Here is a 237,818-nt window from a genome sequence, read left to right as displayed (position 1 = left end):
GTTTAGCATATAATAATTAAAATACTTAAAAAAGTCAGGCTTTTGTCCATAGTGTCCAACAGTCATGACGTCGTCCCAACAGTCATGACGTCGTCCGCTCATTAAATGATGACTTCTTGAAGGTCAGGTTTCCTTATGGTCCATTTCAGCTGTAAGTAACATCCATCGATCCATCCATTTTCTACCGCTTGTCCCTTTCAGGGTCACGGGGAGTGCTGGAGCCTATCTCAGCTGCATTCGGGCGGAATGCGGGGTACAACCTGGACAAGTTGCCACCTCATCGCAGGGCCCTGTGAATAACAATATATAAATGATAAATGTCAGTGTTTACTTCACAAGGACAACACGAACACATCGGATTTCACATTAGCTGTTACCGTTAGCATTCGGTTCACTTGGGTTGAGACAAAAAACTACACAATTGGCGTGTCACTGACTACTTTTACAGCATGTAACCAAGTAAATATTTAATACTTGATGTTATTTACCTTCGTTCTGCTCGTCCATAATTTCACATTTCTCTTCAATCTACGAAGTCGGAGTCCCAGTAAGCAGCTCATCTCGCCGCTTTGAAATCCGTCTGAATACTTAATAATCCTCGGTATATCGTTTAAAAAAGTCCGTTCTCTTCTCAAAGCATCGCGGACTGAATTAAGTTTGTAAAAATGAATAAACAGCATTAAACTGCGGTTGTGGATGTGGAAGTTGAGGTGGAACCAAATGCAGTAAAGCAAGGAAAAAGGAGCACTGAAGTGCTGCTCCAAAGGTTTATTCCAACAATTCGCAAAAGACATAACAATCCCACCAATACGAGACAGCAAACAGAGAAATAAATACACAAAGTAAATAAACTGAGTACACCTGAACTAAACACAAGAGGAAGGAGAGAGCGGATTTGAGGAAACCAGGGCCAGGGCAAGACACAGGTGCAACTAATGACACACATGAGCACATGGAGAACAAAAAGACAGGGCAGCAGGTAACAAACAGATCATGGCATACTATTTTGAAGACTACAGCTGAGTATAAACACTACAAGAGATATAGAGTTCCACTAAACCGTGTTCTTCAGCCCACACATATGTCCCACAGAAGTTCCTGCAAGTCAAGAAAGTTCCTTGTGTTCTTCTTTCTCTCAGTTGTCAAGTATAATACACAAAAAATAAGAAACATACAAATTCCTAAGGAACTGGCTGATGGTCTTCTCCAGTACCTCTACCGCAAGCCCGGCCTCCCCCGGATGACGTCACGCCGCCGCCTGGTGATGACGTCATGGACCAGGATTTTTATTTTCTTCATTCTTTTTCTTGTCAGCCACTCCCTAAAGACTTTAAATCCAAGATAAATCATTATCAGAGCATGTTTTTGGATATTAGAGCTAATCAGCCACCTGGTAAATTTCATGCTCTACCCTCCAAGACTCAAGCCCCGCCCATGTCACAGAATTGTTCTTTTTATCCGCCCACACAACCTCAGGTGGAGGCTACAAAAAGACGGTTGGAACAATTTAAAGGAGAGGAGTCTACCCCCCTCCTGTCCTCCCTCCACCCACCCCTAAAGACGGTTCCAGACCGCAGGGAGCGCGTCTGGTATCCGCTCCTTGAGGGTAGGCTAGGGCCGGGAGCTGTGCTAGTGGGGTGGTTCAGCTGCGCCCAGCCAGGCAGCAACTTCCGGTCCGTCCACCACCACCACCGGTTCTTCAGCATGCCAAGCCGCAACCCCCAGCAAGGCCACCTCCGCCAAAGTCACGGCTAGTAACACTTCCTGATCCAAGGCTAGCACCTGCACCTGACCCATGGCTAGCACCTGCACCAGACCCATGGCTAGTTCCTGTCGCAGCTCCACGGCTAGTTCCTGTCACAGCTCTACGCCAAGTGCCAGTCGCAGCTCCAGGCTAAGTGCTAGTCGCTGCTCCACGCCAAGTGCCAGTCGCTGCGCCACGCCAAGTGCCACGCCAAGTGCCACGCCAAGTGCCACGCCAAGTTCCACGCCAAGCCTCGCCGCCTGCTGCACCACGCCAAGCCTCGCCGCCTGCCGCACCACGTCAAGCCTTGCCTTCTGCCGCACCACGCCAAGCCTCATCGCCTGCCGCACAACGCCAAGCCTCGCCGCCTGCCACACCACGGCAAGCCTCGCCACCTGCCGCACAACGCCAAGCCTCGCCGCCTGCCGCACCACGCCAAGCCTCGTCGTCTGCCGCACCAAGCCAAGCCTCGTCGTCTGCCGTACCACGCCAAGCCTAGTCGTCTGCCGCACCCACGCCTGCCACGCTGATGACATGCCCTGCTTCCACGCCTGCCACGACGACGACGCACGCTGCTTCCATGCCTGCCACGACGACGACGCACGCTGCTTCCATGCCCGCCACGACGACGACGCACGCTGCTTCCACGCCCGCCACGCAGACGACGGGCGCTGCTTCTACGCCCGCCACGCCGACGACGCCCCCACCTCCCCGTCGGTCACAGATGTGGCCGTTCCCGGGTCGTCCACCTCGCAAAGTGCACCCACCTCCCCGTCGGCCACGCATGTGGCCGTTCCCGGGTCGCCTGCCTCGCCAGGTGCAGCGACGTTCAACGCGTCGCCGCCACCTGACTCTCCGTCGCTGGTTGCGGGGACACTTGGTCTGGCGACCCACCGCCAAGTCCCCCCCCCCCCACCCTCCCATGACTCTTGATCTTGTTTTTGTTTTGTTTTGTGGACATCTGGTATCTGTCCTTAAGGGGGGACTCTGTCATGATCCGTGGTCCGGATCATGTTTTGTTTAGTTATGTTCCGTTAGTTTTGGACTCCATTGTTCCTGTTTTTGTGCACCCTTGTTTGTTTTGTCACCATGGCGACTCATTAGTTTCACCTGCCTCATTTGTTCGGGACACGCACCTGCTTTAATCAGGAGATTATTATTTAAGCCTGTGGTTGCCAGTTAGTCGGCCTGGCGACATTGCTCTGTTCTGGCTCGTTTCTTGCCATAGTTCATGCTGTTCGATTAATGCCGTGTCCAGTAAGTCTTGTTTGTTTATGTCCATAGTTCAGGCTAAGCGTTTACGTCTATGTTTCCTGCATTAAGTTTTATGTTCCTTAGCCTCTCATGCGACCGGCACGCTTTTCTTTTGTTTTAGTTCCTGTCTTTTCCTGTGTAGTCAGGTTAAGAATAAATCATGTTTTTACCTGCATGCCTTGTCCCAAGTAGTCCATCTGCCTTCCTGGGAGAACGACCCCGCAGTAAGTTGCGAAAAAACCCTCGTCATGAAAAATATCATCAAAAGGTTCAGAGAATCTGGAGAAATCACTGCACGTAAGCGATGATATTACGGACCTTCGATCCCTCAGGTGGTACGGCATCAAAAGGCGACATCAGTGTATAAAGGATATCACCACATGGACTAAGAAACACTTCAGAAAACCACTGTCAGTAACTACAGTTCATCGCTACATCTGTAAGTGCAAGTTAAAACTCTACTATGCATGTTAGGAGCTCGCATGGCTGCAGTTGTAGTGACCCCAAGATGCAGGAACTAGGAGGACGAAGAGCAGGTAAGATGATTTTAATTTAATTAAACAGAGGAGAAAGCAGTCTTGCATGTAACAGTTACCAAACAATAGTCAATCCTCGAGCACTGAGAAGCGCACAAGGCTGGCATAAATTGAAGCCTGCTGATTGGCACCAGGTGTGGACCGGCTGCCAATCAACAGCAGGTGAGGGGAAAAACAGCACTCAGTGGGCCAAGCAGGAAATAGAACCAAAATAAGAACACTGATAGGAAATAAACACAAAACAAGGAAGCACAAACAGAAATGAAGTGACAGATCGTCACAATGCAAAGCGAAAGCCATTTATCAACAACACCCAGAAACGCCGCCTGCTTCGCTGGGCCCGATCTCATTTAAGATGGACTGATGCAAAGTGGAAAAGTGTTCTGTGGTCTGACGAACCCACATTTCAAAAACATTTTGGAAACTGTGGACGTCGTGTCCTCTGGAACAAAGAGGAAAAGAACCATCCGGATTGTTCTAGACGCAAAGTTCAAAAGCCAGCATCTGTGATGGTATGGAGGTCTATTAGTGCCCAAGGCATGGGTAACTTACACATCTGTGAAGGCACCATTAATGCTGAAAGGTACATGCAGGTTTTGGAGCAACATATGTTGCCATCCAAGCAACGTCTTTTTCACGGACGCCCCTGCTTATTTCAGCAAGACAATGCCAATCCACATTCTGCACGTGTTACAACAGCGTGGCTTCGTAGCAAAAGAGTGCGGGTACGAGACTGGCCTGTCTGTACTCCAGACCTGTCTCCCATTGAAAATGTGTGGCGCATTATGAAGCGGCAAATACCACAATGGAGACCCCAGATTGTTGAACAACTTAAGCTGTACATCAAGCAAGAATGGGAAATAATTCCACCTGAAAAGCTTCAAAAATTGGTCTCCTCAGTTCCCAAACGTTTACTGAGTGTTCAAAGGAAAGGCCATGTAACACAGTGGTAAAAATGCCCTGTGCCAACTTTTTTGCAATGTGTTGCTGCCATTAAATTGTAAGATAATGATTATTTGCAAAACAAATTTAGTTTCTCAGTTCGAACATTAAATATGTTGTCTTTGCAGTCTATTCAATTGAGTATAAATTGAAAAGGATTTGCAAATCAATGTATTCTGTTTTTATTTACGAATTACACAATGTGCCAACTTCACTGGTTTTGGGTTTTATATATATATATATATATATATATATATATATATATATATATATATATATATATATATATCAAATCAAATCAACTTTATTTATAGAGCACATTTAAAATTTACCTCAGGGGTAGCCAAAGTGCTGTACAATGGGCTGGTTAAAAGATAACACAAGAGAAAAGAGCAAGCACACCACAACACAAACAGAGCACGATAAAAAAACAACAACATAAAAACAGGTTCACAGCAGGTGCATTGTGGGACGCCATAGCAGGATGGATATCACTCAGTGTTAAAAGCCATGGAATAAAAGTATGTTTTTAAGAGCGATTTAAAAATAGGAAGAGAGGAGGCCTGTCTAACACTCAAAGGTAAGCCGTTCCAGAGCTTGGGAGCAGCAGCGGCGAAAGCTCTGTCACCTCTATAAGCTTCAGCCTTGTGTCAGGGACCGTCAATAGCAGCTGATCGGCTGATCTTAAGCTGAAGTAAAGCTGAAGGAGGTCGGAGAGATATGTTGGAGCGAGGTTGTTTAGACATTTAAAAACAAATAGTAGAAGTTTAAAATGTATTCGGTAACGCACCGGGAGCCAGTGAAGGGACGCTAGTATAGGGGTAATGTGCTCACGCCTGCGGGTCTGTGTTAGCAGACGAGCAGCGGAGTTCTGCACGAGCTGCAGGCGGGCGAGGGAGGCCTGGCTAATGCCTACGTACAGGGCATTGCAGTAGTCAAGACGTGTTGAGATAAAGGCGTGGATTAATTTCTCAAGTTCATGTCCTGACAGAAACGGTTTCACTTTCGCTATTTGGCGAAGTTGATAAAAGCTTTTTTGTACGACGCTGCTGATTTGTTTTTCAAACTTAAAATCTGAGTCAAACTTTAACCCCAGGTTTGTGACACAGTCACTAAGATACGGGGACAGAGTGCCGAGGTCCACGTTGGGGGAGGGAGAGCGACTTGGACCGAACAACATAACTTCTGTTTTGTTCTCATTTAGGCTCAGGAAGTTAACTGAAAGCCAGGCTTTGATGTCGTGCAGGCAGTCAATAAGACGTTGGACCGTGGTATTTTGTGCCATGGGAAAGTAGATCTGGCAATCATCGGCATAACAATGAAATGCAATACCGTACTTCCTGAAAACAGAACCAAGGGGGAGAAGGTAAAGCGCAAATAAAATTGGGCCAATGATTGAGCCCTGGGGGACCCCATGTGGTAGAGGAGCTGTGGAAGACATAAAACTGTCTACTTTTACACAAAAACTCCTGTTAGTTAGGTATGATCGGAACCAGTTGAGGGCGGCGCCCTTAATGCCCACACAGTTCTCAAGACAAGTGATTAAGGTGGCGTGGTCGACGGTGTCGAACGCAGCAGACAGATCTAAAAGCACCAGGACAACATATTTACCAGAATCTGTTGACAGGAGAATGTATAGCCGAGGTTCCTGTGGTTTATCTGTTAGACAGTGCTCAATACCGGGGTAGAGTGGAATATTCGAGCAGGGAAACCTGCGAAACAGGCTTGTAGGGATGAAATAGCCTCCGTGTTTTTTTCCTGACCCAACAATATATATATATATATATATATATATATATATATATATATATATATATATATATATATATATATATATATATATATATATATGTATATATGTATATATATAGATGTTTTTTAATATATATATATATATATATATATATATATATATATATATATATATATATATATATATATATATATATATATATATATATATATATATATATATATATATATATATATGGCAAGCTACTTTTGCCATGTAGCTGTACAATTTTCTGGGGATAGCCTCCCCTGTAGCTTAGCTACATTTAGTCGAGAGTAACTTGTGGCCTAGCTTACCAAATTTTCCAAGTAGCTTGCCTATCACTTAGTTCCTGTTAAAGGTCCTGTGGTTTTAAAAATGGCCATATGTATACATTTTATAACGGGAGAAAGAGATAGCACTGAAGGACTGGATTAGACCTCACTTGGAAAATGTCTTGCATCGGTGTGTGTCTGTTAAAAAAAAGCATAATGTTTAATAAACAAACATCTGCATAAATCAAACAAATTGTTGGATGTAATCTCAGGGCGTACAATCGATCGCAACTGGACTGTTTGGTTTGTCTTAGAAGACGTTTCGCCTCTCATCTGAGCAGGCTTCATCAGTTCATGGTCATAGACTTAGATTGGTCAGATCTAGTCATAGGCATGTTGAGTGTACATTTGAACATTTAACAAACATGTATGAAAGATAGAAAACTTCTATTTGCTATCATCACAATTAATTATGAGTCAACTATGGACAAAAAGCAATTAATCAAATTAAATGTTAACATTTTTAGACAATCCTAGATTGTTCATAAATGTACTTTTCACATTTAGTTTATTGTTTTTGTCAGCTCATAGAGAGCAGCAGCCAAGACTCCTCCCACAGCCAACATAAAATCTATACGCATAAGCAGCTTGCTGTCCATTATGGTTTCTCTTCATGCCTCAATAGCAGCTCTTTGGATTTTAATATGCAGGTGGACTTTAGAATTCGCTGCAGGTTGCGAGACTCCTGAGATCGATGGGAGATGTTGCAACCTTTGCCCCCCAGGTAACACATGGCTAATAATTTGATCAGATCTGTATCGCTTGCATAAGATAGACTTGGTTTGTTGGCACTTCAAAGGAACACATCTAAAGGAGTTCTGCACAGACACAAACCAAACTGTCTGTAGTCCGTGTCCTAGTGGCTTCTTCTCTCAACAACCTAACAGCTTTGACCGATGTACAAAATGTGTGCTGTGCCAAGGTGATCACCAAGGTAAGAACTGATGGACAATTTCATTTATTGAACCAGAACAAAGAACACTGTTTGACAAGAGGACGTAAACATATGAGAACTGCAGGAAGTGGTGGTTAGCATTACTGTCTGTCAACAGAACAAGAAGAGACGTGTTCGCCAATTGCAAACGCAAAGTGTTCGTGCAGCCCCGGTTTCCTGTGTTCCAACAAAGTGTGTTCAGAATGCCAGGAAAATAAATGTGCTGTTGGTGAGAAAGCAGTAAAGAAATGTAAGACTGTCTCACTTACTGCAAATGAAATGTTTCCACAAATGGAACATTGAAAGCCAATGTAACTATTGTACATTTCAGGGTCTGCTACAGACTCCATGCTGTACGAGTGCAAGCAAGCATGTCCTGATCAGGAATATTTTGACGTGGAAACGAATATCTGCATAGCCCGGACACAGTAGGAACTCTTTGTTTAACCTATGCCAAAATTTATCACAGAATAAAAAAGGTTGATTGTTGCTCGACAGGTGCAGCAAAAAGGGACTTGTGGAGCAATTTCCAGGAAATAATACCCATGACTCAGTCTGCCTTGACCACGGTGCGTACATGAAAACTCATTATTTGCTAATGCACAAGCATAGTTGGGTAGAGTAGCTGAAATTGTACTAAAGCATAAACTTTAGTAATATGACTCAAGAAAAAGTAAAAGAAATCATCCAAATAAATACTTACGTAAGAGTAAGTGTTCAGTAAAAAAAAATACTCTAGTACTAAGTCACTGGTAAGTAACTTCTGACTTATATAGTAGCATTTTTTTATATATTATATAAGACATTTATAACACAAAGATCTACAGAGGCAAAAAGTAAGTACGAAACGTACAAAAACCAGCTAAATAGAAGTTGATTGTAACAGTGTTGATATGGAAACGATAAAAAAATGTTTATTTAAAATATTTCAGAACCTGGTAACACTTTAGTATGGAGAACATATATTCTAAGTAACAAAGACTTAATATAGAGTTATTTGAACACTAGGGGAACATATTCTAAGTAACAAAGACTTAATTTAAAGTTATTTGGTCAGGGCTAGGGTTGGGGTTAGGGTTACCCACATATGCGGTCCTCTCCTAGGTTTCTCATAGTCATTCACACCGACGTCCCACTGGGGTGAGTTTTTCCTTGCCCGTATGTGGGCTCTGTACCGAGGATGTTGTTGTGGCTTGTGCAGCCCTTTGAGACACTTGTGATTTAGGGCTATATAAATAAACATTGATTGATTGATTGATTGATTGAAGTACACGTGTGTGATATACACGTACCTTGAGGAGCAAAGAAAGGTTCTTGTTGTGCAAGCCACGCTTTCTCAATTTGCTAAAAATTGACGATGCCCTTGCAATGTCAAGTTCTGCATCAAGGTTGTTGGTGCTGGAGACTGTGGATCCCAGGTAGGTGAATTTGTCCACCACAGATAGAGGTATGTTGGAGATGGAGATAGCAGGGTTCAGGGTTGCAGGTTGGGCAGCTTATTAATGTAATATGTATACTTACATTTTTACATATGTTTTGTCATGTGTTTTATACTATATATATATATATATATATATATATATATATATATATATATATATATATATATATATATATATATATATATATATATATATATATATATATATATATATATATATATATATATTTTTTTTTTTTTAAATGGTGTTAATTTTGGTTATTCTCCAGTGCGTTTTGATTGATTGATTGAAACTTTTATCAGTAGATTGCACAGTGAAGTACATATTCCGTACAATTGACCACTAAATGGTAACACCCGAATACGTTTTTCAACTTGTTTAAGTCGGGGTCCACTTAAATTGATTCATGATACAGATATACAGATATATACTATCAAATATATACTAACACAAGATAATCATCAGAGTATATACATTGAATTATTTACATTATTTACATACACGGGGGGTTAGGTTTGGTTGGTATCAACACTTCTGTCATCAACAATCAGCATCAACAATTGCATCATCAGAGAAACAGACATTGAGACAGTGTAGGTCTGACTTGGTAGGATTTGTACAGCAAGTAGTGGACATAGAGAGAGAGAGATCAGAAGCATAACAAAAAGTATCTACATTTGATTATTTACATTTGATTATTTACAATCCAGGGAGGGTGTTAGTTTAGGGTTGAAATTACCTGGAGGTGTACTTTTATTGCGGTTTTGAAGGAGGATAGAGATGCCCTTTCTTTTACACCTGTTGGGAGCGCATTCCACATTGATGTGGCATAGAAAGAGAATGAGTTAAGACCTTTGTTAGATCGGAATCTGGGTTTAACGTGGTTAGTGGAGCTCCCCCTGGTGTTGTGGTTATGGCGGTCATTTACGTTAAGGAAGTAGTTTGACATGTACTTCGGTATCAGGGAGGTGTAGTGGAATTTATCGACTAGGCTCAGTGCAAGTTGTTTTACTCTGTCCTCCACCCTGAGCCAGCCCACTTTGGAAAAGTGGGTAGGAGTGAGGTGTGATCTGGGGTGGAGGTCTAGAAGTAATCTGACTAGCTTGTTCTGGGATGTTTGGAGTTTAGATTTGAGGGTTTTGGAGGTGCTAGGGTACCAGGAGGTGCAAGCGTAATCGAAAAAGGGTTGAACAAGAGTTCCCGCTAGAATCCTCATGGTGCTTTTGTTGACCAGAGAGGAGATTCTATAGAGAAATCTCGTTCGTTGGTTGACCTTTTTGATTACCTTGGTTGCCATTTTATCACAGGAAAGATTAGCCTCTAGAATGGAACCTAGGTAGGTGACCTCATCTTTCTTGGTGATAACAATGTCACCCACTTTTATAGTGAAATCATTGACTTTCTTAAGGTCGATGTGGGACCCAAACAGGATGGATTCCGTTTTACCCAAGTGTATGGATAGCTTGTTGTCAGCGAGCCAGGTGCAAGTTCTACAGAGTTCAGCACTGAGGATTTTCTCCACCTGTGACTTGTCCTTATCTGATACCAGCAGGGCCGAGTCATCCGCAAACAAGAACAATTCACAGTCGCATGCTGATGACAAGTCGTTTATGTATATTGGGAACAGTAAAGGCCCTAATATACTGCCTTGGGGGACTCCACAGCTTACTGAGAGGGGGGGGGGACACGGTGCCGTTCACCTCTACCACCTGTTCCCTCCCCTCCAAGTAAGATTGCATCCAGCTCGATGAGGTTTTGTCAAATCCGATTGCTCTGAGCTTATCCAACAGTATAGCATGGTTAACGGTGTCAAAGGCCTTCTGAAGGTCCAGCATGACCATGCCGCAGTATTTGCCCGCGTCCACCTCATGTTTGATGTGGTCGGTCAGATAGAGAAGGCATGTGTCAGTGGAGTGGTTAGTTCTGAAGCCGGATTGGAATTTGTACATGAGTTTATTGGTGGCAAAATAACCATCGACCTGTTCATAAACTATTTTTTCCATTACTTTCGAAATGGAACTGAGAATAGAAACAGGTCGGTAGTTGCCAGGTTCCAATTTGCTTCCTTTTTTAAAGAGGGGAGGTACTCTTGCTATCTTAAAATCTTTTGGTACTTGGCCTTGTGAAATTGAGAGGTTTATTATGTGCGAGATGATTGGGGCAGTGATAGCGGCAGAGTCCCTGAGAAATCTGGAGGGGATATTGTCAAGGCCGGTGGCCTTGTTTGGGTGGAGCGCGCTCAATTTTTTTTAGCACCTCATCAGCTGAGACCATTTCTAATTTGAAATCGTTGTTGGATACTCATAGCTTTCTGTAGAAGGCTTTAATGTGTTCTACACCAAAGCGACCAGAGTGGTGGGGCAGCTTGTTGACAAGAGTTGCGGCTATGCTGGTGAAAAAGGTGTTAAGTCTGCTTGCTACCTCCATTTTGTCTGTAATGAGGGAGTCACCCTCCTTGATGCTGATGTTGGTGAGTCTGGTTTTAAGTTTCTGGCTGCAACCGGGAAGCTGGTTGTTGAGGATTTTCCAGAGCTCACGTGGCTTATTTGTGTTTACCTCTATTTTGTCGCTAATGTAATTTTGTTTTAAGGATTTAGTCAGGTTGGTTGTCTTATTTCTTAATTTATTGCATTGTTTTTTGAGAGTTGAAAGGAGTGATTTGAGGTTATTATTGGGTTGTTTATCTACTTCAGTTTTACACTTTTGGTATTCTGAGTATTTTCTGTCTCTGTCTTTTATAAATAAATAAATGATAAATGGGTTATACTTGTATAGCGCTTTTCTACCTTCAAGGTACTCAAAGCGCTTTGACAGTATTTCCACATTTACCCATTCACACACACATTCCCACACTGATGGCGGGATCTGCCATGCAAGGCACTAACCAGCAGCCATCAGAGGCAAAGGGTGAAGTGTCTTGCCCAAGGACACAACGGACGTGACTAGGAAGGTAGAAGGTGGGAATTGAACCCCAGTAACCAGCAACACTCCGATTGCTGGCACAATCACTCTACCAACTTCGCCACGCCGTCCCTATGGCAGCTAATAGGTCCGGATTCATCCATGGATGCGGACGTCTCAAAGGTGGTGTTTTTCCTCAAATCCTCAGTGCCGTGCCATGTTTTGTGTGTACGTGTGTACGTGTGTACGTGTGTGTGTGTGTGTGTGTGTGTGTGTGTGTGTGTGTGTGTGTGTGTGTGTGTGTGTGTGTGTGTGTGTGTGTGTGTGTGTGCACGTGTGTGTGTTTTCTTCTCTTCTTCTATTATTCATCCATCCATCCATCCATCCATCTTCTTCCGCTTATCCGAGGTCGGGTCGCGGGGGCAGCAGCCTAAGCAGGGAAACCCAGACTTCCCTTTCTTCTATCATTCTACATTTGTATTGTTTTGTTTGTTTTTTTCAGCACTTTGTGTTTGCCACTTGCCTGTGCATGAAACGTGCTGTATAGATAAAGCTTGATATTTGATTTGATTAGTTGATTAGGAGCCTATCTCAGCTGCAAATATATCATTTATAAACTTAACATTGATATTTCATCAAGTCATTATGAATTCCACTTTCACGCTCATGGAGCGATTTGCCGAACACCATTTTGAGTCCCGCAGAGCTTGTCGCGCTCAGGTATGGAAGCCTGCTAGCCAGGGAATTAGAGACATAATTTAAACATGATAACATTAGTTTTAAAAAACAACTAAAATGCACAAGTAAGTTATGTCATAAAACGACCACTTATTTTTAACTTTTGATGGATTTGAACGAGCATCATGTTTTTAATAATGTGTGTATGTTTCAGTAATGTGTGTATGTTTCAGTAATGTGTGTATGTTTTTAATAATGTGTGTATGTTTCAGTCATGTGTGTATGTTTCAATAATATGTTTATGTTTCAGTAATGTGTGTATGTTTTTAATAATGTGTGTATGTTTCAATAATGTGTGTATGTTTTTAATAATGTGTGTATGTTTCAGTAATGTGTGTATGTTTCAATAATATGTGTATGTTTCAGTAATGTGTGTATGTTTTTAATAATGTGTGTATGTTTCAATAATGTGTGTATGTTTTTAATAATGTGTGTATGTTTCAGTAATGTGTGTATGTTTCAATAATATGTGTATGTTTCAATAATGTGTGTATGTTTCAGTAATGTGTGTATGTTTCAATAATGTGTGTATGTTTCAGTAATGTGTGTATGTTTCTATAGTGTGTATGTTTCAATAATGTGTGTATATTTCAGTAATGTGTGTGTTTAAATAATGTGTGTATGTTTCAGTAATGTTTGTTTGTATGTTTCAATAATGTGTGTATGTTTCAATAATGTGTGTATGTTTTATAATAATGTGTGTATGTTTCAGTAATGTGTGTATGTTTCAATAATATGTGTATGTTTCAATAATGTATGTATGTTTCAGTAATGTGTGTATGTTTCAATAATGTGTGTATGTTTCAGTAATGTGTGTATGTTTCAGTAATGTGTGTATGTTTCAATAATGTGTGTATGTTTCAGTAATGTGTGTATGTTTCAATAATGTGTGTATGTTTCAATAATGTGTGTATATTTCAGTAAAGTGTGTGTTTCAATAATGTGTGTATGTTTCAGTAATGTTTGTTTGTATGTTTCAATAATGTGTGTGTGTTTCAATAATGTGTGTATGTTTCAGTAATGTGTGTATGATTCCATAATGTGTGTATATTTCAGTAATGTGTGTATGTTCTAATAATGTCTTATGTTTCAATAATGTGTGTGTTTCAATAATGTGTGTATGTTTCAATAATGTTTGTATGTTTCAGTTGACCTGTGATTCATTCTTCACCAGGCACTTATGCCCTTTGTGTGACCGTGGGCATCGCATGTGCTCTGCTGTCCCTCATTCTTCTTGCGATTCTGTCTATTGTCTGCAAAAAGAAGTATAAAGCAGGTAAGCTTATTTCACAACAAATTATAGAACTGAAATATGCACTGACAAAGATGGGAGTGAGTTTGCGTTTGTGTTATCTGTGCTTCAGCGGAAGCTGCAGTTGACTCGCCAGTAAAACTGCCCAGCCTGTGTGAGTATCACCTGTCACAAGAGGAGAGTGGAATGCATCTCCAGACTGATTCTGACAAGAGTCCACTCCAGAAAATAGTCATAGAAATGAATGAATTTAGGACATCCAGTGACTAAAGTCCTGTTGTTTTGTTACATGTTTATGTGCATATTTAATGTTATTTCTGCACGACTATCTTTCTCTGCTGTTTACCAAACCTGAGGTGAATCAGAGCAAGAAACAGACACAATAGACACATAAAGAATCAATAAAGTTTGGTAAACTGCATTTCAAATCAAACATGATGTTTTTTTTCCTGATTAAAAGTTAAAGAACAAAGCCTTAAAAAGTCAGAAAAACTTAACCACTTTGTCTTTTTTTTTTCTTCCAATAACACTAATGGTCTTTTTAAAAATTCCAAATGTCTTCCAACCTTGATGCAATGATGCATTGCAGGAAGCCTTGCTTGTGCAGTTGACCAATCCTATGGTCAACTGTGTACTACGCTCAAAGACAACAAGCCTTTTTGCCTTTGCCATCACATTATCAGATTGTTGCACATACTTTGGTCCTGATCTGCGAAGATTCAAATAACACGTCTTAAATAGTGTGTACAAAGTATAAAATTGCGTGCAATATTAATGGGCGTGTTCAGCTCAGTCCAGTTCCAGTTTATTTATATTATACGATACAATGTAATTCATCACATATCTGCGGTTGTTTCATTACAGCACGTCCGAAAAGGGGAAGGAAGAAACTGAGCTTATTTAATCCTACGCCTTTTCATACTATAGCAATTTTATCCCATTTTCTTGTTCTCTGTAACAGAACAGTGAATAAATAAATATTAAATAAATAATATACCATAGTAAGTAAACAAATATTAAATGAATAAATAATCTTTATCTAAAAAAAAAAAAGGGTTCAAGATGTTCATCATAATTATTGTTCTGTGTACTTTGTGAACACTTGTAGTTTGAAAAGTCTCTTAAACTGAATCATATTGGTGCTTTGTTTGATTTATTTGCTTAATCCATTCCAAAATTTGATTCCACATACAGATATGCTAAAGGTTTTAAGTGTTGTACGAGCATACACATGTTTTAAATTAGATTTTCCTCTGAGGTTATATTTCTCCTCTTTTGTTGAGAAGAATTGTGTACATTCTTGGGTAGCAGGTTCTAGTTTGCTTTGTACATAATTTTAGCTCTCTGCAAATGCACTAAATCGTTAAATTTCAGTATTTCTGATTCAATAAATAAAGGTTTGTATGTTCTCTATATCCAACATCATGTATTATTCTAATTAACTTTTTTTGTAAGAACCGTTAGTGAATGAAGCGCACATTTGTAGTTGTTTCCCCATATTTCTACACAATAACTAAGACATGGTAACACTAGCGAGCAGTAAAGAATATGAAGTGATTTTTGGTCCAGAGCATATTTTGCTTTATTTATTTAAGTCATTGACGTTAAAGTCTAAGTCGAGTTGCAAGTCTCTTTATATTTTGTCAAGTCGAGTCTAAAGTCATCAAATTCATGACTCGAGTCTGACTCGAGTCCAAGTCATGTGACTCGAGTACACACCTCTGCCAAATAACATTATTTTAGTTTTACTGAGATTCAAAGATAGTCTGTTTTTATCAAACCATCTTTTTAATTTGTACATTTCTTCTGTTATTATTTGTATTAGCTTTTGTGTGTTCATTCCTGCACAAAACACAGTCGTATCATCTGTAAATAATACTAACTTTAAGTCCTTTGTAACTTTACAAATGTCAATTATATAAAGATTGAACAATTTTGGTCCTAGTATTTATCCCTGAGGTACACCACAGGATATATTTAGTGTTGTAGAAGTGTGTTCGCCTATCTTCACGTATTGCTTCCTGTTGGTTAAGTAGCTTCTAACCCAGTTCAAGACCAACCCTCTGATTCCATACCTTTCTAATTTGTTTATTAAGATGATATGATTAATTGTGTCAAATGCTTTTGTTGAATCCATAAAGACTGCAGCAGCACATTTTTTGCTATCTATTGCTTTGGTTGTCTCTTCCGTTATTTCGTATAATGCCATTGATGTTGAGATGTTGGCTCTGTATCCGTAGTGGTTGTCTGTGAGTGTTTCGTTTTTATTTATGAATTTGTCTAATCTGTTGTTAAACAGTTTTTCAATAATTTTAGAAAATTGTGGAAGTATAGAAACAGGTCTGTAGTTTGTCACCAGTCTTATAAATAGATACGACTTTTGCTATTTTCATTTTATCTGGGAATTTGCCTGTTTTAAATGATAGGTTGCTGATATACTCTATGTTAAAGGTTCTGAAATCTCTTCAATAACCTTTTCTATCGTTTCCATATCAATTTTGTTGCAATCAGTTGATGTCTTGGATTTGCATGCGTGTTGTGAGTGATATACCAAGACTGTGTGTACACTTGATAACAAGCACGTGTGATACCAGCTATCACCATGAAGACACTCTTTTACTGCACATTTATGACATCATGCTCCAACCTGTGTTGTTTTGCTATTTTGAGAAAAATGCAGCACACAACTATAATCTGTACTACCTTTTAATCTAGACAAGAGAACCTATTTTGTCCTCCTCCCAGTTTTGTGTGTTTTAATGCTCAGCATATATTCTACATAAACATGGAGACCAACACGCTAAATGGATTGCGTGAACTATTTTGCTCATTTGAGAGATGGAATCCTCTGCGCATGAGCATAGTTGATCATCTTTGAGTGCTATTAATTACATGCTTTTTATTACACACAAACCTTTAGCAGATCAGAACGTTTGAATGTTAGGGTGATGATATTAACGTTTGTTAAGCTGATGAACAACTTGCAATTCATGGCAAACAATTTTTCTTTTGCACCTGTTTTTCTTTTTTTCATTTTGGTGCTGTACTTACACGCACCAGTGAAGACATAAGTACAGTGCTTGTCATTATCCTCCGATTTAGTTTTTTTAAGTGTCTCTCGGCTAATTGTAATGCTATATGTCCCAAGCAAAAATAGGTGTTAAGAGCCTCCCCACTTTGACCAAAACTTTCTGTCTTACTCGCTAGCATTTGCTTATAGCTAGATATGGACATACCATTGTTTTTCCAAGCATGGTAAGGAAGAAAGTAGGTAGAAGGACAGTGCAGAGAAGAAGTGGGTGATATTCATTGAATTAAAGGGGAACTATAATTTTTTTTTAAATGCTGCCTATCCTTTACAATCATTATGAAACACATGACGCCAGATGGATTTTTTAAAATGTATTCTAAATATTAAATAAACGTGAATAATAGTCTGCTTACAGTGGAGCTAATGGGAGCTCCACTATTCCGCCAATAAAATCCGATAAATAACCATTCAAAAAGCGCCAAAAATGTTCAATTTACATTTCGTGACTTGAATATTAACCAAGTATTAGTGATATTGTTATTATAAGTGCTAACGCAGACCAAATATTTATAACGGCGACGTAATAACTTCCGTTTGTCCCTATGCTTACATCATCGAGTGGTCTGATGTTTCCTCGCTTCCTTCTCCCTGTAAGTTTATTGTAGATCATAAATCACGCATCTCACCTGGAAAGTAGATAGCTGAGAATATAATCCGACAAGTTGGGACACTTTGACCGCCATTTAGGACCTAAAACTGGCGAGAACGACACGAAAAGCACTTGTTTCCGTAGCAGTGCGCGTTCAACTTCTGGCAACTAACATGTGTTCTACTTCCGGAAACAAATGTGTCTGTGTGTTCTAATCAAGGCAGACTTAATGTATTTTCCGGACTATAAGGCGCATTTAAAAACTTTTTTTCCCCTCAAAACTCGACAGTGCGCCTTATTACCCGGTGTGCCTAATGTACGGAATAATTCTGGTTTTGCTTACCGACCTCGAAGCAATTTTATTTGGTACATGGTGTAATTATAAGTGTGACCAGTAGATGGCAGTCAAACCTAGGAGATACGTGTAGACTGCAATATGATGGAAATACGACTCAAGTAAACAACACCAACATTTTATATGTTCCATTGAAAATATAGAACATCAAAAACAGCGCTCAAAAATCTATCAAAATGTTTTAGTATGACTTTGGTAAGCTATGAACCCGCACCGCTTGATGGATTGTCAGCGCTTTAAACCTACGGGTATTATTATGGGACGGCGTGGCGAAGTTGGTAGAGTGGCCGTGCCAGCAATCGGAGGGTTGCTGGTTACTGGGGTTCAATCCCCACCTTCTACCATCCTAGTCACGTCCGTTGTGTCCTTGGGCAAGACACTTTACCCTTGCTCCTGATGGGTGCTGGTAGCGCCTTGCATGGCAGCTCCCTCCATCAGTGTGTGAATGTGTGTGTGAATGGGTGAATGTGGAAATAGTGTCAAAGCGCTTTGAGTACCTTGAAGATAGAAAAGCGCTATACAAGTATAACCCATTTATCATTTATGGTGTGTGTATAAGGTAAGACATATTATCTGGCGTTTTGTTTCGCAATATTATGCAAAAGCAACTTTTCTTACTTTCTGGTACCTGCTGATCTGTATTTGGGATCTGCATAAATCCTGAAAAATTTCACCCGTCCGCCTTTGTAGTCCGACACCGTAGTCGATAAGCTTCTTCTTTTTCTCTATCTTCTTTTTATGGGACATTCATCATCCGCTGTTGCCATTTCTAATATAAAGTGGTGTAAAGTTTTTACTTATATCCGTCATTAAACTCGCCATGAAAGCACTAAAACATACAGGTGTAGTGAGTTTACATTATTCACCCAAGGAACTTTAGTTATTAGAGAGTTCCGGTCGGACATTCTTTCACGGGACACATTTCCGGCCTTGTTGTGGTTTTCGGATGAGGAGATGCTGCTCCGTTATTGATATAAGTAAAGTCTGAATGTCATTAAAACAATTAGCTCCATTTTTTGACACTTATTTCACTCCCGTCCTTGCATGCTACACAAACAACAACAAAGATGACGGGGAGAAGACGCTGCCGAAGGGGAGCCACGTAAATAAGACCGCCCACAAAACGGCGCATCCGGAAGCGACTGTCAGAAAGTGGCTTGAAGATGATCCGTAAAACATAATCTATGCAACATTTTCACCAAAGAACCACCATTACATGTTATGTAGACCACAATGAAGCGTTTTCAATTTAGAAAAAAACAAATAATAATATGACTCCTTTAATACGCCTCATATATGAAAACAGATCAAAAACAGACCATTCATCGGTAGAGCGCCTTATAATCCGGTGTGCCCTATGGTCCGGAAAATACGGTACTTATAGACAACAAATACGACTATTTTTGGAAAAATTAGGATTCATAAACTTATTTTTTTAAGCAAAATAATCTATTGAGGATTAACTACTGCTTATAGAAGCAAGCATGGCGGTAGGGTGAGACGTCGGAGCAGACGAAAGCCGAGAGAGTGAGGTGAAAGTGTCTTTGAACTTGAAGCCAAGCTATTTTGACATAAATTAATTGCTTACCCAAAATCAATAGGACAAAAAACGTCCCCGGCCAGCAGGACCAAATGAACAATAATCCATCGAGTAAGTCACTATATATTGATCATGATATACGCAGCACATCATGCGTGTTATTACAATTACAGTACATACACTCTCTGGCTAGTTGTGTACAAACAAAACATGAAATGTGGACTTTACAAATAATGTAATAGGATTGTTCATGTTTTTCAGTCAGTATAGATTTGTGTCCAATCGCATTGTTGTGCAGTACAAACTCAAACATGTTTTGTGTTTTTGTAAAAATTAGCTTATCTCTTTCCGTAGTTAGCTTGTATGGCTAATACTGAAGAATGTCGATGTGTTACTATGCTAGAAAAAGTGTTCTTCAATGTTCGCTCTTACGAAAACAATGTCGCTACAGCTTGGTTATTATACAGGTTATGGAATATAAATTAAGTATTGTTGACGGTTTTTTAATGCATTTTTAAAGTGATTTAGAGGTAGAATTGGTTGCTCACATTAGCTGCATTGCTAGCCACCAAGAACAAGCCGATTTGTACATGTTAGACTACAAAAAAAAACAAAAAGCTTTTGTCTTCTTGTCTCCCATAAAGATTGTGAACGATAGGCAAAATTCCAAAAAAACCTGCAGTTCCCCTTTAAGCAGAATGAGTTCATAACGCCAACCAAGGCCGTTAATATAATATCTGAGTATTTATCCATGAAAATATTGAGAAGCTGCTGATGATGTGTTTGATACCGTAGAAGTACACTCTCCAAGGTAATTGCTGTAAAATGTTATTAAATCCCTTTCTAGGGTTGTCAAAAGTAAGGATACTTCAAGTCGATACCAACACAGAAAAAATAACGGTGTCTTTAATGAAAATGATCAGGTGTTTCCATATGTATTTATTCGTGGAAGTCTGTCACACAGATTTGGTGCTTCTGGTTGTTCTTCACTCATAAATACCTCGGTTACCTACATATTCATGTAATATTTATACATTTTACTAATTATATTGCATCTTATTACTATATCTTATTCATTTTATCCATCTTAATTTGTATCTAGAGTTCCTGTACTCTAATGAACTTCATTTTAAACTTCCATCCAGCTTCAGAAAAAAAGCACAGTACCATCGTGGCTGCTACAAAAGTGATAAATGATAAACGTGTTGCTCTTGATAAAATAAAAAAAAACAAGATTGTGCTTCCCTTTTTCCTGATCTGTCAAAACTTGTGACACTGTGGATCATGCTTTTTAAAGATAAGCTACTATGTTTGGGACTGTCTAATTATGTTGTTTCCTGGCTCACTAATTGTTTTAAAGATTGGAGCCAGTGTATTAAATGTGACGGCCTGTGGTATGAATTTTTTAATGCCCACAAGAGGTTTAACATTAGGACCTCTCCTGTTCATCATGTATATCATTGGTCCCCAACCACCGGTCCGGGGATCGGTACCGGTCCGTAACGCATTTGCTACCGGGCCGCAGAGAAACATTAAATAATTTTAAAACGACTGCATTTTCTCCTACTTAACCTTCGCCTGTCCCACTACACGCACCAATAAGCTTGTTTATAGATCCATCCATCCATTTTCTACCGCTTGTCCCTTTCGGAGTCGCGGGGGGTGCTGGAGCCTATATCACCTGCATTCGGAGTACACCCTGGACATGTCGCCACCTCATCACATAGCCAACACAGATAGACAGACAACATTCACACACTAGGGGCCAATTTAGTGTTGCCAATCAACCTATCCCCAGGTGCATGTCTTTGGAGGTGGGAAGAAGTCGTAGTACCCGGAGGGAACCCACGCAGTCATAGGGAGAACATGAAAAAAACACAGTACCACCGGGCTGCCTTGTTTATAGATGTACAATACAAATCCTCATAAGAAGTTGCCATTGGTTATATTTGTTATAAGTTTGTGACGTGATAAGACGTACATTAACGTGAGAGAGTGTAGCCAAAGGCTGAGTTCCATCTGCATCTCATTGCAAGGAAACTTCAACTAATTCAGCGTTATATCCATCCATCCATCTTCTTCCGCTTATCCAAGGTCGGGTCGCGGGGACAGCAGCCTAAGCAGGGAAGCCCAGACTTCCCTCTCCCCAGCCACTTCGTCCAGCTCCTCCCGGGGGATCCCGAGGCGTTCCCAGACCAGACATAGTCTGGGAAGACATAGTCTTCCCAACGTGTCCTGGGTCTTCCCTGTGGCCTCCTACCGGTCGGATGTGCCCTAAACACCTCCCTAGGAGGCGTTCGGGTGGCATCCTGACCAGATGCCTGAACCACCTCATCTGGCTCCCGATGTGGAGGAGCAGCGGCTTTATTTTGAGCTCCTCCCGGATGACAGAGCTTCTTACCCTATCTCTAAGGGAGAGCCCCGCCACTCATTTCGGCCGCTTGTACCCGTGATCTTGTCCTTTCGGTCATAACCCAAAGCTCATGACCGTAGTTAAGGATGGGAACGTAGATCGACCGGTAAATTGAGAGCTTTGCCTTCTTCACCACAACGGATCGATACAGCGTCTGCATTACTGAAGACGCCGCACGATCTCACGATCCACTCTTCCCTCACTCGTGAACAAGACTCCGAGGTACTTGAACTCCTCCACTTGGGGTTGTATTTTTCATGCACTTATTTTCGCTCTATTTATCTGGCACAAATGGAAAGCCGGTCCCTGAAAATAATGCCTACATTGAACCAGTCCTTGGTGCAGTTGGGGACCACTGATGTATATTAATGTATTAAAATGTGTCTGATGGGTGTACCCCGCCTTCAGCCTGAATGCCGCTGAGATAGGCTCCAGCACCCCCCGCGACCCCAAAATGGACAAACGGTAGAAAATGGATGGATGGATGTGTCTGATGGTGATACAATTTTTTACGCTGATAACATGGGTTATGGGTTATACTTGTATAGCGCTTTTCTACCTTCAAGGTACTCAAAGCGTTTTGACACTATTTCCACATACACCCATTCACACACACATTAACACAGATGGCGGGAGCTGCCATACAAGGCCCTAACCACGACCCATCAGGAGCCAGGGTGAAGAAGTGTCTTGCTCAAGGACACAACGGACGTGACGAGGTTGGTAGAAGGTGGGGATTGAACCAGGAACCCTCAAGTTGCTGGCACGGCCACTCTCCCAACGCCGTCCCCATGATAATTTATGATAATAAACATGATAATTTACTCTTTTGGTTTGAACCCTACTAAAGCTGTATGCAGAACATGCGGAACTGGGAAAAGGGCTTTTGTTTACTCTGCTCCTTTTATATGGACATGTTGCAAAAACACTGTAAAATAACTTTTTAAACTCCAGAAGAAGTCCAGATTGAGGGCACTTGAGATGGCATTTTTAAATGGTAACTGTTTTTGTTAATGTGTATGACAGGCATTTTTATGTAACTGTGCTGCCTCTTGGCCAGGACTCCCTTGAAAAATATATATGTTTCTATACTCAATGGAACTTTCCTGGTTAAATAAAGTTTAAATAAAAATAAAATAAAAAATCCTCATATATTTTAGTTATTTCCAGTGCGTCCTCAGCGGGAGCCTTCAGCTCTGGGGGCTCTGATGTGCGTGGCTGCTGTGGCTCTGGCTCATGGGTTCCTTGCTGTGGGCCCTGGGTCAGAGTCATTGCGGTTGTGGCGCGTCATCATATAGCTTCTGGTGCACTCGGCTCCCAAAGATAGTGTTTTTTCACCTGGTTCCTCTGTGCTCAACCACATATGTTTTTGCATGACATTTGTTTGGTGTCGTAGAGGGAAATGTGTGTTTGGGGGACCGGGGGGCGGGGTGGATGACTGTTTGAGCCTGGAATTATTTGTTTATTGAAATGTTTTTAAATGCAAAACACTTTATGCTACATTTTATACGTCTGAGAAGTGCAATGCAAATCTAATTTGATTGATTGATTAACAAATACTAAAGGGATAGTGGGAGTGTAACATAACTGTACGTGTGGCGTAACTCTGCTTCACCTCATACACACTTGCTTTTGCCTTTGACGTAGCAGAAATTTAAGGAGCTGGAACACTCCCCAAAATGTAGCAGACTACATACAGGCAGTGAGTAAAAAGTAGTGATGGGACGAAATACTCTAAGATTTTTATCATGGTATCAAATAAGAAATTAAGAAATAGGCCTTTGACATTATCGTAACAAACCTGATAATGTCATAAAACGACTTTAGTAGTTTGTACTACATTCTATTTTATAGTTTTTTCATTCAATACTGCTGATTTAAAAATATGTTTAGAATTTTAAAAGGCTTGTTACATGTTGAAATTGTGATGTTTTGCGGGACCAAGCACAGATAAAATTGATTTTGATTTATTTGAATGGGCGACAATGTTATGCAATATTAGATTCTCAAGATTAAAATCAAAATTAAATACATCTAGTAATATGGATTAATAGTATAATAAACATGTGCTGCAATGACATTTATGCAATAACTCGATTTAACTTGAACCAAAAATAAGTCAGCACTGCAGCAAAGCAAAACATGCAGTATTTTGCCAACACATACTGTGCCCCAAAATGTGAATATTGGAGGGATTCTCAACTAGCCACGCTGGATGAAACTGAGCCACAAACAACATTCAGACGCAGTAGAAAAATCAGACACGTTTTATTTTAATTGTAGATTGTATTTGTATTTATTTTATATTTTTGTAAATAAGTATGTCAAATTAAATGTAAATATATGTCCATTTTGGTAATTATGTTTTTTCCCATTTGATAAAAATAATAATGTGCAGTTTATTTTCCTTCTGGGTCAAAAGTAAGCATGCAGTTTGTTGTGCCATTTTAAAAAGTTAAAAGGAACTATCCTCTACTTGTTGTGTATCAGAGAAGGGAAGGAGGCGACAACCAGGGCAGGACTGCGGTTTACAAGGTTTATTTGAAACCTTTGATGAATACGTGGCGTGTGTATGCTACTCAAAGTGAGTGAGTGTTGACTATGTGTAAAATTAATAATGTAAATGTTACCAAGGGTTGTTGTCTGTAAATGTTGGTTGTATCTTTCGTCGTTATCCAAGGGGGCAAGGCGAAGAGGCAGTTCGTGGACAGGCAAGTGGTCGTGGGCAAGAGCAGGGCAGCGTGGTGTAGGTCCAAGCAGAGAGGTCGTGGATCGAGGAGGGCAGTTAGGAATCCGGATGGGTGTTAAGTGACAAGGCACGATCACGGAGGTCAGGAGAGTCACTGTGGAAATACAAAAGGGCATGAACCAGGGGGAAACACTGAGAGATAGAGCAAAACAAGGACGAGGAAATCACTGGGAAAGGAATGCCAGACGTGATGCTTACTGGAAGGTTAGCGACGTTCTGGCAAAGGTTCCTTGGGTCCGCTGGTCTTTATGCCGCTCCCCCTCGTCAAGTCCAGGTGTACTGATGAGTGATTGTTTGCAGGCTTGTTGCTGTGTGGGCGTGTTGTGCTCAGCGCGAGCAGAGGTGTGTTTGAGTGTGCTGCCAGCAGAGGGGTTAACAGAGGTGCCTGCAGCTCCAGCTGCAGAGGAAACGTGGGTTTGACTCCGCGTCATGACAGTCCCCCCCCCCCCTTATGCGAGGCCTCCGACGAGCATCAGGATTGGCACGGTAGAAATCCTCTAAAAGTGAGGGATCGGCAAGGTAGGAGGCTGGCACCCAAGATCTGTCTTCAGGTCCATATCCCTCCCAGTCGACCAAATAAACGAGCCCCCTACCTTGTCGACAGACCCTGAGGATCTCCTTAACCGACCAAACCTGATCTTCATTGGGTAAGAACCTAGAGGGTGGGGGGGCAGGGACAGGAGGGGACAGAGCGCTCTCCGCTACCGGTTTAATCTGGGAAACATGGACCACTTGATGCCGCTTGACCGAGGGTGGGAGAGCCAATTTAACGGATACAGGATTAATGATAGACATGATGGAGAACGGACCAACATAACGTGGAGCCAATTTCTTAGATGGTACCTGGAGGCTGAGGTCCTTAGTGAGAAGCATCACTTGTTGTCCTGGTTTATAGGACGGAGCTGGAATGCGATGACGGTTGGCGTTGCGACACATTTTTTTGGATGCTCTTTCCAAAGCTGCACGAGCGGCTCTCCACACCCTCTGACACCGTCTAATATGAGCTCTAGTAGATGGTACAGCGATCTCCAGTTCTTGTTGGGGAAACAAAGGGGGTTGATAACCTAATGAGCACTCAAATGGAGACATACCGGTAGCGGAGCTCTTCAAGGAGTTATAGGAAAACTCCAACCATGGCAGAAACTTGCTCCAGGATGTGGGTTGACGACTGGCGACACATCGGAGCATGGTCTCCAAGCTTTGATTCGCCCTCTCGACCTGCCCGTTGCTTTGGGGATGATATCCCGATGTGAGGCTGACCGAGGCCCCGATTCCCTTGCAGAAAGCTCTCCATACTTGTGACGTAAACTGAGGGCCTCGGTCAGAAACGATATCCACCGGAATACCATGCTGCTTGACGACGTGAAGTGTGAGGAGGTCAGAAGTCTCTGAAGCAGAAGGTAACTTGCGCAGCGGAATGAAATGGGCTGCTTTGGAGAAACGATCAACAATTGTAAGGATAGTGGTGTTACCTCTGGAAGCTGGAAATCCCGTGACAAAATCCAGGGCGATGTGCGACCAAGGACGGGCAGGAATGGAGAGAGGGCGAAGAAGACCAGCAGGAGGCCTGTGTGACGTCTTACTGCGGGCACAAGTTGAACAAGCAGCGATAAACTCCCGAGTGTCCTTGGCCATGGATGGCCACCAAAAACGTCTTCGCAGCAGTGATAGGGTTCGTTGAAAGCCAGGATGGCATGAGAACAGGCTTGAGTGCCCCCAATCCAGGACCCTGGGTCGTAGCTCCCGATTGACGAACAGTCTGTTGGGAGGTCCACCTCCCGGTCCTGGATTGGAATGCAGTGCAGACTTAACCAGGTTCTCCACTTTCCAAGTTACCATCCCTATGATGCAAGTGGGAGGAAGGATGGGTTCTGCCACTGCCGGACCGGTAGGTTCTTTCAGAAATAGCCGAGACAGTGCGTCAGCCTTAGTGTTCTTGGACCCAGGTCTGAAAGAAAGCACGTAATTGAAGCGAGAGAAAAACTGCTGCCACCTTGCCTGGCGATTGTTGATCCTCTTGGCAGCTCGGATGTGTAGGAGGTTGCTGTGGTTGGTAAGGATCTGAAACTGGTGTCTAGCTCCTTCCAACCAGTGTCTCCATTCCACCAGGGCCTCATGGACCGCCAGTAATTCTCTATTCCCAGCATCATAATTCTGTTCGGCCATGGTCAGGCGCCTGGAGAAAAAAGCAACAGTGTGAACCAAATTGTCATTCTTTGACCTTTGGGAGAGAATAGCCCCAATCCCCGAGTCTGAGGCGTCAACCTCCACCAAAAAGGCAGTATCTAATTCGGGATGGACTAGAATTGGGGCAGAAACAAAACGCTCCTTTAACTCCTCGAAGGCCTTCCTCGCCAAAAGAGTCCACACAAAAGGAACGTTTGTAGACGTGAGTGAATGGAGTGGTGCCGCAATTCTACTGAAGTCTTGAATGAATCGGCGGTAGAAGCCAGCGAAGCCGAGGAACCTCCGAAGTTCCGTCCTAGTAGTGGGTTGCGGCCACTTCACCACGGCCTCCACCTTCTTCGGGTCTGGCCTTATGTGACCCTTTTAGACCACGAATCCGAGGAACTCCACCGAAGAGGAGTGGAAGCAGCACTTTTCAGCCTTAACAAATAGACAGTTTTCCAAAAGACGTTGCAGGACAAGTCGAACATGTTTCTGGTGATCAGAGAGGTTACGGGAGAAAATTAGAATATCATCAAGGTATACTACCACAAATTGGTCCAGCATGTCCCGAAGAATGTCATTGACAAGAGTTTGAAAAACTGCCGGTGCGTTGGTGAGTCCAAAAGGCATCACCCGGTACTCATAATGCCCCATATGAGTGTTGAAAGCCGTCTTCCACTCGTTTCCCTCTTTGATCCGGACCAGGTTTTTTGATTGATTGAGACTTTTATTAGTAGGTTGCACAGTGAAGTACATATTCCGTACAATTGACCACTAAATGGTAACACCCGAATAAGTTTTTCAACTTGTTTAAGTCGGGGTCCACTTAAATTGATTCATGATACAGATATATACTATCATATATACTATCATCATAATACAGTCATCACACAAGATAATCACATTGAATTATTTACATTATTTACAATCAGGAGTGTGGAGGGGGGGTGGGGTGGGGGGGGGGGGGGATATGGACATCAAGTAGTGGACATAGAGAGATAGAGAGAGAGAGAGAGGGATCAGAAGGCATAAGAAAAAGAATCTGCATTTGATTGTTTACATTTGATTATTAGCAATCCGGGGAGGGTGTTAGTTTAGGGTTGTAGCTGCCTGGAGGTGAACTTTTATAGCGGTGTTGAAGGAGGATAGAGATGCCCTTTCTTTTATACCTGTTGGGAGCGCATTCCACATTGATGTGGCATAGAAAGAGAATGAGTTAAGACCTTTGTTAGTTCGGAATCTGGGTTTAACGTGGTTAGTGGAGCACCCCCTGGTGTTGTGGTTATGGCGGTCATTTACGTTAAGGAAGTAGTTTGACATGTACTTCGGTATCAGGGAGGTGTAGCGGATTTTATAGACTAGGCTCCGTGCAAGTTGTTTAACTCTGTCCTCCACCTTGAGCCAGCCCACTTTAGAGAAGTGGGTAGGAGTGAGGTGGGATCTGGGGTGGAGGTCTAGAAGTAACCTGACTAGCTTGTTCTGAGATGTTTGGAGTTTAGATTTGAGGGTTTTGGAGGTGCTAGGGTACCAGGAGGTGCATGCGTAATCGAAAAAGGGTTGAACGAGAGTTCCCGCCAGAATCCTCAAGGTGCTTTTGTTGACCAGAGAGGAAATTCTGTAGAGAAATCTCGTTCGTTGGTTAACCTTTTTGATTACCTTGGTTGCCATTTTATCACAGGAAAGGTTAGCCTCTAGAATGGAACCTAGGTAGGTGACCTCATCTTTCCTGGTGATGACACTGTCACCTACTTTTATGGTGAAGTGATTGACTCTCTTAAGTTTGATGTGGGACCCAAACAGGATGGATTCTGTTTTACCCAAGTGGATGGATAGCTTGTTGTCAGCGAGCCAGGTGCAGGTTCTACAGAGCTCAGCACTGAGGATTTTCTCCACCTGTGACTTGTCCTTGCCGGATACCAGCAGGGCAGAGTCATCCGCAAACAAAAACAATTCACAGTCACATGCCGATGACATGTCGTTTATGTATATTAGGAACAGTAAAGGTCCCAATATACTGCCTTGGGGGACTCCACAGCTCACCGAGAGGGGGGGGGACACGGTGCCGTTCACCTCTACCACCTGCTCCCTCCCCTCCAAGTAAGACTGCATCCAGCTCCAAGAGGTTTTGTTAAATCCGATTGCTCTGAGCTTATCCAACAGTATAGCGTGGTTAACGGTGTCAAAGGCCTTCTGAAGGTCCAGCATGACCATGCCGCAGTATTTGCCCGCGTCCACCTCATGTTTGATGTGGTCGGTCAGATAGAGAAGGCATGTGTCAGTGGAGTGGTTAGTTCTGAAGCCGGATTGGAATTTGTACATGAGTTTATTAGTGGCAAGGTAACTATCGACCTGTTCATAAACTATTTTCTCCATTACTTTCGAAATGGAGCTGAGAATAGAAACAGGTCGGTAGTTGCCAGGTTCCAATTTGCTTCCTTTTTTAAAGAGGGGAGTTACTCTTGCTATTTTAAAATCTTTTGGTACTTGGCCTTGTGTAATTGATAGGTTTATTATGTGCGTGATGATCGGGGCAATGATGGAGGCAGAGTCCCTGAGGAATCTGGAGGGAATATTATCAAGGCTGGTGGCCTTGTTAGGGTGGAGCGCGCTCAATTTTTTAAACACCTCATCAGCTGTGACCATTTCTAATTTGAAATCATTGTTGGATACTCCTAGCTTTCTGTAGAAGGCTTTAATGTGTTCTACACCAAAGCGACCAGAGTGGCGGGACAGCTTGTTGACAAGAGTTGCAGCTATGCTGGTGAAAAAGGCGTTAAGTCTGGTAGCTACCTCCATTTTGTCTGTAATGAGGGAGTCACCCTCCTTGATGCTGATGTTGGTGAGTCTTGTTTTAAGTTTCTGGCTGCAACCAGGAAGCTGGTTGTTGAGAATTTTCCAGAGCTCACGTGGCTTATTCGTGTTTTCCTCTATTTTGTCGTTAATGTAATTTTTTTTTAAGGATTTAGTCAGGTTGGTTGACTTATTTCTTAATTTATTGCATTGCTTTTTGAGAGTTGAAAGGAGTAATTTGAGGTTGATATTATTGGGTTGTTTATCTACTTCTGTTTTACATTTTTGGTATTCAGAGTATTTCCTGTCTCTGTCTTTTATGGCAGCTAATAGGTCCGGATTCATCCATGGTTCCGAGCGGGCTTTGATCCTGACTGTTTTCACGGGAGCCATGTCATTTAGTATCTTTAGGAACGCCGTTTTGAAGCGATCCCAAGCGACATCGACCAGGTTGCTCGCGAGCACAGGGGACCAGTCCCACTCATCTAATTTTAAATTGAAATTGTCATTGGAGTATTTTTTGAGGGATCTGGATTGGGCTGTTATGTGGCCATTGGCTTTAGGTTTAGCTATTTTACGGGTGCAGAAGGTTAGATAGTGGTCGCTAAGACCACAGATCATGACCCCACTATTTTTTATTTTAGGCCGGTCTGAAGTGAGAATGAGATCTATGGTTGATTGGGTGGAATCACACACCCTTGTGGGTAGCGCTATTAGCTGGGAAAGACCGTGCAGATTACAAAACTTGCTGAAGGATCTGAAGACAGGCGCATCTTTGCGTTGAATATCTGTGTTCAGATCCCCAGTTATAATTTTCTCCATGTTGTCTGTCCCCGCCAAGCATTCTTCCAAAGCCCCATAGAAATCACTCTGATTAGGGGGTCTATAAATAGTCCCTATTAGTACCGGCTTAGCATTTTTAAATTTGATTTCCGCCCACACAGATTCCAGGTTATTGTGGTTAAGATCAGTGCGAGTTATGTATTTAATATCCTGGTGAATATACATACAAACGCCCCCACCGTGTTTATTCCTATCCTTTCTGATAACCGAAAAGTTTTGTATTTCTATCTCTGAGTCAGAAATACTTTGATCAAATTTGGTTTCAGAGAAACACAAGATTTTTACCTTCGTGTTGAGGAACATTTCTCTGATTTGGTCGAGTTTGGCTCCAGAGAGGCTGTTCACATTAAGGTGGATGATGTGTAGTCCACTGGAACCAAAAAGAGCATCAGAGTCCGCTGTGTTGTGGTACTGACCAGAAAAATTGTTGGTTATTATTGCTGTTGCAGTTGAAGAGCAAGGAGAGAGAGGAGAGAGAGGCATATTGATCGTCCTCCAGGTGAAGGGGGAGGGGAGGGAGAGGGAGGAGGAGGCCAGGTAGGGTTGCTGGGGGATGGGTTGGGTTTCCTTTTGGCGGGCTTTTTTGAAGACAAAGAGAAAGAGAATAACGAAAATGTTTGTGTAAAGGCGCCTCTAAATCCTGTGTATGGCGGTGATAGGCGTTACGAAGAACCAGTTTGGTAAATATGGTAGCAGGTGCCAAAGGTTCAAAAGATGAGTTGAGTAGTGGAAGAGGGTACTTATTCTTAATTGTGATGTTGTTAAGGTGACGGTAGTCAATGCAGGGACGAAGGGATCCGTCCTTCTTGGCAACGAAAAAGAATCCCGCCACCAGTGGAGACTTGGATGGTGTAATGATGCCTGAGGCAAGGCCCTCTGTGATATAGTTCCTCATAGCTTCTTTCTCTGGCAGAGACAAATTGTATAGGCGACTAGACGGCAAAGTAGCGTTAGGGAGTAACTCAATGGCACAATCATAAGGTCTATGAGGGGGTAGTCCCAGGGCACGTACCTTGCTGAAGACCTCGGCTAAGTCATGGTAGCAAGCTGGAACCAGAGATAGATCTACCTGGGGAGTCGTGGTAGTGGAATGGTAGACCGGATGAGATGCCGATCCAAGACAGTTGGCCATGCAGGGTGTGCTCCATGCCAGAATTCTGCCGGAAGACCAAGAGATATGAGGGTTGTGGTGACGAAGCCAAGATCTTCCAAGTACCAGCGGGGCTACCGGAGCTTCCAGCACCCATAAACTAATGGTCTCCCTGTGATTTCCAGAAATGGTCATGGAAAGGGGCTCAGTGCGGTAATTGATGGGGCCCAATGGCCGTCCATCCAGGGCCTGTGCTGGCAGTGTCTTGTCCAGGGAGATCAGGGGAATGCCCATCTGCCGGGCGAACTTGTAGTCCAAAAGACTTTCATCAGCTCCAGAGTCCACAAATGCCTGTACTTTAATGCTCCTCTGGTCCCAGGCCAGAATAGCGGGTAGCAGTATGTCGGGGTTTTCCTCATTACAGGGAAATAAAGTATGGCTCACCAGGACTGCCATTGAGGTAGTTCTCTGGTTTCGTTCTGCTGCTCGCTCACAAAGTCTTAGGTCAAATTGGAGGGCCAGTTCGATGAGATCCTTGCAGGAAGTAGGTCTGTCTCTCAGTAGACCGTCCTTAATTTCTTCAGAGAGGCCGCGGCGGAATGCGCTTTGGAGCGCCCGGTCCCCCCAACCGCTGTCCGCCGCCAGGGTCCGGAATTCCAGGGTATAGGCTGCGACGGAACGTGAACCCTGCGAGATGGAGTGTAGACGTCCGGCCGCGTCCCCCCCATTCTTGGGGTGATCAAAGACAGACCGAAATTCTGCACGGAACGCAGAATAGTCGGCGTTGAGCCCAATGGTCCTGTCGACTGCAGCAGTAGCCCACTTGAGAGCCGGGCCGGAAAGTAAGGAGAAAATAAATGCAATCTTAGCGCCGTCTGAGGAATAACGGGAGGGCTGATGCCGAAAAATGAGGTCACATTGTACCAAAAACCCTCTACAAAGTTCAAAGTCCCCTTCAAAGGGTTTAGGACTGGCAATCCTGGGCTCTCGTTCCAAAATGCTGTGTTCGGGTCCAGGAACTGGAAAAGCATGTGGAGGTACCACCGGTCCAGAACTGGCCCCGGGGCACATGTTGTCCAGCTTGGAATAAAGTCTGGTAAAAGCTCTCTCAAGATGATCCTCAAGGGCAGTAAACCGAACCTGGTGTTCGCTAACGACAGAGCTAAGGACAGCTAGGTCGGAAGAAATGGCTATCTGGGCCTGGGGCTTGCTGCTGTCGCCTGGTTCCGACATGTTGTTGGCCAGAACGTACTGTTGTGTATCAGAGAAGGGAAGGAGGCGACAACCAGGGCAGGACTGCGGTTTACAAGGTTTATTTGAAACCTTTGATGAATATGTGGCGTGTGTATGCTACTCAAAGTGAGTGAGTGTTGACTATGTGTAAAATTAATAATGTAAATGTTACCAAGGGTTGTTGTCTGTAAATGTTGGTTGTATCTTTCGTCGTTATCCAAGGGGGCAAGGCGAAGAGGCAGTTCGTGGACAGGCAAGTGCTCGTGGACAAGAGTAGGGCAGCGTGGTCTAGGTCCGAGCAGAGAGGTCGTGGATCGAGGAGGGCAGTTAGGAATCCGGATGGGTGTTGAGTAGTGATGGGTCTGGCAACACCGATGCATCGGCGCATGCGTCGAGCTCATAGAGCGATACCCTGTGTCGGTGCGCGTATCGCTTTTAGAAAGTCACGTGACCGAACACGAGCTGTTTAGGTCACGTGACCGCTCATGAGCTGTTCTGGTCACGTGACCGCTCATGAACTGTATCGCGCTGACGCCTGCGCGCCAAACTGTGTTTATTAGGAAGCGGCGCAATGCGTGTTGTTGACGAACACCGTTAGGGCCGCTTGTTGTCACTGTCACTCAAAGTTGCATTTCAAAATTACACAGAATAAATGTGTTTATTTTGTTTAGAATTCAGATGGGTTTGATTTGGTGCGCGGCATATATTGGCTGTGCGGCGCACGGTGTGCGCGGAGGACGCTTGAGCACTGCGCAATTGCGCAGGCGCGCACCCTAGAGGGAACGTTGCTCACAGGGCACAGAGGAGGCGTCAGTGCGATACAGTTCGCGTATCGGTCACGTGACCAAAGCAGCTCATGATCGGTCACGTGACTTTCTAAAAGCGGTACACGCACCGACACAGGGTTTCGCTCTATGAGCTCGACGCATGCGCCGATGCATCTGTGTTGCAGGACCCATCACTACTGTTACTAGAGAAGGTACAGGAATGACGGCGTGGCGAAGTTGGTAGAGTGGCCGTGCCAGCAATCGGAGGGTTGCTGGTTACTGGGGTTCAATCCCCACCTTCTACCATCCTAGTCACGATACATGTTCACATTATTTGACTATCTAAAAAAGATAAAAATATATTTTTATTTAAATGAAGATATGAAATAATCCTAAATGAAATACAATGACTTGGTTTATATTATTGTATATACTAGGTCATAAAATCAGTGTCAGTTGAGTGGGTCCATAGGTTGCCTGTAGGGATTTTTAATGTCCAGCAGATGTCAGTAGTTAGTGACACAGTATCGACACAGTATCAATACAGTTTTGCAATGTGTCAAAACGCTTCATGAGGCCTCATCAACCCATCACTAGTGTTGAGTGACAAGGCACGATCACGGAGGTCAGGAGAGTCACTGTGGAAATACAAAAGGGCATGAACCAGGGGGAAACACTGAGAGATAGAGCAAAACAAGGACGAGGAAATCACTGGGAAAGGAATGCCAGACGTGATGCTTACTGGAAGGTTAGCGACGTTCTGGCAAAGGTTCCTTGGGTCCGCTGGTCTTTATGCCGCTCCCCCTCGTCAAGTCCAGGTGTACTGATGAGTGATTGTTTGCAGGCTTGTTGCTGTGTGGGCGTGTTGTGCTCAGCGCGAGCAGAGGTGTGTTTGAGTGTGCTGCCAGCAGAGGGGTTAACAGAGGTGCCTGCAGCTCCAGCTGCAGAGGAAACGTGGGTTCGACTCCGCGTCATGACACCACTGTGGCATTGAAGATGTTGCTGTCCAATAAATTGTCTAAGGACTTGTTCACTCTGCAAGTCAATTCTGATTTTTTTGCCTATACTGTATGTGATCTGTACCGGATTTTTGATGTCCATGTGAACAGTACAATTCCGAATGTTTGAAATCTGACCCAGGCCTCTTTCGTATGTAGATATAAATCGGATAGATATAAATCAGTTACTCAGTACAGTGCTAGTAGTTTACTGATGTCATTATTTGGATGACTACTTTTTTTTCACTTCAGTCAAATTACTCTAAAGCATGGGTGTCAAACTCATTTTTACCACAGGGGTCGTATGGAGGAAAATCTATTCCCAAGTGGGTTAAATCATGGTTAAATCATGGCATGAGAACTTAAAAAAAAACTCCAGGTTGTTTTCTTTGTTTTACTTTGGCCAACAATAGAACAAGCATATTGTGAAAACGTACAAATCACAACCAATCAAAACACTTCAATTCTGAGGAAATTGGTGTAGCTTCAAAAACACAATGAGTTTAGACTTCGTCTCAGTGTATCTACAAAGCCAGGATTAAACTTTAAGTCACAGTCTTTCTAGGATTGAACAAAAAACACAACATGTAAACTCTTCGAGGTATCAAATTCCTCCTTTGTCATGTCCACGTACCAATTATTTAATTAAAGTACCACTGATAGTCACACACACACTAGGTGTGGTGAAATTACTCTCTGCATTTGACCCATCCCCTTGTTCCACCCCCTGGGAGGTGAGGGGAGCAGTGAGCAGCAGCGGTGGCCGCGCTCGGGAATCATTGTGAGGATTTAACCGCCAATTCCAACCCCTGATGGTGAGTGCCAAGCAGGGAGGTAATGGGTCCCATTTTTATAGTCTTTGGTATGACTCGGCCGGGGTTATCCAGTGGTTATCAAAGAACTCCAGCTTATTAGTGATTCCCAGAGCCCCAAAAAAATCTGCGGGCTATAGAGCGTTTTCTATTCGGGCTCCAGTACTCTGGAATGCCCTCCCGGTAACAGTTAGAGATGTTACCTCAGTAGAAGCATTTAAGTCCCATCTTAAAACTCATTTGTATACTCTAGCCTTTAAATAGACCCCCTTTTTAGACCAGTTGATCTGCCGTTTCTTTTCTCTTCTCCTCTGCCCCCCTCTCTCTTGTGGAGGGGGGAGGACACAGGTCCGGTGGCCATGGATGAAGTGCTGGCTGTCCAGAGTCGGGACCTGGGGTGGACCGCTCGCCTGTGCATCGGTTGGGGATGTCTCTGCACGGCTGACCTGTCTCCGCTCGGGATGGTTTCCTGCTGGCCCCGCTGTTGACTGGACTCTCACTGTTATGTTGGATCCACTATGGACTGGACTTTCACTGATATGTTGGATCCACTATGGACTGGACTTTCACAATATTATGTCAGACTCACTCGACATCCATTGCTTTCGGTCTCCCCTAGAGGGGGATTACCCACATATGCGGTCCTCTCCAAGGTTTCTCATAGTCATTCACATCGACGTCCCACTGGGGTGAGTTTTCCTTGCCCTTATGTGGGCTCTGTACCGCGGATGTCGTTGTGGCTTGTGCAGCCCTTTGAGTCACTTGTGATTTAGGGCTATCTATATAAATAAACATTGATTGATTGATTGATGATAACTCAACAAACCGTAAGAAACGGAGGTAAAAACTATTCAAAAGGGTTAACTTCGCTTTTCTCGTGTTTGACAGAGACAGATCTCTCTCTCTCTCTATGTCCACTACTTGCTGTACATATCCTACCAAGTCAGGCCTACACTGTTTCAATGTCCATTTCTCTGTTCTCAATTGTTGATGACTGAAGTGATGATAACAACCAAACCTAACCCCCCCCCCGCACCCGCCAATCCCCCCCCCCACCCCCCGCCCCCCACGTCCCACACCCCGGATTGTAAATGATGTAAATAATTCAATGTATATACTCTGATGATTATCTTGTGTGATGACTGTATTATGATGATATAGTATATATCTGTATCATGAATCAATTTAAGTGGACCCCATCCATCCATCCATCCATCTTCTTCCGCTTATCCGAGGTCGGGTCGCGGGGGCAGCAGCTTAAGCAGGGAATCCCGACTTAAACAATTTGAAAAACTTATTCGGGTGTTACCATTTAGTGGTCAATTGTACGGAATATGTACTTCACTGTGCAATCTACTAATAAAAGTTTCAATCAATCAATCAAACATTTTGGGGCAACGAGGGTGCCAAATGACGATGTGTTCGAAGCAGAAGACATGAAACGGCAGGTTTTAAGTTTCATGTGGGTCGAGGAGGAGGAGCCACAGTCACCCTTTACTGTGTACTCTTGCTTGTCTAACATAATTGCTATTGTGGCATCCAGTGGACACATTTACAACAGCAGTTTCTTTTGTTAAAAAAAAAACAGCATCTAATTTTTATACTTGGCAAACTCATCACGTGGGCAAGAAAAAACCTGTTCGCAGGCCCTACCCGGCAGGTTTGACACCCCTGCTCTAAAGTAACGGTACTCTTACTCGAGTACAATGTTTGGCTACTCTCCATAACATCTGCGTCTACTGCTGTGCTCGGCCTTGGAGCTACACTTACTCCCTCCTCCACTAGGGGCGCTGTCTTCCCCATTGTGGCGGGCTGGTGGTCACATGACTCCTCCTGTCTGAGCTTGGAAAAGCCTGACTCGAACAGCTGACAGGGAGGAGAGGCAGAAAGCGCACGGGTCCAAGATGATGGCACTAATAAACCGGCTTCTAGACTGGTTCAAGTCTCTGTTTTGGAAGGAGGAGATGGAGCTCACGCTGGTTGGCCTCCAGTACTCCGGAAAAACGACATTTGTCAACGTGATCGCTGTAAGTGTCACCTGCTAGCCGGCTAGCTACCCTGCTAATAGCATTAGCGCCAATGACAACAATGACTAAGTGTTTACTTTATGCCGACTTGTGTGGGTCAAACACGATAATGGCTTAGCCCCTTGCTGTCGTTTCATCACTAAAAACACTTTATGATCTATTTTCCCTTTGTATGATAGTAGTTAAGTTGGAAAAGGTAGCATGCTAAAGCTAAAGCCTGCAAACTTCAGATTAAGGCTGTCATATTTTGTAATAGTGTTTACAATAACAAGATGACTACATGGCATTTGTAAAGACGGCCTACTTTTACTTTTTAAACTTAATTGCTCCGAGTTATTAAGATAGTGATACGAGTGTGGACTTATTGTCAGTATTTGAAATATAACTGATCATGCATCATTATATAGATGAGTGTTAATAATATAACTGATCATGCACCATCAATACGTAAGCACTGCAGCTGAGTATTTATAAATGCCACCTAAAATGCTGGGGATGCCCAAGTAAAAAAAATGCTGACATGGATGTACTTGCAGGCAGGTTGCTTATTTACCCTGAGGACGGCGTGGCGCTGTTGGGGAGATTGGCCGTGCCAGCAACCTGAGGGTTCCTGGTTCGATCCCCACCTTCTACCAACCTAGTCATGTCCGTTGTGTCCTTGTGCAAGACACTTCACCCTTGCTCCTGATGGGTCGTGGTTAGGGCCTTACCTGGCTGCTCCCGCCATCAGTGTGTGAATGTGGAAATAGTGTCAAAGCCCCTTGAGTACCTCGAAGGTAGAAAAGCGCTATACAAGTATAACCTATTTACATTTACCCTGTTTCACCTTTGCAGTAGCCTTAACATTTTGAGCGGCACTATGTTTTATAGAACCAGGACATGCGTTCTTGCGATGGCGATCACAGGGGAGAGGAAGCATCACTTTGTATTGGCATCAATGGAAGCATCTAGATCAGTGTTTTTCAACCACTGTGCCGCGGCGCACAAGTGTCGTGAGATCCAGTCTGGTGTGCCGTGGGAGATTATCTAATTTCACTTATGTGGGGTAAAAAATATTTTTTGCAAACCAGTAATTATAGTCTGCAAATGATGTGTTGTTGTTGAGTTTCGGTGCTCGGCAGAGTAACCATGTAATACTCACCATATCAGTAGGTGGCAGCAGGTAGCTAATTGCTTTGTCGTGATCACAATATGCAGACGACAGCGGGAGGCAGTGTACAGGTAAAAGGGTATGTAATGCTTAAACTGAATTATAAACAAAAGGTCCATCCATCCATTTTCTACCGCTTATTCCCTTCGGGGTCGCGGGGGGCGCTGGAGCCTATCTCAGCTACAATCGGGCGGAAGGCGGGGTACACCCTGGACAAGTCGCCACCTCATCGCAGGTGAGTGCCCCTAAAAAAAGGCATTGAAGCTTAGGGAAGGCTATGCAGAATGGAACTACAACTGAACTGGGGACAAAGTGAAGAAAAACAGAATGCTGGACGACAGCAAAGACTTACAGAGTGTGGAGCAGACGGCGTCCACAAAGTACATCCGTACATGACATGACAATCAACAATGTCCCCACAAAGAAGGATAAAAACAACTGAAATATTCTTGTTTGCTAAAACAAAAGCAGGTGTGTGGAATAGAGCTTAAAGGAAGACATGAAACTGCTATAGGAAAATACCAACAAAACAGGAAAAGCCACCAAAATAGGAGCGCAAGACAAGAACTAAAACACGACACACAGGAAAACAGCAAAAAAGTCCAAATAAGTCAGGGGGTGATGTGACAGGTGGTGACAGTACACCTACTTTGAGACAAGAGCTATAGTGTCGCATGCTTGGTTATGGTTTAAAGTCATATCCGACGACTTTTTATTGTCAATATCGAGTTTCATATTTTAATGATTTCTGCTGGTGGTGTGCCTTTGGATTTTTTTTTTTCAATGGAAAAAATGTGCCTCGGCTCAAAAAAGGTTGAAAAACACTGATTTGGATAACCGTCAAATGTGACTTTGATGATAATTTCACCAGTAAAAGCATTGTACTGCAAAAAAAACCCACCCTATTTTTTAAAAACACTTGGTGTCAGTTGAGGTCCATGCTAGCGAGTAGTTTTCATAGAGTGAGTGGATTGCTGAGGGGACTTCCTGCAGTCATAAGACCTCTGCATTCATTTCCACTTAGCTTAGTCAGGTGACTCGGTCAAGTCATGTGATGTGATGCTACTGTGTGTGAGTTTGTGAAGAAGTGTTAATTTTGACAGCAGGTTTTAATGTAGTTTTAGTTATATTTTGACGAAAATGTATTTTAGTTTTAGTATTTTAGTCATTTAAATAGATTTAGTTTTGGTCTAGTTTTAGTTGACTAAAATTACAGTAATTTCGACTAAAGTATTATGCATAACACATCTTTAAAGTTGTCTTGAAACCACTTTTATGAAAGTTATTGTTGATCATCTCAAAAACAAAATTCACAACAAAACCTGCACTCTATGATTATACCAGTACGTACATTTTATAAAAACCTTAGTGTGTGTTAGTATTTTAACTGAAATTAAGTGGGTTTTTTTACAAGAGCCGAGTGATAGATGACTTTAATGGTCAAATTAAGCTGTCTTTCTTTGTGTGTACGGGTATCTTGCTTATTAAATTAGTGGTAGTAATAGCGTAAGCGGCTATGCTCCTGCTCTACTTTCTTTAATAGTAACATTAATTCAATACTATATGATTAATCTAAAAAATATTAGCCTCGCGTACATTTCTTGATAATTAGCCTGCAGACGGCGCTCAAAGTTGGTTGTATTTAGGTCTACCATAAGAGTTTTCATGTGAATAATCTGGATCCTGATCCTGTTTTTCCTAAAATACATTATTTCACCATTTATTTGAATATATTTTTTCTATGATGTACTCATACATCATTATTAGGTCCTTATATTTATGTTTTATGTCTCAACAATCCCATCGATTTATATGCCCTATAACACCAATACAGTGTTCCCTCTCTGCTTCACGGTTCACTTACTACGGTTTTAGTGCAGTGAATTGGATGTACCATTTAGTACATTGAGATAGCCATTAAAGTTTTCATGTTCAAGGCTGGAAGGCTTTAAATTAGGGATGTTTTGATCAAGGTTTTATGTTACCAATTACGATACCGATCATCCATCTTTCGGCCAATACCAATCACATGTCTTATCTGTAAAAATGTTTATGTATTTATGGTGAGTACTATTGACAAAAATTTCAACAAAATATTTAAATGAGTTCCTTATTTTCTTTAATTACATACTGTACAATTGGTTGGTTGGTAGAAAGTTTATTTCGAACATGTAAACAGTTCCAATATGATACACCACATATTTTCAATTTCTCATTACAACATGCCCGAAAAGGAGTAGGAAGAAGCAAAGCTTATTTAACTCTACCCCTTCATAGCAATTACTAACAAACACATATCTTGTTCTCACTTTCTAACACAATTTACCATCTTCTTCATTGTACTTTCTAAACACTTGTAGCTTGAATAGCCAATTAAAGTGGATCATATTAGTACATTGTTTGATTTCTTTGCTTAATCTATTCCATAATTTAAGTCCACATAGTGATATGCCAAAGGTTTTAAGTGTTGTACGTGCAAGCAAATGTTTTAAGTTAGAATTTTCTGTAAGATTATACTTCTCCTCTTTTGTTGAGAATAATTATCTGTGTTGGCCCTGCGATGAGTTGGCGACTTGTCCAAGGTGTACACCGCCTTCCGCCCGAATGCAGCTGAGATAGGCACAGCACCCCCCGCAACCCCGGGAGGGACAAGCGGTAGAAATTGGATGGATGGGGCAAATGCTTTTGTCAGATCAATAAATACTGCTGCTGTACACTGTTTACTATTTATTGCATTGGTGATTTCCTCTGTTATTTTGATTAATGGCATCAATGTTGATATGTTAGCCCTGTATCTGTATTGATTGTCTGCGAGTGTTCCACTTTTGTTTATGGATTTGTCCAGTTTGTTATTAAATACTTTTTCAATTATTTTAGAGAATTGTTAAAGTAGGAAAATCGGTATATAATTTGTAAATTGGTGGTTGTCTCCAATTAAAAAAAAAAAAAAAATCAGTATGACTTTTGCTATTTTCCTTTTGTTTGGGAATTTGCCAGTTTGAATTGATGGATTGCTAATATGCTTTAATGGTTCTGAAATTTCTTCAATGATTTCTTATATCGCTTTCATATCAATTCCATGGATATACATTTCTTTACAATTTTGATTATTTCCTCTTTTGTCACGTTTTTGAGGAACATAAGGTTGGGATTTTTATTTATGATGTCATTCATTGTTTATTAAAAACAAAGTCAATAGTACACAATAACTAAACACAAGGTAAAAGTCATATCTACTCCTCATTTAAACTTGTTTGGTTTTTGCCCTCCATGTCCCAATGTAATTATTCCCTGAATTTGTAATTATTAACAAAAATAACAACAAAAAATATCATATACTGATACTACTGTTGGTAAAGCCACCACCAATTTGTGGATGGATTTGCCCTCTTATGTGTCGTGTATTGACTGTGACAATGCTGACAAAATAAACAGTTGTTGTTATATTATTCTCTCTCTCTAACTCCTATTAATCTACTTGTTAATTTCTTGTTAATAACTGCTTACTTTCTGCTGTAATGTGATTCCATCCACACTTCTTAAACTTTACTAAACACTTGTTTCTTGGTTTTGTTGCAAGGTAGCTTAGCGGCTATCTTAGCTATGAATGAGCATGCCTGCTCCTGGCTTGCTCTCGGGGTGTAACATGTTTAGCCTCGTCCATCTATCCATCCATTTTCTACCGCTTGTCCCTTTCGGGATCACGGGGTTTGCTGGAGCCTATCTCAGCTACATTTGAGCGGTAGGCGGGGTACACCCTGGACAAGTCATCCACCAGTGATAAATGATACTTGATATTGATACTTAATTAAGATGCTCAGAAATGTTGTTTATTTGCTGTAATGTAGGTGATTATTATTAACTTAAATGAGCAGTTCCACACTGTGTATGAAGATACATACTGTAATTAGCTGCTAGCTTGTCAGCCAGAGGAACAAAAATGAATATGGTGTCAGTCAAGAGGCCATCAATGTTTGTGACCAACATTGGAATACACTAATCTGCAACTTACTTTTCCACAAAAATCAGCACATCCCTACATTAAATGCATATAATAGTCATAAAAATCATAAAAAATAAATAGGGTACCTACTTTGCAGAAATGTACCTAACACCGGGGAGATTGTAAAATAACCCATGCGAAAATCAAAGGAACACCAATACTACCAACTGTCCACCTGCAGTTATTTCACTTTTTTTTAGCTGTTAAAGAATTAAACAATCTGCTATGAGTATTTGCTTGTATCATTTTTCACAAATACTTCTTCTTTTAGTGCATTAGCGCATGCTTTAAGTTTTACACCAGGTTATAATGACTGAACAACTCAGAAACAGGAATTGCAATTTACATTTTTACTGAATAAGGCACCGAGAATGTGTATGACAAATCATATTGGTAATTTTTTTTTTCTTAAATACATGATCTCAGCTCAAATCTGTTGTTTTTCTTTCAGTCGGGTCATTTTAGTGAAGACATGATCCCTACAGTTGGATTCAATATGAGGAAGGTTGCCAAAGGAAATGTCACCATCAAGGTTTTTATCAACTTCCTGCTTTTTTTCTACACAGACATTAGCCTCTTGCATGAATCTTACTCACAAGTGTGTGTTTGTTTTTACAAAAAGGAAGTCATACAATGATGCTAACTTTCATTCTGCAGATCTGGGATATTGGAGGTCAGCCGCGCTTTCGAAGCATGTGGGAGCGCTACTGTCGGGGGGTTAACGCCATCGTGTAAGTTGAAATTCAAGTTGAATTTCCGAGACGTCGATGATGTAATCCATTGGACCACCCATATCTCCCAAATGTGTAGTTTGCTTTCTGCACACCAAGTTAAGAATCCTATGTCAGTGATTCCTACTTTTGTACCACTGTCTAAAAGATGGAGCGAGTTACGTTACTATTGGAAATTGTGATAATCAGTTCCAGGGTGAAACAGCCGCCATCGTAAAACCAATAATGACTTTTATTAGTGTGCTAAGTAACGTGTTCTAATCTCTCATACAAGTATAAAGAGAAGTTAAAGGCCTACTGAAATTAATTTGTTTTATTCAAACGGGGATAGCAGATCCATTCTGTGTCATACTTGATCATTTCGCGATATTGCCATATTTTTGCTGAAAGGATTTAGTAGAGAACATCGGCGATAAAGTTCGCAACTTTTGGTCGCTGATAAAAAAAGCCTTGCCTGTACCGGAAGTAGTGTGACGTCGCAGGTAGAAGGGCTCCTCACATTTCCCCATTGTTTACACCAGCAGCGAGAGCGATTCGGACCGAGAAAGCGACGATTAACCCATTAATTTGAGCGAGGATGAAAGATTTGTGAATGAGGAACGTGAGAGTGAAGGACTAGAGTGCAGTGCAGGACGTATCTTTTTTTGTTCTGACCGTAACTTAGGTAAAAGGGCTCATTGGATTCCACACTTTCTCCTTTTTCTATTGTGGATCACGGATTTGTATTTTAAACCACCTCGGATACTATATCCTCTTGAAAATGAGAGTCGAGAACGCGAAATGGACATTCACAGTGACTTTTATCTCCACGACAATACATCGGCGAAGCACTTTAGCTACGGAGCTAACGTGATAGCATCGTGCTTAAATGCAGATAGAAACAAAAGAAACAAGCCCCTGACTGAAAGGATAGACAGAAGATCAACAATACTACTATCAGGAGACACCGAACCAAACACTGGACCTGTAACCACACGGTTAATGCTGTGCCGCCTGTCGAAGCCTAGCAATGCTGTTGCTAACGACGCCATTGAAGCTAACTTAGCTACGGGACCTCGTCAGAGCTATGATAAAAACATTAGCGCTCCACCTACGCCAGCCCTCATCTGCTCATCAACACCCGTGCTCACCTGCGTTCCAGCGATCGACGGCGCGACGAACGACTTGACCCGATCATCGATGCGGTCGGTGGCTAGCGTCGGATAGCGCGTCTGCTATCCGACTCAAAGTCCTCCTGGTTGTGTTGCTGCAGCCAGCCGCTAATACACCGATCCCACCTACAGCTTTCTTCTTTGCAGTCTCCATTGTTCATTAAACAAATTGCAAAAGATTCACCAACACAGATGTCCAGAATACTGTGGAATTTTGCGATGAAAACAGAGCTGTTTGTATTGGGATACAATGTGTCCGAATACTTCCGCTTCAACCATCGACGTCACGCGCAAACGTCATCATACATAGACGTTTTCAACCGGAATTTTCCCGGGAAATTTAAAATTGCACTTTATAAGTTAACCCGGCCGTATTGGCATGTGTTGCAATGTTAAGATTTCATCATTGATATATAAACTATCAGACTGCGTGGTCGGTAGTAGTGGGTTTCAGTAGGCCTTTAATCACTTAATATTAAGATGTAAAAAAAAACGTAACTTTAATGACTTTGCGTTAAATTAAGTACGGTAGTGTATAACATAAAATACTGGTGGTTTTTGCAGAAAAGCTAAAGAAAGTACTCTAAACTCTTGTCAAGTACTTTGGGGACATCATTCATGATGGAATATTGTAATGCATTTTGTAAAAAAGACAAAGCAAACAATGTTTTGATGCTTGTTGCACTAATGCCACCTCTCCTTCACCATTTGTAGGCATAGGTACCGAATTTGGTACTTTTATAGGTACAGACCAAATTCCGTTGGTATTATTGGGATCGATTAGGGCTGGGCGATTATATGATAGCCATTAATTGCTGTGAGCATATATTACGTCGATCAAACATGACGGAAATGTCTGTTAGAAGATACCACCGTAGTAAACAATATGGATGCAACAGGACTTGATATAATCCTGCACAGAAAATTACGCCTGTATTGACTGTCCGTGTGTGTCTGTCAATGTGTGTTTGTGTACATGTGCGTGTTTTTGTGTACATGTGTGTGCACGACCATCCCTATACTCTTATCGTAAAAGTCAGGCTCGTCACGACGTAATGAATGTTCAATCAGGGTTGTGCCTCTTCCCCCATACACAGCTGGAATTAAGTTTAGCCCAGAAGATTAGAATAAAGAAATATGGCTAACACTAGAGGTTAAAATACAACATTGAAGGAGGAGCAGCAACTTCAGTGACAGACTTTCGCTGCAGCTCACCAGTAATTCTTCCCTCAATGCGGATTTGCAGGCACTCGCAGAATGTCTTTATGACTGAACTACTGTATTGGTGTAATAAACACACCTACTAATTTAATTAGAAAATATAAATATTTTTGAATCAGACTTCTTGTTAAAGTGTTTGCTCTGAACTACTCTGATATAATTTGTACTAAAAATCTCTGTAGACATTGTTTGTTCATATCACTTTTAAGTTTGTGGATAAAAAATGTTTTTCCTGAAATAATCATTAAACATGTTTTATGTGTTTGTACACATTCTTTTACAGTAGCTCAAATTCAAACTGCACTTAAATGTGCTTTCCTTAGATATAAGCTACAGTATTTGAGTTAAAAAAAAACAACCTCTACAATCTGGCTCACCACTTGCTGTTTGCCAAAGCACTAATGTATACAGGTAACTAAAGAATACAAATAATAATTTACCATTTGAAAGTGTTTTGTAGTAAATGTTAACTTGAAATAAAAGTCTTATAGTATTCAGTACACCACTGATACTTTGTTTACTGAACTTTGAGAGGGAAAAAAAGTTGTTCTCTTTACTCCCACATTATGTACCAAAAAAGAAGCGAAACCGTGGCCCTAAAATCGAGGAACGGACTACCGCGTGGGTTACCTGTACCGTTGCACCTCTAGTAAACACAAATAATAGATATGAACAAAATGACAGTTGTCTGCTGTTAGCATATATTACCTCGAATAAACATGGCGGACATGTTTGTTCAGAGATACTGCAGTACTGAATAGTGGAGATGCAATGTTACTTGGTAAAATCCTGCACAGGACAATCCGCTTAAAAAAAAGTAAAATAAAATTAATTGAGATCAAATGATATAAAAAACTGTGATGAAGTGGCGACTTGTCCAGGGTGTACCCCGCCTTCCGCCCGATTGTAGCTGAGATAGGCTCCAGCGCCCCCCGCGACCCCGAAGGGAATAAGCGGTAGAAAATGGATGGATGGATGGATGATATAAAAAATAAACCATGATATTTTTTGGCCATATCGCTCAGCCCTATGATCGATTCATGTAAAATCAAAGGGTACCATATTTCTATACCTTTTGTTGAACGGGACGTCACACCAAGTTGCAGATTTTGCACTTGGCGGGCAAACAGGCGTATATGTAGCAGACTTCCTCTAAGTAATGTGGTAATTTTCAATGCCAACAAAGCAAGCATGCTTGATGAGAAACACTCAAAAGAAAGTCTTCACTTTTCAAAATGTGCTAGCTCGATGCTAATTTACATTGTATTTTCCTTGTACATGCTACTGATTAGCATTAGTGATTTTACATGTGGATTTCAACACTTCTAAATTTGTTAATGAAAACTACAACTAACATGCGATTTACAATCAAACAGATGATGTGTAATAAGTACAACAATTTGTAGGGCTCAACAAAAGACAAGACTGGCACATTCAACTTTATGGCAAAGACTACTTTCTGACTACGACAACGTACTTAAGACAAACTGAAATGAATGCTTTCAAATGATACTCAGAAGTGTAAGAAAACTAAATATAACAATTGGAAAGCACAGTTGTTTTAATTCTTATCAACTCACTATAATATGCAATAATGCGTAAACATTTTTATCTTATTATAAATTAACATTTATTACCACATGAATACACACACAAAGTACCATAAATTGGAATCGTTGAGTATCAGTATCGATTTCCAGGTCTCAGGACTTGGTACCGTAGTGTTTCAATTGTGAAAAGGTACCCACAGACCAAGACCATTCAACTAAATTGTTCTAGGGGTCCCATTTCCAAAAACCTAAGGATTGAGGGTGGCCGTACTTCTCCATTTACTTTGAGAACCAGTATTCTCTGTGGTGGACATTGTTTTTGGTCTTTTTCTTTTTTCCGAGTTACATATTTTCAAGGGCGCATTGCACGCTGGTTATTATGAGGTTAAAATATCAATTTTTACACATTTACACTGGTCCAAGTGCCTTTCTAGAACAGTGTGTGTGCGTGTGTTAGTGTTACTATAATTAATTTGTTGCAAAAATGGTCAAGTCTACGGGGGGTGGGGGGGTCGGACTGATTTAATTCCAGGGGCGGATTTGACCCCCAGGCTACCTGCCAGTTTAATCGCCTTGCCATACACTAACCATTTGCAGTGGAAACATGAGCCATACTATGGCTAACTGTTCCACATGCCGTACTGAACTGTGCCACGCCTCATTTTCAGATACATGGTCGACGCTGCAGATCGAGACAAGGTGGAGGCGTCAAGAAATGAGCTTCATAATTTATTAGACAAACCCCAGTTGCAAGGGATTCCCGTGAGTGTCATTTTCCCGCCTGACTGCTTTCTTCCACCAGTTAAATCTGTGCTTGACTCTTTCCATGTTTGTAGGTTTTGGTGCTGGGAAACAAAAGAGACCTGCCCACTGCTTTAGATGAAAAGCAGCTTATTGAGAAAATGTAAGTTTGTCTGAAAAAAGGCCTTTTTTGGATTTTACATGTATTTTACACATTATTTGAACAATGCTGTGTACACTACATCTAATTATAGCAATCAATTAATTAGGCATTTTTTTGTGTGGAATTGGCTCCCCCTGCTGCCAACAGCTAAAAGTGATCTTATTTAATCAAACCACTCGTGCCATAAAACATGTGAATACTGTTGCCTTAAATGCTTCTGTTAGATTTATTTGTTTTTTGCCTTCATAGGAATCTGGCAGCTATTCAGGACAGAGAGATATGCTGCTACTCCATTTCTTGCAAAGAAAAGGACAACATCGGTGGGTTGGGGTTGCCGTTAACGTTACCGTGGTGTGTCACGCACGCTCGTGATGGGCGGATCGAGGCTACTGAGGGATGGAACGCTTTATTTAAAAAAGTCAAATATTTGGTTGACCTGACACGGTTTACAGCGCATGTGTTGCTCTGATCACATGTTTTTCACAGTGTCACCAATCCGTTTAGAACGTGAACGTGTAGTTCTGATCATAGGGGTCGTGAGGTCAAGTAGGGCCATATGATTTCCGCGTTAACCAAACAATGGACTGAATAACAGAATTGGCCAATCAAACGGAATTTCCTGTTAAAAGCGGAATATCACAGAAATTGACATTAATGTGAGTAAAATGCTGTCATCGTTTGTCTGGTGAAATCATCCTGGAAACTGTAAACTGCCAGGACAACACATACACCTGCAAGACATCCCATCTGCTTGTGTTGTTGTGGAAGACACCACCGATGCAAGGTCGATGTTAGATGGACCTTGTCTATCAATGTTAGATCAATAGACAAACAGTACAGCAGCCACTTAGGAGACACTCTTTTTATATTTCTATACATTCTTAAGTCGTATTCACTCAAAAACATATCAACTAGGGATGTAATGATATGAACATTTCATATCACGGTTAATGTCACCAAAATTATCACTGCTATCCTTATTATCACAGTATTGTTGAATGTGCTCAAAAAGTACTCAAACACACTATAATCAATTTTATTCAAACAATCAAATAAATATAATATATAAATAGCCACACAATAATACTTTCTTGGCAGAAGAAATATGTTATATTATAATATTGTTCTGGCTACTTAAGAACCATATTATTGTTATTGGATTGTTTAAATATGTTTATCTTCTTCCGCTTTAATTTGTAAAAATGTTTGTTTTTTAATGATGAAGAAAAAAATGTGAGTTGGGTGCGTCACGTCCGGTTTATGTGACGTCACGCGGAAGTTCATCCTGTTGTCATATTGCTTTGAGTAGCAATCGATCTCTCTATCTGAGAGAGCACAACATGTAGGTTTAATGAGCACAATTGAATATCCTCAGACGGTAATGTGTTTATGTAAGTTTACATTGGGGATTGACATTTTTTTTAACGGAGAAAGACATTAATGTCTCTTGTTTTCATGTTAGCATTTAAGCTAGCTAATACTAGCTTGCAGCTCCAGTAAATGAGCAGTGTTACCAGTCCATACGTTTATCAAATAGTGTTATCAATCACGGTTTTACAATAATTTTAATTTAAAACGGTAATACTAACCATGGGAAGTTTTACTGCGGTTTATCATACCATTTATCGTTTACATCCCTAATATGAGCCATCAAGAACAAGAACAGCAGAAAAAAAAAGACAAGAACTATAGGAGGATATTTACATGGTAACTGGCTGTCCAACTTTGCACAAGTAAACATTAAACATGCAGGCCCATATAATCCCATACTTTTTTTATTTGCTGATATCGGACCGATATCATATTTTAATTTCAGATCATGTGTTGGAAATACAAATGGACTTTCTTGTGTCGGTTTTGTTTTTGGTCACAAGCAAGACAGAATCGACCGTAAGGGTTTTAAATGGGGGACGGGTCCAGGGTATAAGACCCCGCTGCTTGTGGAAAAGAACGACAAGTCGCCACAAAGAAATCAGCTTATGGGAAACACTGTAAAGAGGTTTTGCTATTTTGCAATGAAAAGACGATGAGCAGATTACATTGATAATGTGAAACTTGTTTATCTACTTTAAAATTAATCTGTAATAAAAACTAACCAAGACTTGGTGTTGTTCCTTCCAGATATCACTCTTCAATGGCTTATTCAGCACTCAAAGACGCGGAGGAGCTGAAAAGGAAGTGGTGCAGCTGTTTGCCACATCAGATGTGTGTTTAACTCGCACACTACGCACTCTTCAGCTTTTTAGTTGACACCCACAAACTCTGAGAAAGACCAAAATGTCATTCTGAGATGTCATTGTAAAGTTGTACTATTTTTTTTAACGATATGTACTTGTGGCTTGGGATGGTTAGTTGGGCTAAATACTAATGCATTCTTTTGACTGTTTTGTTCAAATTATGTATGTTGTTTTAGTCTGTAATTATGCAGCTAAGCAGGTGTGTACAAACACCAAGCTTGTATGATTCTTTTTTGACGACAATGTGCGTGTGAATATGTGATTCTATTTAAGGTCTGAATGATCAGAGAGGACGGCTGCAGGGTTATTTTGGAAGTCGCCTCCGTGCTGTGAGGGGCAGAATTTCAAGTGCCTTGTGCGACGACTCTCCTCTCTCAAGCAAAGCGCTAGGTGTGCCTGCCTGTTATGGGAAAATATACCAATCACTACTCTTGATTCAAATAAAGGCTTGCTTTTTAATACATGCACTTTACATTTTTAAATGTTATCCAGGCAAAATCTTGGCATTGTGCTTAGCTTCTCTGTGGAGACTGTATTGTCCTGGTACTCTCAACTTCCTCCCACATCCCAAAAACTCTCAAACCAACTGTCCATACACTACTTTATTTTACTTTCTGTTTACCTTATTTTACTTTGTTTTATCTTGTATTTACCTTATTTTAACCTCTTATCTTAATTTGATCTTTTATTTACCTTCCGAATGGTTGTTTTGAGTATGTGTCCACCTGCCTTGACTCACATATGAACTTGAAGTGCCATCCCATTCCTAACCCGTAGGGTTCAGTATGATGCCGGTCCACCTTTTGCAGCTATTACAGCTTCATGTCTTCTGGGAAGGCTGTCCACAAGGTTGTGGAGTGTGTTTATAGGATTTTTCCACCATTCTTCCAAAAGCGCATTGGTGAGGTCACACACTGATGTTGGTCGAGAAGGCCTGGCTCTCAGTCTCCGTTCTAATTCATCCCAAAGGTGTTCTATGGGGTTCAGGTCAGGACTCTGTGCAGGCCAGTCAAGTTCATCCACACCAGACTCTGTCATCCATGTCTTTATGGACCTTGCTTTGTGCACTGGTGCACAGTCATGTTGGAAGAGGAAGGGGCCCGCTCCAAACTGTTCCCACAAGTTTGGGAGCATGGACTTGAGATATGTGTAATATGTAATATATAGATATAAACATACCAACACATTATTTGCAAAAATTAGGTATGCACATGTTGAAATATTTGCACAGAAAGTAAGAATGACAATTTTTGAGTTCATTACAGTCTCAATACAATTTCAATTCATTAAAAAAAAATTTAATAATTGGAGCAAAATATTTATTTTTTTAATATAAAAGAGAAGTGTGACATACTTCTCTTGTTGCATTATTTGTATATAAATATTCAATATTTTGATATAATTCGTGTTTAATTTTTAGTATCTACATATTTATTTTAATTTTTTTTTTTTTTTAAAGCCTTGAAGAAAATGGCTGTTAAGGGGTCAAAATTGTAATGGTTTAAATGTAAGCGTTAAAGTGCATATTGTGAAATATGTACTACTTAATTGTTGTGCAGTATGTATTTGTGTAATGTATAAAATACATTTGTGGCAGTGGGTGGTTTACAAGAGCACATTTGGCTGTTTTATTTTAATATTGTCAATCTGTGTACTATGTTTTGAAATGTGTGTGGCTAAACTCATTCTAATATTAACCGGTTGAGGACTGGAGATAGAAATTAGCCATTGGCTATAATCTCACATATTTGCATGTCAAATCTTCATTATTATGTATTGTCCCTTAAAAAACAAAATAATTTTATGCACAAAATGCAGTTTAATAATTAGTTTAATTTTAATTAGTCACCAGCAAATTTGATCTGCATTTTGTGCATAATAATGTTCATTATTACGTATTGTCCCTTAAAAAAACTAAATAATATTATGCACAAAATGCAGTTTGATAATTAGTTTAATTATAATTAGTCACCAGCAAATTTGGATCTGCATTTTGTGCATTTAGATAGATAGTACTTTATTGATTCCTAGCTATCTAAATCTTCATTATTATGTATTGTCCCTTAAAAAACTAAATAATATTATGCACAAAATGCAGTTTAATAATTAGTTTGTTATAATTAGTCACCAGCAAATTTGGATCTGCAGTTTGTGCATTTAGATAGATAGTACTTTAATGATTCCTATCTATTTAAATCTTCATTATTATGTATTGTCCCTTAAAAAAGCTAAATAATATTATGCACAAAATGCAATTTAATAATTAGTTTAATTATAATTAGTCACCAGCAAATTTGGATCTGCAATTTGTGCATTTAGATAGATAGTACTTTATTGATTCCTAGCTATCTAGATCTTCATTATTATGTATTGTCCCTTAAAAAAACTAAATAATATTATGCACAAAATGCAGTTTAATAATTAGTTTAATTATAATTAGTCACCAGCAAATTTGGATCTCCAATTTGTGCATTTAGATAGATAGTACTTTATTGATTCCTAGCTATCTAAATCTTCATTATTATGTATTGTCCCTTAAAAAAACTAAATAATATTATGCACAAAATGCAGTTTAATAATTAGTTTAATTATAATTAGTCACCAGCAAATTTGGATCTCCAATTTGTGCATTTAGATAGATAGTACTTTATTGATTCCTATCTATTTAAATCTTCATTATTATGTATTGTCCCTTAAAAAAAACCTAAATAATATTATGCACAAAATGCAGTTTAATAATTTGTTGAATTATAGTTAGTCACCAGCAAATTTGGATCGTAAATGGTTTGACAATAAACTGGACGTCATCATGTCCCTTATTAGCTAAATGAAAGTAAAATACGGTCCTTCTCGTAGCTGTCACGCAGCTGGCGGCTTCTTATTGGCTCAAATGCCGGACACGTCAGCAGTACACCCAAACTCCTCTGAGTGATTGACATTTACTCGGCCAATCATTGTTTGAGATTATAACGCGTCGCCGTGACGTAGAGCAACGAGACCCAATCACAGGACCCCGTTTTGGGAGGGGCTTGTTTGTTGACAGGAAGCGTGTTGAGCAGAAGTTTTCGGTGAAGAGTTGATTTGTGATCTATCAATGACAAATGAGTCTCCTCTGGCGCTGTGTGAACTCAAAGTATGCGTTTTAAGACCGAGCCGCGGCAAAGATGCAATGGCGGTCACTCGTAGTTGGTCTAGTGGTGCTTCGGCTGTCTGTTAGCTGTGTGTTGTGGCTCGCCTTCGGACCGGAGCACAGCGATAGCTCGGACGTCAGCCGCCCCAAAGCTGAGCTCCTGTCCAGGAATGAGGGGACCGGCGGCAACACATGTGCGAAGGTCGAAGGAGAGCTCCCCCAAAGAGCCTACCTGAGCTTCTTTGACGACCACACGGACGATTACGTGCGGAGATACGGCTCCTTCTCGGACGTGCTGAAAGCAGCTATGAAGGAAAAGGCCAGAAGCATGTTCTACTTCGGTTATGATAATTACATGAAATATGCTTTCCCCAAGGACGAACTCAACCCAATTGACTGCGAAGGGAGAGGCCCTGATGTTCAGAACCCGTAAGTCTTTTAATAACTACAACTTCTAATCATCTGACCCAAACAAGAAACTGCAAAGTACTCATTACGAAATCAAAAGTGTATAACCACTGCTGCTCCAACGCTGATTGGCACATTGTCTTGTAATATTTATGGCCAAAACATTGACAATTATGTTTTATTGAAGTATATACAGTATTCCCAACAGACAATACTTTTGGAAATTAACCTTGTGCATACCTTAGAGTAGTCAGTGTACAGCATGTGTGTACCATTACATATTTACCATACTCTGTTACTATGAGCAGTGTTGGGTTGTTTACTGAAAACCAGTAAGTAATTACAGTTACTAGTTACTTTATTTCAAAAGTAACTCAGTTACTAACTCGGTTGTTTACACCAAAAAGTAATGCGTTACTGTGAAAAGTAACTATTTAGTTACTTTTTTTTTTTTTTAAGCTCCCATTAATGCCCTTTTAGCCTTAATTTCAGTACTGTTATTGCACTGGAGAATAATACAATGTGTTGATCAATTTGACATGCATTTGCATCACTGAACTCTGCTAAGCAATGTGGTCTACATACAACACACAAAGACAAAGATATGTTTCAAAGGGCCAATTTATTTCAGGCCAGAACAAATTGACAAAACTATTTTAAATAGCTGCAACATAACATACATGAGTTACAAACAGCATAATAACAACATAGCTGTAAACCTGGCTTCACCTAAGGAAGGCACACGTGACATACACATAAAGCCTAACCAGGCAGATTTGAATTGTTGTTTTGGGCAGTAGATGGGATCTTTGATCCAAGACACAACTTATATTTAACTAAAATGTTCTTTTCTTTGTGCTCGACAAAAGAAAAGAAGTGACAATATCTCATACTTGCCAACCCTCCCGAATTTCAGTGCCTCTCCCTGGGACAACCATTCTCCCGAATTTCTCCCGATTTCCAGATTTAAGGCACGCCCCCACCAGGTCCGTGTGGACCTGAGTGAGGACAGCCTGTTGTCACGTCCGCTTGGCCAACCAAAAAGTAACCACAGAACATTAGTGTTCTGTGGTTACTTTTTGGTTGGCCAAGGGTTTACGTTGTATTGCGCACAACACCCTCCCCTTCCCACACCCACACCCAGACACACACAGAGCGCGCCTCCGGCTTGTGACACATGAGATTCAGAAGGACGACACTGCAGCGCTCCAATAAAACACACTCAGATCTTCTGTTTCTAGCCGATACCACATAAAAAATAACGTAAAATAACGCAGTAACGCATCATGTAGTAACGGTAACTGAGTTACTGACTATAAAAAATAACGCGTTAGATTACTAGTTACTGCCGAAACTAACGGCAGTATCGCGTTACAAAGTAACGCGTTAGTCCCAACACTGACTACGAGTGTACTCTATTTTTTTTCACTAATTTTTGTGTTACGACCTGAAATAAGCACAAAAAAAGTGTTAACATCTAAATGTCATCCAATAGGCCCACAAGGTTGGTATTTTATTTTATTTTAGTCAAGTCATTTACAAAAGGTAAAAATGGCAGGCTATAGTTCCAGGGGTTCTTAACCTTTTTGACCTCGGTGCCCAACTTTTCCACTACAGGGGGGCCTAGAGCCCACTCAAATATTAACAATGAGTCTTACTCTTAATCTTAATCATATTCAATAATTATATCTAACCTACTTACAATTTACAACTTTGTCAAATGTTGCGAAAGCATGTGTTAATCACAAAGATTATTATTAATTTAACACATAAACCTTAGGCTTAGGTCATGCTGATTAGAAAAACAAGTACTAACTAAATATGCTGCATAAGAAGGGACTTGTAAACAACTGACAAAAAATAAATTGACACACAATTATGTTGTGCTAAAATAAATACCGTATTTTCCGGATCATAGGGCGCACCGGATTGTAAAGCGTACTGCCGATTAATGGTCTATTTTTGACCTTTTTTCATATATTATAGGGCACATTAAAGGAGTCATATTATTATTATTTTTTTTCTAAATGTTAAACACTTCCTTGTGGTCTACATAACCTGTAATGGTGTTTCTTTGGTCATAATGTTGCATAGATTATGTTTTACAGATCATCTTCAAGCCGCTTTCTGACAGTCGCTTCCGGATGCAACGTTTTCTGGGCGGTCTTATTTACGTGGCTCACCTTCGGCAGCGTCTTCTGCCTGTCATCTTTGTTGTAGCGGTGTAGCATGCAAGGACGGGAGTGGAAGATGTGTCAAAATATGGAGCTAACTGTTTTAATGACATTTAGACTTTACTTAAATCAATAACGGAGCAGCATCTCCTCATTCGGAAACAACAACAACGCCGGAAATGTGCCCCGTGAAAAAACGTCCGACCGGAACTCTCTAATAACTAAAGTTCCTTGGGTGAATAATGTAAACTCATTACACCGGTATGTTTTAGCGCTTTAATGGCGAGTTTACTGACAGATATAAGTAAGAACTTTACTCTACTTTATATTAGAAATGGCAACAGCGGAGGATGAATTTCCCATAAAAAGAAGATCGAGAAAAAGAAGAAGCTTATCGACTACAGAGTCGGCATGGACTAAAAGGCGGACGGGTGAAATAGCTTACCAAAGTCGCACTAAAACATTTTGATAGATTTTTGAGCGCCGTGTGTAATGTTCTATATTTTCAATGGAACATATAAAATGTTGGTGGTGTTTACTTGAGTCATATTGCCATCATATTGCAGTCTACACATATTTCTTATATTTGACTGGTCACAGTTATCATTACACCATGTGCCAAATAAAATTGCTTCGAGGTCGGTAAGCAAAACCAGAATTATTCCATACATTAGGCGCACCGGGTTATAAAGCGCACTATCAGGTTTTGAGGAAAAAAAAAATTTTTTTAAGTGCGCCTTATAGTCCGGAAATAACGGTAAACCAAATTAATAATACCTATGTTTCCTAACTAAACTGTCAATAAAATTAAAGTGCAAATGAAAATACAGTTTTACCATTTTATCTGGTCATTCCTGCCACAAGTGGTGGAAAAATGTATTACGACTTAACTGAGCCCTGCGGCCCATACGGACCACAGCTGAGAAACACATATATTTTTGACGGCCCTCTAAGGGACGCTCACAGCCCTATGTTTAAGAAACACCGCTGTAGGCTACTAGGAGATAGCAGCTGCACAAAAGCTTAGCACACAAGCTAGACATACGTAATACATGTCCTTTATTGAGCAATATTGCAGTCTAAAACAACACATTTGTCAATATAAACAAACATCAAATAATTATAGCTGCATATTACTTACACATTAGTGTTGTTCCGATAACAACATTTTGATACCGGGTAACAGTATTTTGATATTTTTCAAAATGAAGGGGACCACGAGAAATAAATTAAAAGGCATTAAACATGTTGGGCATTTCTTGTTGAACTCAAAGAACAATTTACAATGTTATATATAGTCTGCCATAGTTTAGGATTAGGTTAGAGTAGAATACAAAACTTTACTGACATTATATTAAATGCTTCACGATTTATGGGTGCCACTCTTGGTCTGTGCTTTAACAAAAATACAATTATTAGTAAATACTAAAAACAATACCTTGGCTGAAACTACATAGATAAGCCATGTTACAAGTAAAACACACATTGTTAAGGACAAAACACAAATTGTAGCAATTTGTTATCAAATTCAGTCATTTCACTTGCATGGGTTTGTGCTACGTGGGCGGTTTTGCCTCCGCTAATATTTGGCATCAAGCCAAGCAGCTGTTTGCACGCTTATTTATCTATACGTGCACAACAGAGGAGCTAGTTAACTACCTTTAAACTCCCTGTGCAGTCTGGATTATTGTTATTTAACTGTTTAGCTAAGTTTAAACAAAGATTGTAGTACTTTAAGCGTGCCCACTTTGGCGAGGCATCTTTAAAAGCAGCGCGGTGCTTCTGTGTTTAAAGCGTCACCTTGATCGATAGTTTTGAAGACCGGATACCTCCATCGGCACCCACTTTATTAACCAGCAGAATTGCCTTTGTCATTTTTCCTTTCCACGCTATTTCTGCTTGTGCGCTCTGCAAGTTTGTGGGCACTTAACATGCTCCTCCACTCTCTACGTCACCGCCGCACGGCAGCATGCGGATGAAAAAAATTAAAGTACTGGTATTTTTCACAGGCAGTATAGTACCGATTTAAGTTCATTAGTACCACAGTATTTTATTAGTACCGTAACACATACAAAGTTTCCAAGGCAGAAGCGTATTAGAAACTATCTAGTAACAAACATGTCCTCACCATTTAACTTAGCTGCGTCATGAGCTGTAAGGTGCGGTTTGCAAATTCCTCACAGTAACATTTTTCAAAGCAACAAATATAACAAGAATGCCACCGGCTAGCTTATGTTACTATTAGTAGTTTAACAGAACACATTTGTTTGACAAAAGTCTGTATTTTTTACAATTACAAAGTTTATGTAATAAACATTTTTACCAGCCCGAATAAAATGGTTGGTGTTTACAGCTGTCACTCACCCGGTCTCGTCAACACGTACGCGCAGGGAGTGCATGCACACACAAAACCTGTCCAAGAGAAGCAATGAACAAATTGCAGTCATGTTGTTGTTATGATACAATATACATTCAATTGCAGATAACACTAACTATCAAAAATCCTATTATTAGCTAACAATACCCAAAGCTAATGCATGTACATGTGTTATGTACGTACGTACGTAATTACACATACTAAAAGCCGTGTGTAAAATACATTGGAAAGTTGGCACCCTCGAGGCATCTATGTAATTGTTGCAAACAGTCCTTTTAACTTCATGAATTATTGTGGCTACTACTGTAGGTATCCCCAAAAGACAATTACCACTCCACTTTAATTTTAAGACGGTATAAATCCACTCCAGACGGTTATTAATAAATAGGTTATTGTTTTTCATACCTACCATTGTTCTCTAACTAATTTAACTTGCTCAAACCTTTTCTGACATTCCATATTAAGTAAAACTCACGTACACAAAGACTAATTCTATACGGGGAAACAATGAATGGCATCTATGTCAACAATAAACACATAACTTAAACAATTATGCATTGACGTGGACGTAATAACTACTACGGGAGTGATGATACACTTATCTTATGAGAGGATGCAATATTTTAACATTCATTTGAAGCAGGCGGTACAGTTAGCGACAATTAATTGTCTGGCAGGTGTTGAATGTGTGACTGTGAATGTAATACATTACTTTTTAAAAACAACATTGTTTATCTGTGCTTTCTTTCTTTGACATTCAGCTCAAACGTGAACATAAATGACGTCTTGGGGAACTACTCTCTCACACTCATAGACTCCTTGGACACCCTGCTGGTAAGTCATACAAGTACACTTAATGATGCCGTACAACTTCCAGGTAGGTAGGGCATTGATGGAAACCAGGGCTTACATTATGATAATCCCGTAACTGCCACATGGAAGAATTAGCTGCCACCAAGGTCGTAACCATGATTTCACAAATACCGAGGTCAAAATTCTGCAACTTCTGCCTTCACTCTGTTCTCTTTCCATTTCTCCATCCACCGTTTGTCCCTTCTCTCTACATTGTATCGCTCTCTCTCCTCCTGCCAATTGTATTGCAAGAGCACTAAGTAAAATGAAATACACTTCCTTCATATCAACATAAGACACATTTAAATTAGAATTGCATAATGTAATCAACAAAATACAAGCAGTACAAGAGTAAAAACCCATTTAAAAGTACAAAACCCAAAACCAGTGAAGTGGGCACATTGTGTAAATCGTAAATAAAAACAGAATGCATCCATCCATCCATCCATCCATCCATCCATTTTCTACCGCTTGTCCCGTTCAGGGTCGCGGGGGGTGCTGGAGCCTATCTCAGCTGCATTCGACTGGAAGGCGGGGTACACCCTGGACAAGTCGCCACCTCATCACTGGGCCAACACAGATAGACAGACAACATTCACACTCACATTCAATGATTTGCAAATCTTTTTCAATTTATATTCAATTGAATACACTGCAAAGACAAGATATTTAATGTTTGAACTGAGAAACTTACATTTTTTTTTGCAAATAATCAATAACTTACAATTTAATGGCAGCAACACATTGCAAAAAAGTTGGCACAGGGGCATTTTTACCACTGTGTTACATGGCCTTTCCTTTTAACGGCACTCAGTAAACGTTTGGGAACTGAGGAGAACAATTTTTTAAGCTTTTCAGGTGGAATACTCTCCAATTCTTGCTTGATGTACAGCTTAAGTTGTTCAATGTTAAATCGATAGTTTCATTTTCTCAAAATATTTTTTGTTGTCATTTTTGTTAATGTTTACAAACTCTGCAACTAATTCTCTAGGTACAGGATGACTTTGATGGTAAAAAACAAATGATGTCAATGAGTAATAGAAAGTAGGTTTTGTTTAGTTGTTGTGTACTATTGACTTTGTTTTAATCAAATAATCATATGTAATTTAAGAGAATAAGAAACTAGTTTACATGTTGTGTTGATATTATTACATTGTCAGTTTTGACACTGCCTCTGGAACCTGACTTAAACAAGTTGAAAAACTTATTCGGATGTTACCATTCAGTGGTCAATTGTACGGAATATGTACTTCACTGTGCAACCTACTAATAAAAGTTTCAATCAATAAATCAATCTTAAAAAGGTCATACCATGATTTTTTTTTTCTACATTTAGAACGTTCCCTTGTAGTCTACATAACATGAAATGGTGGTTCTTTGGTCTAAATTTTGCATTGATGGATTATGTTTTGACGGACCATCTTTGTGCAATTTGTTATTCTTTTAGCTAGACCTATGTGTTTACTTCCGTCCCTGTTGCCTTCCTCAGAGGTAGCCAGCTGATTTAAACAGTTTTTTTTTTGGTGCTGTCTTCCTGCTTGTAGTAGCAGGCTGACAGCGCCATCTGCAGTCCGACCTCTTCTGGACTGTGTCACACGTGTGGGGAAGTTGGTATGCTCCCCTCGTCTCTGTTCACAGGTTCGATGGCTTCTCTGATCCAACGATGGTATTTGTTGCTCTCTGTGCTGATGACGTGCGTTGTCCCAATCCTTGAGGTGATTCTCCCTCTTGCAGTGGTCTGACGTGGTACACTTCTGCTGTTTTTGTTCTGCTTGTTGTCTGGTGGCTCCTGTGGAAAAAGCTGTTTATATCAGCGGACCAGACACGTTACAACAACATCACGTGACAACCTCTGAGGAAAGCAACAGTTGTCACCGAAGCCGTCAGGTACGGAAGTAAACACACAGGTCTGTCTTTAAGAATAACAAATTGCCTAATTTTTTGAAGACGTAATGAACCTCTTCTGAGACCATCTTCATGCCGCTTTCTGACCGTCTCTTCAGGATGTTTTGTGGGCGGTCTTATTTTCGTGCCTCCACTTCGACTGCATTTCCAGCCCGTCAGCCATAGTTTTTAGCGCTTCCATTTGGAGTCTGCTGACAATATGGAGTCTATTACTGACAGATATAAGTTAGAACTATACACTACTTTGTATTAGAAATGGCAACAGCGTAGGATGCATGTGCATGTACGAGCCAGTCTGCCCCACAACAAATGAAAAAAAAGGAACCTATTGACTACAATGTCGGACTATAAAGGCGGACTCGCGTAAAGCTCTTTGGGTACATTTTCTACCATATATGGAAATATCCGCTCATATCACATGTGGAAAAACGTCACTAGTTGTGCAAATTCCAAATGGCTTGTTTGGAGGATTTATGAAGGAAGGCAAGATTGTATTTTACATATCGCCGCCATGCCTCCATGGTTTGATTTCAAATTTTTGGAAACTATGCAGATCCCAAATACACAAAAACAGGTACCAATAGGTAAGAAAAGTTAGTTTTGCATAATAGGTCCGAATCGAAATGGAGAATTGTTGGGAAATGAAATGAAGAATGGTCAAATCTCAAAGGACAGTTCCAGGTCTCATTTGGAGTTTCTTCCTAGGTGCTTGGCAACGTGACCGAGTTCCAGAGTGCTGTCAAGTTGGTGATTGACACGGTGTCCTTTGACAAGGACTCCACTGTGCAGGTTTTTGAGGCAAACATCAGGTAACTAAACTGCATGTGAAATGTTTGAAATATTCATGTGTTGCATTTGCATTATCAGTTGTTCCCAGTGGTGATTGTTATTCATCTTGATTGACCAAAGGATCTTAGGAAGCCTTATCTCAGCTCACATTCTGCTAACGGACCCCAAACATCCTTTTGGGAGGGTTGGCTTTGATGGTTACAACAACCAGCTGCTGCACTTGGCTCATGACTTGGCTGTTCGTCTTCTGCCGGCCTTTGAAAACACAAGCACAGGCATCCCTTACCCCAGGGTGAGTCAGATCCAACAATTGTCGTCGACAGATGAGTGAGTCCTCCTTATTGGTTGCTTTCAGGTAAACCTAAAGACCGGAGTCCCGTCCGGTAGCATGAACGAGACGTGTACAGCAGGAGCCGGATCTCTGCTTGTGGAGTTTGGAATCCTGAGCCGCTTGACCGGAGATTTCACTTTCGAGTCGGTCGCACGACGAGCCGTCAGATCGCTTTGGAAACTGAGGAACAATCAGACAGGATTGCTAGGTAAAGTCATGTTGTCATGTGTAAAGAGTTGCTTTGTTGCCAAGCAACAGGCTCTTCAGGGCTGAAAAATGCCCTTCAAAGTAAATGTTGTTGAAAACAACACTTAGTAAAAATGAAGTAGCTGTTGTTAAACAATGCTGTCCCTGTGTACTTTGAATACTGCTGAAGAAGAAACGGCTTCAGCGGTTTGAGCGCGCGGCAGTGCGGCCTTTCGGGCACGTTGGTGTTGATGAATATTTGTTCCGTGCCACAGCCGCTTCTTTCTTTGATTGCCGGGTGGATTGTCTTTGGCTTTGGGGCTGCTTTGGATGCTCAATAGCTGATTAAATAGTTGTGTGAGTGTGTTTGATTTAATGTGAACAATTTCACTGGTCTGATGTGACAAGTCTAAATTTAATAGCGGGATAAGAAGCTTCTGAACCCAGAAAAATCCATAAATTAGCTGCAGCATCATTCAAAGTGTGGAAGTCCAGAAACGATATAGTTTCACTTTTACAAGCGGCCCTATGGGGGGGAAGCTGTAACTAATGTCACTACGATGAACATGAGTTTATGACTGCAGCCTTCTTTGGTCTGTCCTCACCAGGAAGCATTGTCAACATCCAAACCGGCCAGTGGGTGAGCCAGCAGAGCGGCCTCGGTGCCGGTATGGACTCCTTCTACGAGTACTTGCTCAAGGCCTACATCCTGTTTGGCGAGAAGGACGACTACAGAATGTTCCAGGCAGCTTGGGCCAGCATACATAACCACCTGAGGAGAGGGTCAGTCCTTATTACACTAGGGGAATAAGCACTCACCCAAAAGTTGAACATGTGTGACGTTTCAGGCGGGAGTCGTGCAACGAAGGAGAAGGCGACCCGCCCATGTACGTGAACGTGAACATGATGAGTGGCGAGATCATGAACACTTGGATCGATTCCCTGCAAGCCTTCTTTCCTGGGCTGCAGGTAGCTTGAGCTCCCATATCAGCGAAACCTTGCAAGTTCTTTAAATCCACTTCTGTCTGTTTGGTGTTTAAAGGTTTTAAATGGCGATGTAGAAAATGCAATTTGCCTCCACGCCTTCTACTACGCCATCTGGAAGCGCTTTGGAGCTTTGCCAGAAAGGTACAACTGGCAGCGGAAGGCTGCGGATGTCCTCTTTTACCCACTGAGACCTGAGCTGGCTGAATCCACCTACCTGCTGTACCAGGTACAACCGCTTTAAGTGGAAGCCATCTTTGACCAATGCTCTCAATCAGTGAGGCTACAAGTGCAGATTCATTCTTTAGCACTTGCTAGTATCAATAAGTATACAGTATCATCAATAAATATCTAAACATACGCATCTTCGTCTTCTGCCGAAAGTGGATTTCATCAAAATGTGACCTCCACTCTAATACTCAACCCAAATAGACAACTGTCTTTTTTGTCTCCAGGACCATAAATATGTGGTTTAGATCATTTAGATACCTTTAGTACTAATACATACAATAAGCAAACCGTGGGCCCAGACATTAGATAGATTCCCTGTTTAGCCTGCAGAACGTTTTTGTAGATTATTTCATAGTCCTTTTAGATATATTAATTGATAAATATAATGTATTTTTCTTTTTTACATTTACTATTTTATAAAAAATTTTTTAGATATCTTTTTGAAATCTGAACCCTCAGTTTCACACATTTCAATAACTATCATTATTTATTTGTGGGGGGAAAAATGTAATCTTATTTACCAATATTGTAAAAATATATTTCACTTTAGCGTCACTTAGGACATATTTCGCTTGATTATTCGTAGGGTTTACGTTCCACACCACCACACGGTAGATTAATTTCCAAAAAGTAGGCACACTATTATGATTTTTTTATGAATATTACATGCATTCAACGTCTTTATAAGCCCTCCACACACCCCTCACAGCTTTCACACAAATGAAATAAATATTTAATCATCAGTGCAGCTGGGATAGGCTCCAGCCCCCCGTGCCCCTGCAAAGGACAAGCGGTAGAAAATGAATGGATAAATTAATAATTGCATTGTCCATACAAAACTTGTAATAATCATGATTAATCACAGATATAATTTTTTAATCTTTAATAAATGTACTTAAGACAAATAATTTCAAGTTTTTAGTTATATCATGGGAGTGATTACTTTGTTTGTCAGTTGAATAAAAGTTTGGCCATTTGTGACGTTTGGAAAGCAGCGATAAAGAAGCGGCAGCACGACTAATCTGAGCGCTCACCTCTTGTGATGGCATCAAGACACTCAAATCGGTGATGAGGTAGCTAAAATTTCCAGCTCCAATTTTGCCACAACTCTACGAGGTAAACAGCATCTAATACACTGTTCATTGTGCTAAAGACCTAGCTTAGAGCTGCCAAGCCTCACGCTTTGAGCATGAGTCACGCAAATGAACCCTTTCTCACACCACACACCACACTTGACTTTTCTCACGCTTATATTTCCCCTTCCATTCACTGCTCTATCTATATACAGTACAGGCCAAAAGTTTGGACACACCTTCTCATTCAATGCGTTTTCTTTATTTTCATGACTATTTACATTGTAGATTGTCGCTGAAGGCATCAAAACAATAATTGAACATATGTGGAGTTATGTACTTAACAAAAAAACGTGAAATAACTGAAAACATATTTTATATTGTAGTTTCTTCAAATTAGCCACCCTTTGCTCTGATTACTTTTTCACACACTCTTGGCATTCTCTCGATGAGCTTCAAGAGGTAGTCACCTGAAATAGTTTTCACTTCACAGGTGTGCTTGAAGCTCATCGAAAGAATGCCAAGTGTGTGGAAAGCAGTAATCAGAGCAAAGGGTGGCTATTTTGAAGAAACTAGAATATAAAACATGTTTGCAGTTATTTCACCTTTTTTGTTAAGTACATAACTTCACATGTGTTCATTCATAGTTTTGTTGCCTTCAGTGACAATCTACAATGTAAACGCCTTGAATGAGGAGAAGGTGTGTCCAAACTTTTGGCCTGTACTGTATATATATATATTTTTTCCTCCCGCCCTGCTGTAGTTTGAAAAATTCGGATTGACTTACCAAAAGAACCAATCACAGACCAATCCATATATTATTGTGCTTAAATCTAGCCAACCAGGGAAGGCACCACGCATCGTAAACCAATCAGAAGCAACGTAAGGCAGGTCTTTGCGTCTTTTCACACACACCTTAGCGTAGTGTTGTCAACTTGGCTACTTTCTCTCTAAATTTAGAATCTTTCCAACTCCTATTAGTGACTTTCTTTCTCCAACGTGACTAGCTATTAGTTTTTGATGTTTGGAGACATGAAAGTGTGTAATATTCTAATGTCCTCAACGTACAAGCGGTGCTGATGTGAGCCTTTCCTCACAGGCCGCCACCTGTCTACTGAATGTCTGTTTTTAGACAGCTTGTGCTGAAACACATTTTGTTGTACTTTTAAGTGCAATCACAATGAAGTCCATTCAATTTTCGTCAGAGCATAGAGGAGACTCACACACCCACACTGTGCAAAGCTGCTGCTGTTTCGGCCTTGGTTGAGATTTAAATGTTTCATCATTGTCACGCTTCAAATAAAAACAAACCTATCGTTCCTGTTAATGAGCCAGTCACTAGATTTGATTCGTTTGTGAATATCTCAACCTTTTAGACTTTTGATCAAATATACTCAATCATTTAACAATGTAGAACAAATAATATTACAACTAAACAAAACAATGTAGAACAAATAATATTACAACTAAACTAAGAATCAACAGAACATTAATTTGCACGTCTAATCATAATTTGCATCTTTTGACTCACACATTATTTTCTTTAAGTTAATGGATTGCACTGCTTTGAAGTTGATAGTTCTACTATTTGCTAATAATACAGCAACTGCCTGTTATGTATGTGTCTAATTAAAAAATAAACACATTACATTGTTCTAATATGATACATTTAATTTTCTTTTCACCATGCAAAGCTTACATCTGCATTGAATTGCATCAAATCGTAATGTTTTAAAAAGTATTGTTAGTGAATCGTATCATAATCCATGTATCGAGATTCATATCGAATCGCCATTTAAGGTAGAGATACACACCCCTAATATAAATAGATGCGTTTGTGCGTGCATGGACGTGTGTGTATTTGTGTGTGTATATGTATATATATATATATATATATATATATATGTGTACAAAACCTGTTTCCATATGAGTTGGGAAATTGTGTTAGATGTAAATATAAAGGGAATACAATGATTTGCAAATCATTTTCAAACCATATTCAGTTGAATATGCTACAAAGACAACATATTGGATGTTCAAACGGATAAACTTTTTTTTTTTTTTTTGCAAATAATCATTAACTTTAGAATTTGATGCCAGCAACACGTGACAAAGAAGTTGGGAAAGGTGGCAATAAATACTGATAAAGTTGAGGAATGCTCATCAAACACTTATTTGGAACATCCCACAGGTGAACAGGCAAATTGGGAACAGGTGGGTGCCATGATTGGGTATAAAAGTACATGCCATGAAATGCTCAGTCATTCACAAACAAGGATGGGGCGAGGGTCACCACTTTGTCAACAAATGCGTGAGCAAATTGTTGAACAGTTTAAGAAAAACCTTTCTCAACCAGCTATTGCAAGGAATTTAGGGATTTCACCATCTACGGTCCGTAATATCATAAAATGGTTCAGAGAATCTGGAGAAATCACTGCACGTAAGCAGCTAAGCCCGTGACCTTCGATCCCTCAGGCTGTTCTGCTTCAACAAGCGACATCAGTGTGTAAAGGATATCTCCACATGGGCTCAGGAACACTTCAGAAACCCACTGTCAGTAACTACAGTTGGTCGCTACATCTGTAAGTGCAAGTTAAAACTCTCCTACGCAAGGCGAAAACCGTTTATCAACAACACCCAGAAACGCTGTCGGCTTCACTGGGCCTGAGCTCATCTAAGATGGACTGATACAAAGTGGAAAAGTGTTCTGTGGTCTGACGAGTCCACATTTCAAATTGTTTTTGGAAACTGTGGACGTCGTGTCCTCCGGACCAAAGAGGAAAAGAACCATCCGGATTGTTATAGGCGCAAAGTTGAAAAGCCAGCATCTGTGATGGTATGGGGGTGTATTAGTGCCCAAGACATGGGTAACTTACACATCTGTGAAGGCGCCATTAATGCTGAAAGGTACATACAGGTTTTGGAGCAACATATGTTGCCATCCAAGCAACGTTATCATTGACGCCCCTGCTTATTTCAGCAAGACAATGCCAAGCCACGTGTTACATCAATGTGGCTTCATAGTAAAAGAGTGCGGGTACTAGACTGGCCTGCCTGTAGTCCAGATCTGTCTCCCACTGAAAATGTGTGGTGCATTATGAAGCCTAAAATACCACAACGGAGACCCCCGGACTGTTGAACAACTTAAGCTGTACATTGATTGATTGAGACTTTTATTAGTAGGTTGCACAGTGAAGTACATATTCCGTACAATTGACCACTAAATGGTAACACCCAAATAAGTTTTTCAACTTGTTTAAGTTGGGGTCCACTTAAATTGATTCATGATACAGATATATACTATCATATATACTATCATCATAATACAGTCATCACACAAGATAATCACATTGAATTATTTACATTATTTACAATCAGGGGTGTGGAGGGGGGGGGGGTAGGATATGGACAGCAAGTAGAGAGAGAGAGAGAGAGAGAGAGAGAGAGAGAGAGAGAGAGAGAGAGAGAGAGAGAGAGAGAGATTAGAAGGCATAGGAAAAAGTATCTGCATTTGATTGTTTACATTTGATTATTAGCATTTGATTATTAGCAATCCGGGGAGGGTGTTAGTTAAGGGTTGTAGCTGCCTGGAGGTGAACTTTTATTGCGGTTTTGAAGGAGGATAGAGATGCCCTTTCTTTTATACCTGTTGGGAGCGCATTCCACATTGATGTGGCATAGAAAGAGAATGAGTTAAGACCTTTGTTAGTTCGGAATCTGGGTTTAACGTGGTTAGTGGAGCTCCCCCTGGTGTTGTGGTTATGGCGGTCATTTACGTTAAGGAAGTAGTTTGACATGTACTTCGGTATCAGGGAGGTGTAGTGGATTTTATAGACTAGGCTCAGTGCAAGTTGTTTAACCCTGTCCTCCACCTTGAGCCAGCCCACTTTGGAGAAGTGGGTAGGAGTGAGGTGGGATCTGGGGTGGAGGTCTAGAAGTAACCTGACTAGCTTGTTCTGAGATGTTTGGAGTTTAGATTTGAGGGTTTTGGAGGTGCTAGAGTACCAGGAGGTGCATGCGTAATCGAAAAAGGGTTGAACGAGAGTTCCCGCCAGAATCCTCATGGTGCTTTTGTTGACCAGAGAGGAGATTCTGTAGAGAAATCTCGTTCGTTGGTTAACCTTTCTGATTACCTTGGTTGCCATTTTATCACAGGAAAGATTAGCCTCTAGAATGGAACCTAGGTAGGTGACCTCATCTTTCCTGGTGATAACAATGTCACCCACTTTTATGGTGAAGTCATTGACTTTCTTAAGGTTGATGTGGGACCCAAACAGGATGGATTCCGTTTTACCCAAGTGTATGGATAGCTTGTTGTCAGCAAGCCAGGTGCAAGTTCTACACAGCTCAGCACTGAGGATTTTCTCCACCTGTGACTTGTCCTTATCGGATACCAGCAGGGCAGAGTCATCCGCAAACAAGAACAATTCACAGTCGCATGCCGATGACAAGTCGTTTATGTATATTAGGAACAGTAAAGGCCCCAATATACTGCCTTGGGGGACTCCACAGCTCACCGAGAGGAGGGGGGGACACGGTGCCGTTCCCCTCTACCACCTGCTCCCTCCCCTCCAAGTAAGATTGCATCCAGCTCCATGAGGTTTTGTTAAATCCGATTGCTCTGAGCTTATCCAACAGTATAGCGTGGTTAACGGTGTCAAAGGCCTTCCGAAGGTCCAGCATGACCATGCCGCAGTATTTGCCCGCGTCCACCTCATGTTTGATGTGGTCGGTCAGATAGAGAAGGCATGTGTCAGTGGAGTGGTTAGTTCTGAAGCCGGATTGGAATTTGTACATGAGTTTATTAGTGGCAAGGTAACTATCGACCTGTTCATAAACTATTTTCTCCATTACTTTCGAAATGGAACTGAGAATAGAAACAGGTCGTTAGTTGCCAGGTTCCAATTTGCTTCCTTTTTTAAAGAGGGGAGTTACTCTTGCTATCTTAAAATCTTTTGGTACTTGGCCTTGTGTAATTGATAGGTTTATTATGTGCGTGATGATCGGGGCAATGATGGAGGCAGAGTCCCTGAGGAATCTGGAAGGAATATTACCAAGGCCGGTGGCCTTGTTAGGGTGGAGCGCGCTCAATTTTTTAAACACCTCATCAGCTGTGACCATTTCTAATTTGAAATCATCGTTGGATACTCCTAGCTTTCTGTAGAATGCTTTAATGTGTTCTACACCAAAGCGACCAGAGTGGTGGGACAGCTTGTTGACAAGAGTTGCGGCTATGCTGGTGAAAAAGATGTTAAGTCTGCTAGCTACCTCCATTTTGTCTGTAATGAGGGAGTCACCCTCCTTGATGCTGATGTTGGTGAGTCTGGTTTTAAGTTTCTGGCTGCAACCAGGAAGCTGGTTGTTGAGAATTTTCCAGAGCTCACGTGGCTTATTTGTGTTTTCCTCTATTTTGTCGTTAATGTAATTTTTTCTTAAGGATTTAGTCAGGTTGGTTGACTTATTTCTTAATATATTGCATTGCTTTTTGAGAGTTGAAAGGAGTAATTTGAGGTTGATATTATTGGGTTGTTTATCTACTTCTGTTTTACATTTTTGGTATTCAGAGTATTTTCTGTCTCTGTCTTTTATGGCAGCTAATAGGTCCGGATTCATCCATGGTTCAGAGTGGGCTTTGATCCTGACTGTTTTCACGGGAGCCATGTCATTTAGTATCTTTAGGAACGCCATTTTGAAGCGATCCCAAGCAACATCGACCAGGTTGCTCGCGAGCACAGGGGACCAGTCCCACTCATCTAATTTTAAATTGAAATTGTCATTGGAGTATTTTTTGAGGGATCTGGATTGGGCTGTTATGTGGCCATTGGCTTTGGAGCAAGCAAGAATGGGAAAGAATTCCACCTGAGAAGCTTAAAAAATGTGTCTCCTCAGTTCCCAAACATTTACTGAGTGTTGTTAAAAGGAAAGGCCATGTAACACAAACATGCCCTTTCCCAACTACTTTGGCACGTGTTGCAGCTATGAAATTCAAAGTTATGAACATCAAATATCTTGTCTTTTTAGTGCATTCAATTGAATATTGGTTGAAAAGGATTTGCAAATCATTGTATTCCGTTTATATTTACATCTAACACAATGTCCCAACTCATATGGAAACGGGGTTTGTATATATATATATATATAAATATATATATATATATATATATATATATATATATATATATATATATATATATATATATATATATATATATATATATATATATATATATATATATATATATATATATATAATGTGTGTGTATGTATGTATGTATGTATGTATGTATGTATTTTCATTTATTCATTTATTTCAGGCAATGACAAAAAAAAAGTATAAGGTAGACAACACGTAATAATATAAATTAATATAATGTAAAAGCATGATGATCCAGTTTTGCCTGAAAGGGAGTGGGAAGAAGATAACTTTTTTATGTTTGTATGTATGTATGTATATATGTGTGTGCATGTGTGTGTGTGTCTGTGTGTATCTGTTTGTGTGTGTATATATATATATATATACATATATATATATATATATATATATATATATATATATATATATATATACCGTAATTTCCGGACTATAAGCCGCTACTTTTCCCCTCGTTCTGGTCCCTGTGGCTTATACAAGGGTGCGGCTTATTTACGGCCTGTTCTTCTCCGACATCGACGAAGAGGATTTCGGTGGTTTTAGTACGCAGGAGGAAGACGATGACACAATGATTAAAGACTGACTTTTCATATACCGGTAGGCTGGTTATTTTGATAACGTACAGGCGAGCACTTTGTATTACTTTGCACCGTTGTATTATTTGTACTCTGCACGAATGCTGTTCGCCATGTCAAAGATGTGAAAGTTTGATTGAATGATTGAAAGATTTATTGTTAATAAATGGGATGCTTTGCGTTCCCAAACAGTCATCTCTGTCCCGACAATCCCCTCCGTGGTAGCAGGAACCCCTATATACTACGGTAATTACACATCAAAACCCTGCGGCTTATAGTCGGGTGCGGCTTATATATGGAGCAATCTGTATTTTCCCCTAAATTTAGCTGGTGCGGCTTATAGTCAGGTGCGGCTTACAGTCCGGAAATTACGGTATATATATATATGTATATGTATATGTATATGTATATGTATATCTATGCTATGCACACTAATCTAAAAAACAGAAATGAGGCAATACTGCATACACTAGTAGCAGAGTCTTGTAGTAAAAGTTTTGTAGACATATTAATATTATTGATAATTACATGTAATACATTTAGAATATATAATATTGACATATTAACAATATACAATATAATAATACATATACAATATAGTAATTATACTGTAGATGTATAAGTAATCACTTTATAATCGAATTATAGCCCCTGAATTTTAATTGTAATCAAAATTGTTAGGTGCGCAAAGATTCCCACCTCTACTCACACACGATTAACATGCTGTCAAAGGAAATAGCGTTAACTCGTTATTATCTCGTTAACTTTGACTGTCCCAAATAAAATATATATTATTCAAAATGTTACAAAATATATTGTAAAAATGGATTCCCCATCAAGTCTCACTTGACATATATTATTTGGATTAACTGCTATTATTCATTAGTGGCGGGAAATTATTAAAACAAATATTTAAAATGAGTAAAAAATAAATGTGTGCAATAAAATGTTTTTAGGTAAAGGCCTCAATCCTAATTATGCCTCCCATTACTTGCCTGACACTTTCTGCAGCTGAGAACTAAGCATGAATGATATGTAATAGTAAAATGTTTTGTCCTTGTCACAGGCAACCAAGAACCCTTTCTACTTGCACGTTGGTATGGATATTATTCAGAGCCTTGACAAATATACCAAAGTCAGGTAAAAAACAAATTTTTCAGCAGTTTTTACACTTTTTTTGGAGCAAGTGTTGATTGAGCTGTTTTGTTTTCAGATGCGGGTACGCCACCCTACATCACGTTGTGCACAAATCCAAAGAGGACCGCATGGAGAGTTTCTTCCTCAGCGAGACCTGCAAATATCTTTTTCTGGTAGAATTACGTGGCACGTAAAACGTTACTATCCAACAAAATGTAAGTTTAAAAACTTTTTTTTTTTTAATTACAGCTTTTTGACGAGGACAACCCGCTTCACAAGTTGGGCAACAAGTACATCTTCACAACAGAAGGTCACCTGATGCCAGTTGACAAGCGCTTCCGGGAGAATCGATGGAAGGACAGAAGTCCATGTGAAGACAAAGACGCGCCAGTGGAGAAGCCGTTTAACGAGCAGCTCGTCCAGAACACCAGCAATGTAAGGACGCCATCTTTGTGTTTGGACAGTGACTCACTTTCCATAAATGAATAATTATCAGTACAAATTATTTTTTCAATTTGCAACAAACGCACAAAAAACACAGTTTAAACACATTTAACTTTACAAACAATAACTTTTCTTTTAAATGTCCATCAAATAAAAGTGTGTACCTTACGAAAATAAATATTTCATATACAGTGTTCCCTCCATTAACGCGGCAGTTACGTTCCACACCTCCCACCTGATATACTGTATTTGGGACGCTATTTATTTGATGATATTAATGAATATTGTATGCATTGTAGGTTTTTATAAAGCCTACACTCTTATGTAATTGTAACATATTAAAAATGAGCTGCAGGTGATGATGAAGGCAATGGCGGCGTCACTCACGAATAATCAGGATTTTGTGGGCTTTTTTTGTGATTATCGTGGCCTATAAGGCCTGAATTTGTGGCAACTTTTTCAGGAGGTTGCAGCAAAAGAAGCAATGTTTTGAGGATTACTTTTTCAATAACATTGAATCAACTTGTATTTTTATGAATTTGTTATCAATGTTTTAAGTGTTCCTTGTAACCTTAATCTCAAAAAGTACAGGTATTCAACAAAACAAATGCTGTATTGATGTTTTACTCTTTTTATTGCAGACAAGACTTAAAAGTAGACACTAGATGGCAGTAAAACACGTACTCGGAACTCATTGTCAAATTACTGTACTGTTTTAATTAAATATAAGTAATAATAGTTATAATTCTACGTTTTTCTAAGGCAGGGGTCGGCAACCTTTACCACTCAAAGAGCCATTTTGGAAAGTTTCACAAATTAAAGAAAACAATGGGAGCCGCAAAAATTTTTTGATAATTTCAAATGAAAAACACTGCATACAAAGCTTAAATTGCTTTGCGCTATGTTAACCAGGGGTCTCTGACACACGCACCGGCACGCATCTTAATATGGAAATTTAATGTTAGTGCGGCCCGCGACTTTTAATTGAATGGCGCTTGATAGCGTCTTTCTTGCCAACCCTCTCAATTTTCCGGGAGACTCCCAAATTTCAGGACGTGCTGGCACTGCTTTTAGCGCCCTCTACAGCCTGCCCAAACAGCGTACCTGCTTGGCCACATGTTGAATGCAGCTTTTACTTGCTCACGTAAGTGCCAGCAAGGCGTACTAGTTCAACAGCCACACAGCTTACACTGACGGTAGCCGTACAAAAACAACTTTAACACTGTTACGTTACAAATATGCGCCACACTTTCAACCCACACCAAAAAAGAATGACAAACACATTTCTGGAGAACATCTGCACTGTAACACAACATAAACACAACACAACAAATACCCAGAATCCCATGCAGCCCTAACTCTTCCGCTCAACCGACGCACGGAGAGGGGGGGTTGATGTGTGGGGGGGTTTGGTGGTAGCGGGTGTGTATAATGTTAGAGTTAGAGTTAGAGTTAGAGTTTGAGTTTATTTCGAACATGCAAGCATACAACATGATACATCACAATTTCCAGTTTCTCTTTTCAACATGTTCGAAAAGGAGTAGGAAGAAGCAGAGCTTATTTAATCCTACCCCTTTTCTTTACATAACAGTTGCTGAAACTTTTTTATTCACTTCCTGTTCTCAATTTATTCACAATAAACTCCATAGGTAATCACAATAAAAATAAATAAATAAATAATAGTAAGAATTTAATAATAATAATTGGTGAAGAAAGTCATATTTCATATGATGAGATAAGTAAGATTACTTTAAAAATGAATGAATGGATGGATGAAGTAAATTGAGAATGTTTGTCATGGTTCTTCTTCTTTGTACTTTGTAAACACTTTAAGTTTGAAGAGTTTCTTGAAGTGGATCATATTAGTACATTGTTTGATTGCTTTGCTTAATACATTCCATAATTTAATTCCACATATTGATATACTGAAGGTCTTAAGTGTTGTACGTGCGTACACATGTTTTAAATTACATTTTTCTCTAAGATTATATTTCTCCTCTTTTGTTGAGAAGAATTGTTGTATATTCTTGGATAGCAGGTTATAGTTTGCTTTGTGCATAATTTTAGCTGTTTGCAAATTCACTATGTCGTGGAATTTAAGTATCTTTGATTCAATAAATAAAGGATTTGTATGTTCTCTGTATCCAACATTATGTATTATTCTAACTGATCTTTTTTGTAACACCGTTAATGAATGAAGTGTACTTTTGTAATTATTTCCCCATATCTCTACACAGTAGCTCAGATATGGTAACACTAGTGAGCAGTAGAGAATATGAAGTGATTTTTTGTCTAGAACATGTTTTGCTTTATTCATTATTGACGTGTTTCTTGCTACTTTATGTTGTATATTTTTTACGTGAGATTTCCAGTTCAATTTATCATCAATCATTATACCTAGAAATTTGGTTTCATTTACTCTTTCAATTTCTATTCCGTCTATTTGTATTTGTGTTTGACTTTCTCTTCTACTGTTACCAAATAGCATTATTTTAGTTTTACTAAGATTCAACGATAGTCTGTTTTTGTCAAACCATCTTTTTAATTTGTTAATTTCTTCTGTTATTATTTGTATTATCTCCTGTGTTCTCTCCTGAACAAAACGCTGTTGTATCATCCGCAAATAATACTAACTTTAAATCTTTTGTAACTTTACAAATGTCATTTATATAGAGATTGAATAATTTAGGTCCTAATATTGATCCCTGAGGTACACCACAGGATATATTTAGCGTTGTAGACATGTGTTCGCCTAGCTTCACGTATTGTTTCCTGTTCGTTAGATAACTTCTTATCCAGTTTAAGACTAACCCTCTGATGCCATATCGTTCTAGTTTTTTGATTAAAATATTGTGATTAATTGTGTCAAATGCTTTAGTTAGATCCATAAAAACTGCTGCTGCACATTTTTTACTGTCTATTGCATTGGTAATTTCTTCTGTAATTTCAATTAAAGCCATTGAAGTTGAGACATTAGCTCTGTATCCATATTGGTTCTCTTCAAGTATTCTATTTTTATTTATGAAACTCTCTAATCTGTTATTAAACAGTTTTTCAATGATTTTAGAAAATTGTGGAAGTAAAGAAACAGGTCTATAATTTGTAAATTGATGTTTATCTCCAGTCTTATAAATTGGTGCAACTTTAGGTATTTTCATTTTGTTTGGGAATGTACCTGTTTGAAATGATAGATTACTAATATACATTAATGGTCCTGAGATCTCTTCTATAACCTTTTTTATCGTTTCCATATCAATTCCATTACAATCAGTTGAAGTCTTAGATTTCCATTTTTTCACGATTGTAACTATTTCCTCCTGTGTCACATTACTGAGGAACATGGAGTTGGGATTTCGCTCTATGGTATCATTATAGTTCTCAATTGGAACTGGGTCTGGAATCCTTTCTTCCAATTTTGGTCCAATATTTACAAAATAATTATTGAAGCTTTCAACTACTTCCTTTATGTTGTCATTTTTTTTTATTTCCGTCTAAAAAGTATTGAGGGTAGTCCCTCTTTGTGCCATTTTTAATAATGCTATTGAGGATGCCCCATGTTGCTCTCATATTATTTTTGTTCCTGTCCAATAATTCACTGTAATATTCTTTTCTACATGATCGTAGTATGTCTGTTAACTTGTTTTTATACTTTTTGTACTTAATTTCTAAATTATAATAATGGATTCGATTTATATCGCGCTTTTCTATTGTTAGATACTCAAAGCGCTCACAGAGAAGTGGGAACCCATCATTCATTCACACCTGGTGGTGGTAAGCTACATTTGTAGCCACAGCTGCCCTGGGGTAGACTGACGGAAGCGAGGCTGCCAGTTTGCGCCTACGGCCCCTCCGACCACCACCTACCATTCATTCATTTCACCGGTGTGAGCGGCACCGGGGGCAAAGGGTGAAGTGTCCTGCCCAAGGACACAACGGCAGCGATTTTTGGATGGTAAGAGGCGGGGAGCGAACCTGCAACCCTCAGGTTTCTGGCACGGTTGCTCTACCCACTACGCCACGCCGTCCCGATTTTCTGCCTCTATAGTTCTTTGTGCTATAAATTCTCTATATAGTGTATTCTTCTTCTTACAGGCATTTTTTAATCCTTTTGTCATCCATGGTTGATTATTCTTTCTCTGTTTATTACTGAGTTGTATCCATGGACAATGTTTGTCATAAAGTATTATGAACTTGTTTAAGAAATGTTCATATGCTTCATCAACCTCTTTTTCCTTGTACACATTGTCCCAATCTTGCTTTTGTAGCTCAATTTTGAAAGCAGTCATCCTCTTCTCTGTGCACAGTCTTCGAAATGTCCTTTTGTCTTCCATGTTCTTCTTGTAGTGTCCATCATATATTGTAAAAACTGGCAGATGATCACTAACGTCGGTTATAAGTAGACCACTTGTAGTGTTATTGTCAAACTCATTGGTAAAAATATTATCAATAAGCGTGGCAAAGTGTGCTGTGATTCTGCTTGGCTTTGTGATTTTTGGATATAAACTGATGCTGTACATTGTATCAATGAAGTCATCAATAGACTTTTGCTTGTTAGGGTTCAATAAGTCAATATTAAAGTCACCACATAAGAACATTATTCTTTGACCATTATCCATGTAAGTAGCCTTGATCCATTCTTCAAATGTTTCTATACTTGACTTAGGTGATCTATATATACAACTGATGAAAATGTTTTTGCTTTTTTCCTGACATATTTCAATGGTTATACATTCTAAGATATTATCTATAGCAAATTACATGTTTTTTTTACCACTTTGTAGTTCAGGTTCTTCATCACGTACACAGCTACTCCTCCTCCATTTTTGTTGGTTCTGTTGATGTAGTTTAGTTCATATCCCTCCAGATCAAAATCTATTCCTTTTTTATCATCAATCCATGTTTCTGTGACAGCAATCCCTTTGAATGGTTCGTTGATGTGTTCCAAAAAGTTCTTAATGTTGTTGTAGTTTGCATACAAGCTTCTGCTATTAAAATGAATAATTGACAATTTGTTATCGCATGTAATGTTGCTATTATATTGATCATCTGTATAATAAAAACAATTATTACTGATGTGGGAGAAAAAATTTGTATCTGGATCTATATCATTTTCCAAATCCTGGTTTTTGTAATCTTTGTTGCAGAAATTTTTTAGTTCCATATTTTCTTGTTCAACAATCTTTGATGTTGTTTCAATAATTTCAATAAGTGTAGGTGGATGCAATCCTGAATGTAGGTCCTCTTGTTTAGTCGTCCCTTGGAACATAGTAGTGTCGATGCTGAATTTGGGTGTTTGTTTTCTGTCAGAGTCCATTATCATCGTTGTTTTGGTAGCTGTGTAAACTTTAAAAATTGTCCAGGTCCTTGATGTCATGGACAACAATTACTCTTGCTTCTGGACCTCCATTCAGCTTGATGTAGATTTTATAGTTGGTGCTCCAAGTTCCCTCGATTTTTCCCTGCTTTCTCAAGTCGCGTGCTTTCTTGGCGATTCCAGCATTGCGTTTTGTGAGATGCTCATTCATGTACACATTTGTTCCCTTCAGCTTCTTTCCCTGTCTCAGCAATGCCATTTTAGATTTTCTGTTTACGAGTTTCACGAGCACGACTGGAGTGGCGTTGTTGTTTCTTCCGTTCAGTGGGATGCATGTTTCGATGGTATTAATTTCAATTTCCTTTGATTGCAGAAAGTTGACCACTTGCTGTTCTGCTGAGATCATATCCATTTCATCTGGTTCACCTTCATTATTCACAGCTTTCGCATAGGATCTTGGTTTAATTCGGTGCCCAGTCACGATGATATCATTCATTCGTTTGTCCTGATCCATTTCATCTATGATATTCCTCAACATGTTGTTGTCTTCTTGAAGGGTCTTCATTCGTTTGCCCATTTCAGTGGCTTCATTATTTCTTCTGTTGTTCTGAGATTGCAGATTTTCTATATTTTCCTGCAGACTTTTCACATCTTGTTTGTGTTCTGTTGTTACTTTTCTCAGATATTCTTTCAATTCTTTCATTTCTTCTTTCATTTCTTTCATTTCTTTCATTTATTTTTTCATTTCTTTCATTTCTTCTTTCATTTATTTCATTTCTTTTTTCATTTCTTTTTTCATTTCTTTCATTTCTTTTTTCATTTCTTTCATTTCTTCTTTCATTTCTTTCATTTCTTTTTTCATTTCTTTCATTTCTTCTTTCATTTCTTCTTTCATTTCTTCAAGTTTTTGTAGTATCACTTCTTGATTCTGAGTGTGAATGTTGTCTGTCTATCTGTGTTGGCCCTGCGATGAGGTGGCGACTTGTCCAGGGTGTACCCCGCCTTCTGCCCGATTGTAGCTGAGATAGGCTCCAGCGCCCCCGCGACCCCGAAGGGAATAAGCGGTAGAAAATGGATGGATGGACTTCTTGATTCCCATCATGTCCTGTGTCCAACCTCAAATCTTGTTCCCAGTTGTGTTCTGTAACAGCTGACCCCGAAGGTTTCGGGATTTCAATCTTTCCTTTACCTTTTCGCATCGCGGCAGTCACTGACGTCAATGCCTCTTGCTTGTGTCTTAATGGCAGTTGCTTCTTTAGCGACGTGCGGCACTTTAACTTGTTTTTTCCAACAATTTCGTATCGTGCGCCGTTCAGAGATCAATTTGAGGTGTCAGCCTGTCAACTTATATCACTCTGCGACGTCGGGATCACTTTAAAACAGCTGTAAACTCGCTGTAGCTTTTGGTTGCTAGGCAACCGCTTTGAACTGCGGCAAGGCGCCTTTGGCTTGAGGCTAACGGCTCTCCCAACTCGCCTTCTTTCAGCGTATCAGTGCCTCTCAACTGACCAAAATCAGATTGAAGATGCCAGGGTACTCCCCTGTGGCTGTGATCGCAAATCAGTGGTCAAAATCTTCAGATTTAACAAAAAACTCCGGTAGCAAGAGCGGAGCCTTTCTCTTTTGCGTCCTTTCTCATTGACAGGAAGTGACCGGAAGAGTTAGGGCTGCATGGGATTCTGGGTATTTGTTGTGTTGTGTTACGGTGCGGATGTTCTCCAGAAATGTGTTTGTCATTCTTTTTTGGTGTGGGTTCACAGTGTGGCGCATATTTGTAACGTAACAGTGTTAAAGTTGTTTTATAAGGCTACCGTCAGTGTAAGCTGTGTGGCTGATGACTAAGTATGCCTTGCTGTCGCCTACGTGTGCAAGTAAAAGCAACAAATAACATGTGGCCGTGCTGGCAGGCTGTTTGTAAATGCTATAGAGGACAATTAATGCAGTGCCATTAGGGCACGCCCTTGATTAAGTAATTAGAGTGAAAATAGGATAATATTTGCCCTGAGAGATTTCTAGGAGAGGCAGTCTCCTGGGAAAGTCAGGGGGAGGGGGGGGGGTCGTTAAGTATACTGGGAAATCCGGGAGGGTCGGCAAGTATGCAGCTGAGCCGCATAGAGTGGTCAAAGAGCGGCATGCGGCTCCGGAGCCGCGGGTTGCTGACCCCTGTTCTAAGGTAACCGGTTTTCGATTCCCATCCCTACCCTGTATAAACAAATGTAAAATAAATATTATCAATATATGTAAACTAGGAAGTAAATGTTTATATACTACTTTGTCAGAAGGCTTAGCGCTGTAGGCAGGAACAGGAAGTAGGTCTGAGCTACAACAATTGTGTCGTTTGATCATAAAGAGTTAATATATTGTTACACGTTGCTGTTTTTGCTTCGTCTACACAAGAAACAAACATAAGTTTTGGTTAAGATACAAAATTAGATTGGTGAAAATGACGCAGATTGGCCTAAGTGTGCAGGAAAGTTGCGGGCATAGACAAAGTTGCAAAGCCGCCCGGGCATTATTTGTGGGGATTCGTTGAATTTGCATGGATGCAAAATCCCGGAGGGACTGACTATTTTCTTTTTCCGAGTGAGGAACAAACTAATTTTCATTTGAAGAGGTATTTCTTTTTTGTCTTAATATTTTTTTCCTTCTTTTTCCAAACCGAATATTTATTGATCTGGCCATGGCAGCTAGTAGATAATAGCTCAGAGCTAAGCTACCTTCTTTTAGCATAGCAATTAGGAGAGGCTCACCTTTTTGTCCGATATTAGGCAGCTTCCTCGGGGGTATAGATTCTGTGCCAAAAGCCCTAGAAGGCGCAGAAAGTTGAGAAATACAAGAGTGAACACAGCTAATTCGATGATGATGATGTGACTGAGCCATTTAGCCGCCAGTACAGAAAAGACAGTGCTCTGTGATTGGTCAGCCATCGATCAATCGTGAACGATGTCATGTGGACAAAGCAGCTTTGTTGCGGCATTAGGAAGACAGCTTATATAATATCAAACAGACGTTATGATAATGTACAGGTAAAAGCCAGTAAATTAGAATATTTTGAAAAACTTGATTTATTTCAGTAATTGCATTCAAAAGGTGTACATTATATTATATACATTATATTTATTCATTGCACACAGACTGATGCATTCAAATGTTTATTTCATTTAATTTTGATGATTTGAAGTGGCAACAAATGAAAATCCAAAATTCCGTGTGTCACAAAATTAGAATATTACTTAAGGCTAATACAAAAAAGGGATTTTTAGAAATGTTGGCCAACTGAAAAGTATGAAAATGAAAAATATGAGCATGTACAATACTCAATACTTGGTTGGAGCTCCTTTTGCCTCAATTACTGCGTTAATGCGGCGTGGCATGGAGTCGATGAGTTTCTGGCACTGCTCAGGTGTTATGAGAGCACAGGTTGCTCTGATAGTGGCCTTCAACTCTTCTGCGTTTTTGGGTCTGGCATTCTGCATCTTCCTTTTCACAATACCCCACAGATTTTCTATGGGGCTAAGGTCAGGGGAGTTGGCGGGCCAATTTAGAACAGAAATACCACGGTCCGTAAACCAGGCACGGGTAGATTTTGCGCTGTGTGCAGGCGCCAAGTCCTGTTGGAACTTGAAATCTCCATCTCCATAGAGCAGGTCAGCAGCAGGAAGCATGAAGTGCTCTAAAACTTGCTGGTAGACGGCTGCGTTGACCCTGGAAAAAAGAGCTGGACTGCTGCTGAGTGGTCCAAAGTCATGTTTTCTGACGAAAGCAAATTTTGCATTTCCTTTGGAAATCGAGGTCCCAGAGTCTGGAGGAAGACAGGAGAGGCACAGGATCCACGTTGCCTGAAGTCTAGTGTAAAGTTTCCACCATCAGTGATGGTTTGGGGTGCCATGTCATCTGCTGGTGTCGGTCCACTCTGTTTCCTGAGATCCAGGGTCAACGCAGCCGTCTACCAGCAAGTTTTAGAGCACTTCATGCTTCCTGCTGCTGACCTGCTCTATGGAGATGGAGATTTCAAGTTCCAACAGGACTTGGCGCCTGCACACAGCGCAAAATCTACCCGTGCCTGGTTTACGGACCATGGTATTTCTGTTCTAAATTGGCCCGCCAACTCCCCTGACCTTAGCCCCATAGAAAATCTGTGGGGTATTGTGAAAAGGAAGATGCAGAATGCCAGACCCAAAAACGCAGAAGAGTTGAAGGCCACTATCAGAGCAACCTGGGCTCTCATAACACCTGAGCAGTGCCAGAAACTCATCGACTCCATGCCACGCCGCATTAACGCAGTAATTGAGGCAAAAGGAGCTCCAACCAAGTATTGAGTATTGTACATGCTCATATTTTTCATTTTCATACTTTTCAGTTGGCCAACATTTCTAAAAATCCCTTTTTTGTAGTAGCCTTAAGTAATATTCTAATTTTGTGACACACGAATTTTGGATTTTCATTTGTTGCCACTTCAAATCATCAAAATTAAATGAAATAAACATTTGAATGCATCAGTCTGTGTGCAATGAATAAATATAATGTACAAGTTACACCTTTTGAATGCAATTACTGAAATAAATCAAGTTTTTCAAAATATTCTAATTTACTGGCTTTTACCTGTATTTAAAATGAATTCTTTTCAATTTTTAAATCTTCGATGCACTGAGACAGCAGTAAGTGAACCACAAAGTGGCGAAGTTAGACTGTCACAAATAAATATACAATTAATGATTAAATCATATGTATACACAAAAACCTATTCACGATGTGGGATAAATAATTTCGAGTGCAACTATACATAATTTGAACATAATATTATGGATATAAAAACATTTTTTTAAATCCACAACCCCACTTTTAATAAACACACACAACAAAAACTTTACAGGAAAAAAAAACTTGTGCATGTTAGTTCAATTTATAACAGCCATTTATTTTATTTTTTTATGTTATCTTATTTAAATGATCTTAATTCAATTCAGCTTTTCTCTTTTGAATAATATGGGACATCGAGGGATCTCCCCTGTTTTAGCCCCCAAGGTCATTTGTCCTTGCAATAATAATGTCCATTCAATAATAATTGAACAGAGTTGTGAATATTAAAACAATAATATAAATTATTTATTTTTTGACAGTGCAACAGGATCCCGGAGGCGCGACGCTACACGCTGCCCCTGAAGAGCGTCTACATGAGGCAGATTGATCACATGGTCGGCCTGCACTGACAGTGTGGTGATGTTGTTGCTGCGCGCGCGCGCGCACACACACACGCGAATGCGTATACACTTACACTACACATTAATACACGCGCACACTGTGAGTATATTTGCTGAGGATCCAGACTGAGTTAAGACACCGGGACCATTTATTTTACTGTTTAGGTTGTGTGAGTATTTGGAGTGTACGCGTATGTTTGGAAGTGTGTGTGTGTGTGTTAGGGCGCGAGTGAATTAGGGTAACCGTGTCGTCCTCCTGTACAACAAATGGCGTAATGTGTTGTTTAGTGCCTTGCTCGTTATCACGAGGGCTTCATCACAGGGACACTAGTGCAGTGTGTGCAAGTTTTAAAGTGGGCTTGTTTATTAACATTTATGGATCGTAACTATACAAAAGTGTGATCATGAGAGTAAGAGACCCGTCACTCATGCTCTTAAAGTGCCTTTTTTTTTAAACGTAGCGTCAGGAGGTCTAACACGTTTTAAATCGTGTTGCTCAAGTCGGTCGGTCTGTATGCGTGTGTGTGTGTGCGCGCGTGCGTACGAGTGTGTGTTTGTGTGTTTTCACTTGTTTACAACTAAATCAAGCCATCAATTTTCTTGTCTTCTTTTCGTCCACATTTTTTCCAAGAGGAACAAGTAAATTGACGGATTTTATTTGACTTGATTGCACTTCTTCATACCTGCTGATCATCTCAGGGTTTAAAGCAAAAACAAATGAAAGAACAATTTCACAAACATAATGTGTGTAGAATAATGATTGCCTACAATGCCAGCAGGTATTTTTTCATTGCAAAGCTTGTGCGTTTATTTGATGATTAAAATTTAAATTACTGATAACTATGCATCTTTTCTTTCTGCTCCTTCATATATTACCAGCTTTGTACATTCGACATACTTTATCACACTTTTCATTTAATTTGATTTAATTCAATGTATTGACGTTATACTTTAATTTATTTAATTTTACTTTACTTTATTTTACTCTTAGTGTATTTTACATCATTTTATTTTTAATTTACTTTATTTTATTTTAATTGATACAATTTTACTTTTAGTTAATTTTACATAATTTTATTTAACTCTATTTTCATTTATTTTGTTTTACTTTATTTTATTTTATTCTAACTTATTTTACTTATTTGTATGTTACTTTTCTTTATTTCATTTTACTTATTTTAGTTTATTTTATTTTTCTTTATTTACTTTACTATTTACGCGGGTCTTTACTTGAGTTTTTTAAATGTAAAATGATGTTATGTGAAGATGTCAAAATGTTATATTGAAACTAATCTATCTCTATCACTGCAACCCCATAAAAGTCATTAAATGAAATGAATGAACTTCAGTTTTTCAAAGTTTTGGTTTGGTGTGACAAGTTATGTTGCTTTTCTTTAATCATCAATAAATGTCCATCTCTCTTATAAAACTTTGAGTGTAGTATTTTCACTTGGTAGGACTGCTCTTAAAGTATCATTTACAGTAAAAAGGCCTTTTATGTTGTTTATTTTTGCTCAAACACTGTATCACACTGAACTTTACAGTGCATTTGATTTAAAAAGTGTTATTTTAAATTTGCATCACACTTCTAAAAATATTTTATTTCTATTTATCAAATATTGTAATTTTGATTAAGTTGCATACAATTAAATATGATTGTATTCCAATACAGGCCATTGATTTTTTTTATTTTTAAATGTTTGTACTGGAGACATGAAGCTATCTAATGAAGTGTTTTTCAAAAGGTTGTATTGTTTTTTTTTATGACAATAATAATAATAACAAAGGGAAACTGATGTGTTGTCTACAGAAGCTTTATTGGTTCAAAATTTTATTTTTTACAAGGAATACTTTCTGCACATAATCATCATAATTAGCAATATCATCTAAGAAAGGAGCATTTATTCCATGGCTAGCCTGTATTGTGTACATTGGGTACATAACATGTACATATATGTGTACATTGTGTACAATCTATTTTGATCTGGTGTTTAGCCTCCCAGATGTGCGTCTCTTGCAGGTAGTGAGATAGGCTTTAGGTCTGGGCTCTCTCCTTTTTCCATGTTGTCATGTCGCTACTCATTTTGCATTGCGCTCCAAACAATCAAAACCTTTCATATCTGGACTAAAGTAAAGTCAAGTGTAAATTCTGCAGGATTTAGTCTCTGTTGACCTTTGGTCTCGGACGCCAAAGCTAAAAGTTGTTCCAAATGATTGACAGGTGTCCTCGCTTGATGTTAGCTTGGTTAGAGGATGGGGGTGGAGGGTCATGACACAACTCTGCAAAGAAGACAAAAATCACAGCAGTTAGTTCATCCATCTAGCCATTTTCTACCGCTCGTCCCTCTCAGGGAAGGCGGGGTACACCCTGGACAAGTCGCCGCCTCATCGCAGGGCCAACACAGACAACATTCGCACTCACATTCACGCCAGGGCCAATTTAGTGTTGCCAATCAGCCTATCCCCAGATGCATGTCTTTGGAGGTGGGCGGAAGCCAACATCTTATAACTGTGACATGAAAGGGAATGTGATGATACCCAGAAAACAACATTTGTACACACGCGTCTGTCCTGGCTGCTCAGTACAATATGTCTGACATGACACAAAAAGTTGACAGTATTTCAAGAAGAGGCTTTTCATTTGAAGAGACTTGCCTCCCAAGCATCACCATCCACATATGTACTAGTAAGTATATATTTGTTTTTACCAACTTCTTTTTTGGGTATGACGTTAAACTACATCCAGGCATGAGATGGGAGGTTGTGTGTGGGGTTAGTGAGTCCCAACTAACGTCTATAAAATGCACACAAAGAACCGTTTGCACCTTCTCTTGTGACTGGCGGGCGGTCAGCGCCATAAAGCTGAGCGGGTCCCTGGGTAATTGGGGCGCGGACAACCAACAGGACAGACTAAGTTCAACAGCCCAGTAAGGCAATTAGTCTAGGAGAAGGATCTCTGATGTAAAATACCCCTTCCAACCCGCACCAAGCCAGCGTGGAAGGTGTAGGCTAATAACCAGCATGAAGAGTACACCAAGAGAGATCATTCACTATGGCAGAAACATGCTGAGGCTTTCGTCCAGCAGTGGACTGACAACGGCTGATGATGATTTTACACTTTTATATGACTGACGTCTAAAGTCGCACCATTTTTTGGAAAAATGTACATACTTATTAACATTTTAAAATGTTCTTGTGGAGGGAGGTGTGGCCAGCGCGCCTGCAGGAGCAAAGGTCACCTCCTCTGTCTATGGTGCTGAGGATGAGCACCATCGGATAGGGCCGGGGCATGGGCTGACGGCGAGACACAGCTGGCAGGGGATTAGATTTCACAGGTGGTACGTGTTGATCTAATCATCTGTTGTCTTTAGCAGTAAGCGGCCGGGAGCAGGAGGAGAGAGAGGATACGGACGTGGCTGAAAAGTCGCGTCCTGCTGGAGAGAAAACTTGTGATAAAATCTATGTACATTAAAACTTTGTTCAACTTTGCACGACTGGCTCCTGTGAAGTGTATGTCAGTGGAACCGCTAGGAAGCGACTTCCACGGTTCTCTATACTGTTATTGTTATATACTGTATCGTTACAGTGTATTGTGATTACAAAGAGGAGAGAAGAAAACGTCATTTTGATGCCATGTGTGTCTTGAATTGACAACAAAGACTTTCATTTTGAAAATGTGATGATAACCTTATGATAACAACCTGCTCAGTGGCCTTGTGGTTAGAGTGTCCACCCTGAGACTGGAAGGTCATGAGATCAAACCCCGGGCGAGTCATACCAAAGACTATAAAAATGGGACCCGTTGCCTCCCTGCTTGGCACTCAGCGTCAAATGTTTACCGAAATGATTCCCGAGCGCGGCCACCGCTGCTGCTCACTGCTCCCCTCACCTCCCAGGGGGTGAACAAGGGGATGGGTCAAATGCAGAGAATCATTTCACCACACCTAGTGTGTGTGTGACTATCATTGGGACTTTAACCGAAGACCAACCTACTGCAACGTCGCCGTCCTGGCTGCTCAGTACAATGTTTTAAGTCACAATAAGTAAAAAAAACTTTACTTAATTGTATTTTAATTCATTTTAACTTTGTTTAGTTTTACTTGATTTTATTTCAAATAATTTTATTTAATTATATTAATTTATTTTACTTATGTTAAGACTTTCCTCCCAAACAAGTTCAACTTCTTTTTACACCTGTAAGACCGTTTACTTTTCAGTCGTTTTCGCTGCCGCCTCATCTGCCACATGGCCACAAAAAAAAGGTCCATTCAGCGTTAAGCTGAAAGCCACAGAATACGTCTCAGTAAATGTGTTGCGATGGCCGCGGTTGGAACTTGTAACGGATGAATAGATGTTCCACGGTTTGTGAGACCTTTCAGAAGAGGCCGCAGTCTTTCAGGTTTTCTTTGATGATGATGTCGGTGACGGCGTCGAACACAAACTTGACGTTCTCTGTGTCCGTGGCGCAGGTCATGTGGGAGTAGATCTCCTTGATGTCTCGGCGCATGTTCAGGTCCAAGAACTGCAGTTTGATGTAGTTCCCTGCGTCCTCATAGGTGTTGGGACCTGAAGAAGAAGACCATGACATTAAAAACGCCGGCTGGAAGAGGACGGATGAGGTAGCTCACCGTCGTAGTCGGGGAAGCACATGCTGAGGTGAGCCTTCTTGATCTTTTCCAAGAAGACGTCCTTCTTGTTGAGGAAGAGGACGATGGACGTGGCGGCGAAGTAGCGATGGTTGCAGATGCTGTTGAACAAGTGCAGACTCTCGTGCATTCGGTTCTGAAAGAAGACAGATTTGCTCTGTAGCAGAACGACAGGTTGGCTTTTTCTTTGGCTTTTTTTGTGAAAGGTACCTTTGATGATAAGCACAGACCAGAAACAGGACTCAGGAAAGAGTCTGCACTCAAGGGATGACTGTTTTACTTGACTTTGCTTTTGTTTTATTTTGGAGTATGCTTAAAACTCTGAACTATTTCACTTCCGATGCGATACAAACATTGGAACCTTGAGTATTGGCTGAGGTGGATCTAATACGATATCAGCAGGAATCATACATTATTTTATTATTTTGTAGTGTGGAATGTTAGAAAAGGTTTGATCAAGTGATATTAGTGAAACAGAGAAGAATGGTAGGTATGAAAAACAATAACCTATTCATTGTTACCATCTGGAATGGACGCATGCTGTCTTGAAGTTGAGGTGGAGTGGTAATTGTTTTTTCGGCCACAATAATTCATGAAATTAAGCTCATAATGCAGACACATTTGTTACTGGATACTCTCTAATACTCTTCTGCCCTGGAGGCTTTGTATGTGCAAGTAATAAGAAACTATAATTATTTAGTATTGTTTGTATTGACATGTGTGCTGTTTTAGACTGCAATATTGTTCAATTAATTATTGTGTAATTATTTGTAAATGCCTTGACTAAAATAGAAGAAAAGACCAACCTTGTATGCTTATTGGAGGACCTTTAGATGTTAACTGGCTGTCCAGCCTTGCACAAGTAAACACGCTGCAGGACCGCTTGTATCGGACATTATATCACACATTTTACATGCAAGACCATATAATCACACACTTTTTTTTTTTTTTTTGCTTATTAGTATTTAACTTTAATTGTTAATATTTTATCATTATTATTCAAACCTGACAACGTCAACAAAAAAAAGTCAGCAATAGTAGTAAAATAAGGTTTTGATGTGAAGAGACGTGCCTCCCAAGCCCTACAATCAGCAAAGTCTATTGAGAGCATATTTGTTTCACTTATTTCTTCTCTTGTACAACAGAGGACTGCCCATTTCAGCTTTTTATTGGCAATGAGATTATTTTCCCACTTGTGCGAATAAAGTATCACAAAAATGGCACAAGAAGGATACCATATAAAAGTGTCATGATAACGCAAGCCGGGTGACAACTCTAGTGTAGTGACGTCACGCAATCACGTGACCAAGCAGGACCAATCGCTGCATTGTGTGGCCCGGTAGTGCAATAGTGATGGGATCGGCAGTTCTTTTGACAGTACTGAATCACTAGAATCAGTGACTGACACAGCACCACACTGTGGCCGCAGTTCAGTACGTGAACCGAATCACTTCTGCAGTTCTTTTGACTGTACTGAATCACTAGAATCAGTGACTGGCACAGCGCCACACTGTGGCCGCAGTTCAGTACGTGAACCGAATCACTTCTGCAGTTCTTTTGACTGTACTGAATCACTAGAATCAGTGACTGGCACAGCGCCACACTGTGGCCGCAGTTCAGTACGTGAACCGAATCACTTCTGCAGCAGCAGTACAGTTTAATTGCAAATCAGCATTATTATAATGATGATGATAGCTACTAAACAACATCAACAACAACAGTTGCAGTAGAATGGATAATAATAATAATAATAATAATAATAATAATAATATGAATCAGATTTGATCCCCAAGGAGAAATTTATTTTTGTTACAATAACTGTGTAAATAATAGCCTATGTATGTGTACATACATTAGTTATTATTTTTATTTTAAATCTTCTCAAAACAGCCTGCCCTACACTTTAACCCCCGTCCCCGCAGAGCAGAGAGCGAGAGCGTTGTCGTTCACTGAGTGATTCGTGTCGTTAATCCGCGGTGAACGAATCGTTCGCTCAGTCCCTCCCCCCGCCCTCTCATTGGCTGCGTCGTTCGCCGACGTCGAGGGTTCAGTGAGTCACAGAATGCGCCAGTTCCACTCATACCGGCATGGCCGCGGCGGAGCTCAACTGAACTGAGAAAGGAACGAATCAGTTCATGAAGTGATTCGGTTCAGTACGTTCACTCAAAAGATTCGTTCTTTTGAACGAATCGTTCGCGAACGACACAACACTATAGTGCAAGTCTGCTTTGAGGGCGAACTAAATGTATTACATCATAAATCATACACTGAATGTATATGTAGCACCCTGAAACTACAGTTAGATTTAAAATCTAAAGTTGTATTATGATGCATAAATAGAATAATACATATTTTGTTTTTGTTAAATGTATTATGCAATGTTTTTCATTTTTCATATTCATCTCTATGTATGATTGGTTATGAGTATTGGGAAGGGGAGCTGCGTCATTTCTTAGGTTATGCGTGTAATGCGCATGCTCGAGAAGGAAACAGGAAGTGAAACAGTAAATAGCGGGAAAAATTATATCAGAAAATGCCTGTAATATGAACCGTGGGTTTCTTGAATAAATATTGCACCGAAGAGACGACGTTTGGTCATTTTAGGGGCGCAACATATCCATCTGTAGGATGCCTCCTACCAGAACCGACAAAGGTGAAAAAAGTGTCTCTTCTACTTGAACTAATTGGCGAGTCTGGCACTGCACTCTCCATTCGCTTAGCTAGCTGCGTTCATTGAGATACCTTTGAGAAGTTAGCATTGGAGTTTAAGCTGGTTTTCTAACGTAACGCAGTTTTCTACCGTTTCTAACGTAACGTAAGGTAACAATGTGTTGTTATTAACTATATTGGGAAGCACTTTAAAGTGTGAATTAGTCAAGTAGATAAAGGTATCGAAGTAATTTGCACTTTACTAAAAAACTCCTTTGTCCCACACAACATTAGACTGTACAACTCCTCTCTGTGCAATACTTTTTCATAACATGGTCACTACTGCCTCGTTTCTCTTGTTATATTCTTATTTTACTGTTATATTTTTATTCTAATTGTTGCTTTTTATTTTTATTCTATTGTAATATTTTTCTATTATGTTTCCATTTATATCCCCATTATTTACTTTTTACTTTTTAAATTTGATCTCAATTTTGTACACTGCTGCTGGAATTTTAATTTTCCTGAGGGAACTCTCCTGAAGGAATCAAAGTACTATCTATCTATCTATCTATCTATCTATCTATCTATCTATCTATCTATCTATCTATCTATCTATCTATCTATCTATCTATCTATCTATCTATCTATCTATCTATCTATCTATCTATCTATCTATCTATCTATCTATCTATCTATCTATCTATCTATCAGTGTTTTGCGCCTCAATTATAGAACTATTGCTTGGATTTACATGACGTCACGTCCGGCTCATTAAATATGCGTGGTCGTCAAGTAGGGTTTGTCCCTCTATCTCGAAGAAAAATGCGTGTGTTTCGAAATCAAAAACGGTAAATTAGTTTTACTATGCTTTTCTACCTTCAAGGTACTCAAAGCGCTTTGACACTATTTCCACATTCACACACACATTCACACACTGATGGCGGGAGCTGCCATGCAAGGCCCTAACAACGACCCATCAGGACTAGGGATGTTCGATATTATCGGCCGATAAATGCTTTAAAAAAGTAATATCGGAAATTATCGGTATCGGTTTCAAGATTATCGGTATCGGTTTCCAAAAGTAAAATTTGTGACTTTATAAAACGCCGCTGTGTACACGGATGCAGGAAGATGTACAGAGCGCCAATTAATCCTTGAGGGCGCTGCCTTTGAGTACTGGCCCAGTCACATAATATCTAAGGCTTGACACACACACTCGCGAATGTAAGCATACTTGATCAACAGCCATACAGGTCACACTGAGGGTGCCCGTATAAACAACTTTAACACTGTTACAAATATGCGCCACACTGTGAACCCACACCAAACAAGAATGACAAACACATTTCGGGAGAACATCCGCACCGTAAGACAACATAAACACAACAGAACAAATACCCAGAACCCCTTGCAGATGCTTGATTTCATTCAGAAAAATGTACCTCTCACACGTGATGACAAGGAGAAAAATAATTAGCCCACTCTTTGAGCTTCATCTGTTGCACAAATAGACTAATAGTCTGGACTGAGTGAAGCTGTTTTATTTATGTTTTGTGCCTTTTTCCCCATGCACTTTAAAGGATGGCTGTGTTTTCTACTAGTCTAGACTAAAGCAGTTTTATTAATGTTCATGCACTTTAAAGGATGGCTGTGTTTTCTACTAGTCTAGACGGAAGCAGCTTTTTATTTTTGTGCCTTTCTTGTTTTTATTTGCACATTTTTGTTACTCATACGAATACGTTAAGAACAGGGCAGATTGAGCCCAGTTTATAGTATACTCTGGACTGAAGCTGTGTGCCTTCATTGTTTTTGTAGCTGTTGTTTTGAGTCATGTTTATTAAAAAAAAATAAAAAATGCACTTTGTGAAAGTCAAAGTACAGTGTTTCCCATAGTTGTAGTGGGTATCAGGATTATTTCAGGGAGAGCATGTCCCACATTCCGAGCTGCTGTTTTAAGGCATGTTAAAAAAAATAATGCACTTTGTGACTTCAATAATAAATATGGCAGTGCCATGTTGGCACTTTTTTCCATAACTTGAGTTGATTTATTTTGGAAAACCTTGTTACATTGTTTAATGCATCCAGCGGGGCATCACAACAAAATTAGGCATAATAATGTGTTAATTCCACGACTGTATATATCGGCATCGGTTGATATCGGTATCGGTAATTAAGAGTTGGACAATATCGGAATATCGGATATCGGCAAAAAAGCCATTATCGGACATCCCTAATCAGGACCAAGGGTAAAGCGACATGACTAGGATGGCGAAAGCCGGGGATTGAACCCTGAACCCTCAGGTTGCTGGCGCTCTAACAACTAAGCCACGGCAAACAACTGAAAGATTTTACGAAAGACGACAAAAAAGTGGCACGCACTCCAGTCCAAGGGAGAAGAGTCGAAGAACGCACAAGTTTGCAGTTACTACATCATTAAAGGTTTATTTGATATATTTGTAAATATATTTTACTCGTTTAGTACATCCCATTGAATTATTATTTTGATGTTGTTTGTATTTTAATTTTTAACAAACAGAAAGTCAGAGTCAATGATACTTTGTCAGGAAAGGTACTTCTACGTCTCCCCTATTGTCTATTTTGTGCACAAGTACAGTACATAAGATAGTGGGACAAAAAATCTAATATGGTGATGAGTCAATAATTGTTAGTGTGCTAAATGGATATGCATTCACGGGTGTCAGCTGTGAGGTACTCGTTGTCTATGTTTACATGGATGAGTCCTCCCAAGGCGCAACGTTGAATCGTGAAATGCAACCTTACCCGAGCAAAAACGATGCATATTTATCCGGGAGAGTCCTGATACCAATTTCCTTGACCCAGCCACACACAAAGAAGTTGTAGGCTTCCATGCTTTTCAATGTCTTTATCTGTTTTGAATGATGTGTCTGGGAACTCCACACGACAACTCTTTTTTTAAATTTTATTTTTTTAATAAATTATAGGGATCTATTCCATTGGATAGTTCGATTTTTTGCTCATATCTGCTTTTTGCTGTAATAGCTAGGCTGCTTGTGTACTCAGAGAGTTTGCACTGCTTGCTGCACAACAGCCTTCTAAGGCTTGGTTGACCACCACCGTTTTTCACCTCTGGGAAGAAGTCATGTGACGGAATACAAGCCATCGGATTTTTGGCTAAAGTATTCCACAATGCGATTACCAGCTGCCATATTGGTAGGGCTTGTCCACCGAGAGTCATTATTTACTATAGCGCGACACGCAATATTTCTCAACTATTTAGTGGAAAATAACATTGCACCGGCTTTGATACGATGGCGAAAAACTGTGAGTCATTAGAAAAGAAGTCTTTTCGCCATTACAAGGAGAAAACAGCCGCAATTTGATGTGAGGATCGACAAGTCTGAATGGAGTAGAGATCACTACATTATTTATCTTTTGATGAATTAGTATAATATGGTGATATTGCTGTATTTATACTAAGTTGTCCAGGGAATAATTCCCATAGTTTATAAACATTAACAAAAATAACAAAACAATCATTTTAAGAAAATAAAAATATCAACCTCAATACCCTTAATATTGATCATATACTGATACTACCAATTTATGGATCGCTTCGCCCTCTCAAGTGCTGTGTACTGACTCTGACAATGCTGACACACCAACAGTTGTTGTTATATTATCCTCTCTCCAACTCTTATTAATCTACTTGTTAATTTCACGTTAATAATTGCTTGCTTTCTTCTGTAACCCGCTTCCATCTACGCTTCTTAAACTATACTAAGCACTTGTTTCTTCTGTTGTTTCAAGCTAGCTTAGCGGTTAGCTTTGCTATTAGCATGCCTGCTCCTGGCTTGCTCTCGGTTTGCATGTTTAGCCTCGTCTTCAGTGACAATATTACTTGAAATGCAGGTTTTTTTTTGCTGTAATGGAGATGACTATTATTAGAAGAGCGCCTCCACACAGTGTATGGAGACACATAATTAGCTGCTAGCCGCTTGTCAGCTGGGGGACTAAAAATAAATACAGTTTCAATAATTGGCAATGGCAATCACATACTTATTCATGAAAATCGTCAGATATTGATCGGTGGCTGATCGATCGGCACATCCCTACAATACCTACTCAGTGGCCTAGTGGTTAGAGTGTCTGCCCTGAGATCGGTAGGTTGTGAGTTCAAACCCCGGCTGAGTCATACCAAAGACTATAAAAATGGGACCCATTACCTCCTTGCTTGGCATTCAGCATCAAGGGTTGGAATTGGGGGTTAAATCACCAAAAATGATTCCCGGGCGCGGCCACCACTGCTGCCCACTGCTCCCCTCACCTCCCAGGGGGTGATCAAGAGTGATGGGTCAAATGCAGAGAATAATTTCGCCACACCTAGTGTGTGTGACAATCATTGGTACTTTAACTTAACAATATGGAAATGTGACTATGTGGCAATAAGTGTCTACTGTTATAAGCATTTAAATGATGTACACATTAATTGATTTGTCTCTTCTCTCAGGTTTTGATGGCAAGCTTAAATGGACCACTAAACTTATCTGGATCTTACCTGGAAGGAACTTATCTCACCTGCTCGGATGGAGCTGGTAGGACGCTCTCTAATTGCAGCCGTTTTTTAAATATTTTTTTCACCTTTTCTACCTGAACTGTGTAAAATCTGTAGAAACACAACATTGCATGTACTATTCTACCATATTTACACTTTGAATATTTGTAAATATGGTGTTTTGAGTTATGACTGGCTGTTCAAAAAATGTTTTATCACTTCCTATATATGATATCAAGTCTAAAGCAACACTATCTCTCTGTCCCTCGCTCACTCCCATAGCTGAATCCTTCTTCTGAGGTATTTTACATCTGCATTATATTAATATAATATTACCCATAATATACCCGCTGCAATAACAATAGAACAGGGAAACTGACAATATGTCGTACAAGGCCGACCCTGAATTCGAGCCGCGTGTTTGAAGCGAAACTATTATGTATGTAAGCGGAGGTCCTTGCAGATAAAACCATCTTTGAGGTAATACTCGAGTTTGATTAGCTTCATGCCCCAACCCCTCTTTCCATGTGCTGCAACATATCATACCACTTCATCGTCCTCCACCAGCACCATGTCGTAGGCGCTCAACGCGGCGATAAAGATGATGCAGGTCACGCCCTCGAAACAGTGGATCCACTTCTTTCTCTCCGACCTCTGACCCCCCACATCGAACATCCTGCACCAAGAGTGAGAAGAACATTTAGGACAAGAAAGGAGAAAAGAAGGAGAGGAAGAACGCTCCGTCACCTGAAGTTGAGATCTTTCAAGCCGAACTGTGTCTCGATGATGCCGGTGGTCTTGACTCTGGAGCGCAGCACATCCTGCTCGGTGGGCACGTAGCCCGGCTGGACGAGACGCTCCAGGTCGTTCAGGTAGCTAAGACCAGAAGACAACACTCAGACACGTTCTCTTTGACTCTTGCTCTGCCGAAGCGTTCTTACTATCCAGCAGAGTCATTGAGCTGGTACTCTGAGGCGCGGTCGAAACACGCCTGGATGCCCGAGTCCTTCCACAGACGCAGAATGATGTCTGACAGCTCTTTGGGCATCGTGCCTTCCTCGATGGTGTCTGCAAGGTGCATCAGCTTCCTAGCGTCGTCCTGTGGAGTTCAGCGTGTTACTTCACTCTTGTTAGTGTGTATGTGTGTGTGCGTGTAGTGTGTGTGTGTTTGTGTGTGACCTGATGATCCGAGTGTCCATAGTTGATGTTGAGCATGGTCATGCCCTTCACGATGGCCATGATGGACTGCAGAGTGTTGCTGTAGATGATGGTGATGAACTCCAAGCACTCTTCAAGCGAGTAACCGTCTTTGTGGATAATTCTGTGCCGCAGAAACAGTTACGTTAGCGATAGTCGCGATTAGTGCTACCGGCGTAAAGGAAGTGGAGATCAGGTAATAACAACAATGTCAATGGAGAAAAAACGTTAAACATCTCAACTCTAAAAAAATTTTTTTCTTATAGAAGTTTATTTATATGGAGAGAAATGTGTGTCTTATGCAACCAATCCAAAAAAGATTTGCAACCAAGTCCAATTTTGTGGGCGGGATCTCCTCAGAACATTATGTTGGAAACTTTTTTTCTCAAATGATGACTAGAAGGGGTGATAAAAAAAATCGATTTACGTCCAAATCACAATCTTGATTTATTCCAAATATAAATTGATTCACAATTTTTGAGAATCAATTAAAAAAAAGTTTTCCGTGTAATTTTTAAAAACATTTTTTCTTCAAAGAACCAATTTTTGAATTTTTACAATCATTATTGATATCATTATTATTATTGATAATGTTGCTTTTGTCAATTTTTGGATTTCCTTTTTTAACTATTGTTTAATATTGTATTCTCATTGCTTTGTACATTTCTGTCCTAAGTATTGTAAAGCTGGGATAGGGTTGGGGTTGCAGTTGCTTTATTTTATTTTTTTAGGTTAATTAACATGCTGTGATTTTTGCAAATAATTTGTTTTGTTTTTTTATTTCAAAAAATGTTTTTTTAAGGCCAACACTGCACGTATGTACGTCAGCGGGAGCTTTTGTAACCTGTAACCTGTATGGAACCGTCACCCCAAGAATCGCAATCGAATTAAATCGTGAGGTGCCCAAACATTCCCATCTATCTATTTTGACTACTTCCGCTCTCAACACATTTGAATGGAAAATACCAAAGATACTGACCAATAAAAAGGCCTTTGACATATTGTTAAGAGAAGCCCCCCCACTTAAAAAGGTGAGTATTTATTGTACCACCAAAATTCAACTTTAAATATAGTTTGGATAAAACTGGATATAAATGAGTAACAAATAAACCACAACAAGTAAAATAATAATAGCAATACAAATAAAGTTAATTTATAATAGCAATATAAAAAAACAATACAATTCAGTTATTCTGTTAAAACAAATTTTAATTCAGTTTTTTACATTTTACACCTTTTTTACCACCCTAGAATGTGTGCTTTTTGTGTCAAATATAATTTGATAAAATGTTTGTTAATTAAATGCAAAAGTCCTCTAATTTTTGGTGCAATACATCTTTAGACAATTTCGACCAGTATAATAATAAAGCATAATAATTGTGGCACATCGTGCTATTATTGTGAAGGGGGAGGTGTGCTGTGGTGTTGTTCCCAGCTTAATGAGTAAAGCGGCGACTCACTTGAGGCTGTAAAAAAAGGGGGCCTCTCAAGTTGCGACTGCTGCCTTGTTTGTACATTAATGTTTTATTGATGATGTCGTTCACAACAACACAAGCAGATGAGATGTGTTGTGGGTGTATGGATTATTCTTGCTAGCTTTAGCGTCGCAGTTTCTTCTCCTCACAATGACAACATTTCACTTACATTTATGTCAATTTCCGTGATATTCTGCTTTTAACAGCAGATTCCGTTTTATCGGCCAATTATGTGACTCCGTCCGCGGCTACGTGAACGCGGAAAATATATGCCTTACTCTTTTGATGAGCTTAGTGATTATTGATTAGGCATACTAGCGTTGTTTCAAATAAAAAATAGCAACCATGTTGACATCCCATACTTCTAGTCGACATGCTCTTTTCTCTCTCATTCGCTCCTCATCTGTTTCACCGCCACAAGCTCCAGTATTTGCATGCACGTCGCGCCACCCATTAATCGTTTTTTTTAAATAGTATATTTTCATAATTGTGAGAAGCCATTATCTAAATTGAAATTAAAATTTCATTAATTGTCCAGCCCTGCTCTGTACATTACTGCATTCATCTTTCTCTCCATCCTGACGAGTCTCCCAGTTCCTGCCACTGATAAACATCCCCACAGCATGATGCTGCCACTCCCATGCTTCACTGTATGAATGGTATTGGCCTGGTGATGATCGGTGCCTGGTTTCCTCCAAACATGGCGACTGGCATTCAGGACAAAGAGTTCAATCTTTGTCTCATCAGACCAGATAATTTTGTTTCTCATGATCTGAGAGTCTTATCAGGTGCATTTTGGCAAACGTTTTACTAAGAAATGGCTTCCATCTGGCCACTCTACCATACAGGCCTGATTGGTGGATTGCTGCAGAGATGGTTGTCCTTCTGGAAAGTTCCCCTCTCTCTCTCAGAGGAAGGCTGTAGCTGGCAGAGTGACCATCAGGTTCTTGGTCACCTCCCTGACTAAGATTAATGCAGCAATGTGCAGAGACATCCTGGATAAAAAACAACACTTCCTATTCAGTCTGATGGAGCTTGGGGGGTGCTGCAAAGAGGAATGGTTGAAACTGCCCAAAGATAGGTGTGCCAAGTCTGTGGCATCGTATTCAAAAAGACTCGAGCCTGTAATTGCTTCCAAAGGTGCATCAACAAAGTATTGAGCAAAGGGTCTGAATACTTATGTACTTGTGATTTTTGTCTTTTTTTTTTTTTTAATAGACTTGCAAAAATGTCAACGTTTTTGTTTTTTTCTTTTAAGATGGGGTGCTGAGTGTACACTAACCAGATATAAAAAAAATAACTTTTTTGATTTTCGCAAATGGCTGCAATGAAACAGAGTGAAACATTTAAAGGGGTCTGAATACTTTCCGTACCCACTGTATTAGATTTTTATTTTTAAACATAATTAAATAAAACCCCATGTATTTACAATTGCAAACCTCTAAACCTCTGCTTATTTTTCATATTTTGAATAAATATCACTTGTATATATATTTTTTAATTTCATAGGCACTTTTACACCTGGGGATAGGTTGATTGGCAACACTAAAAATTGGCCCTAGTGTGTGAATGTTGTCTGTCTATCTATGTTGGCCCTGTGATAAGGTGGCGTGCTTTCCCCCACCCACAGAAAGCACGCCTCTTCTTTTCCACGACAGCGCTCCAATAAAACACACTCAGATCTTCTGTTTCTAGCAGATACTACATAAAAATAACGTAAAATAACGCAGTAACGCATCATGCAGTAACGGTAACTGAGTTACTGCATATAAAAAATAACGCGTTAGATTACTAGTTACCGCCGAAACTAACGGCGTTACAGTAACGTGTTACTTTTTAACGCGTTAGTCCCAACACTGCTTTTACACATGTAATTACTTCCAATTGTTTAAAAATGATGTCAATAAAACTCATAACAAACTTCAAGTAAAACTTTAATATAATAACTATACTGTTAATTAATTATTATGAATAAAATGACCACATAACTACACACACATATAATAATGTAATATAGTAAAATTTATACCTAAGAACAATAATGAAGTCAAATTTAATGTGGAAAAACAACCAATTAAACGAGGTGAATAATAACTTTATCGTAGAGTTAAATAGTTCCTATAAATAAAGTCAGTATCGTTTTACGGGTAAAACTATTTAACATTTCTTAGTAATGGAAGATTTTCTTGTTGTGGTTGTAGTTTGCATGATGCTAAAATATGTTTTCATTCATATTCATTTCTAATACACAATGAAGCTAATAAATAAGGTCATTGAAATATTAAGAATATGGTAATGATATGACTCAGAGTCAGGTCATGCCTTGGTATCTGTGACTTCCTAATGACTTATTAATTTTACATGCAGAAATGAAAAGTGCTTACTTCATCTGTTTGACAATTGTGCTTTTTCCTGATTCGCCAGCACCTATATAACCAAAGATAAAAAAAAAAGTATGATTAAAACACCAATGAATGTTTCATGAGCAAGCTGAAAATGTTTAATATTCACTTATGTGTTTTCTGCTTATGTTTTTTTTCCCTGATCCAAACAACTTTTTATCTGCTAGCTGAGAATGGGCTCTAAGCCAATCACGGGGAAGCTGACAGAGCTACCCAGATAAGATTGGGGGAGCAACATTAGGGGCGTGTCCTCCTGGTTGAAGAAGATGATGACTCATAATGCTTCTTAATGCACTTTTAATCTGCTCCAAAGATGACCTACATTGTCATCATATCACACCGACTAGCATATATAAAATATTTAACAAATCATAAGAATACATATTACAATACATCATGTCCTAATCCTTAGATAAACTATAAAATAAATGTTTTATACTTCCAACTTTACTATCTGTCAAGGAAACATTTTTGATTATTAATAACATTCATACCTAAGGATTGTATGTCTTGGGGGAAAATGCTGATCATATAATACTCTATTTGTTAATTGTTTAGGGTTAAAATAATTGAATGAATTATTCATCATCATTACAATATTACAAATGTGTATTTAAATATATTTTTATTTATCATTTATATAATGTTTGAAGACCATCCAATATTTTACTGCCATCTTTTTAGTTACCTCAACGTAATACTTTAGTGTTTAAGAAAAATGTGATAAATTGAGTTGACATAAATGTTTGTTCTGACATTTTTATTTTAATGGTTAAAAACATAAAAAATAACTTTATTCAATACTTCGGAAATATGGTTTCTTTCCCTTTTTAATGTAAATTTGTTCCCCCTTAAAAACAATTCAGTGGTGTTTTTTTAAGGGGAACATTTGAAGGCCTGGAAATGATAATAGCTTATTATGTATCATAATTAATTATTGCCACTGTAATTGTACTAGTAGAGTGGAATACATTTTGATCTTTTAATTAGAGTATTTTTCTTGGGGTGCATCTCTCCTCAGGTTGACATGGGCAGATGTTTTTATGAAATATGTAAATAGTCAGCATGACTTTACCTAAGAGTAGCAGTTTGACCGTCCTCGCATCCTTGTCAGCGTCTTCCTTCAGCTTCTTCTCCAGCTCTCTGGAGCGCTTTTCTTCAGCACTCGCTCCAGCCCCCATCTTGTGGTCCCGCTTTGGGCCGCTCTGTTGCTCTGAGGCCGAGTGGTCAGAAGAAGTTTCTCAGCTGATGGCCTCGTTTCAAGCGCCTGCAGTCCGCACTGGGTAGAACGTTGGCAGTATTTTCCCCACTTAGGACAGGATTTTGGGGATTCCTCTGCCCACCTGACCAGGGAAGGCCAATGAGGCGCAAGGACAGGAGTGTTTTTTGGGCGAGGGGGTGTGAACGTCTGCACGGGCGCGAACACGGCTGATTTAACCTTTGGAGAAACTCTGCTGTGCTCAGCGGAAGATGAACATCGGCTCAAGTTCTTATCTTCAAGCAGAGCCGGGAGAACTTCTTGCTGAAAGTTCCTTCAATGATCCACACTTGCAGTACGGCATGGAGGTACTTGCTGCCAAAACCACATGAACATGTCACTACTTGCAAAGTTTAAATGTATATGACAATACAAGCAGTACATTTCTTACAGAGTATACCAAGGCCTGATTATACATGAAAACATCAACATATGTAAAGTACGTTTCTTAAAGACTATTCCAGACAGAAGTTTTAACACATTTTGTATGTATACAAATATCAGTACACCAGCGGTACATTTCTATATTCCAGAAAGAAGTATCTAAAGAGCTTTGTAGTTTCACCCCACAGATCTTATTGACCTTAATCTGAAGATGGTTAAGTATTCTAATCTACTCACTTTCAATTACACTCCTTGTGTGTGTTGTGCATGTGTGTGTGTGTGCGTGCGCAATCAGAAGACATAACTTTCATACTCACATCTCACTTATGTCGGAGAAACCGTAACTTCAAACCCGTATTGAAATCCTTGCCGTAATTTGAAACCCTAAAATAAAACCATATTTAAAACCTTAGCCCTTCTGTAAAAACCTAATCCTAGTTTGAAGACCTATTTTTAAACTTTAACCTTAGTTTGAAAGCCTTACCCTAATTACAAACCAACCCCAATTTGTACCCCGAACCTCAAATTCAAAACCCTACACCAAATTTTAAAACCCAATTCAACCTTACTTTAAACACTAACACCAACTTGAAACCCCAATTTTAAACTCTAACCCATATTCAAAACCCTACTTTGAAAGCTTAACCCACATTTGAAACCTCAATTCAAACTCTACTTTGAAACCCTGATTTAAAATCCTACTCCAAATTTGAAACCCAAATTCAAAACCCTACTTTAAACCCTAACACCAATTCAAAACCCTAACCCATATTTGAACCTGCAATTCAAAACCCTACTTTGAAACCCAAACCCACCATTGAAACCTCAATTAAAACCTCACTTTGAAACCAAACCCACATTTGAAACATTACTTCAAACCCTACTTTGAAACCCCAATTCAAAACCCCGCCCCAAATTTGAAACCCTCATTCAAAACCCCTACTTTAAACCCTAACACCAATTTCAAACTCCAATTTGAAACCCCAATTCAAACCACACTTTAAACCCAAACACCAATTTGAAACCTGCGATGAGGTGGCGACTTTTCCAGGGTGTATCCCGCCTTCCGCCCGATTGTAGCTGAAATAGGCTCCAGATTACAGAGGGACATAGCTCGGACTTGTAATCTCGCTAGAAAGATGTCTGGACATGGAATACTTGTCTCTGGCCCCCTGCCTGTGAGAGGCAATGAGGACAAGTATAGCAGATTAGACTCTCTTAACAAGTGGCTGACTAGTTTTTGTAGAGAACAGGAACTAACGTTTATTGATAATTGTACCTCTTTCTGGGGCAAACCAGACTTGTTGAGGAGGGACTGCCTTCACAATAACCGGATTAGCGCCATCACTCTTACATTACTATTTGATTGAAGCTTGACTAACTACACTAGAGCAAGCTTGGACACAGGCAATTACAGTGTCTGTTAGTCCGGGTAAGGAGTCAGTTAAGCTAGAACTAACCAGTGCCAGGCTGGAAAATTCCTGCACACACAGCATTTCTCATAAAATAACATATAACTCACATAATGTTTTTTCTGTAGTGACTGTGCAAGAGGTGACGATGCATTCTACTGAGGTGGCAAATTATGACACGTTCAATCTATCACAGCACCAAGCAAACAATCTGAAGATCCCCATCATATCAATTCCTAAATGTGATCACAATTATTTAAGGCGCACTAGACAAAATAAACACGTTATTGATCTCAGTACTAAGGATACCATTAACAAAAATTCATCAAAACAGCCCACTACCCACAGCACCAAGCAAACAATCTGAAGATCCCCATCATATAAATTCCTAAATGTGATCGAAACTATTTAAGGCGCACTAGACAAAATAAACACGTTATTGATATCAGTACTAAGGATACCATTAACAAAAATTCCTCAAAACAGCCCACTACCTATAATATGGGCTTTTTAAACATCACATCGTTGTTTCCCAAAATGTTATTAGTTAATGAGGTCATTAGAGACAACAATCTTAACATCATTGGTCTCAGCGAAACCTGGCTCAAACCAGATGAATTTTTCCCACTTAACAATGCATTTCCTCCTAACTATACTAGTGCACATTTTCCCCGTCCCCTTAAAAGGGGTGGAGGGGTCGCACTAATATACAATGAAAACCTTAAACTTAGCCCTAACCTAAGTAATAAATATAAATCATTTGAGGTGCCTACTATGAGGTCCGTCCCACCGCTACCTCTCTATCTGGCTGTTATCTATCGCCCCCCTGGGCCCTATTCGGACTTTATCAGTTAATTTTCAGAGTATTTTGCTGATCTAGTGACGTACGCAGATAATATAATTATGATGTGGGGTTTTAATATCCATATGAATACCCCGTCAGACCCTCTGTGCGTGGAGCTCCAGACTATAATTGATAGCTGTGGTACACAAATAATAAATGAACCCATGCAGCGCAACACCCAGGTAACAAGGGAACGTTATGTGAACGTTATGTGAATGCTAGGAGAACGTTGTGGCATTGTTCTGGGAACGTTCGTTTATGACGTTCAAAGAACGTTTGGTTGTGAAATTCTTGCTTGGTTAGCAGAACGTTAGCCAAGAACGTTTGGCTAGAACGTTTAGGGAACTGTTTAGGAACATGCTATTTACATCTGTTTTTATGCTATATTGTCAGGAATAACACTCAAACAGAAATTTCAACAGAATGAATTCTTTATTTGTGATAGTGATTTCAACAGAAATAATTCTTTATTAGTGATATAATACAAAAATGGGGACGGCGTGGCGAAGTTGGTAGAGTGGCCGTGCCAGCAATCGGAGGGTTGATCCCCACCTTCTTCCATCCTAGGCACGTCCGTTGTGTCCTTGGGCAAGACACTTCACCCTTGCTCCTGATGGGTGCTGGTAGCGCCTTGCATGGCAGCTCCCTCCATCAGTGTGTGAATGTGTGTGTGAATGGGTGAATGTGGAAATACTGTCAATTGCGCTTTGAGTACCTTGAAGGTAGAAAAGCGCTATACAAGTATATACTTGTATAGCGCTTTTCTACCTTCAAGGTACTCAAAGCGCTTTGACATACAACCATTTATCATTTATCATTTATAAATGGAATGGAATGCAGTGGTCTTGGTCGTGCGGGTCAGTGTATCCTGCCCCTTCTTGGTTCTCTTCCTGGAAGTAAATCCATCCATCCATCCATCCATCTTCTTCCGCTTATCCGAGGTCGGGTCGCGGGGGCAGCAACCCAAGCAGGGAAACCCAAATCCTGGAAGTAAATAATTATCACAAATACAACAAAGACAGCACTTGAATGTAGATTAATTGAATTGAATTAAAACATTGGCATAATTACTTTATCATTTACCTCTCATGTCACTCTGTTCTTTTGCTTGTTTCTTTTTCCTTTTTTGTCCTCCCTCTTAATTCCTCCTCTTCTCCTGCAAGTAGTTATAATTGCAAATTCAAAAGACATGCAGTGGAACTTCAATAAAATGGAATTCAAAATTGGGATATCTTCTCTTCTCCGTACCTCAAATTTTGAACCTCCCTTTCGAAAAGTGGCCAGTTTCAGGACCTTTTCAAGCTCACAATCCACTTCAGCTGTGGTCGTCTGCTTGTAAACACCCCTGCATGCCTCTGCAATCACCAGCACAATTTAGAATTCCCTTTAGAATAAATACTGTAATAATAACAGCTAGATCGACCTTGTGAGCATACATGCAACATATGCTCAAAGATGCAAACCTATTATTAACACTTACTATTTATTATTCTGTAAAGGGGAAAGTCCTCAAACGCCACTTTTCCTGACTTTCCACGGAGGCCAAGCTGCTCCAGGACTTTGTTTGTGGCAATTTTCCTCAGCATTGTCCTCACCGTGTCTGCCAAATTCTGCCCACCAAGAGCAGTAAGAGCTTTCACCTATACAAATAAATAAACAACAATATTGCACTTGATTAAAAATTGTTTTTTGATAACTGAGCAAGATATTTTTGCAGTGGGGAATTAAAACTAATTACCAGCTGCTTTCTGAGCAGAAGATCAGTGTCGAGCCGTTCACAGAAGGCCTTCAGCTGCTCAAGAGTCTTGAAAGGCTGATCAATGAGATCTTGAACATCCACAGATTCTGGCCCCACAGACTGTGCTGCCAGCCCTCTCAGCATGCGCATAATTTCTCCCTGGTTCTCAAGTATATTTTGAACTTTCATGTTCAACTGGAAAACTGCAAAGACAACAAAAGTCAAAGAGGTAATTCGTATTACTGCCCGTTGTAACAGCCTGTTTAACACCACCTATCAACAGTTAAATAGCCAACTAACGTTCACTGTCAAGGGCATTTCTGCTGCTTCTTGGAGCGGTCTGGTACTGACTCGTACTGGCTGGAGTGGTCTGGTACTGGCTTGAGCGGTCTGGTACTGGCTTGAGCTGGATGCATTCCTGTCTGGACTGAGCCTGGAAGTGCTGCTTCTCGCTGGGCTGTGAGGTCGGCCTGGATGCCTTGGAGTGGTCTGGTATTGGCCGGTACTGGCTGAAGTGGTCTGGTACTCGCTGGAGATTGGAAAGTTAAAGGTTGGGAGCTCTGGCAGTGGGGGTGCCTGGACGAAGATCTGTGTTGTCTCTTTTCTGCACTTCTTTTTTGGCCGAATTTCCTCTTCATCTAAACCAAAGAAGACAAAAAAATGTATGCACCACTAAGTAGTATTTGAGTATTGTAAGTAAACAGTCTTTGAAAAGTGACTATACCGTCAGCATCAAACACATCTTCCTCATCGTTTCTATAACGTTCAGGGGTGATGTGGCTCCGTTTGGTTAACACTTCTTCTGGGCTCGAAAACATTTCAGCTTGTTTTTCGTATTGAAGGGCCTTGTCAAAGTCTTCTGCAAAATTTCAAAGTATGCCGATGACTCAAGATTAATTTAACTTATGTTGTTTAAAATATACATGATATGACTTAGACAATATTCCCTTACCAGTCAATGTTTTCCTGAAAACCCGAATTGGCAGGCTCTCCCAGAATTGTTTCTCAGGAATCTCAGCTTTCCGGATTCTGGAGTGGGTAGGATTTGGCCTTGGCCAACAGCAGAAGGTATTCTGAAGATAAAATAATCATGATGAATGACATAATAATAATAAGCTACAATATTATGCCTATGCACAGTACTTTTCAGAAAAAGTAATAACCTTTCCATCATCTTCTGTCCATTTGGTTGGGACAACAGCGACTGAATGTTCACCAAGGAACTCAACGACCACAAAAGAAGGAGCCATCTGGAAAACAATCAGATAATATTACCATTTCAATACTGCATCTAAGGGTTATTTATGAATCCTGATACAGTTAGTCAGTTATTCTTAGTCTGCACACACTCTTCTGGTTAGACATGCTCCAAGCAGACCTTCTATACTTACTACTGGTTATTGATCTGTTCAAAATTCATGCAGTATCCCCATGAATATGCTATGGCAAATTATTGTTTAACTAAACTACAAATAAATCCACCCTTCTTCAGAAGTCATTCTTTGGTCTTTGGTCAGTTTGGAAACTTTATAACAGCCAACCTGCACGAGAAATGTATGCTAGTTAGCGCCGGCGCATGGCGCGCATTTATACACAACGCTAAAACCGTAAAATGGTCTGAAATTAATCATGTAGGTTGGGAATTGTTATACAAAAACGTGCTTCGTATTTCACTCTTTCTATACTTACTTGTGATAAATGGATGGCGCACCAAATTGCTTTAAAATCGGGATTCTGGAAGTAGTTAGCCTTCGTCCTTCTTTGTCTCACGGAGCAGCTTCAATTGTGCATGCGTGCAGTCTTCTTCTCCTTCTTCTTCTTCTTCTTCTGATTTTTATCGCGGTTGGCAAGCAACCTTGTGTGTGCATTACCGCCACCTACTGTGCGTGCAGCCTTGACTCAGCCGGCGTCAGATTGTTCACAAAACACAACACTTTCGCAGAAAGTTAGGGAAACGTTACAACATACTGTATAAAAAGTAAATTTGCGAAAAAAACTCTTATAAAAGCCTGACAGTTGCTGTTTCCATTGCAGGCAAATTATATTTGGTATATAGATGAGAACGTTCCAAGAACGTTCTAAGAACGTTCTTAGAACATACTAAAAAAACAAACAATTTTTTAATATGTTCTAAGACCGTTCTTAGAACGTTCTTAGAACATATCAAAAACTTTTTATTTAGATATGTTCTAAGAACGTTCTTAGAACGTTCTTAGAACGTTCTCATCTTGCATAACCAAAAGAGAACCATAAGGGAACGTTACGTTAACGTTAGGTGTTACCTGGGCAGTAATACGATAGACCTAGTCCTTGTCCGGGGTGTCACCACCTCCAAAGTCTTGGTCTTCCCGTACACTAAAGTTATGCCCGATCAGAACCTTATAAAATTTGAAGTTCAGACTCATTGTCAACAAGCTAATAATACCCACTGCTTTAACAGCCGTAACATTAATGCTGTCATAACCAAGACTCTTGCTGGCCTCCTGCCCTCAGTCATGGCACCATTTCCAAATGATGTGGGCTCTATCGAAAACCTCACTAACTACTTTAACGATGCCCTGCGCAACGCCATTGATAGTATAGCACAGCTAAAGCTAAAAAAGGCCCCTAAAAGGCGTACCCCATGGTTTACAGAAGAAACCAGAGGTCTTAAACTATCATGTAGAAAGCTGGAACGCAAATGGCGTGTGACTAAACTTGAGGTTTTCCATCAAGCATGGAGTGATAGTTTAATAACTTATAAACACGCGCTTACCTTAGCTAAAACTAATTACAAACCCTGTTTCCATATGAGTTGGGAAATTGTGTTAGATGTAAATATAAACGGAATACAAATCCTTTTGCAAATCCTTTTCAACCCATATTCAATTGAATGCACTACAAAGACAACATATTTGATGTTCAAACTCATCAACTTTATTTATTTTTTGCAAATAATAAATAACTTAGAATTTCATGAATGCAACACGTGCCAAAGTAGTTGGGAAAGGGCATGTTCACAACTGTGTTACATGGCCTTTCCTTTTAACAACACTCAGTAAACGTTTGGGAACTGAGGAGACACATTTTTTAAGCTTCTCAGGTGGAATTCTTTCCCATTCTTGCTTGATGTACAGCTTAAGTTGTTCAACAGTCCGGGGGTCTCCGTTGTGGTATTTTAGGTTTCATAATGCGCCACACATTTTCAATGGGAGACAGGTCTGGACTACAGGCAGGCCAGTCTAGTACCCGCACTCTTTTACTATGAAGCCATGTTGATGTAACACGTGGCTTGGCATTGTCTTGCTGAAATAAGCAGAGGCGTCCATGGTAACGTTGCTTGGATGGCAACATATGTTGCTCCAAAACCTGTATGTACCTTTCAGCATTAATGGCGCCTTCACAGATGTGTAAGTTACCCATGTCTTGGGCACTAATACACCCCCATACCATCACAGATGCTGGCTTTTCAACTTTGCGCCTATAACAATCCGGATGGTTCTTTTCCTCTTTGGTCCGGAGGACACAACGTCCACAGTTTCCAAAAACAATTGGAAATGTGGACTCGTCAGACCACAGAACACTTTTCCACTTTGTATCAGTCCATCTTAGATGAGCTCAGGCCCAGCGAAGCTGACGGCGTTTCTGGATGTTGTTGATAAACGGTTTTTGCCTTGCATAGGAGAGTTTTAACTTGCACTTACAGATGTAGCGACCAACTGTAGTTACTGACAGTGGGTTTCTGAAGTGTTCCTGAGCCCATGTGGTGATATCCTTTACACACTGATGTCGCTTGTTGATGCAGTACAGCCTGAGGGATCGAAGGTCACGGGCTTAGCTGCTTACGTGCAGTGAATTCTCCAGATTCTCTGAACCCTTTGATGATATTACGGACCGTAGATGGTGAAATCCCTAAATTCCTTGCAATAGCTGGTTGAGAAAGGTTTGTCTTAAACTGTTCAACAATTTGCTCACACATTTGTTGACAAAGTGGTGACCCTCGCCCCATCCTTGTTTGTGAATGACTGAGCATTTCATGGAATCTACTTTTATACCCAATCATGGCACCCACCTGTTCCCAATTTGCCTGTTCACCAGTGGGATGTTCCAAATAAGTGTTTGATGAGCATTCCTCAACTTTATCAGTATTTATTGCCAACTTTCCCAACTTCTTTGTCACGTGTTGCTGCCATCAAATTCTAAAATTAATGATTTTCAAAAAAAAAATAGTTTTCAGTTTGAACATAAATATGTTGTCTTTGTAGCATATTCAACTGAATATGGGTTGAAAATGATTTGCAAATCATTGTATTCTGTTTATATTTACATCTAACACAATTTCCCAACTCATATGGAAACGGGGTTTGTACTACTCCAATCTCATCCGTCTCAATAAATCCGATCCTAAATATTTGTTTAATACAGCAGCATTGCTAACCCAACAAGGGACTCGTCTCAGTAGCTCCTCCCACTTGGCTGATGACTTTATGAAATTCACTCATTAGAAAGGAGATTAAAGATAACACGTCTCAGCTCCAACTGGGTTCTATTAACGCAGATACGAATGTATGTATGACGGATTTTGCCCTCCAAAATAATCTCTCTCTTTTTGATGAAATAACATTAGAGGAACTCCTGCAACGTGTAAATGGGACAAAACAAACAACATGTTTACTTGACCCACTTCCTGGGAAACTTATTAAGGAGCTGTTTGTAATATTAGGGCCATCAGTGCTAAATATTATTAACTTATCACTTTCCTCTGGCACTGTTCCCCTTGCATTCAAAAAAGTGGTTATTCATCCTCTGCTCAAAAGACCTAACCTCGATCCTGACCTCATGGTAAATGTCGTTGTGACTTGTGCAGCCCTTTGAGACATTTGTGATTAAGGGCTATATAAGTAAACGTTGATTGATTGATTGAATTAAAACCCCTGAATCCAGTTTGAAACCCTAACATTACCTTGAAAGCCTAAGTCCTGCTCGACAAATCCTAATATTAACTTGTTTAAAATGTCAAAGAACGACAAGTTTTGTTCTTATAAAATATAAACTTTCATTTATTAGTCAGCATCCCGTGTCATCGTTATCGTTCATAACTTTGACGATACACACGCAAATCTGACAAAACAAGACGTAGAACGTCAAATGAAATATTTTCAAAGTACAATCTGGACAACACCTCGCTCGTTAAAAGAAACCCAAAAACCTTACTTAGTCCATATTTCTTTTTTCCCCCCGCTTTTCTTAGTTTTATATTCCCACAATGAGAAAACATTCACTGACATCCACAGGAACACGGTCTCTTGTAGACAAATACCATATACATACTGTACATACATACTGTATACATACACTGTATATACATTGTATATGCACTGTACATACACTACATGCATTGTATATACACTTTACATACATAATGTGCCATGAAGAGACCCCACTGGCAAGACCTACAGTATCTATTGGTGCTCAGCAGACCAGTGTTGTTGTGGTGTAACATGTAGTTACAACTAGTGGTTGTTTGCTAGTGCTTTGTAGCTTAGGAGTTGTAACTAAGTGTTTCGTAGCTAGGGTTGTAGCTCGAGGCTGTTACTTAGGATTTTAACTAGTATTTACTAACTAGGGTTTGTAACTAGTGTTTCCTAACTAGGCTTGTGCCTGGTGGTTGTAACTAGAGGCTGTTACTAGGTGTTATAACTAGGGTTTGTAACTAGGGTTGTGCCTGGTGGTTGTAACTGGAGGCTGTTATTAGGATTGTAACTAGTATTTTATAAGTAGGGTTTGTAACTAGAGTTTCATAACTAGGGTTGTGCCTGGTGGTTGTAACAAGAGGCTGTTACTAGTGGTTATAAGTTGTAACTAGTCTTACTAACTAGTAAACCATAACCAAGGTTTGTGACTACGGTAGTAATTAGAGGCTGTTCCTAGTGGTTATAAATAGTTTATGTTACTAGTGATTGCAACTAAAAGTAGTTACTAGTGTTTTGTAACTAGTGGTTATTACTTGTAGTCATAACTAGTGGTTTGTGACTAGGGTGTGTTACTCGCGTTTTTAATTAGTGGTTGTTACTAGTGTTCCTTAACAAGGTAACACAGGTTCCCCTCCCCCCCTGTGATTGTGACTAGTGCCTTATTGTGGTTGGTATTTGCAGGATCATAAATTAAATGATAATAGTCAGTGTTTCCTAAAGCAAACTTTTTTGATGAAAGCAACATTTTAAAATGTCAGGAATGCTAAGTTGCAACGTAAAAAGTGTAAGAAATGTATACCGAACTGCAACATTCTCATTTTCATGAATATATTGCATGGACAAAAGTAGTGGGACGCCTGGCTTTTAATCCTGAAAATGAAAGTAAGAAAATGGGGCAGAGGATTTTTATATCTCCCTCATTGTTATCATTAACCAAATGATCAATAACTTATGGACAGTTATTATTATTGTTGTTGTGAAATCTCGCCCATGTTCCTACATTTTGTTTGATGGTGGCCATGTTTTTCAAACTATTGCTCTCAAATTACACACATGTTCTTGTCAGTCACATAAAGTTGTGTACCAAACTTCATGCTGGTCCATCTAAACATCCTGAAGTTACAATAGAATGTTTTATAAATCTGAATTATGCATTATTTCATCACCGCGCCTTGGGCTTTTTCATAAAAAACTCGGTCAACATGTTTTGACAGATTTTGTGTCCAGCGCTTTAGTATTAGAAGAGTTAGCTCACACAAACAATAATAATATTGAACATAAAGTTACGTGACAGAATGAGGCCAAAAATTGGAATTTATATTGTTTTGTAGGAAGACTAACATGCCAGTTAGCTGCTAAAGATGAATAAAAATGAGCATTTTGGCAACAGAAAGTGCTTTGCATGAAATGGTTTCAAATATTAGCTGCCCACTGGAATCTGCCTTTGTGTTCCTAAACAGCTAAAATTTTCAGTAAAAAAAACAATAATCACACTTGATAATAAACACAACATGAAGATGTGTTATTAACACAGAAAAACACTACTGGAAGGATTTGACATGTGAAGGATGTCTCTTCTTCTGCCAGCTTGGAGTCCAATCATCCAACATGATCCAGGTCTTTGTCCATGGTCCTGGCATATAATCAATGGTTCATGATCTAGGTCCATGGTTCACAGTCAATGATCCATGATTTTATGATTCATGGTCCTATTCCATTGTCCTGGTCCATGATCCATGTCATGCGTGGAGGCTCCAAGCAGTCTTAGTTTGAAACAGCAAAGATAATATTGTCAACATTAATACTAATATCAATATTTGCACGGATTAAACTATTGACAAAAACTTGATCTATGAGGTACAAAGAATTTTTTTACAAGCTACAATAAATATTGTCCTCTAGTAGAGACGTTGCACAAGTCCCTCATGTCTGCGTGTCCTCGTCGCGATGCCGGCGGTTGCGAGGTTTCTTCTGCTCCTTCAACTCCTTCAAACTTTTGCTCTTTCCGTCCGTGGCGTCTCCTTGCTGCCAGTAGTCCTGACAGTACTGGTTGATGAGGCCCATCTCAGGCTGGCTCAGGATGGTCAGCAGGTCTTTGTACTGCCCGGCGCTCGGCGTCCAGGCGCTGGACTGCAGCGGGGCGAGGCCGGGGATGCCCGTGTCCGCCGGGACGTTGTTGACGGTGCGGCTGGAGAGAACCACCAGCTGCAGCTTGACCAGCGTGTGTTTGAAGTTCTTCTCCGTGGACGTGCACTGATAGGTGGCGCTGTCCGACATCTGCAAGGAGCGGATCAGCAGGCCTTCGTCCGTCTTTACCATGCGACCCTCGCAGCGAATCTGTGGGGACGTCATCCATTAATTTACCTTTAAATCGTTTAAATAAGAAAGTAGAAAATTTTAATACAATATTTTAATGTTATGATCAGAATTATAGATGTAGATATATTTACATTTTGTTGCTGCCCTGTAAAAAAAACAATAAATATCTAAAAAAATTAAACTCAATTTTCTGGGGTTTTCAAGATAAAAAGACAACATTGATTATACTTTTTATTTATTTTCCATTAACATCCAGCTGACAAACAAAACACTAAAACTATGATCAGTAACTAAGTACAGTAAACCCCTGTTTATCCCTTTATTGCTTTCAAGCCTGGCTGGTAAATACATTTTTTGCAAAGTAAAAATGTATTCTAAATTGAAAATATTCGTAATTAAGGCTTAAAAACATGTTTTACAACGTTTTAATACAATAATTAAATAATTAGATATTAATCAAATATTAAAATGATTAAAGCTGCGAGCAGCACTAAACTGGCCCTTGCCTCCGCTGAGTCGGCCGGCACGCTTGCGGTCACATCCTTCCCGATGAAAGTTATACGTTTTCACCACAAGTGGGTGATAATGGTGGCGCAGTAATCATGCAATTGCATACCACTGAACACCCCAACCCACCATGAAAAATTTCAGGATGATTGAAGCATGAAAATTATAATTTTTCACCAAAAGGGGGCATTAATGGCAGCGCTGTAGTCATGCAGTTGCACCCCAACACACCATCAACTATTTCAGAAAGATCCGAGCATGTGTAAGGAAGTTAATGTTATAGTTTTTCACCACAAGGTAAAAGATAATGGCGCCACAATTGTCATGCAGTTAAGTCCTACCATCACACATTTTAGGAAGATTGGAGCATCTGTAAGGAAGTTATAGCAGTTACATTTTTCAACCACAAGGGGGCGATATTGCCCCACTGCAGTGATGCAGTTACGTCCCATCCAACACCCTGACCCGCAATCAAAAATGTCATGAAAATCGGAGCATGTGTTAGGAAGTTATGACTGTTATGATTTTCCACCACAAGGGAGTGATAATGGCAGTTGCATCCCACCCAACACCTTGACTCACCAACAAAAATTTCAGACAGATCGGAGCATGTGGAAGGAAGTTATGACAGGTATACTTTTTCACCACAAGGCGGCGATGGTAATGTCAAAATGAACGTCTAGGCATGATCAGGCCGCGACCTTAATGCTACATGTCAGTTAGGAAGGAGAACAGATCATCTAAAGTACATAAAGACAGATTTATTGGTAATGGCGTGGGGCAGATTTTGCTGCCAGCCTCCACCCACTTGGAGTGGCTGTGAACTGGTACTGACCTATCGGGCACTCCGGGGCGTCATCAACATCATTTCTGCCAAAAATGATCAAGATCTGAACTTGTGGAGTCGAGTTATTAACGTTTCGTGTTTTGTGGTGATCCATTAGATCAACGTTTGGTGCATTACCACGCCCACATTTTACTGCGAAGGTGAAATATGTTCACAATTTATCATCACCTCTATGTGTAGTTTCCGCAATTTTGACCGCGACTCATTTGGCCAATGTCCTTAAGAGGTTTTGTTTATGGCCAAAACATTTTGGAGCAAAGTTTGCCGCCATACCACGCCCACATCTTAGGGCGTAGGAAAAATTGTTAGCAATTTCCTCTTTCATCTCCTATATGTGTATTATTTTAAGCGTGACTCATTTTGCCAAAGTCCCTAAGTATGACCCTTTTTTTCGCCGCAAAATGAAAGGCAAAAACCAAGATGGCTGACTTCCTGTTCGTTTTCAGGTATGGGTTCCTGAGACTTCTTTGTGCGTCCCATCACGATAGACGCTTCCTGCCATTTTCGTGTCGATACGTGAAACTGTTAGGAGGGGCTAATTTTGTCTTATTTTAAATTTTAATTTTAAACTTGAATTTTCGGGACACCAAAAATATGAAATTTTTCATCATACTTGAAGTGCCTGCAAAATATGGGGACTTTTCGTGCAAGTTACAGGCCCCAAAGAGGCGTCCAAACGTAGAAGAAAAAACATGGCATTGTCACGTATAAAGTCAACTTGTTTTTCCATTCTACTGGTACTTTAAAAAACAAACATCTGCTCTATGGTATTCAGTGTGAGGGGTACCTAATATAGTGTCCTGTGAATGTATATTTATTATATTCATACAAGTTGTATTAATAAGTTGTAATCAATGTGGAGGAGAGAAGGAAACGTGCTCACCTCTTTCCTACGGTCGCTGTTTTCTTTCTGGAGATGCCACTTCAGAGACACATGAGGAGATCTGGCCTGACACTCCAAGAACGTTGTACTTCCTTCCACGCCGTACTGAACCGTCTGCACAGTATTCTTATTGGCTGCAAAAACACAAACCTTCATGATAGCAAGTACATATATATGCATGTATATAAATATGTATGTATACATCAAAGTTAACGCGATAATAACGCTTTAACTATAAATTTCAATAATGGCACACATTTTTTTAACGGCCGCTTAACACGAACACTTCCTTTTTGACCCCCGGGCCATGCCGTGGCAGAGGGGAACTAAGCCATACTTGCCAACCTTGAGACCTCCGATATCGGGAGGTGGGGGGTGGCGGCTAAGGGCGTGGTTAAGAAGAGAGTATATTTACAGCTAGAATTCACCAAATCAAGTATTTCATATATATATATATATTATATATATATGTATGAAATACTTGACTTTCAGTGAATTCTAGCTATATATATATATATATTTTTTTTTTTTTTAATTTAATTTTATTTTATTATACATATAAATAAAATACTTGAATTTCAGTGTTCTGCAGGCTATCCAGTAGATGGCAGTATTGTCCTGTTTAAGAGTGTCACAACATTGCTGTTTACTGCAGACGAACTGCTTTATGGTAGACTAAACGTGACTGCTGTTGTTGTGTGTTGTTACCGCGCTGGGAGGACGTTAATGAAACTGCCTAACAATAAAACCAAGAACTCTCTCTCCTTGTTGTGCACTCTACTCTCTAAAAGCCGTAGATGTTATGACGTCATTGGGCAGGCAAGCTGTTTATATTGTGGGAAAGCGGAAGTGAGAACGGCTGTGCCCACTCAGACCCGCATTGAGCTGGAGGGGGCGTGGCCTCCAGCTCCGGCTGAATACCGGGAGTTTGTCGGGTAAAAATCTCTGCCGGGAGGTTGTCGGGAGAGGCGCTGAATACCGGGATTCTCCCGCTAAAAACGGGAGGGTTGGCAAGTATGAACTAAGCTGCATATCACTTGCCACAGATGAGCCGCAAGCGAGCTGAAATGGACAACGGAAAGGCTACATAATGGAAATATCAGGTTTAAAGTCATGGCAAGTTGTTCTCCCGACAAGAAATAACTATTTTTTGCCGTGAGAAGAGGCGACGTCCCTGCAGCAAAAGCTTGCTGTGTGTTTCGTTCTAGAGGTGGGTGGTGCTTCAATTCCCTGTTCAGATTACGATTAAGGTGCAGTGATAACATAACATTTAGATTGTTACTGTGACTGATTTAGTAAGTAAAATGACATAAAAGATCAACAGAAATGAAAGACGGTCGGCAGGATGTCGAAAAGATACTTTTTTGTTATTGCAAACAGTTGAGCTGATATCAAATCATGTCAAGCTACTTTCTCAAACCAATCACACACTTTGCCGGCTTCAAAGTAAAAGCGCTACTTTATACATCCGGTTTAACTACGTTTAGGGTTTCTCCTTAATGTACGGGCTTCGTATTAGCCGCCACACCTAACAAAATAAAGTAATACAATATATTGTAGCGTCCAGAAGAAAACAAAGTTTGACGCTCTTTTTATCTTTTATGGCCAATTTTATGCTACCAATGGGCCAAATTTTAACAAGTATTTCCTCTGTGCACACACGTCTGCCTCCGTGCTTCACTCCTAGACACACTACACTTGTCCATTCTCTGCCAACACGGTATGTTCACAGACCATGGGAAAAATGACCACCATAACACACTAACATACCCATTACCAACAGCTATACACACAAGGTTGTCTGGAGCAGAGGCAGCGTGTCCGCGCTGTGGATGTACTTTAATATATTTGAGATATACCCGCGGACAGCGATTTTCACTATTTAAGATGGAGCGACAGAATCTAAACACGAGTACAGTCTCCAATAACACCAAAAATAGATGCTAGATTGGTTGCCAATTGTCTTTATTACAGATAAAGTGACTTAAAGGATTGGAGAAATCTCTAAAAAAACCTAAGTACATTGTACAATAAGCAGCAACAATTTAAAAATGGAAGACGGAAACCAAGATGGCCGACTTCTTGTTCGTACCAGGTATGGGTTCCTGAGACTTTTATGTGCATCACGTCATGATAGACGTTTCCTGACATTTTTTATATATATAAAAATATATGTATTTGGGCTGTCAAACAATTAAAATATTTAATCGCGATGTATATATCTATATTAGGGTTGTCCTGATATTTTGCTATAAAATATATTTTATTATACTTTGTTAGTTTAACGAGCAAAACCATTCGGTCAAACATTTTTTATGGTTTATTGTCATTTCCAAGAGCCATAACTGACGCAACAATTCAATGCATCAGACGTTATGTGGTTAAGATACAGCTGTTTGTAATCATACATTTGACCAGCAGGTGGTGTCTTGTGCTGTAGCATGCATTGAAGCTACTGTATACACATATATATATATAAATATAAATATATATATGTGGGTATATACATATGTATGTATGTGTGTGTATAATATATATATATATATATATATATATATATATATATATATATATATATATATATATATATATATATATATATATATATATATATATATATATATATACTGCATACTTGCCAACCCTCCCGTTTTTAGCGGGAGAATCCCGATATTCAGCGCCTCTCCCGACAACCTCCCGACAGAGATTTTCTCCCGACAAACTCCCGGTATTCAGCCGGAGCTGGAGGCCACGCCCCAAAAAAAATAGTCTGCCGCAGCTGCGATTGGACCTGACCAGCCTCCGGGTACAAGTACTGGAGTACCAATTGCTTGCCAGGGAAGATCTTCCCCAGGAAGCAAGGATTGACCGGTTTTAGTTTAGTCTTTATTTGAAGGGACAATGTACAGAAACATTAAGTTCAAAGGCAGATATGTTCTGTACCAGATTATAGCTAAATAGCTAATTTCCATCTGCAGTCCCTGGCTACCTAAATTAAAGGGATACAAAAATCATGCAATACAATTATGACAATAAAATCATACACAAGTATTAAGAAAAAAGTCATAAAATGCCCTTTCATGGACACATACTTAATATACAATACAACCACACCTCATTTACATCATCACACAAAGACAATACATGCTTTTGTTCACATCTGTCATCATTTGTAAAAACAACCATGATTTTAACAGACACACCTCACAATTTACAATAAAAAATGCTCTCATGGATAAATATAATACACATTAGGTTGATGTGTCAAACATAATGCCCATCTTAGTGACCGTGTGAGCAGCTTTGATTGCTCCAAAGCCACTTTTTAACTTCAATTGTGAATGAAGAGTAATCTGTTAGACTTTTCAAGTTTGTTGTGAGGTCGTTCCATTCCTTTATGGCTTTATATGAAAAGGCTGATTGTGCAAAAGAGGTTTTACATCTGGGTACGCTACACTGCCCCCTGGTGGAGGCTCGTGTGTTTCTAGTTGTCACAGCAGATGTAAACTGGACAAAGTTTTGGGCCATGCTAGGGAGAGATGGAAGATTCCACACTCTCGTGCATTTGATGAAAGCACTTTTGTGCGTGCCACACAGCAATGCATCATCAGAGAGGGTGTTCAGCATGTTTAGAAAAATAGTGACAGAGAATAGAAAGAGGATGGCCAATTCAACCCTTAACAAAGCATTGCACTTTCAAGTACAACAATGAGTAGATGAGTGTTGTGTGTGTGTGTGTGTGTATATGTGTAAATAAACGAACACTAAAATTCAAGTATTTCTTTTATTTATATATATAATAAAATAAATATATATATATTTATATATATATATATATATATATATATATATATATATATATATATATATATATATATATATATATATATATATATATATATATATATATATATATAGCTAGAATTCACTGAAAGTCAAGTATTTATATGTATATATATATATATATATATATATATATATATATATATATATATATATATATATATATATATATATATGAAATACTTGAGTTGGTGAATTCCAGCTGTAAATATACTCTCCTCTTAACCACACCCCTAACCACGCCCCCCGCCCTAACCACCCCCCCACCTCCCGATATTGGAGGTCTCAAGGTTGGCAAGTATGATATACTGTATATATTATGTGTGTATGTGTATAGTCTTTGTGTATATATACATATTTCACAAATATAAAGTGTATGCAAATGTTCTCGTACTGATAGTAAAAAATATGTACAGATACAGTATGTGAGCAAGTCTAAGTGCATATGAATACCGGTAGTATGTATAGGTGTATTAGGAAGTGTACATGCAAATGTAAAGTCAAGTTACAGGGCATGTATAAAGTATGTGTACTAGTAAGTCTGTGTACATTTGTATAGGATACAGTATGTACTAAGATGTGTATTTATCAGTGTATTAGCAAGTATATGTGCTAGTATATTATACAGTGTATGCGGAGGTGCCTGTACTAGGAAGTGTATATATACATTAGAGCAGGTGTATGTTTAGGTATTTTACTAAAGTGTACTGAATATGTATGTGAATAGTATGTATAGGTGTACAAAAAGTGTATGTACATTTGTATGGAATACGTAGTAGGAAGGGTATGTACATTTGTATAGTATATGTAGCAGGAAGTGTGTGTACATTTGTATAGTTTATGTGGTAGGAAGTGTATGTACATTTGTACAGTATATGTAGTAGGAAGTATGTGTACATTTGTATTGTATATGTAGTAGGACGTGTGTTGTGTGTACATTAATATAGTATATGCAGTAGGAAGTGTATGTATATTTGTATAGTACATTAGTAGCGAGGGTATGTACAGTACATTTGTATAGTATATGTAGTTGGAAGTGTGCATACATTTGTAAAGTACATGTAATTGGAAGTGTATATACAGTACATGTGTATAGTGTATGTAGTAGGAGGTGTGTACACGTGTATAGTATATGCAGTAGAAAGATTAAGTACAGTACATATGTATAATATATGCAGTGGGAAGTATGTGTACATTTGTGTAGTATATGTAGTAGGAAGTGTGTTGTGTGTACATTAGTATAGTATATGCAGTGTTTCAGTAGTGTGAATGAGAGTGTTTCAGTAGTGTGTGTGAGAGAGAAAAACATTTCAGTTGTTTATGTGAGAGCATTTCCGTAGTGTGTATGAGTGTTTCAGTAGTGTGTGTGAGAGAAAAACATTTCAGTTGTTTATGTGAGAGCATTTCAGAAGTGTGTATAAGGGCGTTTCCGTAGTGTGTATGAGAGTATTTCAGTAGTGTGTATAAGAGCGTTTCAGTAGTGTGTATGAGTGTTTCAGTAGAGTGTGTGAGAGAAAAACATTTCAGTTGTTTATGTGAGAGCATTTCAGTAGTGTGTATAACAGTGTTTCAGTAGTGTGTATGAGAGTGTTTCAGTAGTGTGTATGAGAGTGTTTCAGTAGTGTGTATGAGAGTGTTTCAGTAGTGTGTATGAGAATGTTTCAGTAGTGTGTATGAGAGTGTTTCAGTAGAGTGTGTGAGAGAAAAACATTTCAGTAGTGTATGTAAGAGGTAATTCTGAATAATGTCCCTAACGGCCCCTCATACACAAACACACACACATTTAGAACATGACGTGCGTGTGCACCCTCACACACATCCACACACACTTAGAAGAGTGTATTACGTGCGCGTGTGTACCTCCAGAAAGATGCTCACCATTGGAGTTGTAACCTCTGCACTGACGGATGGGGTTTCCATATTTGACATCCTGACGACGACTACGTCTGCAAATGTTTGAAGATGAATTGAATAACCGTTATGCCGTTTGACTGTGAGGTTTGGTGGCGTCAGTGAACGCACCTTTTCTGTGAAGCCGAGTATCTGGAGCAGGACTTTCCATCCCAGGCGCAGTAAGGATCTCTGGCCAAGCAGCAGTCAGCACAAACTTGGCCATACACGTCACAGCGATGCAGCGCAAGGTGGGTCACACCCAACATGGACGCCACATACAGTTGTTGCTGTACGACACAAGCACACAAACGTGTTATTGTTGTGTGGACACACAAAATGGAATGAGTTTAACACAAAACACAGACCTGACTCATCCATCAATAGTTCACATATATGTCATACAATAACTACGCTACAAAATGATATTAGCCATTTTAAGTAACAACTTTCTGTCATAAAAAAAACCCCACAAACCATGTAAAAAACTGATTGTTCAATCATTAATATCAATTAAAATGATTGCTGTCAAATTATATATTTTTTAAATCAGATGAATCAAACTTGTATTTGGATTAATCATGATTAATCACAGGCATTGCTTGCAGAATGTTAATACATTTTAACAATATACGTACACAAATGCAATTATATTGTCAGAATGTCGTATTTTTTCAAATATTTTAAAATGTTTTCGTTTTTTCATGGCTTTCCAGGTTTTTCAAGACTGTACGAACCTGGAAATTAAAATAAATGGACCATCCCAGAATTAAAATGACTCAAATCAATTGACGTGCTTTCTAAATATGAATGTAAACTAATGACAAGTCGTCATAAATAAGTCATATTTAGGAAACATTCCTTGCCATCTCTCAGGACCCTGTGTTGTAGTTTCAAAATAAAAGCACATTTCAAATATTTTTCTCCTTTAGGTTTGCAACTTTTGAGTGGGACACATGTGTCTGTTCGATATGTTGTATGTAATGTTTTATATGTAATATATGTGATATTATATATAATATATGTACCACAGTGTGAAAATCACTGGACTATATTTTATGGACTGTGTTATATGGCATATATTATATGGACTAAATTATATAAAATATTTTTTATGGAATATGTTATATGAAATACATAACGATATACATTTTGGTAGCAATACATTGGTGTCGGGACAACCCTAAGTGGGAAGTATGTGCAAACATAACTACGTAGTCGCTTACGTGCCCAAACATGAACTATGCAGTGACGTAGCAAGTGGCGTCCCAATTCCTAGGGAAGATTACAAAGCTCTACCCCTTGTTGCTTCATTTTGAGGGTAGAGTGGTAGTGAGTGAGGGCTAATTGTAGTGAGTAAGGTCTAGTGGTAGTGAGTGAAACGGTGTATTGGGATTGGGCCTTAGTCTCCCCAATGTGTCCTGGGTCTTTCCCGTGGCCTCTGAGGTGTCGGGGCGGGGGCATCCTGATTAGATGTTGTGTTTATCATTTATCATGCTTCGGTTGAAGAATAAACGAAAAAGTACACGGAGATGAAGCCGCCATCTACGACTGTTGTCTCTTGTGAATTTTTTGAAGTTATGTAGCAGTAATGTTTTCACATTCGCAAGCTTTATAGTAATAGTATTTTAGTATCATTATTTAGTATTTTGGCTTGGATGACTAGCTAGCAAACTAACATATAATATAATATATAACGTAGGGAGAAATTGTGGAATTTTTTCTGCCCCTACTTTAGCGAGTCAGCATCTGAAATCCCTCACTATGAAGGGCTAGATTCATACCCCCTACCCCTCGTTACTGTATGTCTACTACCCAGTCATTGAAACGCAACTACCCTCACGGGAACACACAAAATGTAGGGATAGGGCTAACAAGTAGGGTGAGGAGGTGTATTGGGACTGGCCTCCGCCCTGGCCTGGGAACGCCTCAACATCCCCCGGGAGAAACTGGACGAAGTGGCTGGGGAGGGGGAAGTCTGGGCTTCTCTGCTTCGGCTCTGCCCCGCGACCCGACTTCGGATAAACGGAAGAAGATGGATGGATATTATGTGGACTATTACATGCCAAATATTATATGAGCTATAGTAAATGTAATATATAACACAGACTATTTTATATGGAATAGATTAAATGTAATATATTACATGGACTTTATTATATGAACTATATTACATGGACTATATTGTACTGAATATATTCCTATGTCGAAAGTTTCAGTCAGAACTTACACGTTTGGATGAGATCCTCATGGTGGTGATCGGTGTGGGAACCTGTCGAAAAATAATCCTAAAAGTATTAGAAAATGTCCATTTTAGTGTGAAATGAAGTAAATAACAGTAATCTCCCACCTTGAAAACCTCCACTTCCTCTAAGACCAGCTCCTCGGTCTGCAGGTCATCCCGAGGCAACACAATCACCTTCTGGACCGTCCCTCGGTCTGAAACACAAGACAAAAACTGACTCTCTGACACAATGAATCACCCGAGCCCTCGTCCTACCTGTGCCCAAGAAGAGGACCTCGTAGCTCCCGTCTGCGGCAGTCACTTGGTCCACGGCGATTGTGGTGAACTCATAGTCCACGTTAGTTCTGACCACCAGGGGGTGCTTGTGCACCGGGTACACCGCATTGTTCATGGCGGGGTGGTTCCTCATGAAGTTGATCACCTCATCAGGGTAGTCCTTGGTGGACTTCATGTTGGGGGTGAACGTTCCTCCAGGACACTGTTGGCACAGGTGGTGGCGTCACTTTAAAGCAGCGTGCAGTGATTGGAACATTTTATTTCTTGTTTTAAATAGTGATCAGAACAAGAAATAATCATTACAATGGCAACCGAGCATCACAATGCTGGGAAATATAATCAACATTAGGGGGAGCCATGCAACTTAAACTATTATTCTTTACTGCAGATTTATCTTACACTTCATGGCTAATATTACAGTATTTATTAAAAATAATAATTTAGTAATAATATTTTTTTAATGTATTTACATATCCTTTCTTTTACAGTGTCTTGTATGTATTGTTGATTTTTAGTTACCATGTTGTATTATTGCCTAATGAAGCAACTAATGAGAAATACATGAGAAATAAACTACCATTACAATTAAGTAAAAAGAGGTATTCATTTTTAATTAATACATTTTTACTCTCGTTGTCCCAGAAACGGCTATGAAAATACAAATATTATGAATGTGTTTGTTACATAGTTGTCTCTTCACGCTTTGAAGTTTGCAGCTTCACTCTATCACTTCAAAATAAATATTGTACATATTTTTGTCATAAATGAAACACTCTTAAGTATTAAAATGTCTGAATTAAGTACAACTATTAATATTACAGTAGTATTGGCCAGCAGATGAGACCAAACCAATCGGAGTGTGCTGCTTAGTATCGTGGCCATTGATTGGCTGATTGGATTAAAGGAGCGTAAAGGTGATTATGTTGATGTAATTTCATGTCTAGAGGGCTTTTAAATAATGTTGTAATGTTAAGAAACAGTTTTTATGCTCTATGAAAATATTGTATTTATAATTAATAATTCCTTCTTAGCAGAAATTAATTTACCATGATCAGGCCCAGAACCAATTAAAATAAATTAACAAGCGTTTACTGTCTGACTTGTATACACTTTAAACAAGTCAGTCATTAAAAACTACCTCAGCTTTAAATATGCATATTAAATACGTATATGTTGTGTTATATGCTGTTATATTTTGTATCGCTTTGGCATTTTAGGCAAATTTAAAGATAAAAAAAAAACAAGATTTTTAAAAAATCCCTATTTTGAGGTAAATCCTAGCTACAAATAAAATAAGTACACAAAGTATTCCTGTAGAAAAGAAGCCCAATGATGCCAGCTTTAGGACTCACTGTGCCAGGTCGAGGGTAAGGGATCTTGCCAGTGTAGGCCACCCACTGGTAGTTGGGTCCTTCTTTATGAGCAAAAGGCCCGTTAAAGACCATGCGGATGTCAGCCATGGCGTAGACGCACACGGCTGAGCCTTTAAACACAGACCTGCACAGAAAATCAAAGTGTGAGCGCGAACGCAAACACAAGCCAACACTGAGATAATTACAGCGGCTGGTAGAAATCTACTTCCTGCCCACGCGCTCGCACTGTGCGAGTCTACTGGAAACACAAACCTACTCTCAGAGCGACCGGCTCTCTGACACACTGACATAGAAACGCCTACACGCACTGGTCAGAGCACAGGCGCTCTGTGTGTGTGTGTGTGTGTGTCTCTAGCGCAGTGCTTCTCAAATAGTGAGCTATCAAGGGGGACCTCCAGTGTTAGCGTCTTTTTTCATTCTTGAATAATACACCAGCCTGGAGCTAGGTGGCAGCACTGCTCGAACATGAATTACAGATATCCTTGAAAGTTTTATCAACATTAGACCAGTATTTATATAGTAGGGCTGGCATGATAAGGTGACGGGTGGGGTGGGTGGTGCGGGAGACAATAATACACTAGCCACACGCTAGGTGGCAGGTAGGTGCCAGCAACTCAGAGTGGTTGTACGGATATATAAATACAAATTCTCAATTGTATTTCAATTTAAGGGGGTGTGAAAAAAATTATGTCCCCCAAGAAGGGGCATGACAGAAAATAATTGAGAAGGACCGCTCTAGTGTGATGAGCCTCTGTCATGAACACGTTTCATCATGCCTGTCTGACACTGCAGCAGAGGAAATAAGTGTGTGCGTGTATGAAAAACATAGATGCATACGTTCAACCGGTCGACAGGAAAGAAACAGGAATTGATCTGCCATGATTGATACTCACCCTGAAACGGAGAACACGCCATAGATGACGGGATTCTTGGTGTCTTGCGTAGGCTGGATATAAACGTCCCCTATAATAAGACAATTCAGTATATTTGTTTAATGATTATTTGAATTGTGGAAAAGAAAAAAACATGACAGGGTAGCAAAATAAAGACAACTTGCATCTGCAGCTGAGACAAAATGTCACATAAACAAAGAAAGCTGGTTAAAACATCAACACATACACTATATTGCCAAAAGTATTTGGCCACCCATCCAAATGATCAGAATCAAGTGTCCTAATCACTTGGCCCGGCCACAGGTGTATAAAATCAAGCACTTAGGCATGGAGACTGTTTCTACAAACATTTATGAAAGAATGGGCCGCTCTCAGGAGCTCAGTGATTTCCAGCGTGGAACTGTCATAGGATGCCACCTGTGCAACAAATCCAGTCGTGAAATTTCCTCGCTCCTAAATATTCCAAAGTCAACTGTCGGCTTTATTGTAATAAAATGGAAGAGTTTGGGAACAACAGCAACTCAGTCACAAAGTGGTAGGCCACGTAAACTGACAGAAGGGTCAGCGGATTCTGAAGTGCATAGTGCAAAGAGGTCGCCGACTCTCTGCACAGTCAGTTGCTACAGAGCTCCAAACTTCATGTGACATTCCAATTAGCCCACGTACAGTACGCAGAGCGCTTAATGGAATGGGTTTCCATGGCCGGCCAGCTGCATCTAAACCATACATCACCAAGTCCAATGCAAAGCGTCGGAAGCAGTGGTGTAAAGCACGTCGCCACTGGACTCTAGAGCAGTGGAGACGCCTTCTCTGGAGTGATGAATCACGCTTTTCCATCTGGCAATCTGATGGACGAGTCTGGGTTTGGAGGTTGCCAGGAGAACGGTACATTTCGGACTACATTGTGCAGAGTGTGAAATTTGGTGGAGGAGGAATTATGGTGTGGGGTTGTTTTTCAGGAGTTGGGCTTGGCCCCTTAGTTCCAGGGAAAGGAACTTTGAATGCCCCAGGATACCAAAACATTTTGGACAATTCCATGCTCCCAACCTTGTGGGAACGGTTTGGAGCGGGCCCCTTCCTCTTCCAACATGACTGTGCACCAGTGCACAAAGCAAGGTCCATAAAGACATGGATGAGAGAGTCTGGTGTGGATGAACTTGACTGGCCTGCACAGAGTCCTGACCTGAACCCGATAGAACACCTTAGGGATGAATTAGAACGGAGACTGAGAGCCAGGCCTTCTCGACCAACATCAGTGTGTGACCTCACCAATGCGCTTTTCCAAGAATGGTGGAAAATTCCTATAAACACACTCCGCAACCTTGTGGACAGCCTTCCCAGAAGAGTTAAAGCTGTAATAGCTGCAAAAGGTGGATCAACATCATATTGAACCCTATGGGTTAGGAATGGGATGGCACTTCAAGTTCATATGTGAGTCAAGGCAGGTGGCCAAATACTTTTGGCAATATAGTGTATATTAATTGCTTCACATGCCTCCTGTGAGCTGAAAGCAGTATACCAATCTAATTGGATGAAAGAAGTATATTATTTGCATTGAATTAAAATAAACACAAACAGAATAGAATCAAAAGTAAAAAATAATCTATTATGAGATATGAGCTGTCTTGGCTATTTTTAATGCTTTAGGTTGCAAGCAAAAATTGTGGTATAGTGAATGTCACCGTGAATCCCGTAACACCCGACCAAAAGCTCCGCTCTTACTTGCTAGCATTAACTTATTGCTTGAGATGACATAACTTTGTTTTTCCAAGCATGCAAAGGAAGAACGTGAGTGAGAAGGACCGTGCAGTGGATGATATTCATTGAATAAAAGAAAGAAATCATCAAAATAATGATAGAGCGTGGAGCTAGCTAACTTGGTAAAGCAGTTGGAGTATAACTCCGGATTTTCACTGGATCCAAAACGGCCGTGGGCAATCCTCACTACTGTTCTGTTGCAGCTCCGTCGTGCAGCAAAATAACGCAGACTTTTATCTCACAAGTCTGCGCGTAATCACGTGATAAGGGAAGTTGTAATAAAGCGAATCACAAAAGGTTTATTATGTTCTTTCTGAGGAGCAAAAGCAAATAAACTCGGTCCTGCCATTAATAACAGCTGCTGAACAACAACACCTACGACAGTTTTATTTTTTTTGCAGCAAGCAATACAATTGTAACATCATCCCTAGCGAGCGTGTCACACAACCACTCCTCTGCTTTCCCGGTCCCCGTATCAGCTGATATTTGACACAGGCCACCATATCCCAAAATAGCTGCCTGTACATTATTTTTTAAATTGTGTACCTTCAGAATCAGCATGTCCTCATCCATTTGTGTCTGTAAAATGAAATTAAGTTTGAAGTTGACCTCATGTTCGTCGCCGCCCATTAGGACCTTTCAAAGTGTTCAATGCTATCCGCCTTGAAAACGGAGTATTTTATTTTGAAAGTAAAGTAAGTAAATTTATTTTGTGTTTGTGCAAGGCTTCCTGTCCAACAGAAGCAGATTTGAGCAAAATTGAACACATTTGTTGCGGCGTCCGGCAAATATAGAAGCCCTGCATATATTTTGTGCTGGATATATCCAGCTGTTTGTAATATGTGGAGCATCAGTGCTAAACATTATTAACTTATCTGGTACTGTTCCCCTAGCATTAAAAAAAGCGGTTATTCTAAGGCTGCAGCTAATGATAATTTTTCTATCGATTAATCTATAGATTATTTTTTCGATTAATCGGTTAATCTATAGATTATTTTTTTCGATTAATCTATAGATTATTTTTCCTTTTACCGATTATTTTTTTATTCAAAATGAAGATGAAAAAATAAATGTAGGCCAGTTTTTTCAAAAGGCATGGCTTTTATTTTTTTTTAAAAAGAACTATGGCCACTCAGTCAACATTGACAACAACATGACTAATTATTCTGTAACAATGTAAACATTTAAAACTTTTAACCTTTAACAAAATTAAAAGTAGCTTATTTGCTTTTTAATGTGCAAATATAAAAGTCAACATCCAGTGCAAATCTTAATATTCTGCAATAGTATAAGCATTTCAAAAGTAAAAGTATTGCTTATTTTGCTTTAAAATGTGCAAAAATAAAGATAAACATCCAATACAAAAAAGTGTAAAACGAAATATTCTGTAACAACAGTGTAAACATTTCAACAAAAGTGAAAGTATTGCTTATTTGCTAAAATGTGCAAAAATAAAGATAAACATCCAATACAAAAAAGTGCCAATCTAAATATTCTGGAGCACTGTAAACATTAAGTATTGCTTTTAAAATGTGCAAAATAAACATCCAGTCCAACACAGTACACAGTAACCAATTCTACTCATTCCAGTGAGTGTCTAACAGTTGTAATGAAGAAAGGTTAGCATGTCTACATGCTCTGGTTCTTTTCTTGTTTACAATATTCCAGCAGCTGAAAATAGGCGCTCAGAAGGGGTCGATGTGGCTGGAACTGAGAGCTAATTAGCCTTCACCTCAAGCCAGGACTGCGAGTGAGCTGAGCTGCAGTTTAAGTTTCTAGAAGGTCAACGGGCTCATAGTGATGTTACTAGTAGTTGACTGGGAGGTGTTTATTATCATTTGGGGAGAGTCCGCTGCCTGATGCTCACCTGCTAAACACCTATCTGCTCAACGCTGAAGCGCTGACTACATGCGCTCTGAATATGCACTGCTGATTGGCTGGTAACACTCTGAATACGCACTGCTCATTGGCTGATAATGCTTCGTGTGTACCAATCAGATGGTTGTGTGGGTGGGACAATGCTGCGTGCTGAGACAAAGGCAGAAGGAGCGAAGTAGCTTGTTAAGACTTTAGCAGCTAAAGTTAGCTTTAGCTTAGAAACTCGTACGGTACACCCCCGTACCGAACCGAAAGCCCCGTACCGAAACGGTTCAATACAAAACACGTACCGTTACACCCCTAGCAGATACAAATGACACATTCATGTTTTTGTGTAATGATGACAACGTATGCTCACGCGGACGATTGACTAGTTGATGGTTGATGGTTTTCTTTTCAAATGTTCGTTCATAGCCATTGTGCTGCTATGATAGGCCATTTCCGCTCGACACAGTGTGCATACAACAACATTATTAGTCTGTGTATTGAAATACTACCACACTTTTGACGACTTTTGGCGTGATTTTTCCCCCTCGCTCGCATCGTCTGCTTTGATCGTCTGCTTTGCGCTTCGCCATGACGGTAGTTTGACGTAAATATGCGACGCGTCGACGCACAAAAACGGCGTCGACGTATTTACGTAACCGATGACGTCGACTACGTCGACGCGTCGTTTCAGCCTTAGGTTATTCATCCTCTGCTCAAAAGGCCTTACCTCGATTCTGACCTCATGGTAAACTACCGTCTGGTGTCGAAAAAATTGTTGCACAGCAGCTAAATGAACACTTAGCATCCAACAATCTCTGTGAACCCTTTTAGTTCGGTTTCAGAGCAAATCACTCCACGGAGACAGCCCTCACAAAAATAACTTATGACCTATTGCTAAGTATGGATCCTGCTACTGGATCTTAGCACTGCTTTCGATACCGTCGATCATAACATTCTATTATATCATATCAAAACACGTATTGGTATGTCAGACTTAGCGTTTTCTTGGTTTAACTCCTATCTTACTGACAGGATGCAGTGCGTCTCCCATAATAATGTGACCTCGGACTATGTTAAGGTAACATGCAGAGTTCCACAGGGTTCGGTTCTTGGCCCTGCACTCTTCAGCATCTACATGCTGCCGCTAGGTGACATCATACGCAAATACGGTGTTAGCTTTCACTGTTATGCTGATGACACCCAACTCTACATGCCCCTAAAGCTGACCAACACGCCAGATTGTAGTCAGCTGGAGGCGTGTCTTAATGAAATCAAACAATGGATGTCCGCTAACTTTTAGCATCTTAACGCTAAGAAAACAGAAATGCTGATTATCGGTCCTGCTAGACACCGACACCTATTTAATAATACCACCTTAACATTTGACAACCAAACAATTACACAAAGTGACTCGGTAAAGAATTTGGGTATTATCTTCGACTCAACTCTCTCATTTGAATCAAACATTAAAAGTGTTACTAAAACGGCCTTCTTTCATCTCCGTAATATCGCTAAAAGTTTTCTGATTTTGTCCACCACCGACGTTGAGATAATTATTCATGCAATCGTTACGTCTCGTCTTGATTACTGTAATGTATTATTTTCGGGCCTCCCTACGTCTAGCATTAAAAGATTACAGTTGGTGCAAAATACGGCTGCTAGACTTTTGACAAGAACAAGAAAGTTTGATCATATTACGCCTATACTGGCTCACTTGCGCTGGCTTCCTGTGCACATAAGATGCGACTTTAAGGTTTTACTACTTACGTATAAAATACTAAACGGTCGAGCACCATCCTACCTTGCAGATTGTATTGTACCATATCTATGTCCCAGCCAGAAATCTGTGTTCCAAGAACTCCAGCTTATTAGTGATTCCCAGACCCCCCAAAAAGTCTGCAGGCTTTAGAGCATTTTCTATTCGGGCTCCAGTACTCTGGAATGCCCTCCCAGTAACAGTTAGAGATGCTACCTCAGTAGAAGCATTTAAGTCCCATCTTAAAACTCATCTGTATACTGTAGCCTTTAAATAGACGCCTTTTTTAGACCAGTTGATCTGCTGTCTCTTTTTTCTGCTCTGCCCCCCTCTCCTTGTGGAGAGTTTATCAGGTGACCACGGATCAGCCTCCAAGCACCAATCAAATTGATTTTAATTCATTTCAACGCAACGCTTTTTTGCAATACAAGTTTTTCAAGGTACGAGCTGCGTCACAGAACCTCGTGTCTCAAGGTACTAGTTAGAAAAGTAGCTAGAACGCTAAATTAAGTGTTTGGGTGGTTATAATGATATAATAATATATATTATAATGAGGTGGCGACTTGTCCAGGGTGTACCCCGCCTTCCGCCCGAGTGCAGCTAGGATAGGCTCCAGCTCCCCCCCGTGACCCAGAGAGGGACAAGCGGTAGAAAATGGATGGATGGATGAAATATAATATAATAATGTCTATAAGCACTGCGAGTAAGTTCAGAGATGGCCTAAAAACATATTTTCAAAGATTGAATCGTAATTTTTTTTTAATGGATTAAGAATTGTATTAAATAAGAACCAACATTTGATTTTTTCTTTTCTTTTTTCTTCAAGCACCTCTGAGCACAAAATACACTTTATTAGTAGTTAACAAAACAAAGTTTATCATATTTAACAGTTTTCTCCCCCAGTGGATCTGTGTGTGAGTGTTGAGGAGAAAAAGCTTTGACTCTCTTTGGGATAAATCACTTGGTGCCACCTGCTGGTTTGCGCCTAAACATTTCTACACCTCCAATACAAAACTGTTTTCTATTCAGGTCAATAAGATCATATTTTTCTTCTTATTATTGCGGTACTTTTAGTGCCACTTGCTTGCGTCCTGTTGGTTCACATGGAGGGCTTTTAGGAGACCACCAGAACCTGGAATCCAGAACTCATTGGACACTATAAGTACAGTAATTTAGTATCGTAAGAAACATGCCTTTAATATTTGGCCATATGCATCCATAACTCTACATTCCTACTGATTGATTTAATGTATGAAAAGTGTGAGCCAAAACACAAAGTTTGACAGGTGGTCAACATTTTGGTTCATGTTCCTTTTAACTGGCCTTGTGAAAGTCGTTCAAAAGAAATAAATAAGACATAATGTCCTCTAACCTGAGAAGAAAGGCAGAAATAACTAAATATAATAAACCAATATTTCATGACAAGAACAAAGAGGCCAGTTATGCTCAGTGAGTTCAATAAGCAATAATAACATTCGTTTTTCATTCTGCACACTGGCTTTGATGATTAGGACAACAAATCCTCAAATGTCCCTGAGCAATGAGACTGACAAAGAAGCAAAAATAACTTTGTAAGTCTTCCGACGAGAGCTTTGGCAAAACTTTGGAGGAGGAAAACATCTGCAGTCAACTGGAACAAGTTACTTCAGTCCAATTTTTCCACTCTGTTTCTTTCATTCTGCTATAAATAACTCAAAAAGTTATGATTGGATTTTCATCTAACTTTCAGGCAATGTCAGAGATGAAATAAGGAACCAGTAATTTTATTTTGGGGCTGATCCATATAATTTCTACTATGTTACGAGTAGAGTTGTCCCGATACCAATATTTTGGTACCGGTACTTCCTGAGAGGCGTTTCAGTGTTATAGCTTCACCTTTATTGTTAATTTTTAAGCCAAAATGTGTCAATTCTCCCTTTTCTGTCTACACACATTCAATCAATCAATCAATGTTTATTTATATAGCCCTAAATCACAACTGTCTCAAAGGGCTGTACAAGCCACAACGACATCCTCGGTACAGAGCCCACATACGGGCAAGGAAAACTCACCCCAGTGGGACGTCAATGTGAATGACTATGAGAAACCTTGGAGAGGACCGCATATGTGGGTAACCCCCCCCCCCCTCTAGGGGAGACCGAAAGCAATGGATGTCGAGTGGGTCTGACATAATATTGTGAAAGTCCAACACATCAGCGAAAGTCCAGTCCATGGTGGGGCCAGCAGGAACCATCCCGAGCGGAGACGGGTCAGCAGCAAGAGATGTCCCCATCCGATGAACAGGCTAGCGGTCCACCCCGGAGCAGAGTAGAAAAGAAAAGAAAAGAAACGGCAGATCAACTGGTCTAAAAAGGGAGTCTATTTAAAGGCTAGAGTATACAAATGAGTTTTAAGATGAGACTTAAATGCTTCTACTGAGGTAGCATCTCTAACTTTTACCGGGAGGGCATTCCATAGTATTGGAGCCCGAATAGAAAACGCTCTATAGCCCGCAGACTTTTTTTGGGCTCTGGGAATCACTAATAAGCCGGAGTTCTTTGAACGCAGATTTCTTGCCGGGACATATGGTACAATACAATCGGCAAGATAGGCAGGAGCTTGACCGTGTAGTATTTTATACGTAAGTAGTAAAACCTTAAAGTCGCATCTTAGGTGCACAGGAAGCCAGTGCAAGTGAGCCAGTATAGGCGTAATATGATCAAACTTTCTTGTTTTTGTCAAAAGTCTAACAGCCGCATTTTGTACCATCTGTAATCTTTTAATGCTAGACATACGGAGGCCCGAAAATAAATGTAACGAACGCATCGTTCGTGGACAAAATGGAACGAATTTTAGCGATATTACGGAGATGAAAGAAGGCCGTTTTAGTAACACTCTTAATGTGTGACTCAAACGAGAGAGTTGGGTAGAAGATAATACCTAGATTCTTTACCGAGTCGCCTTGTTTAATTGTTTGGTTGTCAAATGTTAAGGTGGTATTATTAAATAGATGTCGGTGTTGAGCAGGACCGATAATCAGCATTTCCGTTTTCTTAGCGTTGAGTTGCAAAAAGTTAGCGGACATCCTTTGTTTAATTTCATTAAGACACGCCTCCAGCTGACTACAATCCGGCGTGTTGGTCAGCTTTAGGGGCATGTAGAGTTGGGTGTCATCCGCATAACAGTGAAAGCTAACACCGTATTTGCGTATGATGTCACCTAGCGGCAGCATGTAAATACTAAAGAGTGCAGGGCCAAGAACCGAACCCTGGGGAACTCCGCACGTTACCTTAACATAGTTCGAGGTCACATTGTTATGGGAGACACACTGCATCCTGTCAGTAAGATAAGAGTTAAACCAAGACAAGGCTAAGTCTGACATGCCAATACACGTTTTGATACGCTCTAATAAAATATTATGATCAACAGTATCGAAAGCGGCGCTAAGATCAAGAAGCAGCAACATAGATGACGCATCAGAATCCATCGTTAGCAATAGATCATTAGTCATTTTTGCGAGGGCTGTCTCCGTAGAGAGATTTGCCCTGAAACCGGATTGAAAAGGTTCACAGAGATTGTTAGACGCTAAGTGTTCATTTAGCTGCTGTGCGACAATTTTTTCGAGGATTTTCGAGATAAACGGAAGGTGGGACACCGGCCGGTAGTTCACCATGAGGTCAGGATCGAGGTTAGGTCTTTTGAGTAGAGGATGAATAACCGCTTTTTTGAATGCTAGGGGAACAGTACCAGAGGAAAGTGATACGTTTATAATATTTAACACTGATGGACCTAATAAAACAAAAAGCTCCTTGATAAGTTTCCCAGGAATTGGGTCAAGTAAATATGTTGTTTGTTTTGTCCCATTTACACATTTTAACAATTCCTCCAATGATATTTCATCAAAGAGGGAGAAACTATTTTGGAGGGCGGTATCCGTCGTATATACAGTCGTATCTGTGTTAATAGAACCCAGTTGTAGCTGAGATGCATTGTCTTTAATCTCTTTTCTAATGACTTCAATTTTCTTATTAAAGAAATTCATAAAGTCATCTGCTGAGTGGGTGGAGCTACTGGGAGGAGTCTCTTGTTGGGTTAGCGATGCTACTGTACTAAACAAAAATTTAGGATCATTTTTGTTGAGGTGGATGATATTTGAGTAATATTTAGCTTTAGCTGAGGTAAGCATGCGTTTATAAGTTATTAAACTATCACTCCATGCTTGATGGAAAACCTCAAGTTTAGTCGCACGCCATTTGCGTTCCAGCTTTCTACATGATAATTTCTGGGCTTTAGTTTCTTCTGTAAACCATGGGGTACGCCTTTTTGGGGCCCTTTTTAGCTTTAGCGGTGCTACACTATCAATGGTGTCGCGCAGGGCGTCGTTAAAGTTGTTAGTGAGGTTATCAATAGAGCCCACATAATTTGGGAATGGTGCCATTACCGAAGGCAGTAGGTCAGTAAGAGTCGTCGTTGTGGCAGCATTAATGTTGCGGCTGCTATAGTAGTTATTATTATTATTATTAGTTTGTTGACAATGAGTCAGAACTTCGAATTTTATAAGGTAATGATCGGACATTACTTTAGTGTACAGGAGTATCGTAACTTTGGAGGTGGTGACACCCCTGACGAGCACTAGATCTATCGTATTACCGTTGCGATGCGTGGGTTCATTTATTATTTGTGTAAGACCACAGCTATCAATTATAGTCTGGAGCGTCACGCATGGAGGGTCCGATGGGGTATTCATATGGATGATAAAGTCTCCCATTATGATTATATTGTCGGCGTGCGTCACTAGATCAGCAACGAACTCTGAAAATTCATTGATAAAGTCCGAATAGGGCCCTGGGGGGCGGTAGATGACAGCCAGGTGCAGAGGCAGCGGTGTGACAAACCTCACAGTAAGCACCTCAAACGAGTTATATTTATTATTTAGGTCCGAGGTAAGGCTAAAGTTTTTGTTGTATATTAGTGCAACACCCCCACCCCTTTTAATGGGACGGGCAATATGCGTTCCCGTATAGCCAGGAGGAGACGCCTCACCCAGCGCAAAAAATTCGTCTGGTTTGAGCCAGGTCTCGGCTAGACCAACGACATCAAGATTGTTGTCTCTAATGACTTCATTAACTAATAACGTTTTGGAAGACAATGACCTTATGTTTAAAAAGCCCATATTATAGGTAGTGGGCTGTTTTGAGGAGTTTTTGTTGAAAGTATCCGTAGTAGCAATATTAATAATGTTACGTTTATTATGCGTAGTGCACTTTAAATAATTTCGACCATATCTAGGAATTGATATGACAGGAATTTTTAGATTGTTTGCCACCTCAGTAAAATGCATGTCCACCTCTGACGCAGAAAAAACATTATGTGAGTTGTATATTATTCTAAGAGAATTGCTATGTGTGCAGGGATTATCCAGCCTGGCGCTGGCTAGTTCTAGCTTAACAGACTCCTTATTAGCGCTTCTTTGTGGATTAGCATTTAGCTTTTTTGTTAGCCCCGCTAACAACAACGCCTTTAGCTTTGTTGTTAGCCCCACCCGACACCCCCGCGTCTGCTTCCGAGCGCACCGCTTACGTCTCTTTCGTTGACGGTCTCCGCTGGTAGTGGACGCCGCTGCTTCAAAGGCCACTGCTGGATGTAGCTCGCGAAGAATTCCCAAGCTAGCGAGTAGGTCCACCGTACACGCATCTTTCAGCCCAAAATGGCCCGATCTCTCCACATCCAGAATCGTAAGTCGGTCGTAAGTGATCACGGAGTGAACACGCTGCGAGCCAGCCTTGAAATTGACTGAATTGAGGGGTATTTTTGCCAAATCGGTCTACACTTCCAGGAGCGCTCGCAAGAAGCTGCCGCCGTGAAGCGCCGCCATCTTGGAAAAAATTGTCTGCTTGTAAGTACTCCGTGATTGTGCGCTGCCGAACATGCACCTCTACTTGTAAAACCATCAATGCCACAACGTGATGACGACGCGCAGTCATGCCCGTAAAAAAAAAAAAACGGGGCGGGACCAGTACTTTTTAGAGGCGGTATAGTACCGAATATAATTCATTAGTATCGCGGTACTATACTAGTACCGGTATACCGTACAATCCTTAGTTACAAGATTCCTCTTCGCTGTGTGCTAGCGGCCCCGCCTCCACCCACAGAGACAAAGATAGTAAATGACTGACAAGAGGCTTCACTCTGTTTATTTTATTCTGCTATAAATAGCTCAAAAAGTTACACATTTTGGTGAAATTTTCAGGAAATGTCAGAGATGGGATAAAGAACAAGTGACATTTTGCAGCTGATCCGGGACACCGTCTGAATTCAGGGCATTTTTACTACTGGGAGGTAGAGCCTGGCGGACTTCTGCGCTCTCCAAGTGCTTTTCTGGTTTTCTATATAATTTGCTTTTTATTCGTATTTTTGGCTGTCTGGAACAAATGAACCAGATATATTTTGGGAAAAATTTATTCAGTTTTTGTCAGACCTTTTGGAACAGATTACCAACGTACCAACCGAGGTACCACGGTACATGAATTCAAAGTAATACATATATAATGACCTAATGACCTATTTAACAGCAGATTATATGGTGACTTTTTATTCCAAGTACACAAGAAGTATTCCAGTTGTTACAATTTAAATGATAGCACAAATCCTCTCTAATCCTGTCCGTCATGTGAATAACAGACAGCCGGGATGATCCGCAGGAGGTCGGGCAGATCCTAGCTGCTCATTATTTTTGATTACTCAGTACTAGTAGTACTTGTATTCCATGCTTAGCTGGTGTTTTTTTTAACTTCTCTGCTGATTACTCTCGCTCAAAGGAGGACGATGGCTCAATCTGAGACTAGAAGAAACCCTGAAGACCGACAGAGAGACTTTTGTTTTCTCACTGTTGTGGTTACGAGTCATGGAGGAATTCTCTCTTCTGACTGACACTTTTCCTTTAACTCTTAGCAGATGCATGAGCGTGTACATTTTCTATATAGGCGGTCCCCAGCTACCAATGAAATGACATAACCTCCACATAACTTCCCTCTGTGGCTCTTCTTCTAAACTCTGTCAGTGTTTGCAAGCAAAGCCAAGCAGACACAAAAAAGAATGATATTACTTCCACCAAGTTTCAAGCAAATGAGGTCAGTTTCAGAGATGTGAAGGCTGAAATATACTTTTGCGTCACATAGCTTGGCGTCTTGATTTGTTTATAGCTCTTCCGCGGGGGCTGGCGCGTGACTTGTAATTCTCCTCCAAAACACAGAGGGGCAGATTACCTTCTTGTGACGAGTGAGCAACAACAACCGCAACATTGACATCTTTCTTGGCACTGGAACTAATCATTCAGAAACATAATTTTACTTTTAATGGACGTTTTACTCATACACCAGAGGAAAAACGTTCCTAAAGTTGGACTGCGCAACTTCTGCATGAGTCGCGGAAGAGGACGGGCAAATTGGTGGCCGTTCGGGACATGGGACACCAGAAAGCAATGTAATTGACAATAAACAAAACTGTTAAATATTTATTTTAACGGTTTGCTGGTGTTCATGTTTTTGTTCATGTGTTATTGATCTTTAGAGTTTTCAGGTTCCTGAATATACTGTGCCTGAAAGATGATTGACCGAGAATGAGGAAGTGTTGTGTGTGAGACAAAAAGACGTAGGTGCACGAGAAAGAATATGTGCTGGAATTGAACCTGTTAGAACAACATTGGCAATAAAAGTTAAATAGAGGCATTGTACTTTGTTTGACTTTTTCTGGACGAAACAACAACACGAATAGCTGAAAAACGACACATTTAGTAATTATTTTTAGAGCGCACCAAGATATTATGTACGCAATATCAGTTTGAATGCAAATGTTCAATCACCGTTGCTTTATCTCGTACAATAATTTGTGCATTTCAAGCACAAAGTCTGTTCGCCTGTGCTCAGGGACCCTCTTTGCAAAAGCTGACCAATCACAGCTTGATGGTTCACGTTGCCGTTGATTTTTGGGAGGTACACGTCAGGATCTGCGGAAGGGTACGCAGGGGAAGGAGCAAGACAGCGTTGCTTAGGCAAGTTAAGTGACGCAAGAGTATAATTCAACCTTCACCCACTATTTCCCAGAATGCCCAAGAGGATATCCTTGATAATCCTAACATTAAGGATGTCTAACAGGAGATGGGTACCGAATTCAGTACCCTTGTAGGTACCAACCAAAATCCATCAGTACTAGCGGGTACCAATTCACATAAAATCTAAAGTAGCATATTTTTATACCTCTGTTGCACATGACGTCATCCAGTTGCAGACTCGAACACTTGGTTAGTGTATTCGTAGCGGGCTGCCTCTAAGCAATGTTGTAATTTTCCATGCCAAAAAAGAAAGCATGCCTGATAGAAAGCCCTCACAAGTAAGGCTCCAGTTTTTAAAATGTGCTAGCTTGATGCTAATCGGGATGCATTGGATATGCCATATACATGCTACACTTAAGTTAAGTTAAAGTTAAAGTACCAATGATTGTCTCACACACACTAGGTGTGGTGAAATTTGTCCTCTGCATTTGACCCATCCCCTTGTTCACCCCCTGGGAGGTGAGGGGAGCAGTGAGCAGCAGCGGTGGCCGCGCCCGGGAATCATTTTGGTGATTTAACCTTTCAATTCCAACCCTTGATGCTGAGTGCCAATCAGGGAGGTAATGGGTCCCATTTTTTTGGTATGACTCGGCCGGGGTTTGAACTCACGACCTACCGATCTCAGGGCGGACACTCTAACCACAAGGCCACTGAGCAGGTTACTGTTAGCATCAGGGATTTTACATGGCGATTTCAATGAAAACTACAACAAAACACTAAACTAAAATACCGGTAAACATGAAACCGATCTGTGGTGCATTATTGGATCTTTTATGGACTTGTGATGTTTTGTGCGCGTGTGCAGACTCACTGAGCTCATCAAAGTGCGTCTCGACACCGTCAGCTGCAGCCACGGAGCAGATGAGACGGGCTTTGAGAAAGGTGCTCCACTTGTTGACCAGACAGCAGTGACCTCCATCGTCGTTCTAAAAGGACAAGGAGGTTAAAAAGTTCTTGACTGATGTCTGACTCGCAGCTGTGTAAGAAAACTAACTGGAGCTGGCCGTGTTGGGGAAAAAAAGCAGCTTCGCGTTTCTAGCGGGCCCCATCTGCACGGGAGGTCAGCCAACTTCTACTACTGAGGAAGGGAATCAAAATGATTCACGGGCTGGAAATTGTGAGCTTTGTTCACGCCTTACACCCGTCCAAATGATTTGCATGGGATGAAGAACACGCAGCGAGTTACAGTTTGAATGTCGCCTTTCCCTAAAAGGCCAACACATTCTAAGACCAATTCTAAAGCTTTCACGCAATGCTTTGCCTCATGAATCGTGCACAAACTTGACAAGTGTCCACAAGGAGCCTTTTGAACATGCGGCCAACTACATCCTGATTTAATTGGCCGACGCTAAGTTATTGCCTCTTGATGCAAGAACACAGAAGTTACTTTCAAAAGAATAAAAACAACTAAATGCTTTCCAAGCTAAACCGTAAGAGCAACCAATACATGTAATTGTCGATTTGTCAGCACAGTTATTAGTGATGCACTCACCAGGCAAATGCGTCCTATCCTGGACTGGGTCATGGGACTTTGACCCATCTCAGAGGCTTTCTCTCGGAAGAAGAAGTAGAGCTTGTCATCGTTCTTCTCAGCGCTGTCTGGGATGAGGTGAGCGTGCACGAATGTGGGGTCTGGAGGAAAAATGGAGAAAGTATTGATATGGCACGGTAATTGTAATGACATTGTTGGGTTCGGAACATTTGGTTCCCACACGGAAGACATTTAGAATTGGAACTGCCTCCTGTATTGTCACAACAACAAATACAGTGTCATTGTCCGCTTGGATAACTTCCAACTTAGCCATGAACCTCATGAGGATAAGTGGCATAGAACATGGACAAATATTAGCGATGGTGCCAAGGAGAAACTGGCTCTTGAAAACCACTTTTCTGTGTTTTAAGTCTCCTGTTTGGTCTTCCCACGGAAATACGTAAACAAAGCGAAGTGGATAAAATGGAAGCAGTGTGAGACTACAAGCTGGAACCATTAATAAACTTCTACCTGCCATTACCATTATTTAATGAACTTAACGACAGACAAAATGCAATTCATCACGAGTGAATATTTCAATTGTTTAATAATAAATGTATTATGCTAAACATAAAATATTCAGTCACATTCTTGGAACTTTTGTCTAGATTGTTGCATTTACTGAAATAATTTATTATATATTTGTTTATATTTAATTTAATTTGAGTAATGTATTTATTGGAGAATTATCAGCTAACAATTTTTACGTTCCTTTTTAAAAATCCTGAATGCTGTTTACAGTTTACACATTCAAAAAAGTACTTTTTTTGTTATGCCATGATGGCGCACCGTGGTGACATTGCTGTTAATATGAGCTGGTAATATGTTATATCGTGATAATGCATGTTGGTGCCTGGCAAATTTGACAGTGACAAGAGAACCAACGCTTCCCAAATGCACTGCAGACCTCTAGGCTTATGTCCCTCCACAGTGTTTTGGCTACTTCTGAATAACCAGTCCTCGCCTCAATGGCGACCAATAAACTACGTTTCTTACAAGTATCATCCCTGCAAGACGAGGAATAGCTAAACATGCTTGAAATACACACTGTAGGTGGATACAATAGCTAACCACTAACAGCTAGCTAGCGCTCCTAAATGTAAACAAATGGTATCGTTAAAGTTTATATTTGTATAGATCCACCCAAGTACAAGAGCCATGTTTAGTCCTTACTACAATGATTGCATAAATATTTTTTTATTATCACACATTCTTTTATCATTTTTGTTATTGTTTATAAACTCAGGAAATATGTTCCTGGACACAGGAAGACTTTAAGTATCACCGATGTATGACCCTGTAACTACTTTGTATTGGATCCATATCCAAAATTGTAGTATCACCCAAAACCTACGTAAAGTATCCAAACAACAACAAGTAGCAAACAAGACTGAGAAAGTTGAGGAATGTTCATCAAACACTTATTTGGAACAACCCACAGGTGAACAGGCTAATTGGGAACAGGTGGGTGCCATGATTGGGTATAAAAGCAACTTTCATGAAATGCTCAGTCATTCACAAACAAGGATGGGGCGAGGGTCACCACTTTGTGAACAAATTTGTGGCATTTCTCAACAAGCTATTGCAAGGAATTTAGGGAAAGCGACATCAGTGTGTAAAGGATATCACCACATCGGCTCAGGAACACTTCAGAAAACCACTGTCAGTAACTACAGTTTGTCACTACATCTGTAAGTGCAATTTAAAACTCAACTATGCAAAGCTAAAGCCATTTGTCAATAATAAAAGTGTTCTGTGGTCTGACGAGTCCACATTTCAAATTGTTTTTGGAAACTGTGGACATCGTGTCCTCCGGAACAAAGAGGAAAAGAACCATCCAGATTGTTATAGGCGCAGAATTCAAAAGCCAGCATCTGTGATGGTATGGGGGTGTATAAGTGCCCAAGGCATGGGTAACTTACACATCTGTGAATGTTGAAAGGTATATACAGGTTTTGGAGCAACATATGTTGCCATCCAAGCAACGTTATCATGGATGCCCCTGCTTATTTCAGCAAGACAACGCCAAGCCACGTGTTACAACAGTGTGGTTTCATAGTAAAAGAGTGTGGGTAATAGACTGGCCTGGCTGTAGTCCAGACCTGTCTCCCATTGAAAATGTGAGGCCCAATATGAAGACTAAGATACCACAACGGAGACTCCGGACTCCTCAATTCCCAAACGTTTACTGAGTGTTGTTAAAAGGAAAGGCCATGTAACACAGTGGTAAAAATGCCCCTTTGCCAACTTTTTTGCAATGTGTTGCTGCCATTAAATTCTAAGTTATTGATTATTTGCAAAAAAAAAATTACATTTCTCAGTTTGAACATTAAATAGCTTGGGCATATATTTGCAGTATATTCAATTGAATATAAGTTGAAAAGGATTTGCAAATAATTGTATTCTGTTTTTATTTACGAATTACACAACGTGCCAACTTCACTGGTTTTGGGTTTTGTACAATGGGAAATGACAATATGTTACTGCATACGTCAGCAGCAAAATTAGGAGCCTTTGAAACCTGTTTGCTTACTTACCACTGAAACAGAACTTGTCCAGTATGTTCACTACGTTATTTAAAGCCAAAATTGTTCTTTGATTGCAATAGGAAACATATGTTTATTGTATCATAAGATTTTCTGTTAAAATACAGCCAACAATGACAATTTTTTGTGGTGTCCTCTGTTTTGAAAGGTATGGAAATACATTTTGGTACTGGTACCGATACTAAAATATCGGTATCGAGACAACACTAAAGGGTATCGCCCCACACCCAACTAACAAGTCAGGTGGACATTCCTTGCTGGAGAAGTTTACATTTGACAGGATGAAATAATCACTGCTTAGTAGTGAGGAAATTGGTGAGTTTGATACAACTCCAAATACCACAGACCTCTTGGACGGTAGGTCAGACAAACAATTACGCTGACATACAATAATAAAAAGATTGTAACTAGTAGAAAGTTGCCAAGAAACTGACATGAGCCAAAAATGCATCCCAGAATATCAACTAATGCTGGCTCCCATTGGAAAACATACAAGGCTGACTAGCAGGACTCAGGTGTTGCTAATAATAATAATGATAATAATAATATTCTGTCTACAAGCGTCAAGGGACACACAGGAAAATGTGTGAGAGCAACACTGAGGCTGTGCTTGTTAGCTGATTGCATTCTGCCAGCGTTTATGATGGTTTGTCCAATCATCAAGTTGTCATCTTCACCTCTGACCATCGTGTCGACACGACTTCTGCAGATGTTCGCTCAGCAATTAGCAAACATTTGGCTGTAAAATGTTTGACGCCACATGCTAAAGATTAGACTGAGTGGATGGGTTTGCAACAATCTAATTTCTAGAACACAGTACAGTAGGTATGCTGCATGCCAGGAAAATACGTTTTTTTTTTCAAATTGCAATGAACTAAACCAAACAAAGGGAGTGAACAAAATATATTTTTTTACAGACATGGTTAAATGTGATGTAATCAAATGTAACTTTTTTAAGCAAATCAACTAAAGCATTACTATTATAAGTTTATGTGATTCAGTACAAAACATTATAGTAGTATAAAACGTTGTACTAGTATAAAATATAATAGATTAAGTAGCTCTAACCAAACCCAAACTATCATGTACAATAAAACATGAACAAATACTGCATGTTTACTAATAGCAAAGAACACTTTAAGGTGCTCACAGACTCTAATGTACTGTAAGTGGACTCTACATGGAATGTTCGCAGTCAAAGCTTCCATAGTTTTGTGCTGTGAACATTATTGTAATAATATTAATAATAATAATAATGGATTAGATTTATGTAGTTATGTAATTGAGCCGAGGATATTGTTGTGGCTTGTGCAGCCCTTTGAGACACTTGTGATTAAGGGCTAGATAAATAAACTTTGATTGATTGATTGATGATTATCCATAATCCTGTTTACATTTGGCTATCATGACAACGAGGAAGTGGATCTGCTTGACCTGCTGGCTTTGTCAAGAATTCAAGACGGTTTTATGTACGGCCAATAAATACTGTTCGCTACCGGTGGCTGCAAGTAAAAATGTTGTAGCCTGAATATCGACTCCGCACATCAGTTGTGTCAGAAATCGTCGGAAGGGGAGTTGTGGAAAACATATAATGCGGAAACTTTTCTGATGTCAGTGAGTCAAAGAAAAATAAATAAGTAAAATTAAACATAATAAAATGTTTTTAAAAAGTCTAGACATCAACATGGGTTGCATGCTCAAACGTTACGAGCATCAAGAAGGATAAAGATTATATTTTTGATTTTTAAATCTGCTCCTTTGAAATGGACACTGATAACTAAGCAGGGTAGTGGTCTCATTATTGACACTTCCTGTCCATGACTTACTGTTCATTTCATCTTTGTATTACAGTATTATCTATGTACTTCATGTGGTCCGTTTACTTCAGTGCTTCTCAATTATTTTCTGTTACTCTCCTTGAAGAAGAAAACCTTTTACGCTCCCCAACTCTTTACCACAACTATAAGTAGTATCATTTGTCTATAAAATTACATAACATTGCATCCTTAACATACAAAAATAAAAAATACAGATCAACTTAGAATAATTGTTAACATTGTTTTTTAGTCTGTAACAGAAAATATTTAAGACCATTAATTTTCCTGAAATTAAAAAACTAAACAATTCAAACCTATTTGAAATATAAACATTGAACAATTTTATACTGAAAAATGAAATGAAACAAAGTCAATAAATAATAAAACTATTCAAATTGATTAGCAACATTAACTCAGGAGCACAATATTATCCTACAAAACAAAAATTAATAAAACAATTTGTGCAGATTTTTTCCCCTTAGAATTATGGCTACAATGAGCATGTTTTGTAATCCGAATTTTTTCGAAGCGGGATTTGACGCGTGATACTGCATGATACTGATGAAGCATGTTCCCCCGGGTCACTCGCGCCCCCACCTGGCCTCGCACGGCGCCTTCGATAGGGGCCCGCCCCACTATTTGAGAAGTGGTGTACGCTGTGACTCACTTATGAGTTCCGACAAACACAAGAACAGAACTACTACGAAGACTGAGGACCTCGGGCATAGTGGAATAATTCATAGGCTTATTTCTCCACAGCACCATCTGCTGGATCTGCCCTACTGGCCCCTAATGATTTAAACCTGCTCTTTGGCTGCGAGAAGACGTTACCGTTCAACCATCTGGAGTTGTACTGATCCGTCCTCATGGCCGTCTGCTTCCCCAGCGTTCGGAAGATGGCCGAGTCGGTTCCCATGAAATCGATGTAGACGCCAGCGTACAGCTCTCCATCTGTCCGACACACACACAGTTGAGGGCGTAAAGAAAGTGAAGTCACAAAAGTAAATCGCTCATTGTGCGAAGCACATGGCCAATCACTCAAAAGTAGCGTCAGAGCCGCCACGTTCCAGTGAAATCATGCCGAGCACAGCTTTGTATTTATAAGCAGGCTCCCTCGTGTGTGATGATGGCGAAGCTCGACGACTATATGACAATCTACTTGGGACGCCACCTGTAGGTCAGACCTGCTGATCTTACTCATGACTATCGCCCCCTGAGGGCAATCAGTGTCATCTGGAAAAGCAGCCAGGCTTCGTGCAATCAATTCAAATCAGCTGTCTTTAAAGGAGAACAAGTCATAAGATGAGTGACACCTTTTTAATATTTTTGTATTATTTTCATCTTTTATTTCCCCTTTGTGATGTGCAAAGTGCTTCAGGCTGTTCCTGTTGTGAAAACCTTTGGACTTTTCAGGCAGAACACAATCAAACACACACACACACAAGGAGCAGGGTTCGTACACCTTTTCCATGGCCAAATTCAAGCACTTTTTAAGGACTTTCAATATAAATTTTCCAGTTGTTCCAGTACCCTTCAAAAGGCAAAAACCAGTGCGAATCAATCCATAGCCTTGTTGTTTAAGGTCACCAAACGTTGTCTGTAGGAAAAAAAGGGAAAATCTGCTAAAACCTGAGCCTAACTTTGAAGCAGTAGTTATCATTAACTGAATGGGGCATAGAAAATGAAGCAATGTTTCTGTAGACTATTCTATTGGTGTTTGCAAATGTGTCTCCATTTGTGTTGTTTTTCAAATTTCTTGTTTTTTTTCTTACTTACAGCACTCAATGACATCGAACAGCACGGATTGATTCACACCGTATTTGTGCTGGTAAACTGCATTACATCATATAAATACACGCACCCTCCAAAAATTCAATTTCACTCTTTTATTAACAAAACTGTTCCACATTAATATAAGGATAATAAATTAAAGGAAAATATTTTGTTTTTTCACAACCTTTAATTAGCATATCTAGCCTTATAACTATGGCTATGATAACAAATTAACGAAAAGACAAAAGTTTACTTTTTTTGCTTTCACTAAGGTAGTAGCCAGACAAGTTAAGTAGACAACGAAAATAATAGAGCAAGAAATGCATACAACCATGTTGTGTAAAAACTACAAAATCATTCATATTAACTCAGCTCTAAGTTGTGAAAAAGGTTACAAATTATACATTACATGACCATCACAGTACAAACAAGTCCAATAATGGACTAATACTTTCTATCCAATGTTCATTAAAACGACAACCTCCCGGCATGATGGACCGATGCACCACATATACGGCTCTGGCATGTAAGCCAACAGATCAAGCGCGTAACTTTCATTTTTAAGGAACCTTAATTTAATTTTTTTCCATTTTATAATTTGCCTATTGAGTCAGACTGCCGAGAAATATGATGAACATTTCCAAGCATTTACAAGCACTTCACCCAAAATTCATGCATTTTTCAAACCTTGAAAACAACATTAAAATCCAAACATTTTCAAGGTTTTTAAGCACCCGTACGAACCCTGAAGGAGGCAAATTCATGCATAAATGCAAGAAAAATACTATCTGCCCATTTCCTCTATCCTAATGAATGTTAGCAAAATACACAAATATAAATAACTAACAAAAATTTGTATCCTGATGTCTAAAACTGGGGGTTTCCATGCATCTCCACCCTTAAGTTATAAAAGGATGACACACAGCTGATGCTCTGTGATTTACACTTTTTCCTGCCTCAGCTGGGTTTGAAAACACACCCAAACAAACACACAGACACGCGCACACACACACAAACACGGGGAAAGAGGTCACTGGTCAAGTGTCACCACCTGTGGGCCGCTTATGACAACAACAAAAGACCACCCAAAGACAAGAACTAATACACAACACAGTATAAGTCCTGAAAGTCTCAAGCATATCTCGAGTTTTAAATCTGGAGTCAAGTCTCAAGACAAGACGAGAAAGCAAGAGAAAGAAAAAACAAACGGTTTCGATGCCAGCCTAGTTATCGAGTTAATTTTCTTTTTTTTTTTGATTAATTGATTATCGGCCCAATTCTACTTACATGCATGCTAGCATGTAGGGTGTAACGATATGAACATTTCATATCACGGTTATTGTCACCAAAATTATCACGGTTATCATTATCATGGTTTTGTTGAATGTGCTCAAAAAGTACTTATACAAACTTTTAAAAAAGTTTTATTAAAAAAAAAATTAAATACAATAAATGAATAGCCACACAATATACGTTCTTGTTATATTTTAATTAGGGCTGTCAAATGAATAATATATGCAATCGCGATTGATTGCATTTGTTCATAGTTAACTCAAAATTAATCGCGATAATCACAGATAGGTATACATTGTCATCATTAATAAGTGTACCCTAGACAGATAATTTTCAGGGGGGTGGCTTCATATTGCTGCATGACAATGTTTTAACCTTCTCTATTAATGAATAAAATGTCATATTGAGCCTGCTAATCGTTCTATAATTGAGGACCCGACCATAACAGAAAATAATTTACACAATATTTCATCCAGCCAGAAAAATACACCTCTGGAGCGGCAGGCACAGCAGGCGTTTGCTGAAGGCATGTCGCGCGAAAAATAGTCCTTTCTTGACGGGAGAACAACTTGCCATGGCTTTGAACCTGATATTTCCATAATGTAGACATTCTTTTGACCATTTCTTCTCGCTTGTGGCTCATCAGTTACAAGTGAACTGCAGCCAAGTTCCTCCGCTACAGCACGGCTTGAAAGTCAAAAAGAAAGTGTTCGCATTAATCGCCCGGTAGAAAAAAAATTGTGCCGTTATTGAAATGTATAGTTAACGCATTAATATCGCGTTAACTTTGACAGCCCTAATTATAATATTGTTCTGGCTACTTAAGAGCCATAATACTTTTATTTGAGGGTTTTAATATCTTCTTCCGTTTTAATTTGTAAAAGTTTTACTGTTTGTTTTCATGATAAGGAAAAAAAACGAACATTGGGTGCGTCATGTCCGATTTATTAACATCATGCTACTTTCTGTGGTCATATTCGAGTAATAATCGATTTCTGTCTAAGAGAGCACAGCCTGTAGGTTTAATGTACACAATTGAATATCTTAGTTTCTCAGACATTAATGTGTTTATACACATTTAGATTGGGGAATGTTGTTTTTTAATGGATAAAAACAATGTATCTTCTATTCATGTCAGTATTTAAGACAACTAGTGCTAGCTTGTTTCTCCAGTAAACGAGCTGTGTCACCTGTTCGTGAGTTAATCAAAGTGTTATCAATCACGGTTTTATGTTCATTTTAATTTAAAACAGTAATACTATCCGTGGGAAGTTTTACTGCGGATTATCATTATACCGTTTATTGTTACATCCCTACAGGCATGTTTTACAAAGCATTTTAAACCCACTGTGGGCGCCACTAATGTTATTAAATATGTCGTTATTTACCAGGAAATTAGGCTGTCAGTGTCAATTCAAACAGATTGTTTTCGTAAATCAGTTCTAGTGGTTCTTAATATCGTCTAAATATGAAAATTATAAATGATAAATGGGTTATACTTGTATAGCGCTTTTCTACCTTCAAGGTACTCAAAGCGCTTTGACAGTATTTCCACATTCACCCATTCACACACACATTCACACACTGATGGCGGGAGCTGCCATGCAAGGCGCTAACCAGCAGCCATCAGGAGCAAGGGTGAAGTGTCTTGCCCAAGGACACAACGGACGTGACTAGGATGGTAGAAGGTGGGAATTGAACCCCAGTAACCAGCAACCCTCCGATTACTGGCACGGCCACTCTATCAACTTCGCCACGCCGGAAATACATCCAAAGTTTGCATAGCTAGCAGCTTAAAGTTGTCTGCACATGTTGTAATGAAGTAAAATCAACATTTACTTACTGATCAAAGCAGAGACACTGTTCAGCTTGGGGTCAAAAGGACATTTTCCCTTCCCAGAATCCACCTTTCCTGGCTCGAGACGGAAAATATATTCCTGTCGTGGGGAATGAGAAAGCGTAATTATTATCTTCCTACTTTCTTTGTCTTGTGTAACATATTTATTGTATTTACTGAATACCGCGTTACTGTGTGAAGTCAAAATGGAATGTCTAAAGGGTTTTAAAAGCAATATAATTCCCAATGTTAAATATGATAAGGTGCAAACACCCCATTACTGGATGTGCTGAGGGCAAGAAAACAGAGCAGACAAAGGCGATTTATCGGCGAGATGAAGCTGAATGAAAATGCTGAGAACTTCTTTTGCGCCGCTTGTGATGCTAGTGGCTCAAAGGAGAACTTATTATCCTGCAAAGAAAAGAGGACATCTGTAACATCTGTGTCAACACTGCAGTCCACCAGCATACTCGCTCCGCTCTTCAAAGTAGGCTTGCTGACAGGCTGGAAAATACAGCAGCGACTGAGGATTAACGTCCGAAAGTTTCAAACCTGACACCTTTGGCCACAATGAAGAGTATGTTTGCTGAGAGTCAACAAGCAGTACACTTGCATATTTCACCAAGAGATGCTTTACTCATGAAGCAAACCACAACACAATTTGCACATTCTTAGGATTTTTATAAGCAGCTTGTGGTTATGATGGCAGGGGTTCGGTGCTTCTTAATGTACCAAACATATTTCGTAGTCAGTACCAACAAGTAGTAATTCACGTAAAATCAAACGGTACCATAATTCGAAATATTTCGTCATTCCAATTGCAGACTGCGTACAAATACTTTTATTTGTAGCAGACTGCCTCGAAGTAATGTTGTAATTTTCCGCGCCAATAAAGCACACATACCTAATAGAAAGCACTCAAAAAAATAAGGCTACACTTTTCGAAATGCGCTAGCTTGATATTAATTGGATAGGTTATAAACATGTTACTAATTAGCATTAGCACATTTACATAGTGATTTCAACATCTCTAAGTTTCCATGCATCCATTTTTCACCGCTTGTTGAAAATTGTCATTAAAATGTACGTTACAATCAAACCACAAAAGAAAAGACTAGCACTTTCAACCTACTGGCAAAGACTACTTCCTGACTACAACAACCAGCTGAAATTAATGCATTCTTGCGAAGTATACTCATAAGTGTAAGAAAACTAAATACAACAACTGGACAGTTAGATTAAAAAAAAAACCATTTGATTTTATTATTAAACAAATTAACACAAGAACACACAAAAAATAACAAAAAAATCGGTAGCGTTGAGAACTGGTATCAATCCCCAAGTACCGTGTCAGTTCAGATGTGATCGGTACCCATCCCTAATGATGGAGTCAAGTTTGCATTATTTTGTGACGCATAACTTAGTATTTAGTAAATAATACTTTGTTTTACAATGTTATTTTCACAACAATCATGCATACTTTTTTGCACAATAATGTTGATTAGTAACATTGTAAGGGGCAAGTTGAAACAAATATACATTTTAAGATGTGTAGTGAAGCCTTACGACCGGTATTCTATTATATATATTTTTTACATAACTGGCTCCTATTAATTGCCGTGTATGCCCAAAGTTGGTCAGGTCAGAGGTGCTATAATGTTCATATGGAAATGTTTTCTTTTATGATGTCTTAAAAGGCAGGAACTTCCAAAACAAGCGTTTAAGCACCCTTTTTAAAAAAAAATCTGATTTGAATACATTTAATGTTCATAAACACAACACATCATCAAAAAGGCACTTTTGCACAATAATAGTTGACCATAGGGGACAAACTGTAAAATAATAATATGCATCACTAAAACAAATATGAGTGTTAATTTTACAGGAAATAAATTGTCATCTTAACAAGTGAATATCACACTATGTTAATGATATTACAACTTGTAATCGTACTTTTTAATGCCTATGCTTGTAATACATTTATGACAAGATTCCCAGCAAATTTGGACCTTGTTCTGACAAATACTTTTTATTGTGATCTTATTTAGACTTTGTTCTCCTTTTACAATTATTTGTTCTTTTCATGCTCTTATCAGACAAGAAGTGTTTCGTTTGCAAAGTTTAAACAAAGTGCATTTGCTTTGGGAAAATATTGCAGTTAAAATTTTATTTTACAAAATAAATCTCCCACTTTCTCTTACAACGAAAAAACAAAACCAGCTTAGCTGCACATTTTTATGCCTGCAATTCAAGCCGTCACTTCATTTTCTGATTTGAAGTCCTACAAAAATACGGTATATCATTGAGAAGGCAGTTTATTTTGTTTTAAGCCATGTCATCACTTCTCTAATCAGCTCTCCAGGTGGGCACCAGACTTATTATTTAAACAAAGCGAAACCCCATCAGCCCACCTTGGCCTCCATAAGATCTGATGTAGCGCTGGGGTCTGCTGCCCGATTGGTTCTCCCTCCAGATTTGGGGGCCTGAAGGTAGAAGGAACCCTAAAACACAGATATGGCACATTTGGCCATCTCATTACTAACATGTGACAGGCCAAAGATTAAAAAGGGATTTGCCGCGCGGACTGTAAGACACCTACGTGTGAAAAGATTGGCAAGAATTGGACACGCAAAGACTCTGTGATGGTTAGGAGTTTTTGTTGTCATGCAAACATCATGCACAAGACATGCAACTCAAGGAAAGAGCATCAAAAAGTTAACTTAACTATTTAGGACCATTTTTCCACATCGAACATACAGTCACTGGACAAAACATTAGGTACACCAGCACAAGCTACTGAAAAGTATGTAGTGCAGGTATTGATACAATGAACAGTCTCTAGAGGAATTGGCAATGTTGAAATCGCGCCAATTCAACCAATCCCCACAAATTATTATAAAAACTTTCCCGCACATTTTGGCCAATCAGCGTCATTTTCGCCAATCAAATTTGTCTCTGGGTGGCGCTCAAACGTGAACAAAAACTGTATAATCAAAACTTAGTTTGTTTCTTCTGTAGATTAAGCAGGAACAACAACTTGTAACAATATGTCAACTATTCATTGATCAAACGGCACAATTGTCATTCTAACGTGCAGCTCAGACCTACTTCCTGTTTCCAGCGCTAAACATTTACTTCCTAGTATATATCTATTTATTTATTTACATATTATTATTATTATATATTACAGGGTAAGACAATTAAGAACATATTTTATTTTACAATGCTGACCTAGCAAAGAGGCAGCATTTACATGTTAGACATGTTGAAGTGTGATGATAATTTCTCGTCCCTCTTTTACTAACAAAAAATTGCGCTATGGATCTCTCTCACCATTTCACAAACGCTCTTAACATGCAGGGCTAAATGGAACATAAATAAATGTTTAAGATGGATAAACACTTTTCAAGTGTAAAACATACATGGAGAATGGAATGTCTACAACTTGTGGACGACAGAACAAACAGCGGACGATAAGGAAGCCTTTAGGTGTTTCTTTCTGTAATTATGATTAGTTATTACTATTCTTAGTTATAATGGATTAAAACACAACAGTAATTTGACATGGAGCCCTGAGTTTGTGCTTTAACGGCCATCTCGTGTCTACTTTTAAGTGTGTGTGTTATAAAACAAGTAATACATCAATACAGTATTTGTTTTACATTTTTTGTTGATATCCTGTGCTTTTTGGGGTCACAGTTACATGGAACACTTAAAACATTCATAAATTCATAAAATCATGTCGTAATTTCAGGCATTTTAGGCTGCAACAATGACAAAAAATGCCAGAGAAATGCTGGAGGGACTGATTAATTCTTATCTGAGTGCAATTAAGCATTTTATATTTTGTAAAGGCAGATCGTGTGCTTTTGTATTTAGTGTGAATATAATACCTGTGTGTAATATTGTGTCCAGTGAATGTAAATCTTCGTAAAATAAAACCCAAACAAAACAAAAGCAGTTCACTGTGTAAGGGCGACATAGTTTATGGGCTTGAAAGGAGAACAATATGCTGAATGAAGGCCGGCTAAATGCCCCCCGCCCCATTTAAGGATAGACACTAAACATGCAGAAGCGTGCAAAGGCCATTGGCGACAGGAGTAAGGATGGGGGCGGAGCAACGAGGCAGATGATGGATGAGAGGCTCCATCAGTAGTGATGGGTTTTCATAGTCTCTTAGCTGGACAGAAAAACAGAAGGCCGAGTCCTGCATAAACAGGTGGAGAGATACGACTACAAGCGGGGAATTGATTGGAATTTAGGTTGCCTCATTTTAAGAGGTGGACGTAACAGTAGCACCAAGTTTGCATTTTTTAGTCTCGTTTCTCCCAACATCCATTGTTTGGAGTCCGCCACCCTTTGGGTCCTAAAAGTGATCTGAAGTTGTGTCAGTTTTCTTTTAAAGTCAAAAACAATGTGCGTATTGAATTGCACTACTGGGTCAAATCTTGGCTATAATGGAACTTTCTACAGGAGCTAATTTGTCCTTGGAGCCCGAGTCACCGTGCAAATCGATAGCGACAGAAGAAGATAGGACAGAGGCAGAGTGCATGAAATTGAAGGGCAGGATTAAGCCTCCGTGACCTGAGCTAGATTGACAGATAATGCTGTTGAAGAAAGTAAAAAAAAAAGTATTTTTGGTACCTGTGATCTGCGTCCTCGGTCCACATACGTGCAGATGGGGTTGTACGCTCCCGTCCCGCAAACGTACAGGTGAGTGCGGTTCCACGGCTCAATCAGACGGATGAAGTTGCCGCATTCGCCCTGAGGAACGACCATCAACAAGGATTCAGGAGGATGAAAAACAAACAACACAGATTGGCACAAATTCAAATCAATACCAAATAAAACCAAATCTGTATACATCCCAGTTTTAAGATTTATGCTAAACAACAACAGAAATGTAAAAAAAAATAACCCACTACGTTGAAATTAAATACGTTTTTTTTGGTCATTCTTCCGTGGCGAATCAGTGGAATCAGGTAACTATGACTCGCTGTCACATACTTCACTTGCTGCTACGCAGAAAAAAGACATGGGTAGGATTTGATAATGAGCTTGGAATAATTACAAACTAGGAAGCAACACCACACAAAAATTTCCAACACAACAATATTTCCTCCTCAAAAGTCCTTTAAAAGGCACCTGCACTTTTTTTGTAATTATGCCCATTGTTCACAATCATTATGAGAGACAAGAAGACCAAAGTTTGGTTTTTTCTTAGCTGTTTAACATTTAAAAATTGTCTCGTTCTTGATGGCTAGCAATGCAGCTAATAGGAGCAATCAATTCTACCTCTAAATCACTTTAAAATGTAGTCAAAAACCGTCAACATTACTTCATTTACGATCCGTAACCTGTATAATAACCAAACTGTAGCGACATTGTTATTGTAAGAGCGAACACTGAGGAACTCTTTTTCTAGCGTACTAACACATCGGCGTGCTTTGGTATTAGCTGTGAAAGCTAACTAGGGCAAAAGATAAGATAGCTTTTGTGTCTGCATGAAATGCAACTTTGTAATGCAAAACACTGCGATAAGACACCAATCTGTACTGACTGAAAAACATGAACAATCATATTATAGTATCTGTAAAGTATTAGCCCACATTTCATGTTTTGTTCGTATACATCTAGCCAGACAGCGTATGCGTATGCGTATAAAGTGTGATTCACTTGATGGACAGTTGTATGTTTGGTCCAACTGGTCAGGGACGTTTTTTTCCGTTTTCTTTGGGGTAAGCACGCCATTTATGTCGAAATAGCTTGTCTCCAAATTCCACATTTTGCAGCTTTGTTTCCCTTTCACCTAACTCTCTCGGCTTCCGTCTGCTCCAACGTCTCCTCTTCCTTCGTGCTCGCTTCTAGAAGCAGTAGTTAACTCTCTGTATGTTTAGCTTCAAAAAGATAAAATTGTGAATCCTCATTTGTCCAAAAATAGTCGTCTTCATTGTCTGTTACTAAGTCTGCCATGATTAGAAGAGGTTTACTTTCAAAATGAAATAGTCTGTCTTCAAGGTGGATCGTATTTTACACTTTTAAACGTCCTAACAGGTTTTCGGACGCAATTTCACTTTGTTGACCCAAATGCTGATTCTGTAGGTCCAAAATTAAAGAATATTATCCAGGAATATACCGGGCAGCTATCTGCGCACATGGGGTTCTGTGTCAAATGCCAGCTGATACGGGGTCCGAGGAGGCAGGGGCTCAATTTGTGGGAATTGTGTGTGTTTACAATGCTCGCCAGGGATGGTGTTACTGTTGTGTTGTTGCTTGCTACAAAAAGTAAAGTTGTCGTCCTGCATAGCAAAAATTTTGTCTTTTTGACAAGTCAAGTCAAGTCAATGTTGTCACAAATGCGCTCGCCTGTGGGCATTTATGCACGGCAAAGCTCGAGATGTTCAACGGTGTTTACTTCAGTGTTTACTTTTTCCATATGATTATGCACGGATTTGCGAGCTCTCGTAAAAGTCCGCGCTATTTCTCTGCACGGTGACCTGCAACAGAACGGCAGTGGGGATTGCCGGACGGCAGATGCCGCTGCCGTGACGCATCCAGGGGTTAGTACGGGGGTCAGCAACCAGCGGCTCTAGAGCCGCATGTGGCTCTTTAGCGCCGCCCTAGTGGCACCCTGGACCTCTTTCAGAGATGTGTGAAAATGGAAAAAGATGAAGAAAAAAAAACATTTTTTGTTTAAGTATATTTCTTGTAGGAGGACAAACATGACACAAGCCTTCCTAATTGTTAGAAAGCCCACTGTTTATACTAAACATGCTTCACTGATGAGAGTATTTGGCAAGCACCGTTTTGTCCTACTAATTTCAGCGATCCTTGAACTTCACATGTACAACTTTCTCCGATGCTGCCACAGAAAGACGTGTTTTATGCCACTCCTTCTTTGTGTAATTTTTTCCACCAAACGTTTTATGCTGTGCGTAAATGCACAAAGGTGATCTTTGTTGATTTTATTGATTTCCTGGAGTGCTTATCAGGCATAATTGGTCGATGCATGACTGCAAGCTAATTTATGCTAACATGCTATTTAGGCTAGCTATATGTACATATTGCATCATTATGCCTCGTTTGTTTGTTTGTCCTCTGTGTATTTAATTTATATTTGCATGTCTCATGACACATTATCTGTATGTAATATTGACTGCATTTCTCATAGTTGTTTGTGTGCCATGTTGTTCCAGACCACAGCAAACGTTACCCAGCTTGCAAAGATTGTAAATTTAGAAGAAGACAGCCTGCCGTTTCCTTTAACTTGGACACACACATCTATACCTTTGGCCATTCTAAGACAGTCATTTCAGAAGTTATCGCACCCTCTGAGAAGCCTCCATTTATTAATGATTTCCAATGTTGCAAAAATGTGTAGAATAAAAATTAAAATACAACATTTCTGTCAACGAAGATTTGCGTCAGCCTTTGATAGTAGGCAAATATAGACACATCATGTGTTGCCTTCATTATAACACTTATATAAGGCTTTTAATTTTTTGCGGCTCCAGACATATATATTTTTTGTCTTTTTGGTCCAATATGGCTTTTTCAACATTTTGGGTTGCGGACCCCTGGGTTAGTAGATCACCTGCAACAGTACACACAATTTAATAGTTTGCACATGCTGTTTCGCGTGTGGTATTTGGATTTTCGTAAATCAGGCCCTTAGTGCGAAGCATGTATCGGCCACTTGGCAATGTAGTACATGACAAAGCAATACAAAATAATAACGATACTGGTCATATGAGGCCTCATGATTGACACCCACTGAAAGGTGTGTTTCCTGGCTGTCAATCACGGACAGGAGTGTCGATCAGCGCTCAAAACTGCAGCGCTGAAACCGAAATAAATACAAAACACAGGAAACCTAGGAAAACTAAACAAATAAACCCAAAACGCTGCAGAGCGTGGCAGCGTTACTGGGACCTTTGACTGTTTTTATGTGTGTCAGCTAAGTGACAGGTGGTGAAAAAGAAAGAGGGCTTTAAAAACAAAGATGGTACCATGGGTTGGGGATGAGACATTTTTGCACATCATAGCAACACAACAGATGCATTAGTTGCATGTTTCTTTAGACGAGTGTGTGTGGTATGTGTGTGTGTATGCGCATTATTTGGCTTACAGTTGTGCTCCCCCACAGAGAAGCACAGCGGCAATGATTGCCTTTGACCTCACCGCCTGCACCGACATCCCCTCTGAATTGCCTCCGAATTGTCATCATCTGTCTACCTCTAAAGAGCAGGTGAAGATTGCCAGGTTGTCTACCCGTAAGCCAACGCTGTTTCTTTGCTTACTGATAAAATGTCAAACACACACGCACACGCACACACACACACACACACTCTCGTACAAGCCCACGTGATCGCACAGATGGAGGCCGATACCAAGTAGCCAGAGGCAGAGGGAAGCAACGGGTCAGTGAGCGCACACAAATGAACATTCCAGTTGAATAAACAGCAGCCTGCACTCCGCTAGCAGGGAGGAGCAGGATTATTAGCCTAGCCTTGCCCCCCCCCCCCCCCAAACCCCCCACCATCCACCTCGCAGATGAAAAGTGTGTGTGGGCGTGTGGACTACCTCAAAGCCAAGAATCTGCTTTTTGTATGCATTTCAATGATTAACTTCCATGCTACACATACTGAGGCAGGATTAATGTGTTTGCATGTGCTGATTACACTTCAGAGAGCTCTGTAAGCTTTTAAAGGCTAACACCTTTTTACTTTTTCTTTTCTCCTTTGGACGGGACAATTTAAAATGATTACATGATAATTAATTGGCTCCCTGTGCAAGCTGAGGTACCTTAGAGCAAGATTTTATCCTGACACTTTATTCACGATCCAAAGGAACAAAACATACTGCGATCTTACAAAAGCACAACAGATGTTAAAACTTATCTGATAATCTGGATAATTGAATTTAGGACCACATCAGGAATGGACATTCTACTTTTCAGCCAGCATTTGATCTCACTTTAAAGCATAGTTAAGGTACATGCCTTCTGTATTCCCACACCCTATGTTGACTGTATAGCAATGGCACATTCTCAGGATCTGTTCCTTGATAGCAGTTATTTGCAATCAGCAATCAATGCTGCTGCTACTGTCATGGAGGACGAGAGTGAGACAGTGAAGTGGCACTTAGGAAGAAGCCCAGACTCTTGTTGATGACGGCGGTGCAGTAAGCAGTAATGAATTGAATCAATTGTGAGATGTCAATGAATTTTCAGCCAAACGGCCTGTCGTAAAGTACTTTTGTTATTGGACAAAGACAATAAATGTATATATTGTATTAATTATTTATACATTAAGCATGTATGTGTCAAAATACCCCAAGGATGAAGAATTAGACATCCTGTACATCATAACTAGGGGTATCCCAATTAAAAATTAATATCGGATATTGGTCCGATATTATAAAAAAAACAAATATGTGATGATATATGCTTGCATGTAAAATGTGGGCTATAATGTACACAAACAGTCCTGCAGCGAGTTTACTTGTGCAAAGCTAGACAGCCAGTTAACATCTAAGGCTACCTTCACACTTTTTGTCAAATCCGATCTTTTTATGTAGTCGTTCAAATTACAAAAAAAAATGTGATGTCTAATGTGAATGCAAACTAACCCACATGCAGACATGACGTCACACCTGCTGCAGTGTTTAGAAGTAAACATGGCTCTCATTGTAGTCGGTCTACAGTACTGGCCCATTTTTGGAAATGTCAAAGATTTTGTGCAATCAACGTCAGCATTTTGTGAAAACGAATATCGTTTTTACAGGACTTATGCAGATCCCAAATACAGATCAGCAGGTACCAGCACGTAAGAAAAGTTGCTTTTGCATAATATTGCGAAACAAAATGCCAGATAATATGTCTTACCTTATACAGACACCATCATAATACTCGTATGTTGAAGCACAGTACAATCCATCAAGCGGTGCGGCTTCATAGCTTACCAAAGTCGTACTGAAACACGCCGTGTGTAATGTTCTATATTTTCAATGGAACATATACAATTTTGATGTTGTTTACTCGAGTCATATTGCAGTCTACACATACCTCTTATGTGTGACTGCCATCTACTGGTCACTCTTATCATTTCACCATGTACCAAATAAAATAGCTTTGAGGTCTGTAAGCACAACCAAAATTATTCCATACGCACCGGGTTATAAGGCGCACTGTCGAGTTAAGAGAAAATGAAAGGATTTTAAGTGCGCCTTATAGTCCGCAAAATACGGTACATGTCCACCAATAAGCACTCGTGGTTGGTCTTTTCTTGTATTTTAACAACAAGCTAAATTCACAGACAGTCCCAATATAAAGTGTTTTTGAGTGATAGTGAATCAAATCTATTTGTGACAGTCCAGATGTTTTACACGAAAAGCTATCATACTAATAATACCAAGTGGTGGTGCATTTTTATTTATTTATGCCATTTAAAGGCCTACTGAAACCCACTACTACCGACTACGCAGTCTGATAGTTTATATATCAATGATGAAATCTTAACATTGCAACACATGCCAATACGGCCGGGTTAGATTAGTAAAGTGCAATTTTAAATTTCCCGAGAAATATTCTGCTGAAACCGTCTCGGTATGATGACGTTTGCGCGTGACGTCACGGATTGTGCGGACATATTGGGACACCATTGTGGCCAGCTATTAAGTCGTCTGTTTTCATCGCAAAATTCCGTGTTAGTGAATCTTTTGCAATTTGTTTAATGAACAATGGAGACAGTAAAGAAGAAAGCTGTAGGTGGCGACTGGCTGCAGCAACACAACCAGGAGGACTTTGAGTTGGATAGCAGACGCGCTACCGTGAGTACAGCTTTGGCTTCCAAACATTTGATCGCTTGCCCGTACGTGCGTGCCGCTATGTGCATGTCACGTACGTAACTTTGGGGAAATATATGTGCTGTATGAACTTTACGGAGGTGAACGGTACTTTGGGCTGTGGGATTGAGTGTGTTGTGCGGGTGTTTGATTTGTATTGGTGGGTTATATGGACGGGAGGGGGGAGGTGTTTGTTATGCGGATTAATTTGTGGCATATTAAATATAAGCCTGGTTGTGTTGTGGCTAATAGAGTATATACATGTCTTGTGTTTATTTACTGTTTTAGTCATTCCCAGCTGAATATCAGGTCCCACCCGCCTCTCACAGCATCTTCCCTATCTGAATCGCTTCCACTCCCCTCTAATCCTTCAATCTCACTTTCCTCATCTACGAATCTTTCATCCTCGCTCAAATTAATGGGGTAATGGTCGCTTTCTCGGTCCGAATCGCTCTCGCTGCTGGTGGCCATGATTGTAAACAATGTGCAGATGTGAGGCGCTCCACAACCTGTGACGTCACGCTACTTCCGGTACAGGCAAGGCTTTTTTATCAGCAACCAAAAGTTGCGAACTTTATCGTCGATGTTCTCTACTAAATCCTTTCAGCAAAAATATGGCAATATCGCGAAATTATCAAGTATGACACATAGAATGGACCTGCTATCTCCGTTTAAATAAGAACATTTCATTTCAGTAGGCCTTTAACATTTTAACTATTGTGTGATGAATTTTGTATGTTTCATGACTTTTTGAACTGGTTGTTTTCTATCATTTGAATATAACCAAAGCACTATCACAAAATGCATTATCGAGTCATATCAAACATCAGGGGAGGCTCAGCAGCTTGAAAAAAATAAAAATAAACATCTATTTTTAACAGTGTTAAGCAAACTGCACTTATGTCCAAGAGAAAATGAAGTACGTTTTAGTCCCTGCGGTGAGTAAATAATTTGTGCTGAACAGAAATACACACATATGCAATTAGGCTACAATGGAATGTTATTCTCTGAGGGGGAGAGGCACACTTTAAAAAGTCCTGATCTAAAACAATTGTCAAAGTAAAAAGATAATTGTATATTTATAAAATACTCACATTGGTGTCTTTTCCAGACAGGACACATTCAGACTTCCTCTGCGGGGCAACAGGCCAGTGGATCTTAAAAAAAAAAAAAGTAAAAAAAATAGACAGGCTGAGCATCAGAACTTAAGTTTATTGCTTTTGCATGACAGGCCTTACAATGAGAGGCTCCTTGTTGATGTCGTGCAGATCCAGAGACAGGATATAATCTTTGCTGCCCACATACATGCGGTCGTGGTCTTCGTCCATGCGAAGAATTCTATAGTCGCTGGAGTTTAGCAAAAAGGAGAAGTGGTGAGCGGTGCCGGTCAACTTTAACTCTGTCAAGAGAAAAGAGGAGAAAAAAATGGTTTTGTTCAAGCTGCGGTGGTAGGAAAACATAGTGTAAAATTGGGAAACACAAATCACAGACGTGATCATATATGAGGCTGCTCCATTGTGGCGCCAAATTCTAGATTTATCCGCTGGTGTGCACTGTTAGGGCAACAGGGTTATCTTTACGACGCCAAACCTCCCACAAGATACAAATAGAGTAGCAAACCTTCAGAATATCCAAAGTGAATTCGCACAATACTATTCCTTATTATTATTTTTTTATAACACAATGCAACTGCTTGCTGCTCTTCTGGTGATTACAAAAATCATTGTGCACCTCTACTGTACTAAAAGACAATGCAGTTCAACTACCGGTATTTAAACAATAAACATGCTTAAATATTGAACTACTTTTAAATACAGACAATGCAATTCAACTACCGGTATTTAAACAATAAACATGCTTAAATATTAAACTACTTTTAAATAAAGACAATGCAATTCAACTACCGGTATTTAAACAATAAACATGCTTAAATATTGAACTACTTTTATGTTAAATATTTTATCATCATGTACCATTTCGGAAACAACAATAAATCAGATATAATGTAACATGAAAAAGCTATGTTGATACTAATAAGTAATATTTTTCTTTTTATACTATATATGTATAACGTTTTCTTAACCTTTTTAAAAATGAAAAATGGTTGCAGCTATTTTTTTTTTTTAGCAATTGAGTTATACATCCATTAGGGTTTTTATAAGTTACACTCATTAAACGATTAATCGAAGAAAAATAATATGTATCTAAGCTTTTTCTAATACATTAAATTATTATTAATTGGAAAGCACCATTGAGTACTTTAACTGTGAAGTTATTTTATTTTGAAGTCCTATCGAGTATGAGATTTGAGTACCCATTGAATATTTGATGTCAGAATGATGTAGGTTTTAGAGCAGGGGTCTCAGACACGCGGCCCGGCCCGCGAGACGTTATTTGGCGGCCCCCACCTTAATATGAAAGTTTAATGTTAGTGCGGCCCGCAAGCATACTTGCCAACCCTCCCGATTTTACCGGGAGATTCCAGAATTTCAGTGCCCCTCCCGAAAATCTCCCGGGGCAACCATTCTCCCGAATTTCTCACCCGGACAACATTATTAAGGGCATGCCGCGATGGCACTGCTTTTATTTTCCTTTACAACCTGCCGTCGCGTCCGCTTTTTCATCATACATACGGCGTGCCGGCCCAGTCACATAATATATGCGGCTTCTGCAGACACACGTAAGTGACTGCAAGACATACTTGATCAACAGCTATACAGGTCACACTGAGGGTGGATGTATAAACAACTTTAACACTGTTACAAATATGCGCCACACTGTGAACCCACACCAAAAAAGAATGACAAACACATTTCGGGAGAACATCCGCACTGTAACACAACATAAACACAACAGAACAAATACTGTATTTTTCGGATTATAAGTCGCTCCGGAGTATACGTCGCACCGGCCGAAAATGCATAATAAAGAAGGAAAAAAACATATATACGTCGCACTCGAGTATAACTCGCATTTTTGGGGGAAATTTATTTGATAAAATCCAACACCAAGAATAGACATTTGAAAGGCAATTTTAAATAAATAAAGAATAGTGAACTACAGGCTGAATAAGTGTACGTTATATGACGCATAAATAACCAACTGAGAATGTGTCTGGTATGTTAACGTAACATATTATGGTAAGAGTCATTCAAATAACTAACATATAGAACATGCTATACGTTTACCAAACAATCTGTCACTCCTGATCGCTAAATCCGATGAAATCTTCTTCCTCGTTGTCGCTCCTGGTATGCGCTGCTGGCCTTCCTTTCTTTTTGCTGCTCGATCGCCGTTTTCTGCTGCATATTTCACTACGTCCAGCTTGTAATCTGCAGTATATGATTTCCTTTTCGGTGCCATTTTTGTTCAGCCCATCTCAGTTTTTATAAGTTACCGCCAATGTTGATATGATCCATTTTAATAGCTACGGCAGTAGCATATAGCATATAACAGTTAGCATCCCGTGACCCACAATGCACTTCTGCCATGACCCTCCCCCGCCAAATTCTTATTGGTTGACGTGTGTGTGACGATTGCCCCCCATCTCCCAGATTCGGAGGTCTCAAGGTTGGTAAGTATGGCATACTTATGGCATATATTGTCAGAAATGGCATAAGGAACAAGTGATTAGGTTTTAGGGCTGATCGGGATCACCGCATTTATAGGATTTGTTTTTAAAGGTTTCTTTACTATTGGGACTATTGGGCCTGGCGGAGGTCCGCGCTCTGATTACTTTTATAGTTTTTATAGCAATTAAATTACACTTTTTATTTGACAAGCTGAAGGCTCAAAATAAAACTTGACAATCACACCGCCGTGCATACAAGTCAAGAAAACTCATAATGACCATTAGTTTGGTTCTCTTCTGTCTTTTCTATGACATCGATCCTGCATGGCTGCTGTGACTGATTCATTCATCATTCATAACATCATTCTTTAAAAACGCTGGCTTTGCTGCGCCTGCTTTCCAGCTTTGTCATGCTGTGATGCCAACGACAGTTCCAGCTATAATCTTCAGCTGCAAATTCTCAGTTTCCACAGCAGCTTGCTAACATTGCGACATCCGCCCTCCTTGGATAATTGAGGATATGAAAACCAGCCTTTTCTTCTGGTCCGCCCAGTGCCTCCCAAGCTTTTCAGCAAACACAGACAATCTTCTTCTCCTATTCAAAGTGTTCTTGGGAAAGGAGACCTTGAGAAAGGAGATTCTATTTGCAGAGAAGAGCAGAGGAGCTGCTCATGTTCCTGTTGAGTGGGAGCAGACAAACACTCCTGCTGATCTCTGGAACTCACTGACGAGGAATACGCAGCCACAAACACTCTACTCCACGAGGAGATGCCAGAACATCTGACTGCTTTACTTACAATAAAAATACACACATGGTCTTCTCCACTTGCAAAGGACTTGATCAAATAGTGACAATAGCGTGTATAGTGCCAGAAAGCCTAAAGGCTTCTCAGCTGCTGCTGTTGGTGTTGTTGGAAGTAGTGTTGTCCTGATACCAATATTTTGGTACCAGTACCGGTACCAAATGTATTTCGATACTTTGATACTTTTCTAAATAAAGGGGACCATAACAAATTACATTCTTGGCTTTATTTTACCAACAAATCTTACGGTACATTAAACATATGTTTCTTATTGCAAGTTTGTTTTTAAATAAAATAGTGAGCATACAAGACAACTTGCCTTTATTAGTAAGTAAACAAACAAAGGCTCCTAATTTAGTCTGCTGACATATGCAGTAACATATTGTGTATTTTCCATTCTATAATTTTGTCAAAATTATTAAGGACAAGTGGTAGAAAATTAATTATTAATCTACTTGTTCATTTACTGTTAATATCTGCTTATTTTCTCTTTTAACATGTTCTATCTACACTTATATTAAAATGAAATAATCACTTTACATTAGTTTTTGGGTGATACCACAAATTTGGGTATAAATCCGATACCGGGGGGGACCGGTACTTTTTAGAGGCGGTATAGTACTGAATATGATTCATTAGTATCGCGGTACTGTACTTGTACCAGTATACTGTACAAACCTAGTTGGAAGGTAAAACCAATCTTTACTGGATGCTGCTAGCTAACCAGAACCAATTTATTTTACATTGAGCACACACACACACGCACGCAGGCACGCACACACACAAGTGTAAAAGGGAAAAGTGGTGCAAAATGGCGAGCAACGCTCGGCCGCTTAGCCTGTGAAACTTTGTAGGGGTTTGTAGTGTGCTCCTTTCTCACTCCTTGTCAAATACACAACTAAATAGTCAACTGTTGTTGGTCTTTGCCTGGTAGATGTGACCCGACTCTTCTGAACGGCTCTTTAAAGTCAACCATGACATTTGCAGTCGTTTTTACTCGTGTATTGTCAATGAATGAGAATATGGTGCAGAAGTCATTTGATTTCAGGATTTCAATTGGGCCAATAAAGACCCAATTACATTTTTGATTAGAGTGTGAACCGGTAATTAACAATATTTAACTTTTTGTCCTATTTTCCAAGTTTAAGTGATTTTTTTTTTAGTGCAATAACTACAGTCATCAAAGTTATTAAGAAATACATTTTTGAAATATTTCACTTAGTGGGTAATGACGACCATAAGGGGTTTGGTGGGTCCTGCAGCCAAACCAGTTGACAACCACAGACAAAGTGTAGGTGCGTGGTGCACAGTGTACGCGCATGGTGCGTAGGATTGGGTAATGTATTCTTTCACATAATACAAAGGTGATGTGCAATATGCAAACCGTAAACATGCGTAATCAAAGCATAATCCTCCCCCTTCCCATTTGTGTTACTTTGCGGTGCTTCCCACTGGCCGTGCATCTTGTGCATGTCTAAACGTCGCCCGCTAAGGCAAAGATTGTGGATGACAAAAGTAGTCACTCCCTTCATTTGATGTTGCTATGAAATGCAGAGGCCTAATAGAAAATACAATACTTTCCTAACCATCTGTATCAAGTTAAAATGTAGTATTGTGACAACTCTAGTTCCTTTGAACATCTCTATAATTTTCACTGATTTAAACACATATTTAAAATGGAGTTCATGAATCACTGCTAGCTACTACAGTACATCACATTCAAATAAAAAATATGCATTCTTTCCAGCTTGCGAGTACCTACAATATTGTCAATATGCAAGTTATAAACATATTAGTGTGGTTTATTCAAAATAGAACCATTTTCCCAAAGCTGACCAGAGCCCTATGGCATATTGTGTTAATGATGTTTGGCCATGTGTGTGATATGAAACCATAAAAAAGCAATAAAAAATATATCATGCACTCATGGAGGGCTGCATATTTCTGATAGCTAAATGCTTTGTAAAGACCTAGGACTGCCTAGGGTGTAACAAAAAGAAGTGCGTCCTGCGTGTTTGCACATGTCTCTATTAAATTGCAATATACTGTAGATGCTGCAATATGCTGTAGATCTGTGGATGGCAAATAAAGTCATCCTTGTTTGGCACTTCATAAAATTCTTTATGTGAATATCCTCTTATTACAATGCCTGCAGAAAGATGGAAAACAATGACTGTAAAATGTTCATAACATAACGTTGGAATGGCTGACAGACATGCTGTACAACGCCTGCAAACAGCAGACGTGCCTTAACACAAATAACGCCTGTGGCGTGGTGAAATACCAACAATGCTACGACAACAGTTCTCCACCCTTATCACTTGTAATTCCTGGGCATGTTACAGAGTTTCACTGCTATTCTTGGGTTTGAAAAGACAATCCAGCCTTGATATTTTATGAAAACCAAAAGTTCAACTGCTAAATTCGACAATGACACCATGTTTCTCTACAAACCACAGCGCCTGTTCTATGTTACTGTGTTTCCCAGCAAGGACTTTGTAATTATTAGCAGACAAATTGAAGCCAAATGTTTTTTTTCTATGAACTTTGTCTTTTGTTTCACGGCCTCGGTAAATATGATTTGTGTTGGAGAAATATGTTCCTCATTACTTTCTTACAACAGACCTGCAGCATGTCCACCTGCTGAATGTGGTCATCCTCTGCTGAGGTTACTAACAGAACATGTACAGTATTTTCTCGCGCGGCTCAGAAGCGTACGGACTTTGCACACAGTACGTAGTGCCAAGCATAAGTCAGAACTTGAAAAACCCTCTTACTGCTTGGTGAAATAGGTAAACAAACTACGGCAAGTGAAAAATACAAAAGCTGTGAGGATAGTGACGAATCGTTACACTTCTAGATATGAATAAGAGCCTTTTCCAAAAAGACATGCTAGCGTCTAAAGAAACGTCTTCTTGTTATGCTCCCCAATCTCTCGCTTCTTATCCCTGCACACCAGCGTGAGTGTCTGCTGAGAGATGAAAGGGGATTTAGGGGAGGATGCAGGTTGCAGAGAATCCAACATACTTGTCCAGGCATCTGTGGCATGTCGGCTTCTCACTGGCTTGATGTCAAGGCGTGGCCCCGCTGTGCTGCGGCTTGTCTGCTGCCATACAAGCACAAATGTCTGCCTAAATAAAATAGGCTCTGCAAGTGTCTTGTTTGTTTTATGAAAAACTGTCCGAGCTGGTAAAACTGATTAAGTTTGTACACTACCGTTCAAAAGTTTGGGGTCACATTGAAATGTCATTATTTTTGAAGGAAAAGCACTGTACTTTTCAATGAAGATAACTTTAAACTAGTCTTAACTTTAAAGAAATACACTCTATACATTGCTAATGTGGTAAATGACTATTCTAGCTGCAAATGTCTGGTTTTTGGTGCAATATCTACATAAGTGTATAGAGGCCCATTTCCAGCAACTATCACTCCAGTGTTCTAATGGTACAATGTGTTTGCTCATTGGCTCAGAAGGCTAATTGATGATTAGAAAACCCTTTTGCAATCATGTTCACACATCTGAAAACAGTTTAGCTCGTTACAGAAGCTACAAAACTGACCTTCCTTTGAGCAGATTGAGTTTCTGGAGCATCACATTTGTGGGGTCAATTAAACGCTCAAAATGGCCAGAAAAAGAAAACTTTCATCTGAAACTCAACAGTCTATTCTTGTTCTTAGAAATGAAGACTATTCCACAAAATTGTTTGGGTGACCCCAAACTTTTGAACGGTAGTGTATGTCTGCAATAAATCCTGTTTTCTGGCACTACAATTATGTTACAATTATCAACACATCAACCAAATACAAGCAACACAATCTGCAGTAACCACAGGCACGTCTGAGGCTAAAAGATATGGAGTTATAGTTTTATGCCTTAATTTTGAGGTTCTAAAGGCAGAATTTGAACACAGAAAAATATATTTTGCAAGCACATACATTGCTATTTTGAGAATAAATTAAACTTGTAAAATCTAAATTGTTTGAGCAAATATTAATGTATTTTGTACTTATATTTGTTACTATGTAGCACAGTAAACCAGGGGTTAGTGCTGGTGCCTCACAATAAGAAGGTCTTGGGTTGTGTGAATGTGAGTGTGAATGTTGTAAATGGCAAATGGATTATACTTGTATAGCGCTTTTCTACCTTCGAGGTCAGTGTTTCCCATAAACTGCCAAGATACCTGTGGCGGTGGGGGCGTGGTTATGGGCGTGGTCACCATGACATCATCGAGTAATTTGCATAATTTACTACAATGATATGATTTTCTCTAAAAAGGCTCAAAAAATGTATACTTACTAATTAATAATAACAGTTTTGTTTTAAACGTCCATCCATCCATCCATCCATTTTACAATATAATTACAATACTTTATGTACATATTTATATACAGATTTGAACAATAAGTTATTCACTGAAATATATTTATTAATTGTCGTTCTTACAAAAAATATATCTTATAAAAATATAAAAGCTAAAATGTCTCTTAAAGCTCTGCCCCTTTAATTAGTGCATACTAAATAATTTAACTTCAGCCTACTACTACAACCATATTATTTACCAGCAACATAAAGTGAAACAGAGGCAGAGGTGTCCTGCCACAGTCAGTAACAAATAAAAAGAAAACAGTAGTGGTGGTAGATAGACACAGAGCTTCATCAAACATCTGATCCACTGAACAAAGAGCTCCAAAAATCTTCATCCTACACTTCTCTTTTGTAAAGTAAATCTGAACAGCCGATATGGGCATCTACATCAACTATATGATTTGCCTGAGAAGCTGGACAGGACAAAAAAAAATAAAATAAATAAATGCCGGAAAATCTATTTGTGGCGGCCTTAATTATTTCTCACACACATTCACACACAGATGGCGGGAGCTGCCATGCAAGGCCCTAACCACGACCCATCAGGAGCAAGGGTGAAGGGTCTTGCTCAAGGACACAACGGACATGACGTGGTTGGTAGAAGGCGGGGATTGAACCAGGAACCCTCAGGTTGCTGGCATGGCCACTCTCCCAACCGCGCCACACCGTGCCAGATAGACATCGTTGTCTGTCTATCTGTGTTGGCCCTGCAAAGAGATAGCGATTTGTCCAGGTTGTACACTGCCTTCCACCCATGTATAGCTGGGATAGGCTTCAACCACCCCCGCGACCCTGAGAGGAACAAGCGGTAGAAATTGGATGGATGGAGGGTTTTTTTACCCTCCATATTAATGTGCAATAATTACTGCTTTCTGCACGTCCTCTCTCTCTCTCAATCTCTGCACTTTCAGTTATTTTCTCTACACTCGCTTAAGTTTTGACATAGCGTTATGTTTGTAACAGAAAGGCAACCAATCAGAGAACTGGACAAATGTGCGCTCTGATTGGCTGTTTAGTCTCCAATTGGATCACTTGTTCCATTGCGGACAAATGTACAAAAATAAAAACAATAATGTACATAAAGGTTCAAATAACTATATTAACATTACAACTTACTTGTGTGGTCGTGCTGCACCAAGTTGTTGTTGTTCCTCGTTCATTTACTCCATTAGCGGTGAACTAATGCTTCCGGGATAATGTATTTGAACAAATGTACGCTCTATTGGCAGGAAGCATTGATTGATGGCTAATGGAGTCAATGAATGAGGAACAACAACTTGGTGCACCATGACCTGCTCAGTGGCCTAGTGGTTAGAGTGTCTGCCCTGAGATTGGTAGATCGACTATAAAAATGGGACCCATTTCCTCCCTGCTTGGCACTCAGCATCAAGGGTTGGAATTGGGGGTTAAATCACCAAAAATGATTCCCGGGCGCGGCCACCGCTGCTGCTTGCTGCTGCTTACTGCTCCCCTCACCTCCCAGGGGGTGAGGGTGATGGGTCAAATGCAGAGGATAATCTCACCACACCTACAGTATGTGTGTGTGTGACAGTCATTGGTACTTTAACTTTTAACCTCACAAGTAAGTTGTTTTATTTATTTGAAGCTTTATTTATTTGGGAATGGCCTAGATCGGGTGGTAGAGCAGCCGATCCCAGCTTTCGCCATCCTAGTCACGTTCGTTGTGTTCTTGGGCAAGACACTTCACCCTTGCTCCTGTAGGGTCGTGGTTAGGGCCTTGCATGGCATCAGTGTGTGAATGTGTGTATGAATGAGTGAATGTGGAAATAGTGTAAAAGCGCTTTGAGTACCTTAAAGGTAGAAAAGCGCTATACAAGCCTAATCCTATTACCATTTAAACTTTATGGGTAACATTTTATAAACATTATGATATCAATTTATTTTTGTACATTTGTCCGCAATGTAAAAGTGATCTAATTGGAGACCAAACGTGAGCCAATCAAAGAGTGCATTTGTCCAGTTATTTTTGCTTCCATTTACTGTTTCCCTCCATTTATTTGCCACTACTTCTCTTTTGGTCTGAGGGCTGGACCCTTTACCTGTCACTAATTGGCAATCAGGAAGCCTCTTTTAAGCCAGACAACTGGATCATTTTGCATCATTCTGCTTTGTACCTCAACCTGTTGCATAGTTTTCTCTACATTCCCTATTTTTCCTTGTTGCTTTTTGCCCTACTGATTTTGCGTTTTCCCTAATAAACAGGTTTTAAACCTGCAGTTCGCCTACTGTCTCTGCATCCTGGGGTGCATACCAACAACACTAACACAAACCATAACATATGTGCCAATGTTATGATAATGCATGACATTTTAGTAGGCTTTTGCGTTAGGCACGGGCCAAATTTGTAATTTGGGTTTTTAACTGAAAATCTTTGTGAATACTTGGCTATTCATTCAAATTAAACACCCTTAAAACACACAAGAATAGGTCTTGATCCCTTAGCCTCCCCTGAATCTTAAAGGTCCCATATTATCAGCTGGATGAGCCACTCTGTGTATACGCCCATCACATCATAGAGGAAAATTTAGAAAAAAAAGGGAGAAAAAGCAGGCTTCGCTACAGATCTTAAAATAAAGGCACATTGTTTTGCTTCAGTGATTATGTTACCCTAGCATGATGTTAAATTGTAATGATAGCATGTCCCACACACACATTGGTCAGGATGATCAAGAGTCAACCGAAAACAACTAAAAAGCAATTAATTGGAAGCTGCTGGAACACAGGTGTCAGTGTCCACAGTCAAGCGTGTTTTGCATCGCCATTGACTGAGAGGCTACCATGCAAGAAGGAAGCCCTTGCTCCAGAAGTGACACCTTAAGGCTCGTCTAAAGTTTGCTGCTGATCACATGGACAAAGATAAGACCTTCTGGAGGAAAGTTCTGTGGTCAGATGAAACAAAAATTTAGCTGTTTGGCCACAATACCCAACAATATGTTTGGAGGAGAAAATGTGAGGCCTTTAATCCCAGGAGCACCATTCCTACCGTCAAGCATGGTGGTGGTAGTATTATACTTTGGGCCTGTTTTGCTGCCAATGGAACTGGTGCTTTACAGAGAGTAAATGGGACAATGAAAAAGGAGAATGGCCTCCAAATTCTTCAGGACAACCTAAAATCATCAGCCCGGAGGTTGGGTCTTGGGCTCAGTTGGGTGTGTCAACAGGACAATGACCCCAAACACACATTAAAAGTGGTAAAGGAATGGCTAAATCAGGCTAGAATTAAGGTTTTAGAATGGCTTTCCCAAAGTCCTGACTTAAACATGTGGACAATGCTGAAGAAACAAGTCCATGTCAGAAAACCAACAAATTTAGCTGAACTGCACCAATTTTGTCAAGAGGAGTGGTCAAAAATTCAACCAGAAACTTGCCAGAAGCTTGTGGATGGCTACCAAAAGTGCCTTATTGCAGTGAAACTTGCCAAAGGACATGTAACCAAATATTAACATTGCTGTATGTATACTTTACCCAGCAGATTTGGTCACATTTTCAGTAGACTCATAATAAATTCATAAAAGAACCAAACTTTATTAATGTTTTTTGTGACCAACAAGTATGTGCTCCAATCACTCTATCACAAAAAAATAAGAGTTGTAGAAATGATTGGAAACTCAAGACAGCCATGACATTATGTTCTTTACAAATGTATGTAAACTTTTGACCACGACTGTCTGTGGGAATTAATGTAACTGTTTCCTATTACAATATAATTTTTCATTTAAAGTTGCAAGTGATAAACGCTTATTTAGTGAAACAAAAAGAAATGTAAAACTGCATCAATATACATTAATTAAAGGCCTACTGAAACCCACTACTACCGACCACACAGTCTGATAGTTTATATATCAATGATGAAATCTTAACATTGCAACACATGCCAATACGGCCGGGTTAACTTATAAAGTGCAATTTTAAAATTCCCGCCACACTTCCGATTGAAAAAGCCTTCGGAGGATGAGTATGCGCGTGACGTCAATCATTGAACCGGAAGTATTGGTACCCCATTGAATACAATACAAAAAAGCTCTGTTTTCATTTCATAATTCCACAGTATTCTGGACATCTGTATTGGTGAATATTTTGCAATTTGTTTAATGAACAATGGAGGCTGCAAAGAAGAATGGGATCGGTGTATAGCGGCGGCTGTAGCAACACAACAAGGATTACTCACTTGGATAGCAGACGCGCTAGCCGATGCTAACCGGCCACCGCACGGATGATCGGGTGAAGTCCTTCGTCGCGCCGTCAATCGCTGGAACGCAGGTGAGCACGGGTGTTGATGAGCTGGGCAGATGAGGGCTGGCTGGCGTAGGTGGAGCGCTAATGTTTTTATCATAGCTCTGTGAGGTCCGGTTGCTAAGTTGCTAAGTTAGCCTTAGCGTCGTTAGCAACAGCATTGTTAAGCTTTGCCAGGCTGAGATCTATTAACCGTGTAGTTACATGTACATGGTTTAATACTATTGTTGATCTTCTGTCTATCCTTCCAGTCAGAGATTTATTTATTTTGTTTCTATCTGCATTTGAGACAGATGCTATCACGTTAGCTCGTAGCTATCACGTTAGCTCGTAGCTAATGCTAATGAGCTTCGTCGATGTATTGTCGTGGAGATACAAGTCACTGTTAATGTCCATTTCGGGTTCTCGACTCTCATTTTCAAGAGGATATAGTATCCGAGGTGGTTTAAAATACAAATCCGTGACCCACAATAGAAAAAGGAGAGAGTGTGGAATCCAATGAGCCAGCTTGTACCTAAGTTACGGTCAGAACGAAAAAAAATATGTATTTCACTGCATTCTAGTCCGTCACTCTAACGTTCCTCGTCCACAAATCTTTCATCCTCACTCAAATTAATGGGGTAATGGTCCGAATAGCTCTACCTGCGTTGAAAACAATAGGAACATATGAGGGAGTGAACAACTGACAACGTCATCACGCTACTTCCGGTAGGGGCAAGGGTTCTTTTATCATAGACCAAAAGTTGCGAACTTTATCGACGTTGTTCTATACTAAATCCTTTCAGCAAAAATATGTCAATATCGCAAAATGATCAAGTATGACACATAGAATGGATCTGCTATCCCCGTTTAAATAAAAAAAATTCATTTCAGTAGGCCTACTGAAACCCACTAATACCGACCACGCAGTCTGATAGTTTATATATCAATGATGAAATCTTAACATTGCAACACATGCCAATACGGCTGGGTTAGATTAGTGAAGTGCAATTTTAAATTTCTCGCAAAATATTCTACTGAATACGTCTCGGTATGATGACATTTGCGTGTGACGTCACAGATTGTGCGGACATATTGGGACACCATTGTGGCCAGCTTTTAAGTCGTCTGTTTTCATCGCAAAATTTCACAGTATTCTGGACATCTGTGTTAGTGAATCTTTTGCAATTTGTTTAATGAACAATGGAGATAGCAAAGAAAAAAGCTGTAGGTGGGAACGGTGTATTAGCGGCTGGCTGCAGCAACACAACCAGGAGGACTTTGAGTTGGATAGCAGACGCGCTACCGTGAGTACAGCTTTGGCTTCCAAACATTTGATCGCTTGCCCGTACGTGCGTGCCGCTATGTGCATGTCACGTACGTAACTTTGGGGAAATATATGTGCTGTATGAACTTTACGTAGGTGAACGGTACTTTGGGCTGTGGGATTGAGTGTGTTGTGCGGGTGTTTGATTTGTATTGGTGGGTTATATGGACGGGAGGGGGGAGGTGTTTGTTATGCGGATTAATTTGTGGCATATTAAATATAAGCCTGGTTGTGTTGTGGCTAATAGAGTATATATATGTCTTGTGTTTATTTACTGTTTTAGTCATTCCCAGCTGAATATCAGGTCCCACCCGCCTCTCACAGCATCTTCCCTATCTGAATCGCTTCCACTCCCCTCTAATTCTTCACTCTCACTTTCCTCATCCACAAATCTTTCATCCTCGCTCAAATTAATGGGGTAATCGTCGCTTTCTCGGTCCGAATCGCTCTCGCTGCTGCTGGCCATGATTGTAAACAATGTGCAGATGTGAGGCGATCCACAACCTGTGACGTCACGCTACTTCCGGTACAGGCAAGGCTTTTTTATCAGCGACCAAAAGTTGCGAACTTTATCGTCGATGTTCTCTACTAAATCCTTTCAGCAAAAATATGGCAATATCGCGAAATGATCAAGTATGACACATAGAATGGACCTGCTATTTCCGTTTAAATAAGAAAATTTCATTTCAGTAGGCCTTTAAAGATGCATCAATAATCGATTTTTTTAATCAAATCAATGCTCCTGAATCGTAATCGAATCGTGAGGCGCCCAAAGATTCCCTCCTTTATGTTTAACATAGCACATTTGTGTTAAAACGGTCTATATTTTTCACAATTACCATGTTTGTGTAGTAAAAATGTATACCGGCCTGAATAAAATGATTGGCGTTTACGGCAGTCACTCACCCTGTTTCATCAACACGTACCCACAGGGAGCGCGTGCACACATACAAAAGCAGTCCAAGAGAAGCAACGAACAATTTGCAGTCATGTTGTAGTAATGATAGAATATACATTCAATGACAGCTAACACTAACTATCAAAATCGCTATTATTAGCTAAGAACACCCAAAGCTAATACGCGTGCATGTGTTACATACACTACCGTTCAAAAGTTTGGGGTCACATTGAAATGTCCTTATTTTTGAAGGAAAAGCACTGTACTTTTCAATGAAGATAACTTTAAACTAGTCTTAACTTTAAAGAAATACACTCTATACATTGCTAATGTGGTAAATGACTATTCTAGCTGCAAATGTCTGGTTTTTGGTGCAATATCTACATAGGTGTATAGAGGCCCATTTCCAGCAACTATCACTCCAGTGTTCTAATGGTACAATGTGTTTGCTCATTGGCTCAGAAGGCTAATTGATGATTAGAAAACCCTTGTGCAATCATGTTCACACATCTGAAAACAGTTTAGCTCGTCACAGAAGCTACAAAACTGACCTTCCTTTGAGCAGATTGAGTTTCTGGAGCATCACATTTGTGGGGTCAATTAAACGCTCAAAATGGCCAGAAAAAGAGAACTTTCATGTGAAACTCGACAGTCTATTCTTGTTCTTAGAAATGAAGGATATTCCAAAATTGTTTGGGTGACCCCAAACTTTTGAACGGTAGTGTACGTATGTCATTATGTCCGAGAAGCGTAAGAGGGCAGCATATATTGTGTAAAATATACTGGAAAGTTAGCGCCCCCTAGACATCTGTGTAAATGTTGCAAACAGTCCCTTTAATCTGATGTTTAACGCTGTCTCTATTTTGGGGAAGAGAAAAGTGTCTATTTCTTTTATGAAGATACTTTAAAAAGTCATATTAGCTTAAATTTCAAGTTGTGCATTGAAAGCTCAGTGTATTGTTGGAGCAATACTTGGGCTAGAAAAAGAGACCTGCCTCAGCTTTGCATTGCGGCCTCATAATCACTCTGTCACTACCCATGCCGGGTCGGCTGTATTGACTCAGTTGCGTCACAGGAGCGGATTGTCACTTACCTGCTCCTGTCAAGCAGAAATTATTGCAACCAGATTACACGTTATCTCGAAGCTTCCGGATGCTGTCGCTCAGATGCTGTGTATGTGTGTGTGTGAGTGTGTGCACGCACATATAGAAATAGAGTTCTCTGAGCCCCCGCATCAAATCACAGACACCTTCCTGCCTGCACGGCTGGAGGATAAATATTGATTTAAAGGGTGAGGTGACTTCATCAGCAAAACGAAGAGATAACAAAAATCCATATCTGCTGTTTCAGATGACAGCAAATGTTAATTAAAAGCTCAACAGACTGCAGGATCTCATGCATGCTTCAGGTGGAGGGAAGGTCATCTATTTGGGCTTTCCCTTGCTATCAGAATTAAAAAATGCAGCTTTGTATAAAAGTGACACAGAGGATTAAATACATAAAGAAAATGTTGTACCTATATTTTATTTGACCTACACTTTAATATTATTTCCCTTGCAAAAGACAGCTGCATTGCAGGGTTACAGGTAAAAGGTAAAGTTCCCGAGAGGTCTGGGCTCATCCTAGCCCTCTAACACACTTGTGTATAATCAGGATTATTTCCCGGTCATGGAGAAAGCAGTGTGGTCATGATAATACTTGGAATGACTAAACCCCTGGACCGCCCAAAAAATGACGACCCAAAAATGTACTTGTATGTTAAATCTTTATTGTTCATTGTTCTCTTCATTATTGTTTTCAACTTTTTCGAGGCAGGTTATTCCAGAGCGATAAAGATCTATAAATAAAAGATTTCCGCAAAGCATTCTTCCTGGGACGAGGGAGTACAAAATGCCCCTCACTGGATGCCCTGGTATTGTGATTATGTATAGTGCTACTGTGAACTATTTGGGCCATGAGAAAAGCAGGAGTTTTACTACCGGTTACTGATTTGAACAATATAAGAGTATTAGCCAACAACCTGTTCTGCACTGTTAGCCAGAAAAGAGAAGCATGCATTTGGTTCACATTGGTTCTTAGTGAACAACCAAGAACCAGCCTTGCTGCCCTATTCTGGACAATCTGGAGTTTACTGATCTCACCACTTGCAGCAGACGCCCAGACTGTAGAACAATAGTCAATATGACACAAGACTAAACTCTTAACAATTTGACAAAGAAGAGGTGGATCAGCAAAAGCAGCACATTTCCTGGAAATACCAACAGCCCTTCCCATCTTTGTAACTATATCACTGATATGATTTGACCAGGATAGAGTGCAGTCCAGCATCACTCCAAAGAGCTTGGCACTTCTGACCTGTTGAATTGTTGAAATACCTAGCCTCAAATCCAACTTTGGGTCACAAGATAACCCTTGCCTAGTCCCCAATATAATACTTTTTGTTTTTGAGGTGTTAAGGACAAGTCTGTTACATACTGTCCAGTCATGCACAGCTTTTAGTTCCTCACTCAATCTGGATTGTAATGAACATTTTACTGCTTCAGTTCTTAATTGTTATTCTGTTATGTTATTACAGTGTATACTGTATATATATATTAAATATATTTAATATTATTTTGATAGTTATTTAAGTGTTTATTTTTAGGTATTCTCCAGTGTGGACGAAGGTCGTTTTCCTCAATTCTCATGTTTTGTTATTGTCAATAGTGTGTGTTTGTGTGTGTGTTTTGTTTTTGTAAAGACTTTAAAGATGCACTTTGTGTTGCATCTTGCCTGTGTATGAAAAGTGCTTTATAAATATAGTGTTGATTGATTGATTGTCCAAGCATGGCATTTGTTGCATTTAGGAAAATAAAAGCTTTATTTGATTGCGACATTATTCTCAGAGCATTCGTTGCTCCCACTATTTGTGTATAAAATGTTGTACTCGTGTTTACATGTGCTGCCATGCAGATACGCTGCAAGCTGCTACAAAAAGAGGCGCTGCGTTGTTTGTTGTCATAACTGAGTTGTCCCTCGCAGCCGTGCTGTTCGGCGTGACGACGCAGCGCGGTGGTGACAACTGCAGGTTAAAGGGATTATGAAGAAGGGCTGAATGATGACACAAAGCTGGTTTGAAAGAGTGAAAATCCTCCTTTCCCAAGGTGACCTCTGACCTTGCACTTCCAACAAATACTCTTCTTCTCTGTCAGCTGTGCTAACACACTCCCAGACGCACAATGCTCCCTTAGATGAACCTCTTCATGCCGGCTCAGTGATGTTAGTCCCAGACAGAACTGAGCTGTCAATAAATCAATTTCTCCATCTAATTTTAAGCCTCTTGTTTCTTGTCCAACAAGTTCATGCTTGGTGTGGTGCTAGCTGGAGGCAATGACATGGAGGTAATTAGGAGGTAAATTTAGCACACCATTAAGAGCAGGTGTTGACTCAAGGTCCACCAGGGACAAAAAAACACCTCTACACCACTCTGACATTCTACCAAACTCCCTGTGGTCATTTTTCACCTACAATACACACATCGTGAGGAGGAGTCCCACAAGGTGAAGAGTTTGACAGGCAACGTAAGAACATCCATTCATCAAAGCAGACAAGAGAGAGCCCTGGTCAGCCAATAGCAAAAGTAGAGCCCCCCTCAACTGCTCCTGGAAGAGTAGGAAACATTTTCTAATCACAAAAAGACGGAGGGGAAAATACTTTATTGTGTGCCAATACACACACAAATACTGATTGGGACCACAGCTGCCAGTTTCGAGGAGGAAAGAAAAGAGGTAAATTATTTTCGGCACATAAGATAGACATTTAAACCGACATTGACAACAGCGAGGGTACAGTAGCGGTGAGCTGTCCCCCACGGCTCTGATATCAACCCACTGCAAAATATTCGTAGCTCGTTGGGGAGTGGCAATGGTCCTTAATACCTCCACCAAGAACAATGTAGGTTTCTGTTGTATGCTTGTACAAACCCCGTTTCCATATCAGTTGGGAAATTGTGTTAGATGTAAATATAAACGGAATACAATGATTGGCAAATAATTTTTAACCCATATCCAGTTGAATATGCTACAAAGACAACATATTTGATGTTCAAACTGATAAACATTTTTAATTTTGCAAATAATCATTAACTTTAGAATTTGATGCCAGCAACAGGTGACATTGCATCAACAAGCGACATCAGTGTGTAAAAGATATCACCACATGGGCTCAGGAACACTTCAGAAACCCACTGTCAGTAACTACAGTTGGTCGCTACATCTGTAAGTGCAAGTTAAAACTCTCCTATGCAAGGCGAAAACCGTTTATCAACAACACCCAGAAACGCCGTCGGCTTTGCTGGGCCTGAGCTCATCTAAGATGGACTGATACAAAGTGGAAAGGTGTTCTGTGGTCTGATGAGTCCACATTTCAAATTGTTTTTGGAAACTGTGGACGTCGTGTCCTCCGGACCAAAGAGGAAAAAAAACATTCAGATTGTTATAGGCGCAAAGTTGAAAAGCCAGCATCTGTGATGGTATGGGGGTGTATTAGTGCCCAGGACATGGGTAACTTACACATCTGTGAAGGCGCCATTAATACTGAAAGGTACATACAGGTTTTGGAGCACCATATGTTGCCATCCAAGCAACGTTACCATGGACGCCCCTGCTTATTTCAGCAAGACAATGCCAAGCCACGTGTTACATCAACGTGGCTTCATAGTAAAAGAGTGCGGGTACTAGACTGGCCTGCCTGTAGTGCAGACCTGTCTCCCAATGAAAATGTGTGGCGCATTATGAAGCTTAAAATACCACAACAGACTGTTGAACAACTTAAGCTGTACATCAAGCAAGAATGGGAAAGAATTCCACCTGAGAAGCTTAAAAAATGTGTCTCCTCAGTTCCCAAACGTTTACTGAGTGTTGTTAAAAGGAAAGGCCATGTAACACAGTGGTGAACATGCCCTTTCCCAACTACTTTGGCACGTGTTGCAGCCATGAAATTCTAAGTTAATTATTATTTGCAAAAAAAAATAAAGTTTATGAGTTTGAACATCAAATATCTTGTCTTTGTAGTGCATTCTACTGAATACGGGTTGAAAAGGATTTGCAAATCATTGTATTCCGTTTATATTTACATCTAACACAATTTCCCAACTCATATGGAAACGGGGTTTGTATTTGTAGGAATGGGTCGGAGCTATATTTTAGCTTTTTTATGCTTTACCTGATTTTCTAAAAAAAAAAAACTAAAAAAAAACTAGGGATGGTTTCTTTACACTTTTGAACCAATACAGTACCAATTCACGATTGGTACCTAGGAATCGATACCGGCACTCAACAGTACAAATTTTCAGTACTTTTGTGTGTGGTCATGTGGTAATAAATGTTAATTTGTTTAATAATAAAGTATAATTTTTTAATGTGACATTTAACAGTGAGCTGATAATCCAGTTGTTGCATTTTGATACTTCTGAGTATTATTTGCAAGTATGCATTCATTTCAGTTTGTCCTTGGTGTGTTGCTGTAGTCAGAAAGTAGTCTCTACCATTAAGTTGAATGTGCCAGCCTTGTCTTTTGTTGAGTCCTACAAAGTGTTTATCCCGTAAGGATTGTACTCATTACACACCAGATGTTTGATTGTAACGTGCATCTTAGTTGCAGTTTTCATTAACAAATGTGTAGGTGTTGACATCAGCATGTAAAAATGCTAATGCTAATCAGTAGCATATATGTGGCATATGAACCGCAATTATCATCGAGCTTTGAAAAGTGGAGCCTTACTTTTGAGTGCTTTGTTGGCAAGGAAAATTACAACATTACTTAGAGGCAGTCTGCTACAAATACAATTTTTTCTGCCAAATGTTTGAGCCAGAAATGACATGAAGTGTAACAAAAGTGTCAAAAAATTGTACCTTTGATTTTACTTCACTTGGTACCCGGTACTACTGACCGAATTACGTCGGTACTTATAAAAGTACCCAACTAAGTAGCCATGCCTAGTAAAAACACAGGTCTTAAAGGCATACTTGCCAACCCTCCCGTTTTTAGCGGGAGAATCCCGATATTCAGCGCCTCTCCCGACAACCTCCCGACAGAGATTTTCTCCCGACAAACTCCCGGTATTCAGCCGGAGCTGGAGGCCACGCCCCAAAAAAAAAAAGTTTGCCGCAGCTGCGATTGGACCTGAACAGCCTCCGGGTACAAGTACTGGAGTACCAATTGCCTGCCAGAGAAGATCTTCCCCAGGAAGCAAGGATTGACCGGTTTTGGGCCATGCTAGGGAGAGATGGAAGATTCCACACTCTCGTGCATTTGATGAAAGCACTTTTGTGCGTGCCACACAGCAATGCATCATCAGAGAGGGTGTTCAGCATGGTTAGAAAAATAGTGACAGAGAATAGAAAGAGGATGGACAATTCAACCCTTAACAAAGCATTGTACTTTCAAGTGGTTTTATCATGTGACTTTGTGTTACGCCGCCATCTTGTCGGTCAACCGGTCAGCTCGTTCCTACGTGTTCGTACAGATTCAGTTTGATTTCTGCGCTACATTTTCACCGATTTCATCCGAATTATGGCTGATTTGCTATCCAATGAAGTTGTGCATTTGGATGAAGAGTCCAAGAAACGTTACCGAGAGAAGTTGAACCTTGTTGGCACAACGGATCCGTACCTTTTACCTCGTCGATTCACCATCTCCGTACACTGGAAAGGACCTGAAGGCATACAAGAGTCTGGATGCCGACAAGTATTTTACAGCAGGTTTTGTGCATGATGGGCTGATATGGCAGATTCCTAACAAAAATCGATTTCTTCTCATGACCAAGGTAAGGAAAAAGCACACACAGAAGAGCCTACTGTCTGTTTACAAATCCGCATGGCAGTAACAGTGTGATTGTGAAAAAACTACTGAAGTGATTCTAATGAAAACTCACATTGTTAAGCTTTTTTTTTTTTATTACAAAAGGCCTCCTGTTCAAAAATGCTTTTAATTAAAAAACTGTTTCACAAACTTCATATTGAAATTCTCCAATTTGTCTCTATGCATTACATAATTTCAAAAAACTACTATAGACTTTGTGAAACAGTTTTTTAATTAAGCATTTTTGAACAGGAGGCTTTTTGTAATAAAAGATTAGCCTGAAAATGTATCGTATTCAGTTTAAGGATGTGACCAAACAATATTATAAAAAAATTCTATCAAAAATTGCTTTGTAAAAAACTGTTTCCAAGAGCTTCATATTGAAATCTGAGAAATTAATTCCACCAATAAAACAACATTACATAATTTCCAACTATTCAGTATAGAGCTTATGAAACAGTTTCTACAAAAATAATTTTTAGAATTCAGGCTTGATAATTCGTTTTGGTTTCTTGCTCAAAATGAACCAGGTTTAAATTTTCAGGCTAATTTAATGAATGATTCATGAGAACATTTACCAAATGCCAGGTAAAATATGCATAAATGGACAGTAAGAGGTCTAGCCTTGTATATTATATCCAAATTAGGGACTTATAATAATATAAGGTATGTCATATTATCTGTTTCAGGTAAAACACTCTCAACGGATGAATGATCCTCCCCTCAGACCTTGGGTAGCAATAGCGAAAGATGGTCAGATCCTGTGCTGCCACTGTACCTGCATGGCTGGATTGGTTTCTATCTCCGTTGTATTATGCCAGAGCTATTAGCTAAAGTGTACACGGTAGAACAATCTGTTGCTACAACTGCATCCGCTTCGGAAGAGTTTGTTTGCTACTGCCGTAACCCTCCCACTGAGGATATGTTGGTTTGTAAATCTGAGAACTGCAGCATCAAAGCATTCCACATGAAATGTCTTGGCATAGAACGAGTCCCACAACGATGGTTTTGCCCTAACTGTAAGAAGTTGGAAGTAAAACAGAAAAAGTTGTTTCTGTAAGATTCTTTCCTGGTATTTATTACAGAAAAAATACGGATGCAACATCATTACTCAAATGGTACAATTGGGTCGGATAAATTTGTAAGTGCGCATGACACTTGTACAATTTTATCTAATGTTGTGAAACCACTGTCATCAGATGACAATAAAGAGATGGGTATGATATTTTCCATCATGGTATACTTTTGTCTTGCGAGTCCAATAACTCTCTCTACATGGATACGGACAGCAGCTAATCCTCTGGTGCCCTCAACATCTAGTGGATTAAGCTGCCTTCTTTTCGAACTGAAGAAATCATCCCATTCCCTGCCTTGCTGCTCTTGCTGCCTTTCTAAAAATGCACCCAGCATTCTCAACAATCATATTTGTATCATCCCATATTGTATTATTGTATTATTTCACATTTTGTGAAACAAATCAGGGGTGAATAGTTTGTTTACATACCTGATATGAAGTGTTCATTGCATATCCTTGTGTACATCGTAGGTTTCCATCGTTCACGACAAATCGCCGCGATCCGAAGCTAAGACTTGGTTTATCGCCTCGTCTATTGCTACATCCAACAGCACAGCAGGTTTCCGGCATTTCCAAGCTCAAATAGCAGCAGATCAAACAAGAAAGCATGTGTGAGTCGTTGACCGGCAGTGAACTGGTGACCGGCAAGATGGCCGCCAAGCTAATGTCACGTGGCTGATGACGTCAGCAGCAAAGCCTCTATTGGAGGTCTCAAGGCTGGCAAGTATGCTTAAAGGCCTACTGAAATGATTTTTTTTTATTTAAACGGGAGTAGCAGATCCATTCTATGTGTCATACTTGATCATTTCGCGATATTGCCATATTTTTGCTGAAAGGATTTATTAGAGAAAATCGACGATAAAGTTCGCAACTTTTGCTCGCTGATACAAAAAAGCCTTGCCTGTACCGGAAGTAGCGTGACGTCACAGGAGCTAGTATTCCTCACAATTCCCCGTTGTTTACAATGGAGCGAGAGATTCGGAGCGACAAAGCGACGATTACCCCATTAATTTGAGCGAGGATGAAAGATTCGTAGATGAGGAACGTTACAGTGAATGACTAGAGAGGCAGTGATGGACGTATCTTTTTTCGCTCTGACCGTAACTTAGGTACAAGCTGGCTCATTGGATTCCACACTCTCTCCTTTTTCTATTGTGGATCACGGATTTGTATTTTAAACCACCTCGGATACTATATCCTCTTGAAAATGAGAGTCGAGCACGCGAAATGGACATTTAAAGTGACTTTTATCTCCACGACAATACATCGGTGACACACTTAGCTACTGAGCTAACGTGATAGCATCGTTCTCAAATGAAGATAGAAACAAAAAAAATAAATCCCTGACTGGAAGGATAGACAGAAGATCAACAATACTATTAAACCATGTACATGTAACTACACGGTTAAAAATTCTCAGCCTGGTAAGGCTTAACAATGCTGTTGCTAACGACGCTAAGGCTAATTTAGCAACTTAGCAACCGGACCTCACAGAACTATGATAAAAACATTAGCGCTCCACCTACGCCAGCCAGCCCTCATCTTCCCATCAACAGCCGTGCTCACCTGCGTTCCAGCAATCGATGGCGCTACGAAGGACTTCAACCGTGGGTTTGGCGGCAAGCATCGGCTAGGCGTAGTAAGTAGTCCTTGTTGTGTTGCTGTAAGTATTGTACTTAGCCGCTAATACACCGATCGATCCCACCTACAACGTTCTTCTTTGCAGCCTCCATTGTTCATTAAACAAATTGCAAAAGATTCACCAACACAGATGTCCAGAATACTGTGGAATTTTGTCGAAGAAAACAAGAGGTTTTTATATCGGGTCAGATGGGGTCCAACCACTTCCGTGGATTTTGTGACGTCACGCGCATAAATCATATCCAAAGGAGTTTTTCAACCGGAAGTGTGGCGGGAATTTTAAAATTGCACTTTATAAGTTAACCCGGCCGTATTGGCATGTGTTTCAATGTTAAGATTTCATCATTGATATATAAACTATCAGACTGCGTGGTCGGTAGTAGTGGGTTTCAGTAGGCCTTTAAAAATAGCTACATAAATATTAGTAATGGCATTAGTGGAAAATGTATTTAACTACATTTCAAAAATAAAAAGGTGAAATAATGTTTTATCATTAAACAGGCAAAAAACGTCAAACATTTTTTGTCAGGTCTTATATCAAATGTGCCAAACTCAGCAAGAGGGGTGTGTGTGTGTGTGTGTGTGTGTTTGTGTGTGTGTGTCCCCACATCTGCGGTCCCCTCCAAGGTTTCTCATTGGGTTGAGTTTTTTTCTTGCACTGATGTGGGATCTGAGCCGAAGATGTCGTTGTGGCTTGTGCAGCCCTTTGAGACACTTGTGATTAAGGGCTATATAAATAAACGTTGATTGATTGATCATGTATATATACTGACGCAGTTTTACATTTTGTTTCACTAAATAAGCATTCATCACCAGTTGCAACTTTTAAAAACATTGCATTTGTAATATGAAACAGTTGAATTTCAATTACCGTATTTTCCGCACTATAAGGCGCACCGGATTATAAGGCGCACCTTCAATGAATGGCATATTTTAAAACTTTGTTCATATACAAGGCGCACCGCATTATAAGGCGCATAGAATAGACGCTACAGTAGAGGCTGGTGTTACATTATGCATCCATTAGATGGAGCTGCGCTAAAGGGAATGTCAACAAAACAGTCAGATAGGTCAGTCAAACTTTATTAATAGATTACAAACCAGCGTTCTGACAACTCTGTTCACTCCCAAAATGAATAAACAGCTGTTTTATTATTTTCCCCGAGGTAAAGTTAGAGACGTGGTGTTTTGTTTATCTTTTAACAACAGCAAGGTATAACATGTAGTGCAACATTTATATCACATAGTGGAGGGGAACTTTTCCCTGATTCAATAAACACGTAAAAAACAGTGATACTGTTACGGTAAATCAAACGTTAGTGCAATCACAATATAGTAACACTCGAAATAGTGCAGAGCAATAACAATATATCAATAACTCAACGTTGCTCAAACGTTAATGTCACACAACACAACACACAAAATAAACATTTAAAGCTCACTTTATGAAGTTATTCCTCATCCACGAATCCCTCAAATTCTTCTTCTTCAGTGTCCGAATTAAACAGTTGGGCGAATACGGCATCCAACATCCGCCTCGTCGAAGTTGTCATTAATCGAGTCAGTGTTGCTGCTGTTGTCTAGCAGTTCAGTGACAATGTTAAATTCTCTCGCTGCTGCTCTATTCCCGTGTTCTACTGCGTGACTGATCGTCTTGAGTTTAAACTCTGCGTCGTAAGCGTGTCTCTTAATAGGAGCCATTTTGGGGTCTTTACATAAACAAACAAATGGAAATGAAACGGCACGCCTCGCGCAGTCATATATCCCAGCATGCACCGCACGCTTCTTCTTCTACGGGGGAAAATGAAGACGGGGGAAAATGAAGTCGTCAGCTGCTTACCGTAGTTGCGATTGATTGATTGATTGAAACTTTTACCTGTTAGAGGCTCAAGCCCACTGCTCCCCTCACCTCCCAGGGGGTGAACAAGGGGATGGGTCAAATGCAGAGGACACATTACACCACACTTAGTGTGTGTGTGACAATCATTAGAAAAGAAAGAAAGAAATATTGGTCCATATATAAGGCACACCGGATTATAAGGCGCACTGTCAGCTTTTGACAAAATTGGAGGTTTTTAGGTGCGCCTTATAGTGCGGAAAATACGGTACACAGATTAATGGAAATGTGTGCAGAACTGGAACAAACACAATGCAATTTTTTGTGGTCCACCTTTATTTAGAAAAGTACCGAAAAGTATCAAAATACATTTTGGTACCGGTACCAAAATATTGGTATCAGGGCAACACTAACCGTGACTATTGTTCAGTTCTTTTTGGCCATCGACGTTGTAAAAGCCGAAATGTTTCCACACGCCAGCTTTTAGGGTGGAAGGATCTGGTTGAATCTCTTGGTAAGGCGGCCTTGTTTGTTTACGCTGTGCAGCTTGTCTGCTCGCATAGCGTCCCAGAAACGCACTTCTTTGTTACGCATTTTACAAATGTATGCATTACTTTATTTACAATAAACAAATAATCCACTTTTGGACGTTTACGAATCAATTTTACAATTGCCCATGTCCGAATAGCGATACTTCTAAAAAACGATTATTTTCCCCCACTTCTAGTAATGAGTGACGAGAAAAATATTGTAAGTGTTATCTGAACATCATTCATCTTTTTTCTGTTTTACTTCTGAATGGTTGGATCATTTCCACCAGACTTGCACATCATATACCAAACCATATCATAAACCATGCTGTATACCATGCCATATACAATACTATACTATATATAATGTCACATATCACACCATACTGTATACAATACCATATATTATACTCTATACCATACCATATACACTATATTGCCAAAAGTATTTGGCCACCTGCCTCGACTCACATATGAACTTGAAGTGCCATCCCATTCCTAACCCATAGGATTCAATATGATGTCGGTCCACCTTTTGCAGCTATTACTCTTCTGGAAAGGCTGTCCACAAGGTTGCGGAGTGTGTTTATAGGAATTTTCGACCATTCTTCCAAAAGCGCATTGGTGAGGTCACACACTGATTTTGGTCGAGAAGGCCTGGCTCTCAGTCTCCGTTCTAATTCATCCCTAAGGTGTTCTATCGGGTTCAGGTCAGGACTCTGTGCAGGCCAGTCAAGTTTATCCACACCAGACTCTGTCGTCCATGTCTTTATGAACTTTAGCTTTGTGCACTGGTGCACAGTCATGTTGGAAGAGGAAGGGGCCCGCTCCAAACTGTTCCCACAAGATTGGGAGCATGGAATTGTCCAAAATGTTTTGGTATCCTGGAGCATTCAAAGTTCCTTTCACTGGAACTAAGGGACTAAGCCCAACTCCTGAAAAACAGTCCCACACCATAATTCCTCCTCCACCAAATTTCACACTCTGCACATTGCAGTCCGAAATGTACCGTTCTCCTGGCAACTTCCAAACCCAGACTGCCAGATGGAAAAGTATGATTCATCACTTCAGAGAACGCGTCTCAACTGCTCTAGAGTCCAGTGGCGACGTGCTTTTCACCACTGCATCCGACGCTTTGCATTGGACTTGGTGATGTATGGCTTATATGCAGCTACTCTGCCATGGACACCCATTCCATGAAGCTCTCTGCATACTGTACTAATTGGAAGGTCACATGAAGTTTGGAGCTCTGTAGCAACTGACTGTGCAGAAAGTTGGTGACCTCTTTGCACTATGCACTTCAGCATCTGCTGACCCCTCTCTGTCAGTTTAGGTGGCCTACCACTTTGTGGCCGAGTTGCTGTTGTTCCCAAACTCTTCAATTTTCTTATAATAAAGCCGACAGTTGACTTTGGAATATTTAGGAGCGAAGGAATTTCACGACTGGATTTGTTGCACAGGTGGCATCCTATGACAGTTACACGCTGGAAATCACTGAGCTCCTGAGTGCGGCCCATTCTTTCACAAATGTTTGTAGAAACAGTCTCCATGCCTAAGTGCTTGATTTTATACACCTGTGGCTGGGCCAAGTAATTAGGACACCTGATTCTGATCATTTGGATGGGTGGCCAAATACTTTTGGCAATATAGTGTACATTATCGTACACAATACCATATACCATATCATGTGTCATACTATATTCAAAACAGTGTGCAGCTTTTTTTGAAAATGTTATGGAAACCTTTCTCCAAAATAAAAAACAAAACATAAAATACATGTATCATCTCTCTTCACTCTTCCTCTCAATGAATGCTTGATGATGTTTTGATTTATTACCTTGAGCTTCCTCTCCTTTGGTTTGCCCGATCTTATCATTTCCAGCCGGTCTGCATACCAGCGCAGTGAGATATTGTGCGCTTGCTCTGAGGGTTCCCTCACTCCTTTCTTTAACGCCCGGCCGGCATGCCACAGGTGGGAGAAACAGCGATGGGGGGAGTGATTATTTGTTTAACTTGGTAAGAACGTTCATATTCATGTGACCTAATGTGAAGTGAATAATGACTCAATGTGACAACATAATCACTTTCAATTAGAACCTTTCAGGAAAAAAATTATGACTAATTTGACATTTTACAAAGTTGAGTTAGGTGGAGTTAGCATTCGCCCCACAGTTTGAGGAGGTGCATCTTTTAAAAGCTAACAGTCAACCCTGGCAACAGAAAAAAAGCATTTAGACAAGTCTTAAATCAATAAGGAGTTCAGAACAGTTGGGAAGACCCTTTTCTGTTCCAGCATGGCTGTGTCCCAGTGCACAAACAAAGGCATAAAGACATTCAAAATTAAAAGTCTTCCCACACCAGCAGAAAGTCCAAAAAGTGGAATGTAAGGATACAATTACAACATATCACAAAATGACCAAATACTACAACATAAACTGTGTCGCATCTTAATGTTTACTCATCCTTCCCAGCAACGATGACGATCATTGTTCAATGAATAACGGGTGTTCACACAAGTCATTGTCATGCTAGCTAACTAACTAACTACAGGTCACAAGATGGAGATAAATTAGGGACGCTCCAGTGGATATGGTTTGGAGGTTGTGTGTTGTATGGATCATGGGTGCAGATGACACTGAGAACAGGGGATATTTAATCTGGTCCTGTAGAGGAACTGCACCTGTAGAGGTCTACTATGACAGTCACACAACAACTACTACGGTTCAGTAATGAACAACAATTCAATTAATTGTTGATGTTGTGATCAATCATGTAATCCTACAACACCCCGTTTGTGGACAAAGAGACATACAGCCACCAAAACCTGTTCAACCTATTTATTAACGACACTACCAACATGCATTCAACGGGGGCTGCCGTCGGCAACATCTTCTAGTTCCAGTTCTTTCCGTGACGGCGCAGACTGCCAATGCTAGCAGAGCTAATGCTTCTCTCCCTCGCTGACATCACACATCACCTGGCAACAGGCACTACATTTCAAAGGCACATACTCACTCTGATCTCCTGAAACATATATCAATGCCATAAAGGGCTATGATTTATTACTTCTGTATTATTATAACTGTTACGTACTTCTGCTATTTATGTTATTTTAGTGTGAATTGAATGTATAGGTTTATTTATGTAAATGTTTACACTACAGTTATAATGAAATGTTTAAATGAAATATAATTTAATTAAAGCAAGGAGTTGAGTACATTTGTGTTCCTAATCTGGATCTTGTGAACCAAATGATGGTAATAAGGGATTATTGGGACATAAGGTATTCTGATGAGTTAAAAATAACAAACATTTACACTGAACTGAACCGGAAACCGTGTCACGAAACCAAGATCCAAACCATGGGTTTAGTGAACCTTTCCACCCCTAGCGTGGACTATAAAAGCAAAAGCTTCAAGTCAGAATACATTGGCATTAACAGCTGCGGCTGTAGGCAACCTCCATATGTAGTTTTAATTGCTTCCACAAGATGACAGTAGTTGCATTTGAGGTCTCATGAGTGGTCAGCATCTAGCAGCTTGTTAGACATCTACATGAGTTTTAAAATGTTGCTTCTTGGTGTAAAAGTCACACTTGTCGCAGTCATACTTTTATTTACAAGTAACTAATCAGCGCTAATAATGCCGGCTAAGCGGCTACAACCTTGGCTTTGTTGCACAATATAGTTGCTCATACCAAAGAGAGAAAGGTTTTCTTTTCCACTTTCTCTTTAAAGGGAAACTGCACTTATATTTTTATTTTGCATATTGTTCAAGAAAACACGCCTTTTTATTAGGATTCAAAGAGAGGGTGAAATGTTGGAGCAGACGAAAGCCGATAGAGTGAGGTCGGCGTGACAAGACGGTGAAAATGTGGAACTTGTAGCCAAGCTATATACGGTGTGCATTTCCAAAATAAACCTGAAAAAACTTCCCCGGCCAGCTTGACCAAGAGGACGAGAGAGTCACTAAAATATTGATCATGATACATGAAGCACATCATGCTTGTTATTATAACTACGTACACTTTCCAGCAAGCTGTGTACAAAAAAAACATGAAATGTGGGCTCATATTTTACAGATACTGTAATATGATTGTTCATGTTTTTCAGTCAGTACAGATTGGTGTCCTATAGCACTGTGTTGTGCATTATAAACTCAAAAAACGTCACATGGCAATGTGTTAGTACACTAGAAAAAACAGTGTTTGCACTTACAATAACAATGTCGCTACAGCTTGGTTTTTATGCGGGTTACAAAACGTAAATTGGCAGTTTTTGGATGCATTTTCAAAGTGATTTAAAGCAGAATGGATTGCTCCAATTAGCTGCATTGCTCGCCACTTAGAAAAAGACGATTATTACAAATTACAATGAAAAAAAACCAAAAAACTTTTGTCTTCTCATAAGGATTGTGAACAAAAATTCCCCAAAAAGTGCAGTTCAACTTTGACTGCACATTGTTAAAAAGTTAGAAACATTTTCATATACCATTTAAATAACAGCCACTTTACTGCCATCTTCTACGCACTGTTCTTTGTGTTTTGGTATCTAAATGCCACAGCTGTGATTAGAGCATTTACAGCATAAATACACCAAATTAACTCACTTACTGGCTATTGTTACGTTCACCACATGGCTTAATTTGTATTCTTTAAGAAGTTTTTGTCAGTATTGGGAGTGAAGTCCAGAGGTCCCTCAGAGGTCTTTAATGTATGTATAAACCCACCCTCTGTCCCAAATGGCTAGATCCAGGGCAGCGAAAGGAGCTCAGCAGCATCTGTGAAGTAATTGCCAAACAAGCCACTAATGGGCCGCTGCCAGGAGCCCATCTGCCTCAACGCGGTCAAGATAATACCCGCCGCCTATCACTGCACACGCCCACTTGACCCCACAGTACAGCCGAACAAAGAAGGGTCACCCTCCCCGACCAGGTATGTGTCAGCACAGGTCCTGAGCAGAGCCTTGAGCGCTAATGTCATATGACAAGCACATAATGCCCAACAATTAAGCTGCTGGGTGCAGCATGGCGTGGGCTCGGATGAAGAATCCTTGTCTGAGTCCATAGGGAGGAGCTGATCATTTTACTGGCAGTCTTTTTGCTTGATGTACTGTGGAGAAGACACTTAGCAACAAAGACACAAACAAGCATAACCAGCCTCAACTGCAGTGTGAGAAAGTTCCCAATAGAATATCAATACATGTTCCAGTTGCTGACATAACAAATCATGGTCAACTGACATGTAAACATACAGATCCAATAACAACTCTCTCTTTCTATTCCATTAGCAGGGCATTGGTCAACCCACAGATCAATGAGGCCTGGGGCAACCCTTTTACAGCCTTTTAAGCTCTACTACACAAGCTTGGCTAGAAAAAATAAATCAACCAGCGAAAACCTTCGATCAACTCTCAAGTGTCCGCTCAAAGAAAGACATACAAGATCCCGGGAGTAGTCGAGGAACAATATTATGTTTGCTGTTTAGGGCCTCAGCGAGAGCGACACTACATATGTGTGTTTTGTTCCCCCTGATTAGACCAGACTCCTGCAACGCTTACACACAATCCTTTGCCAAAGCAGCACATGTCAGTCGCCCTGTTGTTCTACGATTGGACCATTAAGAAACTGTGGTATTTTGATTAGTATCATCTGTGGTCTCTTCATCACATTTATTGACAAGCTTTGAGGAACAGCCTATAACTAACATTAGCATGAAAACAGACCCAAAGAGACTAAAACTATTTCAATGGACCAAAGCAGGAACGCTTCGATGGGAACCAAAGGAAGAAAAGAAATACAGGTCAGCATATAGTTTATGATGAGAAAAACAGATTTGTATGTCCATCCAAGCAGTAGAAAATGTGAGGAGAAGAGTGCAGAGACAAAGTAGTGGGGGGTGGCCAAGACATCCATCTTTTCTTAACAGGAGAGCGGCCGATGATGGAGTTGATGATGGTGAGAATAGTGGTGGGAGGTGAATTGAGGGGAGCTCCAGCTGGGGGATGTAGGGATTGGAATGCATTTGACCAGGAATACGGAATACAATCTGTTCTCCATGGTTAAGAAGTCTAACAATTTAGTGGTATTTATTGTTAAATCATGGTGACAAGGGCTGCTTTCAATTTAGGATTTTCATAGTTGAATCAGATTTTTTTTTTAAACTTTTTTAAGAGCACAGCTAATTGGGATTCCCTCAAATAAACAGACCTCAATTGGAACTTTTTCCACCTCAAATAAAAAGGCTAAAACACGCAGATAAACAGAGATTGGATAGTTTAGTGAGGTCCTTGGCCAGTGCCGTGCGATGATTCCCCAGTTTTGGGAGTGGGCATGCATTTAAAGGGGTGGAGCTGCAATTCCATGCTTGGATAACTTTTGCACATTAATCAAACAAAATGTGGATTGATATGATCAAGTAGGGCTGGGGGATTTTATGATCAAGGTAATTTGAGGTCAATCACAGTTGATCAGCTCTGAGCATATACTAACTTGATCGAACATGGCGAAAATGTGACAAGAGCCATTTAGAGTCAAACTTTTCCCGCTCCACTTACAAGTAAATGGAGAAGTAAGCAGAATCCTAAATGTGAACAGAATGATCGGACTTGGAGCTAATAGCACTGCAGGGGGCAGCGAAATAAAAGTTAGCCATGACTTGTTAACCATGTTAACGGAATCACATATGTAATCTGCCAATAAAACAGAATCTACTATTAAGCACAGAAAGTCACGTAAAATTGCGTAATGTGAGTGTAATGCGGTCATTGTGAAGAGAAAGAGCTTTTGTCTGGGGAAATTGTGTTTATGGGGATCGTGCACTTTACAAATACCCACCTCCATAGCCAAGAGCCAGCTGGGAGCCTCCACTGTCGTTCATTTTATTTCATTGATGACAGAAGTTTTCACAAGCAGCCTCAAAAAGGTAAGCTTTTTATTGATTACAGTGTGCAAAAGCCTGCTAAATTCCTGTAAGAACACGCTGCAGACAATTTAACGGCTACATGCAATCTCTACATAAGTGGGCTAGTAAGTGTCGATGCTAAGTGACTACAAAAACATTGCACAAGTTGATCCTATTGCAATATCAATGCTTCACTTTATGTGAAAAAAAGAAAATAATTACAGGCTGAAACAAGTGTGCACATTCCACTCGGCTAAATGTCTGCTTTGAAAGCGAGACAAATACCCCAAAAGATCGAGAGTGCTGGCAGATATTACATCTTTTTAATACATCATGGGAATTGTTTGTTCAATAACAGGCCTCACGCTCTCATCCCAGCCCGGCGATTAGAGTCAAGCTCGCCAAGGCTGGGCTGACTGACAGGCTGACAGACCTTTAGATCTACTGTCTGTCTCAGTAATCCACCATTTTTTCTCTTGCTCCCCTTTGCTGACTGACATTCTCACCCCTCCCAGTTGCCTGTTGATTTGCTGGCTTTCAAGTTTGATGGACAGATGGGACATCCTACCCTGCGACCCAGTGGCCTCTTTCTCACCCGTGACCATAAGGGTCAGTCTGTGTTAGGCCGGTGGGGAAAAAAGGCTTGCAAAAGACCCGCATTAGACGAGAATTGTAATTAGTAAGGGCAGGTCTGCTGAATGAGAAAATATCCGTCACAATTAGACAACGCAACAAAAGAAAACATCTGGATCACATGACCCCTGTTGATTCTGGCTATGCAATAAACAAATATATTATTAAGGGTGATGTGACTTTACAGGCGGTAACATAGGGCTCCTGGCGCAATCCACTTGAGTCAGGCAACATGTTCTCACTCCCAGCTGTGAGATGCTCATGTCAGTATGACAACAACTAAATATTAGCTGGAAGTGGTGGCTTTCATTGAGGAATGAGAGCCAGATAGCAAGATAAAGCGAAAGAGGGAGGAAGGAAATAAGTCTTATCGGCAGTGAAGAAAAAAGTATCATCCGAGGCAGATCTTGGCCACCGTTCCACCATTCGCACTCTCTTGAAGAGGGCCAGCGATTGTAGACACGCCGAGTCTAAAACCTTCTTATCTCACTCCTTCATACCTTCTCATAAGTCTGCGCTCAGCCATCCGCTTTGCACTGATAAGACAAACAGTATGATCCACAGCCTTAAAGCAGAGACGTTTTTGTGAATCTTTTCTTCTGTACCCTCTTTTATAGTTGTCCTGTTTTCCATTCATGACAACTATAAAGCAAGAATCCGTTTACCTGCTTGGAGTTGGTCTGTTTGCAGTCAGATCACTTTTCCAGTGTTCGGGGTAGAATCACATGGAGCGCTTGGTGACTCATTCACAACATTCTTGTCAAAATATAGATAGGGAGCGGGCAGCCACTGTAACTATGTCGTACACACACGTAAATGGATATAAAATAACAGTATCAATCAAAATTATAAGCATTGAGGGCAATCAATAACAAATTGACAACACAACAAAACCAGAAGGAAACATTGCTTTTGTCTTTTGTAATAGTAATTGTTATTTCATAAGAAGAATAACGAGACTCATGGGGGCATAAAACCATCAACTAATGAACTGTTATGCCTCTGAATATTTTGAACTCCTGCTTTATTGCCAGTGTTGTGGTCAGCATACTAATGCTGTCTGGAGGTATTTTTTGTGTAAACCAATATGTGTAGTCCCGAAATGCTGCACACATAAAGGTGAACATTTTCACCCCTAGTGCTTTGCCAAAGTTGCTACTTTTCTGACAAATACACCACAGGGTGGTGCGGTTATTAAACCCCCAACGTTTGACCCTGTGAGTTGGATTTAAATGAAATTTCTTACACAGCTCAATGAGCTCTTCAAAACAACCACTGTAACTTTAAGGTGTTTAAGTACCAATGATTGTCACACACACACACACTAGGTGTGGTGAAATTTGTCCTCTGCATTTGACCCATCCCCTTGTCCACCCTCTGGGAGGTGAGGCGAGCAGTGGGCAGCAGCGGTGGCCGCGCCCAGGAATCATTTTTGGTGATTTAACCCCCAATTCCAACCCTTGATGCTGAGTGTCAAACAGGGAGGTAATGGGTCCCATTTGTATGTACCTGAATCACCGCAAAATTTGGTGCACATGTTTAGGGGGCTGGCAAGCACATGCGTGTAAAATTTGAGCAAGATTATTTGGAAAAACATGGATGCCAGGAAGCAAAATGCAAAATACAGGGACAATGGCCAAACTTAGCAATTGGTTGTCCATTAGTGATGATGGTCTCTAACTCAATTTACCTGGGGGCCACTAGAGGTAGGGTTGGGGTGAGGCTGTGGGACACATGATTCAATTTGTTATGATGACCCTTAACTATGGTAGACCTCAAGTAATTATAAATGGGAAATTACATGTAATTATTGAGTTGAATTCCCCAGGAAATGGTCAGAGACATAGATATATAAGTAACTACGACAGCCAGCAATGTAAAGGACGTGTCTATGTGGCGGCCACTTTCCCATTTAAATCAATACAATACCATGCTTTGTAGATTAAAAATAAATCATAACTTGCCTATTTCTCAATCAACAAAAGCTATTATTACACAACATTTTACTTATTTTGTGTAAAAAAGAAACAAAATTCTTACTTTCAAAGATTATTGCCATTGTCCATCGGCGTACATTGCAAGCTTCTGTTCCACCTATAACAATGGAATGCCCTGGTATTTTGTCCCTACGAGCTTAAGTTCACCCTAGGAATGCAGCTAAAAGGGGTGTGATGGATTGAGTTATATTTATGGTCAGAGACACTTTAGGTTGTTTATAGGACGTTTCTGTTTTTCTTGCGCTGTCATTTTTTGTTTGCACCGTTATTGTAGTTGGTGGCGAGTGCATGGCTATTCAAACAGCAAATCCAACCTGAGAATTGGATGTGAATTGCTGATGTGTTGGACTTTCACAATATTATGTCAGACCCACTCGACATCCATTGCTTTCGGTCTCCCCTAGGGGGGGGGGGGGGGGGTTACCCACATATGCGGTCCTCTCCAAGGTTTCTCATAGTCATTCACATTGACGTCCCACTGGGGTGAGTTTTCCTTGCCCGTATGTGGGCTCTGTACCGAGGATGTCGTTGTGGCTTGTACAGCCCTTTGAGACACTTGTGATTTAGGGCTATATAAATAAACATTGATTGATTGATTGAATTGCAACAGATCGGCCCATGAGTTAAATTAAAAAAAATTAGAAGAGACCAACATTTTTTTGTAAGAACACTGTCGTATGGACGATCTGTAATGAGATATTTTGCTTAAAGTCCTTAAAAACTGCACAGCACTCCTGATGGAATACTATTATTTTCCAAATTTCGTAACTCTGACAAAATGAATAGAGAAAAATCTAATTTCCATTGCAAAGGACACTGGTTCTTAGGAATATACAAATACACTATCAATAACAGTGAAGTGTGAAATCCAGCCCCCTAGTTCTTAACTTTTTGAAAATGTGGCCCTTAAAACAATTTAGTTGAAAATCTCAGGATTCAAGAATGCCATAACATATTTATATTTATCTCTGCCAGAGGGGGACAGCCATGGCATGTGGTTCCTCTTTAGAAATAAAACTATTTAAGACTGACTCAAAAGCACCTCAGTTTCTTTAGATGGTATACCTATTTTTTCAAATCCTTGATCCGATATCGAGATAAAGAATCTTCTATGGTCCAAGTCACATAATTGGATAAAGGAAAAGGTTGTGCTAAATGATTTTGTATGCCTAATTAATGACAATGTATTAAGAAAAAAAACAAGCTGAACAATTGAGTGCACTGACATGTCTGCTCTGATATGCCCAGTAGTTGCTCTTGGTGTCATAGTCTAATTGGCTATAATGCCTTTCAAAGCTTTGTGACTAATTAATCATGCATAGATGCTTTAATAGGACAGTGTAATCCAGACACGTTGGTGAAAAGCCACATTTCATGCTCCGCACCAATCCTGTATGTGAATGACGCTGGCACAATCAAAAGCCCAACAATTCAATGTATTCCAAAGCGTTGCTAAATTGGATTACACATCAAAGGAGTATTGTCACTCCACGTTGGAAGACTTTTTTTTTCTGTTGACGCTGGTTCTTAGCAGACAACATTAAACCTGATACGTCAAACACTTGTTCTGCAAAGTGGTCCAGCTTTCCCTTAGAAGGACATTAGGTGTCATCCATAATGTTCAAAAGAAGCATGCAAGATCTGCGTCATCCTCAAGCGCGGTGAAAACGTTTTAGGGGAAAAAGTAAGAGACGTGAGCAAGAAAAAGGTGCTCAGGACAGTCTGAGATGCTGTGAGTGCTAATGCCAGCCTTGCAGGTCACTCCTCCTCTGATTCCCAGGCAGCATGAATGAAGTAAATTAATGATGGTCTCAACCGACACAAACTCCCCTCATCTATTGAGACCATGCAGTCCATTCATGGGGATGAGTGAGGCGTTGACACAAACAACAACAATAACAACATCAACACAGTAGGCCCTTCCGTCATTCATCCATATGCATGCGCTTGCACACATACGCCACAGACGCCACGGGCCTGTGTTGCCAACATGCCATTAGGGACACCTAAAGAGGGTTCCTGAGAACAGGACGGGCTAACAAAGCTTGGAGGCAACGGGGCGTGAACGGGGCAGGCAGGGATAAAATCTTGGCATGGAGTCTATGAAAGTGGCCACAATGACCAGGCATGAGAGGCCATCTCCTCCCTTTCACAGGCAACATTATCACGGTGCCCATCAGTGCATGAACCCTGAATGCAAAGCCTGGTAACCTCAAGTTTTATCACATTTTGCCCTTCCGCCTGCAGTCCAAGCAGGGTTCAGGGGGTTCTCACCCTGAGGCACGGCCTTCAAACATGGGCATCGCTTTACAGAAACCACAGCAGTTTTAATGCAATAGCATTCAATTGAAGCAAGTTTATGGACTCCTCAAACATTGAAGGTGTTAGCGGTAATGACATTACCATATGACGGTTGTGGCTCAGTTTTCACCTATTACAATGTGTGTATCAACGCGGGCGAGGACTGCAGCTACATCATGAACTACACCTCTTGACAGCAGCAGGAATGTTACAGCTTTTTATATTAATCCAATAGTGAGACAACACTTCTGCAGCCTCCAACGGGATCATGGTCAGGCCTCATTTCTCCCATAACCACATAGACAGTATCCTGGTCTTCATCCAGCACTTTGAACATCTCTCACCTGAGAAACATTTTATGCTGCATTTGAGGTTAACCAGCCTCTGCCAGAACATTCAAATCAACATTGACATCTCATTTAGGATTGAGGGGCTTCCCATAAAAGTTTGTAAAGCAAATAATGAAAAACACATTTAGCACAATCTCTTGGTGTTTGGACATTAAGCCTTCATGTGAAGCCAAATGAAGCAGGGTGTGTTTTGGGGACTCTCCGGAACACACACTGTCACGAACAATATTTCTTGCAGTTTTTAATTTTACTTTGTGGCTTTGCTCTCTGGGCCAAACACCTTCCAACAGCTTCCTGTACAGCGAGATGAAGTGTCAAAGCATCAACGGTAGAGCATAGAGCAGAGCGAGGCGATTGACGGGCCACTGAGGAGCTGTGGCAGGAGTCCAAGTTGTCAAAAACTGAGGTAAGCCATCTATACCCAAAACAGCTAATAGGAAACAGACATATCATTTGTCTGAAGCGTTCCCACGTACACCCACACTCCTTCTAAAATCCCTGCAACTATTTTCTCTCAGGAGGAGATAGCAAAAGTGACACAGATGCCCTGAAGTCCATTAGTTATCCTTCACATTTTCCTCTGGTGCTTCTCTGACCGCCTTCATCTCTCCTCTCCCACTTCTATCTATTTATGGTGTACTCCTGTATGATGACGTCTACCTCTTCATCATCATGGTTATCCATAGGGAGTACAGCAAGCCTTTGGAACTTGAACACCATCTGCTCCTTGAGGATGTTCCACTTTGGATTTGTTCAAAATGACACTAAGATACAGCTAAATGTTTGCCAACAACCATATATGATCATGTTTCTTTTAAAGAACTTAGCATGTGAAGCACCAACAGTTCAGTGGACCCTCAAAGGTTAACCACAATCCACTCCAGCAGGCTTCTGAACCTTCTACTTGTTGGATTTGTTTGCAGAACACCTTTTCTACTCCTGAACAGCTGCACACAAAGACTTAGACATCTGACAAAACATTTACCCTTATTCTAGGATTGTCACGATATACCAGAATTTCAGTAGCCAACACCTATGACATCCCACGATTCTCAATACATATTTGATACCACGAAAAAAAAAATGAATCCATGTACTTTTAAATTCACTAGTTCATTAAAAAGTGTTTGAAAGCGTCCAGTATCTAAGATCATTGTGCGTCAACATCTTCAACATCAACTGCCAAGAGGTATCTCTACATTCAAAAAAGCATATCAGTGTTCTATAACCTCCCAGTATATCAAAACTAACAATACTGTGCTTAAAGATATTATTTTAAACAACTAGGTGTGTACGATAAATGTTGGTCCCATTTTAAATATATAGGATCCTGCTCATTTCATGGAGAAGCTTGCTCGTTCACTATTCACTCGCTATCTTAAATTATCACAAGCCACATTAATGTCTCTTTCCATTACCAAAATCTTACCTCAATCTAAACTTGTTTAAACACGATGTCTGAACTACTAAGATGGTTAATTGTGCACAAAGAAACTACAGCCAGTGATTGGTCTATATATGGAGGTGTCAACAACCGTAAGGGAACCCGCGCAACCCTCATTTCGACTTCAACATTAAGAAACACGCTAAAACTAAAACTAAATTAAAAGGGAAGAAGATAAATATATTTAAACACTCAATAACAAAATGGCTCTTAAGAAGCCAGAATAATGTTTAATGTTTCTTCTGCCAAGGAAAATATATTGTGTGTCTCGTTATTCATTTTAAATAAAACCTTGTTTAACAATTTTACTGTGTGTATAAATACTTTTTGAAAAATTCAAAAAAACTGTGATAATATCCATAACTGTGACCATTTCAAACAACTGTGATATGAAATTTTAACTTTGTTACATCAGTAAGTTATTGGTATCGTGCATCCTCAAATATAACAGTCATGTATTAAAATTTCTAAAAAACAATGACAATGGCGTGTTCCTAATATTTTCTCAATATTTATTATTTCATATTTAATATATTGATAATAACATTTGAGTTTTTTCCTCATTATGGTATGCCTTTTTGTTGTATTTTTACTGTTTACTGTTGTTTATTTTACTTCTACAATGTGCAACGGCCCATAATGTTCCCCAAATGCCCCCCAGGCCACACTTGGAACACATCTGGTTTACATATTTCACAGGAAGGCAAAGTGTTGCCAGAAGACAGAAGAGTGTCTTTTTTGCAGTCATGGAAATGATAAAGGTCGTGTTGCTGTCTTAGTCAAGTGTCAAGCCCAGCTACATTAAATCTCTAACTTAGACAGATGCCGACAATAGTCGACACTGTGGCAGCATTGCTATCGTTCTTCACACACACCTGTTGTCACAGATGACCTACATGTTCTCTAGTGGGCTTTCAGTTGGCTGTTTTTTTTGTCTTAGGCCAGTGATTCTCAAACTTCGGTACGTGTACCACTAGTGGTACGCCAAAGAATCCCTTAATATTCAAACAGTGTTACTGTTCAAACTGTGTGTATTGTTACAGTGGCCAAAAATGTATATATATATATATATATATATATATATATATATATATATATATATATATATATATATATATATATATACACACACACACTACCGTTCAAAAGTTTGGGGTCACCCAAACAATTTTGTGGAATAGCCTTCATTTCTAAGAACAAGAATAGACTGTCGAGTTTCAGATGAAAGTTCTCTTTTTCTGGCCATTTTGAGCGTTTAATTGACCCCACAAATGTGATGCTCCAGAAACTCAATCTGCTCAAAGGAAGGTCAGTTTTGTAGCTTCTGTAACGAGCTAAACTGTTTTCAGATGTGTGAACATGATTGCACAAGGGTTTTCTAATCATCAATTAGCCTTCTGAGCCAATGAGCAAACACATTGTACCATTAGAACACTGGAGTGATAGTTGCTGGAAATGGGCCTCTATACACCTATGTAGATATTGCACCAAAAACCAGACATTTGTAGCTAGAATAGTCATTTACCACATTAGCAATGTATAGAGTGTATTTCTTTAAAGTTAAGACTAGTTTAAAGTTATCTTCATTGAAAAGTACAGTGCTTTTCCTTCAAAAATAAGGACACTTCAATGTGACCCCAAACTTTTGAACGGTAGTGTATATATATATATATATATATATATATATATATATATATATATATATATATATATATATATATATATATATTTGTTAAATAAAAACCTCTGCCTTGTTTTTGATGAATATTTAGGTGTACTACGCGACTGTATTTTATTGTCATCATGGTGGTACTTGGAACACCAAACGTTTTCTAAGGTGGTTGCTTGGTGAAAAAAGTTTGAGAACAACTGTCTTAGAGGAAAACGCAAAATAATGCTCAGGATGGTTCCAAGCACACCATCTATTTGATTGGCTAATATGTTCTTCAGGTTTAGCCTATACTGTAGACATCAAGCCTGCCTGTTCACTGAAAGATGGCAACAGAAGCTAAAATTAACACTCAACAGGGGGTTGTAACTTCTAAATCAAGTCATCATACAATGTTTTATTCTCATTTGTTATTGTATCCACACCAACCATTCCCAATTCTCATGATGATCCTTTCAAATTGCTTTTATTGCCTGACCAAAAGACCAGAGACGCATAACTCATTTGACGCAAGCACACTTACAGAAAAACCATTTGATTCAATGAGCAGATGCGCCGTTTGACTTCAGCAGCGGGCTTGATGATGAATATTATTCCAACAAGACCTGAATCCTAACGCCAAAAGTGGAGTTTTAACTGAAAATGTTGAAAATAATTAAAGTTTAGGTGTCTTATTATGCAAAATTGACTTTTTAATGATGCCCTAACAGTAAATATGTCCCTCAAGCCTGTTTATGATAAAGTATCATCTTGTTCAGTCGCATCTCAAGTCTTGGGTTTCTGTGACTAAAGTTAACATTATGCTAACATTTCTGTCCTCCTGCCCCACTCCTAAAGGAAACCTGTGATTATTGTAAGCTACACTTACCACACTTCTTTGTGGCCTATATAATATGTATTGGATATGTGTGTGTCAATTTTGCTCCACAGTCACATTTATAACATATTTTTTGAGTGTGTCTGCAAACAGTTTGTGTGGAAGCATTCTCTTTAAGACTGCAAATGAAACCCTCTCCAAAAGTATAATAGTTGGTCTTTTAAAAATGTAAACTATTAAATAATTTTGAAGTCGAACGTCACCACTATTTTTTTTCAGCAAGTAGTTGATTACAAAAAAAGTCACCAAGATGATTTGATGAAAGATGAAAGTTGCCAGATTTAGCGACCAACAAAGTCACCAAGTTGGCAAAACTGCAGATATCGGTCGATGCTCAACGCAATTTGACAACAAGAAGTGAATTTGCGTTACGTCACATTAACTGGACATGACGCACCCAAAACAGGTTTTTTTTTTCCTTAGAAAAATACTACAACTTTTACAAATCAATACGGAAAAAGATAAACATATTTAAACACTCAAATAAAATGATCATATAACATATTTCTTCTGCGAAGAAAGTATATTATATGGGTAATTATTTATAGTCTCTAATTCTTTTTAAATAACACTTGATTGTAAGTGTGTATGAGTACTTTTTGAGCACATTCAATAATACCGTAATGATAACAACAAACCGTGATCATTTTGGTGACAAGTGATATGACATACAGCAGTGGTTCTCAAACTTTTTTCACCAAGTACCACCTCAAAAAAATACTTGGCTCTCGAAGTACCACCATATTAACCAACATTAAAATACAGTAGCACAGTAGGCCTATGTATTCAAAAAAACAAGGCAGAGGTTTTATTTAACAAGTATATTTTGTATTTTTGGCCACTGTAGCATTACACACAGTTTGAACAGTAACACTGTGACTATTTAATTAATGGATTCTTTGGCCTACCACAAGATGGAGGCCACGTACAACAGTTTGTAAATCACTGATATACAGTAAATCTATTTTGTTTGTTGTTAGTGGAGAGCTACAGAGTATTTATTTAAAGTGCATCAAGTGCTTCTTGGAAACACACCTTGTTAGACAAACATGGCTCATTTGCATTAAAGCTGCAAACACACAAACCCAATAGTACTTCTTGCTCTGCATGACAGACATACTTTTATTGTTGATAATGTTTGCTAACACCTGCATTTCCTGTTTAGTGCTTTTATTTTGGTCCTTATTTCTCACTGTTTATAGACGGAGCAGCAGGGCACACCTGCTGATGATCATGAAATAGGGGTTATTATTTTACACTTTCACTTTATTTCACTATATTCTACATACAACAATTCTTACCTGACACTGCTTGTACTTCCACATACTTCCGTGCATCTTTATGCAATTTTTTGCCAAGTGGTTGCACCACCTCTTAGTGTTAACGCCACTTGCTTCATTTTAAACTACTGGCCGGTGTCCCACCTTCCCTTTATCTCGAAAATCCTCGAAAAATTGTTGCACGGCAGCTAAGTGAACACTTAGCGTCTAACAATCTCTGTGAACCCTTTCAGTCCGGTTTCAGGGCAAATTATTCTACGGAGAAAGCCCTTGTAAAATGACTAATGATCTATTGCTAACTATGGATGCTGATGCGTGTTCTATGTTGCTGCTACTTGATCTAAGTGCTGCTTTCAATACCGTCAATCATAACATTATTTTAGAACATATCAAAACATGTATTGGAATGTCAGACTTTTCTTGGTTTAACGCCTATCTTAGGATGCAGGGCGTCTCCCATAACAATGTGACCTTTGAGTATGCTAAGGTAACGTTCCACAGAGTCCTGTTCTTGGCCCTGCATATGCATATACGGTGTTAGCTTGCACTGTTATGCTGATGACACCCAACTTTACATGTCCCTTAAGCTGACCAACACCGCCGATTGTAGTCAGCTGGAGGCGTGTCTAAATGATATTAAACAATGGCTGTCCAGCAACTTTTTGCTTCTTAACGCTAAGAAAACAGAAATGCTGATTATCAGTCTTGCTAGACACCGACACCTATTTAATAATACCACCTTAACATTTGACAAGAAAACAATTACACAAAGCGACTCGGTAAAGAATCTTGATATTATCTTTGACCCAACTCTCTCATTTTAATCACACATTAAGAGTGTTAGTAAATCAGCCTTATTTCATCTCCGTAATATGGCACAAATTTGTCCCATTTTGTCCACCACCAATGCTGTCCCCACATCTGCGGTCCCTTTCAAGGTTTCTCGTTGTTCCCATTGGGTTGAGTTTTTTCTTGCCCTGATGTGGGATCTGAGCTGAGGATGTCGTTGTGGCTTGTGCAGCCCTTTGAGACATTTGTGATTAAGGGCTATATAAGTAAACTTTGATTGATTGATTGAATGATACTAGACCTTTCTACGCTATGTGAGCAATTATTAAATACTTTATTTTCTGCCCCTTTGGCCTCTGTCTCTACATCCTGGGGTCCAATCCAAAGCAAAAGCAAGTACAAGGCTTAAACACACTATTATGAGATCTGTGATGTGTATTTAAATAGTCAAAATGCTCTAATATGGGACCTTGAATTGATACTAGAGTGTTAAAATGATTCAGGGTGCAAACAAACAAGCACACATATTCCAATGTAGGTTTTAATCCGAGTGTTCACAAAGGTCAATGGCACTGCAGAAACAAGACCCCAACACTGACAGACAAATGATAATGAATAATAGCTGTCTGAGTAAACAAGTAGAGTGGTGCCCTTGACCCGCTGTCCACTTAATTTCAGCCCAAGCTTCGCCTCCCCCGAGGATCCCCAACCTCTCAAAAAAACATCTGGCCAGTTTGTCCACTTGGGTTGAATATAAAGAACTAATTTCACACATTCTTGCAGAAAAACCTTTTACAGCAGTTCCACAACAAATCGCCTCCGTGTAATAAACGCAATTGTTATGATGGAATCTCGCCAGCACCGCCACGGGACTTTCTGTGTGAAGAAGCAGACGCCAGGGGAAATAAGAGCCATGTGATTACATCCCACATCTCTTACGTGTAGACATTGTCTACCAAATTTGTGAGTACTGACAGGTAGATGCTGCCATGGCAACCAAGTCAAAGTCTTTCAACGGTCTGTGGTATATATATATGTAGGTAGAAATAAATAGGTAGCTAGATATTAGGGATGTAATCAGGCTTTGATATGTAGCTTAGCTTTAAGGTCCCGGTTTTGTTTATTTTGGATACATTAACTGCTTAGCTTTTGTGTTTAATTATTAGTTTAAATGAAACATAAACAATGCAATCTACTGGCAAGCAATTATCTTATGAATAATATCTTCAAATTAAAATAGAGATATACACTCACAGAAATGAAAACTTGTGTTGGCCCAGTTGCATACTGCATACATTTTGTACACTGCATATTAGGGGTGCCGGAAAAAATCATTCACGGTACAGCACATATATTATATTATTACTCAATACACAATATTATGACTCAATCTATTCAATATATTCAATAATTACATTCTTTAAATATGTTTTAAGGCCATCTTGGTGCTTACTTGCTGATGTTCTGTAATCTGTTTTGAAAAGGTTTTATTCTAATTTGTATACCAAATAGTATATTGTGAGAATCAATTTGAAATGAAAGTAGGTTTGAATTAAGAATTGCTTCTGAATGGAAAGGTCACCCCAATAATCGCAATTGAGTTGCATGTTATAGGATTCCATCCATCCATCCATCCATTTTCTACCGCTTATCCCTGTTATAGGATTCATAGGATAGGTTGTGAGTTCAAACCGAGTCATACCAAAGACTATAAAAATGGGACCCATTACCTCCCTGCTTGGCACTCAGCATTAAGGGTTGGAATTGGGGGTTAAATCACCAAAAAATGATTCCCGGGCGCGGCACCGCTGCTGCCCACTGCTACCCTCAACTCCCAGGGGGTGAACAAATGCAGAGGACAAATTTCACCACACCTAGTGTGTGTGTGACAATCATTGGTACTTTAACTTTTAACTTTAACTTTAAAGTAAAGTTTCTTAATGGTTGAAGTGTAGTGTTAATAGTTTCAGTCTGTAGTTTGTAACAGTGGCACACTACTTTCGTCTTGACTACAGTACTTATATTTGTTTGCATATTTCTCTGGGAGGGTAGTGTTCAAAAACATGAGACTTTAAAAACATAACAAAGTTTGAGGGTTTCTGACTGTCCTTTGTACTACCACTAGCCATGTAGAGAGATGGGTATGGAAACTTGGTTTGAAAAATGAAGACTGCAACCTGCAACAAGTCTTCGGCAATGATATTGTCCAAGTAACAGCTTGTAAGTAATGTAGTAGGAGTAGGGGTTTGATTGATTGATTGATTGAAACTTTTATTAGTAGATTGCACAGTACAGTACATATTCCGTACAATTGACCACTAAATGGTAACACCCGAATAAGTTTTTCAATTTGTTTAAGTCGGGGTCCACGTAAATCAATTCATGGTAACGGGTGTAACGGTACACAAAAATTTCGGTTCGGTACGTACCTCGGTTTAGAGGTCACGGTTCGGTTCATTTTCGGTACAGTAAGAAAACAACAAAATATACATTTTTTGGTTATTTATTTACCAAATTTGCAAAATCTTCCACCAAAAATATTTTTATTAGTGGAATATTTGATGTGAAGTAATCGGAACCTTGGATAGGTCAATAATTCATAATAACATTGATTTTGATTCAATATTATGGTTTGAGCAATGACAGTTTGAAAGAAAAAAAACCAGCTTTGTTTTATTAGTCAACATTGCAACTTTTTCTAAATTACATTGAACGGAGCGACTTATACTCCGAAAAATACGGTACATACATGTAGGAATCATGTTAAATCAACGATTGAGTTTGTTATAAACTGAAAAGAAATACAATTATACAGGATAAAGATTGTCTCTAATGCCACTAGCATAATGCGAATGTACAATGAACCAGCTCATTGACAGGATAACAAAAATTATCAACGCAATATTGCCACGAAACAGGAAGTGCATTTCTACTTACGGGCATATATTCACCAAACTGTGTAGAAACAAATACTGACCGCTAACTTTATACTGCTCTTGCAGAACATACATGCCACTGTTTGTGTGCTGAGTGCTGACTTTTTCTTTAAACAAATAACATAGTCAATGTTTTGTAGAACATGATTGCAGGAGATGGAAGCACATGTATCACCTGGATGATGAAATGTTACTTACTGTATCGCAAAATTTTAAAAAAAATAAATGAATAAATAAATAATTATAAGAAAATGGATATATGGGAAACACTGGTAGTTATATTAAACAATTAACATCTCGTAAGTAATGTAGTAGTAGTAATATTGTACTAGTAAGATCTAATAAGTAATGTATTAGTGATATAATGTAAGTAAATAAATGTACACTTACTGGGCCTCACTTGAAACAGGTACTGTGAGGGAAATCGGGGACTATGTATTGAAAAATCTGAATACGAGCACATGTACCGGATGTGGATACAATTACGGAGTGCAAAACAAACAGACATAACGACAAGACATTAATGTACCAAAAGACTCCCGGTGCTGTCATTTTAAATCACAAAAAGACAGCAAACTCTGATTGAAGCTATTACCGTTCGTCTCGCCCTCAAACTCTCACTGGAATGACTGTCATCCTCTTTAACACGTTCGCCTGCTCTGGGTTTTATAGGTGATGACGCTCATCACAGCCTGCATAATCAAATGCGTCTAGTACAGATTTGAACAGTGTCACAAGAATTCACAGGACAAATAAAAAAATATTTAGCAAGACATGCTAATAGCTGCAGGAAGCTTTTGGTAGCATTGTGGCTATTTTTACCATGTGTGCCACATATTGATCTATAAAAGGGCTGCAGCAAGTTGATGCAGCGCTCGCACATTTGCCAATCACATGAAACAAAGCATCGTTCACCCCCCACTGTGAGATGTGCCCCTTTACTCGACAGACAGAAGAATAACGTTTGCACAAGTTCTCCAATTAAAGACGAGAAAGAAACTTGCGAAGATCGCCATAATACCAAACATGGACATTTTGCAGCAAAGGAGTACATAGTACACATCTCTTTGTCCTGCTTGCTCAGTACAATATGGGCAAAGCAACAGCAGGGTTCGAATTTAACCACAGAAGTGTTGTGACCGCCCTTGCCGTATTGCCCTAAAAATTTGAAGAGCATCGATGTCAAGAACATGCCATGACCGCCCTTGACTTTTAACTTGTTAAAGGACAATTGTAATGTAATTGTTTCGTAGAATAAATTAATAAAAACACCCCGACATGACTTTTTTTCTTCCATTTTCAACTGTTTTCAATCGAAATAAACAAAATGGGCGCAGCCATTTTGGAGGTGTGTGTCAAAGGTTAACCGACAACGAGAACAGCCAAGTTGTTCCGAGATTTTACGAGAGATACCCGAGTTACATCAGGGTCTGGAAGGACGTCAGGTGTTCTGTGAATTTGGGTCAGGCAGCTCTCATAATGCCAAGTAAGGAACGAATCAACAACACGAACAATTACAAGCTGTTGGGAAAAAATGTAGCAAGCTACACATCTTCTTTAGGTACATTAATTTCATAGTTTAAATGGAGTGCTAAATTAGTCGATCGTTTGCCCACGAAACTCAGCAGTTCTAGACCTGATAATGTTGTTTATGTGCTGTATCGTGAATGATTATTTTGACTCGTGGCTGTGTTTAACACACGTGGATTTGTTGACTTTTTTGTAAACGTTAAACATAAGTTGCTGATGTAAACAATAATGTAATGAAAATTGCATGGCGTTATATAATATATACACATACATATATATATATATATATATATATATATATATACACATACATATATATATATATATATATGCTTTGGAGTAAGGCTGAAACGACGCGTCGACGTAGTCGACGTCATCGGTTACGTAAATACGTCGACGCCGTTTTTGTGCGTCGACGCGTCGCATATTTACGTCACACTACCGTCATGGCGGAGCGCAAAGCAGACTGTGCGAGCGAGGGGGAAAAAATCACGCCAAAAGTGGTCAAAAGTGTGGGAGTATTTCAATACACGGCCTAATAATGTTGTTGTATGCACACTGTGTCGAGCGTAAATGGCCTATCATAGCATAGGCAGCACAACGGCTATGAACGAGCATTTGAAAAGAAAACCATCAACTAGTCAATCGTCCACGCGAGTATACGTTGTCATCATTACACAAAAACATGAATGTGTCATTTGTATCTGCTAGGGGTGTAACGGTACGTGTTTTGTATTGAACCGTTTCGGTACGGGGCTTTGGGGCTTTTGGTTCGGTACGGGGGTGTACCGAACGAGTTTCTAAGCTAAAGCTAACTTTAGCTGCTAAAGTCTTAACAAGCTGCTTCGCTCCTTCTGCGGCTGCCTCTGTCTCAGCACGCAGCATTGTCCCACCCACACAACCATCTGATTGGTACACACAAAGCGTTATACAAAGCGTTATCAGCCAATCAGCAGTGCGTATTCAAAACGTTACCAGCCAATCAGCAGTGTGTATTCAGAGCGCATGTAGTCAGCGCTTCAGCGTGGAGCAGATAGGTGTTTAGCAGGTGAGCATCAGGCAGCGGACTCTCCCCAAATGATAATAAACACCTCCCAGTCAACTACTAGTAACATCACTATGAGCTAGGGATGGGCGATACCACACTTTTAGGATTCGATACGATACCGATACTTTATCTTGCCTTTTCATCGATACCGATACCATTAATTTCTTATTGGCAATTTTTGTCAGTCAAAAATATTATTACTATTGTTATTATTTAAGACAAATCACAAGACAAATACAGACCATTTATACCACATTTATTATGGTCAATATATAATAAAAGTAAAATTAAAATAAATAACAAATATGAAAAATAAATTAAATATTATATATAATAATAATTATATATAATAATAATTAGATATTAGGGCTTTCCAATTAACTGTCAAATCCGAATCGCAAGAAGCTGCAGTTATTTTTAAAGTTTGTGATATAATTAGCAATTAATGAAATATGAAATAGGTTAATGTTTTCGAAATGTAAGAAATGATGTTACAGATTAAAACCAAAATCACATTCAATCATATATTTCAAGATTTTCTTTGAAAAAAATAAAACTAATGCAAAGATGAAGAATCTCCAAATGTTATCCCTTTCTTATCTTGTTTTAAATACTCAAGCAATTTTCAACTTACAGTAAATTCCCCTGTGTGGAAATTATTTGAATTTAGGATAATCATTTAAACAAAAATATTCAGTAAACATTACTAAAAAAACAAAAAAACAATGCCTGTTTTAAGTCAACAATTGGACAACACTGGATATGCCTGGCTGCATCGCTGTCGGCTGGCTGTGTGTGTGTTGCACGTTGACGACGCTCATTCGCTGTCTCCTGTCACGTGACTGGGCCAGCTCTATACTCTGCCAGGTACAGGGGTGTCCCAGCACATAGTAAGTTAAGTAAGTCATCAAAAACATCTGAAAGTGATGCTTGCACCCCCCACACGCCGTTTTTTGGTTTATATCGATACTTTTTTCAGAAAAGTGATGCCAAATGAGTAGCGTGTGAGTATCGATATATCGATACCACAGGATCGATACGCACATCCCTACTATGAGCCCGTTGACCTTCTAGGAATATAAACTGGAGCTCAGCTCACTCGCAGTCCTGGCTTGAGGTGAAGGCTACCGGTAATTAGCTCTCAGTTCCAGCCACATCGACCCCTTCTGAGCGCTTATTTTCAGCTGCTGGGAATATTGTAAACAAGAAAAGAACCAGAGCATGTAGACATGCTAACCTTTCTTCATTACAACTGTTAGTCACTCACTGGAATGAGTAGAATTGGTTATTGTGTACTGTGTTGGACTGGATGTTTATTTTGCACATTTTAAAAGCAATACTTAATGTTTACAGTGCTCCAGAATATTTAGATTGGCACTTTTTTGTATTGGATGTTTATCTTTATTTTTGCACATTTTAAAGCAAAATAAGCAATACTTTTACTTTTGAAATGCTTATACTATTGCAGAATATTACGATTTGCACTGGATGTTTACTTTTATATTTGCACATTAAAAAGCAAATAAGCTACTTTTAATTTTGTTAAATGTTAAAAGTTTTAAATGTTTACATTGTTACAGAATATTTTGTCATGTTGTTGTCAATGTTGACTGAGTGGCCATACTTTTTTTTTTTTGTAAATAAAAGCAATGCCTTTTGAAAAAACTGGCCTACATTTATTTTTTCATCTTCATTTTGAATAAAAAAAATAATCGGTAAAAGGAAAAATAATCTATAGATGAATCGAAAAAATAATCTATAGATTAACCGATTAATCGAAAAAAATCTATAGATTAATCGATAGAAAAATAATCGTTAGCTGCAGCCTTACTTTGGAGCCCCTGCCTCGAAAGAAAATAATGTTTGCCTTCCAACTTGCCGTATGAAGTGAAGTGAAGTGAATTACATTTATATAGCGCTTTTTCTCAAGTGACTCAAAGCGCTTTACATAGTGAAACCCAATATCTAAGTAACATTCAAACCAGTGTGGGTGGCACTGGGAGCAGGTGGGTAAAGTGTCTTGCCCAAGGACACAACGGCAGTGACTAGGATGGCGGAAGCGGGGATCGAACCTGCAACCCTCAAGTTGCTGGCACGGCCGCTCTACCAACCGAGCTATACCGTATGAGCCCTCCTTTACGGCAACACTTGCACCTTAAAAAGTTACAATTTGAGGCCTGCAACAGTAAGTCAACATCAACTATAAAGGAATGCCTTTTACATAGTTATTTGTATATTAGCTAGTCCCTCCATGATTTTGCAGGCTTTTTTTGTGATTGTTGCGGCCTAAAATACCTAAATTTGGGGCAGCTTTTTTAGAAAGTTGCGACAAAACTTGCAATGTTTTGAGGCTTATTTTTCTCAGTAAAATTGAATCAGCTTGTGATTTAATGAATTCGTTATAAAAGTTTTCAGTTTTTCTTTGAACCTTAACTCCAAAAGCACGGGCATTTCAACAAAAATTGTATATTGATGCTTTACTCGTTTTATACCACACAGACTTAAAAATAGATACTAGATGGCAGTGATAACTCATACTCAGAGCTCATTGTCAAATTACTGTACTGTTTTAATTCATTCTAACTAATACAATACTTGGTTACACTTACAGAAAGAAAAAACACCAAAGGCTTCTTTATTGTTCGCTGTCTGCTCTATCGTCCACCAGTTGCAGACAAACTCTGTGAAAGTGTTTGTCTATCTATAACATTAATTTATGTTCCAACACATTTACCCGTCGTACGCTAAGAGCATTTGTGAACCGTTGAGAGCGATCTTTCGCAAAAGCGCAAATTTATGTTGGTAAATGAGAGACGATGAGATATTATCATCACTCTTCAACATCTCTAACATGTAAATGCTGCCTCTTTGCATAGTCAGCATTGCAAATGAAAATCTGTTTTCTTAATTGTCTTAGCCTGGTTGAATAAATGTTAAATAAACATGTAAATTAGGAAGTAAATATTTATATACTAAATTACCCAGAAGGATTAATAGACAGGAACCGGAAGTCGGTCTTAGTTACGCAGGAGAACGACAATTGTGTCGTTTGATCAATAAAAAGTCGATATATTGTTAACACGTTGTTGTTCCTGCTTCATCCACACAAGAAACAAACATATGTTTTCATTAGACAGTTAACGTACGCATTTGAGAGACGCTAAGAGACAAATTACACAGCAAAAATGTGCGGGAAAGTTACGGGCATTAGAGAAAGTTGCAAGGCTGCGCATAATTTGCCGGATTGGTTAAATTCACGTGAATTGATGCGATCATGACATCGCAAATTCCTGGAAAGACTAAATAGCTTCATGGAGTTTTATCATACAGTGGCTAGCTGCGCTTCATACTAAAGATATTACGAAACATGGTGACAGTTAGACTCTGTCACAGATTATTTCTATTTCCATGAGTTCCTATTACAAAATCCAAATTGGAGGGGTCCATGCTTCTTCAGGCAAAGTGCCAAGGTTGCACCCTCTAACGCTTTTTAAAAATACTTTGGAGACCATCTTTTTTCCCCTTAAGCAGCTCAGCATGACAAAACATCCATGCTGTGGGCGGGGCACAGCCAACAACGGTCAGAACGAGTGTAAAGCAAGAGCATGCACATGTTTATGCATCATGCATATCGCAGACAAGGCAGGAGGAGTTTTAAAAAAAGAGACAAGAGAAAAGGGTACTATATTTAGCACTGTCGCTTCTTTTCCCCGTCTCCTGAATAATCATAGTTTGACAGCGTCTATCCAGAGCAGAGGTTGTTGGGATGAGCGGTTGTTACCCTCCTCCTCCTCCTCTACCTCCTCTGGCAGCATCTCCAGAGAGAAAGTAGCAAAGTCTTGTAATAATTGCTGCAGGCTTGCGTGCCACAGTGTTGCTATGTGGAAGGAAGTTTCAGGGCCCTGACATTTACAAATGGGGATCTAAAAAGGCAGCTTGGACCAGTGTGTGTGCTACCGACAGGTACAAGGTTGAGCATGTTTGTGTTCTACCTGGAGGAGAAACTTTTTATAAAAACAACCACGAAAAACAATTTTTTAAAAGCCTTTTTGTGTTTTTGCTTTTCACGTTTTCACAGAATGGACAGGATGACAGTGGTGTAGCATTAATGAATGCTACTTGCTGTATCTGCTGGGGTGGGTGCGAGTGGCAGGTAGAAGGGTAGAGAATCATGTGAGAGGGAGTCATGTTGATTGTGCATTAGTGCAGTGGTCCCCAACCACCGGGCCGCGGCCCGGTACCGGTCCGTGGATCGATTGGTACCGCACAAGTAATTTAAAAAAATAAAAATAAATAATAAAATAAAAAAAAACATTTTTTTTATTAAATCAACATAAAAAACACAAGATACACTTACAATTATTGCACCAACCCAAAAAACCTCCCTCCCCCATTTACACTCATTTGCACAAAAGGGTTGTTTCTTTCCGTTATTAATATTTCTGGTTCCTACAATATATATCAATATAGATCAATACAGTCTGCAGGGATACAGTCCGTAAGCACGCATGATTGTATTTTTTTATGAAAAATAAATAAATAAATAAAATAAAATAAAATACGATCCCCCCGGTCCGTGGGACAAATTTTCAAGCGTTGACCGGTCCGCAGTTACAAAAAGGTTGGGGACCACTGCATTAGTGTATTAAACTGTTTGTTTACACGCAATTAATTGGCATTATATTAGAATAGTAGATGCCACAACCAAAAATGTGCTTCACTTTCGTCACTTTAAGGGGGATTTTGTGCAAAGGAAAGTCAAAAATTTTAATTTAAGTCAAAAATCTAAATTTAGGCACATTTCAACTGACTTAAAAATGTTTTTTGTTGTCATTATTGTCTGTCAATTTAAACTATTTGAGAGAGCAGAATATATTCAATAGATTTCAACAACTTTCTAGGAGCTTTAGTGTATTTATTAGCACTGCCAGATTGCCACCCAATTGCCATGTCTTATTATGCTTAACAAGTGTAGTATAATGCACTTTTAATGAGCCATGTTGTCTGGTGACAGGAGTAATTTATGACACGGCATTGGAGCCGAGTGACACCGGGATTTATGGATTACGTGTGGTCTACATAACATATAATGGTGGTTCTTTAGTCAAAATTGTGTATAAACTATGTTTTACAGACCATCTTCAAGTCGCTTTCTGAACGTCTCTTCAGGATGCGTCGTTTTGTGGTCGGTCTTATTTACGTGCCTCCACTTTGACTACGTATTCTCCTCGTCAGGAATGTAGTAGTTTTTAGCATTTCCATATGGAGTCTACTGACAGATAAGTTAAAATGATACGGTACTTTGTATTAGAAATGGCAACAGCGGAAGATGCATGTGCATGTATGAGTCAGTCTGCCCCACAGCAAGCAAAACAGAAGGAACTTATTGACTACAATTTCGGTGGTGGACCCGCGCAAAGCTCTTCAGTTAAACTTCTACCATGTATGGCGATATCCGCTGACGTCACCAATTCTAAAGGGGGCAAATTCCCAACGGCTCGTTTGGAGAAAGTATAAAGCAAGGCAGGATTGTTTTATAAATATCTCTGCAACGCCTCCATGGTTTGATTTAAAATTTTCAGGACTTTTGCAGACCCCAAATACACAAAAACGGGTACCAATAGGTAAGAAAATTTTAAATGTAGATTTAAATTAGTAACTATTAGTAACAAAGTCAAACTTCTTTCTTCTCCATTCATTGGAAAGTCAAAGTCCCAGGGAATGCGTACAATTATGGGGTTTTTTTTCACACCACGGCCAACCTTGTACCCAGGTGTTCTCTCGCTGGCCAAAGACGCTGAAGAAAAACAATGTTAAACACTTTCAAATGTGCCTGAGGATTAGAGTAACAAGCTATTACTTGTCAATATGTTGCCACTCTCCCATAGTTGGAGGGCAGTTAACCTCGACTCTGACCGGCTTCTGTTGGAAGGGTCATAACCTCGCCGAGTTGCGTGCACTAAAATAGCATGTGATTATAGAGCTAGTTTCAAGGTAAATATAGGAGTTCTCAGCAGCTGATTTAAGCCAAGCTCTGTCATCTGTCATCCGTATGCACCTACATAACTGTCATGGTGTCATTTATGTCATACTCATAAGTGAAGGTTGCTCACTCTAGGGATTTTGTTGATGATCTATCCCTACATGCTCTTACTGGACACCATTGTGCTGATATTTTGGCTTAATAATAATAAATCAGCAGCATGAGCTTTAAGTCTTACAAGCAACTTCACAAACATATTTTCAAGACTAAATCCTCATTTAAAATACTGTTCACCTTTGGTTTAACGAGGCTACTACATACCTGCAGTGCAAATCAAGTACTCTGCTCCTGTCAGAACTTTTCTATACTGTACTGTATATACTGTACATCAGTTCCTAAGATGACATCCATGCAGTCTCAGCACCTGCTTTACATGTGCTCTCATTTTGTCAAGACTTTAAGGACATGGAACTGTAATCTGTAGACAGTTTTCGGGGAAATATATATGATACAAAATCCACAAGAACACACCAGGCTGAGTGCAGATTATTGAAAATGCAAGACATATTTGACCTATTTTGATATTTAAGCCTTTAAAGTAGCGTGCACTATAGTGACATATATGCCAGATAAAACATTATACTGTATGTCTAACTTCTTGTTTTTGCTTGGATAATGTGCAACGGTATGCAACATTGTGTCTCTTTAGTCTAGAGTTTGAGTTGCAGCCAAATGAAGCAATATTTGTATCTATCATAGTCAGAATATGCAAATCATCAGGACAAAGGGTGTTACAGTTTAACCTGAGCATAGGATTATTCAAAAACAAAAGCAGATTGTACCATCTTTTTGTTTTGTTTTATTACCAAAACGTAAATACTTGTTATTGTTAGCCTAGTCATGTGATGTCAGGATGGCAGCACATAAAAGCTATTAGGAAACATCATGCTCATTATTTGGTTAAGTATACTAGCTCATTAAAAATAAATAAAAGCGCCGTCAAGAGCTATTTCCCCGCAGCATGGCACAAAACCAACACAATTAGTCTGTACACAGCTTATGGGCATTTCAATCTATGCGAGGTTGCTCTGCGAAGCATAAAGTAATCTCGCAAACTAATTAAAAACTAAATGGATGTTGATTAGTGAAAAGGGAGAATAAATGATCCCTTTTCAACCAAGTAAATGTGAGAGCGTTGGAGTGTAAGATCCGTCTCGATGAGTGACACAAAAGGATGTGAGGGATAAAGAGGGCAAAAACAAACAAGTAAGCAAAGAAAGGAAATCTAAACTGACAAAGCCCCCTTGTTTCAACAGTTGAACAACTTTAAAAGAAGCAAAAACAAACAAACTTGATCAAATATGTCTTGACACACTTAATTGGTCTGTGTCTCACAGGACAGTCAATGCACGACACAATACAATACATTACTAACTAGTGATAATTGACCGCGTAACACTGTAAGTCTGATGGAAAGGCCGGTCAATTTGCCATCAAACTAGAAATAAAATATGAACGGTAATGTACAAACCCCGTTTCCATATGACTTGGGAAATTGTGTTAGATGTAAATATAAACGGAATACAATGATTTGCAAATCCTTTTCAACCCATATTCAATTGAATGCACTACAAAGACAAGATATTTGATGTTCAAACTCATAAACTTTATTTTTTTAGCAAATAATATTTAACTTAGAATTTCATGGCTGCAACACGTGCCAAAGTAGTTGGGAAAGGGCATGTTCACCACTGTGTTACATGGCCTTTCCTTTTAACAACACTCAGTAAACGTTTGGGAACTGAGGAGACACATTTTTTAAGTTTCTCAGGTGGAATTCTTTCCCATTCTTGCTTGATGTACAGCTTAAGTTGTTCAACAGTCCGGGGGTCTCCGTTGTGGTATTTTAGGCTTCATAATGCGCCACACATTTTCAATGGAAGACAGGTCTGGACTACAGGCAGGCCAGTCTAGTACCCGCACTCTTTTACTATGAAGCCATGTTGATGTAACACGTGGCTTGGCATTGTCTTGCTGAAATAAGCAGGGGCGTCCATGGTAACGTTGCTTGGATGGCAACATATGTTGCTCCAAAACCTGTATGTACCTTTCAGCATTAATGGCGCCTTCACAGATGTGTAAGTTACCCATGTCTTGGGCACTAATACACCCCCATACCATCACAGATGCTGTCTTTCCAACTTTGCGCCTATAACAATTGGGATGGTTCTTTTCCTCTTTGGTCCGGAGGACACGACGTCCACAGTTTCCAAAAACAATTTGAAATGTGGACTCGTCAGACCACAGAACACTTTTCCACTTTGTATCAGTCCGTCTTAGATGAGTTCAGGCCCAGCGAAGCCTACAGCGTTTCTGGGTGTTGTTGATAAACGGTTTTCGCCTTGCATAGGAGAGTTTTAACTTGCACTTACAAATGTAGCGACCAACTGTAGTTACTGACAGTGGGTTTCTGAAGTGTTCCTGAGCCCATGTGGTGATATCCTTTACACACTGATGTCGCTTGTTGATGCAGTACAGCCTGAAGGATCGAAGGTCACGGGCTTAGCTGCTTACATGCAGTGATTTCTCCAGATTCTCTGAACCCTTTGATGATATTACGGACCGTAGATGGTGAAAACCCTAAATTCCTTGCAATAGCTGGTTGAGAAAGGTTTTTTTTAAACTGTTCAACAATTTGCTCACGCATTTGTTGACAAAGTGGTGACCCTCGCCCCATTCTTGTTTATGAATGACTGAGCATTTCATGGAATCTACTTTTATACCCAATCATGGCACCCACCTGTTCCCAATTTGCCTGTTCACCTGTGGGATGTTCCAAATAAGTGTTTGATGAGCATTCCTCAACTTTATCAGTATTTATTGCCACCTTTCCCAACTTCTTTGTCACGTGTTGCTGGCATCAAATTCCAAAGTTAATGATTATTTGCAAAAAAAAAAGGTTTATCACTTTGAACATCAAATATGTTGTCTTTGTAGCATATTCAACTGAATATGGGTTGAAAATGATTTGCAAATCATTGTATTCTGTTTATATTTACATCTAACACAATTTCCCAACTCATATGGAAACAGGGTTTGTAGATTGACAACATTATACAAGGTGTAAACATGCTCTTTTACGTAAAATTATCACTAAACAGCTGAATTGGTATAACATTTTACATTGTTGAGTTCCAAATAACTATGATTTTCTTTTTACAGTATGATATTCAGTGCTGAACTACTTTAGTCTTCCTTCTGAAAAACAATACTTTAACATATTATTGTTATGGAAAGCTTTCTCAGACAATGAGCTGACTCTATAATGTATTTGAGATGGATGTAATAAGTTCCAGATGCAATGGAATAATTACTTGTTCTGGCGTAATGATAATAAAATGGTATGGAGTACCGGGAATTTGCTAACCGGTACTGAAAAACACAAATTTTTGGTACTTTTGTGTGGGTTTATGTGGTAATAAATGGATGTTTACTAATATTGTATCTTTAATGTAACATTTATTAGTGATAACTATGCTGTCCAGTTGTATCTTGTTTTCTTGCACTTCTGAATTTCATCCTGACAGTCATCAGAAAGTAGTCTGTGTCATTAAGTTGAATGTCTTGTCTTTTGGTAAGACCTACAACATATTTATACTGTAAGTATTGTACCTATTACACATCAGCTGTTATTTGTAATGCACATTTTAGTTGTAGTTTTCATTAACACATTTGGAGGTTTTAAAATCACAATGTAAAATCATCCATCCATCTTCTACCGCTTGTCCCATACTAATGTTAATCAGTAGCATATATATGGCATATCCAATGTCAATTAGCAAAGAGCTAGAACATTTTGAAAAGAGGAGCCTTACGTTTCAGCGCATTTTATCAGGCATGCTTACTTTGTTATCATTGAAAGCAATTACAATATTACATAGCAGCAGTCAGCTACTAATACTCTTGTTTGCCCAGCAAGTATTTTAACCAGTGCTGATTCTGCAATCGGAAGTGACATATTTTGCAATAAAGGTATGAAAATAATGTACCGTTTGATTTTACGTGAATCAGAACTAGTGGTACCTATGAACTTGGGTCGGTACCTATAAGAGTACCGAATTTGGTACCCCTTTCCAGAGCACAGAAAAAATTTAGTAGCAATATAACATTTTTAAATATCACAATTTCATTATTAACACCCAAACAAGATACACATGTGCACTCATAAACACAATGCCATCATAAGGTCCACTGCAACGCTCAGTTAAACACAGAGACAATCCCTAAACTGTGCTAGCTAGCACTGTCAGTAACACAAATGTAGGACTAGGCGATATGGACCAAAACTCATATCCCGATATAAAGTAGTTTGGCCCATAAACTAACCAATAAATAGAAATATCCGTTGACGTAACTAAATATCTTCACCATGCCTTGATTTAAAATGTTCTGGAATGATGGGGATCCCAACTAGTCAAGTCAAATCAAGTCAAGTCAACTTTATTTATTTAGCATGTTTTCAACAACTTTTAAATTGAACCTAATGCTAGGTTCACACCAACGGCGCTTTGACGGTGCTTTAAAGCGGCATGCAAAGCGGCGTTAAAGCGTAACAAAGCGTGATTAAAGCGTGAGGGTCGTAATGGATCGTGGGAAAGCTTGTAGTGAAGCGGGACATGCGGCAAGATCGCCAACATTTTTTAAACGGTTTAAAAAAATTCGGCGCTCTGTCAAGAATGGAATAAAGCGCCGAGAGCGTATCAAAGCGTGACAAAGCTCAGCAAAGCTTGACTCAAAGCGTAGGAAAGCTTAACAGATCTTGGTTCAAAGCGCGGACCCCAGTCGCCACCGCAGCTCCGGATAAACGGTGTTCTCCCTCCTGCTCGTCGGTCAACCTCCCCTTGTCTTTGCTTTTCTTCCTCCCTCTCCTCCGCCTCAAGGGTTAAGATGTAGTTGTACAAAAGGAAGACAAACATCATGTCTTCTTCGGATAGATCATGCTCCGGTACACCTAGAACTTCTTGATCTTGTTGCTCTGCCATCCTGTTCGGGAGCCAAAGATGCAATGACTTTGTGCATATGCTCCATCTTTATATACCGCTGGAGTGACATCGGCGACCTCTATAATTCCAATGCGTAACAGAGCGTAACAGAGCGTAACAATGCACAACAGAGCTTGATAATCGTGTCAGAGCCTGATTTAAAGCGTCAGGATCGCATCAAAGCGTAATAAAGTTCAATAAAGCGTAATAAAACGTATCAAAGCGTGATTTAAAGCGTATCAAAGCGGGATCAAAGCGGCATCAAATCGTGAGGAACGGTAACAAAGCGGGAAAGAATTCGTACTAATTCGTATCAGAGCGTATCAAAGCATAACATTACTCCGGAGATCGGGATATTCGTGGAAAAATTGACAAAAATGACGGCGCTTTGCTCGCCGCTTTAAAGCGCGGCAAGCGCCGTTGGTGTGAACCAGGCAAAAGTGATTTACAGGTTAAAAAAAGCATAGAGCAAAAAACTAAACAAAACAAAAAAACAAACAAAGAACATAAACAATGAATGTGCTAAACAAGATAGTGCAAATGCAATATGGTAAAAGGGGTCGAATAAAAAGTAAAACAAATTTGCAGAATAAAAATAATAATAATAAACTACACAAAAACAAGTAAGAAAAGTAGGTTTTGCATAAAAGTATCTTAACTTAAGAGGTGTTTTGAGATAAGAAAAAAGAAAATGCCTTGAAAATAATATTAAAAAAGTCAGATATAATCTCCAATCTTCTTTAAAAAAACCTTTAGCTATGCTCAATTCAGCTCACAAAAACACAAAAGAACAAAATGTGAAATAAAGTGCCCTGGTTTAAGAGGACATTTTTAAACGTCAGCGGCAACATAAAAATAATTGACCTTTAACAATGGTGTTTTATTGGTAAACATTATTATAGGACATACACACAAAGATGTTAGCCAGGAAGACCAACTTGCCAACTGCTTAATGATGCTGTGTGACAGTCTGTGCTCTGAAAATTACTTTAAAAAAGTAATTAATTCAAGATAATTCTTACTTTACCAAAAAAGTAACTGAATTACTAAGAGAATTACTCTTTGATAAACGTAATTAATTACTAGGGAAAGTAATTAACGCATTACGTAATAAAAACAAAAAAACTTCAAATAAATACAGTTGAGATACGTTTCACATGAGAGCAGTGTTAGCGTCTGTGTGTGTGCCTTTAAAAGACGGTGCCTGTTGCCTAGTAACGTGTGACATCAGAGAGTCTACGCTCAGTCTGGAGTCTCACAGGCATTATAGCTTGAGCGGATTGTGTTTTCTTAGCAGGCTAGCAGTGGCAGTTTGTCGGCTCTGACGGCATCTCTTTTGAATTTTTCACTGGTTTAAGTTACCACTGCTTAATAAATAGATTGAATGTGCCTCATTGACTGTATGTTCTTGTTTGTCACTTCAATCATTGATTTGTCCAACATTCCCACCGATCTTTGTAGTTACTAGCGCTTAGTGCAGTTTGTGTCAAGTTTTAAAGGCCTACTGAAAGCCACTACTACCGACCACGCAGTCTGATAGTTTATATATCAATGATGAAATCTTAACATTGCAACACATGCCAATACGGCCGGGTTAACTTATAAAGTGACATTTTAAAATTCCCGGGAAATATCCGGCTGAAACATCGCGGTATGATGACGTATGCGCGTGACGAAGTCCGAGTAACGGAAGTTATGGTACCCCGTAGAATCCTATACAAAAAGCTCTGTTTTCATTTCATAATTCCACAGTATTCTGGACATCTTTTGCAATTTTTTTAATGAACAATGAAGGCTGCAAAGAAGACAGTTGTAGGTGGGATCAGTGTATTAGCAGCGGACTACAGCAACACAACCAGGAGGACTTTGTTGGAGCGCTAGCCGCGCTAGCCGCGCTAGCCGCCGACTTCACCTTGACTTCCTACGTCTCCGGGCCGCCAAACGCATCGGGTGAAGTCCTTCGTCCTTCTGCCTATCGCTGGAACGCAGGCAGGTGAGCACGGGTGTTGATGAGCAAATGAGGGCTGGCTGGCGTAGGTGGAGAGCTAATGTTTTTAGCATAGCTCTGTGCAGTCCGGTTGCTAAGTTAGCTTCAATGGCGTCGTTAGCACAGCATTGTTAACCTTCACCAGCCTGGAAAGCATTAACCGTGTATTTACATGTCCACGGTTTAATAGTATTGTTGATTTTCTATCTATACTTCCAGTCAGGGGTTTATTTCTTTTGTTTCTATATGCAGTTAAAGCAAGATGCTATCACGTTAGCTCGTAGCTAAAGCATTTCGCCGATGTATTGTCGTGGAGATAAAAGGCACTGAATGTCCATTTCGCGTTTTCGACTCTCATTTTCAAGAGGATATAGTATCCGAGGTGGTTTAAAATACAAATCTGTGATCTACAATAGAAAAAGGAGAGTGTGGAATCCAATGAGCCAGCTTGTACCTAAGTTACGGTCAGAGCGAAAAAAGATACGTCAATCGCTGCCTCTCAAGTCATTCACTGTAACGTTCCTCATCTACGAATCTTTCATCCTCGCTCAAATTAATGGGGTAATCATCACTTTCTCGGTCTGAATCTCTCTCGCTCCATTGTAAACAACGGGGAATTGTGAGGAATCCTAGCTCCTGTGACGTCACGCTACTTCCGGAACAGGCAAGGCTTTTTTTTATCAGCGAGCAAAAGTTGCGAACTTTATCGTCGATTTTCTCTACTAAATCCTTTCAGCAAAAATATGGCAATATCGCGAAATGATCAAGTATGACACATAGAATGGATCTGCTATTCCCGTTTAAATTAAAAAAAATCATTTGAGTAGGCCTTTAAGGTGATGACAAAAACATTTGTCTTTTACAGACCAGTTCCTCCAACTAAGATCTTGTTTCTTTCGTGTTGGAAGACTGAGTGTGTGAGCTAGGAGGAGTATGGCTCCCCTCTGTACATGGCGCAGGAGGGAGGGATGTACACACACAGAGGGATCATTGACACATCAATCACTTCTTCATTTGGTTATGGTTATGGTTCAAGTTTTATTTCAAACATGCTATACAGATGGGCGAAATTTTTACTCTAGTTTGATCAAATTTTGATGGATTTATTTTAGGAGCAAAATGCTGTTAAAAGGTTCAAATCCCTATTTGCACATGTGTGACAGGTTGTTTTGATACAGATGATACACTCCACTATACAAAAACAGGAAATACAGGATAGAGGAGGGGTTCTTAACCTTTTGGATTTCGGGTCCCAACTTTTCCAACACAAAGGGGCCCGAGGCTCACTCAAATACTAACACTGAATTAGTCATTTTAGTCATGATTTTAATCATATTCAATAATTACATCGGACCTACTTACACTTTACAACCTTGTCAAACCTTGACAGGAAATAATGTGTTAATCATAAATGTATATATTTTTTAATAAACACATAAACCTTAAGCTTGGGTCAGAATGATAAAAAAATAAGTATTAACAAAATATACTGAATAAGAAGGAAAGGAACTCATGAATAACTGACGGAAAATACATTTAGATACAATAATGTTGTGCTAAAATAAATAAACTAAATTGTTAATATGTTTCTTAACTATCAATAAAATAAATAAAACAGATTCACCACTTTAGCAGGCATGTGAGCACCCTTTTGAGTAAAATAGAGGAAAACTGACAAAAAAAGAAGAACATTTCTATCGGCACAAAGTTCTGCCATTCAAGCCCCAAAAGAACATTTTGAAAATCAAGAATACATTTCCTGCAATGGGGTGTAATTCTACACTGTATTTTACCTTCAGATTTATTCTCATCTGCCAACTTTTTTTGGCTCTCTTTTTGACACTTACATCTTCCATGTAATGTACCACATAATTATTAGTTTTTTTAAGTAGATAATTTACTAACATCATTATCATAGAAAATATAATGTAAAATTCTACAGTATAACATGCATAAAAAGAACATTTCCCATTTGGCAACTTTATTCTATAGCCGCGCCCCCTCAGGTAATAAACTTCCGGGGTTGTGACCTCTGTTTACATCCGTCACGTCAAAAATATACCTTCTCGCTAGCTACCAATAAATTCTCTAGAACTACAACTGGTTCGGAACTAACAGTGTTCGGATTGTAATCATCCAAATATGATTAGCAGCATTGTAGAAAACTTTCAACTTTGTTGCTCAATTAGCGAACACAGGCGACAGAAAATAAGCCAGCTAAATGATGCTAACTATGCTAACTAGCGAGGATGTTTTGGCACCCCAATCATCTCCCTGTCCTGCAATTCAGTGTGAAGTTTAGTAAAGAGGAACAGCGAATACCTGCAGCTGAGGGGAGCGTTCAACAAATTTTGTTTGATCCTAAATAATACTTTGACGTGAAAAAATTAATGTTTAAAAACGCAGGTTTTCACGTTTTCGTAAACATTTTACATGCCTGCTTTAGTTGTAATTTTGGCGCTCAAGAAACTTCTCTATGACTTTAACTCCAGACTTCCTTTGTTAGATACAGAGTCGTGTACAAAGAGAGTATGGCCAACCTGGTTTCAGGCGATATCCTCAATGATTGGTCAAAAGGCACTCATGTGACTGCAGGGCGCCATTACTACTACGCATTTTGAGCTGATCCTGTGTTTGTGAGTGCTTCCTCATTAGTTTTTCGATGTGTAAAAATGCCCTGTTGTGCAGCATGGGCCTGCTCCACCCGCAAGATCTGTGGAAAGCTTTTACATTGCTTTCCCAACAACCCGGAAAGAAGACAAGTAGGTGAAGTGAAGGTTCGTGAACAACAATGTAGAGCCACCAACTACAATTTATTGTGCGAGGTAAACACACGACACAGAGAACACAGAGAAGCGTATACAAATAACAGAATAAATTAATAAATCTAAGAGATGGTTTGACAAAAACATACAACCTTTGAATCTGATTAAAGATAAAATATTTATTTCGATAACAGTAGAAGAGAAAGTTAAACAAAAATACAAATAGACAGAGAAAGAGTAAAATAAACCACATTTTGGGTGTAATAATAGACAGGCATGTTATTTGACCACAATGAAAAAGACTGAAAACATTTCCGGGGGTCTGGTGCCCTGGTGGGGGGACAAGGGTGGCAACGCCCCCCGAAGCTCCTGGTTTTTCACCAATTTAACATGCTAAAATTAACAAAGACAGCACCATTTGAAGAAAATATTTTAGTGTTTAAAGACATGAAAACATCATTAATAGAACATACATAACCCAATTATAATAATGAATCACTGTATATGGTTCAGTCCCAACAGTATTTAGTCACTAATATTTACATCTTGTGTTCATTTCACATCCACAGGTGTCACATTGATCAGTGATATTATCTACAGTTTATTTACAGTATTACCACATTACTTCAGTTCACTTCACACATTAGCTTTCTCGGAGAGCCCTAACATGAGCCTTCCTTGCAAATTTCTGAGCAGCCTGCATTTTCCTTTTGGTCTCTGCTTTTTTACATTTGGAAAATGGCGGAATGATGACGTTATTAACATCATCATTCATAACAGATGTCCTGATTGGTCACAAGGAACATATCGACAAATCAACTACGGCGTAATATAAACTACGTCTCGAATCTTCAATTTAGGGTCAGAAAAAAAAACGGAAAAACGGAAGATAATTTTTTTTTTTTCCCCGAGATTAAAAAAGACGGAATTCCGACTTTAGACGGAAAAATCACATGCCTGAATAGATGAGAAAGTGAACTGAAAATCTCATTAAAAAATACAACTGAAAGTGTCAAGAAAGATGTTAATAATGAATTAAGCAAAATATGTTGTGGATGAAAAATCACTCCATATTCTCAACTGTTCGCCAGTGTTACCATATCTGAGTTATTGTGCAGAAATATGGGGAAATAACTACAAAGTACATCTATTCACTTAGTATGTTACAAAAAAAGATCAGTTAGAATAATACATAATGAGTGTTCCATACAGTGATTACAAATACATTGGAGGCAGCCAGCACAGTTGACATACTTCACACGAAATTAATAAGGAATGTAGCGGCAGAGTGCCTCAAATACGGCCGCAAAATTATCTCACGAAATACAAGCATGTTTTATTATAAGTTTATGAGCTAGAGTATGTTTGGAACTATACATAGACGTATTGTTTTGGTTTATTTCGTCAGAAAAACTAACGTCAAAACGACAGCCATTGCATGTATCGGGGCACAGCCACACACTGTCCTTGATAGCAGTCATGGCGCCTGTTGTTTAATTGGCCATACTCTCTTTATACATTACTGATTGGATATTGTCATTACTGCTACAAGTGGTGGAAAAGTGTATTACAATTGAGTGCGGACCCCAGCTCACGGCCTAACAATGGTTAAGAAACACTGTGATAGAGGACAGGTTTGTGATACCTGGTTTACTTCATTTTGTTTACTACTTTTCCCCAAAGTTGTTTGGGAAGCTTTTGTCAATTGCCCTCACAGATTCCAACGTCTACTGTGCACCGTAAGACCTTCACATAAGGGATGAGGCCGCGCACTACTGAAGTCTATTTTAATTGGACACTTGCACACACACGGAGGGTCTCATGTGGCACTGGCCAACATTCATAACGGGCTGGATGTCGGCCTGAATGTGGGCGTGGACAAGTGTGAAATCGGACTTGATTTGAGAAAAGGAGCCCAGGCCACACAAAGACTTGTTTAGGCATCTGATAGCAGCAAGGCCATTTTATAAAAAGGACATTCAAAAGGATCATAAGCAGCATCTCAGTGGCCCAAAGACGAAGCCCACTGAGGCACAAATGCTTGCCAATAGTGCATCCATTTAAGTTATCAAACACGGCCGCAAATTAATAACAACAAAATACCGCACAGCAGTATCTCAACATCGTGCCAGACACTCACCTTTGAAAGACAGGAAGATCCTGGGGGCAGATAGCGGCTCATTGGCCGAGGGAAGCCCCCCGGACGTTGAGACCAGCAAGGCCAGCAGACAGCACAGGCTGTCCCACAACATTGTCTCTGTTTGCTAACAGAGGGGGAGGACGGTCCAGGAGCTGAGGGACAGAGATGGATGAACATCAGACAATAAGCTGGAACCTCACAAAGCAACTGCAACTTTTAGCAAGCTAAGTTTTTGTTTATCGCGTGAGACAGATGCAGAAGAAGAAGGTGGGGAGGGTCAAAGTCTGGACTTTGGAGCATTGTGGTTCCATCTTGGGATGAACACTGAACATCTTACTGCAAAGAGCCTCTCCAACCACCCACAGTGTTCCTGCTGCTCAATCTTGCACACATAAGGAAAGAAAGCTGAATCTTGACAACATTCCAAGCAACTGTATAGTCATCTTTACACTTGTTCCTAAAAAGGGTAGCAAGCAGTGTGTGGCATGACAGCTCAACACCACAAGATCCACCACAAAACATTACGACTGCGCCATAAAAGGAGCGTGGAGGGCGTCCAAACGTGGCGTGGCAAATCACTGTGTAGGATTGGGAGAGAACAATAAAACGAGCGTACCTCAGCGTTCAGAGCTGTAATTATGTTGGCGCAACATCGAGACACCGAGACGGGTCTGAGTCTGAGGTCAAACTGTCAGTCAGGGTTTAAGATCAAGTTCCACGCTGAGCCCTGAAGGCAAAACTCCAAAGCAGACCTTCACCAAGATTTTTAAAAAGTGGCCTAGCTCTTTTTGTAACAAAACTCATACATGTACATAATACATGCTCTCTCACATTTACATCTGATATCATTGAAACTTTGAAAATATACACATTGTGTTATTATTTTAAATCTAACAATTGAAACATTATCTGTTATTTTCTTCCTTACCTTTTCAGAAAATTTTAACATTTAAACAGTAAGTGAAATAACAGTCTGTAAATGATTATGATTATTTAGCTGTACTTCTTCCTCCTCCTTTTTAGTCATGTTAAATTGTGCCATTAATAATATAACTTGTAAAAGCATCTCATACATTTTAATAAAAAAAACATTACCATGACTAAACACCTGAATTACAGTTCTATATTCAGTCCAGTGGTCTTTATTATTAATTGTATAAACTGTCCTTCATACAAATTGTCCTTTATACAGCCAAGAACTAATTCGGACATTGTATGAAAAATGTAGGCAGCCTGTTGCTTAGAATAAACATCAAAAGGGTCTGGGACAAAATAAACGAGTCAACTTTGTAATATAAAGATGATTTATGGTGTGGCGTGCTAAGCATAATCTCTGCATGGGCATAATGTTGATTTAAAGGCGCATGTGCCATTCACAACCACTGATTCATGGTGGCACACGCTTTAAAGCCACTTACTCTTGTCTTGGTGCCTTTTAGTTGGATCCTCAACGAAAAGAAGCAAACATTAAAAAGCCTCCAGGCTGCAAGAAAGGAGGGCTTCCTCGGAGCGTCTGTGCCCGCGCACACAGTCAGGAGCGCGGCTTGTGTTCCTCCGCAGATCCCCGCGCGGTTATCCCGTAGCCAAACAAAAGCCGGGATGGAATCAATTGAAGTTGTAGTTATTTCCAAATTGCCGTTAACAGTTGTGTACTTGTCCACCGGGAGGATGAAATAAAGAGTTGAAATCCAACAAAAGAGGTTCAAACACAGGCGCTTCCGACGCTCAAGTGCGGGGAAGCGGCGTGTTGCAGGTGGATAGAAGACAGCGGACTGGACACACCCATGGGGCGGAGGGAGCCTACCTTAGAGACCGTAACCGCCCCAAAATCCAACATATAAAAATATTGCAGTAAAATGTATTGTCCTCCAGGGGGAATATAAGTGTAAATTATCTCCAAAGACTTTTGACATTGGTCAGGATATGTAAACGCTAACGGACGTTGGGGAGCAAATAGTTTTTCACCATTTCCGGTTTAGGAAAAAAATTAAGACAGGTGTTTTGGCTGAGGTTGTCAGGTGCAGGCCACAGCAACAGGTGGCGCTATAGACCCTGAGATAGGCTATCAGCCAATCAGAACACTGAATACCATGTCACGTAATGGAAAATGAACGTGCATTATTGTCTTGTAAGAAGTATAACGAAGAGAGAAAAAAAAATAAAGCTACTTTTAGGAAGAATAAAAATAGGGGTTCAAAGCACACACACATCTTAAAGACAGAGGATTTTATATTAGAATATAACGATTATTTTTGTGAATGTACTGTATATTTTGAAGGTTATTGTGAATATTATTATTGTTATCTTTATTATTATTTTGAAGTAGAGTAAAGTTAAAGTACCAATGATTGTCACACACACACTAAGTGTGGTGAAATTATCCTCTTCATTCGACCCATCACCTTGTTCACACCCTGGGAGGTGAGGGGAGCAGTGAGCAGCAGCGGTGGCCACGCCCGGGAATCATTTTTGGTGATTTAAATCCCAATTCCCACCCTTGATGCTGAGTGCCAAGCAGGGAGGTAATGGGTCCCACTTTTATAGTCTTTGGTGTGACTCGGCCGGGGTTTGAACTCATGACCTACCGATCTCAGGGCGGACACTTTTACCACTAGGCCAGACCTGGGCATTCTGCGGCCCGCGGGCCGCATCCGGCCCTTTGTACGTCCCTGTCCGGCCCGCGTGAGGCCAATTATAAATTACAAAATAAATTTTAAAAAGTATCTATTTCGAGTGTGCAATACAACGGTGCTGCTTTTGTTTTGAAAAGCGTTATTTGTATTACTTCCGTGTGGACGTATGCTCGTGCGCGCAGCGGCAATCACAAATACAAAATACATTTTAAAAAACATCTTTGTCGTGCGTGCAATACAACTGTGCTGCTTTTATTTTGAAAAGTGTTATATGTGCGTATGTCCTGTGAGGGAAGGCGCACAGAGACAAGTGATGCCCGGTTATCCCCGAGACGCTAAAAAGAGAAAAGTTGATGACGAATGGCGTGTTTTAAAAAAGACATGGACTGCCAAGTAAAGGTAAAGCCGTGTGCTTATTTGTGGTACACACGTTGCTGTGTTTAAAGAATATAGTGTAACGACCTGCTGAAGTAGATGTTGTCTTCTTGAGTTGTGTAAATGAGAAGTGAGGAGACGTGCGTGTGGAAGGAACGAGATATGTTGAGCTGTGTTAGTATAGCTTGCTCAATAAAAGTTTAAAAATTGCGTCAGACTTGCTGTGCACTTCTTCTGGACGCTACAATTGGTGTCAGAAGTAAAACTTTGCGCATACTGCACTGCTTGTGTGCCACGTCATCGGGAGGTACGTGCCACGTGAGGAGCTCGCCGCAAAGAGAGACAGAGAGAGGGAGAGAGAGAGAGAGAGACAGCGTTTAGAGAGGCAGCCACGCTGCTTGACACGGGGGAATTCCGCCCTCAATGAAGACTCCCAGGTTTGATGGCAAGGCGAACTGGGAGGCATTTCATCCCACTTGTGACATCAATTGTAGCGTCCAGAAGAAGTGCACACCAAGTCTGACGCTCTTTTTAAACTTTTATTGAGCATGCTATACTAACACAGCTCAACTTATCTCGTTCTTTCCAAAAGGAAAACCAATCCTCACTCCTCATTTCCGCAACAGCAACGCTTCCTCCTTCTTCGCCAATCACCTTACAGACGTGCTACGTTCACAACAAAGAGGATGCAGGATGAAGTGACAGAAATTGAAATGTTTGTATTGTAGTATACATCAGGAAGTGTTGTGTAAGAAAGTGTTAGAAATAAAACCATCAAAAGCCATCTGCTTTTGTATAAAGATAAGTTAGGTTAAATGAAAATATTATTATTATTATTATTATCTATCTTACGGTACATCAAAAATAATTTGTGCAAAATTTAATTGAAATATTGTCGGTGTGGCCCTCCAGCACTGCTCGGGTTGCTCATGCGGCCCCCGGTAAAAATTAATTGCCCACCCCTGCACTAGGCTATTGCTGGTATGTTACTGATGACACGTCCAGCTCACTTTCCCGCCCAATAAATACGCGTGGTGGTTCTGTGTGAAGTTTGCATGTTCTCCCTGTGACAGTGTGGGTTCCCTGCGGGTACTCCGGCTTCCTCCCACCTCCAAAGACATGCACCTGGGGATGGGTTGATTGGCACCAACACTAAATTGGCCCTAGTGTGTGAATGTGAGCGTGAATGTTGTCTGTCTACCTGTGTTGGCCCTGTGTTGAGGTGGCGACTTGTCCAGGGTGTACCCCGCCTTCCGCCCGAATGCAGCTGAGATAGGCTCCGGCACCCCCCGCGACCCCGAAAGGGACAAGCTGTAGAAAATGGATGGATGTGGTCAAGCTCGCTCTGTTTTCAATGATTACTAAGTGGCATTTAGCCTTCCTCCAATAAAAAATGCTCTAAGCTTGTGATATTTTCGGCTGTACGAATTTTTCAGATCGCAAAAAGGATACACATTTTTCGAGAGATAATCAAAAAGGGAAGAAGAGTGCAACATTTTATAAAACGACGAAAAAAGCTCCAGTCCAATAGAGCAGAGTCCAAGAATGCATGTGTTTGCAGTGATCACTCCATTAAAGGTTTTTTGGACATACTTTTAACGTTTATTATTTCCCATTTAAGTATTATCTTGATATTATTTGTATTTCTTAAACACAGCACGGTGAAACAGGGGTTAATGTGTGTGCCTCACAATATGACGGTCCTGGGTTTGATCCCCAGGGCCTTCCTGTGTGGCGTCTGCATGTTCTCCCCGTGACTGTGTGGGTTCCCTTCGGGTACTCCAGCTTCCTCCCACCTCCAAAAACATGCACCTGGGGATAGGTTAATTGGCAACACTAAATTGGCCTTAGTGTGTGAATGTGAGTGTGAATGTTGTCTGTCTATCTGTGTTGGCCCTGTGATGATGTAGCAACTTGTCCAGAGTGTACAGGCTGGATAGGCTCCAGCACCCCCTGCTACCTCGAGAGGGACAAGTGGTAAAACCTACCCAGTGGCCTAGTGGTTAGTGTCCGCCCTGACATCGGTAGGTTGTGAGTTCAAACCCCGACCGAGTCATACCAAAGACTATAAAAATGGGACCGATTACCTCCCTGCTTGGCACCCAGCATCAAGGGTTGGAATTGGGCATTAAATCACCAAAATGATTCCCGGGCGCGGCCACCGCTGCTGCCCACTGCTCCCCTCACCTCCCAGGGGGTGAACAAGGGGATGGGTCAAATGCAGAGGACAAATTTCACCACACCTAGTGTGTGTGTGACTATCATTGGTACTTTAACTTTTAAAAAAATGATGGATGGATATCCACGTTTGCCACGAGTGTTTCAAAAAGCTTGTCTAAAATAAATAAAGCAAACGTAAGCAAAACCTAAAAGAGTTGTGTGAAGTGAATTACATTTATATAGCGCTTTTTCTCAAGTGACTCAAAGCGCTTTACATAGTGAAACCCAATATCTAAGTTACATTCAAACCAGTGTGGGTGGCACTGGGAGCAGGTGGGTAAAGTGTCTTGCCCAAGGACACAACGGCAGTGACTAGGATGGCGGAAGCGGGGATCGAACCTGCAACCCTCAAGTTGCTGGCACGGCCGCTCTACCAACCGAGCTATACCGCCCTAGTTGAGGTTTTACCAAAGGCAGTGATCATAAATTAAACCTTTCAACACATACACAATCTTGACATCTGTAGTTACATTTTGATAAAGACAGGGAAAACAAATAAACATGGCTTATTTAGACGCAAAGTCAAATCATGAAATGCAACCTTACCCGAGCAAAAACGATGCATGTTTATCAGGGAGTGTCTTGATAGCAATTTCCTTGACCCTACCTCTCACAAAGAAGTTGTAGACCTCCATATTTTCCAAGTTTTCATCTGTTTTGTTGTGTAGAATGGTGATATTCTTGATATTTCTCGACAGATATCCATCCATCCATCCATCCATCCATTTTTCTACCGCTTGTCCCTCTCAGGGTCACGGGGTTGCTGGAGCCTATCCCAACTACATTTGGGGAAGGCGGGGTACACCGTGGACAAGTCGCCAACTCATCGCAGGGTGAACATAAGTAGACTAACAAACATTCACACTCACATTCACACACTAGGGCCAATTTTGTGTTGCCAACCGGCCTATCCCCGGGTGCATGTCTTTGGAGGTTGGAGGAAGCTGGAGAATCCATGCAGTCACGGCGGAGAACATGCAAACTCCACACAGAAAGACCCTGAGTCCAGGGATCCAACCCAGGACCTTCTTATTGTGAAGCACCAGCACTAACACCTGTACTGCCCCATGACTCGACCACATTTTTTTTGATAATGTACAGGGATCTATTCCATTAAATAGTTTGATTTTTTGCATGATCTGCTTTTTGCAAAAGGATTTAAGCCTCTGTTGTACTTAGTGTGCATGCTGCTTGCTGTATAACAGCCATCTTAGTGTAACCGGTGGTCTTTTCCTCTGCCCTAAATTGCCCGAAATAGCCAATTTGCTCAATTTACCTTTAACTCTATGTTATTATTAATAATTAATGATATTTATCTTTGTGGAAACACTGATCATCTTAATGATTTCTTACAATAAATATATATAGAAACAGATAAATATCAATATGCAACACTTTATTTTTATATTTTATCTAAGTGCACATTTTTCAAATTGAACATTTTCAAATGATAACTTCTAAGACAGTCTTGTGAAATCACAATATCCCATTTTAACTAGCTAGCCACTAACATTTTTTAACAAATCATTAATTACTTTGCACCATGTTTGTACAAATAATAACTCATGTAAAATACAAAAGTAAACTCTCAAATTTTTAAATCATGTCACACTTTGAACTGGACACCAAATCTGTTATCTGTTTCTTTGTCAGTTAGTGGGAAGCCTGGCATTGCATGCTGTTAACTAGTGTGTTGTACTCTGGTGTGTAACTTGACACTGCAACTCTGAGTGAGTCTTGCAGATGTGCATCAGTGAGGCATGTTCTGTGTTTGTTCTTGATGAAGTTCATGTCAGAAAAGGCTGATTCACAAAGATAAGATTTTTCCTCATTGTTTGCGGAACCTTCTTAATCTTTTGGACATATTTTCACAGCAATCTGGCCTTAAGCTTAATTATGATAAATGTAAAATGTTAAGGATCGGAAATCTAAAGGGAACGTCCTTTCGAATGGAATGCAAAGTGCCTGTTTTGTGGACAGATGGACCAGTTAACATACTTGGTGTTGTTGTCCCAGAGAATCTGGAAGATCTATTCTAGGCTCAGTAAATTATGATAATCGACTAAGAAAGCTGGACAAAATTATGCAATTA

General features: G+C 39.8%; 5 protein-coding genes and 1 long non-coding RNA gene across 10 annotated transcripts; 3 read left to right on the top strand and 3 right to left on the bottom strand.

Moving 5' to 3' along the window:
• The first annotated feature begins 7,182 nt into the window (after positions 1-7,182).
• On the top strand, positions 7,183-14,319 carry LOC133662761 (tumor necrosis factor receptor superfamily member 5-like). Its single transcript, XM_062066937.1, has 7 exons — positions 7,183-7,306; positions 7,382-7,516; positions 7,635-7,766; positions 7,848-7,944; positions 8,015-8,085; positions 13,772-13,873; positions 13,962-14,319. Exons 1-7 carry the CDS (start codon positions 7,183-7,185, stop codon positions 14,117-14,119), a joined length of 819 nt encoding a protein of 272 aa, XP_061922921.1. The 3' UTR covers positions 14,120-14,319.
• A 22,784-nt stretch (positions 14,320-37,103) lies between these two features.
• On the top strand, positions 37,104-51,700 carry arl8ba (ADP-ribosylation factor-like 8Ba). The gene is made up of 7 exons (XM_062049396.1): positions 37,104-37,315; positions 42,920-43,000; positions 43,126-43,199; positions 47,790-47,883; positions 47,958-48,025; positions 48,275-48,345; positions 50,147-51,700. Exons 1-7 carry the CDS (start codon positions 37,193-37,195, stop codon positions 50,194-50,196), a joined length of 561 nt encoding a protein of 186 aa, XP_061905380.1. The 5' UTR covers positions 37,104-37,192; the 3' UTR covers positions 50,197-51,700.
• Positions 51,701-53,281: 1,581 nt separating this feature from the next.
• edem1 (ER degradation enhancer, mannosidase alpha-like 1) lies at positions 53,282-84,364 on the top strand. 2 transcript variants are annotated; one of them, XM_062049351.1, is made up of 13 exons: positions 53,282-53,821; positions 59,113-59,185; positions 60,938-61,090; positions 61,814-61,917; positions 62,018-62,189; positions 62,253-62,436; positions 63,023-63,197; positions 63,263-63,383; positions 63,457-63,627; positions 72,495-72,568; positions 72,642-72,738; positions 72,815-73,000; positions 83,444-84,364. In XM_062049351.1, the coding sequence occupies exons 1-13, from the start codon at positions 53,427-53,429 to the stop codon at positions 83,531-83,533; spliced, it is 1,995 nt and encodes a 664-aa protein (XP_061905335.1). In that variant the 5' UTR covers positions 53,282-53,426; the 3' UTR covers positions 83,534-84,364. The 2 variants fall into 2 exon arrangements, with proteins under 2 accessions (XP_061905335.1, XP_061905341.1); XM_062049357.1 differs by lacking the exon at positions 60,938-61,090.
• Positions 84,365-85,322: 958 nt separating this feature from the next.
• Positions 85,323-101,740, bottom strand: gnat1 (guanine nucleotide binding protein (G protein), alpha transducing activity polypeptide 1). Its single transcript, XM_062049370.1, has 9 exons — positions 101,506-101,740; positions 100,413-100,455; positions 96,536-96,677; positions 96,298-96,455; positions 96,104-96,232; positions 95,903-96,032; positions 88,153-88,306; positions 87,897-88,090; positions 85,323-85,804 (listed from the first exon to the last, which is right to left on the bottom strand). Exons 1-8 carry the CDS (start codon positions 101,609-101,611, stop codon positions 87,900-87,902), a joined length of 1,053 nt encoding a protein of 350 aa, XP_061905354.1. The 5' UTR covers positions 101,612-101,740; the 3' UTR covers positions 85,323-85,804; positions 87,897-87,899.
• Positions 101,741-107,104: 5,364 nt separating this feature from the next.
• On the bottom strand, positions 107,105-107,880 carry LOC133651437 (uncharacterized). The gene is made up of 3 exons (XR_009826410.1): positions 107,756-107,880; positions 107,230-107,607; positions 107,105-107,139 (listed from the first exon to the last, which is right to left on the bottom strand). It is a non-coding gene; the product is annotated as an uncharacterized LOC133651437 (long non-coding RNA).
• Positions 107,881-111,015: 3,135 nt separating this feature from the next.
• On the bottom strand, positions 111,016-232,334 carry sema3fa (sema domain, immunoglobulin domain (Ig), short basic domain, secreted, (semaphorin) 3Fa). Of its 4 annotated transcripts, none has more exons than XM_062049332.1 (19): positions 231,917-232,328; positions 230,499-230,650; positions 162,945-163,105; positions 162,801-162,863; positions 155,506-155,625; positions 153,273-153,362; positions 150,868-150,961; positions 146,790-146,909; positions 141,557-141,696; positions 140,876-140,990; positions 126,596-126,665; positions 125,682-125,826; positions 124,309-124,531; positions 124,159-124,247; positions 124,039-124,080; positions 121,941-122,098; positions 121,779-121,864; positions 116,076-116,209; positions 111,017-113,856 (listed from the first exon to the last, which is right to left on the bottom strand). In XM_062049332.1, the coding sequence occupies exons 2-19, from the start codon at positions 230,608-230,610 to the stop codon at positions 113,443-113,445; spliced, it is 2,376 nt and encodes a 791-aa protein (XP_061905316.1). In that variant the 5' UTR covers positions 230,611-230,650; positions 231,917-232,328; the 3' UTR covers positions 111,017-113,442. The 4 variants fall into 4 exon arrangements, with proteins under 4 accessions (XP_061905319.1, XP_061905316.1, XP_061905317.1 ...); XM_062049333.1 differs by having other exon boundaries at positions 111,018-113,856; positions 121,797-121,864; positions 231,917-232,319; XM_062049335.1 differs by lacking the exon at positions 153,273-153,362 and having other exon boundaries at positions 111,016-113,856; positions 231,917-232,334.
• Between the last annotated feature and the right edge of the window lie 5,484 nt (positions 232,335-237,818).

This window comes from Entelurus aequoreus, linkage group LG01 (genome assembly GCF_033978785.1).
Source record: "Entelurus aequoreus isolate RoL-2023_Sb linkage group LG01, RoL_Eaeq_v1.1, whole genome shotgun sequence".
Classification (NCBI taxonomy): domain Eukaryota; kingdom Metazoa; phylum Chordata; class Actinopteri; order Syngnathiformes; family Syngnathidae; genus Entelurus; species Entelurus aequoreus.
Note: the sequence above shows the minus strand (reverse complement) of the source record. Positions and strands in the feature narration are given on the sequence as shown.

What these genes read in the sequence shown, in the direction of transcription:
- edem1 (XM_062049351.1), top strand. Translation starts at nt 53,427, where the DNA reads ATGCAATGGCGGTCACTCGTAGTTGGTCTAGTGGTGCTTCGGCTGTCT. An exon ending in CCACCTACCTGCTGTACCAG is followed by an intron (nt 63,628 to 72,494) that starts GTACAACCGCTT and finishes TCCTTGTCACAG; the next exon opens with GCAACCAAGAACCCTTTCTA. An exon ending in CCTGCAAATATCTTTTTCTG is followed by an intron (nt 72,739 to 72,814) that starts GTAGAATTACGT and finishes TTTTAATTACAG; the next exon opens with CTTTTTGACGAGGACAACCC.
- sema3fa (XM_062049332.1), bottom strand. Translation starts at nt 230,610, where the DNA reads ATGTTGTGGGACAGCCTGTGCTGTCTGCTGGCCTTGCTGGTCTCAACG. An exon ending in CTTACCCTCGACCTGGCACA is followed by an intron (nt 124,532 to 125,681) that starts GTGAGTCCTAAA and finishes CTGTGCCAACAG; the next exon opens with TGTCCTGGAGGAACGTTCAC. An exon ending in GGTCCTCTTCTTGGGCACAG is followed by an intron (nt 124,248 to 124,308) that starts GTAGGACGAGGG and finishes CTTGTGTTTCAG; the next exon opens with ACCGAGGGACGGTCCAGAAG.
- gnat1 (XM_062049370.1), bottom strand. Translation starts at nt 101,611, where the DNA reads ATGGGGGCTGGAGCGAGTGCTGAAGAAAAGCGCTCCAGAGAGCTGGAG. An exon ending in GGTCAAACTGCTACTCTTAG is followed by an intron (nt 100,456 to 101,505) that starts GTAAAGTCATGC and finishes TTGGTTATATAG; the next exon opens with GTGCTGGCGAATCAGGAAAA. An exon ending in TTGAAAGATCTCAACTTCAG is followed by an intron (nt 96,033 to 96,103) that starts GTGACGGAGCGT and finishes CTCTTGGTGCAG; the next exon opens with GATGTTCGATGTGGGGGGTC.
- arl8ba (XM_062049396.1), top strand. Translation starts at nt 37,193, where the DNA reads ATGATGGCACTAATAAACCGGCTTCTAGACTGGTTCAAGTCTCTGTTT. An exon ending in CATTTGTCAACGTGATCGCT is followed by an intron (nt 37,316 to 42,919) that starts GTAAGTGTCACC and finishes TTTTTCTTTCAG; the next exon opens with TCGGGTCATTTTAGTGAAGA. An exon ending in AAGCAGCTTATTGAGAAAAT is followed by an intron (nt 48,026 to 48,274) that starts GTAAGTTTGTCT and finishes TTGCCTTCATAG; the next exon opens with GAATCTGGCAGCTATTCAGG.
- LOC133662761 (XM_062066937.1), top strand. Translation starts at nt 7,183, where the DNA reads ATGGTTTCTCTTCATGCCTCAATAGCAGCTCTTTGGATTTTAATATGC. An exon ending in TTGCAACCTTTGCCCCCCAG is followed by an intron (nt 7,307 to 7,381) that starts GTAACACATGGC and finishes GGCACTTCAAAG; the next exon opens with GAACACATCTAAAGGAGTTC. An exon ending in TGAGAAAGCAGTAAAGAAAT is followed by an intron (nt 7,767 to 7,847) that starts GTAAGACTGTCT and finishes TGTACATTTCAG; the next exon opens with GGTCTGCTACAGACTCCATG.